General features: G+C 38.7%; 1 protein-coding gene across 7 annotated transcripts; it reads right to left on the reverse strand.

The window, feature by feature from the left end:
• Nucleotides 1–96,673: 96,673 nt before the first annotated feature.
• Nucleotides 96,674–239,895, reverse strand: LOC149226950 (Nucleotide/sugar transporter family protein). Of its 7 annotated transcripts, none has more exons than XR_016247755.1 (9): nucleotides 239,683–239,895; nucleotides 170,016–170,123; nucleotides 169,782–169,816; nucleotides 98,769–98,881; nucleotides 98,353–98,614; nucleotides 97,922–98,190; nucleotides 97,572–97,752; nucleotides 97,363–97,438; nucleotides 96,674–97,103 (listed from the first exon to the last, which is right to left on the reverse strand). XR_016247755.1 is itself a non-coding variant. In XM_089377639.1 (8 exons), exons 1-8 carry the CDS (start codon nucleotides 239,767–239,769, stop codon nucleotides 97,420–97,422), a joined length of 1,074 nt encoding a protein of 357 aa, XP_089233765.1. In that variant the 5' UTR covers nucleotides 239,770–239,895; the 3' UTR covers nucleotides 96,674–97,419. The 7 variants fall into 7 exon arrangements, 4 of the variants coding, with proteins under 4 accessions (XP_089233765.1, XP_089233764.1, XP_089233766.1 ...); XR_016247754.1 differs by having other exon boundaries at nucleotides 97,363–97,441; XR_016247756.1 differs by having other exon boundaries at nucleotides 97,363–97,445.
• Between the last annotated feature and the right edge of the window lie 48,463 nt (nucleotides 239,896–288,358).

Consider the following 288,358-nt stretch of genomic DNA (forward strand, 5'->3'; position numbering starts at 1 on the left):
GCTTAGAGACTTGGTGGTTGAGAAGGAGAGTAAATTACCTCTCAACATGCAGTCTCAGAAGAAGCCTTAGAATCAACTTCAGAAAGTTGTGAAGAAACCACATCTAGAGAAGCTGAGAGGAGACTAAGTGGAGAGATCCACTCAAGCAGAGAAGAAGTAGTCTCAAAAGCAGTCTCAGACAATTGTGGAGCAACCACAATTGGAGAAGCTGAGAGGAGACCGAGTGGAGGCATCCAGACAAGCATTAAAATGAGATCATGGGCAGCATGATAATAAACTAAATCATGAACAACATAATGATGCATGATGATATGAGCATGGCAACATGATGATAAATGAGATCATGGGCAGCATAATGATAAATGAGATTATGGGAAACATCATTATCATTCAGATCATGAGCATGAGCAGCATAATGATGCATGATGATATGAGCATGGGCGGCATGATGACGAATGAGATCATGAGCATGGGAAGCTTAATGATGAATAAGACCATGGAAGATGCAGCATGAAGATGAGAGCAGCTCAGTCATCAAGGTTCAACACATGTGATAGTACAGCAAGGTGTCACATGGTAATGTGCTACAAATGAACAAGAGGCAACACTATGATAGGTGAAGGAGTCACCTTAGAGAATCAGTTGAAGCAATATGTCTTCAAATGATCTATGCAGATATCAAAAGTCAAAGTGTTGACCTCTATTGTAAATGTATTATCTCTCTCACTTTCTCTGCTGAACTTTGAAGAACATAAAAGAAGAATTGATCAAGGGTTTCCCCACATTGTGGGGTTTTGTAAGTTTTAACCTTGTATAGAAATTACCTGCATACGAATTCTAAAACACATAAAATAAACAATGCGAGACCATAACATATAAAACACATATACACAGATATTTTCCCCTAGATCCCAAAACCAGGACTACTAGCTTGATTTTTCATTATATTCCTTTCAATGTTACAATACATATTTATACATGCCGAAGCATCCAATACCATGGACCTAAAACCATAGGTAGGTTCGCCCAACCTAATATAGGGTCCAAAAAAAAATTTCCCAGGGCGCTGCCCAGAACCCCATAGAGGGGGGCTACCCGACCCCCTCAAACCCCCCTGCTGTACAATCAACACAACGAAGGGGGGGCGGAGCCCCCCCTCTAACCCCCCGATTCACTACTTAGGTTAGTCGTGGAAAGAATAAAACACAACCCAACATTCTACCACTTGTTGTTTTCTTTCCACAGGGGGCCACAAGAGAGTTTAGTCATTTTTCCAGCCCTAAAACACCCATTGTTTCTCTACACCAGGAGAACTTCTCAGAGTTCACAGATTTTGTCAATGCATCTGCAGTATTCTTAAAAGTGTCCACCTTTACTAGCAACACCTTTTTTGTCTTCTATAATATCCCTCACAAAGTGATATTGAACATCAATGTGCTTTGTCTTTGAATGATAAGCATGGTTCTTTGCCAAGAAAATTGCACTTTGACTGCCACAATCTATCCTTATAGCTCCCTATACTAACCCCATACTTGAACACAATCTCTGCAACCAAACTACTTCCTTGCTTGCATGAGTGGCTGCCATGTATTCTGCCTCTATAGTTGATAGTGCCACTGCAGATTGTTTCTTACTCATCCAACTGACTGCACCTCCAAATAGGTTAAACACATACCCACTTGTAGATCTTCTCTAATCCAAATCTCCAGCCCAGTCTGCATCAACAAAGCCACGAATATCCAAAACTATGTCCAATCCTGGTCTTCCTTGGTAGCACAAACCATAATCACTAGTGCCACGCAAATACCTGAAAACCCGCTTCACTGATGTCCAATGTTCCTTCCCTGGTTTTGACATAAACCTGCTCAATACTCCCACTGCATGTGCAATGTCTAGTCTAATATAGACCATTGTATACATCAGGCTACCGACTGCACTTGCATATGGAACACAGGACATACCATCTTTCTCTTCTTGTGTCTTGGGACACTGTTCAGTAGATAAATTTACACCTACAGGAATAGGAACCTTCACCAGTTTACTATCCTGCGTATTAAACCTCTGTATTATTGTCTCGACATACTTCCTTTGGTTTAACCCGAGCTTCCTCTTTGCCCGATCTCTTTTAATTTACATGCCCAAAATATAGTTTACAGCACCAAGATCTTTCATGTCAAATTTGGAGGACAATTGGGTCTTCAAATCCTGGATAATTTCTTTGTCATTTCCAACCAGCAACATATCATCCACATACAAGACCAGATAAATAACACAGTCACCAATTAATTTAAAATACACATAGTGATCTGCTTTGCTTCTGGTGAAACCAAGTCCCCCTATAAATGTATCAAATTTCTGATACCACATCCTTGGTGACCATTTTAACCCATACAGAAACTTCTTTAACTTGCATACCAGTTCTTTCTTACCCTTCACCGCAAAGCCTTCAGGTTGCTTCATGTAGATCTCCTCTTCTAGATCCCCATGAAGAAATGTTTTCTTCACATCCATCTGTTCTACCTCAAAATAAAAAGAAACAACAACAGATAAAAGTAACCTAATAGAAGTTACCTTGGCAACCGGAGAAAAAATATCACCAAAATCAATTCTCGGCACCTGGGAATAACCTTTTTCTACCAACCGAGCTTTGCATTTCTCCACCTTTCCTTCTACCTTTGTCTTCTTCTTGAACACCCATTTGATGCCAATGGGTTTACTTCCAGCCGGCAACTCCACCAGATCCCAAGCCTCATTTTTGTGCAAAGATGCCATTTCATCAACCATGGCCTCTTCCAAAGTTTTCCATCCTCTGAATCTACTGATTCCTTCACAGTTCTGGGATCATCATTAGTAATAGATAAAGAAAAATTTGAATAGAAAGCAGATGGACTATACCTTTCTAGCTACCTTCTTTCTCGAACTGATCTTCTTACACCCATAGTTCGTGGCTCTTCATCTTATGATTCCTCCTCTGCTGTAGAGTCTGATTCTTCCTCCTTTAGCTCAAACTCTATCTTCTCAGGCTCCTTTGGTTAGACTTCATGTTTAATAACATCTTTCACCTCTCTAAACACCACATCTTGGCTGTACACAACCTTCCTTGTTGTTGGGTTCCAAAGCTTATAACCCTTTAAACCATCCTTATACCCAATAAAGATGCACTTTTCAAATTTACTATCCAACTTGGTTCATTTCTCCTTTGGAACATGTACATAAGCATCACATCCAAATACCCTCATATGTGAAAGAGAGGGTTTCTTACCAGTCCATACCTCTTGTGGAGTCTTATCCTCCAATGTTGATGAAGGTGATCTGTTGACCAAGTAACATGCTGTCTCCACCGCCTCTGCCCAGAATTCTTGTCCTAACCCGGCACCATTGAGCATGCTTCTTACCTTTTCCATCAAGGTCTTGTTCATTCTTTCTGCAACTCCATTTTGCTGAGGTGTATATGGAGTATTCTTTTGCCATGCTATACCACACTTCTTACAGAATTCTTCAAATTCCTTACTACAAAACTCTCCACCGTTATCTGTCCTCGGCACCTTTATCTTCTTCTCTGTCTGGTTTTCCACCAGAGCCTTAAATTCTTTAAACCTGTCAAAGACTTCAGATTTCTTATTAAGGAAATATATCCATTTATTCCTTGAGAAGTCATCTATAAATGATACATAGTACACAAACTTACCCAGTGATGGAACCTTCACAGGTCCAAATGCATCACTGTGCACAAGCTCTAATATCTGTTTCACCCTCTTACCACCAGAGGGAAAACTCACACGATTCTACTTCCCGTATACACAATTTTTACAGAAATCAAAATCCAGAGAGATATTAATCATACCTTCTACCATACCTTTACCATGAAGTATTTGAAGGCCCTTCTCTCCAATATGTCCAAGCCTTGATGCCGCAGCATGGGCTTCTCTCCAGAGACCACTAGATTTTCAGCTCCACTTTCAGGAACCACAGAACTGTTTCACCCATCAACAACAGTGCTACCTTGCAGCTTGTAAAGAGTTCCAATCCAAACTCCCCGCATCAATACCAGTGCTCCCCGAACCATCTTGCAGGTATCTTTCTCGAACACTATCTTTACACCTGCATCATCCAGCTTGCTTACAGAAATTAGATTTCTGGCTAATGTAAGAATATGCAGAACACTTGGAAGTGTTCTAACCCTTCCACCTTGCAACTTCAACTTTACTTTTCTGCGACCAACGATTCTAGCCTTCCTATCATCCCATAAGAAGGCATCACCACCATCGTATTTATCATACTCGTAGAACCACTCTCTATGGGGAGTGAAGTGAAAGGATGCACTTGAGTCAATCAACCATGCCTCATGATCTACATGTGTACTTGAAGAAGCCAAGTACACATCCCCACCTTCATCTGAGGTGGTTTTGACCTTTGCAGAAGAAGCATCATCAGATCCCTTTCCTTTGTCAGGAGCTTTAGATTTACAGTCCCTTTTGCAGTGCCCTTCCTTTCCACATTTCCAACACACCACCTTTACATTCTTTCCTGGAGATTTAGATCTCCCTTTAGATTTAGATCTCCCACTCGATGACTTATTTTTGTTTCTATTCTAGGACCGTCCTCGTATAGACAAGGCATCACCATTCTGGCTCTCCATATTTTTCTGTCTCATCTCCTCCGTCAGCAAGGATGAGACTATTTCATCAAACTGCAAGGCAGTTGCATTACTACCTAATGTAATAACTAGACTATCCCACGAATCTGGTAGAGAACACAATAAACTGATGCACTTATCCTCATCTGAAATTTTAATATCAACAGATGCTAACTGACTTACCACAGTATTAAATGCGTTCAGATGCTCTGTCACCGAGTCTCCATCTTTCATCCTCAAGTTATACAGCTTTTTCCGCAAGAACAATTTATTCACCAGAGACTTAGACTGTTACAAAGTCCCTAACTTGTCCCACAAAGCCTTCGTCGTAGCTTCCCCTGATACATTCAGCAATATTGAATCTGAGACACACAATCGTATTATGCTCTTTGCCTTCCGATCCAACTTCTTCCATTCTTTATCGGACACTCTCATTGGTTTAGTACCCGGATCTACCATGATCCATTGATCTTTATCCACCAAAAGATCCTCCATCTTGAGTTTCCACAACTCAAAACTATGACCATTAAATTTCTCAATCTCTATCTTTCACTGCTCGCCATCTTCTTTCACCACAAGAATCGATCTCGCAGATCTCCCACTGAACAGGGTTTCCCACATGCCCAAGCAAAACCCCTCAGCAACAAAGGCATCCCCTTGAAGCCAAAACAGCTTTGATACCAAATGTAGGTTTTAACCCTGTACAGAAATTACTTGCATACGAATTCTAAAACACAGAAAATAAACAATGCGAGACCATAACACATAAAACACATATACACAGAGATTTTCCCCTGGATCCCAAAACTGGGACTACCAGCTTGATTTTTCATTATATTCCTTTCAATGTTACAATACATATTTATACATGCCGAAGCATCCAATACCATGGACCGAAAACCATAGGTAGGTTCGCCCAACCTAATATAGGGAGTTGGATTCTGGATGTGGAATAATAAACTGCAAGCCTATGACTACCTTGAGGAAGTTATATGGTAGTGATGTCGGACCAGATTTGCGAAATGCCTTTGAGTTTCATAAACTCATTCGCGTTGATGTTCTTGGTGAACTTCTGTCCAGACATATGTTTTGCAATTAGCATGGTGAGCTCATATTTGGTTGAGCCTCACTGGATTGGTGCCAAGAATCTTCTGAGATATCTTCGAGGCACAATCTCTCATGGATTGAGATACACTGCTGGAAATATGAAACTGCATGATTATTCAAATGCTGAGTGGGCAGGTAGTGTGGAGGATCACTAGAGCACTTCTCAGTGTTAGTTCTCTTTGGATTCTACTTCGATATCATGGATCGGCAGGAAGCAGAAGTCAGTTGCTATAAGCACCACCAAGACCAAATACATAGCTACGAGTATGATCTCGTGTGAAGCTACATGGCTGCAGAAGCTCTTAAGTGAGTTGTTTGTACACATGATGAATACCACTGTGATTCTCTGTGACAACCAGAGGTGGGATTCGATTATTAAGGAATCCCATATTCAATGATTTCTCCAGCAAATAGACATCAGATACTGCCTTATCTGGGATATGGTAAGTCGATGAGCGAGGAGGCTCCATTGCATTGAGAATGATGTACAGGTCGCAGATATTTTTTCAAAGCCCCGGGGAAAGGTCAAATATGTGACTTTCCCGAACAACTTGGAGTTGTTGAGAGACCTTATTATAAGGGTCCTGCATGTGGCATGCCTTGAAGCTCTGGGAGCTCCAGGGGGTGTGGGGTACTTCTTGGAGCGACATATGATCACAGGGTGACTCACCATCCCTTGGTGGTGTACATGTATAGGGTAAAAGAATCAAAACTTTCCCTATGACACCCCATGGCGACTATGTAGCAGGATGATTAGTTCTCCTGTGAGGTCTAGATGATGTGTTCTCCATGATGATTGTGTAGCAAGATGATTAGTTTTCCTGTGAGACCTGGATAATGTGTTCTCCATGGCAATTATGGAATAGGATGATTCGCTCTCCTATGGGCCAGGATGATTAGTTCTCCATGGCATCCACTAGACAGGATGATTTGCTCTCCTATGGATAGGATGATCAGTTCTCCTGTCAAGGCATCTTACCCATGCAGTCTGGGACTCACGAGAAGTACCTCTCATCTGATCAATGAGCAGGGAAATGAGGATAGGGACCATAGTAGTACCGATGGACGCATCGATGTATCTACCGTACTCCCTATGCTAAGATGACCTTCATTGATCCGGGATCAATGATACTAGTGTGGGACCAGTTGTAGGAGTTGTACCTACTGTGACGCTGACTGCGGGTCAGTTGAGACTGGTCTGGGACCAGTGGTACATACTCTGAGACTGACTTCGGGTCAGTGGAGGACTGGTCTGGGACCAGTGGTACATACTCTGAGACTGAATTCGGGTCAGTGGAGGACTAGTCTGGGACCAGTAGTAGGAGTGGTACCTACTATGATGCTGACTTCAAGTCAGTTGAGACTGGTCTCGGAACAGTGGTACACACTTTGAGACTGATGATACTAGTCTGGGACCAGTAGTAGGAGTGGTACCCACTATGACGTTGACTTTGGGTTGGTTGAGACTGGTCTGGGACCAGTGGTACACACTCTAAGACTGATGATACTGGTCTCGGACCAGTAGTAGGAGTGGTACCCACTATGATGCTGACTTTGGGTCGGTTGAGACTGGTCTGGGACCAGTGGTAGGCACTCTGAGACTGACTTCAGGTCAGTGGAGAATGGTATGAGACATTCTCGATCAATTCTTATTCTTCATGGTTCAGCAGAGCTGAGCTGAGTAGAGCAAAGCTGAGCTTAGCAGAGCAGAGCAGTGTAGGGCACTGATGGCAAAGATAGTACATTTAGATATATGGATCAGCGGATGGAGTTCTCCCTAGTTGAGAGGGAGTGTTAAAATTGGCAAATAGGGCCAAACTCCATATGGGTCATCTTATTTATGGTAGCTGATATTTTTATTGGATCCCTCTCATCGAGAGGTGTAGGATTGATCTAAAGATCATCCAATTCCGATAAGTATTTATGAAGTTATGAATTTATTTATGTTATAAAACAAATTGTCAAGTCAACCAGCAACTTGTGTAGGCTCAGAAGCTCAATAGTCATGTCTATTCATCATCTACGTTTTAGTATAAATAGGATACGACTTGAAGTCATTTGAAATACACACTTCATGTGATCTCCTCTCCACATCTTGGGTTTTTGGTGAAGGAGAGACACTAATGAAGAATGCCCTAGCTGCAGATGAAGCCCTAGTTACAGTCAACGTGATGCCCTAATTCGTGTCTATGGAGACATCTATATGCAGACATAAAAGACCTTATAAGCAGGAGACATATATACACGCAGGCAAATGAAGATATATATATATATATATATATATATATATATATATATATATATATATATATATATATATATATATATATATATATATATATATATATATACACGCAGGCAATGGAAAAATATATATATATGCTGGTAATGGAGATACATATACGCAGTAATGGCAATATGTATACACAGCAATAGAGACATTTACACGCTGTAATATAGATACTTAGCAACAGTAAGAGAAGATATTTACACTTTGTAATAGGACATTTACACACTGTAATGAAGTCACCTTCTACGTAGTCATGGAGACAAGTCTTATACACAGGCAAAGGAGACATATTAGGTGCAGTAATATTCAGTAGGATAAGGACGCAGCTATGATCTATGAATTGGGTCAATACATGAAGGCATAACCGCAACGAAGGCATGAAACAACAGTCAAGCAAAGTCACCATCAAATGGAGTCACAGTCAAGGTCATGGAACCGTAGTAAGTTATATTATTGTCTTGCTATGACTCAATGATGAGATAAGGACTCGATGAGGAAATCCTTGGCACATGTATCATCAACGTATTCCTGTGGCAAGAGTATCTATGAAATCCTACAGTAGCATTAAAATGAGATCAGGGGCAGCATGATGATAAACTAAATCATGAGCAACATAATGATGCATGATGATATGAGCATGGGTAGCATAATGATAAATGAGATCATGGGCAACATAATGATAAATGATATCATGAGCAGGATCATTATGAATGAGATCATGAGGATGAGCAGCATAATGATGCATGATGATATGAGCATGGGCAGCATGATGATGAATGAGATCATGAGCATGGGCAACTTAATGATGAATAAGACCATGGAAGATGCAACATGATGAGTAGCATGAAGATGAGAGCAGCTCAGTCATCAAGGTTCAACACATGTGACAGTACAGTAAGGTGTCACATGGTAATGTGTTGCAAATGAATGAGAGGCAACACTATGATAGGTGAAGGTGTCACCTTATAGAATCAGTTGAAGCAATATGTCTTCAACTGATCTCTGCATATATCAAAAGTTAAAGTGTTGAATTCTATTGTAAATGTACTATCTCTCTCTCTCTGCTGAACTTTGAAGAACATAAAAGAAGAATTGATCAAGGGTTTCCCCACATTGTGGGGTTTGTCCCTGGCTTGCGCCACGTCTTGTGTCCTCTTGTCTTGGCTTGTCTTCTGCGATTTATGTTTATGTTCTATATGCAGTTTACTTTAATGCTGATGTGATTGCTAATCTGGAAAAGATATTGAGCTAAATGTGAAAATTGAAATAAATTGCTCTAAGCATAGAACATACCAAAAACTTAACAATTTCCCATGGGGATATCATAGTCAAATATTTTAGTCCCTAGATATTGATTTTCTTCTCCATAGTTGCGTTTTTCATGATCTCTTCCTTTATTTCTCCACACATTTATTTCCGGGAACTTCCTATTGTAGTTCCTACAATTTTGTCAACCACCTCATATTTCATATGAGGGCATATTATGTTGATATCTTCTTGTCAATGTGTGAATCATGCCTTCATGTATCCTTCCAAAGGTGGAGATCCTTTTTTTTATCATGCTCTCAAGGTAGAGCATTCATTCATGATATTTGCAACCATATAACATGACTTAATTAAATATATTCATACATACCTCATTTATTTCTTTAGGTCTTCTAGACTTCCTTTAGCAACTTCCTTGATTGAAAGAGCTCTGATCATCTTGACCTGCTTCATATCTTATGAAATCACACATTTATTCCATGAATCTCATATAAGGTGGAATTCTTGAAACACTTGCTCCTTTCAATAGGTGAACCTTCCAGTGAATATTCCAACAAAGGATCTCGATTATCCTTATCCCAAAAATGTTCCTCTTGAATGATGTATGATGAGATTTTTATACTAGATGACTTTCTTCTTCCCTTTAAGTATTACTTATTCTTCTACTGTGGTTACCAAGAGCTACATCCTTCTATATGTGACTGTTATATGCTTTTCTAATATTATGTCATGAGCTCTTTGCTTTCAATTATATGCTTCTATGATGACATAATGCATCCTATCATGCTCTTAATGATTCCTACCATGATAGTTATACTTTACAACAGAAAACTTGAGAACAAAAACTTGAAAAGAACTAGGTGAGGAAGACTATCTCAATCATAATAGATATATTTTACTTCCTCTTTCTTAGATTTCTTCTTTTCAACTTCTTCCACTTCTTCAATGATATGGGCTTCTTCCCTTCCTCTTTTTTTGTTGTCCTTCTTGAGCTTAGGACAATATCTCTTGTAGTTCCCATATTCTTGACATCCATAGCATTGAACCTTTACCATATTCTTCTTTCATTTCTAAGGATCAAATTTCCCAAACTTCCCTTTTCTCTTTTCCATAGCAGCGTATGCTTGAGTCCGCTTCTTTGATCCTACATCAGATTTTTCCTTCAACCTAGTTTCTTCAGTTTTTCATAGTAACAATAGATCCTTGAATGGAGTAGCTTCCTTCTTCCCATAAATTCTTGATGTAAAGTTACCCCATTCCTCTAGAAGTGCACTTAAAACTATGGTAGTCATCTCCTTGTCAAACATTATTTTGTCCAAATCTTGTAGTTGGTCCCTTATTTCATATATCCTCATAAAGTATGAGGCTATTCCTTCTTATTTTGATATATTCATCTTGTAGACTTCTTTTATTAATGAGATGACTTCTCCTTTAGTGCTTATAGAAAACAACTCTACACGTTTTTCATAAATTTCTTTTGAAGTTTCAAGTTTAGATACATAGGGAATGATGGGATCCTTAATAGATTCTATGAGAATCCTTTGAGCCCTTACTTCCCCTTTTATATAACTTGTGAGTGCTTGAACATATTCTTTTGGAGGTTTGGTGATTGAGACCTTAACATGTTCCATGACCTCATTTTCTATGAGGTTTAGATCTTTCATTTTCTTCCATGCAATAAAATTTGAAGCCCCAACCAACTTGTTGCTTTCCTTGCAAAAATAAATTTTGACAGATTCAGATGTAGACATAAATACAATTACTTGTGAAGATGCTCCTTCAACTTGCTACCTCCTTGAATTTTCTATAGATAATAGGAAAATTATCCTTGATGAAGATGGTTTTCTTCAAGAGTGATCCTCGACTCCAAACAGAGGGAGATTACATTGAATCCTTTGATGATGATGACAACGTCCTTCACATTGCTCCTTAATGATTCGACTTTAAGTTACTTTGATTTGTACAACTCTTCAACTTGAGTAGAGGTAGAGTCTTTGTGTTATCTTTCCTTGATCTTGAGCAGAGGATCCCAAGAATGTTTCTAGTTTAGACTTCTTTGATCGATCTAGGGGTTTGACACTTTTCTTCTAGATGATGATGTAGTCCTTGCCTTATTGGAGATGAGAAGATATTCTTGATTATTTGATGCCCTTTATGCATTTCTAGAACTTCAGTCTTTGAGTGTTTGAGATTCCCTTATTGATCTTCCCTTCCTTGACTTGTCACCTTAGCTCTGATACCATGTTGAGAAACCTCAGGCATAGGGATTAGGTGATTTCTTTTGAATGATAACTACTTGTGATGCAACTTTTCGTAGTCTTTTATTAAATTATTTCTTTCTTTTGATTATGTTAATGTCTTCTATCATCAAACAACTACCAAATAATCAATAATCATGAGACAAGGGACACAAAATGTAGGTTATCAACCAGGGAAAAAACCTCTCCAAATTGAGAGGAAAGCCCAAACAAATTCTTCTTCTTATAGAATATTCAAGAGACGAATTCCAAGACCAAGTCACAAGGATTCTTTGAGCGAGTTCTTCTTCCTTGAGTTAATGTTATTCAAGTTTCTTGATTCTCCTTAGATCTCATCTACCCTTCAGATTTTGGCCTATTGGTTTACATCTGCAACTCTAAGCCTCTTCAGAAACCATAGTTGCAGCACAAGAGAGGAACCAACACCAATTTTGTCCCTTGACTCCCTTCACTTGGATAGAGTCTCTTTCTTCTATGATTTGGCTTGTATTCTTTACTTGCTTTCCTCCTTAATTTGGCCTCCTAAGATGGCAGTGATAATTTCGGCTTCTTATATAGAAAATAACACTAGTATCTCTCACAAGTGTGAAAGGTATTTGCCCAAAACATATCAGAATTACTTCAACTTCTTCTCCTCTATTTCTTTTCTTGATGGGAGAATTCTCTTGTGTTTCTCGTACTTTTTCTCCTATTTCAAATGCTTGATCGAGTGGTTTCTCAATAGAGTTTGAATCCTCTATATTTATATATATATATATATATATATTGACCTTCCCATGAAATAGGTCAACTTGTTCAAGGAGTAGGATGACATTCTCTTCTAGAATGAGCTCCCTCTTCTTTTGAGGGATGAATTGAAGAAGTGCTTGTGACAAGGTCTTAGAGGGTTAATGACTAAAACAAATCCTCTTTTTTATAACATGTAACATGCCCAAATAGGTATTCAATACATGACATTGACTCACTAGACTTTATGACTTAATAACCAAACCTAATAGCCCACAATGGGAGCATGATCTACAAAATAAAATTCCTTGAGCATGAAACCCATGCCTCAAGCATAACAAAATAGTTTTATTTTTCTTCTTTTCATTAATTACATAAAATCGTGATTTACACATGTTGTCATTATGAAGACTGAACCTAGTTACATATTTCAAGACAGGCTACATGAAAAAACTAATAGAAGTAAAGCCATCCACTTTTGAGGAAGTTGTCAATCACTAATAATGGAAGGATGCCATGAATGAAGAATATCAATAAAAAATGGTGAATGGAGTTTGGGAAATTGTACCTAGGCCTGAAGACAAATACGTGGTAACTTCCAAGTGGCTCTACAAGATCACACATGAAATAGATGGAAGTATTGATAAAAATAAAGCAATATTTGTGGTTTAAGGGCTTCTCTCAACAGGAAGGCATCGACTATGTCAGTGTCAGTATCTGCATACTTCCATCAGGGATCAAAATTCACTCTTTGTATTTTAATTTTAGGAGTCCCATACCGAAAAAAATTTCATCATTCCATTAGGTCATGACACATTGATCCACTGATGGTTGTTTTCTCTTCAGCTCTCCCCTCATAGACTATACTTGTTTATCCTCCTTCAGATTGTCTTCAGTTATGTTTCTTAATCAATCTGTAATCCATTTCATCAGTTCCTAGGGTTTGATTTCATTAGGTTTTAGGGTTTCACCAAGGTCAAAAGTCTGATGTTGAAATGCAAATAATGGTCAGCAAGGATATGAGGATGATCAATAAATCAAGCATGATGGCTTGAAAGTCATAGCTACTGAAATTTTTATTTTTGTAACCTAATGTAATTTTCACCTCAAAAACATGTTTTTGAGGTGAAAACAGAGTATTTTAGTTCATTTGAATTTCTTATGTAATTTTAAGTTTCTATATGTAATAATGGATCTCAGTTGCATCAGAATATTTCTCCTTCCTACAAGACACACCAACACTGCAAAAATCAAGTTAAGTTGAGCATTTGTCCACCTGCAAAAGCACAAAGAAGAAAAAGCATCAAAACAGAGTTTAAAAGGTGAAAGTGATAAAAGGCAAAAAAACAAACATTAGAAAAAGGGGTTTGAGGAGCTAAAGATTAAAGTCAAAGGCCTATAAATATCTTCTTTCCCTTTATTTACCTCTTACCATGCATTGAGCAAACCAGAGCTGCGTTTTGGGTGATTTCAAGGCAAAATTGTGAAAACAGAGCAGGCGTTGTGTGTTTCCTCTTGGTGTTGCACGTTCCCTTAAGGCACTGCGCACTCCCTTCATGCGTTGCGCACTTGACCAGTTTTACACTCCTTTAGTCTTCAAGCTTGCAAAATCTCTCCTAAGCCCTAAATCAAGTAAGTATTGCCATTTCCCTCTCATTAAGGTTATTTCCTTCATGCTTGAAGAATGAAAATCGTATGGTGTTAGTCTCTCACTCCAAACCCTAAGTCTTTCTCCTAAACCCTAGTTTTACAAGCAAATTTCCCATTTCCCCAAAAACACCTAATCTACACCCTATATTCCCCCTCAGAAGTTTCTATCCTTACCCCATCAGACCCTCATTTACTCTCATCTACCCTTCCCTTCCTTTTTCCTCCCTACACCCTTGCATTCCCATACCATCTACCTAGGGTTTCATTTCAAAAACACCATGGCTGATGAGGAATATAGACCACACAGTGAAGAAGAGGGATCAGACAGAGAGGGAAACATAGAACAGAGAAGACCACATAAAGGAGGGAATATTCACAAATTTGAGCCCACAGATCTCAAAGAGCTTCTAGCCTCTCCCATGACAGTGACATCCTTCAAATGGTTAGGGTGTTTTGAGTTTTGTGAACAAGTCCAAGCAGTTCAGTACCACCCTAAGTTGACTAGGCTTTTCATAACTGGGATTCAAGATAATCAAGTCACTCTTGCAGGCATAACCTTCACATTGTCTATTGCCACCATATCAGCTGCCACCGGGATTCCAGAAGTTGGGGAAAAATGGTTCAAGCAGGGTGAAATAGAAGCACATTTCTATGAACCATACATCAAACCTAGATACAGGGATGAAAGAAAGGGCTATTTGCCTTTACAGACATGAAAGAAAGGGCTATTTGATTTTCTCATACATCCTTGACAGATATGCACCTATGATGAAGATTATAATGAAGTATTTTTCATGTGAGGGAATATTTGCTAGGATCTACTCCTACCATATCAGGTTACTCATGCATTTCACTAGGGTTAAAATGCTCAATATACCCTACTATCTTTTCAGGAGTGTGGAGAAAATGGCTTACATTGCGCAAAAGAGAGAACACAAAGATCAAATAAAAAGCCTATTCCATCAGGCCCTCATAAAGATCATACTTATTTATCACCTTAAAGAACTTAACATTACATGGAGTACAATTATAGCCAACCCTATGTTCACTCATACTTCCACTCATAATGATCAAAACATGCTATCATCATCACATTCACCCTCACCTCCATTATCACCTTCCCATGCACCTATTCCTTCACTTGACAGGAAACTGGACAGTGGCAAAGAAAATCAAGGTAATCAGGGCCAAAGAAGCAAGTCTGGAAGGACTGGTTCAGGTACCATGGTGCATACTTATCAGAGAGGACATAGGCAAGTGTTTGCCCCACATATTGTGGGAGGGGCCTTGCTCTCATCATCAACAAAACAGGTACACAAAGGAAAGGAAAATGTGGTTGAAACAAAGATGCAACAATAGGAAGAACACCTCCATGAAACTGAGCAAGATTTTAACCTAGTGGACTTAGATGAGGAGTGTGAACATACAAACACTAGAATACTCATCAAAGAGCAAGAGGCACCGATAGGTGAGTTACAGGTGAACCTGCAAAGAGCCGAATACATCATATCTTATTACAAACAGGAAAACAGGCAATTGGATAGTAAGCATGAGCTTATGGCAGTTCAACTCATCAAGGCCAAAAGGGAAGTAGAAAAGGCTAAAGTGCAACTGGGGGAAGCCTATGGTGACTATGGTGAGCCCTTGGAGGAAGAAATTCCTAGGAGGAGGCCTAGGACTACAGGCCTAAAATGATATTTGGAACTTGAATGAGAAAAAGAAGCTCAACTTGCCAATCAACTCACCTTAAATGAACAATTTGGCATAATGATGAATGAGAACCGGGAATATTGGCTTGAGAGGGCTAACACTCATCTTGAAGACCTTTTAGCTAAAGCTAATAGAGATACAGAGATTCAAAGAAGAATGGCCAAATATTATGCCATGAGAAACAAAATTGCTAGAGCCAAGCTCAAAAAGGCTCAAGCAAGAATTGAAGCCTTAGTTCATCAAGAAGAGAAGGACAAGCTTGACCTATTGGTGGAGGCTTCACTACAGGCCTAGTCACCTTCAACATCAGCCATCACAACCATTTTTGAGGAGCCTTGGCTCATTTTTTTATTTCCTAGCTGTTCTGTGATTTTCAGGCATTTAATTTATCAGTCCACTAGTCAAACGCGCAACGCCTAGGGTGCTGCGCACTTTTTTGAGGCACTTTTTGGAGAAATGGCCACCACCATTAGATTCAGAAGGCCATGTACATGCAGGAAAACCATGTTTCTAGGTGTGAAAGTCAGATTTGCTAGGTGAAAAGGCCAAAAAGACCACCAAAATTTCATGTTTCTAGTTTTTTGAGCTTGGCACTGCGCGTTTGAGCAGTCTTGGGAGATTGCAATTTTGGAGGGTCAAATCAAGCTCAAATTGGAAACCAAGGGCAGTTTTGGAAACTAGACAGGACAAGCTTTCCAATGAGCTATCATGAGCCACATTTGGAGGTCAGGAAGGCAGTCAAAAATCAGCTGGAAGTTGGCACTGTGCACTCCCTTCAGGCATTGCGCGTTTGACACTGGCGCTGCGCACTTGACAGATTGCCTATTTTTTCACTGTTTCTTCTAGAATTTACTTTCCACCTATGGGATTTTGATCTTTTCATTGATGAAATGTAAAATCATGATGTAATTAATGTATATTTTGGTTACCTAGGGTAGATACATTATATGAAAATCTTAAATAAGATGAATGAATCAATTTGCTTCATACTAGGAATGTTTCAGTTTCAGCATCCTAGTCTTCAGCTGTCAGCTCAACTTTTTGTGCAACTGATTTCTCCTCTCATGGATTCGACCCTTGAGGCTAGGATTTGTTGTTTTGAAGCCTATATTATGTATTTTCTCAGTCATTTTGTGGGTTGGACTCACTTGGATGCTCAGAGCTTGATTGTACATCATTATAGGCAGTTTGGAAAGGAGATTAATAAGATTTGCAGCTATTTTTATGGGATCCCTGTGGTATGAAGTTTTATCATAGTTTCTTCTTTTGTAATCATTTGTTTACATGTTTTATGTATGCCACCATTCATTTCATTGCTTCTAGTTGAATGTTTTCAAGTTTGATAGGTAGAATCCATTGTATCAGTGCTCTGCCTTGGGAAATCAGTCAACATTTCATGTTTTCTACTGTTTAAGAAGGATCCATGATTGTCACATGCCCTTCTTAGCTCCTCGCCACTCTTAAACACCTCACATCATCAAGCCTAAAGTGCTAAATCCTATGCCTACCTTGCCCCATAGAACACCCTGCATTTCTGACCTAATTTCCCAGACCTAAACTGCCCAGCTCCTCCTGATCCGGCAAAACACCAACAAATTCAATCAAAACCTTTGAGCTACTATACCTAGCCTAAAATATTTTACCTGATCCAGTCATCTTGGCTGAGATCCATACGAAGAGAGCCCTCTCCTGGCCTAGTAGGGCTAGCTACTTGGCTAAGTGTGGTTTGTGGTTACCCTAGCTTGCCTCCCTTTAGCCTGAGGTCAATCTAGGTGATAATAAACTATGAAGAAATATTTTCTCCAACAACAAGGTATACAACTATTCATTCGTTGGTCTCTTTGGAAGCATTGATGGGATGGAACATCCACCAAATGGATGTCAAGATTGCATTCCTGAATGGCATAATTGATAACAGATTCTATATAGAGAACCCCTTTGGATTTGAGTTAAAGATAGAAAGGCATATGTTTTCAGATTGAAGAAGGAATTATATGGCCTCAAGCAAGCACCAAGGGCATGGTATGCTAGGATGGATGCATACCTACAGAGATTAGGTTTCACAAAGATTTATGTTGATCCAAACCTTTATATTAAGGTTGTAAAGGGGGAACCAATAATCATTATTTTGTATGTGATGATATTCTCTTAACAAGTGTGGAGGGTCAAATTGAAGAATGTAAGAAGCAACTAGCAGCAGAATTTGACATGAAGGATCTAGGTGTGATGCACTACTATTTTGGATTGGAAGTTTGGAAAGGACCTTATGAGATCTATCTAGGTTAAGGAAAGTATGTGATAAATATGTTGAATAATTTTGACATGATGGATTGCAAACCAATGACAACCCTGATGATCATAAACTTGAAAATACTAAGGAGTTCTAAATCGAGCCCTGTGGATCCTACCAAGTAGACAATTGATTGGCTCACTGATGTACTTGATGAATACTCAACCAGACATATGTTTTGCAGTAAATATTCTTAGTCAATTCCAAGTGGAGCCAAAGCATGATCATTGGATAGAAAAAAAACATATACTAAGATATTTGCAATGAACAATCCACTACTGCCTAAAATGTGATAGGAGGAATGATGTCCACTTGATTGGATATAGAGATTTCAAATGGGGAGGCGGTGAGAAGGAGGGAAGAAGCACTACAAGAGGATGTTTCAATTCAGGTTCCTCCATGATCTCATGAATGAGTAGAAGGTAAGATACAGTTTCTTTGAGTATTGTTGAGGCTGAGTATATTACATCCTATGAAGTAAGCAAAGAAGTTGTTTGGTTAAGGAAGTTGTTGTCCGACTTATTTGAAGGACCAACGAACCCTACAGTGATACATTGTGATAACACCAGTTGGATATGATTGTCTAAAAACCTAGTGTTTCATGGAAAGACAAAGCATATCAACAAGTATCACTATATTCGGAAGCTATTATAAGATGGTGTGATGCATCTACATTATATCTCCACCGATGAGTAGCTAGCTGACATATTGACAAAATCTCTTCCTAATAAGAAGCTTGTGTATTTGAGAGAGAATATTGTTTGGTTGATATATCCTCCTTGGCTGAGAGGGAGAGATAGGTGCATCATTCTTGTCTTCACTTGGGAAGACATAATGGAGGATTGGGTAAGAAATTGGCATTTGATCCTCTTTGAGGATGAGGTAGGGAATCCAAGATGAGAGTAGTCGAGGGCTGATATTTTTTTAGGACTAGCTATCCAAGATAAGAATAGTCCAAGGAAGGACATACTTTGTGAACACCCGAGTGGGGTATGTACCTTGAAAGACAATTGTGTCTATAAATCATTAGTCTCGCTAGCATTGTGCTCTGATCTTGTGGAGAGATAAAGTTGTTAGTTAAGGTCTTACTATATGACAATGTTCGTTGATATGATGCTAAACATATGAGTTACCAATCTGACTCTTCTTATGAGATCTCTTCAAATTGAGAATGTCCATGTACCATTTATGAATACCTCCCTATTTAAGAGGGAGTGTTGAAAAATGTGTAACTAGGTTTGGGCTTCATAAATATGAAATGTACTTTTGATTCTTATATATTGTAAAATGAAAGAAAAAATAGTATTATTTTTGGAGCATGGGTTTCATGCTCAAGGTTTTTTATTTTATAAGTTAGGCACCCATTTAGTGATTCTAGGGTTTTTCCTGGGTCAAGAAGTCAAAAGAATCATTTTCATAAGTTGAAGACCGCATCGGGCACAGTGTAACTTGTAAAGAAAATTATTTTTGTCATTAAAAGTGTCAAAATACCCTTCAAGGCCAAGCCGGCCTAGCAGTTGGAAAGTTGTCCTAATTTGAGGAGCTACATCCACCTTGAGAAGCCTATATAAATGAGGAAACTCGACCTCCTTGGAACACATTCATCACTCATTCATTCAAGTGAAGGAGGAAGAAGAAGAAGGAGAAAAAGAAGCTAGAAGATGAAGAAACTTGTCTTTAGGTTATTTCTCCCTCACATGTGCAAAGGAAGGCTAGGGTTTCTGTTGTTAGTTTATGGTTTTTCTTCTGCAAGTTCGATCTTGAAGAAGGAAGAGAAAGAAGGTCAACAAAGGTCACAGTAAGCCATCCTCGAGCTCTAGAGGGAAGAGAAAGCCAAGTGAAGGTTTAAAGAAGCCTTGAAAGGCCAAAATAAGCTCACATGTGTGGTAACAATTGTTGCAGGGAGGGCCAAAAATTTCATGCTTGCAGTAGAGGTCGAAATTCTATAGCTAGGGGTCGAAGTTGTGTTATTGGAAGATATTTGACTGGGTTTGACTTGGATAAAGGAAGCACATCATCCAAAAGGGTTAGAATTGGTCTTGGAGGGTATTGACCTTAGTCTAGAGATCTTGGAATTCGTCAATTGAAGAATCTGTAAGAAGAGAAGAGATTTGTGGGTTTTCCTCTCAAGTGGAGAGGTTTTGGCCCTAGCTTGTAGCCTATATTCTGTGTTTTTTTTTCTTTTTGTTTTGGTTGTTGTTTGATGATATACAAACATAATAATAATAAAGAAGATAATAAGTAAGAATAATTAAAAAGACATCACAAGAAGTTAAAAATAAAAAATAAAAAGATAAATCACTCTAATCCTTTCCCTATATATTTCTCAACAGAGGGGAGTGGCATACTATGAAGAACAAGCTCACAGAGACAACTCACGCCTACAAAATGCGGTTAGAGGATTTGCAACGAGATATCAAGAGAAGTTGCATTTGCATGTGCAGGAAACCCAATCAAAAAGGGAAGTTTCTTCTCAAAGATCGTCCCTCTCTGACTCGATAGTGAGGATAGAATGGGAAGCATGGATCCCAGACATAGGGCAGATGCAGTGCAAAGCAAGTCAGTACATGCAGGCTATAGACATATATTGGAAAATGATTTCCTTTTGGGATGAGCTCTATTGGACAACCAGGAATCAAGGAGGGATATGCAACAAACTCTGGACTAGATGCATGGTCATCTAAATCATTATGACTACAGAGTAGAAATGATGGACCGTAGATTGGCTAGAATTGAACAACAACTAGGGATTCCTCCAACAACTCCTAGACCTCCAACAGACCTAATAACCAAACCCCCTTAGCAAGCTCGGAATCTAAACCATTTTCTTGATCATATGATGACTTATGTTTGTGATTTTCTTTTTGTAATTGTTTATGCTTGCAGCTGGATAGGCCATCATTGTAGTGTAGGCATGTTTCGATTTAGTTATGCTATGTTATGTATGTCTCTTATGACCCTCCACAATGTACATTTTTTGTTATGGTTTGATCTCCCTTCTTAGAGATTGAGCCGAGAGGCTCACTCTACACCCTAGTATGAGGGGATGTGTAAGTTTGTTCGTTCATCCATTCCTTTTAAAATAAAAATAAAAATATGTTGTAAATAGAAAAATAATGCCCGCTATAATAATAAAAAATGAATATGTTGTAAAGTAACTAGAAGCAAAAAAAAATGTGTCAATAAGATGTTTAAATCTTATACTTTTCAAAAATATTTCAACAATAGATTTAAATAAACTATTTGAATATCTACAACTTCATATATATCTATATATAGAAAAAAATTGTTAAAATAAAATATTTTAATGTTGTATATAAAAAAATATTCAATGTGGGTTATCAATAAAATATTTTAATGTGAATTAATATTGCCATATACTTAAAAATACATTAATAACAAAAAAACCATTTTAATTTGGATGTACAGGGTACATAAAATATTTTAATGTCAATTGTGTATATATTATATATCATTTTAAAAAAAAAATGTATATATCATGAAAAAATTAAGTTTTTATGATTAAAAGGTTTATTTGGTCCTATATATACTCTATTTAGCTTTTAAAAATACTATTGAAACAATGAAAAATAACATTGTATTTTGCACTTTAAAGAAGTTTGCACATGAAGAAATTTGATCCCTCTCGTTGAGCGGAGAGCCTCACTCTACAACCTAGTCAATAATATGTTTAAATCTTATATTTTTCAAAAATATTTCAACAAGAGAAATGTTAAAATAAAAAATTGTAATATTGTATATAGAAAAATATTCAATGTAGGTTATCAATAAAATATTTTAATATGAATTAATATTGACATATACTTAAAAGGAAATTACATCGTTTGGCTTTCTCTTCCTTCTGGAGCTCTTTCTCTTCCTTCTAGAGCTTGAGGATAGGTTACTGTTATTGTGACCTTTGCTGACCTTTCTCTTCCTTTGCACGTATGAGAGAGAAATAACCTAAAGAGTGAGCCGAGAGAATAGCCTAAAGAGTGAGCCTCTCGGCTCAACTAGGAAGAAATTGTAATGCATTGTGCAAATATAAATTTATTCAAATACATTTGTCTTTCTTTATAAAAGCCTTAAAAAAGTTAAATCCAATAATAAAAAAGATAGAGATTTTTACCTTAAACAAGGTTCAATTTCCAAATATTCAAATTTCTTTCCGCTAAAAGATAAATTTGAATTTTTTTTTAACAAAAATCTTATTAATATAATAAATGAAAAAAATCATAAAAATATCAAATATTTTAAATTATTAATTTTTTATTGTATTTTTTCTTAAATTTCCATATAAAATTTATATATTTTTCACAGAAAAAATAACATAAAATTCATGCCATTAAAAAATTATATATTTAATTTGTATAAAATTTATATAATTTAATTATAATTAATTTATAATATATATATATATATATATATATATATATATTTTTAAATATTATATTAACTATGAAATTATTAAATTCTAAAATATATATATATATTTAAATTCACTATTTCATTCCCTATCCACACTCAAAACAGTGGATATCCAAGATGACGAACTGGAAATACGGGAAGGCGAGGATAATGAACGTTTTCTTCGCAGGTTTCGAAAGAAGTTTGACAAGTTTATTATGTTATTTTCTTAGAGAACTCAGAATCGGGATTATTTAGCTGAGTTTGTTTTAAATTAAATTAGCATAGATTTATTGAAGTATCATCGAGAGGGATCAAATTTTTAAATTAGCATAGATTTATTTAAGTATGGTTGAGAGGGATCAAATTTTTTACATGGAAAAAAAAAAAATTAATGGAAAATACAATTTATTATTTTTTATGATTTGTATTTTTAAATGTTAAATACAATATATATAAGACCAAATAAACGTTTAATTATAAAAATTTAATTTTTTCATGATATATAAATAATTTTTTTAAATGATATATAATATATAATATATATATAATTTACATAGATATTTTATCACACAAATTAAAATGTTATTTTATTATTAATATATTTTTAAATATATGTCAATATTAATTCTTATTAAAATATTTAATTGATGCTCCACATTGAATATTTTTTATATATAACATTAAAATGTTTTATTTTAACAATTTTTTTCTATATATAGATATCTATGAAGTTGACATCGAAATTAATTAGTTAACACATATCTTCAAATAGTATATTTAAATATCTTGTTGACATATTTTTGAAAAATATATGATTTAAACATCTTACTCATACATTTTTTTTATTCTATTATTTTATTATTATTATAGCTAACATTATTTTTCTATTTAGAACATAATTTTTATTTTAAAGGGGTACGGTCGGACAAACACATCTCCTCCTATTGAATTTTATATGGATTTTTTAGACAAAATTTTACATTGTTGAAGACAATTTTACTAGAAAGCATTCTTTATAAAAAACTTAAAAACAATAAACCACCATAAAATGTACATTAAGGTTAACTATTACTTCAAATTAGAAACTTCCTAATATGTCGATATTAGAGTTTGTTGTTGCTTTTATAATCACTATTCTAGTTTGATGTTCACGCTAATTTAAGAATTGCTCATAAATTTTATGCCAAATATTATATTTTATTATTTTAAATAATTTAAATATTAAACCATTAAGAAAAGAAAAATCAATAAACAACAATAAAAATGTACATTAAGATTAACAATTACTTCAAATACCAAAAACCTCTTGATAGATAGATATTAGGGTTTGTGGTTGCTTTTCTAAATGCTATTCCATTTAAATGTTATTCCATTTTGATGTCAAAGTTTAATTAATAATTATTTATAAATTTTATGTTAAATATTATATTTTATTATTTTAAGTTTACAAAACAATTAAGGTAAATAAAATTTACATATTAAATTTATTGACTTAAGTTATATGACTATTTTTATAGAGTTCAAGCTTCTATGGTTCATATCAAGTTTGTGAGAGATTTTTCGGTGAAATTCACATGGAATACCATTTGTTGACGCGTTTCAAACCAACTAGTGTGATTCATCGTTTATGACTATTTTTATTAATATTTTTTAAGTCAAAATTTAAATAAAATTTAAATTTAAATACATCCAAATAAATATATTTGAATAGATATCTACCACATATATCAACCATAACTACATTAATGTAATATTAATTTAAAAAAACAACCAGTATTTATTAGTTTATCTAACCATAAACACTGAACCTGGGACATTAAAATTATTTGTTTATGAATCTTAAACTCCTCGTCTCTAAAATTATTTGTTTATAAATCTTAAACGCTTCCTCGTCTCTACATACAACATAGATGAGATTATTGCCCATCAATTCCAAACAAGAAAATTCAAAAAGCAGGAATTACCCCCACAGGCATATTACCCCAAAGTTAGGGCTCATTTTTGGGCAACCTTACCGTGATCAATGTGTCTACAAACAATCTTGCCGGCCCTTTGCCTCCCCTGCAAAGACTGGTGCTTTTCAACAACAAATTCGAAGGAAACCTGCCGGATTCCCTCTCAAATTGCATGTTCCTCGAGCGGGTTCGTCTAGGAAACAACAGGCTGAACGGAACGATCCCTCCGAGTTCTAGGGTTTGCCCGGCTTAACATGCTGGATGTGAGAAACAATGGCTTTCAGGGAACGATATCGCCAAAAATCGGGCAAGCTCCGTCGTTAATCAGCCTTATAGAATCCAAGAATCTATTCTCCGGGCAATTGCCCTTGGAAATCGGGGGGCTTTGGAAGAATCTCGCTCTGCTAACTGCCGATAACAACAATCTGACGGGATTCGTTCCCCGTCAGATCGGCTCTCTCAGAAAATTATACAAGCTGGATCTCCACGGGAACTTTATTTCCGGCAATATTCCGAGAGAAATCGAAGGGTGCGACAGCCTGGCGGATTTGAACCTTGCATCCAACACCATTCCACAGGAAATTGGAGGGCTACCAGCTCTTGCATCTTTAGATCTCTCCAAGAAAGCTTTGAGTGGGCAGATTCCGGCGGCTCTGGGGAATCTGAAGCTGGTGAGATTCAACGTTTCTGAGAACAGATTAGTCGGAAGTCCCTTGCAGTTTGGCTAATGGTGCGTTCGAGGACAGTTTTGGCCGGAACCAAGGTTTATGCGGGCCGGGTATTGAAACTTTGCGGCCATGGCCGTGTGTTGTCTGATCCCGTTCGTTCTTGGGATTACAGTTTTTGCCAGATTTTGGGATTCAATCACACCACTTACACCATCGTGGGAATAAGACACCAAATACTTTTTATTATTCAACACTTGTCAATTATTCAATTCAATCTTACTTCATTAACATTCATTCAGAGTTCATTCAAACTTTGCTGTATCATCAACAGTAAACAACATCGGTACTAGAACAACAATTGTGCAACGGGAGGGGAACTCCTATGAATATGTGCAACCGGAGGGGGAATTCCCAATAGCAATTTCTCCCCTTTATATTGAATTTCAACTTCAAATATTATACAACAATTTTACAAAATTAAGAAGTCGTTGGCTCAATCTAATGCATTTCCCATCATAACCACAAGGTTTGCACCTTTGCCCAAACAAAGACCTCAAAATTTTGTGCACTTTACAAAATTAGAAAAACCAACTCAAACTTGGTCAGAGACCAGGCTTGCTTGGCCGAGCCCCACTTCTTCCCTACTATCTTGCCTTAGTTGTGTTTTCCCTTATTTGTGATTTGCGCCCTTCTTTCTGTGGTTTTGTTCACTTGTGTGAATTTTCTTGGATCAATGGTCCTCTCCTCCATGCGGCTATCTCTTATTTATGTGTGTCATTGCCTGTTCTTTTCTTTAGGTGGGAGCCCCTTCTCATGTCACGCTGACCCACCATGTCATCATGGGGGCATCCCTTGTCGTTCAGGCGTGCCCGGCATGCGATGCCCTGCCATCATGCAGGCACACCCAGGACACGGGCATTCACCCTGTCATGTGACGCACGCCATCCTTCGCCTTCGCTTCATTCACCAACTCACTCGTTGTGCCAACCATCTCGCTTGTGTTTGTCGTGTCGACCTCTCACTCATGTCGCATGTTCCACATCCTTCACACATCTCGTCTGGCCCGTGCTTGTTGCGCATGTCACTTGTGCTACTGGCGCCCTCCGCCAACTTGCCCATGGCGTCCGTCATGCAGTAGTGTCGCTTGGCGCTTAACCATGTCTTATGCCCGTGCTTGCTTGTCATGCACACAAGTCTGCCTATGGGCACTCGAGCGCCCCGCCTTCGTGCGAGCATGCCCAAGGCACTTGCTTTCGTCTCGTGCACGCGACACCTACGTGACCGTTCTTCCATCTAAGTCGCCAAGGATTGTCATGGGTGCCTGTTTGGTCTGGTGCCAACTTGGGGTCTTGACATCCTCCCCCACTTCAAAATAGTTGTCATCCTCGACAACAACTCCATTCAACAAACATTGTTGCCAAGTCCAAAATATTGTGAAGCCATCAACTCCCAGCTACGGAACCTAGTGTTCGAGTCCTTGCTTCATGAACTCTTCACTTCCTTTGTATGAACCTTCATCAAGGCCCATGTCTTCACACGGAAAAGACTCCTCAATCTCACGGTCATCAACCACATTGCATTGTAATCCTCCACACTGCCCCAACTCACGGAAGGTCACCCCCTCCAACTTGGTTGCATGCTTCAATTGCAACTCGCATCATGCCAATCCACTGCATATCATTATCATGTGAACCTCTGCTGCCATACTTAAACTCAACTCTAACACATCTCAATACACTGCTAGACCCCATGACTCAGACCAGTTGAGTAGCTAATTCAACTGTCGTGTCCAACCCATGAGAATGCACCTCCTCAGGCCTTCGTCAGTCATTTCTCTAACACTTCGTCGCATATACAACTTTCATCAAGAAATCCTCCCATCATCATGCACAAGTGATCCAACTCATATCCAAGTCCATGAAGAAACTCCATCTCATCTCATATACGCTACAAATCATCTTTGTCAAAGAGGGCAAGTCCCAACTCACCTCATCATCTCATCCATGCGTTGCTCTTGGTCATGGACCTACAACCTTCATCCATCAAAACGACTAAGTCTCACCAGACTCAAACCATGCCCAAGTGTCCCTACCAAGGCACCTTCATCGTTGCAACTAACATCCAACTCCAAGGTGTCTCGTCCCTATCTCATCCATCAAGTCACTCCTCATGGGCATATCCCATATGATGCCGATGGTATGTGTCCCATAGTGCATCAAACTCAAGTCTCCCTGAACTCAAATCCTCAACGAACTAGATACTCCAAGACCACCATAACATGAATTCTTCACCCGTCCCAACTCAATTCAAGTTCTTCAAGTCATCTCAAGCTCCTTCGAACCATATTCGTCTTATCACTTAGGCAAGTGCACTTGTCTAGTCAACTAGTCCCACCACAAGTTGCCTATGTCTTCTTCGTCACACGAATGCCCTCATAGTTCGTTCATGTCGTCCTTCAAATGGCCTTGCTCTAGTTGCATGAATGCTACTTCCCACATGGTCCTTATGCACAACATCTTCATACACCACCAACACAATCATCCTGCACAACATCCTTGCATGGCACTTCTGCTTGATGCCCCTATGCGACATCCTTCACAAGCACCCTTGCTTAACATCCATGCACGGTGTATGTTATTCCCTCCTCCTTCAACTTGATGCACACAAATTTAGTCATTCAACTCATCCACTTCAGCTAGACACACAAGAGTTTAGCCATCGCATCCTCAACTTCAACCGAGTGGCTCCCTCATATCATCATTGCAGGTCCCTTCATCATTATCTCTCCCACTAAAGGTAGACCAAGACTACCTCTTGGCTCCAACGAACTTCAATGAAGAAGTCCACCCAAATCATATCATCTCCCTCTTCAATGTGCCCCTTCGTCCTTCGTTCCACGAGTCATGCCAAACACTCATCCAAACCTTCACTTGGCCAAACATGACTCGTTCATCACATAAGGTTCATCAACCACTACCCTCGTCTCAGGAACTCGCACCATCTTTCATGAGATCAAATACCACCTGAGCAAGTCCTACATCAATCAAAATCATCCATAGCATAACTAAATACAAACTCACCTTGACCTTCCAAGGAAAAATCATCCATCGCATCGGCAAACACAAGCTCCTCTCGATCGGAACAAGGGGAGTTACTACATAACTCTCGTGAACAACTGCGATGTAGGGTCTCTCTACAAAAGATCCCACTTCTTCTTTCATAACCGAAGTCACTGTATGACTTACTTCACTCGCACGAGAGTCTTTCCAAGGGAGAAACTTTATCTTCCTTCCATGGTTGTGATATGCACGAATTTGGTTCAACTTCAGCAGGCTTCATCCCACCAAGCTCTTCCTCTTTTGACTACACGTTCACAACACTTACTTCACACTTGACCATAAGGCCAACTTCCTTTTTGTATGTCACAGCTTCTTCATCATGGTCAACAGCTCCAACTTGCCCAACTGAACAACCAAGGCTAACAAGTTCCCTCTTAACCTTCTCTTGCAAAACTTCAAGTTCATCCGGCAACCTCAACCTCTCTTCCATCATGTGACTCAACCTGTCCATGAGTTGCATGAGTCTTTCATGGTCTATTACAAACCTTCCATCGTGTTGCCTAACTCCCAACCACGTTCACAACCTTGATCGCAACTCTCCATGGTAGCAATCATCATGCCACTACCTTCAAATTCACTTCTGCAAACAACTTCCCACTTTGGTCATGAGTAATGATTGCATGTTTGTATTTTTTAGAGTTCAAAGTTTGTGCACTAAATTTATATAAACCCTCACTCATTCATCCATAACATTGTAGAAATTGTTGTTTTTCTGAACATAAATATAACTTTGAATAAAAAATTATTATAAATTTTAAGAATATTTAGAAATTTGATGAATAAGAGTGAAGTCAATTGTTTGACTTTACTGGTGCAATCACATTTATGAAGATTTTAAAAATAATATAAATAAAGATTACCTAAATATAATGATTTCCAATTAAGTGAGGTTATAAAGACATTTGAATGGAGAATTTGTGGAAAAGTAATTTAGGTTTAGCCAAACTTTGAAAAGCAAGTGTTTGAGAAATTTTAATTAAAATTCTTTGAAAATAATAAAACAATATTTACATTGATAAATTAAAAAATAATAATAACAAAAAATATTTTAAGTACTTAATTTTACATCAATTTTACATCTAGATAATAGATGTGTAGTATATTCATTGTTCTATATGAAGTTGAAAAGTATACATATTAATAAAATAATTATTTTATTGTCGATCATAATAAAATAGTTTAATGTCCATATTAAATAACATAATTTTATACAAAATTTACATAGAGAGATAAAGTAAAACAAAAAAAACAAAAAACTTATATTTCCTTTCTATTGTGAGTGAGGTGTAATTTACTCAAATTTTATTATGGAGTTGATATATGACATTTAAAAAATATTAGTAACTAAAAAAATTAATGTGGATTTTATATATAGAGAGAGATATTTATTATTCCATTAATAGGTACTTCCTAATTTAAAGTAGGAGGGAGATTTGTAATTCTTTCAATGCTTAATATGAAGGGGCTAATAACAAAAAACACACTTTAATGTGGACGATGTGGATCATAAATAAAATATTTCAATGTCAATTATCTATATATTATAGAAAACAAATGAAATAACAAAAAAGTCTTATGATTAAAACATTTAATTAGTGTGTTACTTAAGATGAAGGACTTGACACATGGTGTGTGTGTGTGTGTATAACCCTAGACCTATCAAGTGGAAAGAGGAATCGAATATCTTGAGGCCCAAACCTTTCTTCAAGTTTTTCTCTCCAAAAGAGATTTTCACCTCAAGATATTTGTTTGATCAGGTTGAGCCTGGAGTTAACATCGATTGATGTTGGTATTAATGATATAAATCTTTTTCTCTAAGATGGGTTTTAGAAATTTTAGAAAATTTTCCTTTGAGGCAAACTATGATAGCCATAAAGATAGTGATTTTCCATACTTACTATAGAAAATAATTACCAGAGAGACCAAGGAAAAATTAAAACAACCAACAACAAACATGAAACACAGTAAACAATATTTACCCTAGGAATACCCCAACTCGGGGAATTAACCCAGCCACAATGGAATTCCATTAATATCCTTGGCCAAAACCCTAGTTGGCCAAGTGAACCTTCACCGCTCACATCCCTGGCCTCATTACAATAGAGTTATTCTTGTCTTTCAAAGACTCCATCACATGAATACCATGGGAAAAAAACCATGGGTACGTTAAACCACGTACCCAAAACCACTACCATTTGATCCAATTGATCTTTGACTCTTTCTCTGAGTCAAGTTTACCAAACACTTATTACCTTTGTCATCTTCTCATAATTATCATAAGAAAAGTCAGGCACAAAACTTAGATAATGCTAAGATTTAGCCCATCAAATTGTAGCAAAATTTGTGTTAGGCCTTCAACATGGCTTATATCTACTATTATTTTATCAAGGGTTATTTATTGAGACCTATGAATAGTGAATGTCAGGGGAGGTCACAAGAATAATTGCATAGGGATCCCCTTTCAACAAGGAGTATTGGAATGACCTTTGGAGAGGAATATATCCAAGGAATGACTATATATCTATCAAGCCCTATTCAAGTATATGTTGATGAATTTCACAATGAAGTTCTTGACTCTTTTAACTTATATTAGTTAAAACATTGAGTGCAATTTTTATAAGGCTTGGTACAATGAACAAGTTTGGTGTCAACAAATTCATGCTACCCCTAACAAATTATGTGCAACTACATATCTAATTAATCATCGTGTGCAATCCTTGGATAGGGATTACAGACCCTATAATAAATTATTTATGTAGCATATTATTTGATCAATGCCAATTGTCACAAACAAATGCATGTAGCCACAAAAAGAATTTTTCCTTTATTGATGAAAAGAGGAATCTATTTTAGTTATAAAAAATCCCTAGTCATTAAAAGTAGCAAGAAAATTTCTAATATTGGTTAAGAAATCATGGAAATGTTGTTGATCAACCCTCTAACCACTATGCCTAATTGTGAAAATTCGATTACCCGAATCACCACTATAGTAACTGATTAAGTTCCTTCTATTTGTTAGTTACTGAACAAATTATTTATTGTTTCCTATAGTAAACACTGAAACTAATACACTACAGCCTTCACCAATTAAATTATAAGCGGAAGCAAGAAACTGAGCAAGAAATAAAAACACAACACATTACACCGTTGTTTTTGGACAAATGACCCCGGAAAAACCCAATGAGGGAAAATCGTGCAACAACTGAGGGTTTTATTATTAAGCAGTAGTAATTCAGAGTAAAATTCGTTGGATGCCCAATTGGCTACCCGATACAGAGGGAAACTGGGCAAAACAAATAGTGAGATGATGTCACCCTTTCACTAGAAGAATCGACTATGATCTTGCTGGAAATGAACCTTTGCATCCCTTCTGTGTTAGCCTCTACGCAGAACTGCGCCAACCCCATGCAGTCTCTGGGTCACCTTTGTTATATTGCCCCTCCTTCTAATCCTCTGTTGGTTGGAAAGTTCTGCTCTCAAACTCCCGGTCTCACACCTCAGCGCTCGGCTTCTGAAACTTGATTTCCTCAGCAGGAATTTGATCTCCCTCTCAAGCTCTACGTTGCCACAGTGTAGCTCTACATGGCCCAACGTCAACCTCTCTGGACGTCATTCTTCCCTCTCTGCCTTCTACTCTCCGACCTAGGAAACTTCCCTCCAAATACTATCCCTACCCCTCACTACAATAGATCACTTTGAATTCCTCTTTTGGCAACTGTTGTGCTTCAAAAATTGATCTTCTGATCTCCACTCGATGTATATTCCAAATGCCCATCAATCCTCCTCTTATAATCCTTCTGTTGAGAACCAACGGCCCATATTAGATCCTAATCAATGGCAAAAATCATTTTCGCTTGATCCTCGTCTTCTTCTAGAAGTTTCACTGGAAATTAGATTAATACCCTTTAATTATTTTAATTTCCTAAGTTTAGACTTAGGCACCCATTAAAAATAATTAATTATTTTAATAAAACTGTCTATGGGTGGAATTTCCCAAAACAATTTCTAGGTATTGTGCAATACATGTGTTGTAGCCTCCCTACAAATTTTGAGGCTAAGAGCACATTCGATGCTACCAGAAATCAACACTCCCTCTTAGAGAGGAATGTGCTCTTAGTAATGCATCCTGCTGAAGCATCACCCTTCTCTGTAACATCTCCCTCTATGTTGTTGATGTCTGACATTGCTGCCCACAAACTACTGCACAAATTCTGCATTTGTACTGTTGTTGACACTGCCACTGCCAACTCTGCATTTATACTGCAACCCTCATAATTTTTGCATATGTGTTGTTGTTGGTACTGCCACTGCCAATATTGCATCTGCATTGCAATCTTCTCCAACCGTTGCTTCTACTGCATCAACAACGGAAAAGTATCCAAAATTACTGAATAGGTGTTCAGCATGATGCATCTATTGTTGGAGTTCTGACTACTGCTAGTCTCTTCACTAACCCACTAAAGCCTTTGTGTTGTTGTTGACTCTGCTATGTGTCAACTGCACTGTTTCCAAATCTAGCTCTATGTTGCTCAGTCTTTGGCACTCCTAGTCACTGCAACTGTCACTTCGACACTCCTCTGCATCAATTGACCTAGTCCATACTGCTGCTACTGATCTGGGCTCCTATAGCAAGGTATTGATCCAAGAGGTGGACTCCTCAAGGATCCTGCCCATTTGCAATTCTTTCGAACTACAGTTCTATATCACCCCACCTCTGGGCGATCATGGCAAACTCCTCCTCCTCGATATGTGCAGATGAAGCCTTCGGATCATGCTTCTCGTCCCTGTCCTTCTTTTTGAGAGGACATTGTCTAGCGTAGTGACCAAGTTCGCCACACCGGAAGCATTTAATCTTTGAAATATCTTTCTTCTTCTTTCGCCACTCCTACTACCCCTTAGATGTGAGGGTTGCATTTTCATCCTCCTCCTTTGTCTCTGTCCCACTGTTGTTGCTACTACTATCAAGTTTTCACTTGACTAATTCTCTCTTGATCTCTTCCTACTGAAGAGCAACCCACATCCATTCCCAATCTGGAAATATTTCTCTGATCAGGAAGCTTTGGACAAACACTTTCCATTCTTCTGAGACTAAATTTAGAGCTAGCCTCACCATCTCATCAGGCTGATGTGTTGACCCCGCAGCTGCCAACTCGTCTCAGGTTTCCTTAAGCTTTGCAAGGAACAAATTAATGTGTTCCCCCTTCTGCATCTGCGTGGATCTCATCTTTTTCTCCAAGTACATCTTTCGCTACTAGAATGATCCCTGATATAGTGTGGACAAGGCATCCCACATCTCCTTGGCAGTTCCTTTGCTTGAGATGTGACATACTACATGATCCTTCACTCTATCAAGGATCATCCATTTGGCCTTCGCCATCTCTCCCTTGTACTTTTTGAGCGAATCTAGATCCGCAGGCTCAACTACCACAATGTTGACGTAGATCTTGAGAAAATGTTCATCCAGAAGGCATGACATCCTCGCCTTCCAGATCACATATTTAGATGCACCATCCAACCGATCCTGATCTCATAACCCACTGGCTGCCATCTCTGCCAACGAAAGTTTCGAACTGCTTCCTCTCTCCTCTACGCAGCACTGGGCTGGCCTACGCACTCCCTGCTGGAGTTAGTAGATATGCTCCTCTCTTTTGTTGCTCAACAATAGAGAAATTGAATTCCCTGGCTAGGAATTCTCTAAGGAAGAAGTTCCCTCAACAATATCTCCCTTCTTCCTTCTAGCAATTTTATGCCCCAGCAATTGCTGCAAAAAACTGCATGTTCACTAAAATTGTTGCGCTGCTCCCTCTGATACTGGAAAACTTTGATCTAGAAGTCTTGCCTCTTTGTTGACTCACTTAGAGAGAGATCTTCATATTTGTGCTCATGGCCTAGACTGCACAATCCCTTTGGGGATTCGATTTGCTGCCTACACAACACTTTGACCCTCTTTCTCTTCAGTGTTGAGCTCTTCCGACTCTGCTCTTTTGCTTCACCTGTAGCTCTAATTCCATGTGAAAATTCAATTACCTGAATCACCACAGTAGCAACTGTTTAAGTTCCTTATATTTGTTAATTAGTGAACAAATCATTTAATGTTTCTTATAGTAAACACCGAAACTAATACATTGCAGTATTCACCAATTAAATTATAAGTGGAAGTAAGAAACTGAACAAGAAATAAAAACACAACACATTACATCGTTGTCTTTTGACAAATGTCCCCGAAAAACCCAATGAGGAAAAATCGGTGCAGCAGCTGAGGGTTTTATTATTAAGCAGTAGTAATTCTGAGTACAACTTGTTGGATACCCAATTGGCTATCTAATACAGAGAGAACTGATAAAAACAAATAGTGATATTATTTCACCCTGTCACTGGAAGAACCGGCTCTGATCTCAGTGGAAATGAGCCTCTGTGTCCCTTCTACATGAGCCTCTGCACAGAACTGCTTCAACCTCATGCAATGTCTACGTCACCTCTGCTGAGATTGCGTTGCCCCTCCTTCTAATGCTCTGATGGCTGGAAACTTCAGCTCTCAACCTCTCGGTCTCATACACCGGCTCTTGGCTTCTAAAACTTGATTTCCTCAGTAGGAATTCGATCTCCCTCTCAGGCTCTGCGCTGCCACAACATAGCTCTATGTGGCCCAATGTCAACCTCTCTAGACGTCATTCTACCCTCTCTACCTTCTACTCTTCATCCCAGGAAAAATTCCCTCTAAATACTATCCTTGCCCCTCACTGCAAAATATCACTTCGAATTCCTCTTCCGGCAACTGTTGTGCTTCAGAAATTCGATCTTCTGATCTCCACTCAATGTATATTCCAAATTCCCATCAAGCCTCCTCTTATAATCTTTTTGTTGAGAACCAACAGCCCAAATTAGATCCTAATCGATGGCACAAATCATTTTCACTTAATCCTCATCTTCTTCTAGAAGTTTCACCCGCAGTTAGATTAATACCCTTTAATTATTTTAATTTCCTAAGTTTAGACTTAGGCACCCACTAAAAATAATTAATTATTTTAATAAAATTGTCTCCGGGTGGAATTTTCCAAAACGAATTCTGGGTATTGTGGAATAAATGTGTCCTAGCCTCCCTGCAAATTTTGAGGCTAAGATCACATCCTATGCTGCCAGAAATCAACACTAATAACTATTTCAAGTGTGATAACCTTGTCAAATACAATCCAAAAAGACATAACGGTACCCAAACTTATGTAAATAAGTTTATCATAACCATGTGAGAGCTAACTTAAACCTTGCACAAGCATAACTAACCTACTCCAAAAAAGGATATTAATTTGTTAAGGGAAATCCTATCAGGCATAAGCTTTAATATCATGGAAGAAATTTTGTCCTATGAAACTCATTTTTATTAATGAGGATATATTCAATAAGTCTCATATGCCCCTAAAAGGATAAGAATGTCGAAGCTTCTGAGTCTATCATTACGTGGACTAGGTTGTTAAATGCAAAGTGAATAGTACAAGAAGAAATGTTTGAGGTTTCCACATCCATGGGAGCAAGAAGAATCATAGGGATTAATTTAGCGGCACTCTTAGTTTCTAAAAAATCTCAAATAGCATCAATGAGGTAGTCCTTTCTAGTAGCAATTGTTCCATTAATGATCATGTGCAATCAATCAATAAGTTTAAGATGTACATACAATGTTCTTGATTGTTTGTTCTCAATCATTATATCATCAAGAATGTGAATATCACCAGAATCTACGATATCATATGTATAAAGAGGATCGCGTTGCACATACTAAGCAATATATCTCTAATTTCCCAATTATCCCTAATATGAATAACACCTAGAATCCAAGGCAATGAGAATTTTGAAACTTTTGAAGGTCTTACATATAGTGATTCACTATAGCATAATTTAACAAACTCGGGTGAAAGTAAATGATGTATGGAAATGAAACAACACCAAACATGAAAAACAATGACCTTCCTTTCAAGTTGTTATGTTCCATTTTTACATGGATTATACAATCAAATAGACCTTGCAAATTAATGAGTGACAAGGGATGAACCTCAATGACTCTATGAACACAATGATCAATAAAGGAAGCATGTAATCCTCCACTTCATCTTTGAAGATTGTTTTAAACACTTTTATTATGAGTTTATAATGTTACTGCATGGTCATATTTGCAGTAAATCGTACATAATAAGGGAGAGTTTATAAATATCTACGCTACACTAACATCTGGCAAGCTTCCTCATTTATGGACTTAACACATAAATTCCAAATCTCATGTGGATATCAACCTAGTTAAAGAACCAGGGTCATCCTTTAAATATATTTTATTTGTACTTGGGATAATTATTTATTGTAATATATTACCCTTTGGCATTAATTATGATGTTGCCTTCCCCTTACTTTCTACTTTGTTGGCATTCATTTTTTAAGTGCTAATTTATTTAGCGAAAATCTCAAAAACTAACAAATAGGGGCACAAGTTTCCAACAAACCAATTTCTTCTAGAAAGTCTCCAACTCCAACATTGTTTTTGGGTGTTGTTCAAGTTTAGGGTAATAATACTTAAATTTTTTGCAGTTTTTTCCACTATTTTTCCCTTTATTTATGTATCTATGATTTGTAAATGAGGGGTGTATCACCCACAAAAATAGTTTTTTATCTATATTTCTCCACCATGTGCAAATATATTCATTCTTCTAATTATTACAAGGCTTGTAATATGCCAATTAATGGCCCACTATTGTTCAACTAAGTATGCACACAAAAACTAGTTGGAAATCTAATGACAATTAGATCTCTAAGTTGAAGTTTACAGCTTGGTTTATGTTCATTCTTTGTTTAACATGTTTGCAAGCAACTGAATAACAAAGCAATCACCATCAAGTCCCTAAATTTAAGAACCTTTATTGTTAGTCATATTAGAGATGGCTCTACCTCCATCCATCAATGGACTAAAAAGAAATGTTTTGTTGTTTATTATCAATCTTATGTAGTCTTCCCCGGATGCGGGTGTCGAGTCGAGAAGTACAGGCACGCCACATGCAGCGCATGGGCTGCCTCGTGTAATGGAGGCCGTCGTATGGCAATTAAGCCACCCAAGTTGATAATGCATTCAATGAAGAAGAGGCGGGGTAGATGGAGGAGCAGGGCGGCATTAATGTGCACCTGCAACGAGAATTTGGGGGAAAATATCACAGGTTTGATGGCTCGTTCAAGGCATATTGGCCTGAGGAAAGTTGGCGGTCGTGGAAGCATAGCAAGCTCCGGCCAAGCACCGTTTCATTCCCCTGCAGCCTGGAGAATTGTCTTGGTGGCCATTCTGGTTGCTGGGTTGGGAGGAGATGGCAATTTGATGCTTTGCAGCATCAAGTCTGGAAAAGAAAATGTTGGCTCTCAAGCGAAGGTAGCCAAGGGGAAAGCTGGACATCTGAGAGTGAATTGGAAGGAAACTGCTGCTGCTACCAATTCCAGGTTCACCATCGAGTATACAGAGGTAGCTTTAGACTTACAATGGCTAAACTTCGCGAACGACAGCCATGCAGAAGAGGCCCATCTAGAGGGTCCTCCTCAAGATCACCTGCAGCAGATGAGCACCACCACTGTTGCTGCTGCTACTGTCACAGGAGAGCTAGAGCAACCCCGCTTCCTATTCGACAATATGTGGAGGTTGGGGGTTCCTGTGAAAGGAAAACGGAGCTCCCAGCTTTCGGTTCCGTGGTTTTCACCTTGCCAAGCACCGAGGATAATGCAGGCGTTAACGCCCACATCTCCATCATGTTTACAAAAATTCCAGATGAAGAACATCTCCAGGACCCGCAGGAAAAACAACTGGAAGACTCGGGCAGAGAGATCAGTCTTGGAAAAGAACACTCGTATGTGGAAAAGAACGATGATGAGGTGCTTCCAGCGTCTGTTGTTGGAAGCAAGGGGGAATCAAGTCTGCAAGACCGCTTCCCTCCGATGGGGCCACCTCCTCCAAGTGTGGAAGAAGATACATGGCGGAAAATGTGGGAAGGGCGCGCAGAAGGTGACGGGTGGGCTTATGTCGTGGAAGATCCGAGCCTGGCTGAGGCGGCAGATGCATACTTCGCGTCCATCCAGCCATCTTCAGTTCGTCCCCAAGATTGAAGCTGTGGCGGGTAACGCCTTGATTTTGTCTTTTGGTCCTCTGGCTTTTGCTTCCTCTGTCTCAGTCTTTTGGCATTCGCTTCTTACTTCTTGGTCCTGGTTAATTCTGAGTCTTTGGTCATGTCTATGGTCTTGCCTCATCATTGGGAAGTCGAATTGGATAGCTGACATCAGTAACACAGTCACGCTTACATTTGTCAGATATAAAGGTCAGACTATCTCTGCTGCTAGCCCCTGCGTGGGCAATCATGTGTCTAGTTTATTGTCTTGAGAGTTTGGCTCGTTGTTGCCCCTGTATGGGTTTTTTGTTTTCATGGATAATTCAGTTTGGTTTTGGAGAAGCTGCCCCTGCGAGGGAGCTATAAGGTTTACAGTCAGGAGTCCCAGGGCTACTCTTCAGGCTCTGGAAGGCATGTCATGCAGTTTGTAATCTTTTTGTACATATAATATATTACTTAGATAGTTTTTACAGAGAAAAAAAAAAATCTTATGTAGTCTTGAGTGAAAAATTTTCTTGCCACTATTCTCCAATGGTCATGTTTGCAATGTTTGGTTTGTGTGCCAACTATTTCACATACACAACTTATTGAAAAGTGCAACCACAACATATATGCTTGGCCTCAACTCAATGGAACCTCTTCATTGACTAATATACTAACATTTTAATCAAATGAATGAATATTTTATTTATTGGAGCATAGGGTAAGGTGCATATACATACATTGGCTCACCGATATGAATACTATAAATATGGTCTTTGATGGTTTCTTAACCGGGAAACAAAAAATGGAGATATGGATACACCCTTGCTCTAAAATGAGATATCAAATTACCAATTTTATTTATAAGCAATTCTTAAATAACATCCAATCTCCATCATTACACCGACAACCAAGGTTTATTACTCAATTCATAAAGGAAAAGTTGTTCCAATCATTGCTCAAGAAATAACACATTGTTTCACCTTGAAAACAAAGCAACAACAAACAAATGGATCACTCCATCATTAACAAGGATGGAAATTCTTTCCAAAGGACACCATTAGCTCAACATGGACATAAATATATGCTTGCAAATTCTAGCTAATAATTAAAGTAAATTACTCTTTCATTTTACTAAAGGAGAGGATTGCCCCAACACATCAAAAGGGAGAACATTATAATTATTAGTCACAGTCACTCAAATAGTAGGTATCACTATGTTACTCCACCAACTACGACGCATATATCTTGCTCCAAAAATAACACCTAATTTTCATCAAATTTATCACTGCTCACATTGGAGTTCCCTCTTCACAATTCCCTTTATACTCTCCACATAAAACAATTCATTACAAGCCAAACATTAATTAATGGGATGCATTTCCTTAACATTTTTTTTTTCAGGTAAATGGAATATTACTAATGTAATTGAAATTGACACTTTAATTACCATTTAGATGAAGACTACTCACTATTAAGCTCGTGTGGAAGGAGTCAATTCGACCCAGCTAAAAAAATTGAAGGACTAAATTTTGTACAGCAATTATAGACTTTATAACTATATATGAGTGAATCAATGGGGTTGTTACCAAGCCAAGTCTACCAGTTTCCCAGTACAGTATATCAATCATTTAACAATTTGTAGTGGGTAATTTGTTGGATACAAAAATAAAAATAGTAATCAAATTGTGGAAAAGAATTATAGCAACAAATTTATAATGAAATTGAATTTAGACCTATAACTATTGATTTTAATTAAGCCATTAGATAGAAGGAATATAATTCCTAGTTGTTGACCACAAAATTAGTGAATTTGTTCTTTTCCCAAGGGTAGTGAATTCATTCTACTGTGTATAACCTATCATATTTCATACCATGGATAGTGAATGAGGTTTATCTTTGAATTATGCCCTCATACAAATGGAATTCATAAGAACAGATAATAAACAATCACAATGAATGCAGATTTTACTCTTGAGTCATAACTAGCAAAGATAGCTCTGAATGTTTGCATGGTTTTTATTTCGATGATCTCTAGTGGCAATGTAGCTCATGGCAGTTCAAAATTAAATAAAGAGAGTTGGGTAATGGGAAGTTCAACAAGCATGACCTTTCATTTCTCATTCATCACTCTTTTATCTCCTAGATTATTTTCCTTTTTATTTAATTATATTTAGAAACAAACTACATAGGCTATGAATCGTATCCAAATCATAACATGGATATTAATATTAAATTTTAAGAAAAAATGTGAATAGTAGTGAATCTTTAACATTTTTAAGAAAAAAATTGATGCATTGGTTTTTGATCTATAGAAACTTTTAATGGTTAAGTTAGAAATTATCATTGTCTTGGCACATTTAGTTCTAATTGATTATTGATTAGAAACTTTTATGTCATGACCATCTACTCAGGAACTAGATGATTTTATGGTTGTAGATGAATTCAAACTATCTTTTACATGGACATTGTGTTTTTGGTCATGTTGGTCACTAGAAGAGTTGATTTGTTATTTGTTCTTGTGCTTTCACTCAATCTTGTACATGAACATGTTTGCATCTAAAATTTTATCTATAATGAAGAATTCAATATTTGGATTGATCAATTACAATATCCATGTTTGATGCTTGACAACAAGATTTTTTTGTCTCCATGATGTCTAAATGAGTTATGATTGTACAAAACTCATATGTGTATCATCGACTAATTGATCATGTCATTAACATGACTTTTTTCAATTAATATATTGATCTCATTTGATTTGTATGGATAGAATTTGTTTTCCACCACTTGTACAAAGTTACCTCATGTACTAGTAGCCTCACCACAATCTTCACATAGTTCAATGTGTGGTTCCAACCAAACCTTGATGGTTAAGGGAATCTTCATAGTCACAATTTGAATCTTCTTAATGTTACCAACGTTATCATCAACGAAATATGTATGGAGCACTCTAAAATACATAGTGAGTGCTTCAACATCAATGGTGTCTTTCAAAAAAAGGGAAGGGATGACCAATCTTCACCTTGAAAGGATGTATGCCACCAAAGGGTATATTATTAACACCACATAACCCTATAATATAACATATTGAATATCATCATCTTCCACTCATATAATTCCTTCAAATGATAACCAAGTTATCCATAATCACTTTTGGATTTTGAATGATATTGGGAACTAATAATTTATTGCAAAATCCAATGGAGGTGATTAATGACATAGCAAAAAATGAGAAAATCCCACCAATCCCACCCTCTATTGCATTTTCAAACATTAGATGACATTTATCCATGAGGTAAGAATCTAATCATGTAAGAAATACTTGGATGGCCCTTTTAATGAGTCACATGTTAGAAATAGAGCATACATGGATATGAACCCAATAAGGTGTCCCAACCTTGGAAATAAGTCATCTTAGCTCAATCCAAACTATAAGATGTAAAATGTTCCTCATAATAATGCATGGGTCCATTAAATAAGTAAAAATTATACTGAGGGAAAGAGAATTGGTATGAAGAGACTAATTAACAACATGGATGTCAATACAATGTCTATGACATCCTCTACTTTGATGGACCACACACACTTAACCCTAGTCATGGAATCATTGGCTTCTTAATTTTTTATGAGATGGGTGATAGTGTTTTATCATAATTTAGCACTTATGTTAATGGTTGCTTTAAGGTAACTAGTAATGTCACCCATTACAAAGCCCTCAATGTAGGTCTTCAACATCATTTCTAACATGGCATCGCCCACATCATTTCCTTTGGACATAATAATATTATATGCAAGCATGTAAGTTTGAATTAGTCCCCTCACTCACTCTCTCTCTCTCTCTCTATCACACACACATATACACACACAACCTTTGCAATTAATAAATTATTATTATCATATTCAAGGGAGATGTGTTTCCCTTCACAATCATACCCAAGACTCACATATCTCCTACAATCATACATCATACATAATCACTTTTCACACATTCTACCTTCAAGTGAGAAGCATATCCTCCATAGTTGCTTTTGGATTTCAATGATATTGCGAATTAATAAATTCTACGAAATAATGAGATTAATGAAGGGTAAGAGTAAGGAGTGTCCACTAACCCCACCCTCCATCTCATTTTCATACATTGGATGGTATTAGTCCATATGGTAAGAGGTAACTCATGCAAGGCACATTTTGATGAATTTTTTACGATCTTATTGTTAGTAGTAGCAGCTACATGGAGACAAACCACATATGGTATCCCCACCTTGGAAAAATACAATTTTAGCTCAAGACGCATTACAAGACATATATGCACCCTTTAAATGGTAAAAAAGTAGCCTAAATGAATACAAACTTTTCTTAAAGCACGAAACTTGGCCACATTATAAGAAGCAAAGTGCATTCTTAAGAGTATATAGTCCACTTAAATAAATAAATAAAATTACTAAGAGAAAAATCAATTATTGGAAGAAGGCATGGTCAATGATAGCCATGTTGATAGAAAGTATGTAGTGCCCCTTTGTTAGCATGTCATTTTCACCACCATGAGACATTTTTATGCTAACATTCAAAAATATCACTATGTGGACTTCGGAAAAGGAATTTTATGTTGCAAAAATATCAAGAGCATATTAATTTACAATGATTTTCATAATGCACATGACATTCTAATTAAAATTTGCATGCAAGAGGATAATTCATATTTAATGCTAACCCCTTGAAAAGATAAAATATTAAGGTGGAATGTCACTCTCTTTCAAGAAACATTGCAATAAAAGATGGAAAATCAATCTCTTTGGAGAAAAGCTACATTAAAAGATGTAAACTCATCTTTCTTTCTAGATTTTTAGCTTTAGAAATCCATAAAATATGGAGAGTCACCCCAAAAAGGCCTCAATTCCCCTGCACCCCCCCCCCCCTCCACAACCCACCCAACCTCCCCCAACCCACCCCTACTTTGTCCCACTCTAAATCTAGTATTTTGATTCATGTATTTGATTGGGATTTTAATTTATGATGAATATTTTTTTGATTTAGAATTTTTAATAATCTAAGCAGTTAAGAATTGGATTCTACTATAATCTAGGAAGGAAAAGGTGTGGTGTTGAATCTTATGTGTGCATGACTAATTTCAGAGGACTATTGGAACTTTGGAGTTATGTCTTCCCTTCTTCCACTCTTTTAGCTTTTGAGGTTACTCCATAAGTGTTTACTCCATGTTTGGGTTGATTCATGAGATTTGGGGTACATGGTGTATGATATCTCATCGATATTCTGAGATGTATTAGAGCATGGGAGATGATATATGATGGATTTTTGCAATGGAGATATATTGCTCAATGATTTCTTAACCTCAATTAGGTGCTAGTTCAACATTCTTCCCTTAGGTGTCAAAGTTCTCTTATTAGTTTGGTGGACGCCCTCCATTGTGGTAAATGTAGAAAGTTCACTTGATTGGAGAATATCATACTTCGAAAGAGGATAGTTCTGCATCTTAGAGGAGGAAATCAGGCCCTAGATAGCATGGGGTTAATTGAATTCTTGTTTGGAAGCTTGGAGGTGGCTAGGGGACATCTGGGCTACAATAGTGTTCTTACAAGGGGGAACTGACCAATAGAACGCATTGCTTAGGAGGATCTATGGACTCCATGGAGGTTTGTCACAATGGAGAGATATGAGCATATCTTGTATAGATACATGATTTTGGAGCCCTTATTTTGTACAACATCACCTTGGAGTGGAGCACTTCACTTGTGTTGGCCTACAAGTGCTCATTGTAGGTTGCTTGTAAGGGCATTGGTCTACATTGCATTATTTCCCTCCTTTACATCCCATATTCATAGAGGAAAGAGAGAGTATCCTCATTAACTATAATGATCATACTCTTCTCCTTGAACTTATATTACTGGAGTGATTCACTACAGTTCATGAAGAAACCTTAGGAGAAGTTATAGATGGGAATATTTGTTGGAGATTGCTCTTGTGACTAGGACTTACTCTTGTGAAGGAGAAGAGACTAGAAATAATCATTATATCACATTCACTCATATTGTATTCACTTTTATTTGGGATGTGACCTAAAAAGGAGTGTGCAGTATGCTTATATTCACTCTTATATTGGGATGTCGCCTAAAAATGATTGTGCATTAAAATTCTCTCTGTCTCTTGGTGTTCCCTTGTACTTGAACTCTTTATCTATCTTGGAGTCGCTAGGCTTTCTTGGTCTTCTTGGAGTATCTTGGAGCATCTTGGAAATATAGGGTTAGATTTTATTCCTTGGAGGTTTGAGATTATGGCTTATGACAAAATATAGGCTTATATGCACTCTTATATTGGGATTTAACCTAAAAAGGAGTGTGCATTAGGATTCTCTCTATGTCTCTTGGTGTTCACTATTACTTTATCTCCCCCTCTCTCTTGGAGTTTCTAAGGTTTCTTGGTCTTCTTGGAGTACATTGGAGCATCTTGGAAATCTAGGTTCAAGGTTTATTCCTTGGAGGTTTGAGATTATGGCTTATGAAAAAATGGCCTAAGGCATTTATGGTGGAGGATAAGAAGAGAAGATGATGTCTTGCCTTGCAAGATTTGTTGGAGTGATTCTTGCATATTGGAGCTCCTTGGCTAAGCTAGTAGACTTTACTAGGACTGAGAAAAATTTATGGTATTTACATATACTTCATCTTTGGCATATTAGTGAAGTTTTTATCTATCCAAAATTTGTGCATTCTTCAAATTTGATTTTCAGCTATATACATCCTTGATGCATCATTATTTAACGATATATATGTATTGCTGATTGGAGATAAACCAAAGGACAAAAGTGAGTTTACATCATCGTTGAAAAATCTAAGGGTTGTTCTATTACTACTATACTTGTTGTTTTACTACCATTATAACTACCATAAAAGTGAATTTTCAAATATGGTTTATGTGTAATGAGTTGCACTAGAGGGCTTTAACTTATCTTTGTTTGGTATCTTTTCTCCTTGGATTGCCTACAATATTTGGTTATTGGAAAGTGAATAGTGTACTATTTCTATTGCTTTTTTATACTCTATTGTATAACATACTAAGGCTGAAAATTCACGAAATAAAGATCTAGGAAACCATTAGTCAAAGAAGTGAAATTTATTTTTTGCATTAAATTTCAATTTGGGCAAAAATTTCTACACACTCTTAGGGATATCTCTCAAATCTAAAACAAAAAGTTTTATTCTTTCTTTCCTTGTTTGAAATTTCAATTGTAAGTTTGGGATTAGTAACCCAAGGATAAATTGTTAGAAGATTATGTAGTCAATCACCTAACCATGTTCATTTCGTCATCCCCATGTTGTAACTTACAATTAACACCTTTTACTTTAGAAAATCAAGTAAATAATAAGACTATCCATGGAAGCATCGACTTCTTGATTTCCAATGTGTCAATGTTAATGTTTTAGAGGAATTCAATGGTTCTGTTAATGATTGTTTCAAGCTAGCTAGTATTGCCTCCCATCACAAATCCCTCATTTCTAGTCTCTAACATGCATTGTAGCAAGGCATTACCCACATAATTTCCTTTGGATGTTGTGAGTCTATAAGTTGGCAGGCAAGTCCTAATTAGTCTCCTCAAGGATACCCATTTTCTCTCACTCTCCCATTGTCTTTGTGCCTTTGTAATTAATATGTTCTTATTGTGATTGTATTCAAGGGAGAAGTATCTACCTTCATGATTATATGATCAAGACCCATGTAACCCTCTACCATCACATAGAATTTATCATCACTTCTTACACATATATTTCCTTAAAATGAGAAGGACCATAAACACTTTCGGATTTTGAATGATATTAGGAAGTAATGAATCACAACAAAATCAATTGGAGGACTATGTTTTATGTTACACATCCTTTTAATAATCATGATTTTTTTCAAAGAGATTTGAGAGAATCTTTTCAAGTTATATGCAATAAAAGAACTGGAGGATTGACCGGTGTAAAGATTTTTTCCACACTTTTTAGCAGTGTGCTTAAAAGCGATTTGTTGTGGAGTCATTTTGGAGGAATCCCTATTTTCATATCTTCTGCAATGGCCCTATTCGCCCAGTACTTGGCTTCATCTTTGGGATCTCAGTGGCACCCCCTGGAAGTGGCTATTGCAGTACTATCTATACCATCTCCTCGGATTATTTTGTTAAAATTCCCACAGTTTTCCACTATTATCACTGACAAGGGAATTTTTGAATCTAAAATTATCCACAAGATCAACAAATATACATATGATAATGAGATAAATCAATGCATTATAAGTAGACAAAGTGGAAAAGCATTTAAAACCAACAATGAAAGTATTGATGTTGGGTCACTTTCCTTAGAATCAAATTTCACTATTGATTATTTAACTACCGATTATACCCACAATGTAAAGGATGATGTGTCTGGTATTGAAGGGAATTATAATGATGGAAAAATGGAGATTGACAATTCTTGTAGGCCACCTAAAGACAATTCCTTTTCAGCAAAGTCGTCCACCAAAAATAAAAGCATATCAACTACTGCATCCATAATCATATATTCTCCAGATCAAATCCAAATAAATAACATGGAGGTTGAGAAAGATAAATATTTGTATAATGTTAGTTTCTCCATGGTTTACGATCGGGTGAATATATCCCCCACAAACTTCCCATCCGAGTGAAACTCTACTGAGACGTGGGTTGAGAAGAATCTAGGGAATGCAACCATCCCTCATACCATAGACCCTTTTGTTCTCACTGATATAACTCCCAACGCTGCTCTTAGGGTAGAGATGCGACAACACTTCCTACGTATAATGGGCAACAAATACACAGTCAATAGCTTGCCGTGTGTACACAGTCAACAACTTGTTTTGTCTAACCCTTCGTTGCCTGAAGTCAACAAACCCTTAAAATTTGTCCATGTTGTCAAGCATCGTGACCGGGAGTCAAAGGGCGGATATATATTCGATATGTGAGTTGCATGATACAACAGGTAATATAATCATGATTTGCGTTGATACACAACTATAAAATCAAATAAAAATAATTTTACTAATTTTATTAACTAAAATTATTTAATTAATTAAATTTTATATATATATATATATATAACCAGTATTAAAAAAAAAAATCAGTATTCAAAAAAAAAAAATTAGTGTTTAAAAAAAAAAAAAAACCCTAGTTTCAAGACAACATTACTAGAGAATTCTACATGCTAAGGTACCAATGATGAATTACTTATGCCAAGATGAAAAACGTAAGGTGAAGAAAATTGTCAAAAATTAAGCTTTGAGGACAAAGCTTTTCAAAGAGGAAGACAATGTTACGAATATAAATTATAGAAAATAAAAATGTAAATATTAAATAATCAAATATTGATTATGTTAAATAGTCATTAAGTTAAATGAAAAGACATGCCTAGTCTTGAAAGGACACTTGCCTAGGTATAAATGAAGGTCCTCATTGTAACGATCATCATCACTTATACATTTTTATATATAATAAATTATTATTACAAATACCTCGTGTATTTTTACATTTAAGTCAACAAGCTATCAATTTTGATGCTTCAGAGGGAAGCTAATTTCTTTCTTAGGAAAAAAATTGTTGTTCATGCTCACTTTTGGACTCCAAATGACATTGGATGTAGCAAATTGTTGCAAAATTAATCAATGGGAATTAATGGAGGATCACATAAATTTATGCTATCTTATGTATAAAAATGCACCAAATGGAATTGGATGTAACAAATTGTTGCAAAAATAATCAATGAGAACTAATGGAGGCCCAATAACCAAGAGTGTGCCACCAACCTAATCATTTGGTGCATTTTTGGATAATAGATGGCATAAATCTATGTGGTAAGAGACAACCTATGCAAGACATACTATATTGATGTTTTGAGGATTCTCTTTCAATTGTAGTTCCTACATGGAGATACCTCGCACAACAAACATGCCATGTTTTCTCAAGCTATATTATTAGAAGCAAAGTCCATTCTCAAAAACATGTGTAGGCCACTTAGAATAAATGAAACTCAAATAAGAGGAAGGGTTTCTACCAAATTTTAAGAAGCGCGTCCTTAAATAGTTTGCACATTGCTTAAATAAATAAAACTCTACTAAGAGAAAGAATAATATTTTGAAGAAAACTGGTCGACAACATGCACATCAATACAAAGTCTACGCCACCCTCTACTTAGGGTGAATCATGCAAATGTAACCCTCTATTAAAGGATTATTGATATGTGATGAGTTGAATAAAAATGTTTTAGAGGAATTCAATGCTCATGTTAATGACCATTTCAATGTACACATCAATTCCACCCATTACAAATCCCTAAATGCAAGTTGTTTGTGGCATAACATCAATAGTGACATTTCCATTGGACCTTGTGAATTTTTATGTACGAAGGTATACCCTAATTAATCCTCTCTCTCTCTCTCTCTCTCTCTCTCTCTCTGGTATACCCTAATTAATCTCTCTCTCTCTCTCTCTCTCTCTCTCTCTCTGCAATTACTTGTTATTATATTCAAGGGAGAGTTGTTTCCATTCACATTCATATCATCAAAGATCGATACAAAATCTATATGATCGCAATGAATATGATCATTAGGCAACATGTACTACCTTCAAATAATAACCCTATTATATGTAATGGATTTTGGATCCCAAATGGTATTGAAAAGAAATAATTAATTGCACAATCACTAGGAATTCACAAAGGATTTGCAAATAAGAGCATCCCACCAACCCTACTTTTAGACACATTTTCAAATATTAAATGAATTAATCATATGTTGTAATAGGAAATTCCTGCAAGACATACTTTGATGACCTTTTAAACGAGTCCCTTGTCATCAATAGTACCTACATGGAGGCAAACCACATCTAAAGTCCCCACCTCCAAAAATTACCAACTTAGCTCAAAGGAACAATATAAGTGTTGATAAATCAATAGGCTTGTAGATTATGCTAGATTTCTCTAACTTGATAATTACTTGTGAATGTTTGTTGGATTCCTATTAAAATTTGGTTTCTTCTTCATCAAACAATTAACAAAAATATAAAACATGAAGATCACCAGAGACAAAGAACACAAAGATGTAGTCTCCAAGCCAGGGGAAAAACCCCACAAGGGGGAAAACCCAAGAAAATTGATCTGAAATTGATTGTTATTTAATGTTGTGCTAGTATCATATCCAGATATAAAATTTTATTTGCTTTGGTTTACTTATCCATAAAGAGTTTATCCATGAGCATGTGATTGTCAATTCATCTAACTTGGTGAAATTTAGTGTTTTGCATGAACTTAAAAAGCATGAATTTAAATGGTTGAACAAAAGCATATAAAAACACAGCAAGCACAAATAACAGAGCTCAATACACAATTTTTGTTGAAGGAGTTCACTCCTCCTGAGCTACATCTCCTTGGTCCAACTTCATAGCATGGGCATTTGTATTAGCTTCAATAGTGCTAAAATTGTTGTTACATGCATCCAATGCTCTTGGAACCTATTCCAATGAGTTTAAAAAATTCAAATATATCATAAATGACTATTTTTTTACTCAATTAGGTTACCAGCTACTCTGGGAATGGCCTCCAACACCTTGTGGCCCTCGGCTTCAAAAATCTTAAAGTGACCAAAAACACCTGTATATGACCCCTTCTACCACTGAAACTTGCTCCAATGAGTTCCCAGCATGCCAATTAGCCAAAAATGACTATTCATTTTTGAAATTTGGCTGAGAATTGAGTAAGTTCTGGTTCACACAGTTTTTCCTACAAAACCTCCGCTAAATCTGGAGAACTGCTAGTTAAGTCCGCCAACTTTGGTGGCAGTTTCAGATTTGGTGGCTCTGCCATAATTCTTGCCAACTTAATCAACAGATTAATTAAGGTTAATAATGTTTATGATGCTAACCTCACTTCCGTTGGCTCTTGGTTTCACGTTGGTGGTTGTATGGAGAGGGGGTTGACTCCCTCCTCTCCGCCGTAATTCAATAAATACGCATTTAGTTATGGCTGCCGCACCCTCCTTTCACATTTGGTGTTTGTGGCTCGTTGGTAAAGCACAAGAGTAGGAGGGGGGAGGTTGTGGGTTCCATTCCCGCACTCCCCCATTAAGTTTTCATTAATACCATAATATATATGCCATTAGAATATAATATGCGCCATTTGAAATGAAATTCGAATTTGGATCATATATGGAATTTGTAATTAATTCTTAATTAATATATTAAAATAAATAATAATTATATTATAATATATAATTAAAAAAATTATATAGTATAACATAATAAATATATATAATAATATTTAATTAAATAATAAAAAATCAAATTCCACCTGAGCCAACTAGGCAATTTCACCTTCTTTAAGCCAAACTGGTGAATATTCTTTGCACGCTGACTAGGCATCCAGTCAATCCTAGTCAAACTTTGACTTTGACTTTCTTTTTACCCAACTTTCAGAAGCTCTAACTTTTGCATATGATGTCAGTTTTTTGAAACGTTCACGACGTTGGAATCCTGGCGACGAACTTTATCCGTTCATTTAGGCCTGAAGAAATTCTGAGCACTTTTACTTTTTAGCTAAAATACTTATCCCCGATCATTCCTCCCCACTAGAAGCCTTTTGGACCCCAAAATCTCTCTTGATCACTGATTATGTTGATGAGGGGATTGTTCCTTCGTCCTTCCAGTCCTTATCTATTGAAATTTTCCTAATTTCATCATTTGGAGCTTTTCATAAAAAGTCAATTTTTTCCTTGATTCCGACGACCATCTATTATTGTCTTTGACACCGTCATGTTGCAATATTTCTGAATTTGCAGAACAACAATCTAATTTTGTAGAAAACATCTTGTTCCTACCTTGGTCAACAATCAAAGGAAACTTGGAATCTTTCTCACCTTGCACTTTGTCTCTATGGTGATTTTTAGTTGCTTTTGCCTTGTACTTGAGTCGACTCTTGCCCAAGTTTCTTCGCCATTGTAATGTGCCTTTTGGAAACCAGCAATGAACATTTGTGAAACCCATGCCTTCTTTTCCAAGATGCTTTGTCCTCTTCTCTTTGACCTTTGCAACTTCTTGCACCGGCACCTTGTTTTCAACACCGCTCAACACCAATGTTGGTTGCTGCAAATGTTTTTCACCTTCTTTCAAAGGCAACCTATTATCATTCTGAAACAACTCATTACAAATATAAGCATCTTTATAAAAAGTATGATTCAAAACATCTCTTTGTTCAATCATCAAAAATGTCAAGTTCTGACTTGCATTCACTAGCCTCTTCATTTACCCTGCATTAACTAAATAAATGTTCAGTTTCTTGTGATGAGCTCTCACAATATACTTCACCCCATCTTTAAGCAAATGATATTTGTGCTTATAGCGATGAAACACCGCTTTCCTATCATACAAATATGGACTTCCCAAGATAATTCCAGAAATGTCAAGTGGAACCACGTCTAACTCAACTTCATTAACAAAGTTTGTAGTAATAGCAAATCTAAAAATGCATTTCCTTGAAACCTGTAAATTTGCATCCTTAACTATCCAACCCAAAGGGTATGGTTTATGATGTGGCACAGTTTCAAGTTTAAGCTCTTTAACTAAGTTTTCTGAAATCATGTTTGGTTATGATCCACTATCAAAGAGTACATAAATATTGGTATGATTTGAGATTACTTTGACAGTGAACAATTCTTCCCTTTTGTCTTCATTTGGAGTGTTGTTGTGACTATTTGAGGAACTAGTACTTTCAACATGTTGACCTTTCAAACCCATAGCTGTAATTTTTGTCTCATCCCCTGAATCTTCAGCTATAGCAATAGTTTTTCCCTTCTCTTTGGCTTTCAATCTATCTAGTTTTTATTCTGGATGAAGTTGCCAACAGTGGTCTTCATCATGGCCAGTCTTTGAATAGTTTTTGCATGTGATTTTTTCCTTCTCTTTTTTTATACTTGCATTCTTCTTTCCCTTCCATTTTCCTCCCTTCTCTTTTCCCTTACCCTCACTTTCACCTTTCTCCTCTATGTGCTTTTTTCCCCTTGCCTCAAGATGTGTGGCTTACATACATACTTCATTTAAGTTGCTTAGGTTAAACATAAGGATAGTATGTTGCAAATAGGAATGTAAACCTCCAATATATTTCAAGAGTGTGTCTTGTGAATTCAAGTTTACTCCCAAGAATAAAGCCCTCTTTCTAAACTCCTGAGTGTAATCTAGGACTGTTTGGCCTTTAATCTGCCTAAAATTTTGCCAACTCATAATGGCTTTTTACATATAGGCTAAAGGATAAAACTGTCTTTTAATTTCATAAACAAATTCAACCCAAGAAATGGATATCTTACCATGGATTCACATTTCCTCTCGAGTCCTTGCTTCCCACCAAACTAGTGCAACTCCTTCTAGCCTCAGTGAAGCCAACTAGATGTTTATGTCATCTTCTTGAAGGTTCTGAATTCTTCAGTATACCTCCAACTATCGAATCCAATTGTCCAATTTTTCTACATTCACTTCTCCATTGTACATGGGAAGTTCGAATTTTATGTACAATTTCAGTAATGGAGTTTTTCCTTTTGGGGTTTTGGAATGAGTATGGGCAGCGGTGGTAGTGGAAGATGATGTTGTGCGAGATGGTGAAGATGATGAGGACGGTGGAGATGGAGGTGGCTTTCCATCATTCCCTTTGGAATCCTTCTTCTCATTTTTTTTGTCCTTTGAGCTTCCTTCTCCATGTGGAGGTTTAGAACTCTCTCCAACCATTCTAGTGTTCCTCTCTTCACAGAGGACTTTAACCATCTCAGTCAAAGTATAGAAAGCTTTCTTGAATTCTTCCTCTTCTGAAGAGGGACCTTCATGCTCTCTTTCTCCAGACATAATGGCTATGGATTCAGGCTCAGAAATTTGTATTGATTGTACCTCTTCAATCACTTCAACCTCTTGTGAAATCTGTGCCTCTTCTATTTCAACTGATGGCAATGGAACTTGAGGTGATTCAGGTGTTGCCTTGAGTGGCCTTTTGGGTGAGGATGATGTTTTCTCAACCTTATAACTTCTTGTCATAATTTCAAGACTAGTTATCTGTAGCTTCCCTTATCCTCTATGCAACTTCAACCTTGTAATCATAACAACAATTGCAACTATTAAACCCTTCAAGAAAATCAAGCAAGCAACCTTGTGCTTTGATACCAACTTGATCTGAAATTGATTGCTAGTTAATTTTGAGCTAGTATCATATCCAAATATAAAAATTTCTTTGATTTGGTTTGCTTATCCACAAAGAGTTTATCCATGAGCATGTGATTATCAATTCATCTAATTTGGTGAAATTTAGTGTTTTGCATGAACTTAAAAAGCATGAATTTAAATGGCTGAACAACAACATATAAAAACATAGCAAGTACAAATAACAGAGCTCAATACACAAATTTTTGTTGAAGGAGTTCACCCCTCCTGGGCTACATCTCGTTGGTCCAGCTTCATAGTGTGGACCTTTGAATTAGCTTAAATAGTGCTCAAATTGTTGTTACATGCATCCAATGCTCTTGGAACCTATTCCAATGAGTTTAAAACATTCAAATCTATTATAAATGACTATTTTTGTTTACTCAATTTGGTCACTAGCTTCTCTAGGAATGGCCTCCAACACCTGGTGGCCCTCAGTTTCAAAAATCTTCAAGTGACAAAAACACATGTAGATGACCTCTTCTACCTATAAAACCTACTCCAATGAGTTCCACGCATGCCAAATAGTGAAAAATGACTATTCATTTCCGAAACTTGGCTGAGAATTGAGTAAGTTATGGCTCACACAATTTTTCCTCACTCCCTCTCAACCAGGGAGGAACAACCACAAGCTTAAGTTTGTCTCAAAGCATTGGATACATGTTCCTCCATGGAGATCTATTGTAGCTACTTGGCTCCTATCTGCATCACATCATAACAAGCTTCGACCTTCCTGGATCTTTGTCAAACTTCAGATAGCTTCAACATGTCATCAAGTAGTTCTTCAAACACCTTATGGAGCCAAAAATATTCACAATGGATTGTGCAAGCCTTCACATCTTTATTTTCCTTTGTAGCAAAATTCTTCTAACATAGCTTCCAATCATCATTAATATCTTTATCATCATCAACATTGTCAATCAAACCAATTGTCTATTGGTACAATGATATTAGAACTCTTCTACATAAAGGGTCTTGTCATTAATATGTCATCTTCTCTTTTGATCATAAACTTCTCTAGATTTTCTTCCAAACTTCAAGTAGTAGTGTATCTATTTAGGATCTAACAACTTCCACTTTCTAGCCGAGACAGGTAAACTTTTGTCCTTTTAAGTATTGCTTTCATGATGCCATCTAATTGACTTCTTTTGATGCATACTCTCTTCTTGTCTTCGTGCTTTTCTACATTCTTCCAAATATTCCATCTATTACTCAAGCTTAGATCGATGTTATCTTGACCTACAACCTTTGTTAGAAGGCTATGAAAGAACAAAAGACAAAATGTATAGACAAAAGTAAAGAAAGAATACCTATCCTATTGGAGAATTAGTTGCCTCTTAAACTTGGATATTTTCATCAACATGATGTCATTCCTATCATTCTTCAAGAGCTAGGTTTTTTTTACAACGGAAACAATTGGTTAGGATTTATGTTCCCATGGCTCTTATTAATCCAAACTATGCTACGGTTTACAAACTCTAGATGCCAAAATCTTCAAGACATTCCATTCAAAAATTGCAAGATTCTACAAGCACACTAGATTTTTAGTTGCAAAACTCTAGTTTCTTTCAGGTTTTCAAAATTTTTCATGTTAGGAATTGCAAATTCCACAAGCATGAAAAAGGGTTAACTACAAAACCCTAATGATACCATTGACAAAGCCTTTTTATTCATTGTATTTCTTAATCACAAGACCTAGTCTTCACATGCAATGAACTACTTAGTGCACTAACATATCAGCAATATCTTATATGTCATGGCATCTAATATATATTTATGCAGAACCTTTTACTACCTGTAAATGATCATTTTCGTGACCTAGGGAACTTAATATAAACAACATAGATCTTGAAATGCATACAAAAAGTACACATACAATGCAAAGATCCGGTATTTTGTCATTTCTTCAATTGTCATGTTTTATTTTCTTTCAACAAAGATACCTTAGACCTTCAGTTATCAATATCAAACCACAGAGATATTTTGTAAATTTCTTTGTTTCTCATGCTTCAGAATCACACAGGTTGGCTTCATGTTGAGATTCATTCTTCTTATATGTATAGGAAAGAAGTCTCATGGCTACTACTTATCATAGTTCTTCCATTTTCAGTCTTCAACAATGTCACAGGTCTTAGGTCTTTCTTATGCAAGGTCATTTTGGGTTCACAATGGTCATCAAACCTTTATACATGTCTCAAACTATTGTTAAACGATATGACAAGCTCTACAACGTCCATTTTTTGTGTATGGTATGGTTTCTTCATAAATCGTTTATGAGTTCTTAAGATTACAACTTCTATAATCTTTGTCCCTTTTACTATATGATAGTCAAAGTGATCTTTATTCTATCTTTTACATGTATTCTTCAAGTTCTCTTAAGCAAACTTGTTTTATTCCACAAGAAATCTTCCAACATAGCTCTCATTGCAATATTGATCTCCATCTAAATCACATCATAATGGACTCCTTCACACGACTTCTATACTACTGAAATTATTCATATTGTTTTTAACAATGTAAACTTTGAAACGGGAACTATAAACTCAAACTAGGAACTTTGGCCAAAAAACCAAAAAAAAAACAGTGCTAAAAACGAAAAAGTATGTAAACTGGAACGATGGTTTTTTTTAGGGTCAAATTTGAACATGTTTTAAAAATGGCAGTCAAAACGATTTTTTTGTGAAAAAATTGTCCAAAAAACACCCTGAAAACAAAAAGTGTTGATACTGGAACAATGGTTTTTTTTAAGGTTCAATTTTCAACATTTTTAAAAAATGGCAGTAGAACCAAACTTTTATGTGCAAAAAAACAGTTGTTTTTGAGGAAAAAAACGCACTAATTCTTTTGGTAGAATAACATTTTTCTTTCCTAAGTATAATTTCAACATGTTTTAGTAATGACGATAAAGATAAAATAATGGGATCTGAAACACATTAAAATTCTATTAGTTTTCATCCATGTTGTTAAACATATAATAACATGACACTAAAGATCGCTAAAATTCTAATTGTTTTCAACCATAACATTAAAGATACAAAAAAAAATTGGAAAATTTTCAACCATAAAATTAAAAAACCATGACATTATGAACAAATTACATGACTAAATTAATCAAAATGTCATTATTTGTAGATTTAATGAAACATGCATTATATCTCTAAGTTATTGTTGCATTGTAGATATTGTAAACAATAAAAATCATCATAATTAAAACATATAATCCAACAAACATAAAAATGACTCATAACTTCTGATTTAACACCATATGGAAATCAAAATTTTGATTTCAAGATATGATGCAAACATCAGTTATATAAACTGTCTTAGACAATTATTCAAAATCACTCATATTTTCTTGCACACCATCAATATGAATGACTTGATGCAGATCAAGGTGTTCCATATTCTTCTCTTTCATCAACTAGTGCCCCATCTGAGTCCACATGCATGCCCACCATTTTAGGTTTCAAAATTCTTCTAGATCTATGACTGGTTTCAGTAGACTCCCATCTCAACACTGTTCCTTCTGGTAACAACCTTTTCATAATCTCTATCGTCTTGAAGCGAAGAGTTCCTCTCTTTCTTAAATTGAAGTCATAAACAAGTATGTCAACATCCTCCAATTTCAAGAGGTCTGTGCGGCGACGATTTATATTTGTACCCTTTCTTTTTCTCTTTCCGCCAATTTTGTTATCAACTACCATCTCTGGCTTATACAGACCATTGAATGGGTGTGTATTTGTGGCATACCAATGTACTTCAACACTTGTAACATCATTTTCTGTAATGACCTTTATAACCTTAGAAACTGAGAATGGATAGCCATTGGGATCTCCATCTGCTAGCACTGCGATCATGCAACCCTCCTTATATCTTGTACTGAACCCCTGTAAAGGTCTTCCATGGCTTCACGTTGTGCACGAGATCTTATGGAACCAATATACATCTCTCTTTCATCTGCCTGTGAATAATAATAATACCTTGAGATTGTTGTTGTTCAACAATGTTTCTTTCCTCGTGTTCATTTGACACATTTTGTGGCCAAATAAATGGATTTTTCGAAGGTGTATCTTCGTTTTTTGTTCTTGAAATGATATCACTTTGATTATTGAAAAAAGACTCCCACCAAACTAAATCAACAATATCAAAGTACTCATATGTATATCTAATACATTTTTTAATTTCTTCTAAGAAATCAGAATAATTCATATCTCCATTATGTTTGTGTGCATTATGAACTTCAGCAACTGATTGTAATAACAATATATTTGATGCAAATATTGTATGATCTGGAATGAACTTCAAAAATTCCAAACCTAATGAAAGTAACCATTCTGCAGTAGTTGAATACTTCTTGCCCCATATCAGTTTTTTCCCATCAATTTTTTGATACAAAATTGATGTTGGAAGCTAATGTCATTAAGTTGTTCAATGCATTTCTCCTCACCATGCGATCCCATAATAAACCTTCGCATGTCAACAGTTTCTTCCAACACATCAAAAGTAGGCTCTTGCATGTATGATTTCTTAATACATTCAATTAATGATGGCAAGTTCCCAATTTCCTTCCTCCTCAATGTGACTAAAAAACGACTGAACATCTGATCAATATGGTCATGAGTGTGCCCAACAAGAAGGAAACCAACCTTTAACTTCTGAAAAATTCTCAATTCAACAAGCATGTTTAGATATCCAAAAACAATCCGATTTTTGTTTTCACGGCAAGTGTTGTCCAATTGTAGATACAAACTTCAGGATGATTACCAGACCAATGAGAAAGCACATCATGAATTATGGTTATTGTCAAATTTGCATCATTATGAATATTTGGAGAAGTGAAGTACACCCTTGGAAACATTTTCCCATTGGAGACCATAAAACCACCAAGTGATACTGAATAAAATTTTCCTCCTCTAAATTTTTGGGTGTGCGAAAAAAATGTGGTAAAAGTGTTTTCTTATGGTCCATACCATCAATTATCAAACCCAAATATTTATTTGGATTATCATAACACTTCTTTCAATGCTTGTACAACTTTTTCCTTTCAATGTTTGTTGTTCGCGATGCTCCTGAAGTTCTTTGACAATGGAATCTACATAACATAAAAGAAAGTCATTAAGAAATACATTTTCATAGTTAATGACTATACAATTTTAAAAGTTAAAATTATGAATGCTTACCTCTTTTTGGCCCTTCACATTTATCCCTTTTTGCTTTAAGAGAAGCACATGTACTGCAAATCCCCATTCTTGTCTTCTTAGGAATACAGACATTGTTGAATTATTTCTTCCATACCTTCATAAAATATTGATACGTAATAAATCAACCATGTCCCTCAGCACCTTCTGCATATTCTTTGTATAAGTTGTAGATTTCTCATCTTGAGAAATTATCTGGAATATGTATTGCATCTCTATTTGGCATACACTCTCCATGCTTTGAAAAGAAATCTTTCACCCATGACATTGTAGTATTTGATAATGGCCCAAACTGTCATTTATGACATACTTCTGAATAAAATGTGGGATCCTTTTCCAAAGTTTCTTGGATTCTTGATACATGAAAATTACCCATTGAATGAAACATTTTGAAAGCCTTTCTACAGATAAATAAAGACCCAATATGATAATCATAACCTGACAATGTAGATTGCATGCACCCCACTAAATCTGAATTTTGCATACTTTTATTCATTGACAAATATCTCTTCCTTTTCTCTAATGCAAACTTGAAATCCATATGTTTCAAGCAATCTTTTTGACAACATTCACTTGAAATGAGAGCGCTAATAAAAATTCTTCTCATCAAATATTCTTCTCTACCCCTTGTATAACTAGAACATCTTGGATTGATACGAAAAGTTCTACTCCTACTCCTCGATACAATATTTCCTGGCAACATCTCGATCATTGGATCATCATTTGTATAAGAATTTTCATCATCATTCTAAGGAATGTTATCCTCACTATGAGCATCTATGATTTTGAAATATTGACTTGGAGAATATTCTTCATCTTGCCCTTCTTTAGTGCTACTCTCATAGTGACTCTTAGAATTAGGACTAAATGGAAAATTTAACTTGATGTTTATTGGATATTATTCATCATGTGCATTCCCAGTGTTGCTCTCATAGTCCATAGCATTAGGACTACGTCGAATGTGACTCTTCACTTACTGAAAATTCTTCATCCTGCCCTTCGTCACTACTGCTCTCATAGTCTTTAGGATTAGGACTAAGTGGAAACCACGACTCTTTATTTATTTGAAAATCTTCATCACTGTTGCTCTCATAGTCCAAAGGATTAGGACTAAGCAGACACCGTGACACTCCATTCTTTTGAAATTCTTCATCATGCTCTTTGTTAGTGTCAGTCTTTCCAGCCTTCCTCCAGTGATCAAATGTGCTCTTACAAAGTGATTTTGAAGTGTCAAGGTCAAATTTTGTCATTTCAAAGAGTTTTCAAGCAAAATTTGGTCACTAAGCATTAGGTCTAGGGTTTGATTTCACTCTATTCAAAGTTGCCCAAATGTCAGTCTATGTCACCATTCAGCTGAGTTTATCATCATTCAGAGGGTTTTCATCGTCATGTCAGTATCTAATGGGTCATTTTACATCTTGTTCATGCTTCAGTTGTGCCTAGGCAAGGTCATTTCCCTCTCCTAGGGTTCTGAAGGCAATTTTTCTTGGATGGTCAAATCACCGGCAAAACTTGTTTCCTGATGTTCATACACCTTCCTCTATCCTTAAAGTACCTTAACAAACACTTTCCATCCCTTAGATCCGTCAAATTCCTCATTTTTGCACAAACCCTAGTTTCTAGCTACAATCTGGCAATTTTCTAGGTTTGGCCTGTGTTTTGCCCTTTTCGACCCCTTCCCCTCACTCAATCACTGAGATTCCACTTTCCCCTGTTTCCTAACATCCTTACCCACTCCCAAAAATTTCCCCAAGAATTTAGAAGCCCCCTATCCCCTTCATCTCGCTCCATTTCGACAAAATTCCTTGCTTCACACATCGGGACAAGTCGCACTCAAATGATGTTCCAGAGCAATCAAAGATGAATTTTGCAAAACTGAGAGAGGTTTTTGTCCACAACATGCCAAGGAAGAAAAGCCTCTTTCACTTTTTACACAGGTGTCATGGTTTGAGAGAAATGTCAAAAATACCGGCGAGAACGAAGGTGCTCCAAGGACGGTTGGCCAAAGCACAAAAACGAAGGAATACGCCCGATCCACTCCAAACTTTGGCCAAAGCCTCTTTGACTGAGCATGGTACTTCATTGAGGACTCTCAGCCCAAATTTCAAGAAATTTGGAGAAAATTTTGTCATTTGTGAATTTTTTGTGCAATTTACAGGGTTTGGCCATTGGAATGGTCTCACCCCGGGTGAGACCATTTCGGAGGACTGCTCGGACTTTTGAAAACTTGGCATTTTTGGAAAGGGCATGCAAAAAGAAAAATTACCAATGCTTGGGAGAAGCCTGGTTTTGAGTTTTGAGCCTCCAAAAGCTCAAAATACATCAAAAAAATGACTTTCTGCCCACTTTTTGAGTTGCAGAAAGTGACCTTGGGAGAAATGGTTTTTGAGGGGTCAAATCAACACCAAATTCAGAAATTCCACTTGGGATGGAAAGTAGACAGGCCAAGCTTTCCAATGAGCCATCTTGCACCTGATTTGGACCAGTGGAACCCACTCAAAAACAGCTGTGAAGGGGCGCGACCAGAACTTCCAGATTTGCCAGAATTCACATTTTTGGTCAAAAAACACTGTTTTGACTATGGTTGACTATTATTACTTGTAGATGATGGATAAATGTAATATTTTCATGGCACTTTGGTAGATTTTATCTTTCTTTACCCTTCTAGAAGCTTCCATGATGTAAAAAGTGAAAAATTAATGCATTGATGAGTTAGCTAAGTAATAGAGGCAAGTTGTTTGGCTGCCTATTTTCTAGTTCTTAGTTTAGAATTTGTTCAAACTGCTCCTAGAAAGCTGAGCTCGACCCCTAGAGGTGGGGAAAGGAGTTAGATGGTCTAGATGGTCTATATTATGCTCTCTCCTTCTCATTTTGATGGTTGGACTCTTGTGTAAGGAAGCTTTATTGTATATTGTGCATCTATTTCTGCAATTGAAGGCAAGGAAAGCCAGGGTTTTACAGACATCTTTGAGGATTCTTGTGGATCTGATTGTTGATGGTGTGTTCTCTACATGTTCTTGTAAGTTTGTTTATGTGTTTCACATCTCTCTTATGCTTCTAAATTGGACAGATGAAGTGGTAAAGTTTGAATTCATGTTTTGACATGCTCAGCTTTTTAGTTTGTTCAATTTTAATGTTTTCTACTGTCTAGAGAGGATTCGAATTGTGTGTTTGCCCTCTTTAGCTTCTCCTCTATCATCTCTGATCATCCATCTCAGATTAAGGCATCAGCACTCATTCCTACCTTGCCCCTTAGATCCCCCTGTGAAAACTGTGCTCAATCCCCGCACCTTGAATTGCACTTCCACCAATTGCCACCAAAAACCCCAAAAATCATTAAATCAACCCCCTTATCAATTTACTAGCCTAAAATCTTTATTATTAATTGGTCAGCCTAATCGTATTGAAAGATCTATCGAATCTGACCCGAGAGAGCCTTCTCATACCTCGTAGGGCTAGCTACGAGGTGAAATGGTTTGATGTAGCCTTGAGAGTTTGTCTATCTCAGCCTAGGTGAATTCCAAGCGCTAACATATTGGCGACCATACTGGGGAGAACATATTAATCGTTTGCTCATTGTCATGTTATTTCATAAGTCTTAGACGGAGCCTGAAGTTACGCCAGAAGCCTTCGAAAACGCTCTTGTTTTACATCAGCGCAAGTAGATAAACGCTGCTTCAGTCTATCTCCGTGGGATTTGTGAACATAGCGCTTCATTGACACTTTACCCCAGTACATGTATCAAGTTCAGATCTGATTGTTGATGGTGAACAACGATCAGACACTTGAAAGGCTGAAATCATTCACTGGCGACTCCTTCACTGAAAACTCCAGAGATCGATGCTTCATGGTGACTTCACTGCAGAGAGATCAGTAGCTTTGAGATTTTTCAAGATGGATCAGATTGCAAGAAGATATGCTCCCTTGAGCCGAGATCACATTCCAGGTTTTCCGAATAAAATTCCGAAGGTAGATTGGTCAAGGAATTTGCCTACATTTAATGATGATGGTAAGAAGGACGCTGCTCTACATTTGGTTAGATTTCATATGCATATTTGCAAATTCAAGATCGATTTTCCTGAAGATTGCTTGATGAAGATATTCTTGGCCACTTTGGAAGGTGAAGCCCAATCATGGTATGAAAGTTTGTCGCCTGCTGGTATTTATTGTTTAAAGGATTTTCATGTTATGTTCATTGAGCGATATAAGGACTCTTATCCATCATTAAATTTAGTTCAAGACTGTTGTAGCCATGTACATAATTTTATTGAAAGCCTTGAAAAGTTTTATGAAGATGACAATTTCATGGATGAAGAGATCATGGAAGCCTTGTATGAAAATCCGTTTCAGCAGCACATAGAAATCTTAGAGGATACTTGTCAAGATCAGCAGGTTGAAGATGGCCATATGACTGTAATTGATGAAAGAGAAGAGCTTGTTTCAGATCTGCCCACAGAAGAAGACAGCAGCATGAAACCCATCAAAGAGAGCTCTACTGTTGAGATCATAGACAAAGTTTTGGATTCAGATGTTCATGAACAACAAGGTGAGATCTTTGTACAAGTAAGTGATGAATCTCCTTTCAATAACTCAGTAATAAATGATAGTTTAAATGCCTTGTCATATGAAGATAATTATTGTTTAAGCAAAAGAAACCAAAAGGCATTGTCTCCTTTGTCTGAAGAGGAGATAGATCAGCTTTTGAAAGGTCTTGTTACAACCCAAGCTACAGCAGATTTGCAATGCACACATAGTCAGGAAAGTGTTTGGGAAAATTCTTCCTTTGTTGAAGAAGATGAGTGTCTTGTAGATCAGCAAATAGATAATGTTTTCCTTCACAAAGATGATAATCCGGCTGTCATATCATATGAAAATCACCTACCATATTGTCTGACTACCGAAGATCAGAGCATACAGGATTTCCATTCAAATTCTTCATATGTCTCATGTGTTGAAATGTTATTTCAAGAGGAGATTTGCTCATCTACTTGTTCAGAATTTTTTGAAGCCCATGAGCATACTTTTACTGAAGCACATGATGAAGGTAGATCAGAATTTGAAGCAAAGGAAACCTTGTTCTTTCAGCAGGAGGTGGCAGTGGCAAATCTTCATGTTCTTCACGATCCTCTAGCAAGTTTGTTGCAGCCAGCAGTGATAGTGTTTATTGCAGTGTTCAGTGATGAAGGAGATCATGGTCAGCTATGTTTTTGGATGCCCAGTTGCCAGTATCTATTGTTGATCATGAGATTTGATAGGGAGAATCAATCAAGAAGGAATTTGCTTGATTGGTTACATTGGCATTATGATATAGTTTGATGGTATTTTGTCTTGTAAGAAACACAGGTGGTTGTCATCATGATTTCAAATCTTGATGGACTGCTGCCCTTCATAAGCTTTGTAAGTTCTTGTTTTAGTTAAGTCAGTCATGAGTCATTTGTGTTTGGTCTGTTGAGTGAGTTTTTCAAGTTATTTCAGTTTGTCATCGAGTCGGTTTGAGTCAAGCTTCAGTTAAGTTTCAGTCAGTTTTCAGTCAAGTTTTCATTCAATAAATGTGTCAAAAGTTTTGTGTCAAAGGTGTACATAATGACTCCATCGCCCAATGGTTGAAAGCACTGGTCTGCTCTCCCAGATGTCTAAGGTTCTTGGCACCTCCAAGGAGCTACCATCCCCATTGGAGCCAATGTTAGTGTCAGTCTTTCCAGCCTTCCTCCAGTGATCAAATGTGCTCTTACAAAGTGATTTTGAAGTGTCAAGGTCAAATTTTGTCATTTCAAAGAGTTTTCAAGCAAAATTTGGTCACTAAGCATTAGGTCTAGGGTTTGCTTTCACTCTATTCAAAGTTGCCCAAATGTCAGTCTATGTCACCATTCAGCTGAGTTTATCATCATTCAGAGGGTTTTCATCGTCATGTCAGTATCTAATGGGTCATTTTACATCTTGTTCATGCTTCAGTTGTGCCTAGGCAAGGTCATTTCCCTCTCCTAGGGTTCTGAAGGCAATTTTTCTTGGATGGTCAAATCACCGGCAAAACTTGTTTCCTGATGTTCATACACCTTCCCCTATCCTTAAAGTACCTTAACAAACACTTCCCATCCCTTAGATCCGCCAAATTCCTCATTTTTGCACAAACCCTAGTTTCTAGCTACAATCTGGCAATTTTCTAGGTTTGGCCTGTGTTTTGCCCTTTTCGACCCCTTCCCCTCACTCAATCACTGAGATTCCACTTTCCCCTGTTTCCTAACATCCTTCCCCACTCCCAAAAATTTCCCCAAGAATTTAGAAGCCCCCTATCCCCTTCATCTCGCTCCATTTCGACAAAATTCCTTGCTTCACACATCGGGACAAGTCGCACTCAAATGATGTTCCAGAGCAATCAAAGATGAATTTTGCAAAACTGAGAGAGGTTTTTGTGCACAACATGCCAAGGAAGAAAAGCCTCTTTCACTTTTTACACAGGTGTCATGGTTTGAGAGAAATTTCAAAAATACCGGCGAGAACGAAGGTGCTCCAAGGACGGTTGGCCAAAGCACAAAAACGAAGGAAAACGCCCGATCCACTCCAAACTTTGGCCAAAGCCTATTTGACTGAGCATGGTACTTGATTGAGGACTCTTAGCCCAAATTTCAAGAAATTTGGAGAAAATTTTGTCATTTGTGAATTTTTTGTGCAATTTACAGGGTTTGGCCATTGGAATGGTCTCACCCGGGGTGAGACCATTTCGGAGGACTGCTCGGAATTTTGAAAACTTGGCATTTTTGGAAAGGGCATGCAAAAAGAAAAATTACCAATGCTTGGGAGAAGCCTGGTTTTGAGTTTTGAGCCTCCAAAAGCTCAAAATACATCAAAAAAATGACTTTCTGCCCACTTTTTGAGTTGCAGAAAGTGACCTTGGGAGAAATGGTTTTTGAGGGGTCAAATCAACACCAAATTCAGAAATTCCACTTGGGATGGAAAGTAGACAGGCCAAGCTTTCCAATGAGCCATCTTGCACCTGATTTGGACCAGTGGAATCCACTCAAAAACAGCTGTGAAGGGGCACGACCAGAACTTCCAGGGGCGCGACCAGAACTTCCAGATTTGCCAGAATTCACATTTTTGGTCAAAAAACACTGTTTTGACTATGGTTGACTATTATTACTTGTAGATGATGGATAAATGTAATATTTTCATGGCACTTTGGTAGATTTTATCTTTCTTTACCCTTCTAGAAGCTTCCATGATGTAAAAAGTGAAAAATTAATGCATGGATGAGTTAGCTAAGTAATAGAGGCAAGTTGTTTGGCTGCCTATTTTCTAGTTCTTAGTTTAGAATTTGTTCAAACTGCTCCTAGAAAGCTGAGCTCGACCCCTAGAGGTGGGGAAAGGAGTTAGATGGTCTAGATGGTCTATATTATGCTCTCTCCTTCTCATTTTGATGGTTGGGCTCTTGTGTAAGGAAGCTTTATTGTATATTGTGCATCTATTTCTGCAATTGAAGGCAAGGAAAGCCAGGGTTTTACAGACATCTTTGAGGATTCTTGTGGATCTGATTGTTGATGGTGTGTTCTCTACATGTTCTTGTAAGTTTGTTTATGTGTTTCACATCTCTCTTATGCTTCTAAATTGGACAGATGAAGTGGTAAAGTTTGAATTCATGTTTTGACATGCTCAGCTTTTTAGTTTGTTCAATTTTAATGTTTTCTACTGTCTAGAGAGGATTCGAATTGTGTGTTTGCCCTCTTTAGCTTCTCCTCTATCATCTCTGATCATCCATCTCAGATTAAGGCATCAGCACTCATTCCTACCTTGCCCCTTAGATCCCCCTGTGAAAACTGTGCTCAATCCCCGCACCTTGAATTGCACTTCCACCAATTGCCACCAAAAACCCCAAAAATCATTAAATCAACCCCCTTATCAATTTACTAGCCTAAAATCTTTATTATTAATTGGTCAGCCTAATCGTATTGAAAGATCTATCGAATCTGACCCGAGAGAGCCTTCTCATACCTCGTAGGGCTAGCTACGAGGTGAAATGGTTTGATGTAGCCTTGAGAGTTTGTCTATCTCAGCCTAGGTGAATTCCAAGCGCTAACACTCTTCATCGTTGTTGCTCTCATAGTCCATAGGATTAGGACTAAGTGGACACTGTAACACTCCATTCTTTTGAAATTCTTCATCATTGCTACTCTCATAGTCCATAGGATTAGGACTCAGTGAACACTGTGACACTCCATTCTTTTGAAATTTTTCATCATGCTCTTCATCACTGTTGCTTTCATAGTCCATAGGATTAGGACTAAGTGGACACTGTGACACTCTATTCATTTGAAATTCTTCATCACGCTCTTCATTACCGTTGCTCTCGTAGTCCATAGTGTTTCTAGGAAAACTAGTGTCAATTTGAACTGCTAGTCCCACTAAGACGGGTAGCTATCTTAGAAACAAACAATCAAAGCTATTCGAGAATTCCTTTAAGTGTGATAGATTAGAGGGAAGAAAAGAGGACCAACCTGGATCTCTCGCTTGGATCCTTGCTTGATTTCTCTCTCCCTTAATAGAATTTGCCACTTCTCTCCTACTTGTCCCGCTTTTAAAGAGTACCTGTAGAGTCAAAGTAACATAAAACCATCAAAGCATCTCTATCTAAAACATCATAAACAATACAAAATCATAAACACATTGACCATAGAATTGTATTCATAAACAATAAGATTCATAAACACACGATTATATGGAGGAAAACTCAAAGAACTTTATTAATAGTGAAAGAGAGGATTACAACCTAGCTGTCTGTTCCAGTGTCATCCTCCCAGCATAGAAGCCTTCTTCACCTCATGAAAAGAAATATCACCCAACAATACAATGTCTCATCTCACAGATAAACTAACAGCACTTCCTTACAATTGCAAAATTCCAGCCTCCAGATCTCTCATATGAGGGATCCATTTATATATGTCTTGCAAGGGTGTGAGTCAGCTCTGGGTTTTTGATTAGTGTCATTCCACTCATAGTTCTTGGTTCCACTTGGAGATTTCATTGATCTCTTACTCACCCCTGGGAAAATTCAGAGAGGCAAGTGTCCTGGGAGAAGTTTCTGGAAGATTCCATGAGCTTCCACTTAGCAAATTGTCTCTGCCATTTGTCTATTCTCGCTCATCGCACCCTACAGAAGTCCATTTTAGTATGCATCGTACCTGGCTATTGTGGAAGCCAGTATGCATTGTACCTTGACCATGGAGCAGTTAGTATGGTCCAGTTTTGGCCAGTTCTGAGTGGTTTTTCAGGTGGAACTTCTGGGAAATGATGTAATCAGTTGACCATGATCCTTTAGGGTATGAAACAACATTTTTAGGGACTAAAGAGCCCTTGGTTTATGGACATATGAGTTTGGGGTTGCAGTGCCCAAATATGTCTATAACAGTTGCCCCCTGAAGCATGAGGTCGTAAATCTTTTGATGTCGGGTGAAATGATTTATGATGAGGATCCAAGGCATTCAAAATGGAAGGTGACCAGTAGAAGATACAATAAAATACATCATCATCATATTATTTTCATGATCTAGCTGAGGCGGGCATTCCCATGCTTAGCTTCATAAATTCTTTTTCATGTACATAGGACAGAGTGATTCTTCATATGAAGAGTCATCTTCTTTTGCTTAGATGGCTATCTGTGCACATTTGATGTCTTTATGTTCCTGAATATATCACAGCCCAGATGGATGAAACTAGATCCGGGGTCTTCAAACTCGTTCAATCTTCGCCCGATGTACAAGTCGATCCATGTGAAAAGATGTTCTGAAGTCGAACATGGAAAGACATTGCCTGATTACCAGCCAATAATGTAAGTTGTTAACAGGTGCGAGAGGAATCACCGATAATGATAATGACCCTCAAGGTACTACAGTACAATTCACATGGTGTGAATATATGAGCCGATGTCGAACACCACGCAAAATCTTTTGGTCGAAGGTCATTGATGTAAACCTGTCGCCGGAAGTGAGAAACTTGCCATTAAGGCATGCAAGCTTCAAAGTACTGAAAGGGTTGTTTCTAAGTCAACTTCTTGGATAATGAGCTAATGTCAACAAGAAGTGACCCGTTGTAGGAGGGCCTTGATGTATCCCACATCTACGACACGAAACGAAGAAAATGATTTTTCTGGAGGTGAAAACGATCTGGTGATACAAGGTTCAGGAATGGCGGTCATGAAAAATGAAGGGTGAAGGTATTGCAGTGGATGAGGCGTTTGCTGGATGGAAAATTCTCTGAATGACTTCTCTTGAACATGTCGGCGACACTGATATGGATTGGTAGCATTAACCCCATGGATGGTACGGAGGACCAATGGTGATGGTGAACGGAATAACCCAACCCGACTCAATCATGGTGATGGAGTGAAAGTGTCATGTTTAAGAGCGACCTGCTACCAATAGAATTCTTTAAGTTTTCTTCCCTTTTCCCCCAGTCATTGCTGACCAGTACCTCTTTATTTTTGTCAAGCTTGAGGAGAATAACATATGCTTGGTCTATAATTTGCCCTTCGGGCAAACCTGTCGCTATGTTTTAGCAAGCCTAGCGTCAGTGAGACTCGTTCTTGTTTGGGTGGACAAGTTTGTCGATATTGTTTTAACGAGTTTAATGACAAAGATAACTCAATCCTTTTCATGTTTAGAGAGTTTGAAAAGGGATGAAAAGGAAACTCAAACAGTCCTTTTTCGTAGCATAATCCCTTAAGTCTGAAAAAAGTATAAAATAATACGAAAGGGATGACTTTTCGATCGCTTTAACGAGCCAAAAAAGACAAGCGCTCGATCTTTTTGTTTGATAATCCTTCAGGTCCAAAAAGATTAAAATATATAGGAGGGATGGTGCTTCCCCTTACTTTAACGAGTTGGGAAGGCCAATAGCTCGACAATCTTTTTATATTTAACGAGTCTAAAAAGAGTTTAAAAGAGACCCGTTTTTTAGGAACGAGTGGTATTTTCGAGTAGCAACTGGTTCCGGGTAAGTTTGGAACTTCTCAAAACATGGTAGTGTAAAGAGGGTGGCAATCAAAATCACTCATTGCAGCTATTCCTCAAAAGGGTAAACAATCAAGTGGAAGTGTATGATCGGACAAAAGAATGGAAGTGATGGTAGGAACACAACCAAGGTTTAAAAAGGTTGATAGCAAAGCGATCACAAAAGTTATTTACCAAAGGTGGATTCATTTTTTAATGAGCTTGAACCAGGAGAAACTATGCTCATAGGCGTGTTTATTTTTTAATGAGCTTGAACCTTGCGGAAACATTGATCATGGGCAGGTTTACTTTTTAACGAGCTTGAACCTTGCGGAAACATTGCTCATTGGCAGGCTTATTTTTTAACGAACTTGAACCTTGTGGAAACATTGCTCATATGCGTGTTTATTTTTTAACGAGCTTGAACCCTGCGGAAACATTGCTCATAGGCAGGTTTATTTTTTAATGAGCTTGAACGCTGCAGAAACATTGCTCATACCAGTCGTTTGAAGATGTCTCTTATTGGTAGGTTTATTTTTTAGTGAGCTTGAACTCTACTATAACATGTGCTCATTGCCTTTTTATTTAGATTAGAAACAACCAAGCTACAAAGCTAGAAAAAAACTAAAAAGCTTAAAGGATGAGAATGCTAAAAAGCTAAAAAACCAAATTGGTCGCTTTTCACTTGCATACAAAGGTTTGCATGCCTCCGGGTATTTAAGAAAATGAGAGTTTCCAGGTTACCATATGGAAGTTCCTACGATTAGGCAGGATTGTTTCTGTCAGCAGACAAAAAACTCTTCCTTGGCTTTGTCCATCAAAATGGACGAAGGTGAATGGTGTGAGCTTCCAATCACATAAATTACAAGGAAATAATTGTTCAGATTGATCACATATCCAACAAGGAAATTATTTTTCAATCCAATCATATAACCTTCAAGGAAATATCTGTTTCAGACTGATCACATAACCTACAAGGGAATGTTTTTTCAGTCCAATCATATAACCTTCAAGAAAATCTCTCTTTTCATTTGGGTTCACCTATCGAAGCAGACCAGGGTGCAGCTCCTACCTGGTCCTAACGATGCAGAGAATAGTCCACCGGATCTCCCGAAATCAACTGAATAAATTTGAGGGGGAAAACCACTCCAAAGCTCCAAAATCCCAAATTCGAAATGAAATGGTAAAAATGAGAGGTAAAACTACTTTTATGTTACTATTCACATACTTCAAGTAAAATGTTAGTTTTAATTCATTTTTCGGGCATGTATATGTTTATTTCTAATCAACTTGATGGACCTTTGTGACTACCCTGCTATCAGCCCTTTTGAACCTTGGTTGTGTTCCTACCATCACCTCCATTCTTTTGGCCGATCATACGCTTCCACTTGATTGTTTACCCTTTTGAGGAATAGTTGTGATGAGTGATTCTGATTGCCACCCTCTTCACACTGCCATGTTTCGAGAAGTTCCAAACATACCTAGAACCAGTTGCTACCCGAAAATACCACTCGTTCCTAAAAAACGAGTCTCTTTTAAACTCTTTTTAGACTCGTTAAATATAAAAATATTGTCGAGTTGTTGGCCTTTCCAGATCGTTAAAGTAAGGAGAATGCCATCTCTCCTGTTTATTTTAATCTTTTTGGACTTGAGGGATTATCAAAAAAAAATATCAAGCACTTGCCTTTTTCTGTTCGTTAAAGTGATCGAAAATTCATCACTTTCATATTATTTTATACTTTTTCAGATTTAAGGGATTATGCTACGAAAAAGGACTATTGGAGTTTCCTTTTCGTCCATTTTCAAACTCTCTAAACATGAAAAGGACCGAGTTATCTTTGTCGTTAAACTCGTTAAAACAATAGCGATAAACTTGTCCACCCAGATAAGAACGAATCTCACTGACGCTAGGCTCGCTAAAACATAGCGACAAGTTTTCCTGAAGGGAAAATTATAGACCAAGCAAATGTTATCCTCCTCAAGCTTGACAAAAAAAAGAGGTACTGGTCAGCAATGACTGGGGAAAAGGGAAGAAAACTTGAAGAATTTTATTGGTAGCAGGTCGCTCTTGAACATGACACTTTCACTCCATCACCATGATTGAGTCGCGTTGGGTTATTCCGTTCACCAGTCATATCACCATTGGTCCTCTGTACCATCCATGGGGTTAACGCTACCAATAGTGTCGCCGACATGTTCAAGAGAAGTCATTCAGAGAATTTACCATCCAGCAAACGCCTCATCCACTGCAATACCTTCACCCTTCATTTTTCATGACCGCCATTCTTGAACCTTGTATCACCAGATCATTTTCACCTCCAGAAAAATAATTTTCTTCGTTTCATGTTGTAGATGTGGGATACATCAAGGCCCTCCTATGACAGGTCACTTCTTGTTGACATCAGCTCATTATCCAAGAAGTTGACTTAGAAACAACCCTTTCAGTACTTTGAAGCTTGCATGCCTTACTGGCAAGTTTCTCACTTTCGGCGACAGGTTTACATCAATGACCTTCGACCGAAAGATTTTGCGTGGTTTTTGACATCGGCTCATATATTCACACCATGTGAATTGTATTGTAGTACCTTGAGGGTCATTATCATTATCGGTGATTCCTCTTGCACCTGTTAACAACTTACATTATTGGCTGGTAATCAGGCAATGTCTTTCCATGTTCGACTTCAGAACATCTTTTCACATGGATCGACTTGTACATCGGGCGAAGATTGAATGAGTTTGAAGACACCGGATCTAGTTTCATCCATCTGGGCTGCAATATATTCAGGAACATAAAGACATCAAATGTGCACAGAATCTACACAGATAGTCATTTAAGCAAAAGAAGATGACTCTTCATATGAAGAATCACTCTGTCCTATGTACATGAAAATGAATTTATGAAGCTAAGCATGGGAATGCCCACCTCAGCTAGATCATGAAAATAATATGATGATGATGTATTGTATTGTATCTTATACAGGTCACCTTCCAGTTTGAATACCTCGGATCCTCATGATAAATCATTTCACCCAACATCAAAAGATTTACGACCTCATGCTTTAGGGGGCAACTGTTATAGACATATTTGGGCACTGCAACCCCAAACTCATATGTCCATAAACCAAGGGCTCTTTAGTCCCTAAAAGTGTTGTTTCATACCCTAAAGGATCATGGTCAACTGATTACATCATTTCCCAGAAGTTCCACCTGAAAAACCACTCAGAACTGGCCAAAACTGGACCATACTGACTGCTCCATGGTCAAGGTGTGATGCATACTGGCTGCCACACTAGCCAGGTGCGATGCATACTGAAATGGCCTTCTGTAGGGTGCGATGAGCGAGAATAGACAAATGGCAGAGACAGTTTGCTAAGTGGAAGCTCATGGAATCTTCCAGAAACTTCTCCCAAGACACTTGCCTCTCTGAATTCGCCCAGGGATGAGTAAGAGATCAATGAAATCTCCAAGTGGAACCAAGAACTATCAGTGGAATGACACTAATCAAAAACCCAGAGCTGACTCACACCCTTGCAAGACATCTATAAATGGATCCCTCATCTGAGAGATCTAGAGGCTGGAATTTTGTAATTTGTAAGGAAGTGTTGTTGGTTTATCTGTGAGAAGAGACATTGTATTGTTGGGTGATCTTGCTTTTCATGAGGTGAAGACGTCTTCTATGCTGGGAGGATGACGCTGGATCAGACAGCTGGGTTGTAATCCTCTCTTTCACTATTAATAAAGGTCTTTGAGTTTTCCTCCATATAATCGTGTGTTTATGAATCTTATTGTTTATGAATGCAATTGTATGGCCAATGTGTTTCTGATTCTACATTGTTTATGATGTTTTAGATAGAGATGCTTTGATGGTTTTCTGTTACTTTGACTCTATAGGTACTCTTTAAAGCAGGACAAATAGGAGAGGAGTGGTAAATTCTATCAAGGGAGAGAGAAACCAAGTAAGGATCCAAGCGAGAGATATAGGCTGGTCCTCTTTTCTTCCCTCTAATCTATCACACTTAAAGGAATTCTCGAATAGCTTTGATTGTTTGTTTCTAAGATAGCTACCCATCTTAGTGGGACTAGCGGTTCGAATCGACACTAATTTTCTCGGAAACAAAATGGTGACTCCGCTGGGGAAAACTAGTGTTGATTCGAACTGCTAGTCCCACTAAGATGGGTAGCTATCTTAGAAACAAACAATCAAAGCTATTCGAGAATTCCTTTAAGTGTGATAGATTAGAGGGAAGAAAAGAGGACCAACCTGGATCTCTCGCTTGGATCCTTGCTTGATTTCTCTCTCCCTTGATATAATTTTCCACTCCTCTCCTACTTGTCCCACTTTAAAGAGTACCTATAGAGTCAAATTAACAGAAAACCATCAAAACATCTCTATCTAAAACATCATAAACAATGCAGAATCAAAAACAAATTGACCATACAATTGCATTCATAAAAAATAAGATTCATAAACACACGATTATATGGAGGAAAACTCAAAGAAATTTATTAATATTGAAAGAGAGGATTACAACCCAGCTGTCTGATCCAGCGTCATCCTCCCAGCGTAGAAGCCCTCTTCACCTCATGAAAAGCAAGATCACCCAACAATACAATGTCTCCTCTCACAGATAAACCAACAACACTTCCTTACAAATTACAAAATTCCAGCGTCTAGATCTCTCAGATGATGGATCCATTTATAGATGTCTTGCAAGGGTGTGCGTCAGCTCTGGGTTTTTGATTAGTGTCATTTCACTCATAGTTCTTGGTTTCACTTGGAGATTTCATTGATCTCTTACTCATCCTTGGGCGAATTCAGAGAGGCAAGTGTCTTGGGAGAAGTTTCTGGAAGAGTCCATGAGCTTCCACTTAACAAACTGTCTCTGCCATTTGTCTATTCTCGCTCATCGCACCCTACAGAAGGCCATTTCAGTATGCATCGCACCGGTTTAGTGTGGCAGCCAGTGTGCATCGTACCTTGACCATGGAGCAGTCAGTATGGTCTAGTTTTGGCCAGTTCTTAGTGGTTTTTCAGGTGGAACTTCTGGGAAATGTTGTAATCAGTTAACCATGATCCTTTAGGGTATCAAACAACACTTTTAGGTACTAAAGAGCCCTTGGTTTATGGACATATGAGTTTGGGGTTGCAGTGCCCAAATATGTCTATAACACATAGGATTAGGACTAAGTGGACACCGTGACACTCGATTCTTTTGAAATTCTTCATCATGCTCTTCATCACTATTTCTCTCTTAGTCCATAGGATTAGGACTAAGTGGACACCACGAAACTCTATTCATTTTAAATTCTTCATCATGCTCTTCATCACTGTTGCTTTCATAGTCCATAGGATTAGGACTAAGTGGAAACTGCGACTCTTTATTTATTTGAAAATCTTCATCACTGCTACTCTCATAGTCCATAGGATTAGGACTAAGTGGAAACTGTGACTCTTTACTTATTTGAAATTCTTCAACCCGTCTTTCATCAATGTTGCTCTCATAGTCCTTAGGATTAGGACTAAGTGGAAGACTTGACTCTTTATTCATAGTGGAAGAATTTCCAGTATATTCATCAAGATGAATAGAGTTGTTACACGACAAAGATGTTGATGGTTCACAAAATGAAACTTCACTATTGTTGGGTTGTGTTATATTCTTTCCACGACTAGCCCATTTAGTTAACTGGGGGGTTAGCCCCCCCCTTCGTTGCGCCAATTGCATAGCGAGGGGTCACAGGGGGTTTTAAGGGTGTAATTAACCCCACTCTATGGGGTTCGGGGTAGCGCCCCGGAAAATTTTGGTTTTGGAACCTATGTTAGGTTGGGAGGACCCACCTATGGTTTTGTGCATGATTTTCGCACATGTTTTTGGACGCGATGGTTTTTGGTCCATGGTATTGGATGCTTCAGCATGTATAAATATGTATTGTAACATTGAAAGGAATATAATGAAAAATCAAGCTGGTAGTCCGGATTTTGGGATCTAAGGGAAAATCTCTGTGTATATGTGTTTTATGTGCTATGCTCTCGCATTGTTTATTTTATGTGTTTTAGAATTCGTATGCATGTAATTTCTATACGGGGTTAAAACCTACATTTGGTATCAGAGTTGTTTTGGCGTCAAGGGGATGCCTTTGTTGCTGAGGGGTTTCACTCGGGCCTGTGGTAGATCCTGTTCAGTGGGAGATCTGCGAGATCGATTCAGGTAGTGAAAGAAGATGGTGAGTAGTGGAAAGATAGAGATCGATAAATTTAATGGTCAGAGTTTTGAGTTGTGAAAACTCAAGATGGAGAATCTGTTGGTGGATAAAGATTAGTGGATCGCAGTAGATCCGGGTACTAAACCAACGGGAGTGTCTAATGAAGAATGGAATAAGTTGGTTCAAAAGGCAAAGAGCACAATACGATTGTGTGTCTCAAATTCAGTATTGTTGAATGTATTAGGGGAAGCTACAATGAAGGCTTTGTGGGACAAGTTAGGGACTTTGTACCAATCTAAGTCTCTAGTGAATAAATTGTTCCTACGGAAAAAGATGTATAACCTGAGGATGAAAGATGGAGACTCGGTAACAGAGCATCTGAACGAATTTAATACTGTGGTAAGTCAGTTAGCATCTGTTGATATTAAAATTTTAGATGAAGATAAGTGCATCAGTTTGTTGTGTTCTCTACCAGATTCGTGGGGGTAGTCTAGTTATTGCAATAGGTAGCAATGCAATTGCCTTGCAGTTTGATGAAATAGTCTCATCCTTGCTGATGGAGGAGATGAGACGGAAAAATATGGAAAGCCAGAATGGTGATGCCCTGTCTATACGAGGACGGTCGCAGAACAGAAACAAAAATAAATCATCAAGTTGGATATCTAAATCTAGAGGGAGATCTAAATCTCCAGGAAAACCTGTGAAGGTGGTGTGCTGGAAATGCGGAAAGGAAGGGCACTACAAAAGGGACTGTAAATCTAAAGCTCCTTACAAAGGAAAGGGATCTGATAATGCTCCTTATATAGAGGCGAAAACCACCTCAGATGAAGGTGGGGATGTGTACTTGGCTTCTTCAGGTACACATGTAGATCATGAGGCATGGTTGATTGACTCAGGTGCATCCTTTCACTTCACTCCCCATAGAGAGTGGTTCTGCAAGTATGAGAAATACGATGGTGGTGATGTCTTCTTAGGAGATGATAGGAAGGCTAGAATTGTTGGTCGCAGAAAAGTAAAGTTGAAGTTGCAAGGTAGAAGGGTTGGAACACTTTCGGGTGTTCTACATATTTCTACGTTGGCCAAAAATCTGATTTCTATAAGCAAGTTGGATGATGCAAGTGTAAAAACTGTGTTCGAGAAGGATACCTGCAAGATGGTTCGGCGAGTACTAGTATTGATACGGGGAGTGCGGATTGGAACTATGTACAAGCTGCAAGGTAGCACTATTGTTGATGGGTGCAATAGTTCTGTGGTTCCTGAAAGTGGAGCAGAAAATCTAGTGGTCTCTGGATAGAAGACCATGTTGTGGCATCAAAGGCTTGGACATATTGGAGAGAAGGGCCTTCGAATACTTCATGGTAAAGGTATGAGTAATAGCTCTCTGGATTTTGATTTCTGTGAAAATTGTGTATATGGGAAGCAGAATCAGGTGAGTTTCCCCTCTGGTGCTAAGAGGGTGAAACAGATATTAGAGCTTGTGCACAGTGATGTATTTGGACCTGTGAAGGTTCCATCATTGGGTAAGTCTATGTACTATGTATCATTTATAGATGACTTCTCAAGGAATACATGGATATATTTCCTTAAGAAGAAATCTAAAGTCTTTGGCAGGTTTAAAGAATTTAAGGCTCTCATGGAAAACCAGACGAAGAAGAAGATAAAGGTGCTGAGGACAGATAACAGTGGAGAATTTTGCAGTAATAAATTTGAAGAATTTTGTAAGAAGTGTGGTATAGCACTGCAAAAGACTACTCCATATACACCTCAGCAAAATGGAGTTGCAGAAAGAATGAACAAGAAGCATGCTCAGTGGTGCCGGGTTAGGATAGGAATTCTGGGTAGAGGCAGTGGAGACAGCATGTTACCTAGTTAGTAGATCACCTTCATCAGCATTGGAGGATAAGACTCCACAAGAGGTATGGACTGGTAAGAAACCCTCTCTTTCATTTCTGAGGGTATTTGGATGTGATGCATATGCACATGTTCCAAACGAGAAACAAACCAAGTTGGATAGTAAATCTAAAAAGTGCATCTTTATTGGGTATAAGGATGGCTTAAAGGGTTATAAGCTTTGGAACCTAGTAATAAGGAAGGTTGTGTACAGCTGAGATGTGGTGTTCAGAGAGATGAAAGATGTTATTAAACATGAAGTCCAACCAAAGGAACCTGAGAAGATAGAGTTTGAGCTAAAGGAGGAAAAATCAGACTCTGCAGCAAAGGAGGAATCAGAAGATGAAGAGCCACAAACTCCGGGTGTGAGAAGATCAGTTCGAGAAAGAAGGCAACCAGAAAGGTATAGTCCATCTGCTTTTTGTTCAAATTTTGCTTTATCTATTACTGATGATGATCCTAGAACTGTGAAGGAAGCAGTAGATTCAGAGGATGGAAAATTCTGGAAAGAGGCCATGGTTGATGAAATGGCATCTATGCACAAAAATGAGCCTTGGGATCTGGTGGAGTGTCGGCTAGAAGGAAACCCATTGGCAGCAAATGGGTGTTCAAGAAGAAGACAAATGCAGAAGGAAAGGTGGAAAAATACAAAGCTCGATTGGTAGCAAAAGGTTATTCCCAAGTGCCGGGAATTGATTTTGGTGATATTTTTTCTCTTGTTGCCTATGTAACTTCTATTAAATTGCTTTTATATGTTGTTGTTGCTTTTGATTTTGAGGTAGAACAGATAGATGTGAAGACAACATTTCTTCACGGGGATCTAGAAGAGAAAATCTACATGAAGCAACCTGAAGGCTTTGTGGTGAAGGGTAAGAAAGCACTGGTATGCAAGTTAAAGAAGTCTCTATATGGGTTAAAACAGTCACCAGGGATGTGGTATCAGAAATTTGATACATTTATACGGAGACTTGGTTTCACCAGAAGCAAAGCAGATCACTGTGTGTATTTTAAATTAATTGGTGACCGTGTTACTTATTTGGTCTTGTATGTGGTTGATATGTTGCTGGTTGGAAATGACAAAGAAATTATCCAGGATTTGAAGACCCAATTGTCCTCCAAATTCGAAATGAAAGATCTTGGTGCTGCAAACTATATTTTGGGCATGGAAATTAGAAAAGATCGGGCAAAGAGGAAGCTCTGGTTAAACCAGAGGAAGTATGTCGAGACAATATTGCAAAGATTTAATACGCAGGATAGTAAACCGGTGAAGGTTCCTATTCCAGTAGATGTAAAGTTATGACTGTTGAACAATGTCCCAAGACACAAGAAGATGAAGAGGACATGTCCCATGTTCCATATGCAAGTGCAATTGGTAGCCTGATGTATGCAATGGTCTGTACTAGATCAGGCATTGCACATGTAGTGGGAGTGTTGAGCAGGTTTATGTCAAAACCAAGAAAGGAGCATTGGACAGCAGTGAAGCGGATTTTCAGGTATTTGTGTGGCACTAGTGATTATGGTTTGTGCTACCAAGGAAGACCAGGATTGGACAGAGTGTTGGATATTCGTAGCTTTGTTGATGCAAACTGGGCTGGAGATCTGGATCAGAGAAGATCTACAAGTGGGTATGTGTTTAACCTATTTGGAGGTGCAATCAGTTGGATGAGTAAGAAACCATTTGTAGTGGCACTATCAACTACAGAGGCAGAATACATGGCAACCACTTATGCAAGCAAGGAAGGAGTTTGGTTGCAGAGATTGTGTTCAAGTATAGGGTTAGTATAGGGAGCTATAAGGATAGACTGTGACAGCCAAAGTGCAATTTTCTTAGCAAAGAAACCTGCATATCATTCAAAGACAAAGCACATTGATTTTCAGTATCACTTTGTGAGGGATATGATAGAAGACAAAAAGGTGTTGCTGGTAAAGGTGGACACTCTGAAGAATACTGCAGATGCATTGACAAAATCTGTGAGCTCTGATAAGTTCTCTTGGTGTAGAGAAACAATGGGCATTGCAGGGCTGGATAAATGACTAAGCTTTCTTGTCGCCCCCTGTGGAAAGAAAGCAACAAGTGGGAGAATGTTGGGTTGTGTTATATTCTTTTCATGACTAGCCCACGTAGTTAACCGGGGGGTTAGTGGGGGGGCAGAGCCCCCCCCATCATTGCGTCGATTGCATAGCGGGTGGGTCACAAGGGGTTTGAGGAGTGCAATTAACCCCACTCTATGGGGTTCGGGGCAGCGCCCTGAAAAAATTTGGTTTTGGAACCTATGTTAGGTTGGGCAGACCCACCTATGGTTTTGTGCATGATTTTCGCACATGTTTTTGGACATGATGGTTTTCAATCCATGGTATTGGATGCTTCGGCATGTATAAATATGTATTGTAACATTGAAAGGAATATAATGAAAAATCAAGCTGGTAGTCCTGGTTTTGGGATCAAGGGGAAAATCTTTGTGTATATGTGTTTTATGTGTTATGTTCTCGCATTGTTTATTTTATGTGTTTTAGAATTCGTATGCAGGTAATTTCTATACAGGGCTAAAACCTACAACTATCAGAAGAATCCATGCATTTTAAACAAAAGAGGTTGAATGATACAAATGCACTCTCTCCTAAAAATAATATATAGCTTAAAGAATGAAAATTTCCCTCCAAAGTTTCCCTCCAAAAATTTTCACCAAAATTTTTCCCTCTAAAAATTTCATTTCATGTATATCCCTCCATAATTTTCTTCTACAATTTATTAAAAAATTAACTAAAATTTTCTTAGGAAATAAATCTTTTAAATTAAATATTTAAATTAAAATTGTAAACTAAATCTTTAACTTAAATTAATTTTTTACTTAAATTATATAATATTTACTAGAGAATTGAATGTTTTTTTAGTTTTTATTATATCTTCCAAAACAAATTAATCCCACATTCATCGTGCTATAAAACAATTTTGTAATGTCTGTTTTATCATATTTCCCTATATCGCCATAACACAATTTACATGTTAAAGTTTTTATAAAACAAATTAGTCCCACATTAACCATGCGGTAAAACAATTCTGTAATTTCTGCTATAACATAAATTTCATTATCACTATTCCTCACATCACATCAAGGTTTTCGAGGTTCATTAAAAGACTTGGAGCGAATTTGTGGAGCAACTACATTGCTATCAACAACATATTCAATGGAAGATTATCGCATTTGAAAGGTTAGTTTTTCTTTTGTCGTGTGCAAGTTTTAAAATTCAATACGTTTAATGAAATTTTAATTTTTTTTTTTAGAAATTAAAAATTTAAATGATTCAGATTTACCCACTACGTCCGCAATGGTCGTGGTGGGCCCGGTTATACTCCCTGGCAGCCCAATGGGCTCGTGGGGGAGAGGCAGGGGGTTGGGCGCCAACCCCCCCGCCCCAACCCGACGACCCAACGACCAGCTGGGGTGGCAGGCCTTTGGGCCGCCAATGTGGGGCGAGGGTGCTGTGTGTGGAGAGCCATTGGGCCCCTGGGGTGGGACGAGGAGCTGGCCTGCCAGCGCCCCCCCGCCAGGGGGGGGGCGAGGTGCTGGCCTACCAGGGCCCCCCCCTCGCCCCCTCCACCTCTTCCCACCTCATCCCAGCGGCCCAACGGCCAGCCCGGGTGGCAAGTTGTTGGGCCGCCAGGGTGGGGTGGGGAGCTAGGGGCCCGAGCCGATTTTCCAGGGTGAAGCAGCAAGGAGCTGTATTTTTTTAATTTCTTATTTTTTATTTTTTTTAAATTGTTATGTTTTACAAAAATAATTATTGTTTATCGTTTTGTTTGTTAATTTAAGCTATTATTTTTTTGTAATTTACTGATTTATATATGTGTATTTTTTTTTGCAGGAAAATGGCATCAAAGAAGATTTATGTGAATCTTTCTGGACCAATGACTGCTAAAATTAAAGGTGGATCTTCAAAAAGTATTTTTGAACGAACCAAACCTGAGCTGATAGCTACAAATCTTTCAAGTGCCTCAAATGATAAGAAGACAATTTCATACTGGAAGAAATCAAAAGAAGTGAGACTTCCAGAAAATATATGGTATGTGAAAGAAAGAGAAGGCGAAGATGTGCAAATATATCTATATGTTGATATCCCTAATGATAGTGGAATTTATGAGGTGCTGGGAAAGGTCATAGACATGTGTTTGGTACTAGACACTGAAATTGTTTATATACTTACAAAACTGCCCAAGTCACATGACAAGATTAAATATCAGTTATTATATTCATTGTATAACACAAGAGAAGTATCTACAAAGTTACGTAAACAAATCGTAAATAAGATTACACAAGATATTGTAAGTATTGTTATTTATTTTTGTGTTTTTTGTTATTGTAACTGTCTCATTATATTTTTATAACTTAGTTTTTATTGACATATGATATTTTGTTTGATAGAATTTTGTTGAAAATCTTTCAATTATGTTGGGAGGCATTTATTTCATAGAGAAAGATGTTATGAATGTTGTCAGCAGTTTCTACCTAGGGTCAGAAGAAGATATGGCAAATAAGAAAAAATAGTAATTCATGATGCTACAAAACTACATCCAAAGGATCAGAAAAAAAATGCCTCTAGTGGATAAATCTAGCAAAGGTAGACATGTTACTTTTGAAGATGAGGAAGTTGAAACTGACACTGAAGAATATGTTGTCATTATTGAAGATGACATTGGAACTAATGTTAGAAAGTAGAAGAGCCATAAAAGAGCAAAGGTAACAATGCCTAAGAATGTCTTTGTTCTAGTTAATGATGAGAATGTTAGGAGGAAGAAAAGTAAAGTTGAACATTATCAAGTAGTCATTACCAACAATGAAGATCGTCGTGAAACTTCAAAAGAAAGTCGGGAAAGCATTACACCAGGAGTTGATTTAGATGATGGCATTATTAAAACAAAACAAAATTTCATTCGACAAAACTTGACAAAGAGAAACTTAATTGAGGGTGGTCGTACATTTCAACTTAATGTGAGACAAATCTATAAGGCAAGTGAAAGACAACGTAAATATAAGATCAAAAAGCTACACCACCTGCATGTTCACAACTTGAAGACATTGATGAGGTACAATCCATATGCTCATGTGGCTAATTATGTGCTTCTTGTTGATCCAGTTCAAGTTCCCAACAAAGAAGAACTTGATAAGTCAAAATATTTTGAATACAATTATTATGCGCTTGGGGGGAACCATTATGTAGAAGCGAAAAGACAAATGATGGAGGAATATCCCAATAACCCACATTTTGAAACAACGAAATGTATCATTTATGTTTGTTTATCATATACAAACGCAAAGTTAGTGGCATGGGATCATAATTCAGATAATGAGTATAGGATGTCTATGACTTTCATCCAAAGGGTTAGATTCATTCATAGTGAATATGAAGAAAAAAGTGGTGGGGATAAAATGAATGTTACTATAAATTTCTGAAAGGAATGTTGTATGGAAATAGGCTATCAAATTGAAGAGAAAATCAATTCAAAAGGCAGTAGAGTAAATATTGATATGTTCAGAGGTATTGATAACATTTTCCAGTTGGCATTTAGAACTATAGAGATATGAGAATTGATTAATGAGATTTTTAGCATGTGGGAGAACATTGGCATTAAAAACCAGAAGGCCAAAAGGTCTAAACGATTGATATGTAGCAATAGTAAATTAGGTCCTGAAATGAAGCAGCTTTCAGAAGATATGACTATCACACCTTGGAGAGCATTGCAAGGATAAAAACTTGTCAAAGCAATATTATCTCGTGTGAGGTCGAGAGAATTATCATTGGATGAAATGTCTGAGGAATTTCAAAAGTAATTTTGTTGACTTATTTTTACTTATTTTTAAATTATAATTTTTTTTTAAATATAACATATTGTTCTTGGTAGTATTTGTTATACATATCATTATATTAACATTTTCTACTTTATCTATTTAGTCACAAAGTTTACATGAAAATACAAGAACAAATGGTTAAATTATTGAATGAAGATAGTTGGGATGATGTTGTACGAAACTATCCAGATTCAAGTTCTACATCAACACTAAAAAAAAATTATCTTGCATTTAAAAATGTATGTTGATTTATACAGTCATTTTTATTCATTTGTATACTATTTTTATTTTATAACTTATACATATATTTGTTTATTTTATTAAAGATGAGGAAGGATGCGAATTGAGAACCAGATAGTTTCATAACCTTTATTGAAAAAATTAAGATCGAAAGACTGAAGAAGCAGCGTCTTAAGAATGTTGAACTTGATCCAACTCTTACTCATTTCATTTGGAATGGGTTTCACACTATTCAATATCAAGTAATACAAGGCGATTGTGAAGACATTGCTAAATTCATACCTAAAAGCAATTATGTCCTAGTTATTGCAAATATTCCCCATGGTTTCAACATCCCAAACATTGGCTATGATAGTGACCTTTATACTTATCAAGCTCTTAGTAAAGTGGTTGCAGGATTTGTAGAAATCACATCATCACCATTATGAATATTTGTGACATTTCATTCAGACACACAATTGGCAATGTTATTGGAAAGCTTCAAGAAGAAAACAAATTCAAGGATGCAGCTTACATGGTAAGATATTGAAAATGTATGTTTGATTAATGTTAAAAAATATCATTTATGTATAAGTTAATTGAAATTTTACTATTTCATGTTACAGGCAAAAGTCAAATCTTCTTAACTGTGAAGATCAACCATTTATAACTGATTGTGAGTTCATCCGTATTGATAGTTGGGAAAAATATGATAGATATATGTCTATGCTTTTTAATCGGGTAGATGGAAAGAGTCATAGCCAAGTACTATCTTATGATGTTGTTGTGAGAAAACTAACATATGAAGACAAAAAAGCAAAAGGAGAGATAATTAACATTTATTAAAAACCACAGTTATTGATTAACAATCTTATAGACATATCTTCAAATGAAGTAGAATGGGTTCTGGATTTATTTGTTAGCTCAGGTAAGTTTTATTATATGGAATTGAATTTCAATATCTTCTTTCTTAATTCATATGTCATTATACTAATTTAGTTCATTATTTCTTTTGTGCTTGATAATTAGGTACAACACTAACATGTTGCCTACAAAAGGGAAGAAATTGCATTGCCATTAAAAAAATCCAGTACAATGCAATTTTATTCAGCAAAGAATTAATGCTCTTCAATTTCTTCCAAATGCAATGCAAGAAATTGGGTTGAAGAAAAGGGATTTTAGTGAATCACGTGTGGCAAAAAAGGCAAAGGAACCTCAACCACCATTACATGGAATGATTGGAAAGGCATACATTGGGAGATTCGCAGACATCAAAGATCCATTAGAAGAGGAAAATGAGCAAAATAAAGCAAAAAATATTGTGGAAGAAGACAATGATGAAACTCTAGAGAATGAAGAGTTTGGATTGCATGATATTGTTGATTAAATTTAAGTTATGCTTGGAAATCAAACTCATTTTTTGTAACTATTAATTAGTTATACGTGTAATGTTTCGAATTTGACATTTTATGAGAAAAATAAGCATTCAATTAATGTTGTTACGTGTTTAATATTTGTATTATTTGATTTTCGCATTAATTTTTATGTTAATCATTATTTTTTGAAAAAACGGTGATTATTATTATTTCTTTGACATGAAATTCATTAAAAATATATATATATATATATTATTTAATCATTTTTTGTTAAATTTTTCCTATAAAAATTGTGATTTTGACATGTCATTTCTAGCAAAATGATCAAAATATGTAATTTTTTAGTTATATTTATGTTGAAAATGGTTATTTTTATGTCAATTATTAAAAATTATTGTTTTTTAGAGACAATTATTTGATGTGCATTGAAAAATTAATTAACGATATATAAATATTTGGAATATCGAAACTTTAAAATATCGAACTTATTTAAATATGAAAAACAATAAAAACCTCACTACAAAAAAGAAATTAAAATAAAAACAAGAAAATATGAAAAAGAATACCACTTTAAAAATTGTTAAATTTAGAAAATAATTATTTACATTTCATACACTAGAAAATTTAAAGTCAAACAATAAGTCTTTTAAAAAAAGGGCCTGATGCAGAGTCACCACTTTTTTAAATCAACATGCAAATCACTAACATTCTAAAAACTAATGTACATAAAAATTAAAAATTAAAAATTAAACTGCCTAAAACTATACTTAAAAAAATGTGTATTCTCCATCGCCACTTTTCAAAATCGGGTCACTTTTTTGCTACTCCTACTAAAAGGGTAATCATATCGATTCTCTTTTCAAAGTTTACATTGTTTTTTCATGTTTGTTATTGGCTTCAACGATTTGTCAATTGCTTCAAATTGCTTTAATTTTTGTTAATATTCTTTCTTTTATATCTCGATGTCATCATGGTCACTTCATGAACTTGTGTTACACAAATGATCATAGTTTCGGTTCCTTTTACCATGTATAAAGACGATTCACAAGACTTCCAGCCTTCTACCTTAGGAACTAATCACACTTATCCATTGATACTAATCTTAATTGCACAGGTAACATGGTTTAAACCTTTCTATAATAATCTTGAATACGTGCGCTCGAACTTCACCATTTTCTTGTAATATTCTTAGTGCCATAATGCTTCAAACTTTGCCACATAGATGATTTGAATGCCATGGAATGTTCAGACTTCTTGTCACAGGAGTAGATTATAGTATTCTTGCTTAGGTTATGCTTCACATGATTTGGATCTTGGTTATATTTCATGTACAACTTCGGATAATTACAAGTCATAATTCCTTAATTTGTCATCAAATTTGTTATGTCACAAAGATCAATTAAAGTCTCGGAATTTTAACATGTAGCATGGATCTAGGATTTGAAAGATATATTATGATGTTGTATAGCCACTATCCTCTTGTAGCTTGCATTATATGGTTCGCATTTTCTTGTAGTTATCTTCAAGACTTTCGTTGCTTTGTTCACAAAAATTCCACAAAGATATAATACTTGGAGAAGAAGTATATTACAGGCCTTGAATAAAGATACAAACCTCTTGCATTAGCCCTAATTTCAAACTTCCATAGAGAATGTTGTCACTTTCATAGATGGCTTGAGTGCCTTTCAAATGTCTCACTGAGGGTTCGAATACCTTTTATTCACGACCATAAATTATTTATAAATGATACCATAAGATCGGGTCTAGTGTTACCCCAGATTCTTTTTATGTCACAAACTATAGAGACTTCGCATATTACAGGACTTTGTATCCTTTGCAAACCATAGAAGCTCAGTTTATCAAGACTTGTATTGTATCTTCCACAAGAAAGAAACTTCGCAAAACTAGCATCATATATGTAGGAGCAAAACTTGTACCAAGTTCAGGAACAGAAATTGCATCAAGTTAGCCTTGAGTCTTCATGAATGCTTTAGAATTTTCATATCAAAATCTCAGGGTTATATTTGGAACCATGCTACAGACTTTTATGAGAGAGAGAACCAAAAGTCTTTCAATAATGTCAAGAGAGAGATAACTGCTATAATGATCATGTCTCCTTTTGCCTTGATAGAAATAGATATAACTAATGCAAATAGTGTCCTCAAATGTAGTTGCTACAAGAGTGTTTTGGGAGTGATATGACTGTGGTAGAAGTGCCTTCAAATGTGCCAACAAGATGTGATCTTAACTGCCTTCCTTTCACCTTAGCTCTGATACCATGTTGAGAAATCAATAGGCTTGTAGATTAGGGTAGGTTTCTCTTACTTGATAAGTACTTGTGAATGGTTGTTGGCTTTTTATTAAATTTTGTTTTCTTTTTCATCAAGCAATTACCAAAAATATGAAACATGAAGATCACAATAGACAAATAACACAAAGATGTGGACTCCAAGCCAGGGAAAAAACCCCACAAGGGGGAAACCCAAGAAAATCATCTTTTTATAGAATTAAATCAAAGTGAGATATCCAAGATCGAAGACCAAGGCTAATATTTCCACAAAGACTCGTGCCATCCCTCCTTCAGTTCATCTTCAACAAATCAAAGTCAATAAAGTCAACGTTGGTAAAAAAATGTGATATTTGATCATCCCCTGAAATTTTGGGCCTATAATACCACAAAACCTACCTCAGAAACTTGCACGTGTGAATTAGAAATTAAGGCAAAAAATTGAACTCTCTCTCCTTTGACTTTCGTTGAAAGTGTCATCCTTGCACAAAAATAGAAGTGATGAATTGGTGTCCAAGTGACATCGAATTGCACTATATTTATAGCTATCCAGGAGGTCGAATGGATGCCTTTCTAGGAAAACTTGACCAGGATGGCCGACTTGGTTTTGTGGTGACAAAACTTGACTTTTTGACTAGAAAAATAATAATAATAATTTGTTTTTCTTCTTTTTTTGTTTTTATATGAAATACATATTGATATTGTAGGTTTTCCTTTCGTTGTTACCATACATTATATACATGTTGACGCATTCGTAAACCCCAATCCTTTAACCTTGGATTAGAACATATTTGTAGTTCTCTTGATTAGATCTACAAAATACCATGGGCAAAAATGTTAAACTCACATCGAATGTAAACAGACATAAATGATAGAACATTGAGTTGTGTCTATTATTCACAATGATACATATATATAGTACATTGATGTGACCCTTGGATTCATATTCCAAGTGGTCTCTTGGACTCCAATGGATGTTCACATTCCACACCAATTCATAGAGGATTTGGTGTCCAACATTCCCCCACTTAATCCGAAGGGGTATGTATGAGTCCAAGAAGAGAGTTGTAATACAAAATGTGAAAAAGTATGGAAGACAGCACTAGGTTGAATGTGCTCTCTGAAATGTTGGTATAAAAGGAGTGGTTTAAGGATGACCACCAACACAGAAACGCTTAGTGTAGTTCCCGGAACTCTTCCAAATCTGGCATGAAATTGAGGTCTTCTGCTAGAGGAAGTTCTCCTAATCTTTTTAAGAGGGAAACCTTCAACCTTGAAAGGCAGGTCTCACCCTGCATAAAAAGGGAGAACCTCAACCTGAAAATGGAGGTCTCAACCTGTGACGGTTTAAGGATGACCACCAACTCTGGAATTCTTAATGCAGTTCTTGGAACTCTTCCAAAACTCGCAAGAAGTTGAAGTCTTCTGCTAGAGGAAGTGCTCCCAATGCTTTGAAGAGATGTATCAACCCCGCATAGATGGTTTAAAGTTGATCATCAACCGAAGGCATGCTAAGGGGCATCTTTGTCTCTGGCTATAACTCTGAATCTGGTATGGCAGGTTGTGGCTCAGGCTCGCTAGATGTGGCTTTGAAGCTTGTAGATGACCATCACTTCCCCCGCTGTCAGATACAAGGTGAGATGATGGAGAAAACTCAAGTGCAAGACTGTTCAATACTCTAGAACAAGTTTAGACATATGACTAAAATATATTCTTGGTTGTTGAAGCCCATTGCTAAGAAGCGATCCATCCAAGATGAACCTTTGTTCTTGCAGGAGGTTTGTTTCTTAAGCATCTGTTTGAAGAATGACTAGTTTTATGACAGTGCTTACATGGATGAAGATCAAAACAGTGATCTTTCATATGGCCAACTCGGTCACAGTGTTGGCATTTAACAAGTTTTGACTGTGAATGTGGAGAAGCAGAATCTAGAACAGGTGAAGGTGAACCATCAAAAAGAAATCCAACACTCTGAAATTTGATGGGCTTTGAGTAATCTGGAATATGAAAGGACATGTCCTTGTCATATCCAAGACTAGTTTTTTAGCATCTCTAATAACTCAATAATTTTGACCATTTTTCAAGCTCAACCAATAAGTGCAAGTAAAAATTCTGGCCTCAAAGCTGGAAAATGATACCAACACAAAGTTTTTTTAGGTGTATAATTCAACTCAACAAAGATGTGAGAGGGAGATATTACTGCCTTGTATAGGTCATGTGATCAAATATTGTTGCTAAAGAGGATTTTAGAAATAATATTGACAATAAAACTCACAACTAACACTTCAAATTCCACCCTCTTAAACCAACAAAAGCTCAAAACCTTTGAAGCGGTACCTCATTTTGAGATGTTTGAATTTGACCACATTGGTTGAGCCTGCCCTTCCTTTTGAAACAATATCAACTCTATAAACTTCCCAGGAACTCAGTTGATTGTACGTAGATGTTCGATGTTGGTAGTGGCACATATAAATGGCTTGACTTCAAAGCTCAACACACATGGATGCTTTGGCAACAAATACGCTATACAAATAACGCTGACTATAGCATATAATTAACTAACATGCATATGTATTGAATCTCAAACTACAATTATTCAAATAGCTCGAACAGAATACATAATCAGCCTCAACCAAGATATATGAATCACCTCTCAGCATCTGAATGGAACCCATAAGGCACATATATATAAATGTTTGAAGAAATTAATTAAACAACTTTCAAACACCATTGCAACGCGCATTCCACACACCATTTCTACGCACAGAATTCAAGACTCCATTCCAATGTAGATAACTAAGCCCATATGGCATCTAATCCAGGAATAAACTCATTTTTCAGTATAGCATGGAACACTTGGGCTGCATTGGTGGTTGTGACAGGATCCTCAGAGAGTTGATCAACATATGTGGGACAGGTTCTCGCAATTCTTTCACTGGTTCAGCAAGAGGACAACAGCGTGCACAAGCTCCACGGAACAACAGAACTCAAGCTCCTGGGAACAACAGGACTAGAAATTCTAGGCAGAGTCTATGTCTGCATTGTAGACAACCAGGTCATAGTTCCAATGAATGTTTGCGACAAGCTCCCCGACCTCAAGGGCGTCAAGTTGGTCAATTCGAATGAGCTGCCTCGACAGCCTCAAAGGCATAGAGCAGGTTCTACTGGAACACAGGAAGTGCTTGGTGAGAGCTGCAAAATGCCTTGTCCTTTGCGAACTGCCAACACTGAAAAGAACAAGGGAAGACGATTCTATACTTGCCAATTTTGGGAAGAGACAACGTATCCAAGATATCATAGATTTTAAATCGAAAACAAAGGTGGACAAGGTAGTCGTACTTTGGACTGCTAATACCAAACGATACATCGATGTTATCTTGGGTTTAAATGACACAAAGGAAACCCTGCTTGCTTCTCTGGAAATAAATGACTCTGACTCTGTATGGCTTGACCTGCGTTAAGGTGAACGTTCCCTTCATAAACGTCAGTCCTCAAAACACCTTCGTTCTAGGATTGATCGATTTAGCAATTACAAAGAACAGTATCATCGCAGGAGATGACTTCAAGAACGGGCAAACAAATATGAAGTCAGTACTCGTGGATTTCCTAGTCGGTGCCGGTCTTAAGCCAACTTCGATTGTGAGCTACAATCAACTCGGTAATAACGACGGGATGAATCTGTCATCTCCCCAGACTTTCTAGTCAAAGGAGATTTCAAAGAGCAATGGAGAAATGGTAGAGGTGTTTTTGCGATTTGATATAGTGGATAGAAAACCCAGCACGAATTTAGCTGAGAGAGGTCAGCGGGACAGCGCACAGCATGGAATAGGCATGCACATAATAATGGCAGTTTTACAAGAAAGAATGCAGAACTGACATGCACAGAGAGGTCACAAAACAAGTGGCTCAAATTTGGGCAAGGCGGGAATACACTTGTAACTCTGATACCATGTTAAACTCACATGGAATGTAAACAGTCATAAATGATAGAACATTGAGTTGCATCTATTATTCACAATTATACATATATATAGTACATTGGTGTGACCCTTGGATTCATATTCCAAGTGGTCTCTTGGACTCCAATGGATGTTCACATTCCATACCAACTCATAGAGGATTAGGTGTCCAACAAAAACCATCATGCCCAAAACCATGCGCAAAACCATGGGTAGGTCTGCTCACCATCTTTGGGTCCACCCAACTATTATTGGGTATGCATTAAAAAAAAAGAAGCAAATACAAGTACAAGTACAATGATAATTATGAAGACCAAACCTAGTTACATTTTCGACAATAAAGAAGCAAAATGCATCCTCAAAATAATGTCTAGGCCACTTAAATAAATAAAAATTATGCTAAGAGCAAGAGCTCAAGCCACAATATATGAAGAGTAGTACATCGTCAAAACAGCATGTGGGACACTTATATAAACAAAAATTTTGCTAAGAGCACAAGCAATGGTTCAAAAAAGGCATGTTCATTGACATGCATGCCAATATAGACTTAATGGCTTCCTCTATCTTCTAATAGCATGAACAATTAACCCTGATCATGGAAGCAACAATTTCCTAATATATGGTATGTTAAACAACAATATTTTGAAGCAAGTCAACATTTATGTTAAAGGTTTCTTCAAGTTGACCAACAATGTTGTCCATTACAAATCCCTCATTAAATTCGCTACATGCTTTGTGGTGTGGCATCACCCTTGTTGTTTCCCTAGGACATTCTAAGCTTGTAGGTAAGGAGGTTTGTCCTAATTAATCCCCTCATATACACACTCAATCTATGCCTTTGCAATTAACACTTAAAATTATATTCATGGAAGAGTCGTTTTCATTCATAGAAGTCATGGTATGTCCGTCTTAATAGGTGATTAGCGAGCGCAAAGTTTATAACCTTGCAACAAAGTGTGTTGTGATAAAATTTGAGAACTTGCTTCAAAGTTTGAAAGCTTTAAGGTGGAGCATATATATCATCAAACATAACTAGGTTGTTTATTCACTACCACAAGTTTTTAAATGCGTGTAGGCTAGGGTATATGTGTTTAGCATAAGATTTTTTGAAGATACAAGGATATCCAAAGTATGTGAGGGACTGAATTCTAAAGCACAAACGTTATGGCTACCTAGATATAGTGCACTCCAGACACCATTCAATACCTTCACTTGAATCTTATGTAGATGTTTTGGAGCAGAATGATGGCGCTAACCTAGAGATGGTAAGCAATGAGATGTGTGGGTGGTGCAAGATACAGACCAACATATGTGTGGCTTCTTGGTTAGCTATGCATACAAGTTGTGCACAATTGAGGGAAACATGATGATGGATGTGCACTAGTTGCACAAGGATTTGTCCAAATGAGTGCATCGCTTTGGTCGTATTTGTTGGGTGCATTGTAGAGTGGAAAGTGATGCATGTCACAAGGCACACCCAAAAATTGAAGATAGTCATTGAAATGCAACATGCATATAATATTTATTTTCACAAAATATTATTGCCCGTAAGAATAATCAAATGTGCCCCCCTTGCTAGACAAACACACTATAACATTAACAAGGGCGCATAGCTAGCGTTCCCTGCTGCTTAGTTTAATCATTGAAAACATATATAATTGATTTTGTAAAGTATACATGAGAAATTGGTAAAAATAATATATGGTCAAACTCAAAATAATATGAATCAATGTCCAATCAATCCTCTCAAAGGTATAATTTTCAATAAACCATCCATAACCCAAACAATTAGATGACTAAAAAAACGTTAATAAGTCATATTAATAAATGTAATGGAGAATTACATATATAGTGGTATTCTCCACTATAAAAGTGAAGTAAAGCATATTAATAAATGTAATGAAGAATTACATATATAGTGGTGTTCTCCACTATAAAATTGGGGTATGGAAAAACTGTTGAACATACAAAGCAAGTTAATTCGTTTCATAATCATTCGAGGTGTTCAGGTGTACGAGGAAGTGATGGAAATGAAAACTAGGGTAGGAAAAAGACTATTATGGTATATGAGGTTGATGACGTTGCTTAGGCCAACCATTAACATCTGCCATTTGTAAAGCAACAAGTGTACTTATGCACCAAAAACATGAGGTGGGTACCATCAAGGGGCAACTTCATCATTATACAATAAGAGGGAAACCCACTCAACCAATCACAATGAAAATAAATAAAAATAAATTAATTAATTTTGTTTACTATGTTAACCTTATAACTATTTTGTTTAATTTTCGGTCAAATGGTTGATTAATTGTTCGTCAATGCATTTGTGTACGCACAACGAGGATAATAAGATTGAGCAGAGAGGTAAGTGAAGGGAATTTGGAATGAAATCAAAGAATGAGAATACATGTGGTTGAGCTTTTAAACATACATTTTCACATGAATGTGCAATACCATTTCTCCTTATTCTTTTAACTCATTTACAATATAATTTCTCCTTATTCTTTTAACTCATTTACAATATAATTTTAAGCACTCGTTTTATAAGACATGATGTAATACATCATAATACAAAGACAAAACAAAAAGTTATATATTACATCATTGAATTTATATGGTGCAATCAGTTTCATATTTATATGAAATTATTTAATTTAAATATTATGTTATTATTAGTGTAAATGCAAATAATTATTAATTTGTGTTAATAGCGTGAGTGGTTTGTTATGGCTTATTACATGGAGGGATAAGGTTAAGAAAATATTATAAATGGTGTGGATATGTAATAAGGAGATAAGGTTACATGGGTGGAGCTTTTTAATATGGTGATAAATCATAAAGATGTTTTAGAAATGATGTGGATATGTAACATGGAGGGATTAGGTTACGTGGGTGGGTGGAGCTTTGTTACAGGGTGATAAATCGCAGTAGATTTTTATTTAATACATATCGTATCACATAATCATAGCCGACACTTTCTGCGGGAAAAAGATGAAGCATGTATGATTTGGCGGCGGCTTCATCAGAACGAAAATTATTCAACCAATCATAATACAAATAAATACAAATAAAATATTAAAAATAAATTAATTAATTTTGTTTATAATGTTAACTTTATAATTTTTTGTTTAATTTTCAGTGAATGGTTGATTAATTGTTAGTCAACGTATTTGCGAATACCTTACAGGGATAATAAAATGGTTTATTAGTCCGAAGATGAAAATGAATGAGTAAACCATTTAACCTGCACATGCTCAACTCTAACTCAAGCATTTATAGGAAGACGATATTTCAACAACTAAAGGAAGCAAAACAAAATAATGCAGGGTGATGACGACCTCATATTAAAAATTGTCAAATGCTACTAAGGGAGAATAATGAAGCCATACAAGACATTTGAAACTCACAAGAGAGAGAATGCAGCAAATAAGGTTAGTCCTTCCTGCAAAACCTGTACCAAAACTAGAAATCCTGGGAAAACTTGTTAAGGATAACTCAAAAAATATGACGTGAATCTTAGAACTGTACCAGTGTCAAAACAGTACATATCCCAACAACGTCCATAGGGTCTTAAAAGACGAATTGACAGCTCCAAAACAAGGCAAATTCAAGGGTCCTTTGCAAATTTAAAGACTATCATTTGATGCAATGGAGAGAGCATCCCTGGAGACCCTTCTTGAAGACATGCCGCTACTCATTGCTTGGAAAAAAAGACCAGTGGAAAATCACCAATAAAGTGGAACACCAACGTCCATGCTTGTTTGGATTTCAGTGTATCGTGGATTTTAGATATTTCTGATAATCAGTCTTAGAGATTAAAGTCGACTTTGTTAACCAACCGCACTGATGGTTAAAAAATGTAAGACTTTTTAGTAGTATTGTAAGGTAGCTCACAAATAGTATATGATGTATCATGTGAGAGATTAAATGAACCCTTCCATACTCTGTTTCCTTGCACTAATATTAATAAGAGGGATAGTCTTCAGTCTTTGGATTGCACAGAGTATCACTTCCACATGTGAGTATTTCCATTAAAAACCTTTTTTTAAGATAAAAACCAAGTAAATCTGTACAAAACAAATATCAACAAAAGGATTATTTTAAAACAAGACCTGACATATTAAGTTATAAAACTGGTTGTAAGTCATTTGAATTTATATTTAAACCATTAAATGTACCTGAATATTGAATTTTAAAAGTAAAAATTGATTAAAAAAACAAAAAACATGATGCCTGTGCTTTTACTGCATTTAAGTTCTTCACTTGCTTAGTTTTCAATGTGTGGGCACCTGGGTAAGGAATCTAGCAACTACCAAATGTCCTATCAGACTCAATTAAGCCACTTGAGCAGCAATTCATTATTGATTATCACCATCCATGAAATACAGAGATCTATAAGTTATACTTTAATCCTTCCATATAATCCAAGGCTCTATGCTTTCCCAGGTTTGAACCTAAGTCACAACTAGTGTGAATACATCCCATCTCAACCAGCAGGCTATACCATTCCTTTAAATGATATTTGTCTACCATCTATGGAATAGTGCTTTTCTTTTGCATTAAAAATGAAAATCAATATTTACAGTGAAAATAATCAAAAATGTTGTATCAAGGAATAGATTGAAGGAAGCATTATGATTGCGGGATCAAGAAGTATGTTCTCTTATATTAACTAATCATGGGATGTATGACCACTCAGGATATATGTAAAGGAGTTTTCCTGAATAAATAGTCTATTACAACTATGTTCCAAACATCAAATGAGAAGGCAACTTTTAAATTAATTTTTCTAAAGAATGAACCAATTATGACTAGAATCCCCATTGCAGGGTCAAGAAGTATAACCTCTTATAAAAACCAGTTGTCATGTGATGCATGTACTATCAGGGAATATTTAAAATATTTTTTAACAAATATTCCATTATAATTATTTTCCAAATATCAAATAAGCAGGCATATTAAGCTTACTTTTCTGAAAGGATGAAGAGAACCCAATATGACTAGGCTAATCATGGGACGGTGCCATGAGAAATTACTAAGGTGTAATATGCTGCTTATCTAAAATATATGGATAAGATTGTTCTTATTGATTTCACAAAGAATTCTATAATTGGCAAATGGATAGCAGGAAGATCATCTTCCCTTGATTTTTTTCTTTATATAGTTCTAAAGGTGAAGTGTCCTGGCAGTTATTTATATAGGTTAGCAAACATTCAGCCGTATACATAGTTTATAAATCTTGAAACAACAAATTTCGAAATTGATTAACAAATATGTTTGTATAATGTAATCAGAAAATGAAAGAGGAATCGGATTAGTGTATATTGAATCTATAAGTTTTATTGATGGTGAGCCGTACAAGAAACTTCTAAACCAGAAACAAAATCCTCTTAAAAAAAATTAATAAAGAACAAATGCAATAGTCAGTCAACTGAGATTTCCACAAGGCAGAAGTTGTCTATACGTGTCTCTGTGTGCTTTCTGCACTGTAACTATTGACCTTGAAACAACATTTCACCGACAATCAATCAGTATACATTTTCGTATTCAAGTGCTTCATCGTAACCAAATTGTTACACGAGGCATATCTAAGACCTTTTGCTACTTCATCAGCAAGCATATTTGTCGGTATGCTGCTAATGATGTTGTCTCATCTTCCAAGAATATAATGCAGATCATCTCATATATCTTATTTGCTGCTTTATTCCTAGAACTTGCCAGGGATCGACTGATTTCATATCAAAATTTTGTTAGTGAAAATTTAGCAATATTCTCCTTGATCAGCTAAACAGAAAGTACTGTCTTTATCATTATCTGTAAAAAGTGATCGATAAAAAATTATTTCCAAAAAGAAGATTATTCAATGTTTGGCTTCTGCTTTAGTTTGCTGCATAGTGATCCCCATAAACAAAACCTCCATAGACAGTTGCAGGAGGCAGAGGTAATTGCATCTAGCAGGTTATGACAGGTTATATTTCCAAGCTTACCCAGTTTCAAGCCATGCTTGCCAGAGAGCCATGAGGAATTACCAATAATTATAATCATCACCATCCATTAGCTTTCCTGCTGACTTAAGACATTAAATCACTAGCATCAGGTAATTACTGGCAATGGATGCACTGTACAGTACAAGTTATAGAATCAACCTATGAAACATCTACAAATTTTAATTATAAAACATGCTAAAGACAATTACCTCAGTTCACTTTCAATATGCCCATCGGAGTATCTATTGTCAACAGATGAATTGTCTTGACGATCGTCAAGGGACTCATCATGCCTAGCAGAAAGTTCATCTCTGACAACTTCTGTTTTGTTTTCACTGGAAGCAAGAGGTTTTATCTTGTAATTATTATATGCTGCTACACCAGCTATAGCTGCAAATAATATCAACATGACTTGTCATGACCTTACCTCTGCATTCATAAACATCTTGATTCTAAGCCAACAGACAAATTAAGGTAAAGACAGTGCTGAATACGAACTCCTCTAGTGTCTAACTTCATCCTCTCTAATAAACAGCAACAAAAGGTTTGAGAATTATACCAACACCATAGCCGAATAGATTTATAGTTGTGAGCTTAGTATCAGCAAACAAAAGCGCAGAAAGTAACACAACCACCCAGTCCTTTACAACACCAGCTACACGAATTGTCAATGCACTAGTGTGTGAAATAACTAGAAATACTGACACGTTCAGAGCAAATGTGCAGAAAGCATTTAATGACATGATAACTGGATCAAATTTCCAATTCATTGTTGAGTCCATCTTTGGCTTCTCTAAAAATATCCATGGAATAAAAAGGCATAATGTACTGCACAAGACATCATATAAGCATATCAACGAAAGGAATTGTGAAGAGAATAATCTTTTGCAACAATCGAAACAAATAAAGCAAAGGAACTGCAGAGGAAGAAATTAGAATATAACTTTTTGCAACAATGTAAAGGGAAGGTGTCTTTCTTATTGTGGATACCTGCAGGGGCTCACATAGTACATCATAGTGATTGGATTCAACTTCAGACCCTTTCTCTTCAGCAGAATCTCCATAAAAATAAGTCTCAAAGCTTCTCCAATAACACCACCCATTTGATAAACCACCCCTACCCAGTTGACATTTATTTCTCCATATGATGCTACAAGGACTCCAAAGCTGATCACCGACATAATCAAAAACATTTTGCAGCTGAGTACCTCAAGCCCTGCTGCTGCTCCCAACAAGAAAACGGCTACAGGCACTGTGAAAATGAAACAGAGAGTTTAAGCTAAAAACAAGAATCTGAAAAGCCTTTTGACCTTATGTTGTGGGAAAGCTCAACATTACTCCAGGCATATTTATCAATTCTAATTTTTTAGGTGGAGAAGATATGAGCTAGCATTGCAAGTCCTTACTGATGGCTTTCAACATTTGTGCAAATGCCACAGAAATATACAAGTAAGCTGTATTCCCAAGCCATAAAGTCATGGCAAACATTGCTCCAATGGGAAAGACTGTTGACACATATCTGCAACAGAAAAGAGAGCACTTCTTTTAAGATGACTACAAACATTGCATCAGAGTTATTTGAGAACTACATGTCCCAGTATGCAAAAACAAAAGCATTTCAAATGACAGATGTTAACAAAAGTGGAACAGAAATTTTGTTGACTTCGCCTTATTTGGAAAAAGAAATTGCGAAGACAAAACAACTACCATAAAAATTGGTAAGAAGTATAGCTGTTTAAAAAGAGTCAGTTTACAGAACAAGAAAATAACCTTTCTACCCAAGGTTCCTTGAACTTTTCATGTAACTTTGACTTACGTCCATGTTATTTTCATATCATGAGAATACATTCTAGACCAAAATGGAGTTACTAAAAATGATATTTTTTTACTGACAGGGTGTTGGTTCACTGGTGAGGTCGACATAGTATTGAGCTGTCGAATAAAGTTTCATTCTCACTGTGAACAGACCTTCTCAAATGGCTTGTGTTTCAAAAGGAATGAGGCCAGCTGCAAATCTCAGTCAATTTTGGTGAAAGAGCTACCCATTAGACCTGGCACCTATGCTGAAATAAATCCCTTTGTGGTGTAGACACCTGGGTCTGTTTCTCAAAACACTTCCAAAAAACAGGAGTTAATTTCCAAGCTTGACGACAATAAAGAAAATCATGGTCAATGATTCTCAGCAGAAACCTCTCAAAAAATTGTTGCACAATGTGTTGTCATTGATGACAACAAGATGTCATTGATGTCAAAGGGGGTGTATGAGACAGCAACAATATCACTCATGACACCCAAGGAAGCAGTAGGACTCTCTATGAAGCACTATGACAGTTAGATCTCTTACAGGTTCTCATCAAGTGAAGTTAAAGGTGCTTGGAGTTATTTGAGTTTTTGATGTGGTTATGATGTCCTAATGATCCTATAAACTGCATGGTTGCATAGAGCTCATCAATACCTTTCCAATGGTATATCCTGCTCTAAAAAACTCCTCCCAGATGTGAAGTTATGGCCATTTGAAATCAGCTCTAGTTGGAGGCCCAAACTATAGGGCAAAAAACTGAAATGTTAATAAAGAGTGCACACCTTCCAAGTGCATCCATGGTCCATTGACACAATCAATGGCGGATCTCAATGGAACCTACACGACCTTTAACCTAGTCAACAATCATGCATATTTTCAAAATCTGACGCATCTAATCAACAGATGAAGAAATTGGAGGGTAGATGACAGAGCAACTTGCATAACTAATAAACCGCCACCTTGACATCCCTCGGATCAACATGTGGCAAGCCCAGCTTTGCTGAGTCCTGACACGTGGCTAGAGCTCACAGGCTGTCTGTACACGTAGGTGACACGTCATTCACTAACATCAACACATTGACCTAGCATCACCAAAAGTTGCCACGTGGCATGGACAAATGGCAAGTTTTTATTGGTAGAAAGGCTAGAAATGGGTGACACGTGGCACCCATCATTGGCTACGACATGGCATGATGATGTCATGTTGACATCATCATGCAAATAGCCAAGTTCCCCTAGGAACCCGGTCATAGGGCCTAGTCACATGGAACTAAGGCGCTGAGTTAAAAGGCCAAATTAGAAAGTGTGGTCATATGGTGGGAACAAGCCCCAGCTGTATGGAACGTTGTATGGCGTCGCATGGGATGTCGGTCCCAATTTTACCAGCAAGATCCACGGGCCCTTGGGTTGGTTGGCCCTCCACAATTTCAAGACCACAAACCACTATATATGTGCACTCGAGTTACTCATTCAAACACAAGTGATGGTGTGGTGGATTGGTAAAACTCAGTCTCGCAATTCAAAGTTCTATCTAGTTTCGAGTACAAGTGAAGAGGCTTGGTGATTGTTTCTTTTTTATCGTGACTCTCTAGTATGGCTGCAATTTGTATTAGTTTTAGTTAGCATCAAACAGGTGTTCTAGTTTCAACTTGTATCAGAGAGGCTAAAGAACATGAGATCTCCAAAACCCAGAAAAGGTTTTAGGAGAAAACACTTGCAGACCAGTCAATTAAATTAATTGATCAATAACTAAAAAATGCCCAAGTCTAACTTAGGGAAATTAATAAATTAAAGGCAATTAATTGAGAAAGATCGAGAAAGCTCTAAGATGGTCGAGACTAAGATGATCTTAGTCGCTGATAACGATTTGATCATGGTCGTTGGTGATCCAACGAGAGATTAAAAGAGCAAGTCGATGGGATAGAGATAGACACATCGAGCAAGAGGGAGAGCGAGTTCCTTGGGCAAATCAAGTTATCCAATGCAGTGATTCAACAAGAAGAGTTCGAGCCAAAGAAGGAATGCATCAGAGATTGAGGGAGAAGTAGCAGAGAGGCAAGAGGAGGATTTTCCTAGTTCCGGAGAGCCAGTAGTAGAGAGGCCAAATTATCTGCAGAGAGAGGCCGAGCAGTTAGAAACCCTAGATGGAGTGTTGGAAAGAGATTGTTTCAATTGTTGGAGGTCGGGAAATCACCCGAAAAGCAAAGCAATTTATTTCCAATCGGTCTCTTTCTCTACCAAATTAGAGAGAACCTCCTTATATCTAGAGAAGTGATGAGAGGCCCCATTATCAACTAGCCAACTATCCCGAGTATCCAAAGGAGATGAACTAGATAATGTGAAAATGAGAATATATTTAGATTGATTAGTAGCATTACTTTCATACCTAGAGTTCCTTGACCTCTTTGGTGGACAATAGCTATCTTCAGGATCATCAAAGGAGTCTCTTCTTCTTCTTTCATTTCTCCTTCCATCTCTTCTACCACCTCCTTTCGTACGACCTGTTTTTGTTGAAGCCACAGTTATTGTCGTAGGACATTTAAGAGTATCTTCTTGGAGCATCTCTCTTTTCAAGACAATCTCGAGCATAGTGACCCTTTCGATGACAATCGTAGCATTCAACATCTCTATCTCGCCTTCTTGAATCCTTGGAATCTCATTGGATTGAGGAGGTCTTTTTTATTTAAATGGCTTTCCCTTTCCTTTCTTTACATTCTTCTTCTTCCCTTGAACAATGAAGGCAATGGGCTCTCCTTCATTTGGCCTTTGAATTCTTCCTCAAGATATCATCAATCTTTCCTCTTGATTGCAAAGAGAAAGTAGCTCATCAAAAGAAGGGGTCCTTTCCCTATTGTTGATAAAAGTAATGAACATGTCCCATGAAGAAGAAAGGCCACTAAGGGCAGTCATCACCAATTCCCTTTCATATACTTGGATTTGGCAGCTTGAGGAGCATTTTCTAGTGGTGGGGAGATCTTTCCTTCCATGTACTGCAAGACATCATACTCATCTAAAGTGACATTGATCCTAGTCTTCCATGTTGCAAAGCCAGATGAGTCAGCTAGCTTTTCATTGTCCTTGAAATAAGAGGTAGACATTTTTACCAAAAGATTTTCCCCTTTCAATCAGCTGCTTAGAAGATGGATGCTCTTGCTCTATGTCTCTTGGGCTTGTCTTCACCTCAGCGCTGATACCATGTTAAATTTTCATCAATTGTTCTATGCTGCAACTATTACTTCAACAATATCCAATAGCATCCAATTTAACAATTTCCACTTCAATTAACCAATGATAGTAGAGCAATTATACAGATGCACAATGAAAGACAGCCAAAAGACAAGAGACACAATATTTGGTCAATGACCAGGGAAAAACCCCACGAGGAGGAAAACCTTTTGCAATTCTTCGTCTATTAGATTGTCTTCAAATGTTCAGCAGAGAGAGTACAACATCCAAGAGTCAAAGTCACCCTTTGACTAGCCAATATCCAAAACCAATATCCAATATTTAGTCAAATCAAAATGCCATGTTGTTTGTCAAATATGAGTCAAGAGAGAGAGTCAACAGAAGTCAACCGTAAATCTGTCCAAGTCAACAGCAGCAAAGTAAGCCCTAACCAGTCAACAGTCAACGGTCAAAACAACCTTTTAGGAACTCGGTCAACATCAGTCAAACTTGGCCTCAAATGTTGGTCAAAGTCAGCCCAAAATAATCTTCAAAGACTCAATCAAACTCAGTCAAAGGAGAGAGAAAATCTCCTATCACAGTCTGCAATTTTCTGCTGTCAAACCAGAAAGTCATGCTAACCAAACAGCCAAGATTGCCTCAATTTTTGTGCCAGCCAACTCAACCTCAAGAAATCAGATTTTTGCAGGTCAAAGCATGTCAAACCATGAAGTCAAACTCAGTCAAACTGTCCAGCTGAAAAGTCAACACAGAAAACTCAAAGTTGCTTCCAAGATCCTTGCACTTGTGAAGAGAAAAGAGTTTCCTTTAACCTGTACGAACAAAACAAATGAAGAGAGAGAAGAAAATTGTGTTGTGTGAGGCACTTGGAAAAGCAATTTGTCCTTAGGCCGACCTTGACAATTTGTGCCACTGTGGGCTTGACTTCAAAAATCCACTTTCCCATGTCCGAATCAAGTGCTTCAAAGATCAAAATTGGTCCTCTCTAAAAGAAGAATCTAGTCCCAAAGGTTGGAATTTGTAACTGAGCTGCTAAATTAACACCCAAGAATCTTGATCCTTCTTAAGTGATGACTTCTATAGAGATGCCTTCCAAAATGAGTGATGATCAAAGAGCTTTTCAAGAGAGAAAGATGATCTTCGTCAAAATGATGAGTAACCAATAGCCTTCAATGATAGAGAGAGATAGATAGTTGATGTAGTAGTCTTCTTTAAGTCGTCTTCCTTATGCCCTTCCTTGTGTCTGTAGCAAATGATGTCCTCCAAAGTAGCTTTGATGAATGTCTTCCACTTATGCCAACAAGAGTGATCTTCAAGTTGCCTTCTCTTCACCTTAGCTCTGATACCATGTTGAGAAATCAATAGGGCAGCAATTAGGGTGATTTCTCTTTACTTGATAATTGTTTGTGAAGATATGTTGGCTTCTTATTATTTTTATTATGTTATTTTCATCAAACAATTACCAAAACCATAAACCATGAAGATCACAAAAAGACAATGAACACAAGATGTAGGCTCCAAGCTAGGGAAAAACCCCTACAAGGGGAAAACCCAGTCAAATCTTCTCTTCTTATAGAATCAGATCAAAGTGAGAAATCCAAGACCCAAAATCCAAGAACAAAACCTCCCACAAAACCCAAGTCAGCCCTAATTCAAAGCTCTTCCAACAAATCAAAGTCAACTAAAGTCAGCAATAGTCAAAGCCTTCCAAATCTGATCGAATTGCTGATTTTTGGCCCCTGCAACTAGGCCTGAAATTTTCAGCCCCTGCAACTTCGCACATGTGACAGAAATTAGGGCAGATTTCTTTCTCTTTTGGCCCTCACTCTCTCTCCTTTGACTTCAGCTCTTTTTCCCTTATATTTCGTTGGTTTTTCTCTCACTTCTTGGCACAAAAGTCGAACTTGCTTGCCTGTCTCTAAATGAGGTCGAACTGTCCTCTATTTATACACATCCATGAGGTCAAATGGGTCCCTTCCAAGGCCAACTTGGACTTGTGGGGACAAGATTGACATTTTTGACTCAAATAAAATTCCTTTTCCACTTTCTTTCAAAAGTCCAATTATGACTTCCCCCGATCAGGGTGAGAGCTGGGAGAAGGAACGCAGTGAGATTCGCATCTCCGCCATGTAGTTATTAAAGGTACAAAGAGGGTGGTGGCATGGCCACTCCCACACAAGCCTCAGCATCCATGAGATGTCAAGGCAATTAAATCAGAATTAAGACAGAGTGAGAAGGTATTTGGTGAATTCAGAATCGAAGTTGAGCAAACTTGTTGCAACTGGCAAATTTGTTTCCTCCGCAGGCTCTCAGCAGTATAAGATTTTCATCAGGGAAGTTCACGGAGGCGGTATCTATGCCCAAGTTCGGACAGCTGAGGGCACGACATCTCCTCTCCATCTCAGCTCTTCCTGGTATGTTCATATTGGCTACCTTATGAGTCCAACGTTTTTTGTGATATATTTGTACTGTATCTAGCTTGGGACAGTCGGTCCAGACATGGCCTTATGTATTAGTGCAAAGTGCAGCCCTCAGACGGCTGGGGGGGATGGGGTTCACCCTTTTTCCTGCGTATCAGGGGTTTGGAGGCCTCGTGACTGGAAATCCTTTCCTGATTTTAGAAATTCCCACTACCCATGAGCTTGGAAGCCTTGGGATATGGTCACTTCCCAGTTTTTGATAGATGGCGGGATAGCACTTTTTGTGTTTCTATCTCCATTCCCATGCAACTTCTAGAGAGTCAATTTGGGACTAGTTTATGGGTGATATTTCTTATTTTCATTATGAACTCATGCACCGGACAGAAATGAATCTGCAGGAGAATTGGGATGGTTTCTTAAAACAAATCCGTGAAGATAATGTGGAAATGTTCCTTAGAGGAAGGTTTAATGGTTTTCTCTGCTATGTTTATGTTCCTGTAACCCTGCAAGCTCCTTATCTAAACTGATTTTCAAGCTCGTCCATCCTGGTCGTCCTCCCAAAGACTTCTCTGTTGATCGCATTGTGAGACTTGAAGGTCAGATACCCACCTCCTTGGTTCATTTTAAATCTCTACCAGCAATAGTCATTTGGAGTCCATGGCTCGCCCAACCACGCACTAAGGTTGCATTCCTAATGCAGGTCGAGGGTGAGGCCAAGGCCGCAAGAGTGGGCAATCCCGATCCACCAGAGGTCAAGGACCTGGGACCAGAACTTGATCCGTCTCAAACTCTCAACAGCAGCCAGAGCATATACAACTAGCACCCACCTGCAGGCCCACCAGACGGTCAATGAATGGGAGGCAGAGATTGTTAACCAAGTCAACATCAGTGACTAGGAAATCTTGGAGGAGTTGGGGGACGTGATTCGAGACCCGACCCACACCCGTGGTCACCACTCTCAATAGCAACTGTCTTTATTTATATTATGGTTGATGAAGACCTTGTTAACGAAGGCTTTGATGATGAGTATTACATGCATCTCAGGCCTTGTAGATGAAATCTTGGAAAATCATAGGGAATTCCAATTAATCCAGCAACTAAAAGCCTGCCTTGCACACATAGAGAAGCACATTCCTTGCTTGCCTCAGAGGGAGTTGTCGGGCTCCAATGCCAAAGACCCGACACCAGTTGAATCTTCTGATGATTAGCATGGTCTCTAGATGAGTATGGTTATTTTACTGTTTCAGTCTAGTTTTGTGTAGATGATTAGAAAGAAATTTTGGTACATATGGTATAGGTTTCTGGTTAATAGTGGTTATAAAGATTGTCAAGTTTATCTTGCTCTGTTGGACAATCTCAAACAATTCAGATTTTGGATGGCCTATAATGCAACCAAATGGTCAACAAACCTGGTTTCCCTCTGGGCAGGTTGAGACCATCTGGCTCTAGATGTTGATCTTGTAATACCTGCTTATTTTTGAAAAGTAATAGAAAGGTTCTTCAAAGCTTACAAAAAAAAGTCCAATTAGGACTCGACTCAAGTACAATAATTTGACTTATGACAAAAATTCTTTTGACTCAATAGAACCCTAGAAGCATGAAGAACATGCTTGACCTAAATAACAATTTGACTTGAGCATGATACCCATGCTTGAAAAATAATTTTTATTTTTCTTCTTTTTCCTTTCACATGAAATATACAACGAGATAAGAATAATGATAATTATGAAGACCGAACCTAGTTACTTTTTCCAACATCCACAACCCTAATCTCCAATGTGATTAATGGCTAAGATTAGACCTCACCTCACTTGAGATCGATGGTTGAGATTCATCTCATTTACTAATGCAAATAAACTTTGCATTAAATTAGATTAAACTTGCCTTATCCTTGTAAAATAGTTACTTTAATTATTGAAGTAATTACTAAGGTTCAAGGGTCCATAGGCGACTTCTACACACCTAGACACTTAGGCCTGTGCAAAAGTACCTTCCCAAGCCAAATCCAACGAACAACCACTGCTTTTACAAAATTCAAGCTTTTTATCTTTCTATTTATTTATATTATCGAAAATCCAAAAAAAAAAAATGAAAAATACAAAATACAAAAAATCCAAAAGATAAAAAATACCAAAAATAGCCCTATTCCACGGTGGATGTCTTGGGTTTTGTGCCTTTCAAGTAACATTTAACAGCCAAAAAGGAATTGGCCCTCTCTTTGTGGATAATTTTTTCTCTAGTATCATTTGAGGGTTTTTCGAGGTCTTTTCAAATATGGAATAAAATTGCAGCAACCTTCTACAAAGAAGTGTGAAGCCCTACCCTAGGGTTTGAAGAGAACAAGGTGAGATATAACCATGCAAACCCTAGTTTCACTTCTGATTGCTTTTTATTGCATATTCATCTTACTTATAGGTGTTTTCAGCCTCCCAAAGTGCTGCAAAGAGTTATATTTTGACTGGGAGAAATTTTGGGCTTGGCTCTAGGGGAATTAACCCTCCAATTTATGCAATTATTATTTCAGATTGCTGTATAATACATTTTGTTGCATAAATCTGTTGCTGGGCTGTTATTTCATTCATATTTCATACCCTAGCATTGGCACCTGTGGATACCTGACCCTAGTGTATTTCCACACTCTTATGTGGCTTGAAAAGCACTTCAACCTTGTGTTTTTTTACAAATTTTTATCATTTGCAGGTGCTAGAAGTGCAGGGCAGTAGTGAGTTTGTCCTCTTTGTTTCTAGGCACTGATCTATTAACTCGTTGGTGAAGCAATATAGTATTGGAATACCCCCAGTGGCATTCTAGGAGTTGGCCTAAAGTGAGAGGAGATTGTACTAAGGTGACAGTAGGTACACCTTATGTGTGCTTACCGCTTAGCACTTTGACCAGACCTTGCTGAGGCTGCTAATCAAGGCAATAACAAGGGTAAACCTGTTTCTCCAAATCTGAACTAGTCCAGGGATGGTTGAAACCCAGAGTTTTGAAATACACAATTCCAACCATCCAGTCAATAATAAGTTTGAATCACCATACAACTATAAGCTGTCTACACCATTCTCCAATGCAATTCTGGACAGAGCTAAGAGGGCATTTAGTTTTGCCCCATTATTTGTTCCATACCCTATGCCTAGCTAGAAAGAGAAATGATGGTTTGTTCTTAGATGTAGTCTTCCACCTGCTTGAAATAAGGCTCTGATTTGAGGGTCCTATTCCTGGTTCTTATAGGGTTCAAGAACACATCCAAATTGTTCTTTTCAATGTCCCACCAAATCTGGCCTTCTCATGTGACCCCTGAGACACTGCCACCATTGCATTACCCAACAATTTGGAAATGGATCCCCTTTCCAAATAGTTAGCAAGGCAAAACTCAATGGTTTAGAAAAAGTCAAAGGGACCTTTCCCCTTCGTTGGCCCACCAAGGTTGGTCTTCAATTTAGCCCAAGCAAGTTTTCAATTTCTAGGGATTCCCTTTGCATTCCAAGCTTCAAAAGAACATTGGGATGTGGTCATGTAGAGGGTAGAGGAAAAATTGATAAATGTATAACTAAGCCTGTGAATTTGCCTACTAAGTCCTTTTTGCCAATCATGTCTATTATGTTGAAAATTGGGGCAGCTATGGGATGAATTTCCCGATAGGAACCCAAAGGCCCAAGAGAATCCCATTTTGCCCCAAAAGGAAAATTCAATTGGATAAAGGAAATTATTATGAATAGGTTTGGCTCTTCTCTTATTTAACGTGGCTCAAATCTACTTGGGCAAGTAATCTTCAAATCATGTGAAAATATATTTAAATGATAATCAAATTTGTGTTTCCTTCCAAAATACATGTCAGCCTCATTCATGTACAAGTCGGCCTACCCTAAGGGACATATCCTTTGCTCGAAGGATCAACTATAAATTGCCAATCTTTGTGACTCATTTGGCAACACAACTCGCACTCTGTGGTTCTGACGTCTCTGTGGTTCTTATGTCTCTGTGGCAAGCTCGCACTATACTCTATGTCTATGTGATTGGCTCACCCTATAATCTTTGTCTCTGTGATGGCTCTCGCATATACTCTGTGACTATGGCTCTCGCTCTATATGTGTTTCGCACAGTGACTATGGCTCTCATTCTTCTATGGCCTACACATCTTCTTTATGGCTCATCTTTTATGAATCACATATGTTTCTATACGTCGTTTTGTGCATCGCATATGTTTCTATGGGCTCACATTATACACAGTGGGCTTGCATTACACACAGTGGACTCACAAAATACATCACAGTGGCCTCGCATACATATCAAATCGTGGCTCAAAATTTTTGTGGTGGCTCTGTTATCCTTATACTATGGTTCGCATTAACAACGGCTAGAATTCTTTATATGGTATCTTTCTAATCCACATATATTGGCCCGCATTCTATACTAAGGGATGCTCTGTGGTTTGCTTAATGACACGCACTTGTTATCTTTGGAACTCGCATATCTCTGTGGGTCACATATCTCAATCTTTATGGCATGCAATAAATTTTTGAGGCTTGCATTGTATGGTTTGATGGATCGTGTCAATGGCTTGCATTTTTATCACAGTGGCTTACATGTGATTCTCTAAGATCGTATCTTGATAAATGGCCATGACCCTTTGGCAGTTCTCTTAACTATGTTGTATAGATGCTCTACAGACTCTTACAAGGATAACATAATATGGCAATGATAGTAATTGTTTGTATGGTGGTGACACTCTACAGTAATAATGTGATATGACAGTGACCTAGTTTGGCAGTTACCTTTGATATGACATTGATTCTGGCATAACAGTGACCTTTGATATAACAGTTCCCTTGATGCATGACAATGATATATATGTAAATGGCAGTGATAGCAGTGATATGACAGTGACCATGTTGATAGTGAGGCAGTGACCTTGTTGACAGTGAGGCAGTGACCTTTGTTGACAGTGAAACAGTGATTTATATGACAGTGAGACAATGATCAATATGACAGTAACCTTCTTGTATGACAATGACTTTCATGACAGTGACCTTGTTTGCATAACAGTGACCCTGATGGATGATAGTGACAGTGATCTTTGATATGACAATGACCTTGATATGACAGTGATAACATTATGTCTACAGTACTTTTTTGACAATGATATAGAGACCAGTGTATACTTGTTTGCTGCCAGGTTTGGCCTAGGAGGTCTAATGTATTGGATGATGTAATATGTGTCTCATTCTTACTGTACATTGTATCTCAGCTGAACATTTGATGAATATCTAATAGAAGAAGAATCTGGTTGGGTTTTCCCACTTGTGGATCCTTGGTCTCTGACCCAAATTTTGGTGTCTCTATTGTGTATGTTTTTCTGATAATGTTCTTTATTGTGCCACTGCATTGTTGATGTTATTGTTCTCATAATTGCTAATGATATGATGTTATGGGGTGAATGTAATATGAAAATGTTGAAAAAGTTTGAAAATTCAATTATCTACAGCAGAGAACAATCTAGCCCTAAAAATTAACATGGTATCAAAGTTGGGTTGAAGAAAAGTCATTGAGATCACCCCCGTAGACACCTATGATGGAGCAAGCAGAGTGAAAGGGATGAAGATGGCAAAGACCTAAAAGAATGCTAGGGTTTGAAGGAAACCCTAAGAAGCCTTTTTTTGTTCTTGTAAATAGAAGCTAGGGTTTGGGAGAAACCCTATGAGTGGCCTTAGATATTGAAAAGGCCTAGGTTCTATAGCATTGGAACCCTAGTATGATTTAGAATTTCTTTATGATATGATATGATAAGTGAGAAGTCATTGAGTTATTTAAGCACTTGTCACAGAATAAGTGTAACCCTGGATGGGTTAGTCTCCCAATAGGAGATGGTATGATGTAGATCCAGTGGTCAACCTATACATCGTCATTCGGGCTTGGAAAGATGTGGAATGAGTGTTAAATTTGGGCAGTCTCAGGACAAATTTTCCCTAAAGGAAACCCTAAACCCGAAAGAAGCCCAAAAATTGAATATTATAAGAAAATTCCTTTATAAACTATTTGGGTAAAAACTATATTTAATTAAATTTTTAAAAGATATTCAAATTTAAATAATTAGAGGTTCCCTCCAAAAGTCTTCATGGTCGATTTGGTATCAAATGACTATCCAATTATATAAAAAGGGACTTTCGTATCTCATATATATCGATTATTCTCTCTTCGCTTAAAAGGGCTAACGCACATATAGTTTCAGGAGTTTGTATTAAAGCATCATACAGTTCATTCATGGCTCACATAGCTCGATCGTGGCACATGCAATTTGTTTGCATTACAGACCTTCAATCATGGCTCATACAATTCACTCGCATTACAGACCTTTTCTCATGACATCTGTTACATCTCGGTTCAATATATGTCTTGGTATTGTCTTGGCATCATATATACACCACAGTGTTTTATATGGGCAACGCAGAGTCTTTCATATGGGCATCGCACAAGGGCATCACACAGCCTTTCCCATGGGCATCGCACAAGGGCAACACATAGTCTTTCATATGGGTAACACATAAGGGCAACGCACAGTCTTTCATATGCACATCGCACAGCCCTTCATATGGGCATCGCACAAGGGCATTACACAGTGATATTTATATGGGTGTTACTCAGTTCTTGGCATCACATTTATATTACAGGCTTGGCATCATCGCTTGAATAATTGTTCTGTGCAAAAATTGGCAACTAGAGCCAAACTCTACATGGGTCATCTTATTTATGACAAATGATATTTTTCTTGGATTCCTCTCTTCGAGAGGTGTAGGATTGATCTAAATATCATCTTATTCTGACATGTACAAATGAAGTTATGAATTTATTTTGATTATGGTCAAATCGTCAAGGTCGGCCAACGAACTTATGTAGGCTCAGAAGCCCAATAGTCACGTCCATTCATCCTCAACGTTGCATATAAATAGAAGGTGACTTAGCCTCATTTGGACACACTCATCTTCACACTTCTCTCTCTCTCTCTCTCCTCATTGATTAGGTACAGATTTCTGGGCCTCTCACTCTCCACACGTCCGAAATTTCAAGAGAGTGAAATTTCAGGAGAGCTAAATTTCAAGAGGTTGAAATTTCAGGAGACCGAATTTCTTAACTGTTGACCAATGTTGACTATTGCTACAGCTGACCGTAGGTGGGTTGTTTGACCAGACTTTGATTGGGCTGAATTTCACTGTTTTGAGGGTTGTTTTATCTTGTTGTTTGGAGGCCAAAGTTGATTGAAATTGATCGATTTGTTGAGGGTTAAATCTGCCATGTTGACCAGCGTTGACTTTTCTAGTTAGGGCTCTTTTGTTGCTGTTATAAATTATCAAATTTGTAAATTGTACTCTCTCTTTGCTGAACTATTGAAGACTAAAAGAAGATTTTATTAAGGGTTTCCCCACATTCGGGTTTGTCCCTGGTTGGTGCCACATCTTGTGTCCTCTTGTCTTGGCTTGTCTTCTATTGTTTATGTTTATGTTCTATCTACATTTTACTATCATGTTGATGTGATTTCTAATCTGAATATTGATACTGGGCTAATAAAGAAATTGAAGTAAAATTGCTCTAAAGCATAGAACATACCATTGTTGCCTAAAATTAGCATGGTATCAGAGTTGAGGAGAAGTCAAAGCCCAAGCAAGAGTGAAAGAGCAATCACCAAAGACAGTTGGACAAGAAAAAAAGGTTCAATGGGTTCCTCATCCTACTTCCCCGCTGAAGACAAGCTCCATGATAAATCTGACTATCATGGATGGAAGATGTCTCTTGATTTGACCTTGGAAGAAAAAGAAGTGATGACCTATGTGCAGGGTAAAATCCATGAACCTCCTTCAAATGCACTGGCTACTGCGAAGACCAAGTATAATAAGGCTGAAGTCAAAGCAAAGAAGATTATCAGGGATTCCACTGACAACCATCTAGTGGCCTACATCTCCGAATTGAAGACCTCCAAGGAGATCTATGACAGGTTGGTCGGCATGTTCAAGGTTAGTAATGCTAATCAAATTCTATTTCTCAAGAATAAGTTGAAGGATATTAAGAAGGGCAAGGACAAGGATATTCAATCCTATTTCTTGAGGATTATTGAGATCAATAATGATCTACTCTTGATTGGAGAAGTCATTCCTGACAGAGAACTTACTCTCACCACCCTTGGGAGACTCCCACCTGAGTGGTATGTATTTAGAACCACCGTCCTCAACAATGATCAAATTCCAAGGTTTGAAGAATTGATGTTGAGATGCATTCAAGAAGAAACAAGAATGGTGGAGAAAAAAATGCCTTCTAATAGAAGCAACCCCACTGCATTCTCCGCTCATGCCAAAAGGAGAAATAATGCAGGGTCTAAAGGTCATTTCCATGGAAAGCCTGGATCTAAGGGAGGAAGGAAAGGCAGGTGCTTTGTTTGCAATAAGTTTGGCCACTATGCAAAGGAGTGTCCAAATAGAAGGGACACATCGCATGATGATGATCACAATCATTCCAGGGGCAACTTCAACAACAACGATCGAAGGAATGGCAGGTCCAATGGCAAAGGAAAAAGGAATGCAGGACATCAAGGAAATGGTCAACCCTCCAACAAATCAAGGAACTCTAGGTATGAAGAATCAAATGTTGTTAACAATAAGCAAAAAGAGTATTATCTTATATCGGCCCTCTCCACTGCCTCTCCTCCGGACACTTTGGGAAATTGGTTGATTAAGTGGTGCCTCAAGGCACTTCAACACATACAAGTTAGCCCTCTCTAATCTAATAGAAAAGGAGAAAAACTTGGAGATCATCCTTGGAGACGATTCCACCTATCCTGTGAAGGGAGTAGAGAATGTTACCCTTCAATTGAATCAAAGTAACACTATTCATCTGCAAGAAGTACTATATGTACCTGATCTCAAGAAGAACCTGGTGTCCATTTCAGCGGTGGAGGACAAAGGATTCAAGGTGGCATTCATCGATGGAAAGGTACATGTTTGAAAAAGAAATTTTAAAGATGTTTTTACTCTTGGGTTCAGGGTTGACACTTTGTATCAAGTTGGAGGAAGTCCATTGGGAGCCATGTCTTGCGACACATCTCTACAATCTGAACTATGGCACCGGAGGTTTGCCCATCTTCATTATAAGGCCCTACCCGATGTGAGACAAATGGTGACAGGTATGCCCGAGTTCAAAGTAGAGCATGAAGGTGTATGTCCGGGATGTGCCGAAGGAAAACTTACAAGGGGACCATTCCCCTCAAGTAATAGCAAGACCACAGATATATTGCAATTGATCCACTCTGACATATCTGGTATGATGCCCGTAAACTCTTTGGGAGGATACTTATATTATCTCACCTTTACGGATGATTATTCTCGCAAGACCTAGATCTACTTCTTGAAGAAGAAGGATGAAGTGTTCACCTAGTTCCGACACTTCAAAGCCTTGATCAAAAACCAATCCGAGAAGAAAATCAAGATATTGAGGACTGATAATGGGACCGAGTACGAATCCAATGAATTCCAAGATTATTGCAGAGAAGCTGGCATTAAGAGGGAGACTACAACGCCATAAACTCCTAAGAAGGACGGTGTGGCTGAAAGGAAGAATCGCTCTATTGTAGAAGCAATTCGTGCCATGCTTCATGATCAAGGCCTTCCGAAGTTCCTACAGGCTGAAGCTACAAATACCGTCGTTTATGTTCAAAACCAATGCCCTCATCAAGCATTGGACTCCAAGGCTCCCTAAGAAATCTTCACTGGTAAGAAACCCGATGTCTCTCATTTTCGAATTTTTGGAAGTCCCGTATATTTTCATGTGCCGAAAGAGAAAAGAAGCAAATTGGGTGCATCTGGGAAGAAAGGAATCTTTGTGGACTATAGTGAAAATTCTAAGGGATATAGAATTTATGTGGTTAGTCAAAAGGAAGTTGAGATAATTCGTGATGCCACCTTTGACGAAGATATGGCCCTCAGGAAGATCAACAACCTTCCTATCTTAAGGAAGGACAAAGAAGTTGCCACCGGAAATCAAGGTGCAAAAGAAGATGAAATGATGCCTGATATTGATGAACCTATGGATCCTATTGATCCTCCTCCTCATGAGCCCTCCTCCTCCAAAAGGAGACCCTCATGGCTTAGGGAGATTCTCGAAGATGCCGAGAGACACATTGCACCAAGGGGGACTTACCGTGAAAGCAAGAAGCCGAACAGGTATCAAGGATATTTGACCGCCATGAGCACTATCATTCAAAATGAGCCTTCATCATTTGAATAAACCATGAAGCATCAAGTATGGAAGGATGCTATGAATGAAGAATACGAGTAAATTATTAAGAATGATGTCTGGAATGTGGTCCCTAGACCCCAAGACAAATCGGTTGTCACCTCTAAGTGGCTCTAAAAAATCAAGCATGGAGCTGATGGAAGTGCAGAAAAGTTGAAGGCTCGCTTTGTTGGTCGAGGCTTCTCTCAAAAGGAAAGTGTAGATTACGATGAGATATTTGCACCTGTTGCCCGATACACCACCATCCGCTCAATCATAGCCCTTACTGCCTCGCAAGGATGGAACCTACATTAGATGGATGTCAAGACCGCTTTCTTGCATGGTTCAATCAAAGAGGAAGTCTATGTGGAACAACCCGAGGGGTTTGAGGTTCATGATCAGGAATCTCATGTATGCAGGTTGAAGAAAGCTCTCTATGGATTGAAGCAAGCACCTCGGGCTTGGTATGAGAGGATCGATAGTTATCTAATGAAGCTGGGATTCACTAGAAGTGAAGCCGATCAAAACCTTCAATTTAAGGTTGAAATGATAAACCTCTCATTCTGGTACATTATGTGGATGACCTCTTTTTGACAGGTGCAAACCCTCTCATTCACAAATGTAAGAGGGAGTTGGCTTCTGAATTTGAGATGAAGGACCTAGGACTGATGCACTATTTCCTAGGGTTGGAGGTCTGGCAAAAACTAGGTGAAATTTTCATCTCTCAAGGAAAATATGTTGTGAAAATATTGGAAAGATTTGGGATGGTGGACTGCAAGCCTGTGACTTCTCTGATGGAACTTAACTTTAAGAAGTTGTGTGATAGTGTTGCTGAACCTGAATTGGGAAATGCTTCTGAGTATCGTCAACTCATAGGAGCACTAATGTTCTTGGTGAACTTCCATCCGGACATATGTTTTGCAATTAACACGTTGAGCCAATATATGGTTGAGCCTCATCATATACATTGGACTGGTGCCAAGAATCTTCTGAGATATCTTCGGGGCACAATCACTCATGGACTGAGATACACTGTCGGAGATGTGAGGCTGCATGGTTATTCTGATGCTGATTGGGCTGGCAGTGTGGTGGATCGCAAAAGCACTTCTGGATGTTGTTTTTCTTTAGGTTCTGCTTCGATATCCTAGTGAGCATGAAGCAGAAATCGATTGCCTTGAGCAACGCCGAGGCCAAATACATAGCTGCTAATATGGCCTCCTGTGAAGCTATCTAATTGAGGAAGCACTTCAGTGAGCTGTTTGGAGATGTGTTGGATACCACCGTGATCCTCTGCGACAACCAGAGTGGGATCCGATTACCAAAGAATCTCATGTTTCATGATTGCTCCAAGAATATAGATATCAGGTACCACTTTATCAGAGATATGGTACAACAGGGAGCAATAAGGCTCCATCACATTGGGACTGATGAGCAGGTTGCAAATATTCTAATAAAGCCCCTGGGGAAGGTCATGTTCTTGGCCTTCCGAGAACAACTCAAAGTTGTGGAGAGACCCTCTTATGAGGGTCTTGTATGAGATGGACATTGAGCTCTGGGAGCTCCGTGGGGCTTGGGGTACTTCTTGGAGTGATGAGCAACCATAGGGTGAGTGGTTCAACCTTCCCCTAGTGGTTTGTTGTGTACAGGGTGAGTGGTTCAGCCTTCCCCTGCGATACCACTTGGCGACATGTAGGCAGGATGAGTGGTCTATCCTTCTCCTGCTAAGACATCCCACCCATGCAGTCTAGGACTCATGGGAAGTACCTCTCATCTGGCCAATGAGTAGGGAAATGAGAATAGGGACCATAGTACTACAGATGGACGCATTGTGTACTATCGTACTCCCTATGCTAGGATGACCGATATCGATCTTGGATCAATTGGAACTGACTTCGGGTCAGTAAGAGTGATATGAGACACTCTCTTTTAATTGGAATCGACTTTGAGTCAGTACGAGTGGTATGACACACTCTCCTTTGATTGGCACTTACTTCGAGTCAGTAGAGAATGGTCTGATACATTCTCGATCACTTCTTCTTCATAGTTCAGCAGAGCAGAGCAGTGCATTGATGGTAGAGATAGTACAGATTAGCAGATGGAATTCTCCCTAGTTGAGAGGGAGTGTTAAGATTGGCAACTAGGGCCAAACTCCACATGGGTCATCTTATTTATGACAGATGATATTTTTTCTAGATTTCTCTCTTCGAGAGGTGTAGGATTGATCTAAAGATCATCTGATTCTGACATGTACAAATGAAGTTATGAATTTATTTTGATTATGGTCAAATTGTCAAGGTTGGCCAGCAAACTTATGTAGGCTCAAAAGCCCAATAGTCACATCTATTCATCCTCAACGTTGCATATAAATAGAAGGTGACTTAGCCTCATTTGGACACACTCATCTTCACACTTCTCTCTCTCTCTCCTCATTGATTGGGTACGGATTTCTGGGCCTCTCTCTCTCCACACGTCCGAAATTTCAGGAGAGCGAAATTTCAAGAGGCCGAAATTTCAGGAGCCCGAATTTCTTGACTGTTGACCAGAATTGATCACTGCTAGGGCTGACCACAGGTGGGTTGTTTGACCAGACTTTGACTGGACTAGATTTGATTGTTTTGAGGGTTGTTTTATCTTTCTGTTTCGAGGCCAAAGTTGACTGAAGTTGACCAATTTGCTGAGGGTCAAATCTGCCCTGTTGACCAGCGTTGAATTTTCTGGTTAGGGCTCTTTTGCTGCTGTTATAAATTATCAGATTTGTAAATTGTATTATCTGCTGAACTATTGAAGACTAAAAGAAGATTTGATCAAGGGTTTCCCCACATTGGGGTTTGTCCCTAGCTGGTGCCACATCTTGTGTCCTCTTGTCTTGGCTTGTCTTCTACTATTTATGTTTATGTTCTATCTGCATTTTACTATCATGTTGATGTGATTGCTAATATGAATATTGATACTGGGCTAATAAAGAAATTGAAGTAAAATTGCTCTAAAGCATAGAACATACCATTGTTGCCTAAAATTAATATTCTGGCATTCTTTGCTTGATAATTCAATATGTACGACACTGTATTGATACATATTTGTCCTTCATATGGAACTATACTGGGTTTTATTATGTATGGACTCACAACATATTATATGGTCACAGTACATTATGTATAGTCACGCACAACACATGATGTATGGTCACACACAACTCAAAATTATATGTTTGGTCTCATTTTTGCTTCACAATTTAGATTATACATTTGGAATTATTCGCTTCACAAGTCAATGGCATTATTACCTTTACAGTTCACTGACATCATGTATCAGTTTTGGTATGGCATAGTGTGCAAAGCATATGACATTGTATTCATGTATCGGTATGACCTCAACGATGGGCAATATTATGACATTGAATGGCTTCATGTATATATTATAGTCTTACAACATTTCTGAGACATATGCAGAAACCTCAAGTGAAACCCTAATGACAATACAACCTGACAGTGATCTAATGACCTATCTTCATGATGACAGTATTGCTATGTCTGTAATGATGATATTGCCATGACATTATGATTGCAGCACTCATGGTTTATCGAATGTCAGTTCACAAACAAAGTTGTGAACTGGCCTGGGTAGGCCCTAGATGGTCTGTTGTAAAGATGTATTTCTCCATGGATGTACTTTGTATCTCAGCTGAACAAGTTGATGAAATCTAATAGAAGAAGAAGAATTGAATTATGGGTTTTCCCCCTTGTGGGGTTTTTCCCTAGTCTTCGACCAATCTTGGTGTCTCTATGTGTTCATGCTTTTCTTTTGTTGTTCTTTTTAATGTTCCACTGCAATATTGATGTTATTGTTCTTTCTACATAATTGCATATGATGAAATAATGTTATAATATTGTGGGGTGAATTCAATATGTAAATGATGTAATACAATTATCAAAGCAAAGAACAACACAACCCTAACAAAAGTTATCATGGTATCAGAGTTGGGCTGAAGAAAAGTCATTGATATCATCCCTTAATGACATGAAGAAGTAAAGATGTTGGAGACCTAAAAGAATGTTACGGTTTAAAGGAAACCCTAGTCAACCTTGCTAGAGGAATTAGGATTTAGTGGATAGCATGAGGATAGGAATAAACCCTTGGAAGAAGTATGACCTGGACTTGAAGTTCTGAAACCCTAGCATGATCAATGAAAAGTTGTACAAGCATCTGTGACAGATTCAACGTAAACTGAGATTCACTCCAAGAGACAGTATGTTTGATTTGGTTGTTGGCAGTATGATATCCTCAAATATATGGTCGACGCCCTGTGGTACCTCATAATTAAGGAGGAAGGACTTGGAATACGGACTTTGCAAATGATTGCATTTCTTCTAAAGACTCTTGGTTACAGGATCAAGAGGGAGTTGATTTCTTCCTTCAATCTTATTAAAGATAAGTATCTTCTAGATTTATGTTATGACATTGCTTTTGTTTGGATTTATTTTTGTTACTTATCCTTCTTGCATGAATATTTGAAGTATTTGAGTTTTTCCAAACTCCTAATGAAGATGTGATTAATTGATCCTTCTTAAGGATCACTTGGATGTTAGCTGGTGCAGGAACAAGATGAAAGCGGGTACAAGAAGAAGGAAGCTAGAGCAATATGCATTGTGCAAGCTCTACTATTGCCTATGGTAAAGCATCTATGTTATCTGAATACTACAAGTTGATAAAGGTATCTAAATATTACGAGGTATGTATAGTATATTGGTTCAATTTTGCAATATTGAATGGCAAGTTAAGCCTTGAGGCATGGCCAATGGGTTGAGGGACTTGGGATAGAGTGTGATCCCTACCCCTTGCAGTAGGTGGATCTCGCCTAAGTTGGTTGATGCAAGTGTTCTACCATCTGACTCTCAAGGGTCAAGATGGGAAGATCAGGGACAATATGGTAGAGTGTGATCCGTACCTCTGATCAGGGTCTTTGGCATAGAGTGTGATCCCTATGCATTGGGGTAGGTCTGATCTCACCCATTGTCTTTGGATATAGGGTGGTAGGCAGATGCTCCCCTATGTGAGATGACTCGGGGTGAGAATGTCCCATAGGACCTTCCCCATTGCCGCAGACATGAGGTGAGAGTGTCCCATAGGAACTTTCTCATTGTCATTGGATTTCGGGTAGTAACATTAGCTCTCCAATGACGAGTTCCCCAGGTTGTAGCATTAGTTGCCCACTGGCAGATATTTCAGGTTGAGCTAGGCTCCCCAATGTGATTCCAGGTTGAGCAAGGCTCCCAAATGTTGTTCCGGATTGAGCTAAGCTCTCTGATGTTGTTGTGGGTTAAGTTGAGCTCCCCTATGACATCAGATCATTCTTTTTGAAATTCAAGATTGTTCAACAAGTTCAAATGAGCAGAAATTAGTCGGGATGAGATATGACTTGATAACGATGATGATTTTATTTCAATAACTATATTGATTATTGGACATCGGATGGAAGCTTAATGCTTCCCAATGATGACGTGGGTTGATCTCCCCTATGATGATTCTTCTTCTTCTTCTATTGGATCGAGATTATTCAGCTAATGAGAGATTGTTACAATATGTGATGAGATGGATGTTTTGTTGATATAACTAAGATGGAAATCATGAGTCTTTTTTGAAAGACGAGGTTTGAGGATTGATCTTCCCTTTTGTTGAGCATTATTCTTCTTCTATGAGATGAGATGTAATGATGATGCTATTACCTGCCTCCTTATATTGTGACATGACATCCAAGATGAGATTTGTTCTAAGAAGAGCATAGATGAGATGAGACCATATATGCAAATGGAATTTTCTCCCTAGCTGAGAGGAAGTGTTAAATTTGGGCAGCATCGGGACAAATCTTCCCTAAAGGAAACCCTAAACCCCAAAGAAGCCCAAAAATTGAATATTAGAAGAAAATGCCATTATAAACTATTTGGGTAAAAATTATATATAATTTAATTTTTTAAAGAAATTCAAATTTAAATAAATAGAGTTTCCCTCCAAAAGTCTTCATGGTCAGTTTGGTATCAAATGACTCCATCCAATTATATAAAAAGGGACCTTCGTATCTCATATACATCAATTATTCTCTCTTCACTTAAACGGGCTAACACACATATGTTTTCAGGAGTTTGTATTAAAGCATCATATAGTTCATTCATGGCTCACACAGTTCAGTCGTGGCACATACAATTCGTTTGCATTACAGACCTTCTCTCATGGCTCGTACAGTTCGCTTGCAATACAGACCTTTGCTCGTGACATATTTGTTACATCTCGATTCAATATATGTATTGGTATTGTCTTAGCATCCTATATACATCACAATGTTTTATATGCGTAGCGCAGAGTCTTTCATATGGGCATCACACAAGCGCATCACACAGTCTTCCATTTGGACATCGCACAAGGGCAACGCATAGTCTTTCATATGGGCATCGCACAGTCTTTCATAAGGGCATTGCACACTCTTTCATATGAGCATTGCACAGTCATATTTATATGGGCATTACTCAGTTCTTGGCATCACATTTATATTATAGGCTTGGCATCATCACTTGAATAATTGCTCTGGCATTCTTTTCTTGACAATTCAATATGTACGACATTATATTGATACATCTTTGTCCCTCGTATGGCACTATACCGGGTTTTATTATGCATGGACGCGTTGTTGAGCAATCAATGCAAGTAGATTAGGGTTTGATTTCTCTTTCTTGATAATTACATGTGAGTTATGTTTGTTTCTTTGACTTCTTTATTATCTTATCTTTCATCACGCAATTACCAAATTATGTGTGTATGAAGATCACAAAAACACAAGACACAAGATGTAAGCACTCTGCCAAGGCAAAACCCCTATCTAGAGGAAAATCCAGTCAAAAATCTCTTCCTTCAATAGTTTTCCTTGAGACTCTTCTCCCTAGACAAAGACCTCCCCCACACCAAGCCAGCCTCTCCTTCTTCGATCCAACCTTCAACCTAGCAGCAACAGCTTTTCAACCTTAGAACTTCGACTTGGCAGCTTCCGACATCAGTAGCAGCTTCGACCTAGACTAGGAGACTTCGATCTCCTAAACCAACCCACACGACAGATAGAGAGAGAGAGGCACCAAAATTTCGATTTTCTTCTTCTCCTTCACCTAGACCAAACTCACACTCCTTTTGGACCCTTCAACTTCGCACTTCTTCCCAGCTTCCAGCTTCCAAAGATTGGACTATGCTTGAGAGAGTGAGATGCTCAAATGAAGTCGAATTGCTTTGTATATATAGCCTTCCAATGAGGTCGAATTGCCTTCCTTGAGGCCGACTTGATCTTCATGAGGCCGACTTGGTGTGGAGATTACATAATTTATTTTCGACTCAAAAATAATTCATTTTACATCGTTCGAAAGCCCAAGAAGGGTCTCATAAAATATACAATGACTCATTGACTTTTTATTAATCCTAGGAGTCCTCAATGGGGACTTTGACTAATAAAATAATGACCCAAGCATGAAACCCATGCTTTAATAAGTCTAAAATTCTTTTGACAAATACATTTTATAAAGACCGAACCTAGTTACATTTTTTAACACTACCTCTTAACTAGGGAGGTATTCATACATAAGATTTCAAACTATATGAACTATGAAGAGTTTAGGCACCACAATGCCATGGACTAGATTCCTAACCAGGGAACTCTATCCAAGGTCTCTCAACAGTTTAGGCACTGCAATGCCACGAACTAGATTCCTGACCAAGGCAATCTATCCAAGTGGGACTAAGATGGACTAAAGCTTTCAACCTCTCTAGGTACCATCAGGCTTACTTGCTAACCATCAACCCAGGGATCTAGGTGTGTATCTGAGGTCAGAGCTCCAAGACCAACGCCACCCTCCCTACTTTGGGAACTAGACATCAACTCATAGTGTCGGCCAGATGTCCTCCCAGGCAATGTGTCTCACACACAAGGCCTCAACAAATCTCTTCCAAACTTTTATCATCATAAACCAAATCAACAATATCAACTAAACCAAGCATTCTTCTAAGATACTCAAACTTCTTATTAGGAAGAGACTTTGTTAGTATATCAGCTACCTGATCGTCTGTTGGGACATACTGTAGCTTCACGATCCCATCCTATACCAAGTTCCTAATATAGTGGAACTTATTGTTGATATGCTTCGTCCTAGCATGAAACACGAGATCTCCAGACATCTTGATACAACTTTGATTATCACAATTAATCACAGTAGGATCTAGAGGCTTCTCGAACAAATCTATCAGAAGCTTCCTCAACCATACAACCTCCTTTCCTACTTCACATGCAGCCACGTACTTTGCTTCAACACTACTCAAAGCAACATGATCTTGCTTTCTACTCATCCATGAGATCATGGCAGATCCCAAACTAAAGCATCCTCCGGTAGTGCTTCTTCCATCGGTCTCACTGCCACCCCAATCAGAATCTGTGAAGCCAATCAACTTGACTTCCTTGCTATTGTACTTTAGGTAGTGATGTATCATACCACGAAGATATCTCAATATATGCTTGGCAGCTATCCAATGATCATGATGAGGCTCCAACTGACACTGACCAAGGATGTTCACAGCAAAACATATGTCCAGCCTAGTATTTACCAGATACATCAAAGAACCTACCAACTGACGATAGGAGGTAGGATCCACGAGACTTCGGTCAAAGCTCCTCAACTTCTTGAGATTGGTGATCATAGTAGTCATGGGCTTGGAATCCATCATCCCAAATTCCTGCAACAATTTGATGATATACTTTCCTTGCCCCAAATATATCTCCCGAGATTTTGCCATACTTCCAGACCTAGGTAATAGTGCATCAGTCCTAGATCCTTCATCTCAAATTTTGCTGCCAGCATCTTCTTACATTCTTGTATCCCTCTCTCCACACCTATGATGAATAGATCATCCACATACAATAGAATAATCACTAGCTCATATTCACAACCTTGATGTAGAGATTTGGATCAGCGGAACTCTTCACGAACCCAATTCTAAGAAGGTATGCATCCATTCTTACATACCATGCCCTAAGAGCTTGCTTCAAACCATACAGTGCCTCCTTGAGTCTATAGATATGAGTATCCCTGCTATTTTCTTCAAAGCCTTCAGGTTGCTCCATGTACACTTCCTCATCGATGGTCCCATTCAGAAACATTGTCTTCACGTCCATTTGATGGATATTCCATCCCATTGTAGCAACCAACGAAACCAAAGATCTAATGGTAGTATACCTTGCAGTGAGCGCAAAGGTTTCTTCATAATCTATGCCTTCCTTTTGAGAGAAACCCCTTGTAACAAATTTGGCCTTGTATTTATCTATGCTTCCATCAACAGTGTGTTTGATCTTGTACATCCATTTCGAGGTGACAACCAATTTGTCACTAGGTCTAGGAACAATTTCCCAAACCCCATTCTTCATGATGGATTGATATTCTTATTGCATAGATTTCTTCCATACTTCTTGATGAGCAGCTTCTTCAAATATAGATGGTTATGCTTCAATTAGTTTTGTCATATATGCAGCATATCTAGAATATCTCTTCGGCCTTTTGCTTTCCCTGAAGGTTCCTTTCGCAACTCCATGCCCCACAGCATCTTTAAGAGTGGATTTTAACCAATTTGGCCTCTTCCTTGTGCTCAGTATGACCACATATTGAATAGGCTCACTTGGTCCTCCTTCTTCCTCTTGAATAGTAGAAGGGTTGTCGAGTTGTACTTCTTCAAATATGGGTAGATCTTCATCATCATAATCAATAGGAATATCCTTCAACTTTTTGTAGGCTTGATTCTCATCAAATATAACATCCCCACTTACTTCAATATGTCTCCCTTCATTGACGTGGATTCTATATGCCTTTGAGGAGAGACTATAGCCAACGAAGATGCCTTTGATGCTTGTAGAATCCAACTTCTTTCGCTTGTCCTTTGGAACATGGATATATGCAAGACTCCCAAAGATTCGAAGATGGTCCACACTTGGCTTCCTTCCTATGAATGCTTCCTCGAGTGTCATATTATCTAGAATTCTATGAGGACTTATATTTTGAATATATATGTCTGTCATTGTAGATTCTCCCCATAGAAACTTTGGCAAATCTTGATCAAGTAGCATTGTTCGTACACCTTCTTCAATTTTCCTATTCTTTCTTTCGACCACTCCATTTTGTTCGGGATAGTAGGGAACAATAAGCTTCCTCTTAATTCCTGCTTCTTTACAATATGCAATTAATTCTTTAGAAGTGTATTCCCCACCATTGTTAGATCTCAAAGTTTTTATCTTTCTTTGGGTTAGGGTTTCCGCTTCACATCTAAACTCCTTGAATTTCTCAAATACTTCATATTTTTTCTTGAGAAGATAGAGCCATGTCTTTCTAGAGTGACCATCAATAAATGTTACATAGTAAAGATGACCTCCAAGTGATTTGTCAGATATGGGCCCACACACATCAGAATATATGAGGTCTAATATTCCTTTAGACCTTGTTTCACTATTTGAAAATGGTTTTCTTGTATGTTTTCCCAAAGAGAATCCCTTGCAAATTCCTTCACGATCTTCTTTGATATCGTGGATGTGATGAACTAGATGTTTAAGAGTAGGAATGACTTTGTAGTGAAGATGACCATATCTTCTATGCCATAGCTTAATAGGAGATATTTCCATATGAACTAGAGCTTGTAGAGGTGGTGTAACTCTATACAAACTTCTTTCACAAACTCCAATGACCCTAGCTTTATTAATGCTAGAATCCATTCCCCAGACTAAGACCTTTCCATCAACAAAAGAAACTTTGTCCCCTTTATCTTCTAAGCAAGAAATTGAAAGCAAATTCTTTTTCAAACCTGGAACATATAGTATGTTGTTGAGATGTAGTTTTGCTCCATTCTCCAGCTTCAAAGAAGTTGATCCCAGGCCTCTAACCGCATAGCTTTTGTTGTCTCCCAATTCTACTGCATGAGAGGATGGTTCCTTTGATAGAGTTTGTAGTTTCTTACTTTCCCTTGTCATATGCCTTGATGCTCCATTGTCAATGATCCACACATTATCATCATTGAGAGATCCTGTAAGTGCAGCTAAGAACCCTTGAATTTTGACCTTGTTGAATAACTAGTAAACAATCTTCTTGATCCATCTTCCTATAGAAGTGAATCACATTCTTATCATAGAGGGAGAAGTCATTTCCTTTAAGCCGACGAGATGATCTTCAATCCTCTTCGACCTTGGCTCTAATACCATGTTGAGAGATCAATGCAAGTAGATTAGGGTTTGATTTCTCTTTTTTGATAATTACTTGTGAGTTATGTTGGTTTCTTTTACTTCTTTATTATCCTATCTTTCATCAAGCAATTCCCAAATTATCTATGTTTGAAGATCACAAAAACATAAGACACAATATGTAGGCACTCTGGCAGGGAAAAACCCCCATCTAGAGGAAAACCCATTCAAAAATCTATTCCTTCAATAGTTTTCCTTGAGACTCTTCTACCTAGACAAAGACCTCCTCCACACCAAGCCAACATCTCCTTCTTCGATCCAAACTTCGACCTAGCAACAGCAGCACTTCGACCTTACAACTTCGACTTGGCAGCTTCGACCTAGACTAGGAGACTTCAATCTCCTAAACCAGCCCACACAAGAGAGAGAGAGAGAGAGAGGCACCAAAATTTTGGACCCTTCCTTCAACTTCGCACTTCTTCCCAGCTTCCAGCTTCCAAAGATCGGACTATGCTTGAGAGAGTGAGATGCTCAAATGAAGTCAAACTGCCTTGTATATATAGCCTTCCAATGAGGTCGAATTGCCTTCCTTGAGGCCGACTTGATCTTCATGAGGCCAACTTGGTGTGGAGGTTACATAATTTATTTTTGACTCAAAATAAATTATTTTTACATTGTTCAAAAGCCCAAGATGCGTCTCATAAAATATACAATGACTCTATTGACTCTTTATTAATCCTAGGAGTCCCCAATGGGGACTTTGACTAATAAAATGATGACCCAAGCATGCAACCCGTGCTTTAATAAGTCATTGTAATAATACTAGAAATTATTTTGACAAATACATTTTATGAAGAACGAACCTAGTTACATTTTTCAACACACGCATTATATTATATGGTCACAGTACATTATGTATAGTCACACACAACACATGATGTATGGTCAAAGTAGATGACATATGGTCACACACAACTCAATATTATATGTATGGCCTCATTTTTGCTTCACAATTCAGATTATACATTTGGCATTATTCGCTTCACAGGGTAGTGGCATTATTAGCTTTATAGTTCACTAGCATTATGTATCAATGTTGGTATGGCATAATTTTCAAAGTATATGACATTGTATTCATGTATCGGTATGACCTCAACACACAGTATGGATAAGCAGTATTATGACATCGTATGGCTTAATGTATATATTGTAGTCTTACAACACTTCTGAGACATATGCAGAAACCTCAAGTGAAACCCTAATGACCATACAACCTGACAGTGATCTAATGACCTATCTTCATGATGACAGTATTGATATGTCTATGATGATGATATTGCCCTAACATGATGATGGCAGTGCTTCTATGATTGTTGCATTCTTGGTTTATCGAATGTCAGTTCACAAACAAAGTTGTGAATTGACCAAGGTAGGCCCCAGGTGGTATGTTGTAAAGATGTATTCCTCCATGGATGTACGTTGAAGGAAATGTAACTAGGTTCGGTCTTCATAAATGTACTTTTGATATTTTTATTTATTCAAGAAAAGAAAAATTATTTTTATAATATATCTCAATGAGTTTCTTACTCATTGAAATAGGTCTAGCACATGTTAAAGTGTTATAGGTGAGTCAAAGAGTCAAAAGAATTATGTTGCAGACCTTAAGGGCATGTTACACTAGGTATACTTATGTATTAGAGTCAAAGAAGACACCTCCAAGCAAATTCAAGTTTCCTCCAAGCATGTGGCACCATCAAAAGAAGGCATCTGAAGCAAAGAAGTCAAGTCGGCCTACAGTCAGAAAGTCAACCTTCAAGTCGGCCTGAAGGAGGGACAATCCTCTATATATAGAGGTTGTCCACTCCCTCATAATGTCATAACATATCTCTGAAATCAGCGAAGTAAAGGAAGCCAAGAGAAGGGTGAACAAAGGACGAAGAAAGGGTCTCCAAGTGCAGCAAAGAAGAAGGGTACACAACCAAGCCTAAGAGGATTGTTTCTAGGGCAAGCTGCAGTCACACGTGCGAAGATAAAGAGGGTATCATTGTTGTCATAGCAGCCCTCCACCACAGTGATAAATATCTCATTGTTAGGACTAGATAGTTAGGCCTATAAGGCCTCTCACTCAAGCGAAGAAGGAACTCATTCAAGTGAAGAAGGAAGAGTTCAATCTCACAAGAAATCCCCTCACACGTGCGAAGAAACAGGGTTGCACTACTGTAATAACAGGTTTGCAGCTATATCTTAATAAAGAGCTCGATTGGGCAGAGAGAAAGGTCTCCTTATCTATACTAAGGATCAAGGATAATACATCTCTTCTAGAGCTCACATAACAAGGTCTATCATCAGTTGCCAAAGGAAGAAGGAGGACGAAGTGTCGGGGAATGAAGTGCTGGAAGAAGGATGACTAATTGCTGGAGAACAAAGTACAGAAAGGAGAAAGGACTTGACTTGTACTTGGAGGACATTCTAGTCAAGGGTCTAGGGTTTGGCATTTATCAATAGAAGCTTCAATAAGAAAATCTTACTAAAGGGTTTTCCTCTCAAGAGAAGAGAGGTTTTGGCCCTGGCAGAGAGCCAACATCTTGTGTTCTTGTTCTTATGTTTTTGGTAGCAGTTTGATGAAGTACACGTCAGAAATTAAATTCTAAATTGCTATAAACTGTAATAATACCCCAGATTGTTGAATGTAATATATTTATTATCAATTGATAAAATTTGAAATGATGCTTACAAAGCTGAGGCGATGCTCCTTAAATAGGAGTTGACTGGCCATGCCTAATCAGAGAGACATGTCCCTTGGGGACTGATGTCTCTTCATTAAACTAATTATTTGCTAATTAATTGATTATAATTAATAATTTATTTATTTAAATAATATTTTAATATTTTATTTAATTGTTATGAATCTAAGTTCATAACATTGCCTTCCCCTTAAGATGCTTTGTCCTCAAAGCATAGGTAGGCCTAGGTGTTGATGCATGAAACGTTCTGATTCCCAAGATGAATCTTCCTTTGATAACCTCTTCCATTCGATGAGGTATTCCTTTATTGTCTTGGATTGTAAAACCTTCTCTCGGATAGCGAGTATACCTTCAAGCTTCAAGTACTATTCTTCCTTCTTCATCGGTCTCAGGTATTTCTGTTTGTGCTATTTAGTTTTGCCCTAATACTCTTTTGAGACTTGATACGTGAAAGGTATTATGGATTCGGCAATTGTCCGGTATTTTAACCTATAAGGTACACTACTTATCTTTTTGATTATCTGATACGATACATAATATTTAGGTGACAATTTATTCTTCCCTTGTTATTTTAGTGATAGTTGCTTATAAGGTTGGAGTCTAACAAAGACCCACTCTCCCTCCTCGAACTCTCTTTCAAAGCATGTTGGTCGGCTTGTTGTTTCATTTTAGTAAGTTGATGATCCTTTGACTTTCTCCTAAGTGGTCTTTAACTGTTGGTACCCTAGAATCAAGGAGTGCAAAGTCCTTCCACCCAGGTGCCTCATAACCATATAAGGCTTGGAAAGGTGTCATCTTGGCTGACGTGTGGTATGCGGTATTATACCACCATTCTGCCAAGTGTAGCCACTATGTCCATCTGTTTTGTTTGTCTGTAACGAAACAACGAAGATATGTTTCCAAGCATTTATTAACGATTTCGGTTTGCCCATTTGTTTGGGGGTGATAGGCCGAACTCATATTGAGGGATATTCCTGCTTGATGGCAGAATTCCTTCCAAAATTTTCCTTTAAACCTTACATCTCTATCACTGACGATGACCTTAGGAAACCCGTGTAGTTTGTAAATATTTTTACAAAACACATCAGCGATTTGTTTAGTTGTGTCAGTGTTTTTAATAGCCATAAAGTGAGCATATTTAGTGAGCCTATCGACTACTACAAATATTTTATCCTTTCCGTCAGATGCAGGTAGTCCTTCAATAAAGTCCATCGAAATCTCCTCCCACTTCTGATTTGGAATGTGTAATGGGTGTAGCAATCCTGGAGTTGGAACATTTTCGCTTTTGTTCCTTTGGCAAATATCACATTCTGCAACATATTTCTGAATTTCCTTGCTCATACCCTTCCAATAGAATGACTGTCGGATGTTGTAATAAGTCTTGTAGAATCTGACATGTCTAGCTGTTGGCAAATTGTGAGACTCTTTTAGTATTTGCACCTTAAATTTGGATGCAAGTGTTAGGTAAATTCTACCCTTGTACCATAAGATATCATTTTTCCATTCGAAGTTGGTATACTGACTGCTATTGTTAATCGTGGAGTCACAGCCCTTATCCTTGGCATATTCGGCTCATATTTCGTCCAACCATTCCGGAACAACTATCATGGCGGCACATGTTGTGTGATCGTCATCTTTACGTGAGAGTGCATCAGCTACGACATTCTCCTTTCCCTTCTTGTGTAATATTTCTAAATCGAAAGCTGACAACTTCTCCATCCACTTCTGTTGTTCTGTTGATAATGTCTTTTGCTGAAGTAAGAATTGAAGACTGTTGTGGTCGGTTCGGATTGAAAATTTACTTCCAAGCAAATATTGGCGCCACTTCGTTAAAGCGTGTATGATGGCGAGCATCTCCTTTTGGTATGTTGATTTTAAGCCTTCTCGTTTATTAAGTTTCCTACTCTCAAATGCTATAGGGTGGTTGTCCTGCATTAATACAGCTCCAATTCCAAATCCAGAAGCATCACATTCGACTACGAATGGTTTGGAGAAGTCAAGAGTTGCAAGTACTAGTGTGGTTGACATCACTTCCTTTAATTTCTCAGATGTGCATAGTTTTTTATAAATCCTCTGTAATACCATGTTAAACCTAAAAATCCCCTTAGCTTAGATATGTTCTTGGGTTTGGGCCATTCTTTGATTGCCTTGATTTTGTTGGGATCCACTTGGTCTCCTTCCCTCGATATAATATGTATTAGGTATTCAACTTCCTTCTGCCCAAATGTACATTTTGATAGCTTGGCGTAAAATTGCTTCTTTTCCAAAACAGAGAACACTTCTTCTAGATGTTTGAGATGTTCTTTCCATGTCTTATTGTAGACTAGAATATCATCGAAGAAAACTAATACAAACTTCCAAAGATAAGGGTGAAAGATCTCATTCATGGTCGCTTGGAAGGTGGCTAGTGCATTTGTTAATCCAAATGGCATGACCTTGAACTCGTAATGCCCTTCATGAGTCCCGAATGCTGTCTTTTCGACATCTTCTAATCTTACTCGTATTTGGTAATAGCCTAATCTTAGATCTAACTTGGAAAAATATTCAGCAACGTGTAATTCATCTAGAATTTCATCAATGAGCAGAATTGGAAACTTATGTTTAATAGTGATTTTGTTTAAGCCTTTGTAATCTATACATAATCAGAAAGATCCGTCCTTCTTTCTAACCAATACTACGAGTGCAGCGTATGGACTTCTACTCTTCGTAATAATTCCATGCTTCAACAGGTCTTGTATTAAGTGGTCTATTTTTGTCTTGTGGTGATGGGGATAACAATATGGCTTAACATTAACTGGAGTTGAGTCTGGTTTGACTTCAATAATGTGTTCAATTTTCCTTTCCGAGGGTAACTTCATTGGTAGATCTTAGAAAACCTTCTCATATCTCTGGATCAACGATGGAACCTCTAATGGTTGATGAGTCCCTTCTGTCAATAATAATTCCAAGTGCTGACATTGTGCAACAAATGCTGGTGCTCCTTTGCGAATAAACTTCTTCATCTGTTGAGCGGAGATGACCTGCATTGGTGGTGCATGAAACCCAGACAACTGATATTTCCTTCCATCCCATTTGAATCTAATGAACTGTTTTATGTGATTTGTTGAATATGTGCCTAGTGTTCTTAACCACTGTACCCCCAAAACAACATCTACTCCTCCTAGGGGAACCGTATAAAAATTGGACTCCATTGCATAGTCGCTTAATTGCAACTTAACCTTATGGCACTTGCCCACTCCATCTATATGTTTTCCATCTGCTACCATAACTTTTAAGTCTGCTACCGGGTAAGCAAAGATGTTCAGTGTTTTTGCAACATTGACATCTACAAAGTTGTGCATACTTCCTGAGTCCACTAGAACAATAATGCTTTGCTTCTTGATGTGACCTTTAAGCTTCAATGTCTGTGGTTGACCTATCCCTGTGATGGTTGCTATGGAGATTCATGGCATATCGTCTTCTGACTCTGGACTAGGGTTTGCATTTTCTTCATTGTCCTCTTCATCAGAGCTGTCTTCTGAAGATTCCTCTTCTTGTTCAGCTTCACAGTTGTACAATTTTTGTGTTGCGCACTTATGTCCTGCATAATACTTGTCTCCGCACTTCCAGCATTTGCCATCCTTTTTCCTTTCGACATTAGATTGTTGTTTTCCATCACTTCGCAATGGTGGTGGAACGTACTTACTAGTATTTTCTGATGAGGTTTTCCCTGCCTTCCCCTTGGAATAGTTGTTAATTCTGTCGTTACTGGCATATGGTGCTTTGTGAAGTTTATATTTTCGCTCAATAATTATTGTTGCGTGTCTGGCATCCTCAATGGTTTTGGGTTTATGCAATTTTAATTCTTCGTGAATGTAATCTTTAAGGCCACAACGATACATTTTAGCAGCTCCTCATCTGAAAACCCTCTTGGCCTTACTGCTAATACTTCCCATTCGTGAGTGTATTCACTCGCTGATCCTTTTTGCTTCAGGTGAACAAATCTTTCGTAGACATCATCCTCCTCGTCATGAAACCTTTTTAACATAGCATTTTTAAAGTTTTGCCAACTGAATGAGCAACCCGTGCATTTAGACGACCACCACAAAAACCAATCGTACACTTCTGCTTCTAAGTAGTTGGATGCAGTCATGACTTTTTCTTGTTCACCGAGCGGAGGGTTTGCTAAAAAAATTGCATCCATCTTATTTACCCATACAACAACGCCTTTAAAGTTCTTACCATCATACTTAGGTAATTCATTTTTTATTTTAAGATGGTTCCGTCGAGAAGATTGAGTATAGTATTAGCTTCCTTTGAAGTGAATTTGGGGTATTTGTTGCTTCTCATGCCTCAGGAACTCATGCTCTAGAGAAGTCTCACCTTCCGGAGTCTTGGGACTCTGTGTAGCTGAAGGTGGATCGGTCTCTCCGAAGCGCCGACTCATCAAGTTTTTTAAGTAAGAGATATCGTTGGCCATCTGGTCCTGCTTACTAACAGACTTCTCGACATTATCCAAGCGTTTATTCAGCTTGTTGATGTCCTCTTGAATCTTTTTCATCTCGTCATTGTTGTTGGCTGCCATTTTATTTCGTTTTTTTCTTGAAGACCCAATTTTTTATTTTTTTTTTATTTTTTTTTGTTTTTATGATATAGTTTTTAAATAAAAATCAATTTTTTTAAATGGGTAGATGCACCTCTGGTCACGTCCATTGACCCCGTACCTTATGCATGTTTAATATCGTGGCCCTTCCTCTCGAATTGCAGTTGACCAGCAAATAGCGAGTGCAGTGTTAACCAACGAACAGTCTTTTCCACGCAATTCTGTACGCTACGCAGACAGCAGATATCGAGTCTCAGGGACCAGTTGTTCCAGAACCTGAGCCATGCCCACAGCGGCTTCCTTGGTGGTTGGATGCCCCACGCACAAGCTGTCGACGTCACAGTGATTGCTTTTGCAGTCTTTTCCCTTCACGGCCGCACCTGTATTCCGTGAGCACAGTATTGCACAACGAAACTATTGCACAGTGAAACCCAGGGTGCGGATGGAAGGCCTATCAGGCCTGACGGCCAGCAGAACCCCGTGGGTGTCACAAGACAAGTTTTGGCTCTGATACCACTGTAATAAATTAAATTCTAAATTGCTATAAACTGTAATAATACACCATATTGTTGAATGTAATATATTTATTATTAATTGATAAAATTTGAAATGATGCTTACAAGGATAGGGCATGCTCCTTAAATAGGAGTTGACTGGCCATGCCTAATCAGAGAGACATGTCCATTGGGGACTGATGTCTCTTCATTAAACTAATTATTTGCTAATTAATTGATTATAATTAATAATTTATTTATTAGAATAATATTTTAATATTTTATTTAATTGTTATGAATTTAAGTTCATAACAACACATGCATGCATTAATAAGAAGAAGAAGATTTAGCTAAAAAGAAAAAGTAAAAAGACTCCACAAATTGTTATCAAGTCAAGAAGAATCACACTACACCTAATTGCCCTAGATTATTCAACAGTACTTTGTATCTCAGCTGAACAAATTGATGAAATCTAATAGAAGAAAAAGAATTAGATTATGGGTTTTCCCCCTTGTGGGGTTTTGCCCTAGTCTCCAACAAATCCCGGTGTCTCTATGTGTGTCCGCTTTTCTTTTGTTGTTCCTTTTAATGTTTCGTTGCATTACTAATGTTATTGTTCTTTTTACATAATTGCATATCATGAAATAATGTTATAATATTGTGGGGTGAATTCAATATGTAAATGATGTAATGCAATTATCAAAGCAAAGAACAATACAACCCTAAGAAAAATTAACAATGAAAATATTGCTGATGCTCAAGAGGATGTATTTCTTCCAAAGACGATATTTACATATGGTTGAAGGACAGTGGCGACTCTTGGAGGCAGGATCAAGAGGGAGCTTAGAGCTTCCTACAATCCTTGTTAAAGATAAGTATTTTCAAGACTTATGTTATTTGTTTGTGACACTACTCTTTTTTAGATATATCGTTTGAGACTATTGGTTATTTTTCTTGCATGAGTATTTGAATGCTTCTAACTTCTTGGATGAGGATGTGATCAAGGAAAGCAAATCCTTCTTGAGGATCATCAGGATGCAAAGTAATGCAGGAAGAGTTAGCTCCAAGAAGGATTTGGTGCAGGAAAATGAAGGAGCCACTCTCATATCTAGAGAAAGACAGTCCTGCTTCATCACCAGGGACACTTTCATTATGTTTATTTACTTTTCTATTATTGCTCTTGCTCTTGTTCCAGGGTCTACAAGTAAATCTGATAAATGTGAGAACCGAGTCTCGATGTTGAGCTACCCCTTGATTAGAGTGGCAATGGACAAGACCCCAGATGTCGGAGGAAGGATTGCAGTCTCCCAAGTTGATCATTGAAGATGCTTCATGCAAGGACCATTCTAGATGACAATATACAGCATTGTTTTATGAATCGGTCGGTTTGGAACCAACTCGGCCGAGTTGGTCCGAGTCAAGGCCTCACCAGGTCGACTTGGTCAATGAACCGGTTCGGTCGGCCGGGTTATTACCAAGCCAGCCGAGTTGTCTAACAACTCAGCGGTCTCAGTAATAACCCGGCCAGCTCGGCCGAGTCCGAGCCTACTCGGCCAGGTTGGATGACAGCGGCCTGAAAACTCAAAAACAAAGATTTTCTTTTTTGCTTTTTGGGGACCCCCAACAGATTTGTAATTTGCCTCTAGTTTATTTGGGGTCCATTCCCCTCTCCTAAACCTTATAAAACCCACCCAACCCTTCTCATTTCCTCACAGCCATCTCATTGTATTTGAGTGAGAATTTGAGTGAGAGTTTGTGAGGAGTTGTGGAATTTGTTTTTGAAGCAGCAGTGAGGAGTCTTGGGCAAAAGCATTGTAGCAGGAGTGAGGAGCTTCTTGGGCAGCCATTTGGAGCAACAATGAGGAGTTGGTTTGTTGGAGCAACCTTAAGGAGGCAATTTGTGCCTGGAGGCATTCTTTTTCACTTGTAAAAATCTGTTTTTGCTTATTAATTTTTATGTGCAAATCTGAAAATTAAAAAGTGTTTTTTGTGAAAGAAATGAACATTGAAGCAATGCTACTTTTTCTATTTTCATTTTCAGATTTTTTGATTTTATTTCCAAGTCAAAAATGGCACCTAGAGTGAGAGATGCTGCTTGGGCATATGTTGAAATGGTTGATAGTCAAATACATTGCAAATTTTGCCATATAAAAATTAAGGAAGGTCCTGGGGGCATTAATAGGCTAAAACAACACTTGGCGGGGATTAGAGGCCAAATTACTCCATGTGAATCAGATGAAATTGGGGAGATTAGGAAGGAATTGTTAGCCAACTTTGAGAAGTTCAAATAAGGAAAGGCTAGGCAAAAAGAGTTAGAGGCTGAAATTGGGAGGAAGAGAAATATACAAAAAATGCTGGCTACCAACCCCCATTTTGATTTTGAGGGTTCTTACTCTATCCCTTGTACTGATGCACCCAACCCCTTCCGATATGTTCCTCCCTCTTTGGATTCTATTCAAGAAAAGGGTAAGGGTAAAATGAAAAAGAAGGGTGATATGAATATCAAAAGTTATTTCACTGTCACACCCTCCTCTCCATCAGATGCACATGGTCCTCAAGCTAGTAGAACTTTGCAACCCACTTTAGATGACCATTGGAAGAAAGAATTGAGGGAGACTGCTTGTGATTACATATGTAGATGGTGGTATGATGTTGATATCCCCTTCAATACTTCTCGTTCACCATATTATGAGCCTATGTTTGATGCCATACATGTTGCTGGAAAAGGCTTCAAAGGCCCTACTATGCATGAGATAAGGGGGTATCGTTCGCAGAAGGAAATTGCCTCCATTAATGAGTATTTGAAAGATTTCAAAAACTCATGGGCACAAGATGTACCATCATGTCAGATGGATGGACTGATCAAAGAAACCATACCATCATAAACTTTCTTATCTTCTGCCCACAGGGAACCATGTTTCTAAAATCAGTTGATGTATCTGCTAAGGTAAAGGATGGAAAATTGTTGTTTTAGCTATTGGATGAGGTTGTTGAGGAGGTGGGGATGGCTAATGTTGTTCAAGTCATCACAGATAATGCCTCTAACTATGTTCTTGTTGGTAAACTGTTAGAGGAAAAACACAGAACCATCTTTTGGACCCCATGTGTTGCACATTGCATAGACCTCATGCTTGAGGATATTGGCAAATTAGATTGGGTCAAAAACATTGTAGATCATGCCAAAAGCATAACAAAATTTATCTACAATCATTCATGGATTTTGGGCCTGATGAGGAAACACATAGGGGGCAGGGATATTATTAGGCCTGCCATCACTAGATTTGCTACTCATTTTTTGACATTGCAAGCTATGTTTTCCCGACATAGAAACTTGCAAAAGATATTTGCCAGTGAAGAATGGAATCAAAGCTAGTGGTCTCACAAACAGAAAGGCAAAGAATTGAAAAAGAAAGTTAATGAAGAAATATTTTGGAGAAAGACAGCAGAGATTGTGAAGCTTGCTGAGCCACTTGTAAAGGTGTTGCGGTTGGTGGATGGGGAAAGATTGGCTATGGGCTTCATTTATGAGGCTATGGATCAAACAAAGGAGCAAATAAAGAGGGCATACAAGGATAAAGTGGCTAAGTATGGGCCCATTTGGGCAATCATTGATGAAAGATAGAACAATCAACTCCATCGCCCTATACATGCAACTGGGTATTTTTTGAACCCGCGGTATCATTATAAAGCTAAGGAGACAGGAGCTTTGAAGGGGGAGGTTAGAGATGGATTGATTGACTGCATTGATTGCATGATCCCATTGGAGTGTGATCAGCTGGAGATACACCGACAGGCCACAACCTTCAGCAATGCCTCAGGTACCTTTGGGAAGAACCTAGCAAAGATTTCAAGGGAAGCAGATGAGCCAGGTAAACAAAAATTTCAATTTTCAAATTCTTAATACTTATTTTGTTAAATCGATTATAATTTGAAAGTTGGATATAATTTGTAATTTTGTTGAGCTAACTCATTACACTCCTATGTTTTTTGCAACACAATGGTGGGAGGCTTTTGGTAGCCATTGTCCTGAATTGCAGAAGTTCGCAATTCGTATTTTGAGTCAAACTTGCAGTGCTACTGGGTGTGAGCGCAATTGGTCTGTCTTTGAGAGGATTCACACGAAGAAGAGAAACCGTTTGGATCAAAAATAGTTAAATGATCTAGTCTATGTCCAATACAACCTCCGGCTCAGACGCAACCAATTGCTAAACAAAAGCCCTAATTCAGATCCCATTGTGTTGGAAGACATTGATCCAACATCAGATTGGGTAGTGGAGAGTCATCCATCATAGTTTCATTCTGATGAGGATATTGATTATGATTATGAGACGATAGCATCACTCGAACATAATGTTCAGTTGAATGCAGATCCTGATCCACTTGTACCAGCCTCAGCCTCAGGGCCAGCAAGTCCTCCAGTTGCAGGCGCTTCCTCTACTCAGCGACGACAAAAGCGCATATCTCGTCTATCTCAGCTTGCAGCTGCTGCACAGCCTGCTAGTGCTACCACTTCTACAGGTGCAGTTGGAGATGATGATGAGGAGGAGCCATGGGGCCCCCTATCTGACTCTGATCCAGATGATCTTGGCTCCTCTAGCAGTACCCAGTAGTACTGGTCACAGTTTACTTTTGTTGTAGAAGCCATTTCTAGCCTCCTTGGTTATGTGTTTTTGTTTTGATCTCTATATCATCATCATGTATGTATTGGAAAATGCACTGGGTGCCATTTTGATATAATGAATATATTCATAAGCCTACTTTGATCATATGTTGTCTTCTATCTATATTCTAATGTTATGTGTTTGGAAACATGAATGAAAATCTTTAAAATTATGTTTTTTATAAATAAATAAAAATAAATATTTAATGTATTTTTTACAACGTTCGAGTCATTGAAATCGAGTCGACCGAGTCGATACCAAGTCGGAGTTTTAAAACATTGATATACAGTAGTGTCAAATGCTTCTGTGATGTTAAATTTATCTATGATAAAGAATGTGCTCTCAAAGGGAGAGGATTGTAGCTATTATTGCCAAATGCACTATTATCAGATGTATGTGAAGTTGGCTTCCTCCATGATATACTTAAGGAAGGAGCATAATTGGAACTACCTCAAGGCTTTGAAGCACATAAGAAGAGACTTATGATTATAGATTGAATAAAGCCTCATATGGACTCTAGTTAGTCCCCTAGACCTGACATGCCTAGAATGATGGACACCTGACATAGACTCCAACCCCTCTTCAAGGTTGAAGGTATGTCTTTGATATTCAATTTCATATGCTAACAATTTATTTTCTGATAGGATCAGATCTTCTTCGTGTTCAGTGCTAGATGAAGTTGGCCTCTAAACCCAGGGGAACAACTACTTGATATTAGAAGTGTAACAGGGAGATGATGAGGACTTCCTTGCTAAGGGAAGTATGTTGTCAGAAACTTGGATTACACTAAAGTATTAATCCTCTTCAAATTCAGATTTGATGGATCTTATGATGAGCAGGAAGTCAAATGGATTCTTGCTTTGCATCATGTACTCTGAGCCTGATAGAGCCTGGACATGTATATTGGGTTGCTGCTAAATATGTGTTGAAAATATTAATCATGGACTAAGATACACTGTCGAACTTCATGGATACATCGATGCTGACTAAAGTTGAATACATTGCTACTAGCATGACTAGCTTCAAGGCAGTGTGGTTGAGAAAGCTCTTTGGAGAGTTGTTTGAGTGTGTGTTGGGCAGGACTATGATATACTGCAATATTAAGAGTGGGATCCAACTTTCAAAGAATCTTGTATTTCATGATCGGTCTAAACATATTGATATTAGATATCAATATATCCGAGATATGGTGCACAGAGGGAGGAATGAGGCTTTAGCACATTGGTCCAAGCATATTGATATTAGATATCAATATATCCGAGATACGGTGCACAGAGGGAGCAATGAGGCTTTAGCATAGAGGAAGCAGTGAGAGGCTCTGACAGTGATTTGTTATGGAATTGAAGGAATGAGGCTTCAGCTAATGAGCAGATAGCAAACATTCTTACCAAGCCTTTGTCGAAAGGGAAGGTCTTGGTCTTCAAAGCGCAGGTTGGACTGGTGGATTTGACCCTTCCGAGAAGGCGTCATGGCTGATCGAGAACACTAAACTATGCTCTTCCCCCCTTGTTGAGCTCCAGGGATGGGAATGGAATCGGAGAGTTGTTGGGGTTGAGGGAACTCTGGACAATAGGTGTGTGTGATCCTTACCCTTTGTGGTAAGTTGTATCTCTCCTATTGTCAGACAATAGGTGAGTGTGACCCACCCTTTGGGGTAAGTTGTATCTCTCCTATTGTCACTAGAGGGTGTGTGTGATTCTTGTCATTTATGGCAATTTGTATCTCTCCCTATTAAGCCTGGGACTTGACAGAGTATACCCTAGGTATGCATCCTAACCACAAGCTAGGATTGTAGGGATTGCCACCCATCTAGCCAATGGGTGAGGAGACTTGGGTGTGTGTGATCCTTACCATATATGGTAAGTGGTATCTCTCCCAAGTGATGGGATGCAGGTTCTCTACTACTTGATTCTTGAGGATCAAGGTGGGAAGATCAAAGGATAATAGGTGTGTGTGATCCTTACTCTTTGTGGTAAGTGTGATCCTTACCTCTCATGGTAAGTGGTATCTCACCTATTGTCAATGATATATGGTGGCAGATTTATCTCCCATATGATGATTCTTCTTCTTTAGATCGAAATATCATTGTTCGACTGAGATAAAGGACATTGAACTTAACTTGGAGACTAGTAAGGTTTGGAGGATCTCTACCCTGGTGGTAAATAGATCTCCCCGACCGTCAGTTGTGGATTATTCTTCTTCTATGAGATGCGACATGATGCAGTGATGATGAGCTTCATTTATATCGAGACATGTACATCCAAGATGAGAGTTATGACGCAGATGGAATTCTTCCCTAGCTGAAAGGGAGTGTTGAAAATTGGGGCAGCTATGGGATGAATTCCCCCATAGGAACCCAAAGGCCCCAGAGAAGCCCATCTTGCCCCAAAAGAAAAATTCAATTGGATAAAGGAAATTATTATTAATAGGTTTTGTTCTTCTCTTATTTAATGTGGCTCAAATCTACTTGGTCAAGCAATCTTCAAATCATGTGAAAATATATTTAAATGATAATTCGAATTTGTGTTTCCCTCCAAAATACATGTCGACCTCATTCATGTACAAGTCGGCCTGCCCTAAGGGACATGTCCCTTCGCTCAAAGGATCAACTATAAATTGCCAATCTTTGTGGTTCACTTGGCAACACAACTCGCACTCTATGGTTCGTTTGTATCTGTGGTAGATGTCTTTGTGGCAGCCTCGCACTATACTCTCTGTCTTTGTGGTTGGATCGCACTCTATGTCTCTATGGCTTGCTCGCACTATACTCTATGTCTCTGTGATGGATCTCGCATATACTCTGTGACTATGACTCTCGTTCTTCTATGGCCCGCACATCTTCTTTATGGCTCATATAATTCTTCTATCAATCGCAATGTTTCTGTCGCTCGTTTTGTGCATCGCTTATGTTTCTATGGGCTCGCATTCTACACAGTGGACTCGCACAATACATCACAGTGGACTTGCACAATACATCACAGTGGCCTCGCATACATATCAAACCATGGCTCGAAATTTTTGTGGTGACTCGGTTATGCTTATACTATGGTTCGCATTAATAATGGCTCGAAATCTTTATATGGTATCTATTGAAAAGTGTAAGTAGGTTCAATCTTCACAATTTTCTTTCTACTTGAATCATTATGTATTTTACGTAAAAAGCAAAAAGAAGAAAAAGAGAAAAAAAAATATTATTATTTCATTAGTTAAACATGTTTTTCATGCTTCTAGGATTTGTTGAGTTTAAGAGTCAAAGTCCTTTTTGGACTTCTTGTAAAGAAAAAGAAAAAGAATTTTTGAAAATGTAATTCAGTAAATTCACCTCAAGAAGCCAAGTCGGCCCTACTAGATGTCAAGTTGACTCACTAAAAGGATGTGTCGTTTTGCATATGAGAACAACTATATATTGGCATGCGTCCTCCTCCAATTTGGAAAGCAATTCAGTGCTTTCTGTGATGGGTTCTGAGGCAGAGATATGCGAAGTTTAGAGGCTAGGTTCTTGTAAGGATTTGTGAATTTCTGAGGTCATGCATATGCAAGTATATGTGAGCTTCTTAGATCAGAGATCATGCAAATTTTTTGTGATGATGCAAGTTTTCCTGTGGGAAATTATCTGAGAATAATGCGACCTACTATGGTTGAATTTGATTTTATCTGTTGTGATTGAGAAGGGCTTGACTTTGCTTCTTGAAGGACTAGAATTTTGTCATGGTCTTGGGTCTTGAATTTCTCACTTTGATCTGATTCTATAAGAAGAGAATTTTTTTTGGGTTTTCCCCCTGGTGGGCTTTTCGCCCTGGCTTAGAGCCTATATCTTTCTTTGTTTCTTGTGATCTTCACGTTTTGTAAATTTGGTAATTGTTTGATGAAAAGAACATAATATATATTACGAATTAGCTAACAACATTTACAAGAAATTATCAAATAAGAGAAATCTACCCTAATTCTTAAGCCTCCAAATTTCTTAACAATATCTCTGTAATATACATACATTGGCCCACATTCTATTCTAAGGGATGCTCTGTGGTTTGCTTAATGGCACACACTTGTTATTTTTGGAACTCGGATATCTTTGTGGGTCACATATCTCAATCTCTGTGGCATGCAATAAATTTTTGTGGCTTGCATTGTATGGTTTGATGGATCATTTCAATGGCTTGCATTTTTATTACAGTGGCTTACATTTGATTCTCTAAGAATGTATCTTGATAAATGGCCATGACCCTTTGGCAATTCTCTTGACTATGTCATATAGACACTCTACAGTGTTGATTTGTGGTAGCATCAGATGTGCTCTAACCATGAAAATTGGTGGAGAGACTAAGGCACATAAGATTCCAAAACCCAGAAATCGTTTTGGGAAATTCCATCCAGTTGGAGAGATATTAAAATAATTAATACTTTTAATGGAGTTCCTAAGTCTAAACTTAGGAAAATTAAAATAGACTTAGGAAAATTAAAATATTAATGGGTATTAATATAAAACTGGGTGAGAAGGTTCTAGATGACGAGGATCAAGCCAAATCTAATCTTAGTCGTTGATTAGGGACTTAATCTCGGTCGTTGAAGACTCAACAGGAAAAGTATAAGAGGAGGCTTGAGGGTCAGTTGGAGACACACCAGTAGATACTCAGTATCCCAAAGAAAACCGATTCTCAGAGATAAGGAGATCGATTTCAAAGGGAGAGTTGCAGGGTGAGGGAAGAGGGGGGATTAGTAGTAGTCAGGGAGCTCAGAAGAAGTGACGCGGAGACTCTAAGAGACAGTGTAGAGGGAGACACAGATCAGAGAGATGCAGGGATGACGCAAAGAGGGACCAGAGCTACGCAGAGCCTTGCAGAATGACGCAAGGCTGACGCAATAGAGAAAGGAAGCTCTCCAGGGCGTCAGAAAGTTTCCGAGAAAAGTCTCAGGTGTTTTCTCCTAGTGTCTACGTAAATTTTTCTGTAAAAGTGATTGTTGTTGAATATTAATAAAACCCTCCTCTGTTGCACCAGTTTTCCCGCATTGAGTTTTTCCGGGGACAATTGTCCAAAAATAATTGTGTTGATGTGATTGATTCTTGTGCATATATTTGTTTCTGTATAATGGTGTGATATCTACAATAGAATTTATTTTAATATTTACTGAAGGGATTTCATAAATAACTTATTGGGAATAATAAGTACATAAAATAAATCAATTGTTGCAGTAATAGAATTTTTGTTTAGAAATTTTCACATGGTATCAGAGCAAAGATTCGGCGACAGGAAGGGAAAATCAATTATGGTTCAAGAGCATGATGCAGAGGCATCCACTCAAGGAGACTCGTGCAGATTCTCAGAAGAATGCACAAGAGACAGAAATTAGGATTATTCTATGTTCGCTTCTAGATTGGAAGAAGAAGTTGCTTGCATAGCAAGCTCTGCCTCCTCAGAGGTTTGGTAGATAGATAGTGGAGCTTCGAGGCATATGACAGGAATCCGAGAATTTTTTTTAGATTAGGGAAAGGTACTATAGTTTTTCAAACGGAAACAGGAGAGCGGTTCCGAGCTACCCATGTGCTGCATATGCCGGGACTGGGGATGAACTTACTTTCCGTATCTCAACTTCAAAACAAGGGCTATGACGTTTTCTTCATTAAGGAGAAAGTATACGTCAAACACCCGAGTTGGAAAAAGAAGGTCCAAATCAGAATCAGAAGTAACAGGTTGTACAGGTTGCAGCTAGAATCACCAATGGCACTGATAGGTAGTAATGGAGACAAGGATTTGAATGAACTATGGCACAGAAGGATGGGACATTTGCACCATGGGGCTCTGAGAATTCTCAGAAAAATTGTAACAAGAGTTCCAAATCTTAGTACTGAATGAGATGATGTATGCAGAGGGTGTGCTCTAGGCAAGTATGCCAAAGCAGCGTTTCCAAGAAGTAACAATAGGGCCAAGAGTGTACTAGGATTGATACACTCAGACATCTGCGGACCGATGTCCACAAAAGCTCTTAGTGGTGCCGAATACTTCGTCACCTTCATCGATGACCATTCCAGGAAGACTTGGATCTACTTTCTGAAAACCAAAGATGAGGTTTTTGGTCGATTCAAAGAGTTCAAGGCTCTAGTGGAGAATCTGACAGGAAAGAAGATAAAAGTGTTGCGCTCAGACAATGGTGGAGAGTATGTCGACAAGGACTTCACCGATTTTTGCACTAAGGAGGGCATCAGAAGAGAGTGGACAACTCCCTACAATCCAGAGCAGAATGGAGTAGCAGAAAGGAAAAACAGGACTATTGTGGAAGCAGCTAGGGCAATGATGTATGATCAGGATATGCCAAAATTCTTGTGGGTAGAAGCATGCAGCACGACAGTCTATGTCCATAATAGAACTCCTCATAGGCCATTAGGCAAGATTACTCCAAAGAAGGTCTTCATCGGGAAGACACCTGAAGTTAGTCATTTCAGGATATTTGGGAGTTTAGCATATTGCCGTATACCCAAGGAGAAGAGGAAGAAGTTAGATCAAACTGCAGAGAAAGGATATCTTGTGGGATATAGCGAGAATGCTAAGGCATATAGAGTCTATCTTCCATGGAGCAAGAAGGTAGTAGTTCGGCAAGATGTAAAGTTCATGGAGGATAGAGCTTTTAGAAAATCTCGAGAAATGCCTTCCGAGGAGCAGTCAAAAGATGAGTTTCGAGTTGAGGGCCTAACTTCAGTCATCTAGAGTGGTTCCTAAATTTAAGGAGCCTAGGCTGAGTTTAATTTGAGTTGTAATAGTTTAATTTAGTTAAACTGAGTTAATGTCAGTTAAACTAGTTCCAACTGTTGGAGAAACTAGTAGGAGGTCTAGCAGTGGGGTGCAGCTTCAAAATTCAACCAGTTAACTGATAAATCAGCCTTAATTAACTCATGCATGCATGAAATTCAAGTTACCCAGTTGAGATTGGAGTTCAAGGGCAGTGTACTATCAGTTGTATAATTATCCAAGTTGTACATGTAATGCATGCAGTCAGAGAAGGGCCTATAGGGATTGCGCAGTTCTGGATGAGGAATTTCCTATTTAATAGAGGGCTAATTAATAGAGATAGTGTAGAGGTTGCTCGGGCTTGAGCAAAGCATTGTAATCTTCTGATATTTTCTGACTACTGCAATATACAGATAACAATGGTTTTTCGCTATGGATTTCCCCAGTAAATCATTGTGTAATGTGTTGATTGAATTCTTTCTCTTGTATGCTTTGTGATTTCTCAATCGATTAATTGTTTCCACTAATGAGTAGAGTAGATTCAGTCTATTGTTTTAGCATATTACATAAGCAATTTGAATCTACAAGGAATTTCTACGCCCCCATAGCCTGTTGTTGGGAGACAGCTAGAACGAAGAGGTCAGTGATCAGAGTGACAACCCCCGACCTGAGTCGGTGTCGCAGTGCCTATATAATATGAGCGACAACAAGGTCAACAACTTGAACCATCTTCTTTCCTTGAAAAATCAAGTCAAGGATGTCGAGATGAACAAGGGGGAGATTGTGCAGTCATACTTCATGAGGATATCCCAACTCAAGGATTGATTGTTGTCTACTAGAGAAATTACATCTGATAGAGAAGCTGGTACTAATTGCACTTGGAGGACTTCCTCCGCTTTGGGAGACATTTATTACTACCATTAACAACAATGATAGGTTACCTTCATTTGATGAGTTATTGGGCAAGTGCACTCAAGAGGAGACCAAGATGATTTTTAGAGGGAGAAATCAAAAGCATGAAGAAGGGGAACCCACTGCATTTGTTGCTCAAGATAAGAAGAGGAAAGGAAGAGGAAGACCATATAATTCAAGAAAGTTTGCCCCAGCATCCAAGTAATAGAAGATTTAGAAAGGAAATTTCAAAAGTTTAATGCTACAATTGCCACAAATATGGTCACTATGCCCAAGATTGTCCTGAGAATAGAAGTGCTCCAAGGTCCAACTTCAACAACATCCCTGGCTTCAACAATAACAGGTTCAACAATAGACGAAGAAGAGAGGCTCCTGTTGCTGGTGAAGAAGGCCACCATCCTCAAAAGAGATCAAGGAAATCAAGCTATGAAAATAATGCAGCTACTACTCAATCTGAATATTTTATTATTTTTGCTCTTTCTAGTTCCTCTCCTCAAGATTCATTTGATAGTTGGTTAGTGGATAGTGGGGCCTCCAGAAACTTCGTTGGTTATCATGAAGTCCTCTCAAACCTGGTTGAGAGGGAGAAAAATTTGAAGATCATTCCTGGGGACAATTTTGCTTATCCTATAAAGGGGTCTTTGTTACGAATATAAATTATATAAAATAAAATAAATATAAATAATGTAAATAATAAATAATCAAAATAATGATTATGTTATATAGTCATTAGTAAGTGAAAAGGCATGTCGAAAAGACATGCCCAGTCATGAAAGGACACCTTCCTAGGTATATAAGCAAAGCCTCATTGTAACATTCATCATCCTTGTACATTTCATATATTAAAATAAATATTATTTACAAATACATCTGTGTATTTTACATTCAAAGTCAACAAGCTACAGTTTTGTTGCTTCATTGGTATCAAAGCCATGCGAGCCTTTGGATGTTATCTGCCGCACAATATGCCATTAAGTTTACGTCCTGAATTCATTGAGCAGTTAAGTAAAATTCAAGAAGCATTTCAGCAATTAGAAAAATCAAGTGCAAAAATTACAGTGTGTTTAAAGGAAGAGTACATTGACATGAAGGAGGCTAACATTAAAGAATGTTCTAACCAAGAAAATGATGCAGAACGAGATATTGAAGAAGTTGAAGAAAATTGAAATGATGAGGATGATGAAGAATATGCAAAAATCCATAATAAGGAAAATGATAGCTATGGTGAAGAAACAAGACAATGTGAAGTAGGAGAAGAATATTTTGATCAGAATCATGATAATGAAAATAAAGATGTAGTAGATAATGATGAATATGAAAATGATATCAACCAAGATGATAATCCAGATAAAGTTGATCGTGATGTGGATGAGAATGATATAGATCAAGGTGATGATCCAAATGAAGATGATGTGGGTAAGGACCATAAGGGGAAACAAGAAGATGAACAAATCTTAGGTGGACTATCGAACCTCTTGTTATAGATCCATTTGGGCACATCAAATCCCAACATTCAGATCAGTGTTTTAGGGCTCATCAAACCCTAAATTCAGTTGTTTCATGCCCTAAACAAGTCACCCCTTTGAATGCCTCCTTCCCAGACAGTTTCATGACTTGAAGACATCCAGAAATTGCCTCTAGAGGGACCAACGCAAGTAAGCCCTTATGAAGGTGTGTTGCAGAGCAGTTAAGTCCACTGCCAGGGTGCTCTGCAGAGCACTTAGGCTTCCTTTCACCTGCGTTGGGCGAGAATGAGCGAAATTCACATAGGGTTTGGGGAATATTCTTATCTTTTGGAGTCATCTAGAATTTTCCCTGTCTTATCAACTCCTATGAGCTCGAAAATGGATGAGGAATGAGTTAAGGAGCATCCTATCCTCTCATCCCTTCCTCCATGGAACTAATTATAAGTATGGAAGGCCATTCAATGTCACCATTAATGACAAAACCTCCTTCATCTTCCTATAAATTGACCACTCATCTAAGTGATCAGGGGCTGGATTATGTTGAATTGTAAGGAGATAATGCTGCTATGAGATTTGGCTTTGAAGCAACTATTGTGATGCTACAAGTTTGTCATGCCTTTGATGTGATGTGGATGGGATCCAAGCTGGAGGAATGGCTTTGAATCAGACACCAATGTTTGTAATTCCTTCTTCTATCTAATAAATTTTTTGAACCTTTTTTCCCATATGTTTGTATTGTTTCATAATGCTTATGTGTGTGAATTGTATTTGATTCCTTTCACTTATATTCAATAGATCGTATGCTTTGATCGGTTTTTGTCTTCTGTTGTGTTTACAGGGTACTTCTCAAGTGGATTAGGTATGGGAAGTAACGACGGAATCGATACAAGGGAGACGAGAGGAAAGCGGAACTACAGGTAGGCCTTCTATCTTTTCATCTTATCTATTTCTTATAGGAAAAGTCTAAAACACTTTAAATTGTTGTTCTAGATACAGCGACTTATCTAGGGAATTAGTATTTATCCGTAGATGCTAAATTCTCCAACACAAATTGGCGACTCCGCTGGGAAGAACCCTCTTTCCTAGTAGCTTATCCACCTCCTAAGACATTCTTGTAGACCCTACTTGTGTTCATTGACTGTATTTCAGCCCTTTTGCATTGAATTTTGGTCAAAAATTGAGGTTAGATGACTATTGAGAGGCCTCTCAGAAATCAACGTCAGCTTGGTCAGGGGACAGTGCTCTACAGAGCACCCTTGAGTGAGAGACAGTGCTCTGCAGCGCAATTAGGCCCTCTTTGACCTGCGTTGATCCACCTTAGGTCAAATTCCCACCTTTGGATTGAGTTTTTGCCAACTTTTCTCTGTTTGTTTGATTGTTGATTGATCAATGAATGTTATGTCTCAGAGAACAAGTTTCTATCTCCTTGTCTAGCCCTACTTTGATTTGATTGCTTAATGTTTCTTTAATGTTTTCTTTGTCATTATCAATCCATAATCAAAGTTAGAATATAGTTGGTTAATCTTCGTTCGAAAGAAAGTGTCGTAAAGTCTTTTTTTCCTTCGAAACAGAACTGTCGTAAAAGTGTTCATTCTTATGAAAGATTGATTGATTGTATGTGCATATTTCCTTTTTTGTTCATCATAACATTAAGGGAATTGAAAAGAAAAACTTGCATCGTTCATATTGCAATTTGTGAATGCTTGAAAGGAATAGCTAGGGAAATTGCATTAGATGTGCTCTTTGCTCTTTATCAAAGATCTAATTGCTCTATCCCTACTAGCTAAGGTTTTCATTGTTCAAATTGAATGAGAATAATGCTTATCATATTAGTTGCATTTTAGGAATTGCAAACATACATCACGTGGTGAACCTTGAAAGGCAAATTCTAAAGAAGATCAATTTAAAATTTATCTAAATTTACCTAATGGAGCATTGTCACCTAACGAAAAACATTTAGAGGTCTAGGCTAAAGAAGTGTTCCGGCGTCGTAAAACAAAGCAGTTGTTACTAACTTGTCTGCAATACATCCCGAGTGTGATACCTCATTCCACATACGTGAGTATATCATAGCTCGTCCACGTACCCTCAGGTATATAGGGCGGTGTTACAGTACGTAAAATATATGGGAATGCTCTCACTATGCGGTTTTGCATTAAACAGTGCTTATACGGACTGGACCTCCACGTACCTTAGGGTATATATGGGAGGACAACTCTAGGTTGCTATCCATCCTTGAGTAATCGAGTCAGCAGCCTTGTACACTGTGATACACCGAACACAGCATTCGAGGAGATTGTTTGCCCGTACTTCTCGGTTCGTCGAGAGGTATTCTGCAATTCACAGTTGTTTGGTAAACCTTTTGCCTAGATTATCCCTCTTTTGTTTTGTTATGTTACTTTGATTAAAATAAAATTAATTGACCGCGGATAACATCCTCCACGCTCACTCCTTAGTTGATCTTGGGTTGAAACATATGGCGACAAATCCGGAGTCCACCGATCAAGGAATTCCTTTTGATGGGAATCCTAGTCCTTTTCCTCTTTTCGGAAATATTGGTGCTCCTTATATGGCTACATTATCCCTTCCGGGATTTACCATTGGCTTGCCAATATGGTTATTTTCAACCTCCTTGGTTCAAAATGTGATATTTCTCCGCAATCGAGTACACCTCCAATTGGACAAAATCAACCTCCAGTTGATCCTAAAGTTGACCCTTTGCCTTCTTTCTCGGCTATTTCTTCCTCCCCTTCTTCCTCTTCGCCTGGTGAAAGTATTGGTACTAGTAACCAGGTGGCTAAGAAGAAGAAGAAGCAAATTCAGCAGAGGGGCAACCAAGCAACCATTGCTTTGAATGCAACATCTGATGAGAAACTGCCTGTCAAGCCTCACAAAGTTCGATGTCCATGCAAACTTTGTGCGGGAGACCATCTTCTTCGAAATTGTCCTGATATTCCTCAGATCTTAGAAGAATGGTCTTCTCGTTCACATCATCCTGTGTCATCAACTTCTGGAGATCATGTTGGTGACACACCATCAACTAGTGGTAGTAAAGTTCATGGAAAAAAGGGTAAAGTTAAGTTTCCCTGTAGGTTATGTGAAGGGAATCACCCCATTCACCTTTGTCCCTATCTGGATGAAGCCAAGAAAGTGTTGGATAATTGTCCTGCTTCACCGCAGCGACTTCCATCTGGTTACAGGAAACTCTCCCTAAATCCTTCACTAGTTGATGAATTGACTGACCAAAATCAACCATCGGTCAAACCCACTCTCTCTGAAAGTGAATCCTATGAGTCTATACCCGACCCAAATCAACAGGTCGAGGTAACAGTTGACCCGATTTCACCTTCAATAAATCATACCTTTCCCGAAGAGAGTGAATATGATACCACTCAGGTTCTTTTTGTTTCTTTAGATTCAAATGAGCTTGGGGACAACCCTCCTGTTCCATCAAGACAGGAGGAAAATCCCCCCGCTCTCGTAACTCAAGGGGTTAATTTTCCCGTTCTTACGATACCCCCTCCAAGTAGTCTAGTCACTTCCTTTGATTGGAGTCGACTAACAGGATTTTGTCTTTCTTCTTATGTGCCTTTTCAGATCATAGTACAAGTTTGTAATATGATTGTATCTGGCACTATTATGAATGAAGGTGCATCAGTGAGTATCCTTTTCTCAATTGCTTGGCAAGCGCTTGGTTCGCCACCGCTTGTGCCTGTTACCCAGAATCTGTTGGGTTTTAACAGAGGAACCAGTCAACCATTAGGGATCCTCCCTCAGTTACCTTTTACTTTGGGAGGAAAAATCGTTTATCTAAACGTGATGGTAGTCCCAAGCCCTTTAGATTACAATTTACTTCTTGGGCGCGACTATGTTTATGACATGGGAGCTATTGTTTCAACACTCTTTCAAGTGATTTGTTTCCCGCATGAAGGCAGAATTGTCACCGTTGACCAGCTTCAATTTCCCGGTCCAAATATGGCTCCCAGTCAACCATATTCCCTAAATGGTCCTTTTGTGCCACTGGTATCATCCCCACCACAGGTTAATTATGTGGCAACCCATTCCATACCTGCATCAATTGACGATCAATTCAGTGATGTTGTACATCATGTACTGGGGGCATTGGAACCAGATCTCTCCTTCATGACTTCTTATGAGTTGTGATCGACAGGAATATGATGATAGTTCTTTCACTGTGTCAACCTCGTTAAAAAATGAAACAGGTCCTATGAGGATAGTTCCTGGTCTTGTGTCAACCTCGTTAAAAAATGAAACAAGGAGTATGAGGATAGTTCCTTTTCTTGTGTCAACCTCATTAAAAAATGAAACAAAGGGTATGAGGATAGTTCTTTTACTGTGTCAACCTCATTAAAAAAATGAAACAGGTCTATGAGGATAGTTCTTTTACTGTGTCAACCTCATTAAAAAATGAAACAGCTCCCATGAGCATAGTTCCTTGTCTTGTGTCAAGCTCGCTAAAAAATGAAACAAGGAATCTTAACAGAGTTCCTTGTCTTGTGTCAAGCTCATTAAAAAATGAAACAAGCTCCCCTGGAGCAAAGTTCCAAGTCGAGTCTTTGATTAGATCTCGTACAATCCCAGTCGAGTCTTTCACTTGATCTCGTAAAAGAACCTTCATTCCATCCACCTGATAGCCACGAGTAAGCTACTTAGGTGAATGTAATGAAGCTTGGGGGACATGCACCTAATGGTAAAGTTAAGTTTCCCTGTAGGTTATGTGAAGGGAATCACCCCATTCACCTTTGTCCCTATCTGGTGTTGGATAACCGTCCTGTTTCACCGCAACGACTTCCATCTGGTTACAGGAGACTGTTATGAACCCAGCTCAAGAAAAGATAGATCAACGCCTTAGAATTTAGCCTCTTCGAGGGGGCAACCTCCTTTACATTACATAAATGAACAATTCTTGGATGATACAAATGAAAAGACCTCCTTTCTATATATAGGAGTCTAAGGGGTCATAACATAATCAAAGCCGACATAACAATAATAATGTAAGGGCACAATAATAACAATAGTGGGCTTCTATGTGGCACAATAGTAACAATATGGGCACTACATGGGTACATCAATATAATAAGTGGGTTGTACTAATAACAATAAGGGGTTACACTAGTAGTATAGGGGCCTAACATGCCCCTCTCCTTCAAAAAGCGTTGTCCTCAACGCTTAAGTAGTTCTTGATGCTTCTGTATAAAATTCTTGTCCTCCCATGTGGAATCTTCAGCGAGTAAGTTCTTCCACTTGATGAGATACTCTGAAATTGATCGATTTCGTAGCTGTCGGGTTCTTGTTTCTATGACTGCTCCAAGTTCCAATATGATTTTTCCTCCTTCTTCAATTTCTAGCAATATTGTTTGAATTGGGATCTTTTGCAGCTTTTGAATAAATGGCCATACTTCTTCGTCCTTCTTCCATTCATCCCTTGCTTCGTTTATCCAATCTGGTTGGATAATAGAAATAGCACAAAACAATGCTTCCACATCCTCATCCTTGAAGAGTCTTCCCATTCGGTAAGGTCGCCATTTTTTAGGTGCATGTAGTATTGCCAACATTTCCTTCTCATAAATAGCTTGCTTGAGATGTAGCAGTAAAAATACCCAATCACCTACATCAAAACATTTTTCACTACGATGTTGATCTACCTGTTGTTTCGTTTTATTTTGCACTGAAGTGGCGTTATCCTTTAAAAGTTGGAGAACTTGTTGTTGATGCTCAATGTGATCTTTCTCTGCTTGAACCTTTTTCTTCTTGATATATCCTTCTATCTCTAGATTTTGAGGAGTGGTAATTTCTTCCAATCCTTTACAAGATATGGTCGGATTCATTTCTTGATGCTCGATGTGATCTTTCACTTCTTGAACATTTTTCTTCTTGATATGTCCTTCTATCTTGATAGTTTGAGGAGTGGTAATTTCGACCAATGAATTACAAGATATGGTTGGATTCATTTCTTCTTTCTCGATGTTATCTTTCACTTCTTTCACCTTTTTCTTCTTGATATGTCCTTCTATCTTGATAGTTTGAGGAGTGGTAATTTCGACCAATGAATTACAAGATATGGTTGGGTTCATTTCTTCTTTCTCAATGTGATCTTTCACTTCTTGCACCTTTTTCTTCTTGATATGTCCTTCTATCTTGAGAGTTTGAGGATTGGTAATTCTTGCCAATGCCTTACAAGATATGTCTGATTCTTTCTTCTTTCTTTGGGGTGGGGTCCTGGCGTATATCTTCTTTTGATGTTTCTTGATCCTTTTCTTCCTCCTCTTCATATTCTTTGTAAAACAATTTCCTCTCAGCACACTTATGACCTTTAGTGCATTTGCTATCACAATTGTAACAAAGCCCTTTTTCTCTCTTTTCTTCCAATTGTTGTGGTGTAACCCTTGTAGGTTGTGGAAGGCTAGGAAAAACAACACTTCCGCCTTTATAGTTGTGAGGGGTATGCTTCTTGGTTTCCATAATTTTTCTTTCCACTATGTCACAAAGCCCTTTTACTCTTTCCAATTGTTGTGGTGTTGCTCTAAAGAAGGTGTTGCTCTTTGTATCCTCATAATGTGCTATCATTTCCTCCGTGAAAATTGACCACGTAACAAGTTTTTTACGAGAACAAAGCCCTTCATACCATTAAATTGATCCGGTTCTAAATATGAAGATGCAATACATACCTTTTGTAACAGTGGTACACCATGTAGGTCAAAATATTGCTCCATCTGAAGTATCCAATTTACCGGATCCTTGCCATCAAACTTCCTCATCTTGTTTTTTCTTGATTTTAAGAGCTCGATCTTGAAACGACTGTAACTTTGTACTTTTGGATCTTTAAGTTCTAAAATTGCAACCTATAGTAGCCTTCTGTGTGCTCTTTCCAATGCCACGAGTCTGACCCAAATTGGATTCTCCAAGGAAGAGTTATGCGAAATCTCCCACAGTGACTTGATTATAGACAAGTTCAGTAGAGCGAACTTGTACAACGTGCCACGAGTCACTGTATCAACCTTTGGATCTGAAAAATGTATACAAGAAACTACAATCCGTCCTCTTTCTATACCTTCTTACGAAATTTCAATCTGATCCTCAGAGAGAAAATTATGACGATTTTCCCCAGGTCACCTGTTTGGAATGTAATTCAGGAGTCTGCAAAAAGACCAACTTCCTCAGATCATATCTCCGAAATATAACGCGAAAAGCTCTGAAATTCGGACCCGAGGTTCAGCGCGATTTCTTCTCAAATGGGTTTTTTTAGCAACTTTTGAAACGTCGCAGAAAAAAAGTTATAGCGAAAATGCCACGATGACCTGTTTGGAGCAGCGAAACCCTAGAATCCAAAGCTCTGATACCAAATGTTATGAAATCAGCTCAAGAAAAGATAGAAAAGATAGATCAACGCCTTAGAATTTAGCCTCTTCGAGGGGGCAACCTCCTTTACATTACATAAATGAACAATTCTTGGATGATACAAATGAAAAGACCTCCTTTCTATATATAGGAGTCTAAGGGGTCATAACATAATCAGAACCGACATAACAATAATAATGTAAGGGCACAATAATAACAATAGTGGGCTTCTATGTGGCACAATAGTAACAATATGGGCACTACATGGGTACATCAATATAATAAGTGGGTTGTACTAATAAAAATAAGGAGTTACACTAGTAGTATAGGGGCCTAACAGAGACTCTCCTTTTCATCATGTTGGGGGCATGTAAACCAATCTCAAGCATAGTTCTTCGTTTCAAGCTTGTGTAAAAATGAAACTGAATTTAAGCATAGTTTGTCGTTTCAAGCTTATGTAAACATGAAACTGAATCCAAGCATAGTGCCCTATGGTTCAAGCTTGTGTAAAAATGAACCCATTTCCATTTTTAACCCTCGTGATTGCCATTCTATCAGCCTCTTTCGTCAGATGAGCCTTGGTTGTTTTCATCCCATCACCACCATCCCTTTGGCCGATCATACACTTTCACTTGGTTGTTTTTACCTTTTTTTGAGGAACAGTTGCAATGAGTGGTCTTATTAGCCAGCCTCTTCACATAAGTCAACATGTTTTGAGAAGTTCCAACATCACCGGAACCAGTTGCTATCCTAGACGTACTCGTTCCTCAAAGTGGAGTCCTCTTTAAGCTTTTTTCAGACTCTCTAAATATGAAAAGATTGTCGAGGGCTTGTCCTTTCCAGCTCGTTAACGAATTGGAAAAGATATCTCTTGTATTATTTTACGCTTTTTCGAGCTTGAGAGATTAATTTACGAAAAAGAACCTGTGGAGTTCTCTTTTTGCACCTTTTCAAACTCTCTAAACATGAAAATGACCGAGTTATCTTTGTCGTTAAACTCATTAAAAACATCAAATAGCAACAAACTTGTCCATCTAGACAAGACCGAGTTTCACCTTCGCTAAACTCGTTAAAACATCAAATAGCGATGGATTCGCCCAAAGGGTGAAATTATACAACAAGCATATGTTATCCTCTTCAAGATTGGTAAAAATAAAGAGGTATTGGTCAGCAATGACTGAGGAAAATGGAAAAAGGGGAAAACCGCTTTATGGTAGCAGGTCGCTCTTGAACATGACACTTTCACTCCATCACCGTGACTATCTGGGTTGGGTTATTAGCTTGATGGTTATCACACCGTTGTTCTATCATACCATCCATCGCTTTGTTTTGGGTCAATGCTACCAATTCACTTTAGTGTCGCCGACATGTTCAAGAGAAGTCATCCAATCAAAATCCATTTTTTGCAATACCATAAACCTTCATTTTCATGACCGCCATTCCTGAATCTTGTGTCATCAGTCAAATTCCATCTCTAAAATCACTACACTCGTTTCGTGTCGTTGATGTGGGATACATAAAAGCCTTCCTGCGACGAGTCGCTTCTTGTCGACATCAACTCTTTATCCCAGGAGGTTGACTTAGAAACACCCATTTAGTACCTTGAGGCTTGCATGCATCAATGACAGGTTTCTCGCTTTCCGCGATAGGCATACATCAATGGCCTTCGACCAAAAGACTTTGTATGGTGTTCAACATCAAATCATCCATTCACACCATGCAAAATGTACTGCAATACCTTGAGGATGATTATCATTATCAGTGATTTCTCTCGCATCTGTTAACAGCTTACATCATTGGCTGGTAATCAGAGGGTGTCTTCCCATGTTTGACATCAAATCACATATTCGCATGGTTAGACTCGTACTTGAGCGAACGGTTGAACGAGATTGCAGACCCCGGATCTAGTTTCATCCATCCGGGCTGCAATATCAGGAGTACTAAATCATATGTACAACGGCGTTACATTGATAGTCATTCCAATCATGGGTCTATATCTGTAGACGATTGTTTATGTACATGTAATGAAAGTTTATAAGCTGAGCATGGGTATGCCTTCCCTCAGCAATTCATGTAAAATCAAATATCATGATATATGTATTGTAATTGATGTAGGTCACCTTCCACTTCGATGCCTCATCGTAAAGAATTTCATTCAACATTGGCATTTTTCCGACTTCATGCTTTAGGGGGCAGCGATTACAGATCCATTTGGGCACATCAAATCCTAACATTCAGATCAATGTTTTATGGCTCATCAAACCCTAAATTCAGTTGTTTCATGCCCTAAACAAGTCACCGCTTTGAATGCCTCCTTCCCAAACAATTTCATGACTTGAAAACATCCAGAAATTGCATCTAGAGGGACCAACACAGGTAAGCCCTTATGAAGGTGCGTTGTGGAGCAGTTAAGTCCACTGCTAGGGTGCTTTGCAGAGCACTTAGGCTTCCTTTCACCTGCGCTGGGCAAGAATGAGCAAAATTCACCTAGGGTTTGGGGAATATTCTTATCTTTTGGAGTCATCTAGAAGTTTCCTTGTCTTATCAACTCCTATGAGCTCGAAAATGGATGAAGAATTAGTTAAGGAGCATCCTATCCTCTCATCCCTTGCCCCATGGAACTAATTCTAAGTATGGAAGGCCATTCAATGTCACCATTAATGACAAAACCTCCTTCATCTTCCTATAAATTGACCACTCATCTAAGTGATCAGGGGCTAGATTATGTTGAATTGTAAGGAGATAATGTTGCTATGAGATTTGGCTTTGAAGCAAGTATTGTGATACTACAAGTTTGTCATGCTTTTGATGTGATGTGGATGGTATCCAAGCTGGAGGAATGGCTTTGAATCAGACACCAATGGTTGTAATTCCTTCTTCTATCTATAAAGTGTTTGAATCTTTTATCCCATATGTTTGTATTGTTTCATAATGCTTATGTGTGTGAATTGTATCTAATTCCTTTCACTTATATTCAATAGATCGTATGCTTTGATCAATTTTTGTCTTCTGTTGTGTTTACAGGGTACTTCTCAAGCGGATTAAGTACAGGAAGGAGCGACGGAATCGATACAAGGAAGACGAGAGGAAAGCGGAACAATAGATAGGCCTTCTATATTCTCATCTTATCTATTGCTTATAGGAAAAGTCTAAAACACTTTGAACTGTTGTTCTAGATACATCTAATTATCTAGGGAATTAGTATTTATCCGTAGATGCTAAATTCTCCAAAACACCTCCCAGTTCTAATGCAAGTTGAGAAATTAAAGAGTAGAATAGATGTAATTAGTGCAGCCTACAATTGCACTGAAAAAGCTATAAATGATTCTCGCAAAGTCTATGGATTGGGCACTCGCCATACCCCTGGCATTGGGCAACATCACTCCATTGGGCAAGGTTCAGGTTGCAAAAATTGAAGAGCACGAGAAACTTTTGCGAGCAGCTACAAACCAGGGTGAAGGATTAAGATTGCTAGTGGATCAACAAATAGAACCAACTGTCCTTCCACCACATTTGGAGTTTGGTTTGGCATCAGTGGATGGTGATACTAGCTTTGTAGAGGCCACTGGTGCATTGTATCCAAAAAAACCCTTCTTCAGCATCTCCTTCCATTGTAGTCACAAATCCTGGAGCTTCACACCCGATTTCAGCAACACAGCCTATTGGAAGATTTGTTGCATCACCTGTGGCAGGGATTGGGGGAACATCTACTGAGAATACAACTGCATCGCCCATGCAGTATGCCAATTCACCAAGTTCTGGGCCTAGTATGATGAATGTTCCTTCAGCCAACAACAGCAGAGGGAAAAAGTGCCACACATACCACAACAACCGCAATCTTATCCATCACAGCAGTTAAGGGCACAACCAACACATGCAAATATACAGACCCATATTCCTCCATTGCAGGAGCAACAAAATCAAGTTGTTGTCGTTTTTATCCAAGTTGTCGTCGACACCGCATCACAGCCAAACCCCTCAAACAAACTTCTGTTGACCCTTGAAATTTTGTGGGCAAATCGTGGCCGACCAGGTGTTCTGATACATCATGTCTTTTTAAATCGTTGGGCATTGTTTCTGCAGTCGTCAAGTTCGGGAGTTTGGAGATTCTCCTCTTTGGATGTCTTGGAATTGCCACGAGCCATTTTGTTTCATCTGCATATTACGTTGACTCTCACCGCACCTTCAACATTCACTACTTCGTTGACCATCGTGCCTCCCATCAACCATTATGTGTTATCATAAGTCGTATAATGCAACTAATATAGTATAGTTATATAATGCAACTATATAGTTATAGTTATAAATTAACTATAATTATATTATATTATATAGTGCATATAATTATATAAAGTTATTTAAAAATAAAAAATAAAATATATATATATATATATATATAAATGAAAGGGAAGCCCCAAGGGTTAGCTCAACCGGTCAAATCAGTGCCTCGCCGATCGAGAGGTCACAGGGTCAATTCTCCCCGAAGCCCTTGGGGTTAGGCCTAGTTATTGGCCGCGGGGCTTGATTCCCTTCGGGGTCGATCAGCCCAGATATTTCCGTGGACGTAGCGGCCACCCAATGACCAGGGTGCTCGTGAACCACACCAAAATATATATATATATGAAAGAGAAAATTTATTGGAAAAGAAAACAAACTAGTTTCAAGACAGTGTTACCAGCAAATCATACAAGTTGATGTACCAAAGACGTCGCGTTACATATGCCAAGATTACAAAATGCAAGATGAAGAAAATTGTCAGCAATATAGCTTTGAGGACAAAGCTTTCGAAGGAAAGGGCAAGGTTACGAATATAAATTATACAAAATAAAATAAATATAAATAATGTAAATAATAAATAATCAAAATAATGATTATGTTAGATAGTCGTTAGTTAAGTGAAAAGGCATGTCTAAAAGACATTTCCAATCATGAAAGGACACCTACTTAGGTATATAAGAAGAGCCCCATTGTAACATTCATCATCCTTGTACATTTCATATATTAATAAAAATATTATTTACAAATACATTTGTGTATTTTACATTATTAATATTATTTACAAATACATTTGTGTATTTTACATTTAAATTCAACAAGCAACAGTTTTGTTGCTTCAGTCTTGTTATATTTCATTTCATTTGGATTATGGTCAAACTATAAATCTACATGATGTTCTATATGTGCCGGGATTGAAAAGGACTCTTGTGTCTATATCTGCCTTGGAAGACAAAGGAATGAAAGTTGATTTTATAAATGGAAAGGTTCTTACTTGGCCTATGGAATCTCGCTTAAGGGATGCCTTCACTTTGGGATCAAGAATTGAAGGCCTTTACAAAGTCAATGGAAGACCAATCCAAGCATCAGTTCATGATAGTAATCATCAGTGTGAGTTGTGGCACTGAAGATTCGCTCACCTTCACTATGAAGCCTTGCCTAAGGTGAGAAGGATGGTTTTTGGGATGCCCGAGATTTGAATAAATCATGATGGAGTTTGTTCGAGATGTGTAAGTGGAAAGAAGATGAAAGGACCATTCCCTTTAAGCACGAGCAGGATCACAAAAACACATCAACTAATACATTTTGATCTATGTGGGACCATGCCGATGACAACTCTTGGTGGCTACCTGTATTATATGATCTTTGTGGATGAGTTTTCCCGCAAGACATGGATTTTCTTCTTGAAGCATAAGGACTAAGCATTTGACATGTTCAAAAACACCAAAGCTCTAATAGAAAATCAAACAGGGAAGAGAATCAAAGTTTTCATGTCTGATAATGGAGGAGAATTCATTTCAAATGAGTTCATTGACTTTTGCAAGAAAGCAAGAATCAAGAAGGAGACCATCATACCTTATAACCCCAAGCAAAATGGAGTAGCTGAAAGGAAGAACAGGACTATCATGGAAGTTTCCCAAGCCATGTTGCATGATCAAAAGTTGCCAAAGTTTCTATGGGGAGAAGTTGCTAATATTGTTGTCTATGTTCAAAATAGGACTCCTCATTAAGCCTTGGGTGACAAGACACTCGGAGAAGTTTTCACATGTGTAAAGCTTAATGTTGGACATTTGAGGATTTTTGGCTGCCCCATTTACTTTCATGTGTCGAAGGACAAGAGGAACAAGCTGGAAGCTTTAGGAAAGAAAGGTACGTTTGTTGGCTATTGTGAAAATTCTAAAGCTTATAGAATATATGTACCTGGTCAAAGGAATATAGAGTTTAGCAGGGATGTGACATTTGATGAAGATGTTGCCCTTGAGAAAGCAAGGGATACTCCTCCCCCTACCAATGTTGAAAGAAAGGATGATGACATGGATGCACAAGAAGAGAGTCCTATCCCTGTGTTAGAGCCTGATATTGTTGATGATCCTTTGGAACCCATGGACCCCTTGGATCCCCATCCATGTGATCCTCCTGATAGGAAGAGACCACTACAGCGTCGTGATACTTTACAAGATGCTGAGAGACACGCTGCTACAAGAGGAACCTTCAGGGAAAGCAAGAAGCCATGCCAATATCAGAGATATGTTGTAGTAATGAGCAACATGATACAGGCTGAACCGTGCACCTTTGAAGAAGCAGTGAAAGAGCAGGTATGGAACAATGTTATCAGAACCGGACCAGTCATTGAACCGAAAAACCTTGTGGACCGGGAACCAGTCGGAACCAAAAAAAACGGTTTACCAAAAACACATAAAATATTCATATTTTAATGAATAACAGATATATTCATGTGCATCCATATGAATCCAAACCATTTATACACAAATATGCAAAAGTTCTCATTTATAAAGCAAGTAATGGTGCATATAACCAAAATAACACTTAGTGCAAAACATCGTTGAACCAAAAATGTTACAAACATCAATAAGCAAGCTCTAAAAGGCCTTTATAGTCCAAAATAACATGATAGATCATAGTATTATACTACAACCTACAATACTACAAGCTACAGCTACAACAAATCAATGATCAAATCATCAATTATCATTTGATTCCGAATCATCCTCCTCGTCCTCATTTGAAGAATGAGTAGCATCCAAGTCTGCAATGGGATTATGGCTTGATTCCCCTGGCCCTGAAGCTGCTACTGGTGCTTCTTATATATCTGCCTATGCATCCTGTGGAGGTGGTTCCAAGTTCAATCAAGAAAGGTCTTCATTGTCAAATGTTGGTGCTTGACTCTCCACGACCCATTCTGATGTTGGATCAAAATCACCCAAGACAATATTGCTTGATTTAAGGGTTTTATTCAACAATTGGTTGCACCTCAACCTAAGGTAGTACTGAACAAAAACCATGTCATTTAACCGCTACGATTCCTCTTCTTAGTGTGTATAAGCTCAAACACACTCTCCAACAGCTCTCCAAGACTCCAATCAACTCTTCAAATCTGCAAAAAATATCCCTCAGAACAACCATGCAAAAAACTCTTTGAATTCTCCTCACCGAACTTAGCTCAACAATTGCAAGAGACTCGAATGAATAGTGTAAGTGAAATAGAGGGGATGGGGGTGTTTGAATAGTTTTAGGGGGTGCTAGAGTAGCATTAGAAACTAGGAAAAATACAAATAAAATAAATAAATAAAACATTTTTTTTATGCCCGGGCTGCACAACAGTGGGTGTCTGGAACCGATCCGGAACCAAACCATCCAATTCCATACAGAAATCTGCCGGTTCGGACCAGTGTTGCCTCCAAACCGGTCAGACCGACCAGTTTTGTCAGAAACGGTTCGGTTCCAATAACACTGGTATGGAAGGACGCTATAGCAAAGGAATATGAATCCATCATGAAGAACGATGTGTGGGAAGTGGTTTTGAGACCTGAAGGAAAGTCTATTGTGACTTCTAAATGGTTGTACAAAATTAAGCATGGTGTGAATGGAAGTATCAAGAAATACAAGGCGAGATTTGTGGCTAGAGGTTTCTCCCAGAAAGAGGGAGAGGAATATGATGACATTTTTGCACCAGTTGCCTGCTACACTACTATTCGATCTATCATTGCCCTTGTTGCTAGCCAGGGATGGACTCTTCACCAGATGGATGTGAAGACCGTGTTTCTACATGGCATTCTCAAGGAAGAAGTATATGTTGAGCAACCACAGGGCTTTGAGGAGCATGACAGGAAGACTCATGTGTGTAGGCTGAAGAAAGCGCTTTATGGATTGAAGCAAGCCCCCAAGGCTTGGTATGCCCACATTGATAGCTACCTGATGAAGCTTGGATTTACGAGAAGCAATGTTGACCCGAACCTCTACTTCAAAGTTGTCCAAGGTATGCCCCTAATTTTAGTATTATATGTTGATGATTTATTCTTCACAGGTGGAGAGCCTCTTATTCTCAACTGTAAGAGGGAGCTAACCTCTAAGTTTGAGATGATTTGATGCACTACTCCTTAGGCTTAGAGGTGTGGCAGAGACCTGGTGATATTTTCCTTTCATGAGGGCAATATGTTGTCATGTTGCCGGAAAGATTCGAAATGGTTGAATGCAAGTCCATGGCCACACCGATGGAGATGAACTTCAATAAGTTATGTGGTGAAGTTATGGGACCCGATCTAGCAATCCCTTTGAGTACAAATAGTTGATTGGGGCACTAATGTTCTTAGTGAACACTCGACCGGACATATGTTTTGCAATAACACCCTAAGTCAATTTATGATTGAGCCTCTACATGCACACTGGGTCGCTATTAAGCATGTGTTGAGATCCCTACATGGGACTATCAATCTTGGACTGAGATATATTGTCGGAGATGTGAGACTACATGGATACACTGATGTTGATTGGGCCGTAAATATTGTTGACAGGAAAAGCACATCAAGGTGTTGTTTTAGCATGGGGTCTGCCATGATATCTTGGATGAGCAGGAAGCAGAAGTTTGTTGCTCTTAGCACGGCTAAGGCGGAGTATATTGTTGCTAGCATGGCTAGCTGTGAGGCAATATGGTTGAGGAAGCTCTTTGGAGAGCTGCTTGAGCAGGGACTGGATACAACTGTGATATATTGCAACAACAAGAGTGGGATCCGACTTTCAGAGAATCTCGTGTTCCACAACAGGTCCAAGCATATTGAGATTAGATATCACTATATCTGGGATATGGTGCAAAGAAGATTCGTAAGACTCCATCACATTTCGATAAATGAGTAGATAGTGAATATACTTACCAAGCCTTTGCCGAAAGGGAAGTTCCTGGTCTTCAAAGAGTAGCTTGCACTGGTGGATGTGACCCTCTCAAGTAAGGGTCACAGCTGATCAAGAACACTGAGCTATGCTCTTCCCCCCTATCTCAGCTCCCAGGGCAGGAATGGAGCCAGAGAGCTCATGGGGTTGAGGGAAATCATTTACGATAGGATATGTGTGATCCTTACCTCTCATGGTAAGTGGTATCCTGCCTATTGTCACAGTAGGATGTGTTTGATCCTTACCTTTGGTAAGTGGTATCTCCCCTATTGTCGAGTATACCCTAGTATGCATCCTACCCACAAGTTGGGCTTGTTGGAATTGCCACCCATCTGGCCAATCGGTGAAGAGACTTGGATGTGTGTGCAATCCTTACCTATGGTAACTGGTATCCTCCCCAAGTGATACGATGTAGGTGCTCTACCACTTGACTCTTGAGGGTCAAGGAGGGAAGATCAGCAGACAATAGGATGTGTGTGATTCTTACCTCACACGGCAAGTGGTATCCTGCCTATTGTCCTGATCAATAGGATGTGTGATCCTTAACTCTCACAGTGAGTGGTATCCTGCCTATTGACATCAGATATAGGGTGGTAGATTGATCTCCCCTATGATAATTCTTCTTCTTTAGATCGTGAGTGTTCAGCAGATGAGCAGAGACGAGATATGATATGATGAGACTTATGATGCAGTGGTTAATTCCTCCCTAGTTGAGAGGAAGTGTTGAAATTCGGCAGCTCAGGGAGAAATTCCCTTCATGGGGAAGCCCTTCCCAACCTAAGGAGACCCCCCTAGCCCTTGGAAGAATTTAATTTGCACATGGGAAAATATTATTTTCAATGTGGAACCATGACAACACAAAATGTACAAGTCGGCCTGGAAGAGGAAGTTCATCCACCTCAACCAACATATAAATACACCTAATGAGACATCACTTGGGGGCATCACATCACACATTCATCCTTCATTTGGTTCGATTTGGTCTGAAATTGCACAGTCCGAGTTCACATGTGGGAAGGAGAGAGAAGGCTTTTTCTGTTGACCGAGTTTGACTTCTGTTTTGGGCTATTTAACATGCGTTGACTTGAGGGATTTGACTTTGTTTGACTGAATTTTGGATCTGTTTTGGGAGGCCAAGTTGACTGAGACTTTGACTGTAATTTTCTGAGCATTTTGACCAGCGTTGACTGCAAAAGTACGGCTAGGGTTTCCACAGGTCAAACTTTGACTTTGACAGAATTTTTGGGCAGAATTTAAGGGCTGTTTTGACGCAGAAGAGGCCAAATCCTTTGACAGGTTGGCCAAACTTTTTGGACCAGGTTTGACCATTGACCAAGGACTGGTTAGGGCTGCATTGACTGCTGTTGACTTCGAAAATTTGCAGAATTAAAGTTTGACCAGATTTAACTATATTGCTCATCTGTGACTGGATATTGGATTATTGTTTGGGATAGTCAAGGCTTTGACCTTTGACTCATTGTTGATGTACTTGGAATATATATCTCTCAGCTGAACATTCGATGACAATCTAATAGAAGAAGAATTTGGAAAGGTTTTTCCCCTTTATGAGGTTTTTCCCTAGTCTTTGACCAAACCTCTGTGTCTCTATTGTTCTTGGATGTCTTCTATTGTGTATATGGTTTTATGTTCTATCAACAATTGCTTATGGTTACTGGGTGATTGAAAATATATTGGATAATTGATTGCTATAGGAAGAAGAATTGTTATAAGTGATTGTTACAGCATAGAACATTGGAAAATTAACATGTATGATCACTGCCACTGTTAAATGAATTGTTTATTTTGATGAATGAATGCCCACTGTTGAATGAGCAAAATAGTTTGGTTAGAAACCCTAGTTACCTGAGAAGCACTAGGGGCAAAAAAATTGCATTAGACCATTACATAAACAAGAGAAGAAACCACAACATGGGCAACATGAAAACATACACAGTGGATACATTAATCAACTTACCTCCCTCACTGGGCCCTTGCTCAGAGAGAGGTCATGAATCGTTAAATCGAAATCCTAACTCAGATCCACTATAACAGTCACTTGATTAATTAAAAGATGAAATTACAATAATACCCTGCAGTTGATAGCTCGAACGCTACTGACTCAAAAGAAGCCAACCTAAATCAAGTGGCTGGGATACATAAAAATACTGGGAAGTTCTTGGATCCCTCAGAACAGATCCCAAGTAATTCCAAGATTCCCTTCAAATGTTTTCCCCTCAAGAAACATGAAATGTTTCCCGGCAGTTGCAAGATGTGCTAGACAGGTGCTAATCAACCAATTCTTCAACCCCATTATCCTTCTTCCTCAGCTGCTCCTACAAATCAGGCTCCCTTGCACTGTGGAGTTTGAAAGAACTCTACAGCCTATGCTAGTTAAAGTAAGTACTATTTTAATTAGTCTTTTAACCATTCTTTGCATTGATTAAGTAAAAGCAACTCTGCAGTAGTCATAATGAGGACTTTGCAGCTAGCATAAGTTATCACAAAGATAATGAACAGCATTGAAAAAACATTATGCAACATATCTAATTAACACATTCAGATCAAATAGCACATGCCACCAAATATTCCATCACAATTCCCCATCAATCTGACAAAACAGATCAATTCACAAATAATAACGAGATAAACTGAAATGTATAACTGATAAATTGGCAATGGATTAAGTACAACATGGAATGTTTGGGACTTGTTACCCATGTATATACAGGGGTAATCAGAGGAGAAAAAAAAATCCCATGATGTAGATTTCCAGCCAGCAACCTCATGTGCCCCTCAGATGGCAACCCCTTTGATGCCTCTCACTCATTATTGATCAGCTCATTCACTTGATCAGCATGCTCGTCTGATGAAAGTGGACCAGCAACCATGAGGTACATTAGCCATTGTTTCATACAAAATTCTTACATTTAATTTTTTAGGCATCTAAGTAAGGATCGTGGGTTGAAGTCATATAATGGGTCATGATGTTTGGAAATTGTACTTGTCGCCTCATTTCACCTTGGTGGTCATCTTTTCCTTCTAGTCCAATGTAACCACTCTGGGGCTTTTCCTTCCCTGTCCAGGAGGGGCAAGAATAGGAGGCCTTGATAGAGATAACATATCCACATCCTTCCATACTTAACATCTGCCATCTATCCCTTTCTCTGTTGTCCTATCTTTTGGTTGGTTGTTGACAGTCGCCTGGACTAGTTTGCTGCTTATCTCATCCTATGAGAAGAGGAGCTTGGAAATCCCCAGAGGTTAATGCAGGTGCAAAAAGCAGGAAATAAAAAGCATGTGCCAAATGTTAAAATGAAAACAAGTGGCAACAGATGCATTATGATTAAAAGCCAAGTTAACTTGAGCTCTACCCCCTCATGTGAGGCCATCAACCTAATCTCATGCATATCACACCTATCAAAGTAAAATGGACTTAAAGAAACATCCCAACTCCTATGAGCAATGAAGTAACATCTTGAAGGGGTCTTAAATGAAATTTATCAAAGCTTGTGAAACAAGCCAATCAAAGCAAAGAAAAAGGCTACGTAAAGGGTGGAAAAAACAATGTCAAGGAAAGGGTAACTCAAGTAATGCAAGCGCTCCCTCCACAAAGGTGTTCATGGATGGTCTCTGCATAACCCATGTAGAAGACAATGACACCTTTCATGAAGTCCACCCACGACCATATCACTTATAATTTATACATATTTATTGAAGGGCCAGCCTGGGAACTGTTCCTCCATCAGGGCCGGAAGAAACTAATAGGGGTAATTGATGACCATCCCATACCTAAATCTGGCAACATGTATAAATTCCTAAACTAGTGTGAAGTTTGAAGAAGATACTTGATGTGATATACTTATATGGCTTTGACATTAAATATGGCCACTTTTTATGCTTCAATGACTCTTGTATGCATGATAGTTGATTTTACTTGATTCCTTGAGCCTAGGCTTAATGATGATCTGAACATGGTCATGGTCCTTTGAAGGACGTTGATGATACTTCCCCTTCACTCCATGGCTGATGCTACATACCCTTTGGAGAACATCCACTTGATGATGGACATTGGACACTTGACGAAGAGTGTTGGGCTTGATGATGATTTGGCACACCTCCAAAGACCCTCCTCTGCCATTGGCACCTTGGATGTTGCCCTTTAGAGCTAGGATGTTGCACATACATGATAACATGGTACCTTGTTGCATGACGTGGGGGCTTGAGGAGGATGTCGTTGTGCTTGAGGCACCTTTTTGATGTTGAGACATGACTTTTGACGAGGAGACATGCCTCTTAATGATTGGTTGCACCTTTTGTGGAGAATGTCCTTTGGAGATGATGCACCCTTTTGAGGCTTCTTCACTCACATGTGTGGCCTTTTAGAGGGCACTTTTTTGTCCTGCCAATTATCTCCTTGCAATCGATCTGTAGGCAAAAGATGAACTTGACAGAAATGATTGTCTTTAAAGAGTGCGTTGAATCAAAATATACCAAGTCAGTAGATGCCATTGAGGTTGCTCGAGAAGTGATTACACAATCTCAGAGCCATTGGTTAAAATATTCAGCATAGTGCATGGGGAAAACCCCCCATGGGTGTCATATACAAGGTCACGCATAGGACCTCGGCGGCCATTTGCAAAACAAGCAGAGAAGCTTCTCCAAAGCATTGATGTCTAACTTTGAGTAACAGTTTTTGAAATATAGATGTTGGAATTTCACATTTTCGTATCTTGCCTCCAGAACAGCTTGGAACAGTCTGGCTTCTATTTTCCCAGATTTTGAATGTCATATTACAATCACATGCATGAGCACTTGACAGTGGTCTGTATTTACATGTCTCTAAGAAACTACTTTGCATGATATGTCCCAAGGTTATCTCAACTGTTGATGCATCATAAACTTCAAAGGCTTGGCAAAGGTTCAAAATTCTTATGGTGGCACTTCAGGCAAATTAAATTTAATAGGTTGTGTTCCTACGCCCAACACCAAGGGTCAGTGTATGCAAACAACCCACGATGTTGTAGAAGCAGGGCAAGAAACTAGTTTATCTGAAACGATGTTGCAGAAGCAGGGCAAGAAACTAGTTTATCTGAAACCTGGAAACCTTGTCAAATACTTCCATAGCAGACTAATTTATGGATATCAATGGTCAATTTACTTTTGGAAAAAGCACCTTCTGTAACATATAATACCATAGCTCACATAAAAGCACACGAGAGTCGAGACATTCAAAGAGAATTCATAGGAGTAAAGCAGGTCATTGACTAACTAATGACATCCATTGTAAGGATTTACAGATTGTGCCTCCCAACACATCAAAGAAGTGAGTATATAAAAAGAAAATAAACAAATTCAATATCCATATTTATGAAAGCTTTGAGTTTGATGATTCTCACATTTCAGGAGTCATTCCATCTTGATGCTTAATCAGCTGCAAAGAAACCAGAAAAGTAGGCACCAAGTACGGTCTATCAATCCCAAAATTCATTCTGTAATGAAATTTTTCAAAGTGGTTAAATAAGTAAAGCAAAAAAGATCAGATCGCCACCCAATACAGAATTCTAAACTCTTTGTCATTTCATAAGACCAATGATTAACTATTCAAAAAGAAAAACAGCCTGTGAAGATACCTTCAGAACTTTGATTACAACGAAGCAAAGGATAGAAGAAAACACCATGTGCATTAGCGTCAAGCCCAAGGGATATGGGAAACCAATTTCCTTAGAAGATAGCACCCACTGCAATTGGACAATGTTTAGGTCAGCAAAGGCCTGTTTAATCTACCAATGAAAACATGCTCTTGTAACTTCGAGTTTTATCAACCCTTAAGGCTTTCAATCTTCATAAATTAATTGAAAATAAGTTTAGTTTCTGTTGGCAAAAGAATAATTGCAAATTGTTATTTATAGAAGTATAAATATAACTTAATTCAAGGTAAGCTTCTATACAGATCGTCCTCTTCAAATCCAACAAAGAGTTTCATATGACCATCAGCAGGCTACCAACACATACTGCCTGATAATCTTCTTCCATGCACCTTAGAAAAGCTTTTTATTAGTACAACTCCATTTGATCAATACAATTCCAGATGGTAATGAGAAAAGGGACTTTGAGAAACTCTAAAAGCCTCCAATGTCAGGATTTGTGGAGGAAAGTACGTAGAAGGAAATAAAAAGGTTTTGATTTGCCATGTTACAATGTCAAATATAACCCATTTTATTGTTACTTATTGGTACTTTGTGTGGAACATTATAATTTTCGGTGGTAGTTTATATTTTCCATTAACTAACTGATTTGATGCTAATATAGAGTTTTATGAATGTCAGTTATACTTTTCTGCTAGCTAGAGGAGTTTTATGTTAGATTAGGTATCCGGAGTCCCACATATAAAACACAAAGAAGCTAAAGTGTGAACATTAGCTATAAATAAGCTCTTCAGCGTTAAGTTCTTGGAGTTGGCCTGGGTTGGCATCCATGCCCTCTTAGGAAAGTTTTCATTATCCTGACACAAGGTATTTAAGATTCAATGATAATTTGGTTATTCCTACATATTTATAACTGCTGTAAGTTGGTTGCTGTTCAGATCTGAAGTTTACCATGCTATGTGCTGTTATCTTTCTAATATTCCTGAATTCGTTGTTGATTATAGTATGGTGCTTTTTTTTGCCAATTTTATTGTTACTTCCATACTAAACTAGCTGCAGTAGATCTGTCATTATAGACATATCAGCTTGTTGATAGTGCAGTCCCTTGGGTTCGTATTGTTTTGGGATCATAACAGCAGTGTCTAAGCCACAATTGATGACAGATTCATATCAGATTTACAGTAACAGTATCAAGTTTTAAATTAGATTGGCCTTGGGGGAGAGATTCTAAGTTTCTAACAACAAAAGAGATTTTAAGAGAGAGTGAGTTTGTCAGCCCTCATTGACAAATATCCAGGCTTATGGGAAACTCTTCCCTTTTTCTGAATATGTGCAGCTCTAAAAGGAAGATCAGATGATGTGGGTATTAGGACTTGAGCATCCCAAAGAGGAGATTATTGCTGTTAGGATATCGCTAATCATTTCCAAGAATAATGAGATTATGCAACGCAATGATGATTCTCATACTTATCAATCGCTGTCTAAATCTAGAGTAAATAAGACTTCTTCTAAGGTAAAAAGCTAAGGTCTCAATCAACTTTCTAAAATTAATGACCCAGGGATAGCACAAATATTGTTTCAATCACAAGATACCTCTGCTTCCAAGAATGACATTGTTGATTTGGGGTAGCATCGGATGTGCTCTAGCCACGAAATTTGGTGGAGAGGCTAAGGCAATTGAGATCTCCAATACCCAGAAAGGGTTTGGGCAGATTCTAAACAGTTTGGGAGATATTAAAATAATTAATATTTTTAATGGAGTCCCTAAGTCTAAACTTAGGGAAATTAAAATATTAATGTGAATTAATATAAACTGTGTTAGAATGGTCCAAAAATCATGGATCAAGCCAGATCTAATCTTACTCGTTGATTAGGGACTTAATCTTGGCCGTTGATTTGTCAATGAGAAAAGTATAAGAGGAGGCTTGAGGGTCACTTGGAGAACACACAAAGAGATCAAGATTTCGACTTTTTGGGGCTGGGTTTGCTGAGAAAGTTGAGAGAGTGATCTGGAGTTGCAGCTGAGGGGCAGTGAATAGAGAAGCAGAGAGGCAGAGATAGTGCCAGAAGGATCAACGTAGCAGTCGAGAAAGCTGACGCAGAGGGCAAAAGCCGGAACTATCGGGAACTACCCAAACAGCCGGGAAAGCTGAGGCAGAGGGCAAAAGCCGAAACTGTCAGGAACTGCCGGAACTGCCGGGAAAGCTGACGCAGAGGGCAGAAGCCGGAACTATCAGGAACAGCCAGAACTGTCGGGAATTGCCAAAACTGCCGGGAGAGCTAACGCTAGGGTTTCATGGGGCAGATTGGAGTTGTGGCACTGCCGGAGTGTTTATCCAGGGTTTTAGCCGGAATATCTGCTTCCGAGTAGAGAGGTGCTACTACCGAGATTTTTCTCTGTTGGGTGAGCCGAATTTGGCACCCAGATTGTATTCTGAAATTGCATAATAAATCAAACCCTCAGATAGCTACACTGGTTTTCCCGCATTAGGTTTTTCCAGGGACAGTAGTCCAAAAACAACGTTTCACTTGTATGCTTGTTTCTATTTCCTTCAGTTGATGATCTGTAATGTGTTTAGCATGTACTTGTATTTATTTCCAGTATTTACATGGTAAATAACTTGTTAATTAACAGAACAAGTAGGTAGGAATAAATCAATAAAGTGCATGAAGGGTTTCTAACATGTCAGACTTAGAAATTCCAACATGATATCAGAGCGTGGTTGCAGATCACAGGAGAACTGAGGACATCAGCCGAGCAGAGCAGCAGCAGCAACAGAAAACAGTTGTCCAAAGTGACAAAAGTTGTTCCTAGCAGCAAAACAGCAAGGAAGGGGTGACGTAGTGCCTACATCATCAAATTCGGGCCAAGAAGAGGTTGCGCAGAGGCTGAGGGAGGCAAAGACAGGCTCACGCAGAAGCCAAGAGGGCTGACGCAATTGGCTTAGGGAGCTAGTTTGCCGGTGTTGGGACTACGCAGAGCCTAGGAGCTCTCACCTTCAGGTTGTTGGGGTTTAAGAGGCTGTGGATAAGTTGCAGAGTGGAGCTGGTCGGGTATTGTTGTCAGAATAGTACCTAACAGGGCAAGGCCAAGGAGGAGGGAGTTGCTACCGAGGGTTTCTAGCCGAGAAATCCGGATCAGTGGTGCGGTTGCATAGACGATCAGAGTAGGGGGCATCTCGACATCAGCAAAAGGATTTCCAGGAGGGAAATCGAGGCTCAGAGGGAGTCACATCGAGAACTTCCAGGAGGGAAGTAGAAGAGCAACGGAATGGCACAGGGAAGTAGTAAGAGACCAGGACAGACTGGACGGAGCCTCAAACTTCATAGTCTGGAAGGCTAGAATCTTATCCGTACTTGACAGAAATCGTGTCAAGCACTTCGCCTTGAAGACGATAGCAGTCCCAATTGACCCAGCTGACAATGACAGGTATGAGGAAGCAATGGCGAGGGCCAAGAGTATCATTCTTGACGGGGTCAAGGATCATATAGTACCACATATTGCCGAGAAGAATACGGCACGGGAGATGTGGGAGGCCCTGACCAAGTTGTATCAGCATACTTCCGTGCAGAGGAAGATGCTCCTAGAAAATCAGCTGCAGTCATACCAGATGCAGAAGGGAGAACAGATTGACACCTTCCTCGGTCAATTGAAGGAGATCCAAGATCAGCTGACTTCCATAGGGGCCACACCAGATCCAGAGTTGATGGTGAGAACAACCCTGAATGCAGTCTTAGAAGACTGGGAGGTGTTTGTCCAGAGCATACTGGGCAAGGCGACCCTTCCAGATTAGGAGAAAATGTGGGCGGCTCTTCGCCAAGAAGAGATCAGGACAGTGACCAAGACGGGAAGCAGCAGCAAGGGGATCAGAATCAAGGAGGAGGAGGAGGTGGATGTTGCCCTAGCATCTGAGGGTAAGCAAGAAAAGCGCAAGAAGGACCTCTCCAAGGTCAAATGCTTCCACTCTGGGGAGTTGGGTCATTATGAGACCCAGTGTCCGAGGAAGAAAAGCAAGGGAGAGGCTTCCAAGATCAAGACAGCGCTAGCAAGGGCAGAGAAGGAAGTGGAGACGGACGATGACTGTGTGTTAATTTTAGGTATGTTCTATGCTTAGAGCAATTTATTTCAATTTTCACAGTTAGCTCCATATCTTTTCCAGATTAGCAATCACATAAGCATTAACGTAAACTGCAGATAGAACATAAACATAAATCACAGAAGACAAGCCAAGACAAGAGGAAACAAGATGTGGCACTAGCCAAGGACAAACCCCAATGTGGGGAAACCCTTGATCAATTCTTCTTATATGTTCTTCAATAGTTCAGCAGAGAGAGAGAGAGATAGTACGTTTACAATAGAAGTCAACACTTTGACTTATCTAGATAAGAGCATAGATCATCTCTAAGAAGATGATACATGAGATCAGTTGAAGACATGCTGCTTCAAATAATTCTCCAAGGTGACTCCTTCACCTATCGTTGTGCTGCATTTCGTCATCATGTTGCACCTCACCGTACTGCACCATGCTGCACCCATCATCACTATGTTGCATCTCATCACGCTTCACTAATCATGACTGTACCCATCACTATACTGCATTATGTGCCATTGCTGCAACATGTTGCCATCCTGACATATGTGTTGGTTGCACCTTGCTTGCTTGTTGTCCCTTGCTTACTTGTTGTCCCTAGCATGCTTGTTGTTGCATGCTAATTGTCCCTTGCATGCTGCTCTCCTTCGGAGACGGATGCCCCAACTGTTTCGGCAGTTCCGGCTATTCTCGGCAGTTCCCGCAGTTCCGATTGTTCCCAGCAGTTCCGCAATTCTGACTTTTTCGGCTTTTCCGGCAATTTCATCTTTTCCGGCATTTTCGACTTTTCCGGCATTTCCCGCAGTTCCGACTTTTCCGACATTTCCGGCTTTTCCGGCTTTTCTGGTAGTTCTGGCTTTTCCGGCTTTTTTGGCAGTTCCCGCTTTTCCCGCTTTTCCCGCATTTCCGACATTTCTGCCTTTTCCAGCAGTTACAACTTTTCTGGCAGTTCCAGCTTTTCCGGCAATTCCAGCTTTTCCGGCAGTTCCAGCTTTTCCGGCAGTTCCGGCTTTTTCGGCAGTTCCAGATTTCAGCCCTATGGATCAGGGCAACGTTATTCCTTAGGATCTCTCCTCCTACTAAAACCCAAAGACAAGTAGAGAGAGGAAGAGATCCAAAGCGTGTTGAAATGACTTGAAGGCCACCTCTCTTTATACTAAAACGTTGAGCACATGTGGGGTTTATTTGGCTGTTGGCCGACCTTGACAAATTGTCTTATAACGCAAATAAATTCATAACTCCATGAATACTTATTGGAATCAGATGATCTTTAGATCAATCCTACACCTCTCGATGAGAGGGATCCAAGAAAAATATTAGCTGCCATAAATAAGATGACCCACATGGAGTTTGGCCCTAGTTGCCAATTTTAACACTCCTTTTCAACTAGGGAGAACTCCATCCACTGATCCATATGTCCGACTGTACTATCTCTGCCATCAGTGCCCTGCACTGCTCTGCTCTGCTGAGCTCTGCTCTGCTTTGCTTTGCTAAACCATGAAGAAGAAGAATTGATCGAGAATGTCTCATACCATTCTCTACTGACCCGAAGTCAGTTTCATCTGAAGAGAGTGTGTCACATCACTCTTACTGACCCGAAGTCAGTTTTATTGATCCCAGATCAATATCACAAGAGAGTGTCTCAAACCACTCATACTGATCCCAGATCAGTTTCATTGATCCCAGATCAATGTCACAAGAGAGTGTCTCAAACCACTCATACTGATCCCATATCAATGTCACAAGAGAGTGTCTCAAACCACTCATACTGATCCCAGATCAGTTTCATTGATCCCAGATCAATGGAGGTCATCCTAGCATAGGGAGTACGATAGATACAGCGATGCGTCCATCGATAGTACTACTATGGTCCCTATCCTCATTTCCCTGCTCATTGATCAGATGAGAGGTACTTCCCATGAGTCCCAGACTGCATGGGTAGGATGCCTCGACAGGAGAACTAATCATCCTGTCCACAGCAAAACGAATCATCCTGTCAGTGGATGCCACGGAGAACTAATCATCTTGGCCCACAGGAGAACTAATCATCATGTTCCACAATCGCCACAGAGAACAAATCATCCTGGCCCACAGGAGAACTAATCATCCTGTTCCATAGTCGCCAAGGAGAACAAATCATTGAACTAATCATCCTGTTCCACAATTGCCACGGGAGAACTAATCATCCTGGCCCACAGGAGAACTAATCATCCCGGCCCATAGAAGAACTAATCATCCTGTTCATAGCGCACCACCAGGGGAGGGTGAGTCGCCCTGTGGTCGTATGTTGCTCCAGTAAGTACCCCAAGCCCCCCAGAGCTCTCAGAGCTCAATGCATGCAATATGCAAGACCCTTATAAGAAGGTCTCTCAACGACTCCAAGTCGTTCGGGAAAGTCACAATTTGACCTTTCCCCGGGGCTTTGACAAAATGTCTACAACCTGTACATCAGTCTCAATGCAATGGAGCCTCCTCGCTCATCGACTTACCATATCGCAAATAAGGCAGTATTTGATGTCTATCTGTTGGAGCAATCATTGAATACGGGATTCCTCAATAATCGAATCCGCCCTCTGGTTGTCACAGAGAATCACAGTGGTATTCATCATGTATACAAACAGCTCACTTAAGAGCTTCTAAAACCATGCAGCTTCACACGAGATCATACTCGTAGCTATGTATTCGGTCTCGGCGGTGCTTATAGCAACCGACTTTTGCTTCCTGCTCATCCATGATATTGAAGCAGAATCCAAAGAGAACCAGCACTGAGAAGTGCTCTAGTGATCCTCCACACTGCCTGCCCAGTCAGCATTCAAATAATCATGCAGTTTCATATTTCCGGCAATGTATCTCAATCCATGAGAGATTGTGCCCCGAAGATATCTCAGAAGATTCTTGGCACCAATCCAGTGAGGCTCAACCAAATATGAGCTCACCATGCTAACTGTAAAACATATGTCCGGACAGAAGTTCACCAAGAACATCAACGCGAATGAGTTTATGAAACTCAGAGGCATTTCCCAAATCTGGTCCAACATCACTACCATATAACTTCTGAAAGTTAAGATCCTCGAGGTAGTCACAAGCTTGTAGTTTATCATTCCACATCTGGAATCCAACTCCCTCTTACTTCTGCAAATGAGAGGGTCTGCACCTGTCAGAAATAGGTTGTCCTCATAAGTTGCCGGTATGAGAGGTCTATCATCCACAACCTTCAGGTAATGGTTTGGATCGGTTTCACTCATAGTGAATCTCAGCTTCATCAGACAGCTATCAATCCTCTCATACTACGCCAGGGGTGTTTTGCTTCAAGCCATAGAGAGCTTTCTTCCACCTGTATACATGAGATTCTCGATCATGAATCTCAAACTGCTTGAGTTGTTCCAAACCAGTGGACCTGCTGCATGAGGGGAATGGTTCCCTTTAAGATTTTCTTTCGGTACATCTCAGACATGTACCTTCATGCTCTACTTGAATTCAGACATCCCTATCACCATTTGACTCACATCAGGTAGGGCCCCATAGGTAGACCTCCGGTGTTATAGATGCGATATGTCAATTGACACGATCCCCAATGGACCATCCTGCAACTTGATACAAATTGCCAACCCTAAACCCATGAGAAAAAGTGTCTTTGAAAATTATATTTTTTAACACGTACCTTTCCATCAATGAATGCTACCCTAAAACCTTTGACTTCCATTTCCGAGATGGACACCAGGTTCTTCTTGCGATCAGGTACATAAAAGAGATTCTATAAATGAATCGAGTTACCCTTATTCAATTAAGAGTTAACATTCCCTACACCCTTTCTGAGATACGTGGCATCGGCTCCAAGTATCATCCCACAATTGTTTCCATCTCTACCAAATTAGAGAGTGCACCCATCTATCCAATGAAATGCCTTGAAGCACTACAATCTATAAGCCAGATTCCCAAAGAATCTGAAGGAGAGGGCCAATACAAGATAACACTTCTTTATCTTATCAAAAACAACATTTGGTTCTTCATACCTGGGGTTCCTTGCTTTCTATGAAGAGTCGGCCATTTCCTTGATGACCTGCGTTACCTGTCATTCCTTTGATCATTGAAGATGTCCCTGGAATGATTGTTATCATCATCAAGTGATGTGTCCTGCCATTCGGACACTCCTTCGCATAATGGCCGAACTAGTTATCTGCCTTTCCTTCCACCCTGAGATCCAGTCTTCCAATGAAGTGATCTTTAGGTAGGCCATATTCCACTGCGCCATTCTGATGATATTCTCTGCTTCGACTTCACCCTTGGTGAATTTGAAGAGAGATGAGGAATCCACTGATCCTTTTGTCCTTTCACAACTGTCTTCGGTGATAGCTCTTTCACTCTTGCTTGGGCATTGTCTTCACCTCAGCTTTGATTCCATGTTAATTTTAGGTATGTTCTATGCTTAGAGCAATTTATTTCAATTTTCACAGTTAGCTTCATATCTTTTCCAGATTAGCAATCACATCAGCATTAAAGTAAACTGCAGATAGAACATAAACATAAATCGCAGAAGACAAGCCAAGACAAGAGGACACGAGATGTGGCGCTAGCGAGGGACAAACCCCAATGTGGGGAAACCTTTGATCAATTCTTCTTATATGTTCTTCAATAGTTCAGCAGAGAGAGAGAGAGATAGTACGTTTACAACAGAAGTCAACACTTTGACTTATCTAGATAAGAGCATAGATCATCTCTAAGAAGATGATACATGAGATCAGTTGAAGACATGCTGCTTCAACTAATTCTCCAAGGTGACTCCTTCACCTATCGTTGTGCTGCATTTCATCATCATGCTGCACCTCACTGTGTTGCACCATGCTGCACCCATCATCACTATGCTGCATCTCATTACGCTTCATTAATCATGACTATACCCATCACTGTACTGCATTATGTGCTATTGTTGCACCATGTTGCCATCCTGACCTATGTGTTGGTTGCACCTTGCTTGCTTGTTGTCCCTTGCTTGCTTGTTGTCCCTAGCATGCTTGTTGTTGCATGCTAATTGTCCCTTGCATGCTGCTCTCCTTCAGAGACAGATGCTCCAGCTGTTTCGGCAATTCCCGGCAATTCTAGCAGTTTTGGCTGTTCCCAGCAGTTCCGACTTTTCCGGCTTTTCCGGCTTTTCTAGCAGTTCCGGCTTTCCGCCATTTCCAGCTTTTATGACAGTTCTAGCTTTTCCGACAGTTCCGACTTTTCCGGCTTTTTCGACATTTCCCGCAATTCCGACTTTTCCGGCATTTCCCGCAGTTCTGACTTTTCCGGCATTTCCGGCTTTTTTGGCTTTTCCGGCAATTCCGGATTTTCCCACTTTTCCGGCTTCTCTGGCTTTTCCGACAGTTCCCGCTTTTCCGGCTTTCCTGGCATTTCCGGCATTTCTGGCTTTTCCGACTTTTCCAGCGTTTCCAGCAGTTCTGGCAATTCCGACTTTTCCGGCAGTTCCGGATTTTTGCCCTTTGGATCAAGGCAACGTTATTCCTTAGGATCTCTCCTCCTACTAAAACCCAAAGACAAGTAGAGAGAGGAAGAGATCCCAAGTGTGTTGAAATGACTTGAAGACCACCTCTATTTATACTAAAACGTTGAGCACATGTGGGGTTTATTTGGTTGTTGGCCGACCTTGACGAATTGTCTTATAACGCAAATAAATTCATAACTCCATGAATACTTATCGGAATCGGATGATCTTTAGATCAATCCTACACCTCTCGATGAGAGGGATCCAAGAAAAATATCAGCTGGCATAAATAAGACGACCCACATGGTGTGTGGCCCTAGTTGCAATTTTAACACTGTGCCATGAGTGCAAACACACCACTTGGGCGAAAGTGGGGAGACATCAAGCTGTAGTCAAGAGGACTACAGAAGATGAGGGGCAAGATCCTCGAGGTACCTAACCTCTTGGATTATACATGGCTACGAGAGCCTCGAAGAGGAGTAGCAGGACTGGCGAATGTCGGTAGAGACGGATGAGGATGGAGCGGCAGAGAGAGCTACAGTGCAGGATTCCCAGGACAACGCGAGGCTAGCAGGCTGCAACAGTGCGAGAGGCACGGGAGTGTTACACCAGTGCAAGATGGCACAGAGAGGTGCAACGGTGATAGATGCAGGGAGTTGTTGCAACAGCGCAGAGTTCAGAGAGGGAGCACTTGTCAGCGACAGAGGGAGCTTCAGTATCGAGAGTGTCTCTAGCCTGACAGAGATGTCAGAGTTGAGAGATCAGTTACTTACTTCTCAGTAATTGAGTTGCAGTGTAGCAGTGGCGGTGCTATGGGCAGCATGATGAGAGGGGATGCAGTGCAGATGCAACAGTGGCAATGGCAGGGCCATGGGCAGCAGCACGGATGCAGAGGGAGCTGTCGTACAGATGCAGAAGTGGCAGTGGCAGAGCCATGGGTGGCAGTATGAGATGCAGCATTACAGATGATGGGTAGCAAGCCTAGCATCAGGGACCGATGCCGGATGATCTGAGTATTACTAAGTAAAGAGTATTGCTAGAACACAGTCCTGCTAAGAGGGAGTGTTGATTTGGGGTAGCATTGGATGTGCTCTAGCCACGAAATTTGGTGGAGAGGCTAAGGCACATGAGATCTCCAATACCCAGAAAGGGTTTGGGAAAATTCTAAACAGTTTGGGAGATATTAAAATAATTAATATTTTTAATGGAGTCCCTAAGTCTAAACTTAAAGAAATTAAAATATTAATGTGAATTAATATAAAACTGTGTTAGAATGGTCCAAAATTCATGGATCAAGCCAGATCTAATCTTAGTTGTTGATTAGGGACTTAATCTTGGTCGTTGATTTGTCAACGAGAAAAGTATAAGAGGAGGCTAGAGGATCATTTGGAGAACACACCAAGAGATCAAGATTTCGACTTACTGGGGCTGGGTTTGCTGAGAAAGTTGAGAGAGTGATCTGGAGTTGCAGCTGAAGGGCAGTGAATACAAAAGCAGAGAAGCAGAGATAGAGTCGGGAGGATCAGCACAGCAGCCGAGAAAGCTGACGCAGAGGGCAGAAGCCGGAACTACTGGGAAAGCTAACGCAGAGGGCAAAAGCCGGAACTACCGGGAACTTCAGGGAAAGCTGGCGCAGAGGGCAAAATCCGGAACTGTCGGGAAAGCTGACGCAGAGGGCAGAAGCCGAAACTGCTAGGAGAGCTGACGCTGGGGTTTCGTGGGGCAGATTGGAGCTGTGGAGCTGCCGAAGTGTTTATCCGAGGTTTCAACCGAAATATCCACTTCCGAGTAGAGAGGTGCTACTGCCGAGATTTTTCTCTGTTGGGTGAGCCGGATTTGGCACCGAGATTGTATTCTGAAACTGCTTAACAAATCAAACCCTCAAATAGCTACACCAGTTTTCCCGCATTGGGTTTTTCCAAGGACATTAGTCCAAAAACAATGGTGTCACTTGTGTGCTTGTTTCTATTTTCTTCAGTTGATGATCTATAATGTGTTGAGCATGTACTTGTATTTATTTCCAGTATTTACATGGTAAATAACTTGTTAATTAACAGAACAAGTAGGTAGGAATAAATCAGTGAAGTGCATGAAGGGTTTCTAACGTGTCAGACTTAGAAATTCCAATAGACATCATTGTTGTTTCAACTATGGTTATTGCATGTAATGGAATATTGCTAGGGTTTCTATTTTCCTTGTCTAAATGCATATATTTAGATGAAATATTTGGTAATTATTGGATGCTTTAATCATGTATCCTTCGACTCCCTAGAAAACCTCCTAGAGATCCTTTTTCTAGTGAATTTCTCCCCTCATAAAATGATAGTTAGAATTAGGAAGTGAAAACTAGGGTCTTCCCTCTTACTCCCTTCAAGAAATTGTTATTTCCATGGTTAAAGTTCCTAATGTTCCATCACCTAAGTAGGGGAAAGGCACTAGCAACCATCTTGATGATCAAAAACTCCAAAATCTTTATCTTTCCCTCTTTCTCTATTTTCAGCGCTTGAAGGCAAGTCGTTAGGGCTCGGGTTAAGGATGAATTCAACTAGGCTTTCAACATGGGAGTTGATTTGGCACTCTTCCACCTTGCTTGAGCTTACAAATGTAAATTTTTAAGGTATTGAGAGTATCCTCACATGTGGGGAAAGTGGGCTAAGTGATGGGGCTTTGCACCCATAGTCCCATGGGACTCTAATGACCCATGGTATAAATCCATGGTATTGAGCCCTTTGGAAATGTACAAGTAAAAAGGTGAGCGGTTCATTCGTGGTTGACAAGACAACCTCTTGTGGGGGAGAAGTCAAGTAGGCCTTAGACCCCTTGAGGATCGAGATGGCCTCTGGAAGGTGGTCAGCAAGAGAGCATTTTGTAGAGGAGAAGGTTGAGTATGCCTCAGACCCCTTAAGGGTCGAGAGGGACTCAGGAAGGTGGTTGACAAGAGAGCATCTTATAGGGGAGAAGGTTGACTAGGCCTCAGACCCCTTGAGGGCTGAGAGGGCTTGTGGAAGGTGGTTGACAAGAGACCCTGCCTCAGACCCCTTGTGGGTCGAGAGGGCCTGTGGAAGGTAGTCAGCAAGAGATCATCTTGTGGAGGAGCAACTTGAGTAGGCCGAGAGGGCTGAGTAGGCTAGGAGTGCTAAGAGGGTCAAGTTGGGCTAAGTGGGCCGAGAGGGACAAGAGGGCCTATGGCGAACTGATAAGGCATGTGGTGGGCAAAGAGGGCTAAGTTGGTCCGAGGGGACCAAGAGGGCCTATGGAGGGCAGAGACGTCCTATGGCAAGTTGGAGAGAGAACCCAAAGACGTGTAGGGGGACGAGACATTAAGAGAGAGATTCTCTCGAGTAAGCAAGAGATCTACATGAGTAATATTGCAGGTTTGTTATGAGTGAGATACTTAGTTGTGTTAGGCCCAAGAAAAAGCATGGAGCATCAAAGATCTAGATCAGCCAAATCAAGGACAGATCTAGGGCTTGATTTGCTAGATCAAATCTAGGGTAATAACTCTATATGTGATTTCCTCGAGGGCCATTATTCCAAGAGGGGAACTCGAGTAGGTTCTGAGAAGAATTTAATGAAGAATTGTTGATTGGGAAAAACTTGTGTAATATGTTACTATGCAAGATCTAATTACTAGTTTTAAAGCTTCCATTGTGTAAAAGTTAGACACATTAGTGTGTTTCAATTTATTAGCTGAGTAAAGTTAAGTGGAAGCTATTACCAGATCTAGTGTGTGTGTGTGTGTGCACCGAGTCTAGTGTCCAAAATTCTAACAACAAAGTCAAAATCTAGCATATTGCATGGTGAAAAGTGTCTCACTAGGGCTAACATCACCAACCATAAGTAATCCTAAGCCTTATAAAACCCTAATCCTACACAAGAGCTTCAACTTAGAGTTATTTGAAGGTTTGTCACTCCATTGATTGATCATATCTTGTAAAGCAAACCTTTTCCTTGTGCTTGTATGCCTAGATGTGCCATTATCGAGCCACATCTTGAAACCCTAGGCTATAAGCCTTATTTCCTAGGCTTTTTCATAAGCATGGTGTTCCTTATTACACAGAATTGTGCCTTGTTCCAAGCAAGAAGTACCTCAATCAATCCTAAAGTATCACCTTGATCCTATAAACCTAAAATACCCTTAAGTGATCTATACTAGGAAGCCTCTCGTGTGGTGAAATTCCATTAAAGATCGGGAGGTGGAATGCTAAGGTGACGATAGCATCCACATCATTGTTGTGTCTTAATCTGGCTCTTGCCTTGTGAGCATTAAGATTGAATGTGTCCAACTATTGTCTCATGAAAGAAGGATTAGGCTAGATTAGGCTATATAAACCCAAATGGTCTTATTCTTAGATGTGTTGATCCCCTTGAAGCTCATACATTGATGAATGAAATGCATAATGGATTCTCTGGTGGGCACTTTGCAACGAAAATAATCACACATAAAATTCTATTAGTTGGTTGTTTTGGCCTTTTATAGATTTTGATGTGCATAAATCGTTTGCAGGAAAACTGTTAGATTTGGCAATGAGGGCCAAACTTCACCTTGGACAGCTCATATGAGGCAGCTGATATTTTTATTGGATTCTTCTCTCCGGGAGGTGTAGGATTGATCTAAACATCACCCCACTCTAATATGTACAAATAGAGTTATGAATTTATTTTGATTATGGACAAATTGTCAAGTTCAGCCAACCATCAAATTAGCACTCTCAAGCCCTCAAATGCTGCATATAAATACAAGGAGCCTCCTCCTCATTTTGGCATCTCACACATTCATTCTTCTCTCTCCTTCATTGTTTGGGTACAGATCTTCTGAGGCTTCTCTCACTCCACACGTGCGAAGAAGGGACTATTCTTTTGTTGTCCCTACATTGACCAGCGTTGACCAAAAGTTGCAAGAAGTTGTTTTGACCAGCGTTGACCATCTTTGATTGCGGTTTTGTGTGGGGTATTTTTGTTTAGGCAGGCCGCAGTTCTGGGCACGAAATTTGAGGTTGTTGTTTGACCTCTGTTTGACCAGCGTTGATTGTGATACGGCTTGCTGCTGCGTTGACTTTCGTTGACCAGGTTTGACTTGATATTTTCATATTTTTTTGGGCTAACTTGACTTGCTGTTGGGGGCCAAGTTGACCGAGTTTGACCGAGCTGTTTTGGAGGTCAAAATCGACCTTGTTGACCAACGTTGACTTTCTGGTTAGGGCTTTCAGTTTCTGTTGTTTGACTGATCAGATTCCATTGTGATTAGGCAAGTGAATATTGTATATTGTACTCTCTCTGCTGAACTTTTGAAGAATTATAAGAAGAATTGATCAAGGGTTTCCCCACATTGGGGTTTGTCCCTGGCTGGTGCCATATCTTGTGTCCTCTTGTCTTGGCTTGTCTTCTACTGTTATTGTTTATGTTTTATCTGCGTTTTACTATCATGATGATGTGATTGCTAAACTAGATATTGATATTGGGCTAATAAAGAAATTGAAGTAAAATTGCTCTAAGCATAGAACATACCATTGTTATCTAAAATTAACATGGTATCAGAGCTGAGGTGAAGACAAAGCCCAAGCAAGAGTGAGAAGAGAAATCACTAAGAGGAGCAATCACTGATCAAGGACAAGATTCAATGGCCTCCACATCCTACTTCAAATCTGATGACAAGCTTCGTGATAAGTCCAATTATCATGCATGGAAGATGTCTCTTGATTTGACTTTAGAAGAGCAAGATGTTATGGATTATGTGCAAGGAAAGATTTCGGAACCTCCTTCAAATGCACCGGTTGCTGCTAAGACAAAGTACAAGAAGGGTGAAGTCAAAGCCAAGAAGATCATCAGGGATTCTATTCATAAGCATTTAGTTGCTTACATCTCCGATTTGAACACATCAAAGGAGATATATGACAAGTTGGTTGGCATGTTCAAATCTAGCAATGCAAACCAAGTTCTTTTCCTCAAGAACAAGCTGAAGGATATAAAGAAGGGAAGAAATGAAGATATTCAATCCTACTTCATGAGGATTATTGAGATCAAAAATGATCTTCTTTCGATTGGAGAAGCTATTGCTGATAGGGAGCTTACTCTCATTTCCCTTGGAGAACTCCCTCATGAATGGCACGTGTTCAACACTACTATTCTTAACAACAACAGGATTCCAGGTTTTGACTAGATGTTCTCAAGAAGAAACAAGGATGATGGAACTAGATATGCCTTCAAATAGGAATGATCCTACTACATTCTCCGCCCATGCTAAAAAGAAGAACATTGCAGGTTCAAACAAGCAATGTCGAGGAAGGTCGGGTTTCAAAAATGGAAGGAAGGAAAGATGCTTCATTTGCAACAAGTTTGGCCACTAAGCTAAGGAGTGTCCTAATAGAAGGGATACACCTCATGATGATGACAACCACAACAACAACAATTTCAGGGGCAACAACAATCAAAGGAATGGTAGATTCAACAACCGAGGAAAAAGGAATGCTCCCGCTTCTCATCAAGGAAATGGTCACCCTCCCAAGAGATCAAGGAATTCCAGGTATGATGAATCTAATGTTGTTGATAACAAGCAAAAAGAATTTTATCTTATATCTGCCCTCTCCACTACATCTCCTCCGGACACTTCGGGAAATTGGTTGATTGATAATGGTGCCTCAAGGCACTTCACTGGGTATAAGGAAGCTCTTTCAAATCTGATTGAAAAGGATACAAATTTGGAAATTATCCTTGGAGACAATGCCACCTATCCCGTGAATGGAGTTGGGAATGTTACTCTTCAACTGTATCAAGGAAACACCATTCATCTTCAAGAAGTACTATATGTACCCAATCTAAAGAAAAACCTGGTATCTATCTCGGCAATGGAGGACAAAGGATTCAAGGTGGCATTCATCGATGGAAAGTTACGTGTGGAATAAAAAATTCAAAGATGCATTTACACTTGGCTTCAGGGTTGATAACCTATATCAAGTTGGAGGAAGCCCATTGGGAGCTATGTCTTGCGACACATCACTTCAATCTGAATTATGGCACCGGAGGTTTGCTCATCTACATTATAAGGCTCTACCCGATGTGAGGAAGATGGTGACAAGTATGCCCGAATTTAAAGTAGAACATGAAGGTGTTTTTCAAGGGTGTGCCAAAGGAAAGCATACAAGGGGACCATTCCCCTCAAGTGATAGCAAGACTACTGACATATTGCAATTGATTCATTCTGATCTATCTAGTGCGATGCCCATGAACTCATTAAGAGGATATTTATATTATGCTATCTTTATGGATGATTTCTCAAGCAAGACTTGGATATATTTCTTGAAGAAGAAGGACGAAGTATTCTCATGATTTCCTTCTTTCAAAGCTTTGGTCAAAAATCAAACCGAGAAGAAGATCAAAATATTAAGGACCAACAATGGAACCAAATATGAATCAAATGACTTCATTAATTATTGTAGAGAAGCTAGCATCAAGAGGGAGACTACTGTCGAATATACTCCTGAGCAGAATGGTGTTGCTGCAAGGAAGAACCGTTCTATCGTAGAAGCCACTCGTGCCATGCTTCATGATCAAAGCCTTCTAAAGTTCTTATGGGCTGAAGCTGCAAACACCGCTATGTATGTTCAAAATAGATGCCCTCATCAAGTGTCGGGCTCCAAAACTCCAGAAGAAGTTTTCATCGGTAAGAAACCTTCTCACTTTAGAAATTTCGGTAGTCACTTTGTGGGCTACAGTGAAACTTCTAAGGCATATAGAATCTATGTGCCTGGTCAAAGAAAAGTGGAGATAAGTCATGATGTCACCTTCGATGAGGATGCTACCCTTGGGAAGATTAGTAACCTTCCTCTTCCAAGGAAGGACAAAGAAGCAGATTCAGGAAAGCAAGGAGAACCGCAAGATGAGTCGATGCTCGATGTTGAAGGACCAATGGATCCCAATGATCCACCCCCTCATGAGCCTCCCTCCTCAAAAAGGAGACCCTCATGGCTTAGGGAGACTCTCGAATATGACGAGAGACATGTTGCGCCTAGGGGGACATTTCGTGAAAGCAAGAAGCCGAATAGGTACCAAGGGTACTTAACTGCAATGAGCACCATTGTTCAATCTAAGCCTTGCACATTCGAAGAAGTTGCAAAGCAACAAGTTTGGAAGGATGCAATGAACGAAGAGTATTAGTCGATTATGAAGAATGATGTCTAGGATGTGGTCCCTAGACCCAAGGCCAAATCCGTTGTCACCTCGAAATGGATCTACAAGATCAAGCATGGAGCTGATGGAAGCGCTGAAAATTTCAAAGCCAGATTCGTTGCTCGAGGCTTCTCTCAAAAGGATGGTGTAGATTATGATGAGATATTTGCACCAGTTGCCCAATACACTACCATCCATTCAATCATTGCCCTGGTTGCCTCGCAAGGATGGAATCTACACCAGATGGATGTCAAGACTGCCTTCTTGCACTGTTCACTTAAGGAGGAAGTCTATGTAGAACAACCTGAGGAGTTCGAAGTTCAAGATTGTCAGACACGTATGCTACTATGCAGGTGGAAGAAAGCCCTCTACGGGTTGAAACAAGCACCCCCAACTTGGTATGAGAGGATCAATAGTTATCTAATGAAGCTGGGATTTATGAGAAGTGAAGTTGATCTGAACCTTTACTTTAAGGTTGAGAATGATAGACCTCTCATCTTGGTACTCCATGTGGACGATCTCTTTCTGACAAGCGCAGACCCTCTTACTCATCAATGTGAGAGGGAGTTGGCTTCCAAATTCGAGATGAAGGACCTAGGGTTGATGCATTACTTCCTAGGGTTGGAGGTCTCGCAAAATCCTAGTGAGATTTTCCTTTCTCAAGGAAAATATATCGTGACGATAGTTGAAACATTTGGGATGGTGGATTATAAGTCCGTGACTACTCCGATGGAACTTAATTTCAAGAAGTTATGCGAAAGTGTTGTTGGGCCTGATTTGGGAAATCCTTTTGAGTATCGTCAACTTGTGGGGGGCCTGATGTTCTTGGTGGACTCCCGTCCGAACATATGTTTTGCAGTGAAAACAATGAGTCAGTTTATGGTCAAGCCTCGACACATACATTGGATTGCTGCCAAGAATCTCTTGAGATATCTCTGAAGCGCAATCACTTATGGGCTAAGATACACTGTCGAGAATGTGAGGCTCCATGGTTACTCTGATGCAGAATGGGTTGGCAATATGGTGGATCGTAAAAGCACATTTGGATGTTGATTCTCTCTAGGTTCTGCTTCGATACCATGGATGAGCAGGAAGTAGAAGTCGGTTGCATTAAGCATCGTTGAGGCTGAATACATTACTGCTAGTATGGCCTCCTGTGAAGTTGTTTGGTTGAGGAAGCTCTTTAGTGAGTTGTTTGGACATGTGTTGGATACCACCGTGATCTTCTGCGACAACCAGAGTGGGATTCGTCTTTCTGAGAATCTCATGTTTCATGACCGCTCCAAGCATATTGATATCAAGTACCACTTTATCTAGGATATGGTACAATGGGGAGCAATAAGGCTCCAACACATTGGGATTGATGATCAAGTCGCTGATATTCTTACGAAGCCCCTAGGGAAGGTCAAATTCTTAACCTCTCGTGAACGACTTGGAGTCGTGGAGAGACCCTCTTATGAGGGTCCCGTTTGATTTGAAGAGTGAGCTTTGGGATCTCCGGGGGGCTTGGGGTACTTCTTGGAGCGATGAGCGACCATAGGGTGAGTGGTTCACCTTCCCCTAATGGTGCGCTATGTACAGGGTGAGTGGTTCACCTTCCCCTGTGATACCCCATGGTGACATATGCATAGGTTGAGTGGTTCACCTTCTCCTATGGCATATGAGCAGAATGAGCGGTTCAACTTCTCCTGCGGGCACATCCTACCCATGCAGTGCAGGACTCATGGGAAGTACCTCTCATCTGGCCAATGAGTAGGGAAATGAGGATAGGGAACATAGTACTACCGATGGATGCATCGTGTACTACCATACTCTCTATGCTAGGATGTTGCTATTGATCTGGGATCTATGGACACTGACTTCGAGTTGTTAAGAGTGGTATGACACACTCTATCATTGGAAACTGACTTCAGGTTAGTGGAGAATGGTATGATACATTCTCGATCATTTCTTCTTTCTTCATGGTTTAGCAGAGTAGAGCAAAGAATGTGATGGTACAGATTGTCAGACAATTTGACAAGTGAAGTTCTCCCTAGTTGAGAGGGAGTGTTAAATTTGGCAACTAGGGCCAAACTTCACCTTGGACAGCTCATATGAGGCAGCTGATATTTTTAGTGGATTCCTCTCTCCAAGAGGTGTAGGATTGATCTAAAGATCATCCCATTCTAATATGTACAAATGAAGTTATGAATTTATTTTGATTATGAACAAATTGTCAAGTTTGGCCAGCCATCAAATTCGCACCCTCAAGCCCTCATTGTTGCATATAAATACAAGGAGCCTCCTCCTCATTTTGGCATCTCACACATTCATTCTTCTCTCTCCTTCATTGTTTGGGTACGAATCTTCTGAGGCTTCTCTCTCTCCACACGTGCGAAGAAGGGACTGTTCTTTTGTTGTCCCTGCGTTGACCGAAAGTTGCAGGAAGTTGTTTTGACCAGCGTTGACCATCTTTGACTGCAGTTTTGTGTGGGGTATTTCTGTTTGGGCAAGCCGCAGTTCTGGGAACGAAATCCAAGGTTGTTTGACCTCTGTTTGACCAACGTTGACTGTGCTAGGACTTGTTGCTGTGTTGACTTTCGTTGACCAGGTTTGACTGGATATTTTCAGACTATTTTTGCGCTGATTTGACTTGTTGTTGGAAGCCGAGTTGCCCAAGTTTGACCGAGTTGTTTTGGAGGTCAAAATTTGCCCTGTTGACCAGCGTTGACTTTCTGGTTAGGGCTTTCTGTTTCTGTTATTTGACTGATTAGATTTCATTGTGATTGGGCAAGTGAATATTGTATATTGTACTCTCTCTCTCTCTCCGCTAAACTTTTGAAGAATTATAAGAATAATTGATCAAGGGTCTCCCCACATTGGGGTTTGTCCCTTGCTGGTGCCATATCTTGTGTCCTCTTGTCTTGGTTTGTCTTCTACTATTATTGTTTATGTTCTATCTATATTTTACTATCATGATGATGTGATTGCTAAACTGGATATTGATATTGGGCTAATAAAGAAACTGAAGTAAAATTGCTTTAAGCATAAAACATACCATTGTTATCTAAAATTAACAAAAACTAAAGTTAGCATCATTTCCTTTACATCCAATTGTGGTGGAAGCTCCATTTCAACAATGGGGTTTGGATTTTATAGGAGAACTCCATCCCAGTTCAAGCAACAAGTAGAATTCGACCTTAAGGGCAACAAATTACTTCACTAGATGGGTAGAGGTAGTTTCTACCAAAAAGGTTGCAAAGAAGGTGGTCATGGAGTACTTAGAAGAAAAAATCACCTCTCAATTTGGGGTCTCCACTAATAATGCACAAGCATTCTAATATATTGATTAGGTAGAGTTGTCTTGATTATGGCATAGTCATTTCCCATTCATCAAGTTATTACCCACAAGGTAATGGACTAGCAAAGTCAAGCAACAAGAATTTGATAAGGATCACCAAGAAGATAGTTAGAGATAGCAAAAAAGTGGAACAACTAGCTCAAGTTTGCACTATGAGCCAATAGAATTACAAAGAAGAAATCTACTGAAAAGAGCCCCTTTCAATGGGCTTATGGTATGGAGGTCACTTTGCCTAATCATTTCAAGATTCTAGTATATAAATGTTGCAATCCTTCATCACCAATCAAGAAGCAGTTCAAACTAAGTTGCACGAAACAGGGAAACGGATACGAGTTTCCGAAACGGGCACAGGTACGAAACTGACCCTCCCAAATTTAAAGTTTAAACATTATGATTAAATTTACGTCACATTTACTCATGCATGATCACATAATGAAAATAGCAATATCGGAATATCCTAAATCAACCTGTGTTATATATCCAAAACTCAAAATCAGTCTTGATTATATATATGAGGTTGCAAGTACAATAAAGACTATGACGCTGCAAGAATTATAAAGATAAAAGACCACTGCTCTCTTCCTCTTTTCTCCTTTGCTAAAATCCTTCGTCTCCAAGAGAAACGACTTGCTGAATTGTGTGATGAGGAAATGAGGCGAGAGTCTTTTTATAACTTGAGAGAGGCATCTAGAAGCATTCACAAGATATTTTATTTGCCCAATCAAAAATTAGAACTGAAACAAACAAACAAAAATCACAATATGAAGTGGAAACTCTGTTGTACGGCCTGGAAACTCGTTTCCGACCACACTGGCCACGTTTCCCCAGCGTGAAACTTGCCAGTACGGTCGGAAACGAGTTTCCGAGTTGTACGGTACGTGTTTCCGTGTTTCCATTTCATTCCTGGCTGAAACGGACCTGGGGGAAATGTTTCTTGCAACATAGAGTTCAAGCAACGCTGGATCAACTCATGGAGCTAGACGAATGTCAGAGAGCAACTCTTCAAAAATTCACAACAAGCCAAGAGGGAACTAAAAAGAATTTTGATAGAAAAGCTCAGTCTAGAGAGTTTGAGGAAGGAGATCTTGCACTTTGATGGGATAAACAACAAGTGAAACCAAGGGGTCATCAAAATTTTGACAGGATGTGGCTTGGACCTTTCAAGATCGAAGCAATTATTGGACCAAATACTTTCTACCTCAATCATTAGATGGGGAAAGATTGAGTTGATCATGAATGGGCAATTTCCTAAGCATTATTACTATTGAGGCACTTGTGCCATTTTGGAGTAGAGTAGTTAGTAGAAGGAACAAGCTCTATAAGCATTAGAGTAGGAGTCATTTATTGTTCACTTTGCCATTTTGGCTCATGTCCTTCTTTATAGAGCCATTTTTTTACAACTATGGATATTTGGACTATACATTAGGACTGATGGAGACATGGTTTGATCCATCACCTAGTTACCAACCATTTTGGTTTTATTGCAAACACATTGAGAAGATTTTGGAGTTCTCTTGCAGCCTAGAAGAGCATGCAATCCCCATATGGAGCCAATTGTTACAACTAGATCATGCCAGGCATTGGAAATGATGAGTATTTTCACACTTGTTGATGAGTAGTTTTTCACTAAGGTTACTTTTGATGCATGTTCACATTCTCCTGAGCATGCTTGCATATTTGGAGGCATGATCATCTTCATGGACACTCTCACATCTTACAACACATGTTCTACATATCTGGAGACATGATTGGGCATGTTGGCATTGCTTATGCGACACTTGGATAGAACGCACCTCATATAATGAGGACATGTGGCATTCTAAACCCCTTAGAAAGATGATTACATACTCATTGAGGATCCGTCCAGCATTCTAAGCCACCTTGAGGTTTACTATTTAGCAAATATATTCATGGAAATGTCAAGGGAGGCCTTGAAGAAAAATAATGGAGTGGCCACCTTAAAGGAGTCTAGAAAAGAATTTTAGAACATTATTTCTAACGTGATATCCCTAGTTAAGGGAGACATCTTAGTTCGAAAATTCTAAAGTGACACAATCATCAAGAAAAAGCAATTGTTTAAGGGGATGTCTAGATTGAGGAGATGATACTTGGTCCTTTTAATCTCTTCAAAGATCAAAGAAAGGTTGATTTAGTGGAGCATCCTTCTTCTAAGGGCATGTAGACATTTCTAATCAATATATTATTTTATGTGTCGTTGTGAGGAGAAACTATAAAAGGAGGCCTCCCTCTCATTTGTAACTCGTGTTTTCATTATGAAGAAATCCCTATTCATTTGGGCTGTAGTTGAAGATATCCTTTGCAGATTTGGAGCTTATTTGAGGAAATATTCAAGGTTGTCAACATCTTTTGTAAGGCTGTTATTGTATTTCGTTTTCCTCTCTCTTATGCTTCAAATATTACTGTTGTCCTAAGGTTTGTATTCAGCATTGGTAGGTCTGAAAGGAGACTCAATAGGCCATTTCAATACCCTAATTTCAGATCAGATTTATGCTATGTACCTGGGCTGTTCTCTTTAATGAAAAGTTGCCTTTTACTTCATTTTTCAGATTCTGATTTTATGTGAAGAAGCAAGAATGCAATAAAAATACTAATGTATATTTATCAGCTTGGTATGTTGGCTGGAATATGATTTTGTCGCATTATTATGACTGGATTGATTATTGTTTTAAAACATTTTCTTGGGCTTAACATTGTCTATCATTAAGTCTTTCAAGTTTTCAGGTGTTTTGACTCCATTTTGCCCAAGGATAGGCACTAATCTACTTGAATTCACCACAATAATATGTATATCATAACTGTTTTGGATTGCTCAAATTGGTTTGCTGAAGAAGATTATACGGGTAATTTAGCAATCTTGCATAGGGAAACTGTTGAGAAATCTAGGGCAGCTAGCTTAGGTGATTCCTCTTTCTTTGATAACTGCTTGTGATGTATTTTTATCTAACTTGATTAGATTCTTCTTTCACTTAGTTATTATTAATGTTCTTTATCATCAAACAGCTACCAAACAATGAAGATCAATACGACAAGGAGACACAAAATATAGTCTGTCAGCCAGGGCCAAAACCTCTCTTCTTGAGAGGAAAACCCACAAGAACTCTTCTCTTCTTATAGAACTTCAAATGACGAATTCCAAGACCTAAGACTCTTGTCAAAGACCCCTCCAAGACCAAGTCAAGTTTTCTCCTTGATAAGGTTCCTTTCCAGCAATTTCAACCTTAGCAGCTTCTTCAGCAATTTCAACCTTAGCAGCTCCTTCAGCAACTTCGACCCCCCGCAACTTCGACCCCCAGCAGCTTCTTCTGCAGAAACTCTAGCTCTTGCACATGTGGAAAAGATGGTGGTTTCTTCCTCTTTTCTTCTTTGCTTGAATTGATCCTATCTTCTTGGAAACTCGGCTTTCAAAGTATGTCAATTGATGCCCTATCTCGACTTCTGCAATTCGGTCTTAGCTGCTGCAATAGGTGTTGTAGTTTTCTCGCACATATGAAGGAAAATAGCCCAAAAACAGTCCCAAAACTTCGCTTTCTTCTTCCTCTTCTAGTTCTCCTCTTCTTCGCTCCTTTCTGGTCTCTTCCTCTTGCTTGATCGAATCTCTTCTGTGATGAGTGAGTTCTCTTCAAGTGAAGTCGAAATCTCTAATATATAGGATTCTCTTCTAGGTCGAATAGCTGCTTGGAGGCCAACTTGTCCTCTTATGAAGGCCGAATTGATCTTTGCCGATTGACAAGGTCTTGGAGGGTCTATTTGACACTTTTGACTTTACATAAATTTTCTTTACAATATACGACATGCCCAAAAGGGTCTTCCATACATGTCAATGACTCAATTGACTCGTTGGCTTAATGACAAGCCCTAGAAGCACTCAATGGTTGCTTGACCTATAAAAAATAATTTTGAGCATGAAACCCATGCATCAAGAATAATAAATTTATTTTTCACTTTTTATCAAATACATAAAATCATGATTGCATATGTCATTATGAAGACCGAACCTAGTTACATTCAACACCCCTTGTGCCAAAGAAGAGCTGACCTAAAGTGAAGGGAAATCCCATTGATATAATATTTGATAGGGTTTCTATGAAGTTGTCCTAGGTCTGTATTTTTGCTTGGACTTGAATATCTTGCAGGTGCAGATTTAGAAGGTAACAATGCCAAGTACTTAATGATTAGGATGGGTTCTATGAACTATCTCATTCTACATGCCAGCAAAAGAGTTCTTAAGCTACATGAGGTATTGCATGTTCCTGGTTTAACCAAAAATCTCCTCTAGTTTTCTTGTCTAACAAATCTAAAGAGTATGTCTGAGTTTGATGATCAGCAAATGATTAACAGAAAATGCAACCATGATCCTTGTCAAGTTTTGGCCTGAGGAGTTCATAAAGGTGGCCTTTATAGGTTGTTAGAAGATTCTATGAAACATGGAGCTTCAATGCATAGCAACGACAATATGTGTGAGCTTTGGCACAAATGATTAGGACTCTTGCAATATGTAGCTTTGCCTCTCTTGAAGGGCCTGGTGGTGGCAACTGCTTGATTTCAGGATGCAAGAATAGTAGTGTGACAGGTAAAATTCTGAAAATCCATACTTATACATGTAGAGCCTTGGCAAATCTTACTAATTCTTAAAATCCTAAGTATAAAGATTTGACAAATCTTTTGTTAAAATTTTCAAATTTCTAAGGACTTTATATAGTTTCTAAAAAATATTGGTGATTTTTTAAGTAAAATAATATATCCTATAGAATTTGGGCCAAAATCTTTTTCGGAAAAAAAAATAGAAATTGGTGAATAATTTTTGGAGAAAAAATACAAACTTAGCCAAATGGTAAAATTTCACCCTTTAAATTTTCTTGTGTTCGAGGGATTTGCACTTGACAACAACATTGCCTTCTCAAGCAGTGAGCAAAAATCGAGAGGGATTCTCGATCTGGTCATTGGGATTCGTGATCTAGATTTTGGTCATTCAGATGTGTGTGGAGCCATGTCATCAACTTTGTTGACAGGAAATATCTATTACATTTCTTTCATTGATGATTCTTCTACGAAAATCTATATTTATTTTGTGAAGACCAGGGTGAGGTATTTAGCAGGTTCCAAGAGTTCGAAGCTTTTAAGGAGAACTAAACAAGTAGCAAGATGAAGGTACTAAAATATGATAACGGAGGAGAGTATACCTCCAAAGGGCTTGAATCCTTTGCAGAGAAGTGGGATCAATCGGGAGTTGACAATGCCTTATAATCCACAGAATGGGGTTGTTGAAATAAATAAGTCCGTTGTTGAGACAACCAAGGCTATGGTTCATGACCTATTTCTGCCTATGTTCCTTTGGGCAAAAGCATGCAGTGCAATTGTCGACTTCTTGAATAAGCATCCTCAACACATATTGAAGGCAAAACCCCAGAGGAAGCTTTCACTAGTGAGAAACATGAGGGATCACACTTTCCTGTTTTCAATTGTCCTATATATATTCATATTGTTAAAAAATGACAGCTTTGATCGGAACTTTCATTTGCAAATGATGGAGAAAATTCAAATTTCCAAGTTTGACCAAGTTGACCTCAAGAAAGACAAGTCAGCCCCACAAGTGGAAATGGCACCTCCTAAGACACATATAAATAGAGCATCGTTGGAGCTCATTTGGACACACTTCTCATCCATCACATCAATATGAAATCACAGAGACACTTTACATGTGCAAACAAGCAAGGAGTCATTTTTTGTTCTGCATTGACCAGCATCTTTCTCTCTTTTGACCTGCATTGACTTGGGTTGTTTGGATCTGTTTGACTGAGCTCATTGACTGTGGATTGAGGTCAAATATTCCAGAAATCTTTGACTCTGTTTGACCGCATCTTTATCTCTATTATGGGCATGTTGACTGAGGTTTACCACAGGTCAACTCTCTCTCCTTTGACTGAGACTTTCTGCTGCTATTTTGACCATCCTCTGACTGAGGAAGGTTGAATATTATTTTCATTGACCGAATCTGTGACTCTCTACATTGACCGAATTTTGCATTGTTTTCTGGGCGTTGACCCCAAGGTTGACTATTGACCTTGACTGAGAGTTGCAGGGACTATTTGACTATGGTTGACCGAGCTTCCACAGGCCAAAATTCGGCCCTCTGTTGCAAACTGTGATCGTTGACCAGATTTGACTCTCTCGTTTGATTGGTTTTGACTTGGTTGACTTGGTAGTCAAAAGTTTGACTTGACTAGTTTATGGATGTACAAATTGGACTATGTATCTCAAGTTGAACATTGAATGAATATCTAAGAAGAAGAAGAATTGATTTTGGGTTGTTTCCCCCTTGCGGGGTTTTGCCCTAGTCTTTGACCAAAATCTCTATAATTGCTTAACTGTTACTGGGGTTAATGAAGTTGTTTTAAGTAATTATAGCAGCATAGAGCATGTGAAAAATTAACATGGTATCAGAGCTAAGGTGAAGATTAGCCATTGGAGACCAAAGAACACCCCTTTGAGACACTTCTTTTGTTGATTGGTGATCCACTCTCTTGGACAAGATGAATTCCTCCTACTTCAAGATTGAAGAGAAGCTGAATGATACCTCCAACTTTGCAGCAAGGAGGACTAGATTGGATCTTACTCTTAAAGAGAACGATGTGATGGAGTATGTGGAGGGCAAGGTAGTTGAACCCCCAGAGAATGCCAATGCTAATGTCAAATCCAAGTACAAGAAGGGTGAGATCAAGGCCAAGAAGATCATCATTGATTCTCTCAGAGATCATCTCATCACCTATGTGTCCAAGCTGAAGAAATCAAAGGAGATGTATGACAAATTGAAGAGTCAACTCCGTGACATCAAGATGTCCAAGTCAGAATCTATAACAAGCTACTTCATGAGAATCTCTCAAATAAGAGATCAGCTTCTTTCCATTGGAGAAATCATTCCTGATAGAGAGCTTGTGTAGATGACTCTTGGTGGACTCCCCATGTCTTGGGAAACATTCATTACAAGCATTAGTAGCAGAAAGGAGCTCCCTTCATTTGATGAACTCTTGGGCTCTTGCACTCAAGAAGAATCCATGCTAATTTCCAGAGGAAGAATTCAGAGACAAGAAGAGGGAGAACCTACAGCATTTGCAATCAATGTCAAGAAATGAAAAGGGAAAGGAAGACCTTCCAAATGGAAGTTAAAGAAGCCAACACCAGCATTCAACAATAATAGAAGGGACTTGTCCAAAGTCCAATGCTATAGATGTGACAAATTTGGCCACATAGCCCGAGATTGTCCGAAAAGAAGAAGTGCTCAGAGGCCCAACTCCAACAACAACTTCAACAATAGAAGGAGAGGAAGATGTCCTGATTCTTGATGCCCATGCAAGTGTTGAAGAGACTCAACAACCTCAAAAGAGGTCCAAGAACACAAGGTATGTTGATAATATTACTCAATCTGAATGTTATCTTCTTGTTGCTCTTTCTAGCTCATCTTCATATAGCATTGATAGTTAGTTGGTGGATAGTGGGGCATCTAGACACTTTACTGGGTATTGTGAAATCCTCTCAAATTTTGTTGAGAGGGAGTCTAATTTGAAAATTATACTTGGGGATAATTCTACTCATCCTATCGAAGGGTCTGGCTCTATTTCTTTTCATTTGGATTCCAATCAAACCATTCATCTACAAGATAAGTTGTATGTTTCGAGCCTTTGTGGGCCCATGCTACTAACATCTCTTGGAGGATATCTATACTATGTGATCTTTGTTGATGACTTCTCCCATAAGACTTGGATCTTCTTTTTAAAGACCAAGGATCAGGCTTTCAGCATGTCCATGGAATTCAAAGCTCTAGTGGAAAATCAAACTGGAAAGAAAAATCATGAGGACAGATACTGCAGGAGAATACACTTCAAATGATTTCAAAGACTTTTGCAGAGATATCAGGATTAAGAGGGAGGTGATTGTTCCATACAACCCTCAACAAAAAGGAGTTGTTGAGAGGAAGAACAGGACCATCCTGGAAACAACCAAAGCCACGATTCATGATCAAAGGTTTCCCATGTTTCTATGGGGAGAAGCAGCAAATACAGCAGTGTATGTTCAAAATAGAAGCCCCCATGAAGTCTTGGGAAACAAGACTCCTGAAGAAGTTTTTACAGGTGTGAAACCGGAAGTTGGATGCTCAAGACTATTTGGCTTCTCTGTCTACATTCATGTACCAAAAGAGAAGAGGTCAAAGCTAGAAGCTTTAGGAAAGAAAGGTACGTTTGTTGGTTATTATGAAAATTCTAAAGCTTACAGGTATATGTGAAGCTACCCTTGGAAAAACAAGGGACTCTCCTGTCCCTGCCAGCACTGAGAGAAGAGATGATACTATGGATGTTGATGCAGAACCATCCATGCCCGAACCTGACCTTCTAGATGAGCCTATGGCACCTTTGGATCCTTTAGATCCTCCTCCTTGTGATCCTAACTCTAGGAAGAGACCTTTATGGCTTCGTGATACTTTACAAGATGCAAAGAAACATTTAGCCCCTAGAGGCACCTTCGGAGAAAGCAAGCAGCCTTGTAGATATTAGGGATATGATGCATTGATGAGCAACATCATATGATATGAACCTTGCAACTATAAAGAAGCAGTGAAGGAACAAGTTTGGAGAGATTCCATGGCCAAAGAATATCAGTATATCATAAAAAATGACGTATGGGAGGTTGTTCCGAGACCTAAGGGGAAGTCTATTGTGACTTCCAAGTGGATATACAAAATCAAACATGTAGTTAAAGGTAGTACTGTGAAGTTCAAAGCGAGATTTGTGGCTAGAGGATTCACCCAGAAAGAGAGAAGATTATAATGAGATATTTGCACCTGTTGCCTGATACACTACCATCTGGTCTATTATTGCTCTTACTGCTCATCAGGGTTGGAGTCTTCATCAGATGGATGTGAAGACAACCTTTCTTCATGGCATACACAAGGAAGAAGTGTACCTGGAGCAACCGCGGGGCTTTGAGGAACATGACAAGGAAATTCATGTTTGCAGATTGAAGAAAGCCCTCTATGGACTGAAGCAAGACCCCAGGGCTTGGTATGCTCAAATCGATTGATATCTGATGAAGTTCGGGTTCACCAGAAGCAATGCCAACCCCAAACTCTACTTCAAGGTTGTCTAAGGTATGCCTTTGATTTTGTCTTTATATGTTGATGATTTGTTCATGTTAAAATTGGCAACTAGGGCCAAACTCCATGTGGATCACCTTATTTATGGCTTCTGATATTTTTCCTAGATTCCTCTCATCGAGAGGTGTAGGATTGATCTAAAGATCATCCGATTCCGATAAGTATTTATGGAGATATGAATTTATTTTGATTATGGACAAATTGTCAAGGTCGGCCAGCAAACTTATGTAGGCTCAGAAGCCCAACAGTCACGTCTATTCATCCTCAACGTTTGCATATAAATACAAGGAGCATTCTCCTCATTTGGACAATTCATTCACTCATCTTCTCTCTCTCTCTCCTACGCATAAAAGGAGCCTCTCTCTCTCTCACACGTGTGGCTGAAAGGAAGACGTCCTAGGGCAAGGAAGACACAAAAAGAAGGATGCTAGGGCAGCAGGTCATCTCTTTGACTAGCGTTGACCAAGCGTTGACCTTCCAGAAGTGTGGATTGGGTGTGGTTGCCTCTCCTAGGCAGGCCGCAATTTTTGGCACGAAAATCGAGGTGATCTGACCTCTGGTTTGACCGGTGTTGACTGCCCTAGTTTAGAACTGCAGTTGACTTCAGAAATCTGCAAATTGACTGAACGTTTGGGGCTGTTCAAGGGTTGTTTCTTTAGGCTGTTCAAGGACAAGTTGACCGGAAATTGACCAAGTATTTTTGAGGTCAATTTCAACTAGTTTGACCAAGTTTGACTTTGCTAATCTAGGGTTTGCTGCTGCTGATATAAAATTACAGAATTTAGATTTTGTACTATTTCTCTCTGCTGAACTATTAAAGATAAAAGAATATTTGATCAAAAGGTTTCCCCGCATTGGGGTTTGTCCCTGGCTAGCCGCCACATCTTGTGTCTCTTGTCTTGGCTTGTTTTCTGTTGATCATTTAATGTTCTATCTACACTTAATGTATATGTGATTGCTAATCTGTGGCTAATAAGAAGAAAAATAAGTAAACTGCTCTAAGCATATAACATACCATAATTTAACAGTTCATGACAAGAACAGAGCCTCTAATCATCCAGTGTAAGAGGGAGCTTGCCTCCAAATTTGAGATGAAAGATCTTGGGTTGATGCACTATTTCTTGGGCTTAGAGGTGTGGCAGAAACCTGGAGAGATTTTCCTCAACCAAGGAAAATATGTTGTCAAACTCTTGGAGAGATTTGGGATGGTGGATTGCAAATCCATGGCCACACCGATGGAGGCAAACTTCAAGAAGTTATGTGGTGAAGTTGTGGGACCAGATCTAGTGGATCCTTCCATGTATCGGTAGTTGATTAGGGCTTTGATGTTTCTGGTCAACACTAGACCAGATATATGTTTTGCTATTAACATCTTGAGCCAGTTCATGGTGGAACCTTTGCATGCTCACTGGGTGGCTGCAAAACATGTGTTGAGATATCTACATGGGACGATCAATTATGGACTGAGATATACCTCCGGTGATGATTTGAGACTACATGGATATATAGATGCAGATTGGGCTGGGAGTGTTACCGACAGGAAGAGCACATCAAGGTGTTTTTTAGCTTGATATCTGCCATGATTTCCTGGATGAGCAGGAAGCAAAAATCTGTCGCTCCCATTACAGTCAAGGCAGAGATTATTACAGCTAGCATGGCTAGCTATGAGGGAGTGTGGTTGTGGAAGCTCTTTGCAAAGTTATTTGATCATGTGCGAAATACGACCGTGATATAATATGACAACCAAAGCAAGATCATACTTTCAAAGAATCCAGTATTCCATGATAGGTCAAAGCACATCGAGATTAAGTACCACTATATCAAAGATATGGTACAGAGGGGAACAGTGAGGCTCCAACACATCTCCACAGATGAACAGGTTGTAAACATTCTCACCAAACCTTTGTCGAAAGCGAAGTTCTAATTCTTCATAAAGCAGCTTGGAGTGCAAGAGAATGTATCCCTCCTTGGGAGGGAACACTGTTGATTGAGAACATTGAGCATATGCTCTTCCCCCAATCTTTTGACTAGCCATGGACTTGGTGGGGGGATGAGCAACGAGGCTCTTGGGTGTGAGGGTACTCCTTGAAGCCATGGACTTGGCTGAGTACATACCCTAGTATGCATCCTACCCGCAAGTCACCTTCGTGTCTTTATTGACCAAGGGCCATATTGAGATGGTTAAGCTTGTTGGGATTGCCACCCATCTGGCCAATGGGTGAGGAGACTTAGGTGTGTGTGATCTTTACCAAGGTCAAACGTGACTACCATGGACTTGGTTGTGGTAAATTGATCTCCCCTAAGTGTTGGATGCGGTGTTCTACCACTTGATCATTGAGGATCAAGTTGGGTGAGGATCAGTCAATGGACATAGGGTGTGTGATCTTTACCAAGGTCATTTATAACTGCCATGGACTTGGTTGTGGTAAATCGATCTTCCCTTATTGTCAGTGTGGATCATTCTTCTTCTTCTATGGATCGAGTCATCATTGTTTAGTTGAGATGAGATGAGATGATATGAGCTTCTCTTATGCTGAGACATGTACATCCGAGTTGAGACTTATGATGCAGCCGGAAATTCCTCCCTAGTTGAGAGGGGGTGTTGAAAATTGACAGCTTCAATCGGAACTTTCATTTGCAAATGATGGAGAAAATTCAAATTTCCAAGTTTGACCAAGTCGACCTCAAGAAAGACAAGTCAGCCCCACAAGTGGATATGGCACCTCCTAAGACATATAAATAGAGCACCATTGGAGCACATTTGGACACATTTCTCATCCATCACATCGATCTGAAATCACTGAGACACTTCATGTTGAGAATTCAATAGGCCAATTATTAGGTTAATTCTCTTAACTTGATAATTGTTTGTGTTACCTTTTTCCTTATTAGCTTTGTTCCTTATTATTACAGTGTGTGATACATCAAACAGCTACCGAAACAATAAGAACAATGACACAGTATATAGGCTGCAAGCCAGGGTCAAAACCCCTCCTCTTGAGGGGAAAACCTGTAAATCTTCTCTTCTTATAGATTCTTCAATTGATGAATACCATGACCTAGTGACTTAAACAAATACCCTCCAAGACCAAGATCAACTCGGCCTTCTGTTGTAGTGACTTTGCCCTCCCACTGTATATCCAAAACTCTGGTTCAGAGCAACTGCTGCAATTGTTGTTGCTTCTCTTGGAGACTTCGATCTCCCTTGAATAACCTTTTCCTCCCCTTGCTTGCCTTTCCTTGAGTCTTAGGGCTAATGAGACACCCTAAGAGACCTTCGCTTGCCTTCCTTTCTCTTCTTCTTCCAAGATCGAACCAAAAGATAGTCCTAGCGCATAAACCCTAACTTCGACCTTCTCAAGAGAGAGAGATCCAACCCAAGCACTTCGACTTCTTCGTATCCTCTTCTTCGACTTCTTCTCTTCCTCTTCTTCGCATAGAATTAGATGAGTGAATGTTTCTAATTGAAGACGAGTACCTCTCTATATATAGGCTCTTCCAAGGGGTAGACATGGCTCTTCATGTAGGCCGACTTGATAGCTCCTGAGGCCGACTTGATCTTGGAGGTATTTCAACACTTTAAAGACAAAATAATTTTTTCTTTACAAGATACAATGTGCCCATAGGGTCTTCAATATATGACAATGACTCTTTAACCTAGAAGCACTCAATGGGTGCTTGACCTATAAAATAAAAGAACTTGAGCATGAAACCCATGCTACAATAATAATTTATTTTCATTTTATTATTTACAAAAATACATTTCATACTTGTGAAGACCAAACCTAGTTACACATTCTTCAACACTCCTCCTTAACTAGGGAGGTATTCATAAGAGGTACATGGTCATTCTCAATCCGAAGAGATCTCATAAAAGAGTCGGATTTGAACCCATCTGTTTAGCATCATATTCATCAACATTGTTACATAGCAAGGCCTTGACTAATAGCTCTATCCACATGATCAGAGCACAATGTTGGCGAGATCAATGATCCATAAACATCTCTCAAGGTACATACTCCACCCGGGTGTTCACAATGTATGACCTTCCATTGGACTATTCTTCTATTGGGTAGCTAATCCTCAAAGAAATCGGTCCACGACTACTCTTGTCCTGAATACCCTACCACATTCTCCAAGAGTATCGAATGTCAAATGGTTACCCAATCCTCCATTCTTTCTTCCCAAGTGAAGACAAGAATGTAGTGTCTATCTCTCCCTCTCAATTAGGGAGGATATATCAACCAAACCAAGCTTGTCTCTTAGGTATACAAGCTTTTTGTTCGGAAGTGATTTTGGCAACATGTCAACTATCTGCTCATTAGTGGAGATATATTGTAGCTGCAACACACCATTTTGTACTAGCTCTCGAATATAGTGATACTTGTTGTTTATATGCTTTGTCTTTCCATGAAACACTAGATCCTCAGACAAACGTATACAACTGGTGTTATCACAAAGTATCACTATAGGGTTCATCAGTCCTTCAAACAAGTCGGATAGCAGCTTCCTCAACCATACTGCTTCTCTGCTTACTTCACAGGCTGCAACGTATTCAGCTTCAGCACTACTCAAAGCAACTGTGTCTTGCTTTCTGCTCATCCATGAGACCATGGAGGATCCCAAACTGAAACATCCTCCTATAGTGTTCATTCCATCTTTCTCACTACCTCCCCAGTCGGAATCTATATATCCAATCAGTTGGACATCATTTCTTCGATCATACTTCAGACAGTAGTGGATGGTTCCTTGCAGATATCTCAGAATATGTTTTACTACCACCCAATGATCATGCTTTGGCTCCACTTGGAATTGATTGATAACATTTACTGCAAAGCATATGTCTAATCGAGTGTTCACCAAGTACATCAGTGAGCCAATGATTTGCATATACTTGGAAGGATCCACAGGGCTAGATTTGGAACTTCTTAGTCTCTTCAAGTTAGTGATCATCGGAGTAGTCATAAGTTTGTCATCCATCATGTCAAATCTTTTCAGTGTCTCAATCATGTATTTTCCTTGACCCAAGTAAACTTCATTAGGTCCTTGCCAGACTTCTAGTCCCAAGTAATAATGCATCAGCCCAAAATCTTTCATGTCAAATTATGCTGCCAGTAGCTTCTTACATTCTTCAATTCGACCTTCTACACCTGTCAAGAGAAGATCATCTACATATAGAAGGATAATTACAGGTTCTCCATCTACAACCTTGATATAGAGGTTCGAATCAGCAAAACTTTTTGTGAGGCCTATTTTTTGTAGGTATGCATCCATTCTAGCATACCATGCCTTAGGCGCTTGTTTGAGGCCATATAATACTTTCTTCAATCTGCAAACATATGCATTTCTGTCTTTAACTTCGAATCCCAAGGGACACTCTATGTAGACTTCTTCATCTATTGTGCCATTCAGAAACATCGTCTTGACATCTATTTGGTGAATGTTCCATCCCATTGATGCTGCCAGAAAGCCTAATGATTGTATTGTTGTATATCTTGTTGTTGGAGCAAATGTCTCTTCATAGTCGATGCCTTCAAGTTGAGAGAAGCCTCTAGCCACAAATATTGCTTTATACTTATCTATACTTCCATCAGCTGCATGTTTGATCTTATAGATCCATTTGGAAGTAACCACGTATTTGTCTTCGGGCCTAGGTACGATCTCCCAGACTCCATTCTTCATTTTAGATTGATATTCTTCATTCATGGCATCCTTCCATTCTTGATGATTTATAGCCTCTTCAAAGGCGGACGGTTATGCTTCTATTAGCCTTGTCATGTATGCAATATACCCAAAATATCTTCTTGGTTTCTTGCTTTCTCTGAATGAGCCAGTCGTTGCTCCATGACCTTCTGCATCAAGTAGTGTAGATCTGAATCAATTAGGTATTTTCCTTGTTTCAGGAATGACCACAGGTTGAATAGGTTCACTGGGACCTTCTTCTTCATGGTGTGATTCTTCTTTCCCTTGGTCAGCTTCTTCCTCAAATATCGGAAGTTCTTCGTCATCAGAGTCTATGGAAAGTTTCTTTGATTTCTTGAATATTATGCTCTCATCAAATATGGCATCACCGCTTACTTCTATGTGATGTCCATCTTTCATGTAGATCTTATAAGCTTTTGATGAGTTGATATACCCTTTATACTGGAAAGGTCCAACTTCTTTCTTTTGTCCTTTGGAATATGGATATATACATGATACCCGAAGATCTGGAGATGATCTGCAGATAGCTTCTTTCCAATGAACACTTCCTCCAGAGTTTTGTTATCTAGAGATCTGTGGGGACTTCGATTTTGAATGTAGACCGTTGTCTTTGTGGCTTCTCCCCACAGAAACTTAGGTAGATCCTGATCGTGTAATATTGCCTTTACACTTTCTTCAATGGATCTATTCTTTCCTTTTGCAACTCCATTTTGTTCGGGATTATATGGAACTATCAACTCCCTCTTAATCCCAGATTCCTTACAGAATGTTATAATCTCTTTTGATGTATATTCTCCTCCATTATCAGATCTAAGTATCTCGATTCTCCTTTCTATAAGTTTCTCCACTTCAGCTTTGAATTCTTGAAATTTTGTAAATACTTCATCCTTGGTCTTCATTAAGTAAACCCAGGTCTTTCTTGAATCGTCATCTATAAATGTGACATAATATAGATGTCCTCCAAGAGATTTAGGAGTCATAGGACCACATACATCGAAATGAATGAGATCCAAGATTTCTTTTGACCATGAAGCACTGCTTCCAAATGGTCTCTTAGTATTCTTTCCCAATGCACGTCCCTTGCAGACACCTTTATGATCTTCCTTCAAATTAGGAATTCCATCTACTATGGAGCTTAGAGTTGGAAGGATTTTGAAATGTAGATGACCAAATCTCCGATGCCAAAGTTCACATGGGCTAATTTCAATGTGAACTAGGGATTAGGCCACAGGAGATATTAATCTATAGAGTTTTCCTTCTCGGATGCCAAAGACCTTGGCTTGAATTATATTTGGGTATTTTCCACAGACAACAACCTTTCCATAAATGAAGGTTATTCTATCACCCTTATCTTCTAGACTTGAAATGGAAAGTAAATTCTTATGCAAACCTGGAACAAATAGAATGTTATTGAGGTGTATGTTGCTTCCATCTTCCAACTTTATGGAGGTTGATCCAATGCGTTTCACGGTTCAACTGAATAAGCAGATTTCCCTTTTGATAAGGTCTTCAATCGATTGGCGTGGCCAGTCATGTGTCTTGATGCACCACTATCAATTACCCAAACATCTTCATCTTGAAATGTACCAGAGAGAGTCGAGAAGAGACCTTCATTCCTTTCTTTGATTGATACCTTCTTTGTAGAGAATAAGAAATTCCATGCTTCCTTGATGCCTTTCTTGAGATGGCTTGCAATCTTCTTGGTGAACTTCATTGTAGAGGAGATCTTCATGATGCGCTTAGATGACCTTAGCTCTGACACCGTGTTGAGAATCCAATAGGGCAGTTAGTAGGCTAATTCTCTTAACTTGATAATTGTTTGGGTTACCTTTTTACTTATTAGCTTTGTACCTTATTATTACAGTGTGTGATACATCAAACAACTACCAAAACAATAAGAACAGTGACACAGTATATAGGCTGCAAGCTTAGGCCATAACCCCTCCTCTTGAGGGGAAAACCCGTAAATATCTTCTCTTCTTATAGGTTCTTCAATTGACGAATACCATGACCTAGTGACTCAGACAAATACCCTCCAAGATCAAGATCAACTCGGCCTTTTGTTGTAGTGACTTCAACCTCCCACTATCGATCCTTGGAGACTTCGATCTCCCTTGAATAGCCTTTTCCTCCCTCTGCTTGCCTTTCCTTGAGTCTTATTGCAAATGAGACACCCTAAGAGACCTTCGCTTGCCTTCCTTTCTCTTCTTCTTCCAAGATCAAACCAAAAGATAGTCCCAACGCATAAACGCTAACATCGACCTTCTCAAGAGAGAGAAATCTAACCCAAGCACTTCGACTTCTTCGATTTCCTCTTCTTTGTATCCTCTTCTTCGACTTCTTCCCTTCCTCTTCTTCGCATAGACTTAGATGAGTGAATGTTTCGAATGGAGGACGAGTTCCTCTCTATATATAAGCTCTTCCAAGGGGTAGATGTGGCTCTTCATGTAGGCCAACTTGACAGCGCCTTAGGCCGACTTGATCTTGGAGGTATTTCGACACTTTAAAGACAAAATAATTTTTTCTTTACAAGATACAATGTGCCCATAGGGTCTTTAACCTAGAAGCACTCAATGGGTTCTTGACCTATAAAATAAAAGAACTTGAGCATGAAACCCATGCTCCAGTAATAATTTCTTTACATTTTATTACTTACAAAAATACATTTCATACTTATGAAGACCAAACCTAGTTACATATTCTTCAACACTTCACAATTGTGAAGGAGCAAGGAGTCATTTTATGTTCTGCATTGACCATCATCTTTCTCTCTCTTTTGACCTATGTTGACTTGGGCTATTTGGATTTGTTTCACTGAGCTCTTTGACTATGGATGGAAGCCAAATATTCCAGAAATCTTTGACTCTGTTTAACCGCATATTTATCTTATTTTTAGGCATGTTAACTATGATTGACCGCAGGTCAACTCTCTCTCCTTTGACCGAGACTTTCTGTTGTTGTTTTGACCATGCTCTGATTGAGGAAGGAAAGCCAAATATTCTCTGCATTTACTGAATCTTTGTGTTAAAATTGGCAACTAGGGCCAAACTCCACATGGGTTATCTTATGTATGACAGTTGAAATTTTTCTTGGATTCCTCTCTTCGAGAGGTGTAGGATTGATCTAGAGATCATCCAATTCTGACATGTACAAATGAAGTTATGAATTTATTTTGATTATGGACAAATTGTCAAGGTCGACCAGCAAACTTATGTAGGCTCAAAAGCCCAACAGTCACGTCTATTCATCCTCAACGTTGCATATAAATAGAAGGTGACTTAGCCTCATTTGGACACACTCATCTTCACACATCTCTCTCTCTCCTCATTGATTGGGTACGGATTTCTGGGCAGTCTCTCTCTCCACACGTGCAAAGGAAAGGAAGGCAAATTTTTTGTTTCAGCATTGACCAAGTTTGATCGAATTTGCAGAAGGTTGTTTTGGGTTGTGTTGACCATCTTTGACTATGGTTTTGAGTGAGGAATTTCTGTTTGGGTAGGCCGCATTTCTAGGCATGGAAATCAAAGCAATCTGTTCACTGTTTGACCAACGTTGACTGTGGTTAGGGTTGACCACAAGTTGACTGTTTGACCAGAGTTTGACTGGGTTGAATTCGGACTTTTTGAGGGTTGTTTCATCTTGCTATTTGGAGGCCGAAGTTGACTGAAGTTAACCGAATTGTAGAGGGTCAAATCTGCCTTGTTGACCAGCGTTGACTTTTTTGGTTAAGGCTCTTTTGTTGCTATTATAAATTGTCAGAATTTGTAAATTGTACTATCTCCCTCTACTGAACTATTGAAGACTATAAGAAGAATTGATCAAGGGTTCACCACATTGGAGTTTGTCCCTGACTGGTGCCACATCTTGTGTCCTATTGTCTTGGCTTGTCTTCTATTGTTTATGTTTATGTTCTATCTGCATTTTACTATCATGTTGATGTAATTGCTAATCTAGATATTGATATTGGGCTAATAAAGAAATTGAAGTAAAATTTCTCTAAAGCATAGAACATACCATTATTGTCTAAAATTAACATGGTATCAGAGGTGAGGTGAAGACAAAAGCCCAAGCAAGAGTGAAAGAGCAATCACCAAAGACAGTGGGACAAGGACAAAAGACTCAATGGGTTCCTCATCCTACTCCTGGTTGAAGACAAGCTCCATGACAAATCTGGCTATCATGGATGGAAGATGTCTCTTGATTTGATCTTGGAAAAAAAAGAAGTGATTGATTATGTGCAGGGTAAAATCCCTGAACCTCCTTCAAATGCACCGGTTGTTGCGAAGACCAAGTACAATAGGGCTGAAGTAAAAGCAAAGAAGATTATCAGGGATTCCACTGACAAGCATCTGGTGGCCTATATCTCCGAATTGAAGACCTCCAAGGAGATCTATGACAAGTTGGTAAGCATGTTCAAGGTTAGAAATGTTAATCAAATGCTATTTCTCAAGAATAAGTTGAAGGATATAAAGAAGGGCAAGGACGAGGACATTCAATCCTATTTCTTGAGGATTACTAAGATCAAGAATGATCTACTCTCGATTGGAGAAGTCATTCCTAACAGGGAACTTACTCTCACCACCCTTGGAAGACTCCCACCTAAGTGGTATGTATTTAGAACCACCGTCCTCAACAATGATCGAATTCCAGGGTTTGAAGAATTGATGTCCAGATGCATACAGGAAGAAAAAAGAATGGTGGAGCAAGAAATGCCCTTATAATAGAAGCAACCCCACTGCATTCTCTGCTCATGCCAAGAGGAAGAACAATGCAGGTTCAAAGAAGCAAAGTCAAGGAAGACTGGGATTCAAAAATGGAAGGAAGGGAAGATGCTTTGTTTGTAATAAGTTTGGCCACTATGCAAGGGAGTGTCTAAATAGAAGGGACACATCGCATGAATCAAGTCACAATCATTCCAGGGGCAACTTCAATGATCAAAGGAATGGCAGGTCCAATGGTAAGGGAAAAAGGAATGTGGGACATCAAGGAAATGGTCGACCCTCCAAGAAATCAAGGAACTCCAGGTATGAAGAATCCAATGTTGTTAATAATAAGCAAAAAGAGTACTATCTTATTTCAGCCCTCTCCATTGCCTCTCCTCTGGACACTTTGGGAAATTGGCTGATTGATAGTGGTCCCTCAAGGCACTTCACCGGATACAAGGAAGCCCTCTCTAATCTGATAGAAAAGGAGACAAACTTGGAGATCATCATTGGAGACGATGCCACCTATCCCGTGAAGGGAGTAGGGAATGTTACCCTTCAATTGAATCAAGGTAACACTATTCATTTGCAAGAAGTACTATATGTACCCGACCTCAAGAAGAACCTAGTGTCCAATTCGGCAATGGAAGATAGAGGATTCAAGGTGGCTTTTATCAATGGAAAGTTATGTGTTTGGAAAAGAAATTTTAAAGATGCTTTTACTCTTGGGTTCAGGGTTGACACTTTGTATCAAGTTAAAGGAAGTCCATTGGGAGCCATGTCTTGCGACACATCTCTACAATCTGAACTATGGCACTGGCGGTTCGCCCATCTTCATTATAAGGCCCTACCCGATGTGAGACAGATGGTGACAGGTATGCCCGAATTCAAAGTAGGGCATGAAGCTGTATGTCCAGGATGTGCCAAAGGAAAACTTACAAGGGGACCATTCCCCTCAAGTAATGGCAAGACCACAGACATATTGCAATTGATGCACTCCGACATATCTGGTATGATGCCCGTAAACTCCTTGGGAGGATACTTATATTATCTCACCTTCGTGGATGATCATTCTCGCAAGACCTGGATCTACTTCTTGAAGAAGAAGGATGAAGTGTTCACCTGGTTCCAACACTTCAAAGCCTTGATTGAAAACCAATTCGAGAAGAAAATCAAGATATTGAGGACTGATAATGGGATTGAGTATGAATCCAATGAATTCCAAGATTATTGCAGAGAAGCTGGCATTAAGAGGGACACTACAACGCCATACACTCCCAAGCAAAATAATGTGGCTGAAAGGAAGAATCGCTCTATTGTAGAAGCTATCTACACCATGCTTCATGATCAAGGCACCTTTGTGGATGATTATTCTTGCAAGACTTGGATCTACTTCTTGAAGAAGAAGGATGAAGTGTTCACCTGGCTTTGACACTTCAAAGCCTTGATCGAAAACCAATTCCAGAAGAAAATCAAGATATTGAGGACCGATAATGGGACTGAGTATGAATCCAATGAATTCCAAGATTATTGCAGAGAAGTTGGCATTAAGAGGGAGACTACAACGACACACACTCCCGAGCAAAATGGTGTGGCTGAAAGGAAGAATCGCTCTATTGTAGAAGTTATCCGTGACATGCTTCATGAAGCTGCAAATACCGTCGTATATGTTCAACATTGATGCCCTCATCAAGCATTGGATTCCAAGACTCCCGAAGAAATGTTCACTAGTAAGAAACCCGATGTCTCTCATTTTAGAATTTTTGGAAGCCCTGTATATTTTCATGTGCCAAAAGAGAAAAGAAGCAAATTGGGTGCATCTAGGAAGAAAGAAATCTTTGTGGGCTATAGTGAAAATTTAGGGGATATAGAATTTATGTGGTTGGTCAAAAAGAAGTTGAGATAAGTCATGATGTCACCTTCGACGAAGATATGGCCCTCAGGAAGATCAACAACCTTCCTATCCTAAGGAAGGACAAAGAAGCTGACACTGGAAATTAGGGTGAAAAAGAGGACGAAACGATGCCTAATGTTGATGAACCTAAGGATCCTATTGACCCTCCTCCTCCAAAAGGAGACCCTCATGGCTTAGGGAAACTCTCGAAGTGTCGAGAGACACGTTGCACCAAGGGGGACTTTTCGTGAAAGCAAGAAGTTGAACAAGTATCAAGTATATTTGACCGCCATGAGCACTATCATTCAAAATGAGCCTTCATCATCCGAAGAAGTCGTGAAGCAACAAGTATGGAAGGATGCTATGAATGAAGAATATGATTCAATTATGAAGAATGATGTCTGGGTTGTGGTTCTTAGACCCCAGGACAAATCGGTTGTCACCTCTAAGTGGCTCTACAAAATCAAGCATGGAGTTGATGGAAGAGCAGAAAAGTTCAAGGCTCGCTTTGTTGCTCGAGGCTTCTCTCAAAAGGAAGGTGTAGATTACGATGAGATATTTGCACCTATTGCCCGATACACCACCATCCGCTCGATCATAGCCCTTGCTGCCTCGCAAGGATGGAGCCTACATCAAATGGATGTCAAGACCGCCTTCTTGCATGGTTCAGTCAAAGAGGAAGTCTATGTGGAACAACCCAAGGGGTTTGAGGTTCATTATCGGGAATCTCATGTATGCAGGTTGAAGAAAGCTCTTTATGGATTGAAGCAAGCACCCCGGGCCTTGTATGAGAGGATCGATAGCTATTTGATGAAGCTGGGATTCACTAGAAGTGAAGCCGATCTGAACCTTTACTTTAAGGTTGAAAATGATAAACCTCTCATTCTAGTACTTTATGTGGACGACCTCTTTCTGACAGGTGAAAACCCTCTCATTCACAAATGTAAGAGGGAGTTGGCTTCTGAATTTGAGATGAAGGACCTAGGACTGATGCACTATTTCCTAGGGTTGGAGGTCTGGCAAAAGGCAGGTGAAATTTTCCTCTCTCAAGGAAAATATGTTGTGAAGATATTGGAAAGATTTGGGATGGTGGACTGCAAGCCTGTGACTACTCCGATGGAACTTAACTTTAAGAAGTTATGTGGTAGTGTTGTTGGACCTGAATTGGGAAATGCTTCTGAGTATCATCAACTCATAGGAGCACTGATGTTCTTGGTGAACTCCCGTCCGAACATATGTTTTGCAGTTAACACATTGAGCCAATACATGGTTGAGCCTCATCATATACATTGGATTGCTGCCAAGAATCTTCTGAGATATCTTTGGGGCACAATCACTCATGTATTGAGATACACTGCCGGAAATGTGAAGTTGCATGGTTATTCTGATGTTTATTGGGCTGGCAGTGTGGTGGATTGCAAGAGCACTTCTGGATGTTGTTTTTCCTTGGGTTCTGCTTCGATATCCTAGATGAGCAGGAAGCAAAAATCGGTTGCCTTGAGCACCGCCGAGGCCGAATACATCGCTGCTAGTATGGCCCCCTGTGAAGCTGTCTAGTTGAGGAAGCTCTTCAGTGAGTTGTTTGGACATATGTTGGATACCACCGTGATCCTCTGCGACAACTAGAGTGGGATCTGATTATCAAAAAATCTCATGTTTCAAGATCACACCAACCATATAGATATCAGGTACCACTTTATCCGGGATATGGTACAACGAGGAGCAATAAGCCTCCATCACATTGGGACTGATGAGCAGGTCGATGATATTCTGACAAAGCCCCTAGGGAAGGTCAAATTCTTGGCCTTCCAAAAACGACTTGGAGTCGTGGAGAGACCCTCTTATGAGGGTTCAGTATGAGATGGGCATTGAGCTCTGGGAGCTCTAGGTGGCTTGGGGTAGTTCTTAGAGCGGTGAGCAACCATAGGGTGAGTGGTTCAGACTTCCCCTAGTGGTTTGTTGTGTACAAAGTGAGTGGTTTAGCCTTCCCCTAGTGGTTTGTTATGTACGGGGTGAGTGGTTCAGCGTTCCCCTGTGATACCCCTTGGCGACGACATGTAGGCAAGACGAGTGGTTCATCCTTATCCTACTAAGACATCCTACCCATGCAGTCTGGGACTCATGGGAAGTACCTCTCATCTAGCCAATGAGTAGGGAAATGAGGATAGGGACCATAGTACTATGGATGGACACATCGTGTACTACTGTACTCCCTATGCTAAGATGACCGATATTGATCTGGGATCAATGGGAACTGACTATGGGTCAGTAAGAGTGGTATTAGACACTCTCTTTTGACTGGAACTGAATTCAGGTCAGTAAGAGTGGTATGAGACACTCTCCTTTGATTGGGACTGGCTTCGGATCAGTAGAGAATGGTATGATACATTCTCGATCACTTCTTCTTCATAGTTCAGCAGAGCAATGCATTGATGGCAGAGATAGTACAGATTGGCAGATGGATTAGCAAATGGAGTTCTCCCTAGTTGAGAGGGAGTGTTAAAATTTGCAACTAGGGCCAAACTCCACATGGGTCATTTTATTTATGACGATTGATATTTGTCTTGGATTCCTCTCTCTGAGAGGTGTAGGATTGATCTAGAGATCATCTGATTCTGACATGCACAAATGAAGTTATGAATTTATTTTGATTATGGACAAATTGTCAAGGTCGGCCAGCGAACTTATGTAGGCTCAAAAGCCCAACAGTCACGTCTATTCATCCTCAACGTTGCATATAAATAGAAGGCGACTTAACCTCATTTGGACACACTCATCTTCACACATCTCTCTCTCTCCTCATTGATTGGGTACAGATTTCTAGGCAGTCTCTCTCTCCACACATGCGAAGGAAAGGAAGGCAAATTTTCTGTTTTAGCATTGACTAGGTTTGACAGAATTTGCAAAAGGTTGTTTTGGGCTACGTTGACCATCTTTGACTGCAGTTTTGAGTGAGGAATTTCATTTTGGGCACGCCGCATTTCTGGGCATAGAGATCGAAGCAATCTGTTGATTGTTTGACTAGCGTTGACTGTGGTTAGGGCTGACCGCAAGTTGACTATTTGACCAGACTTTGACTGAGCTTAATTCGGACTGTTTTGAGGGTTATTTCATCTTGATGTTTGGAGGCCGAAGTTGACTGAAGTTGACCGAATTGTAGAGGGTCAAATTTGCCCTGTTGACCAACGTTGACTTTTATGGTTAGGGCTCTTTTGCTGCTATTATAAATTGTCAGAATTTGTAAATTGTACTATCTCTCTCTGCTGAACTATTGAAGACTATAAAAAGAATTGATCAAGGGTTTCCCCACATTGGGGTTTGTCCCTGGCTAGTGCCACATCTTGTGTCCTCTTGTCTTGGCTTGTCTTCTACTGTTTATGTTTATATTCTATCTGCGTTTTACTATCATGTTGATGTGATTGCTAATATAGATATTGATATTGCGCTAATAAAGAAATGGAAGTAAAAATGCTCTAAAGCATAGAACATACCATTGTTGTCTAAAATTAACAATTTGACTCTCTGCGTTGACTGAATTTCGCACTGTTTTCTAGGCGTTGACCGCAAGGTTTACTGTTGATTTTGACCGAGAGTTGCAGGGACTGCTTTACTGTGGTTGATTGAGCTTCCACAAGCTAAAATTCAGCCGTCTATTACAGACTGTGATCATTGAACATATTTGACTCTCTCTCTCTCTCTCATTTGATTGGTTTTGACTTGGTTGACTTGGTAGTCAGAGGTTTGACTTTGACTAGTTTATGGATGTACAAATTGGACAATGTATCTCAACCTGAACATTGAATGAATATCTAAGAAGAAGAAGAATTGATTCTGGTTTTTCCCCCTTGTGGCGTTTTGCCCTAGTCTTTGACCAAAATCTCTATGTCTAATTGTGCTAGCTATCTTCTATTATGCATTATTGTTTACTATTCTATCTATAATTGCTTCACTGTTACTGGGGTGAATGAAGTTTTTTAAGTACTTATTGCAACATAGAACATGTGAAAAATTACCATATATTCCTAAGGTGAAAATAATTAAATTGAAACCCTCTAGTTTGAAGAATGTTGTTGTTGGATACAATGAGCCCTCCAAGGCGGACAGAGTCTATATTTTATCACAACATAAGATATTAGTGAGTCGAACATTAGGTTCAATGAGTATCAATGGTTCTCAGGGCTCAAGAACCTCCAATAGAGGTTGAGGGAGAAACACTTATTGACCCAAACACTAATCAAGAGAATTCAGAACTTTCTAAATCGAATCAACAAGGTTCCAAGGGTAGAATCAATTCCAATTTAGCTAGGAAGCCCATGTGGCTTGCCCAAACATTGCAAGATGCACAAGAGCAAGTTGGATCTCCAAAGACATCCCTTCGAGTGAGTCAACCCCCCAAAAAAAATTCTAAATTATGTTGCACTGACATCTTCCATCATTGATGCAAAGCCTTCCAATTTTGAAGAGGCAAAAGGTGAGTAAGTAAGGAAGGATCTCATGGTGGAAGAGTGAAGTTTGAGATATTGTGTTGAAATCAATGGTTGATTATAGCTGGTTGTACAAGGTGAAACATGCAACAAATGGCAACAAAGAGAAGTATAAGGTTTAGTTCATAGCAAGACAATTCTTCCAAAGAGAGAAAGTTGACTATGAGAATACCTTTGCTCCAATTGCCCAGTATACTTTCATCAAGTCCATTATGTCTTTGGCATTAGTCTTTTGGTTGGCATTTATATCAAGTTATCAACTGGATGTGCAGACAATGTTTCTCAATGATTTGATAAAGGAGGATGTATAAATCAATCAACCGAGATGCTTTGAAGTGTTGAAATTTTCTAGATTGATGATTATTTCCAATGATTTCTTCTTTATAGTTTAACTTGTGTCACATTCACCATTAAGCAATTATACATAAAAAATCTTCAACAGTAAAACAATAAAGCCAATAGGATCACAAAGAGACAGCGAAACAAGAGACGTAAAATTTATCTTGGGATTACCTTAACCAAGGAAAAACCCAACAACCTTTTCTTAGAGAAATTGTCCAATTCAACAAGAGATACAACCTAATTTTCCAATCAAAATAGTCAAATTAACCAGTAACCAAACCCAGGCCAAACCTGGTCAAACATAAATAAATTTGGCCTCCTAAAATTTTGATCTACTACCAAAGAAATCGTCCTTCTTCGTGCCTCAGATTCATCCTCTTTAGTCTCCCACATATGAACATAGTCAATAGAAGATGGTGATCTAAATATGCCAAGAGGAGGAGGTCAGATGGCATATTAAATAGTGATCTTAATGAGTCTGAATGGGTGTCACTCTATGTTGGGTTGACTTGATCATTTAGAGTCGACCTTACATTTTGGAGGCAAAATTCATAATTCAAAATTCAAATTTCGCTTCTTTTGAAGCCGACTTGAAGTATACATTTGTATTTATCATGAAGACAGACCGTAGCTACAAAAATTCAACACTCCCTCTTATCTAGGGAGGTATTCATAATGAATTTTCTAGATGTGCTCTTGTTGAATAAAGATTTCTCTATCCCAAGAAAATGTTGAACAAGCTCAGCTATGTTGATGAATCCATCCACCTTATGTTCTACACCAGAACCATGTGGAAAGCATCCCCACATCAACATCAAATAGAGGAACTAGTCACCCACTAGTCCTAGGGTCACCAATCTACTAACTCATCACTTGAAGTCGTGTCAAGTACCCCTCTTGACCCATGGTGAAACCCTTGGGTCACCAATCTACCAAGTCATTACTTGGAGTCTTATCAAGAACCACTTGACCCATGGTGAAACCCGAGGCCCATTTACCATTCCCACATGTCGTCACATGTCATTGAATGGTAAAAATACTTGCCCAATGCTATAAGGCACTCACTCAACCCATTAGCCAAACCCCATGGCAATATGGTCAGAACCCACTAACATGGGGAGCACATGGAGGCCTCAATGCTAACTGGGCCAATCTCCCCAATCATATTACATGGTTTCCCAGTCAATACCCATGACTTAAGGGAGATTATCCGCCCCTTGATGCTACAACATCAACACTCTCTTCAACCAAGGAAAACATTCTCAATCACTCCAAGCTTGTCCCAAAAGTATGTCAACTTCATCCAGGGACAAAGGCTTTGTGATAATGTCAGCAACCAGCTCGACCATAGAAATACATAGGAACCTCACTGCTCCTTTATACCATGTGCTTTGACCTGTCATCATGGTCGTCTCCTGCACTTGATCAAGCAATCCTGCGAGTAGCTTCCAAAACCACACTGCTTCACAACTTGCCAAATTGTAATATGCTCTGTTTCATATGCTGTCAGCTTCTTGCTCATCATAGCAACCCCCAAGTTGAATCATCATTCTTAGCCCAATTTGAATCTGTGAATCCCTCCAACTATACGAGACACATCTCAATCCATATCCCACTGTACCATGTTGATACCTTAACACATGGTGTGCCACATGCCTTGGCTCAACCATAACTTTACCAACCTGAACCCATCACCACAGCTACTTTCCAGTCACCCTGACTGGGTGCTCCCTCTAACGCTAAAACAAATCCCACTGAGGCAATCCAGGCTGCTCCCTCTGCCACTTAGCTTCCCAGCTCTCTCTGAACTAAGAGCTCTTTCGGTCATCAAGTACAATCATAGATGTCAATACAATTTCTCCCTCCACAAATCACTAACCCTGAGAGAATCCTCTTGCCATAAATTTTGCTTTGTTCTTCCAATACTTCCATCTACTCTTCCAATATTTCCATCTACTGCCAAAGCCTTGGCAGCCTTGACAATGTATCTACAATCCTCATTAGGAGGCCCATGGAAGAATGATTATAACCTAGCAAAAGAAACAAAGACAAGAGGTTAACTAATAGCAAAACAATAATAAGGAAGAGAGATATAAAGTACTTATCTTTTGAGGATTGTAGAGAATCTCCCTCTTGATCCTTGCCTTCCTACATCCATCTACAAACTCATCATCTTCGTCCTCATTTTCAGCTACTAGTGCATGCAGCTTTCTTTTCTTGTCTTGTATGGTCTATGGTTTCTTCATTCAACAGAATCATCAATCTAGGTCTAGCTCTACGGTTTTATCCACAAACCCTAGGGCTTTCTCATCCAAGACTTCTAGTCTTCTAGGGTTTACAAACCCTAAGACTTCCAAATCTTATTGAAAATTTTTGTAAGTCCATATATCTTGTTATGAATCTCATAGTATTATAGATGAAGAAACCTTTCTTCTTTGGAGTATCTTGATCATATCTCAAATACTTTGAAGGAAAACTCTGCCATATACTAATCTGTCCTAGCAATTAGCATCCTAATACCAACAACATATCTCAGCCAATATAATCACAACAGTACAATGCAAAGCATCTTTTGCATCCTTGAAAAGAACCCTTACTCAATTATGTAAGATTTTTCTACAGAAGTACAAGGTGTATGGCATTAGAGGCTTAGATCTCTGTAGTTAACATTTTGCCTCTAAACACATACTCTTCAAAGGAAGTGTCCTTACACAAGTTTGTAAAAAAAACTTCAATCTAATACACTTCAAGTTGACAAAACGGTCTTGGTATCATACTTAGTTCATCTCCCATTAGCATAGCTTATCTTGACTTAGGTTACCCAACACCGAACTTTGAGCCATAGTTTGAGAGCTTTTGTTTTGCTGATAATTTTCAAGTATTTTAAATCCAAAAAAAACTAAGATCATCTTCACCCAGGTTTCTCACTGTGTCAATGCTACTGATCAGTGGATGCATCTTTATTGATTGTGAGGTAGTGATCTTACAATATCTTCCTACATTACACGAGTACCTCTACATATGTGATGAAATTGTCAACAAGATGATGGTATGTGATGAAGTTGTCAACAAGATGATGTTATCAGCGAAACAAGGAATGCTCCATCTAGTCCAAGCAAACATATAATGATCAATATGGCCTTTGTAAGGCTTGAAATTTGCCTTTTGTTGACAATATCATAAAAACAAAATATTGCAAGACTTCCATAGAAATTCTTTTCAAGGGAACTTGCTTCATCATCTGAGACAAACAAATAGTCTTAACTTGAAATGGTCCTTCATAGTTATTGAATCTAGAAGCTATGGAGTCTAGATCCAAATCGTGGAACTTCTCTTCTAAGCTATGAATTAAGGTATTGAGGTTTTCTTTTCTTCTAGATATAACTCTTTTGAAACAAATCAAACAAGAGTTTAGTGATACAATTTTTTACTTCTGTAGTACAAAAGGCATCAATCAAATGTCACTTTCACTTACAAGGGAAACTTCTTACAGTGACTTGCATACACACCAGTCACAATTTCAAGAATTAAATCCTCCTTTTGCGGACAGTCTTTATCAAACTTTACTTCGCTGGCATTATGGACCTATCTTTCAATCCTTCTTAGCTTGTTGGTATTTTAATTGAGACACTTCAGATTCCTTTTGATTGAGGCACTTCCGACAGACTAAAGCGCTTCTTCGTTTTCTTCTACGGCCTAGTCCTGAGGTCCTTTGTTCCTCTTACAAATGGATTGAAATCCTGAACCTAAGCTTTGGCCTTTTTCCTTCAATCCAGAACTTTGTTGGCATATTATGAGCTTCGGCTTCCTTCAAACAATGTCACATGATTCGGGTTCGGGTTCGAGTTCGGCAATGATTAGGTTCAGTTTGAGTTTGAATTTTATGATGAGGTTCGAATGAGGTTCGCCATTAGGTTCGTGTATATATATTCGAATGAGGTTCGTCATTAGGTTCATGTATATATATATATATATATATATATATATATATATATATATATATATAATGAATTATAGGATAAAATAGTAAAAAATCAACATCTTTAAACATCATAAATGTTATCACGGACATGGAAACTATAAGGATAAATTACAAGCTTAAGCTGTGACATGAGGTTATGAGTTTTGATCTATACACTTGGTCAATGGCTATGAGGTTTGATGAGGTTCGTCGAACCTCAAATTTTTTTAAGGTTCGCCAAAATTCGAACCTCAAGGTTAAAGTTCGACAAACCTTGTGACATAGCCTTCAAATAGCAGATACATTGACCTTCTTTAAATATAAAAATCTTAGATGCTTCGACTCTCCATAAAACAAGCTCTCAATCCCTTTAGGGCTTCTGCCTTTCCACACAAGATAAAAACAAAGTTTTGATTATGCCCAAAAGTCTTCTTCCTTGCATATGTGGATAGACTTGACAAATTCTCTTATTTGCATGAGTGAACAGTGATGTTAGTAGGTGATCATCCTCCTTTCAATCAGTGTTTGGACTAAGGCTTCTAGGGCTAGTAACATAACAAACCCTAGAAGATAATGGCTTCTTCAAGGCTACTCTTTCAACCTTACTCTGATACCATGTTGATATTTTCAAGATTTTCTATATTGATAATTACTTCCCGTAATTTCTTCATTAGTTTAACTTGTGTCACATTTATCATTAAGCAATTATACATAGAAAATCTTCAATAGTAAAATAATAAAGCTAGGAGGATCATAAAGGGATAGCCAAACAAGAGACACAAAATTTATTCCGGGAAAACCCTAACCAAGGAAAAACCCAGCAAACTTTTCTTAGAGAAATTGTCCAATTCAACAAGAGATACAACCTAATTTCCCAGTCAAATAGAGACAAATTTGGCCCCCTGAAATTTCAGTCCATTGCCTCAGAAATCGTCCTTCTTCATGCCTCAAAATTGTCCTCTCATGATGCCTTGAATTTGTCCTTCTAGTCTGCCTCAGATTCATCCTCTTTAGTCTCTCGCGTGTGAACAAAGTCAATAGCAGATGGCGATCCGAATATGCCAAGAGGAGGAGGTCAAATGTGTTAAATTTCCATGAAACTCTACAACTACTTAAATGAATAACTGAAAACAAAAATCTAGTTAACTTTCACCAAGATACAGAGTCTCTTAACAATTCATATGCAATGGAATAAAAACACATCACACAAATTGAAACTTATTTTTCTCAAGAAACCCAACAAGGAAAACCTGCTTTCTTGATGTGGCTATTTTATTGACCGTCTTGGAGCAATTGAATCTACTACAAAGCAATTTGTCTCTCTTGAGAAAGTGTTTTCATTCTCACACAACTCTCAGCTTATACATTTGATATTGGATGCCTTGATCACTACTTGATCTCAGTTCCTGTACACAAATCTTCCTTTGCTACCTCCTTGACTTACTTTGCAAACCTTGCTGACTTGCTTCAGTTCTGCTCCTCCTTCCTTGCGTGCTTTGCCTCCTTATTCCCTGTGCTAATCTCCTATTTCATAGCACAATCCAATCCCTATTTCTTAGTGCACTTGAGCTCCTATTTTTTAGGACCCCAGCTCCACACAACCTGCACACAACCAATCCTCCTAAATCCTAGCACACTTGTGCTCCTATTCTTTAGGACACAGTTCATGCGCTCCACAATCAAGGCTCTCTCACACTAACTTGTGAGCTCTATTTTGTCACAATCCTTCGTGCACAAAACAATTGTGCATTTAATTGTGCCTTTGTCATCTCTTTATAGATTCGATCCATGTTAAATTAGACTTAGTTCAAATTTAGAACTCTAGTTGTGATAGCAAGTTAATTGACAGTGTTACTCACTCTCCTTCCAATCATCACTGGAGTTGTTAACTCATGCTCTTTCCAATCAACACTAGAGAGCTAACTAGCTCTCCCTTCAATCAAGACTGAAGACTAACTCGCTCTAACTGAACTACTAACTGCCACCTCGTTCTGTAGTCAAACTAATTAAGACTCCACTTAATTGAAGCTCCAACTCTACACATGCTAACTTGATGATTATTCCAGTAAACTGGAAATAACTCATCCTAACTGAAGTCTAACTCATGAGGACAACTCGAGGTCTTCACTGGCTAAGGCACAAGCTAGAAGACCTTGCTTGCTACATTTTCAACAGGATGGCATTTAAATAGTGATCTTAATGAGTCTGAGTGTCACTCTATGTTGGGCTGACTTGATCATTTAGAGTCGACCTTACATTTTGGAGGCAAAATTCATAATTCAAATTCGAATTTTTCTTCTTTTGAAGCTGACTTGAAGTATACATTTGTATTTATCATGAAGACCAACCATAGCTACAAAAATTCAACACCTAGATGTGAGAACCAAGCATGCAAATTGAAGAAGGCCCTTTACGAGCTGAAGCAAGAATAGTGTGCTTGGTACTGAAGGATTGATGAGTACCTGTTAAGTTTTGGCTTCACTAAAACTACTACAAACCCCACTCTTTATTATTTATTTGATAAATCAGATCTGCTTCTTTTAGTCCTATATGCAGATGGCCTTATAGTTACACGAAGTTCTGAGAAGCTTATAACATGGTGCAAGACAAGGTTGGCACATGAATTCACAATTAAGGACATTGGTCTTATGCATTATTTCTTAGGTCTAGAGAGGCAGAGTCTAGGAGAGGTATTCTACAAATAAGAAAACTATGCAGTCAAGATTCTCAAGAGATTTCAGATGATGAATTATAAACACTTGGCTACTCCTATCAGAAAAATCATATTCAAATGCAGTAAATCCATCTATGTATAGGCAACAGATAGGTAACCTTATGTATCTAGTCAATACCATACTTGATATTTGTTTTGCAATAAAAAATGTGAGCCAATATATGGTTAAACCACAGTAGATTCACTGGGTTGCTACAAAACATCTCCAATACTTTAAGGGCACAATACATCATGGTATAAGGTATATTTGAGATGGTGAATTGATGTTGCATGGTTTTGTGGATTCTAAGTCAGTTAGAGATGCAAGTGGCAAGTAGAGTACTTCAAGCCTTCAAGGTTTTGCTTCAATTTGGGTTCAGGTAGGATATCCTAGTTCAATAGGAAGCAAGCAATAATGACTTCAACAGAGGCAAAATATGGCAATTAGCTCTGCTAGTTGTGAAGTTATCTAGCTTCACAAGTTAATTACAAAGATGACCAATTATATATTGGAGCCTATTGAGGTATATTGTGACAATTAGAGTTGCATCGAACTCCTAGAGAATACAGTGTTTCACAATCGCTCTAAGCACACAGACATCCAGTATCATTTCCTCAAAGACATAGTTCAAAACAGTGCAGAGATTCTAAAATATGTTCCTTCAAATTCACAAGACGGGGAGTAGATACCTTAATGAATCCCATCGTTGAAGGGAAGTTTCAGATGTTGAGGAAGAGACTAGGTTCAGCGCATAACACTTTCCTCAGAAAGACTGAGTATTAAATTTTTATCTTTGTTGCTCAATGAGTTTCCTCTGGTAGTGATGGTGCTCCAACTTCATTGTCCTCGGTTTATATGCACAGTAGTAAAGAGAGGGCAATGTGTTTGAGAGCACAACAGTAGTGGAATAGAGGAGGAACATAACAACTATGTAGGAGACAAATGGAGGGGGCACATGCATGCAAAAACCTTAGAAACCTCCAGATTTAAACTATTGTTTGCATGGAGCACTTCAGTTATCTTTTTCTATTTCGAAGTTTGTCTTGCATGCATTATCTATTGATAGAATGGGCACAAATCCCTAGAGAGTGTTAGGCCACTTGCATGAGGAGTTGAGGAGGGCACAGATCCCAAGGAGGTGTGTGCGCACGCATGCCACAATTATCCTCCAGTTGGGGTGCACTACCTCCAACTCTTCTATCCATACAAAAGAGTGCACTAGCTAAGTGGATTAGGGTTAGGGATTGACTAAGTCACCTTGTGCAACCAAACATATTGTATCACCCCTCTTCTTCCTATTATATGAAGGATATTTGAGGTGCACCACTTTGTTGGTTGGCAAGTTTTAGTTTTAAGCTTTGTAATGTCCTCTCCAAATTGATGTCTAATGGAGGGTGAAATAGCCTATCCGACCTCGTAAGCTATAGTCTTGTTAAAGGGGTAAAAACCCAATTTTCCCTATGTTGGGGCAACATTGGGCAAAAGTTGGCTCGACTAGGGTTAAATTAGGGGTTGCACCCACAATCCCTTACATTTTGTAGCACATGGAAAATCTATAAATAGAAGAGGGTTGAGGTCAAATAATCATCATCAATTGTGGATCAAATCATCTGTTTTCCTGACATGTGGCTCTGAGGGTTTTAAGACCCCTTCTCTCCTACTAATTACGGTGGTGAAAGATGCCACCCTAGTTAGGTCTATTTTCCTATTTTTCCTAGTTTGTTCTGGCACAGGTTATTGAAAGGAATTTCTCATCTGAGGAAGATTAACAATTCAATCAAATCTCTTTCGAGGCAGCATCCACTTGAAGCAAGCTAATGCGGATCTCTTCCTGAGGTCCTGCAAGTTTGTTTTGTGGTCAAATCACAGCAAAATTCTAGACATATTAAGAATGAGACCCTATGAATCTGCTCTGTGGCAAATAGGAGTATTGTTCTGAAGCAGACCGCATATCCTGAGGCCAAGCGTAGATAGAGGAGATTCCTGTAACCATTTTGTGACAGACCCAACTCCTTTAGTCATCTTGTGACAGACCAAAGTTCCAGATGTGGTTTTGTGACAGTCCAAGGGTTCCTAAAGTGTTGCAGTGGGTACATCTGCGTTTTCTGAGGCCGAGCAAGGTCATCTGGGTTCGTTTTCGTTGAGGATAAGGTCACCATGTAATGTTCCTAAATAAGAATTTAAGTGATAAACCAATTAAACAAACAGTGCAACAGTGGAAAATTAAAAACACTTAGCAAAAACCCATGAAACATTGTAATACTGGAACTGTTGAGCCATATATTATGAAATATGAGAGCATGAGTACAATATATAAATAGAGTAGTGCACCTGGGCTTGTCTCAAGGACAAGCTGGACCAAACCCAGGTGGTAGAATAGCTGGAAAGATGGTTGTTCAGTTGTTGCTCTACTATGCTTTGCGTTATCCCAGTAAACTATTGATCTGCTGACTTTGGCCTGCTAGAAAGTGCCCAAAAATTGCCCATAAAATTCTACCCCTTTAGCCTTAGACTCCTTGGATAAAACCCAAAATAACACAGAAGGGAATTTCTCTAATTTTGACTTTGGATTTTCGGCCTCTTGGGAGCTGCTCTCTGGAGTTCGCTACATCTGCTGACTTTCGGCTTGCTGGAAAGTGCCCAAAATCTGCCCAGAAAATTTTGCCCTTTTAGCCTTAGACTCCTTGGATGAAACCCAAAAAAACCCAGAAAGGAATTTCTCTGATTTTGACTTTGGATTTTCGACCTCTTAGGAGCTACTCTTTGGCTACTGCTGCCAAATTCGATTTGGAAGAAACAACCTGGAAATACCCCTCAAATGTTGCTTTCCCCTGTACTATCTGATCCCTTGCTTCCCGGATGGTCCTTGACCCTGATAGCTGCTCAATCAAACCCCACGAATTTGTTGTTGGAGGCCACTGCGCAGTGTCCCTACCCAGAAATGTATATCGCTGCGTGTACTGGTTGGCTAGCTGCAAAACACTGATAAAATACCCTTAGTCCTCCACCTTCCTTACTCCCGAAAACTCGCAGCAAGTGAGAGGCCTCTTGGCTGGCTAAATCAACCTCTGCGTATTTCTGGCTGCCTAGAAAACGCGCAATCCCTTCCTCAGCGTGGTTGGCTGAGCTATGAATCGCTGCTGGAAACTCCCGCAATCTCTGTGGAACAACTTCCTTAGCACGGGCACGGATGGTCCCCCAAAGTAGAGGTTGAATCTTCCCTACGAAAGACTCATGGCTAAACAACTGGTAAACTCGCTAAGCAGCAGAGCGTACAAGAGTGAGTTTGTTTGTCAAATATTCAAAATGAGAGTTGATCTCGCTTGATAACTCCTTGGGTCCCCTTAGCCTCATGTGGGCCCCTCCATCCACCCATTCGATTTTCCCTTCAAACATATCGAATGGCTAATTCAAACTCCTATGTGGGTGGCCCCCACATTCCACTAGCAGCTAAATAAAGTCAATTTGGCCCCTAAGTCCCCAAGTCGAAAGTGTGGGGCCCTCTTCCTTAGTCAAACACGTGCAAAATTGTGTAGCAACACCCTGTTACTAATGTGTTTGAGACGGGACATGACAGTCCTCCCCTCCCAAATGTTGTTTGCTCTTAAGCAACCTCAAAGTTGGGTGCTCCAAAATATGCTCACCCTCCCAGGTGGCATCCTCATCTGGTAAGTTCTTCCAATGCACCAAACATCGCTTGTCCTCAAGCAATGCCTGAACAAACCCCCTCTCTGACTGTGGACCCCCACTATCACTGCAAAGTTGCAAACTTCACCAGGGTCCCAAATGTGCCATTGGATCGTCCCTCATCGTTGTACTATCCTATGGTGAAGGAGTCCCTCGACACCATGATCCCAAGACAACCTAATCAACGTGAAACCCCCCTTGCTCCACTCACTATCCTGCCAGATATGAGTATTAGAACCCCTGTGTCTATCACCAATAAGTAGAGCATCCTGACGATGTAAAACTCTGCCCAAATCCTCATGAAGTTGCTCTACCGAATAGTCCATCTCATGCACTACAAGAGTAAACTCCTGAAGATGCAATCCAATCCTGGTGAAATTGAACCCTCGTCTACCCGGGCCTCCCCTAATCTCCTCCTATCGATCACCCTGCCACACCGGTGAAGTTCCCCACACCATCAATGAATCACTAAAACCAAATGGAAGATCTACATGACCCTCCCCTGTAGAAACCAACTCACCTCTACGGGTAGTTGAACTGCTCAACCCTGTTATGCCAGAATTCCTTGCCCATCGCAGAAGGAACCTATCCTGCTGACATTGTGACACTTTGGTCATGCATGACTGCTTAGCATGCTCGTACCAGAACCTCCTCTCCCATAACTCTTGGCCATAATCTATGCGATGATCAAGGCTAGGCCAAGCTTGCCAAAGCGACTCAACAGTGCCAACGCCTATCTCTCCATGGCTAGCCCAAATCCTAAGCAACAATCTGCCTTGTCCTATAGTGAGGACTTCGATGATCGCCCATGTGTCCACCTGTGAACGAATCAGTCCGCTTGTTATCCCGACCATGCTCACTGAGGAGTGGAGTATCCCACTAATCCATTGGATCCCTGGATCCCATAACCATACTGGAGGTCCACAAACCCCAATCCTCTCTGTCTGTCATTGTGATATGCTACTAGTTGTTGGGACCCCTTTGTGCCTCGTCTCTACCTCCTACAGGTATCTAATAGGTAGGCACTAAGCATCAAGAACCTGTGTTGCAAATATCCAGTTGTTTTGTGCCTGCCAAATCACACAGCGAGATCTGCTATCCTAGCTCCTAATGATGTGCTCGGGTACTGCCAGAAGCCTAGGCATCATCCTGCCAACAAGGACTACTGTCCTCCGCACCTCATGCTCCCCTAATGCCTCAAGCTGTCCAACTGAAAAAGCACCATGAAACTCCCTCTCGGTCACCTCCCAGAGTGTGAACCTAGGGGTGGAACATATGCTACCTCAACAATCAACCATGCCATCCCTAAGTATGTAACCGTCAACTTGTGCACCTACCAAGTGTCTCAACTGGAGAGTCTCCTCTCGACCCATGACATGTGATGTCTCACCCAAGTACCTAGGGTGAGTCCCCCATGCCCTGCTGCTTAAATGGAGAGTGTCAAAGTGAAACAACCAAACTCTCTGCGACTGTAAGCAACACTGGAGGATGATAAGTGGATATGTCCCAAAGAGTATGATCAAGAGTATGCCGGAATGCTCAAGAGTAATCTTACGGACGACCCTCTCTCCGCCTTGGATCTGTTGATAACTCCCTCGAGGCCCTACCTCCACTAAACATGGTGTCCGCAAATGCTCGACAATGTCCTCATCAATCCTAGGTGAGTTGCGTCCAATGGTACACCTACTATCCCTGTCCACAAGTCTCCCTAGAGGCAAAGCTCCAAGAGCCCGTTGCACCGCATCATGTGTCACTACATACCACCAAGTACCACCGCACTCCATGAAATGCCATTGTATGCCACAACCTATCCCTGTACACCACTGGATACCCCCGACTACGACTATACCATCCTGTACCCTCTTGTGTCATGCCTGTGTCACTGCACCTGTCACTCCCCGCACGTCCTCAATGCGATGCAAGTCACTCCTACCCCACAGTGTAAACCGGCATGCTATGGTATACCACCATGTATCTCCATGCTCCTCTGCAGACCACTGCTCCTCGCTGCATAGCCCTGCACACCACTGGGTGTTATGGCCTAGAATTGGGTCTGTATGCATCAGGCCACATCCCTCTATATAACATTGAACGCTACAACCTGACTCTGTGTAGTCTTGTGTACCACTGCCTACTATCATACCACCCTGTAACATATGGTATCCTACATGTGCCAAAGTGTCCGCCACCCTGATAGTGACCCCACCATGACACGCATCATGTCCCCTCGTCCATCCTGGTAGACCTGACCACCCTAACTCCACTCCTACTATGGGGATATCTCTGTTGTGTCGATCGTCTGTGACCCCTGAGTCCTAAACCTCAATGGGAGAACATCGTCTCTATACAATATCCGGTCTGGTGGCCTACCCATGCCACCTCCTCAAGCCAGCTCCTGCCAAAGAATGTTAATCATCCTGGGCCCCCATGCACAACCAACATGCCAAAACAACCAATGGATTCTACTCACAAACCACCTAGCCACTAGCATCAACTTGAGCTCCCCTGAGGAATGCATGCGCTCAGGCATGGGGTTGACTACCTCATCAATGCCATAGCCATCCCGCATGTCTGATATCAGATAGGAAGCCCCACCAACACCCTCAATGTCTGAGAGCTCCCACTGAGCTTTACTCTGAACTATGACCATCTCCATGAGTCTAGCCCACTCCACCAGGTACCAACTCAGAATCTCCCACCATCCAACCCCAAGAGAGGGATTGAATGCACAAACTCTAGCACATAGAACAAGCCCGACATGCGAATGTTGCATCTTGTGCAACTCTGACCGTCTCATCCCATTACCCAGGTCAACACATGAGATCTAACTAGGTAGCTCTGTCTCTCTCTCTCTCCAATGGGCAAAGGTGACCCAACAATGCTGCTAACTTGGTCATCCCCTTTGGTATGTCTAGACAACTCCGCCTCTCTCAATCCAATGCGTAAGGATGGGCTGATAACGTTGTAGATCCTATCAATGTGACTTTGAAGCGAACTGTGCTAAAATCCCAATGTGTGGTCTCTATGTTGCCCCTTATCACTGGCTAGCCCAAAGGATGGTTGCACATCCTCCTGCATCATGGGCTTGACATGAGCCTCCAACTGCTCCTCCCTAGACAACCCAACATGCAAGACATGCTCATCAGTCAGCTACAGGTGACTATTGTCCGACAACTGTGTCATAGATCTGGATGCCTCTGTATCTATTGGCTCCTCATCAACAGTGGGGATGTTTCCTGACACCTCATCAATGGATGGTCCTATGGGTGTATGCTCTACTTTCTCCCCCAAGGTGTCAACTGGTGCTATCGAAGAAGCCTCCAACAATGGTGACTCTTGTGCCACACTGGGTATACCAATGTGATGCTCACACTCCCGCGTGTCCTCTACCTCATGTTCAATCCCCTCCTTGGGCCCCTGATGTCTAAGACCAGGTCTCCACCGGCAAAATCGTCTCCTTGACTCATCCTCTAACTGTCTCTGGCCTACCTACTCCTTTCTAGGAGATCTGGCGCCCTCATTCTGTCGGCTTTCCCCACATAGTGTAGATGGTTGTACTCCCACAGCATGTGCCCCTCTGATGTCTATGTTGTAAGGACAAGGATGGATCTGGTCTGAAACCTTCCTCAACTGAGCCAACCTTTCATCACTCCAGCGAATTCCACCCCAGAATCCCTGCATACTGAACCTCCCTTGAGCCATGGGTAGTGTACGGTGTAACTCGTCACTATGCATACATGCCCAAATCTCCCATGATCTTACTGGTTACCCACAGCTGAGCCAGGATCATGCTCTAATACCACTGTAATGTTCCTAAACAGGAATTTAAGTGATAAACCAATTAAATAAACAGTGCAACAATGGAAAATTAAAAACATTCAGCAAACACCCATGAAACACTGTAATACTAGAACTGTTGAGCCATATATTATGAAATATGAGAGCATGAGTACAATATATAAATGGAGTACTGCACCTGGGCTTGTCTCAAAGACAAGCTTGACCAAACCCAAGTGGTAGAATACTTGGAAAGATGATTGTTCAATTGTTGTTTTACTATGCTTTGCGTTGTCCCAATAAACTACAGATCTAATGACTTTGGCCTGCTGGAAAGTGCCCAAAAACTGCTCATAAAATTCTGCCCTTTTAGCCTTAGACTCCTTGGACAAAACCCAGAGGGAATTTCTCTAATTTTGACTTTGGATTTTCAGCCTCTTGGGAGCTGCTCTCCTGCTACATTTACTGACTTTCGGCCTACTGGAAAGTGCACAAAAACTACCCAAAAAATTCTGCCATTTTATGCTTAGACTCCTTGGACAAAGCCTAGAAAAACCCAGAAGGGAATTTCTCTGATTTTGACTTTGGATTTTCAGCTTCTTGGGAGTTGCTCTTCGGCTACATCTGCTGACTTTCAGCCTGCTGGAAAGTGCCCAGAAAATTCTGCCCTTTTAGCCTTAGACTCCTTGGACAAAACCCAGAAGGGAATTTCTCTGATTTTAACTTTGGATTTTCGGCCTTTTGGGAGCTATAAATTCGATTTGCAGGGAACAGCCTGCAAATCCACCTGGAAACACCCCTCAAATGCTGCTTTCCCCTGTACTATCTGATCCCTTGCTTCCCGGATGATCCTTGGCCCTGATGGTTGCTCAATCAAGCCCCACGAATTTGTTGTTGGAGGCCACTGTGCAGTCTCTCTGCCCATAAATGTATACTGCTGCGTGTACTGGCTGGCTAGCTGCAAAACACTGATAAAATACCCTCAGTCCTCCACCTTCCTTGCTCCCGAAAACTCCCAGCAAGTGAGGGCCTCTTGGCTGGCTAAATCAACCTCTGCGTATTTCTGGCTGCCCAGAAAACACGCAGTCCCTTCCTCTGCGTGGTTGGCTGAGCTGTGAATCGTTGTTGGAAACTCCTGCAATCTTTGTGGAACAGCCTCCCTAGGGCGGGCACGGATGGTCCCTCAAAGTAGAGGTTGAATCTTCCCTGCGGAAGACTCGTGGCTAAACTGTCGGTAGACTCGTTAAGTAGCAGAGCGTACACGAGTGTGTTTGTTTGTCAAATATTCAGAATGAACACCAAATGAGAGCTGGTCTCTCTTTATAACTCCTTGGGCCCCTTTAGCCTCATGTGGGCCCCTCCATCCACCCATTCGATTTTCCCTCCAAGAATATCGAATGGCTAATTCGAACTTCTATGTGGGTGGCCCCCACATTCCACTAGCAGCTAAATAAAGTCGATTTGGCCCCTAAGTCCCTAAGTTGAAAGTGTGGGGCCCTCTTCCTTAGTCAAAAATGTGCAAAATTGTGTAGCAGCACCCTGTTACTAATGTTTTTGAAAAGGGACATGACACACCAATTGCAACCCCTAGGATTTCTGAGGTCAGTTCCATAGATCCGAAGTCCTGAAAGTAAGTGCAGATCCTACACAGAACAGACGGGGTTCCTGAGGAAGTGCGAGGGTTTAAGCTGCAACAGATCCAAGACTGTTGAGGTGGCCAGAGGCAGAGAACTAGCACAAACCTGAGGCCAACTCAGGTATTTAAGTAGACAAAATTTGTGTAGTATTTATCAGTCTGTAGATAAATTTGGATCTATGTTTAGGGCACTGTTATACTACTGAACTTGTTAAGGTCTGTTTGGATTGCATTTGGATTCCACTGGTTAATGGACTGTTGAATCATATTGTTGGGGTTATTACATCATTTAAAGCCAACACTGTTATTGAAGTTATGTTCTTTGTATTGAAACCAGTGTTGAAAATATCGGTATCGGCAAAATATCGGCAAGGGTCCAAAAAACATCTTATCAGTGAAAATATCGGCAAAATATCGACAAATATCGGCAAGCATAAAAAATGCATAATATATTCATTTTTTTCAGATTTTTAAACATATTAAGCAATAACAACATGAAATAAACACATTGGCACATAAATATGAACAAAGCACTAATATATATGATGTCAAATAGAAATGATACATCAAAGGCGATACCAAATCCTGCTGATCCCCGATAATTGTCTAATCAAGGACTCAAATGTGGAGAACCAATACAAAATAACATCGCATATATAAAAGTATCTCATCATCATGAGTTATATGTAGCAAAACAAATAAAACTAGCAGCTATCTATCTGAAATCACTGCCCTCTCCCCCTTTTACGGGAAAACATGATGGGCTGTTTGCCAGGCCTGCCTCTAGTAGTAAAAGGCCCTGGCCCTGCCTCTGCACCTAATGTCAAATAATGAATGCTAGGTATGGAGATGTGCTCTCCTATATCTATAGAAGATGGTGTTGACGTTGATGCTCCCACAATGTCCTCCTCCTCCTCCTCCTCCGAGTCCTCCTCCTCTTGCTGCCCCTGTTCTAATGGATCATCTGGCTCTAACCATGAAGCTGACTCCTCCAAGATGGACTTCTCAGACTCCACCCTCCACTAAGACAATATATCAATATTGTCTAAGGAAATGGCATCTGGATCCATTGGTGCTTCTATTTACCTCACTCGAAGTCTGATATTGTAATGCACATACACTAAATCATTGAGGCGTGCGAACTCCAACCTGTAAGAGTGTCAAAAAACCTAATGAGTCTTGACTCGACTTTTGACACTTGAAGGTCATAAATTAAAAATTAAAAATTACAATAAGTGCAATTGTTCAACTGAAGGCTGGAGCTCAAAGTTATACCTGTTGCGCTTTTTTGCATGTATTTTCTCAAATAAACTCCAATTGCACTCACACCCTAAAGAGCTACATGTTTGATTCAAGATTCTTATGGCCAATTTCTGCAAATTTGGTGCCCTTGCACCATAGTTTCACCACCAAATATCTACAACAAAATAAAGAAATAAAAAATTCAAAAACTTAAAACATAATTAAACTTTCAAATAAAAGTTACATAATTGAATTTTAAAAAAATAGAATTATAAGGAAATTCTAAATTGAAAATTCTAATTTCTAAGGAGTGATGACTTGTCACTTACGTGGCATGAAGAGGGTCATTTCCCTAATAGCATCATCAAAGCCAAATAGGCTAACACAATCCCGATAAAATTGTATCTCGCGATTGATTTTGCTACGAAGCTCAGGATCAGGTACTATCCTATGAATACAAGAATGGAGCCCTTCCATCACCTCGCCATCAAAATCAAAGCCGCATTTGTATGAAAATGCGGGGTTGAGGAAGAGTGTTGCTGCATAAATGGGTCGATGAAGCATCCCTATCCACCGACTATCAATCACATCCCATAACATCATATGCCTATCAAGACTAGCAGAACCCTTGTCTACATAATAAGAACGAATGGCCTCCTTGGCCCTATCCATGGCCTCATACAAATAAGCCATTGCAGGCTTCTCCCCATCTACCAATCTGAGAACCTTTACTATAGGTTCACTAACTGAGCATGCTTCTTCTACTCCACGCCAAAATGTGTCAGAGTACACCATTTTTGCAATGGCTCTCCCATCATGTCTCTTGTTGTATCTACAATTACGCCAGTCATTAGACACAAACATTTGCTTCAACTCGAACTGACATCGAAGCAAACACTGAAGAGTAATAAAGTTTGTGGCAAAACGTGTGATCGCAAGACGCCACAACTCCTTGTTTCTAGTGAACCTCCTCATGAGGCTAAGAACAAAAGCATGGTTATAAATAAACTTGGGGACGCTTCTAGACATATCAACCACCTCCTTGATGAAGGAGAGTTTCCCCATATCCTCAAGCAGCAAATCGAGACAATGTGCTACACACGGAGTCCAGAACAATGTGCGATGCCTCTCCATAAGCATCTTGCCGACAGACACATAATTAGCTGCATTGTCTGTTATGACTTGCACCACATTCTGCACACCAATCTCCCGAATGAACCCATCTAACAACTCACATATCGTTGTTGCATTTTTGATATGTTCTAATGCATCCACTGATTTAATAAACATGGTACCTTAAGGACAATGTACCAAGAAATTTAGAAGGGTCCTACCCTTCCTATCTGTCCAACCATCAGACATCACTGTGCATCCAGAAACTTCCCATGTATTTTCCAACTCCGCCAATCTAGAGTTGATGTCCTGCTTTTCTGTTTGAAGAATTGACCCCCGCAACTCCTCATATGTAGCACTTTTGTACCCTGGGCCCACAACAACAATAGCATCACACATTGGCCGCCAAAATGGATTGGTTTTGGTGATGCTGAGAGGTAAGTCGCTCCAGAAAATACACCTCCCTATGACTCTATCTGCTTCTTGCTTCTCCTTTTTTTTTAACAATTGATTTTATGCTAGGTTGTGCTCCATGTCCTGTTCGTGGAACAAAAAATGATGACCTCGCACTAGCAGTAGCAGGTGATGCTGTGGAGCCCCTCCCACTACCCTCAACATCAAAATCAGAAGAAGATATCCCGAAAGATCTACCTGCACGTTCAGCCTTGTTTCTTTCTGCCTCTTCCTTCTTTCTGTCTTTTTCATCAATTGCCTCAAGAGCTTTTTGTATAAGCTCCGGACTAGAAACTGTACAAATCCCAACATCATGTCCAATGAGTCTAGCCAGATGGTATTTCAATCGCATAACCCCTCCTGTCATCCTGGTCCCACACAATTTGCATGATAGATATGCCCGATTTGTCCCACCATCAAGATCCCCATACTCCCAAAATGGGTCCAAGGCTTTTGGCATATCTGAATTTTTTAGTGAGCTAACTCAAACTTAGGGCACCAAAAAAAAAAATTGGAATTAATAAGTAATAACGACCTCATTTTACAAAATTATTTTTTTGCTACATTATTTGCAATGTGAATTTAATGAAAAATCATAATTGACAATAAGAGGGTGGATTTGAAAGTTAAAAAAAAAAATGGAGTTTGTTGTCTAAATATGGAGAAAACCCTTGCATTTGCTACATTATTTGCAAATGGATTAAAAAAACAAAAAAACAAGCAAAATGTTTGTAGGCAAATAGGCAAGCAAGAATAACTCTCAAACTATCAAAAAAATCATTAACATAAGGGTTTATTTGAACATACCTATTAATGGAAGAAATGAAGATTGTCTCACTGTTCTTCAATCTTTGATCAACAAAATATTCGTTGTTGGTGGCGATAATGGCTATTCAACCCTCGAATCCTCCTTGGCAGCAAGCACAATGCTCTCCCCTTCCTTCTCCAGTAATCAGAAATCAAAATGAATGAAAAAAAAAACAAAATCGGCCTTTTCTAGCCGTGGCGGCGAAATTTTTCTGAGCCCGGCAATATTTTGCATCGTAGCGCAATATTTTCCTAAGATATCGCCAATATTTTGGAAATATCGCGATATTTCCTCAACAATATCTCGTCTCCCCGAAAATATCGCGATATTTGCGAATATCGGCAATATCTCGGTGATATTGTCATCACTGATTGAAATTATACTATTGTACATGAAATAGAGAAATTTTTGTTAAAACCCTAGCTACTTAAGGAAATATCTAGGGCAAAAATTTCCTTGCAATATTACAAGCTTAAGCATTGTAATTTCCTTCTTTATAGTTTGACATGTAGTTTTTATGGTTGGCATTATATAGCAAGGTGCTCACATGGAAAGGAGTTTTGGCAAGGTCCTATATGGTGACATGGTGTATTCTGTGCAAACCAGATGAAGAGTCCATTGATCATCTCTTTTTGCATCATCCTTTCTCAAAAGAAATGTGGCTTAAATCATTAAATTTGTCATATGGGGCAGGGAAAAGGACAGGAAACAACATTTCTGAATGTCTAAAAGAATGGTTCTCGGACAAAGCAGTATCAGCGCACAAGGCAATTCCTGGCATGATCGTGTGGCCTTTACAGTTGACAAGAGCTTAAATAACATTTCAGGGGAAAGTGATTGTGCGAATACAGATGAGCCATCAGATAAGCTATGCTTATGGAAGAATATGGAAGCCAAATACACTCAAGAAAGTAACAATACTGAAAGAACCAGAAATAGATAAGGCAAAGGCATGGGATTTCTTCAATGGAGCATGTCAAGGTTCTCCAAGTCAATATGGTGCTGGTGGTATTATATACTTGGCTGAAAATCATTACATTACCTTCAAAGCTGGATGTGGACATGGAAAAAATAACAGAGCTGAGTTACGTGCTCATTGATTGTTGCTCAAACTTGCCTTAGAAAATGGCATAAACAATTTGCAACTACTGGGAGATTCCAAGCTTGTAATTGGTTGGATGATGGTAAGAACGGTTTGGAGAATTTAACCCTATCTCTGATCATAGAAAGGATTATTGTAGTGAAAATTTTGTCTGTCAAGGTTTTATACCAGCATGTGTTTAGAGAATTAACATGAGAAAGCTGATCCGCTTCTCAAAGAAGCAATTTCCCTTAAAGAAAGTCAGTTGACTGTAACTGAGATAGTAAATGGCAGACCTGCTCCTGAAGAAGTATTTGCTCTCTATTGAAGGCATGTATGTGGTAAAAAAAAATCATATTCTGTTGCTATGCAAGCCTGCTCTGAAATCCAGTATGTAGATGGATTTTGGAAAAAAGAAACAGAGAGGCTTAAATCACATTATATTGGATGACTTTAAATATAACAATCAGTTTATAACTTTATAGTAGATCCTAGGATTAAAACTTTTCTTCGAAGTAGGTATGACACCTATCTTTCTGAGTGCTAGTGAAAGCACGTGAATATGTGAATATCTATCTTTCCGGTTTCTACTTGGAATATCAAATATACATCGTTTCTCTTCGAAAAGAAAGACTGGAATGTTAGCAAACATTGAAGTTGGAAGGTCAAATGTGATAACCACTTTTCAGCCCAATAATGTTGCAACTCTCAATCTTCCTTTGCACGATGAAACCACATTGATATGGCATCCATGCTCGTTCAATTCTCTTCAGCATGACAACCTCAGTATTGCAGTCCTCTCGAGTGCTCATGACCTTGATTAAGTTTGAGGTCTTCTCACTCACCTTGCAACTTTGTCCATTAGGCTCGACAGCCTGGCGTTGTGGGCTTTCACATCAGTGCAACTTTGTCAGATGTGTCCCATATATTTCTTACCCTTGCAACTATTGCATACGTTGCACCTTTCCCCGTGCGGGGCCTCCTTGTGTTTGGATCCTTACCTTGCAATACCTACAATGTTCATCGTAGCAACCTCCTTTTCTGGCCTTGCAAACCAATCTTTGTGGTTTCTCATGGGCTTGCAACCTAACCCTTACAGGTCTACAACTTTGTTGTGGGGTTTTTGCGGCACCCAAACATCTCGGCATTGTGCGTTGTGAATTAATTACTTGCTTCCATGGCCTTCTGCAACCTCACAGACATGGAGTTACAGATCTGACTCACATCACTATTGACAGAAAACATGACAACTGAGACTTGAAGCAAGAAGAGATGAATGGATTCATGACACCGAATCTCAGCAAGAAGTACGTAAATCCCTAGACATCCTAGTGAATTCAACTGTTAGGAAAACGAGGTCCTGTAATCGCCTAGAGCAGCAAAATCCAACTTCAATCACACCAGCAATGATTTACAATGTCATCTAAGATTGAAACAATTTCAGCATAGTTCTGATCTAGATTGAATAATTCATTTAAGTAGGCATTTCGCAACCGAATTGAACCTGCTAGCTGCACTTTGTTTTGGAACAAAGACGCAAAAGGTAGCTGTGATATTGGACCCAATTATCTCTAAAACAGAAGCAGATGATAACATCAAAGCTGGATTAACCTGGAGATCTTCTGGGTAATCTAAATTTGGTGAACTTCCATTCCTCAAAGGTTCTACCTCAAGATTACTGGCAGAATGTATGGTGGTTGAAAGGCGTTTGCCTAAGAAAAACTACATTTATACTTATATTAATTGCCCGAAATCAAAATAATTGCAGAAACAAAATCAAAAGAATCGAAGAAGAAAATGAATAAACACCTTGTTAAAGAAAATTTGGCCACTGGAGAGAATAATGTATAGTAGCAAGTAGAAATACGTGACTAAAACCTCTCGCGTTCCGCCCATATTTAGATCTGTGTCTCCGTTTGTGGCTCTGCCCTGTTCAGCGTGTGTCCCTTTCACCCGTATTTCCTTTATGAATTCAGAAAAATGAACACTCGCTCCAGGACACCCATACGTTTTTTTAGTTTCTGTTAAAAACTATATCTATTTATTTCAACGCGCTTTTGCTTTTACTTTTCTTTTCTATTTAATTAAAATTAGCCAATACTCTATTTTATTTTATTTATTTAGTAATTTTGAATTGGCATATGTCAAATTTTATTATTTTATAATTGAAGGTTTTATAAGTTAGAGCTCAGCAGGAAGGTGGTATTTTTTTTAAGTAATTTTGAAACTATTTTATTTTATTTATCTGGTAATTTTGAATTGGCATATGTCAAATTTTATTATTTTATAATTGAAAGCTTTACAAGTTATAGCTCAGCACGAAGGAGTATTTTTTTTAAAGTAATTTTGAATTGGATTTTATTATTTTGTCAGGGAAGGTTTTGAGGTTTTATAAGTTATAGTTGTAATAATATAATTGGGGAGATTATTATTATGTAGTTTTAGTTAGATGATGATTGTTTGAATATTTGAGATTTTAGTTTTATGTTAATTTATGTTTTTAATATTTCTTATGGTATTAAGGTTTAATATTATTTTTGGTTTTTAAGTGTGTTTGAAGAGGTTTGACGGTTTTTTGTGGTAGGATAGTGATAAGTTCTAGAGGACTTGCGTTTTTATTTCATTATTTGTTTTAGACATTGAGGTCTTCAACAATCTTGTAGTCACCGAGCCAAAAATACTAGAAGGCAAAGTCGACCCACTTTCTCAAGAAGTTAGAAGAAATTCCCAACGTGGAGATATGTGCCCCCAAGCGAGATCTCAAGCTCTGCAACTTGCAGAGTGTGACCTAGTTGGTCAGTTCATGGGGATCTAGCCTTCCCTGCATTCTGTGAGGATTTAGATAGAGAAAAATTCGAAGCCAATGATCAAGGGTTCTATCTCGTCTTCCTTTTGTGTGAAGGGTTTTTTTGCCTTCTTCGAAAATAAGGCAGATCGAGACTTGATTTTCCCAAGTGGGTCATACTTTATAGGTGCTCAAGGGCTATATCTAGATCGCTAGAGTCTATATTTTAATCCTAAAAGTGATGTGTTGTCAGAAGTTCTTGTTTGGGTGAAGCTCCCCTTCCTTCCTTTACATTATTGGAATGACACCACCTTCATAAGCCTTGTTAATGCCTTGGGAAGATATATTGATTGAGCATGGCCACATGAGGGTTTAATTGCATGTGCACAGATCTGTGTGGAAGTGGATCTGGATAAAGGACTTCCAACAACTATAAATCTGGACTTGGATAATTGGTCTCACATCCAAGAGATGGATTGCGACCAACTTCCATTTAAATGCAAGGTGTGTCATGAATATGGCCACTTTGTGAGAAGCTGCAAAAAAAATAGGACGAGCAACAGAAACAAGCCAAGGAGGGGGACCATTGGTAGCAAGCCAAAAGAAGAAGAGGCCCAACATGGCAGACCAACAACCAGTCTAGGCAACCTGATTGAAATTGCAACAAAAAGAAAGGGCTAACTTCCCTAAAAAAAGTTGGCCGAGTAAATGGAGAACGAACTATAAAAATAAATGAGAAGAAAGAGAGCAGTGACAGTTATGAGGCACTGAATATGGTGAATGAAGAAGGGGAAATCTGATGCAGGAGCATCGACCCACCTCCAAGAAAATCAGCAAGAACTAAGTTACAGAAGGTGCAATTGTCAAAAGGCAAGGGATTTGTTAATTTCTATTTAAAAACATGAAAAATCAAATCCCTTAGGGATTTTAGGAATTCGTTGAGAACTTTGTGGAGAAGATAATGTTAAGCGCTCGGTGGAGAGGATCGTGTTGAGAGTTTTATGGAAAATATCGTGGATCTTGAAATGATCCATGATATTGTAATTTTCTAATATAAATTGTAAACATGTGTGTGTATTAAGTGCAACCATCAAAACAAATATCTGGCCAGCCGAGGCGCCATGTCATAGTTTAGCAATTAATGTAATGAAATTAGATTCCTACATGATGTAAATATGTGCGCATATTTTATCTATGCATGTGTGTTTTTATTATATATAAATCGTGTTTGCATGACCTGGTTAATGTGTTTTTTTAGAGCAAGAGAATTGTATATGTGTTTCAAGGGCCACAGTCACTTTACAATAAAAGTATGACCAAAGCCACGAGTTAAGAGACTTGGAAATTAACGTTGTGAGTAGACAGATGTGAGACTATACATACAATTGTGCATGATGGAGGATTTGAAATATCATGAATAAGTTCATGGGAAATAACCCACAAGTCCAGGATCAAGACCAATAGAAAGATTGAAAATGATAGACCCCCATACATTATTTTCATCAAGTGGTATCAAATCGCAAAAGATTACTACGTAAGGAGATGCAGATGAAGAAGGTACAAGTTGATTGGAGATCTTGTAAGAGATTTGTTTTATCTGTACAGGTGACAACAAAGGAAGGTGAGAATATTTGCTACAACCTAGAGCAAGGAGTGCTCGTAGGGTTCCAAAGAAGAGAACCGGGAAGATGCCAAAAGCCCAAACTCAAGATAAAGTTTGGTAAGGTATCATGTAGCAAGGTGGAGACCTGTTACTGTAGAGGCATGTTGTAGCTCACAAATTAAAGATGTTACGAAAAGACCATAACCATATGACCAGGAGGTCATAAATTTTCATACCTTGGGAATCTGATGCAGAAGCATCAACCCACCTCCAAGAAAATCAGCAAGAGCAAAGTTTTGGAAGGCGCAACTGTCAAAAGGTAAGGGATTTGTTAATTTTCTAGTTAAAAGCATGAAAATCCATATCCGTGAGGGACCTTAGGAATTTGTTGAGAGCTTTGTGGAGAATATTGCGTTGAGTGCTTTGTAGATAGGATCATGTTGAGAGTTATATGGAAAATGTCATGGATTTTGAAATGATCAATGATATTGTAATTTTCTAATATAAATTGTAAACCTATGTGTGTATGAAGGGTGGCCACTAGAACAAAGATATGGCCAACCGGGGCATCGTGGAAAGTTTAGCAATTAATGTAATGAAATTAGATTCATGCATGATGTAAATATGTGCGCATAATTTATCTCTACATGTGTGTTTTTATTATATATAATTTGTGTTTTGCATGAGCTGGTTAGTGTGTTTTTTGAGAGCGAGAGAATTGTATATATGTTTCAGGGGTCGTAGTCACTTTACAGGTGAAAGTATGACCAAAGCCACCAGTTGAGAGATCTGGAAATTAACGTTGCGAGTAGACCAATGTTGGACTATACATACAGTTGTGCATGATGGAGGATTCGAAAGATCACAAACAAGTTCATGGGAAATAACCCACAAGTCTAAGATCGAGCCCAGTAAAAAGATTAAAAATGACAGACCCCCATAAATCGTTTTCATCAAACTCCTGCAGAATAAACCTCCATCCCAATAGGAAATCAACCCCAAATTGGCAACGAAGCCAATTGTGGAGTTGATGAGAGCATGCCACTCCTAGAGGATGACCCAGCCCTTTACGTAGATTGAGAAAGAGTCTTCCTTGGATGACGAATATTTCCTCTCTCCTATAAATATTAAGTCGGGGCCTGCATTTGCTAGCTCTAGTGACGAAAAATCTAAGGTAGAGAAGGAAAAAGAGTAGGATTGGCTTCATATGAGGGCTAGAAGAAAGACTAATTGAGAGATCCAAATACAGAGCATAAAAGAAAAAGAATTGGGCAACCAATCGATTTTGGAAGCAAAACTCAAAGGGTATAGGAACACTAGGAAAGGAGGCAACTTAGCCCCTTCATAAGGGGCTACTCACACCAGTAGTAAATAATGAAGCTTATATCCTAAAATTGCAGGGGATTAGGGTAAAAAAAAATGGAAGAAGTGAAATCGTTAATAAATAAGTAAAAACCCTTAGTTCTCCTGCTTTAGAAGACTAAAATAAGGGATCAAGAGATCCTTCAAAAACAACATGAAAATGGCAAAGTGGGATCCTCTCGATGAGCTCTCGTGGGGCCTATGGTAGAGTTTGCACATTATGGGCTCAACCTTCGCTCAAATTGTTGGACCACCAATCATCCACTCATTGGTTGGCAATAAAGTTCCTACATATCCCTTAAAATTAGGTTTTTTCTATTCTTAATCTATCAATGTTGGTCCATTTCTAAGAAAAATAAGTGATGGGCTTCTTTATTGGAACTTGAAGACTCCCCTTTTCGTTCAAAGTGTATTTTTGGAGGGGATTTTAACACTACTCTACATCAATGAGAGAATAAAGGCGGATCTTTAGTAAGAGATCAATTTCAATAGATTGTGGAGGACTTCATCCAAAGCCTAAACTTGTTGGACGTTAAACCAACCTTCAACAAGTTTACTTGGAATAATAAGGGATATGGCCCAGGCTATATAGCATCCACATTGGACCACTCTCTAATTGTTGATTCATTTATGACAAAAAATATCATGGTATCCTCACAAATTCTCCCTTGGAACAGTTCTGACAATCACCCAATTGAACTAGAAATTTTAGAAGATGAGGATTATGGCCCTATTTTGTTTCATTATAATCCACTTTGGCATCGAAAATAATGTTTTAGTGATTTGGTAAAACAATTTTAGAGATTATGGGTCTCAGGTAGTCTAATTTCAATTTGGGAGAAGAAGATAAAGTGCCTCAAGAAAGCCTTGAAGCAGCGGGTTTGCGAGCAAAGAATGGATAAGTAATTTGTTATACAAGCACATCAAATGAGAATGGAGGCCCTTCGGTCCAAAATAGAGGAAGACCCTATTTCTTATGAGATACTAATTAAGGAAAAGGAAGAATTTGGAGCCCTTCATAAGGCTTTGAAAGAAGAGGAAGAAGAATGGAGATTAAAATCTAGGAGTCTAAGGCTACAAGAAAGAGACATGCATTCAAAAAAAAATCATAGTCAAGCAAGGAACATGATATAGAAAAATAGCATCAAGGAACCAGTGATAAGAAGTAATAAAGTTTTGGGTTTCAACAAATCAAAGAGGAGGCAGTGCACAACTATGCTGAGTTGTACAACACCATTGATCCTGCCAGCCTTGAGGCAAAACAATATATGTTATAACATGTCCATGAAATTCTTTCTCATGTAGACAATTTAATTCTCATGAAGGAAATTCAAGAGGAAGAAATCCAAAAGGTGGTGTTCTCATTTAATCTGGATAAAGCTCCTGGATCAAACGAGTTCTCTACTCACTTTTATCATCAGTTTTGGGAGGTAATGGAAAATGTGATATTTGTAGAGTGATTGACTACTCATTTAAACACAATTGCATGGGTGGAAAAATCAATAATTCTTTCCTAGCATTGGTCTCAAAGAAGTCAAATCCATCTTCTTTTGTTAGGTTTAGACCAATCTCATTGTGTAATGTTTCTTATAAATTCATTTAAAATATTTTAGCCTCAATATTGAATATCTTCTCCCATAATTAATCTAAGAACCAAGGTGGATTTGTGCATAAAAGACAAGTATTTGATAATATTATCCTAGTCCATGAAGCAATTTATCATGGTCAAGAAAGAGGAGACCAAGGCATGATCATTAGACTTGATATGGATAATACCATTGACTGGGATAAATATGATGATTTGTTCAAGGTTATGTCAAAATTGGCTTTGATGAAAGGTTTATACATTGGGTTTCCCTCTACATTAAATTGTGTTGGATATCGTGATTATTAAATGGAAGGGAAACACGATTCTTATGTGCTTCTTGTGGCCTCCATCAAGGTTGCCCTTTGCCCCCACTTATATATATCACAATGGTTGAATACCTTAGGAGAAGATTGGAGGTTGACTACCTTAGGAGAAGATTGGAGTTTGAAAGAAGTTGTGAGAGTCTACATGATCTCAGGTTTGTTTGTGAAATAAAGAATATAAATCACTTTCAATTTGTTGATGATACCCTCCTTTTAGGAGGGGCTTCTATAATAATTGCACAAAGATTTAAATTAGTCCTTGATAATTTTTTGATGCCTCTAGAGGTATAAAAAGCTCAGGAAAATCACAAATTTACTCCATCTTGCAAGCAAAGATAAATATGAAGTATTATGGGCTTCTACCATATGGAATCTTGGAAAAAAATTAAATATCATTAGATAAATTTTGAGGTAAAAAATGGGTTTTAAAACAAAAATGTACAACAAAAATCAACTTTATAAGAACCAATAGGATTCAATATGATGATGTCAACCATGGGGGATGATTCACCATTTTTTGAGTAAAAAGGTAAAAAGATGAAAATAAAATATAAAATAAAAAACTATTTTTTCAACTCGTATTTTCAACTTATCTCCCTACGATTTTAATCAAATTTCGAGTGGAATCACATTTTTCATGTAGTATGGTCCATCAAAAGTATGCAACATGAGTACTCCTTGGATGCAAAATTAAATTCTGCATCCAACAAATGCTCCCACTCGAAATTTGAATAAAATCGTAGGGAGATAAGTTGAAAAAATAGTTTTTTCTTTTTTTCTTTTTTCAACCCTCCAAAACTTGATGAGGTTATTTAATCTTATTTTGTTATTTCCACTATTATTTTATAATATTCCTTAGGAGGCCCATTTTAGACCTAAAAAATTCTCTAATGTTAGGGATTCCTATTTGTTTGAAATCACATTCCTTGAAAGCATGGGAAGGTGTCATCGCATCCCTAAATTCCCTTCTCGAGGAGCTCATTGGCTCAACTTAGTTGGATGCAATGTATTGATCAAAGTAATTTTTTTTCTCTCCCTTTGTACCAATTCACTGCCTTCCTTGCCCCACAAAGTGTTCTCTCTATGGTGGTTAAGGAAATCCACAAGTTTCTTTGAAAGGGGGGCATTCTAGCACACAAAAAATTGCATTTGATGAGATGGGCAATAGTAAAGTATCCAAAAAACACATAAGGACCTTGGCATTAGAGATCCTATGTTTATGACCAACGTAATATGAGCATAGTATGGAGGTTTATCACTTAGGAAGAAGATTGGAAAAAGGTAGTGCTTAAGGCAAAATATCTTTGAACACGATGAGTTCAATGCTTAGAGTCAATTCAAGCCCCCATAGGAGGCTCAATAGTTTGGAAACTACTCATTTTGATAGTGCCTCTAATTAGCTCATATATCTTTTAGAAACTTGGAAATGGAAGAGATATTAATTTATGGAAGGACAAAATAATGGATAAGAAACCCTTGGAATGCAATTATGAGTTGCTAACTCTGAGGGAAGTCTTTTGTGCTTAAGGAAAATGAACACTAGAAAACATTTCAGATTGTGACAATGAAGGCAATTAGGTAGGTTGGAACCTCAAAGGATTCCATGCGAACTTGTAGCATAAGACTAGCAAACTTCAAGACAGTCTGGTTGGTTGTGCTCCAAGGCAACTAGAGGAAGCAGATTAGCTCGGATGGAAACACTCTTCATACTCAGTGAAGGAAGTTTATGAATCCTTACTCTTCCCTCAATGAGCTCCCCCTAGATTGAGTACTCGGACAAAGATATAGAAAGCCAACACTAATCCAAAGGTAAATTTCTATTATTGGCTCCTTGTGCATAAAAAAAAATTGATTGTTGAGAATTTGAGAAAGAAGGGCATTCAAGGTCCTTCAAGGTGTCTGATTTGCAAGCAACAAGAGGAATCTATCCAATACATTTTTCTAGAGCTTTCATATACAAAGGTGGTCTAGTCGGATGTGTTTGCTCCACTTTTAAACTGTTTAAAATGGCCAACTTCCCTTTAGTAGTGTTTTACACCATGGTCAAAAAATTATGCTAGGAGTATCTCTCAGAAAGTCTTTTTTTTTTTAATTATTAGGAATCACTTCCAAAAGCTATTTGTTAGAAGGTATGGATAGGCCAAAACAATGAAATCTTCATTAGTTTAGAAAAATTGCCACACTCTACAACTATGAAAGCCATTATTTTGTGCTTTGAGTTTGGGGCTTTAAAGTTTGCCAATGATCCTCTCATAAGGGATTAGACACACTCGATAGGCAATGGTGTTCAAAAATTGCTAATTTGGACAAACCACCTCCAGTTGTGGAATGGAATAACATAAGCACTTAGGTAGTTTGGAAGCTAAGATTGATAGAGGCAGAATTACGATCTTGGAAGCAACAATGAGAAGGATTGATCCTCGATTTTGAAGGGGATTGAAAAGGAATTCGGGGATGGTAGGAGGGGAGGATGCTCTATGGGCTCGAGGAATTTAAAGTTGCAGAGTATTCATGGAGCTTAAGATACATGACAAACAACCAAGCTGAAGTTTATGTCCTCTACCACGGGATTTAATTAGCTAAATAAAATCAGGTAGCTTCTTTCACTATTTTGGGAGACTCCCTCCTTCTTATTTAGCATTTGGTGAAGGGCTCCTCTACAAGGGACAAAACATTATATATTATTATGAAAAGAATTAGGAAAGCAACAGAAGGGTTCTCTTCAATAGCATATTCTCCATGATCTCAATAAAGATGCAGACTTATGTGCTAATGAAGGGTGTAAATTAAGATTGGGAGATTTAAAAATTAATGGTTGAATCAAGTCCTCTCCTATTCCTTATAGGTAAATGGATTGGAATTGCACAATCGTGAAGGATTGCATTATTAATCAATTATAGTATGACATGTAAATTTTGTTTTTTGGTGGGTCAATTGTAGGTATTGTTAAGCGGATAAATCCCTCTTGCTGACAAGAGCAATCTCCCTAGATCCTAAAGGAAACTAGAAACAAATAGACAATCAAGCTAATTCCTTCCCTGAATCTATCTTTTCTTGAATCATAAGCTAACAAGGTGAGAAATAGAAATTCATACCTTATTACGACATGCTTGATGAAGATCCTCCTTTGTGCTTCAGTGCAACTCCTCCATTCTTGAATCTAGACCTCCACACATGGAAACAACAAAGGATCAAAGGCACATGCATCATAAATGATTCAACAATCCAAACTAGTGATCAAGGAGACTATTAACAAACATCATTCCAATGGACAAATATAAATAACATAAACCATCCATGGAATCATCAATTAATCCATTAAACACTGTAGTGAGAAGAAAGGTTTGGTTGTACTAATATCAGAAAGATAAAGGAGCTACAAAACCTGCGCCTTGATGTTGTGAAGCTCCTCCCAATGATCTCAATCCTCTTTAAGAACGATAAGCTCTCCAACCTGATTCCCTCGGCATAAACTTACTCTCAGCAGCCTCCCCCAATTCCCCCACCTATGGCTTGATTAATAGGCCAAAAGGAAGTAGTTTGAGATCCTTAGTCCAAGGATAAGATCCACTAAAAGAGGGATGAGGGCTCCTTGAAGAATGGGAATTAGTTCCATCAAAATGAGGTTAGGCTCGAATAAACATGAGTTTGAGGCTTTCTGTTGGGAATGATTCACCCAACAATGCTTCTAGATCTCACTTTTATTTTTAATTTTTATTGATTCGCTTGTGCAGTTTACAGTGGAAGAAACTGCACATGTGCGTTTTTGTTTAGAAAAAATGCGCAGATGCTCAAAAATAGGGTTTTGTACTAGGAGATCCAAAAATTCCACTTTATTTAAGGTATATAAGTTGTTTACTTGCAAGGGAGTGCTTCATGACACTTGGATGGATGGCGAGAGATCCAATTTTGATGATCATTTGCCTAATGTGACAAAATGACGTGTAACAGATTGCCCCCTAAAGTGCAAATTCAGAAAGGTTTGAGGACTGAAGTACTTTATCATATCAAGGATTGGATCAGAGATCATGGTTGGAAACCTGCAACAATCAATCAAGGATTACAATGCAATATAATAATCATCACTAAGGTAGGCATTCCCATACTCATAACATAAAAGTCTTAAAGCACAGTACGGAAATACATCATGTCAAAGTAGATATAGGATGGACGCAACCATCAAACATAAAACTCTTTGTATAATCATGAATACAAAACTCCTCGCAACCTGGATGGATGAAACTAGATCCAGGGTCTTGATCTCCATCTCTCGATCCATAGTACGAATCTAACCATGTGAGTAAATGTCTTGAATTTGAAAATGGTACAAACCACTTGATTACTAGTCAATGATGTGAACCATTAACGAGCGAAAGAGAAACCACCAATAATGAAAATGGCTCTCAAGGTACTCCTAGTACAATCTATGAAGTGTAAATAGGTTATTTGAAGTCGAATACATAGAATCATTCAATTGAAGGCCAATGATGAGAACATGTCATTGAAGGCGAGAAACCTTCCATTAAGGCATGCAGGCTTCAAGGTACTGAAGGTTTCTAGATCAACTTCCTAGATAATGAGTTGAAGTCAATAGGAAGTGACCCGTCATAGGAAAGCCTATGAAACGAAACATAATGTCAAGTTTTGGAAAATAGTTTGCAAGGATTGACTCAGGGATGGTCGACGCGATTGAAGGCTACAAATTGCAAGGTAATTTGAACTGAGGTTTAGACTTCTCTTGAACATATTGGCGACACGACAAAATGACTTCGCAACATTTGACTCAACGATAATACCCAAAACCAACTGAAGAATTTCAATAAGGTTCGTTTAACTGTGAGATGAATGGATTCCCCAACCCGAACAGATATGTGACAGAGTATCATGTTCAAGAGTGACATACTGCCTGACATACAAGAAACAAACTTTTCTTCTCAATTTCCCCCCACCATTGCAGGGGAAGCACCTCTTTATTTCTTACAAGCTTGAGGAGGATAACATATTCTTGTATTGTAATCTCCTCCTTCGGATGAGTCTATCTTAGTATTTTTAACGAACCCTATGAAGGAGTGGTCCAGTCTCGTCATGCTTAACAAGTCCCGTACTATTTATGAGTCCAGTAAAGGGGTAACTCGACGTCGTTTTCTTTTAAAGAGTTTGAAAAAAGACACAAAAAGGAAACTCATTTAGTTCTTTTACCGTAAAATTTTAACGAGCCCGGAGAAAGTAAAGCTCGATGTTTTTCAATTTTAGAGAGTTAGAAGAAAAACATAAGTAGACTCCATCAAGTTCTTTTTCCGTACGTTTTAGTTCCTCGGGTCCGAAAAAGGATAAAATAATACAAGAGAGAACTCTATTGACCATGTTCGATCAACATATACCTTTTTCGTAAATAGTCCTAACTTAATTCGTAAAAGGGGTAAACTTATACTAAGTGGACAATTGTTCATTTACTTTTACGAGTTCGAACAAGCAAGTACTTGACAATCTTTTCATTTTTAAAAGAGTCTGAAAAGGGCTTAAAAGAGGACTCTATGATTTTCGCTTTTTTCGTAAGTTTTAACGAGTTCGAAAAAGTGATAAAAATATACTCATCTTACTGACTTTCAATTTAATTAACGAGAAGGAAAAGACAGAAAGAACTCGACATTTTCATATGTATTTTACGAGCATGAAAAGATAGCAAAAGAAGCTCGGGATTTTCATGAGTTTAATGAGTCTTGAAAATAATAACCAAAATGGACTCGAAATAAGTTTCATTTTTACACAAGCTTGAAACAAAGAAAAATTGTGCTTGAGGGTGGTTTCATTTTTACACAAGCTTGAAACAGAGAAAATTATGCTTGGGATAAGTTTTCATGCCCCTATCATAATGACTGCAAGGGAACCTGCCCCCCAAACTTCATTTCATTTACCTGAGTATACTTACAAGTTACCAATAGGTGGATGAAATGAAGGTTCATTTATGAGATTAGATGAAAAACTTGACTTAACATTTATGAGATCTAGTTAAAGACTCAGCTCAAATAGGGGAGGATTTGTTTCATTTTTTAACGAGCTTGACAGAAGGGTGTTGTTTCATTTTTAATGAGGTTGACACAGTAAAATAACTATCCTCATGCACTTGTTCATGGCTTCCATATGGAAGAAACACACGTCAAGGGACACCCCTTGATCATGGCTTCCAAAATGTATTCATTAGATGGAAGCACAGTTTTCTGAAAGTAACACATGTCAAGGGGATCAATAGTGATAAGAAAATCATATTCAAATGCCCCCATTGATGTTTTGACCATGTCAGCTACTGGATCTAAGTTAAAATAAGTCGAGTAGACAGTGAGAGGCTCGCTTGCATCGGTAACTCAAAACATGGGATAGGTTGCCACATAATTAACTTGTGGCGGGGTAGGTACAACTTCCATATAGGGAACATTCAGGGGTGTTGTATGACTGGTATTCGAAGCGAGATCAACGTATGAAAGATGATCAACCATCACAATGTTTCCATTGTGACGGAAGGACATCATGCGAAATAGTGTTGATACGACAACTTTCATGGCATAAACATAGTCTCGCCCAACGAGAAAACTTAAATATAAGGGACCTTGGACTACCATAAGATCAATACAGATAGTTTTACCTTCCATGGTAATAGGTAACTTAGGAAGGATCCCTAAAGGCTCACTAACAGTTTTGTTAAAAGCTAACAGATTTTGTGTAACAGGCACAAGTTGAGGGGAACCCAAAGCTTTCCAAGCAGTCGAGGATAAAATACTAACAAAAGCACCTTCATCTACATTTGTGTGACACACATTCTTACCATAAGCCTTCACAATGATTTGGAAATGGGTGGAATAAGGAAGATGAGGTTCTCTTAGTCTATTCCAATCAAAAGAAATAGCCTCATTACTTGGATGGGGTTCAAAAGCAACAGACGAAATACCCCCATGTGTAGAAGAATCTGAGGTAACATGAAGAATCTGAGCAGTATGAAGTTCACTCTCTAAAGAGAGAGTGGGATCAACAAAAGATGGGAATCGATTCGACCACTTGATCAACAAATAGTCCATCAACCTGAGTGATACATGTTTCACCCTCCAATGGAAGAGTGGGATTGACTTTACTTGGATTTAGATTAATCACTTCGTCAACTGACGGTAGATGGGGAGAAAGTTCACGGTAATTATTTGGAAGTTGTTGTTGTGAAACAATAAGTTTTTCCAACAATTTTGAGGCTTCATCCATGTGAGGGAAAAGGCGACTCTGATGAGTCCCTTTGCATAACTTATAAGGAAACCTAACTTTAATCTTTATCCCCAGAATATGAGAATCACAGGTTGATGGATCAACAATAAGTTGATGAGAATTATTTGACCATACTTCCAAAACCTTAGGAATACCAGGACAATTGATAAGGAAGTGCTCACCCTTACAAAGCTTGCAAGGGTATTTTGGCTTACGCTGCATGTAGAAGTTCCCTCAACATTACCAATACTTATGGCCATGGTTGGTTGGTTAACTACTTTCTTATCTTGCTTATTCTTATTCTTCCCTTTCTTCTTCTTCTTATTCACGTGGTTACTAGCATCAAGGCTTTTACCAAGCGAAGAAGAAGAAAGGGAGGAGGACATGTTAGGTGAAGAAGGTAAAGGGTCAACGGTAGGTTGTTGATGTTGAGATGGATAACTTGGTTGAGGTGAAAAACTCAGTTGAGCTGGTACAATTGGAGTATTTAGAAATAAAGAAGTTGAGAACAACCGTACAGGTAAACCTATTGTGAATCCAGGAAGTGACAATGTAGCCATATAAGGAGGATCGACATTTACAAAATCAGGAGAAGGATTAGGATTCCTGTTAAAAGGGAAGTCTTTATCGGTAACTTTCGGCATTGTTTCCATTAGATTCAATCCAAATAAGTTTTTTAGCATTAAAATTAAATAATATTCACAATCCACGCCTAAGGTCTTGTAAAAAATAAAAACAAACAAGTTAACACACGCTAAAAAAATATAGGGATCCAAACCATACAACTGACTTCTCACAAAGATCTATAATGACTAGTTGGTGATGAAATCCAACATCACAAAGATCAAAGTGAATTTTTTTATAGATATGAGCGTTTGGAACCAGTTACCCTGACAACCTTCTCAATGAAACAATCTGGTGAAAGTAACTTCGCTATAAACCATCTCGAGCAAAGATTACCCTCCAAAAAGTCCAAGTGAGTCTAGCAAACGTCTGTTCCAGGTACATCAATACCTTCCCTCTGTCGTCACCTTAGGTAAATCCCTAGGATTATAGTCACTAAGTTTACCAAATACAACAATTTTACCTGGGGGGAACAATTGTAGATCGGATGTACACGCAAGGGAAGAGTAACAAGCTCAATCCCCTTGAAGGATCCTCCACATGATCAACTGGAGGTTTACTTTCAAGTGACCCCAAGTACCTTCCGGTACCGTTGTAATACGGGCAAATCACTATATCTTAGCCAATTAAGTGGGTATGATCACTTCACCAAATCCGACATGATCTCGTGCTTAACTCATGTACAAGAAGAGCTTCCCAGAGCAAAACTGAAATACTTGGATATTCTCTCCCTAACTCAAGATTCTATGTTTTTCTGTAGCTTTGGAAAGTTTACTTCCTTCCCTATTCCAAAGCCCTACACTTAAGCTACTACAGGTGGAAAGAGCCCTAAAAAATGTAAAATGCTAATTGATTTTATTTAACATTATGTTATTAAGCCATTATTTACTCAAAGGGTAAATGGACGTGAAACTGATGGTGTTATGACTTGACTCAAAACTCTAATGCATCAAATATGAAATTTGTAATATTTTCATTTCGATGAATTCTAGCTAGAGTAAGTAAAGAGGTTCTTCTTTAAAATATAAACTCGAGGATGTACCACTTCTAATTTTTCAATGAAATTCAAAGCTCTAAGTTGCAAACCACACAATGTAATCTATGCATAATTTGCATGAACACTATGGAAATGTAATCTATGCACAATTTTTGTTCATGAAATGAGAATTCTAACCATGCAAATGTAATCTATGCAAGAGAATTCTTCAAAACAAACACAAGATGATTCCAAAGCAGCGAAAGAACAACAAGACTATTTCCCTTCACTAATACAACTAAAGAACCAATCAAGTGTAAGTAAAGGAATTCGGGTGAAAATTCCAAAGAAAAAAATAATGACACTCAAAGGCGACTAACACTTAGACACAATTTTGCAAAAATGAAAGCAAAAACATGCAAAAATTATTAAGAAACTGAAACAAATCTTTGAGAAATGACCAAAGGAATTCAAATTCAAAACACTCAAAGAAATCTTTAAAATTAAAATGCTTGAATGAACGTTATGGAATCAACGCTTAAAGTGTAATTTTGATTAAACTTCAGTACTGGAATAAAAACGACTCATGTTTTCAATGCAGCACAAGAAGCATATCTCATCAAAACATTAATTCATGAGAAACCCTACCTTTCAATCATTGAAAATGGACAAATCTCAAGAAAACTCCTTCACAACACTCGAGCAAACACACGGACACTGGTTGGAGGCAAAAACAAGTGTAATGAAGTTTCAAAAAACAAAATTTCAGAATTAAATGAGAGGAAAACTATTTTTCAAAAATTCTCAGGAACTGCGCTGTTTAGCAGTATAAACCAGTGCGCATGCATATATTTGTTGAGGCAACAACTGCGAAAATTTGTGCTCTATTTCTAAATAGAAACCGCGCAGGTCGAGAAACTTAAATAAAAAATAAGTATCCAATCAAATCACAAAACCTGAAAGATCATCAACTTGTCAAGACTTAGATAAAGCCATAAAGAAAGGTTTGAGAATAAAAAACAATGAAATGGAAGAGAACATGACGTTCCCCAGTGGAGTCGCCAATTTGTTAAGTGGATAAATCCCTCTTACTGACAAGAGCAATCTCCCTAGATCCTAAAGGAAACTAGAAACAAATAGTCAATCAAGCTAATTCCTTCCCCGAATCTATCTTTTCTTGAATCATAAACTAACAAGGTGAGAAATGGAAATTCATACCTTATTACGATATGCTTGATGAAGATCCTCCTTTGTGCTTCAGTGCAACTCCTCCATGCTTGAATCTAGACCTACACACATGGAAACAACAAAGGATCAAAGGCATATGTAGCATAAATGATTCAATAATTCAAACTAGTGATCAAGGATACTATTAACAAACATCCTTCCAACGGACAAATATAAATAACATAAACCATCCATGAAATCATTAATTAATCCATTAAACAATGCAGTGAGAAGAAATTCTTATTTATATTAATATCATAAACATAAAGGAGCTACAAAACCTGTGCCTTGATGTTGTGAAGCTCCTCCCATTGATCTCAATCCTCTCCAAGAATGATAAGCTCTGTAACTTGATTTTCACAGCATAAACTTACTCTTAGCAGCCTCCCCCAATTCCCCCACCTATGGTTTGATTAATAGGCCAAAAGGAAGTAGTTTGAGATCCTTAGTCCAAGGATGAGATCCGCTAAAAGAGGGATGACAACGCCTTGAAGAATGGGAATTAGTTCCATCAAAATGAGGTTAGGCTTGAATAAACATGAGTTCAAGGGTTTCTGTTGGGAATGATTCGCTCAATAATGCTTCTAGATCTCACTTTTTATTTTTACCTTTTATTGATTTGCCCACGCACTTTTTGTTTAGAAACAGAGTGCAGTTCTGTGTAGTTTACAGTGGAAGAAATTGCACATGTACGGTTTATGTTCAAAAAAACTGCGCAAATGCTAAAAAATAAGGTTTTGTACTAAGAGATCTTGAAATTCCACTTTATTCAAGGTAGATAAGTTGTTGACTTGCAAGGGAGTGCTTCATGACACTTGGATGGATGGCGAGAGATCCAATTTTGATGATCATTTGCCTAATGCGACGAAATGACGTGTAACAAGTATATACCTATAAAACCCCTTTTTTTGTTGTGCAATTTGGAGTCCCTCTAGAAAATTTGTAGTTGTATGGGATAGCAGGACTCGATATTTTTTATTGAAAATATAACTATGTACTACCTTATGTATTTGCTGCGATCCAGGCGCAAACTTGCATATAAATAGAAAATTCTCATTCTAGTTTAAAAATAAGGTTTAATACAATTTTATTATCTTAATTTAAAGGGCATTTTAACTTGAGAGTTTTATTTGTTTAATCTTATTATTTGATTGAGTTATGAAATAATAAAGGCAAGCTCTTAGTTGGAATGGAGCCATACCATAAAAAGTGGGTTAAAAAGATTTTATTGTACACTATTTGAAATTTTATAAAATCTAGTTTTTGAGACTTAGCTACAAATTCCTTCATTGTTATATAACGTATATATTTCACTTTATTGTCTTCTTATTGGTCAATTATTAACACATTCGCCCAAGAGGATTCTGAGGTCTCATATTGGCTTTGCTCCTCCTTTCACATCCATGGAAAGTTGTGTCCCAAATCTCATATGGGAAAACCCTAAGCCTTAAAGAGGAAAAAGCAAGGAAGATGAGGAAGGCAAAACCCATACTCCACAAAGAAATGGTAAGGACATTCATAGGTTTGTGGGGTGCCCAAAAACATGTAACGTTTCTTTAGGCTTTGATGGAGATGACTTGATACATGATCTTTTCTTCTGTGATGTTAGCAGAATTGCATAAAAGAGCATGTAAAACCATAAATGGAAAAGACTTAAAGAATAAGCGACATAAATGGAGATCACAAACACAATGCACCCAATATTTGATAATGGAGTTCGCCCAATGTGGGCTGCGTCTCCAGGCCTGACTTCAAAGTGGAGAGGCCTATTCATTCATCTCAGTAGAACAAGGGCAAGTACATAGAAAAATACATCATTATACCTCCATTTTTTAGAATGGCCTGAAAATGGGTTTCTCAACTCCCAAATCTGATTACACCCGTGAAATCCTTACGAAATTATGAGTAAAATAAGTATAATCTTAGCTATATTCTGACACCATGAACTCTGGACCTCCAGATAATCTTTAAGATTCCACAACATAATCTTTTGGGAATTTACTAGAGAATATTTTGAGGAATAGAATATTCCCTCGATATTCGCACCCACAGGGTTCCGCTCCTAGTTTCGTCGGCCTCGTCCTAGTCCCGTAACTTTGTGTTCCATCGGCGCTTGGAATCCGCTCTCGGCCCTCCGTACAATGTCGTTTGAATGAAAAGGGGTTGGTTTAAATATTTGTGCATCAACGGATATTACAAAGCGCCTAGTTGGCGCACCGATCAACGAGTTGTGTATAGGTCATTGTAGTTCGGTGGCTCACGTGTTCAAGCCTCACGGACACCCTTTTTTATATTAACATATTTTTTGTTTGTTATATATATATGAACCACCGTCGCTATACAATAAATATTTTAAAAACATTTAAACCCGACCATTGACAATTATTTTTAAACCTTGTTTTAAACCACCCAAACTATCTGTCGATTTGTGGGTTGGTTGGGCCAATTTGGCTGTCAACTGGGTGCCATTTCACACTATTTGGTTAGACCACGTGGTGCCTTTCCATTGGCCTACGTGTACTACAAAATTTAGTGGAACTGCCACCATATTTGGCAATTCTACCAACTGTAGTGGTGTCACTACATTTATTTGGAGGTCCTCCAATTTTAGTCCACCCTAAGTACCAAATTTGGTCGGATGTCGACTTTGGCATTGATCCAAATTTATCTGGGGCCAACTAACTTTGTCCTTTTGTTAGGTTTGACTTGTAACCTTGACTGAGCATAACTTTCCCACACGAACTCGGATTGAGGCGTCATTTACATCATTGGATTCCTTGTGATGAGATCTTCAACTTGAAGCTAGTTTTATTGAGTTTTAAGGACTTCGATTTTTATGCCTTTTAGGAATCCTTCTAGATCATTCCTCCCCACTGAGAATCTTTTGGTCCTCCAAAAGTATAAAGAGGAGATTTTATGTACTCCCCATTTTCTTGATTTGCATAACAAATGTCTCTGACAAACCACACTTTCTACTCCTTCACCTTTGTACTTCGAAACCAGAATGATGAAGTTGACACATGTATCCATATGCAAATCTACATGTGCCAATGTATGTTTCACAACTTGCAAGATTCCAAGCAAGACCTTACTTGCAAAGAGTTTATAAAACACTCATGGTCAAGTTTTACATTGATTTACAATAGAACCCATATCATTTGTTATCCAATTAAAGGCCAAATATCACTATGTTGCATGTTCAAGTGATGTTATACACTTCATCACTTTTACAAGTTTTTTCCCATCTATGGGGTCTTTAAAAAGCAACATGTGATTTACAATGGTGGTCATGCTCAACTACTTAAAAAGGCTACCCATCTCTTACCTAACCAGGCTAATGGGCTTTCTTCCTATAGTTAGATTCCTTGTTGAACTGCTTCATCGGTCAGTTCCTTCACAGGTGCTTTCATATGCTCTCGGTCCTTCTTTGGGCGTAGCTCTGGATGGAGATTCCAACACGTGGATTTCTAATGTCCACTCTTGTGGCAATGGTCACGATGGTTTTTCTTCCTGTATACTTTTTTAACCTTCTTTTATGTCTCCTTCCTGGATGACATATCCTTCCATAAGTGGTTATCTTTGGTGCATATTTGGTGAGGAGAGCTTGTCTTACCTCTTCTTTTGAAATGCTCATTATCACTAGAAGGTTATGATGTGCTCTCAACATCCTGCACTGATCTTGTATTATTCCTGAAATCGCAGCCCAGATGGATGAAACTAGATTCAGGGTCTTCTATCTCATTCACTCAGTCATCCAATATACAAGTCTAACCATGCGAATGAATGAGATGAAGTCGAACATGGTAGACACCATGTGATAGCTGGTCAATGATGCAAGTCATTAATAGAGGCGAGAGAAACAACCGATGCTATGAATGGCTCTCAAGGTACCATAGTACAATCTGTATGGTGTGAATGAATGAGTTGAAGTCGAATACCACACAGAATCTTTCGGTCGAAGGTCAATGATGTAAACCTGTCGCTTAGAGCAAGGAAACTTGCTATTGATGTATGCAGTCCCTAAGTTACCGAGGGGAGTTTCTAAGTCAACTTCCTGGATAATGAGTTGATGTCGATAGGAAATGACCCATTGCAGGAGGGTCTTGATGTATCCCCCAATAACGACATGAAACAGGTATCAAAATTTGAGACAAAATGATGTTGATACAAAACTGGTTCAGGAATGACAGACATGAATTAAGGCTTAGGAGTATTGTAATATATATCAACTGAATGACTTCTCTTGAACATATCGGTGACACTGAATGGAGTTGGTGACATTGACCCAAAATAAAAAATGGAGGCTTTGATATGGTGTGATGAACCAAAAAGACAAGAAAATTTCTCAAGCCAACAACCACAAAGATGAAGTGGAAGAGTGTCATATTCAAGAGTGACTCGCTGCCATTAATAGGTAGAGTACCTTGTTTTCACAATCTCCCTAACCATTTCTGGTAAGTACCTCTTTATTTTAAACAAGCTTGAGGAGGATAACATATGTTTGATTTGTAAGTTCATCCTTCATATGAATCCCTCTGAGTATTTTCAACGAGTCCTGAGAAGGAGTGGTTCAGTATCATCATGCTTGACAAGTCCATCACTGTTTGATGTTATTACGAGTCTAGTGAAGGTGAAACTCAACGTTTTTTTTCATATTTAGAGAGTTTGAAAAAGAGGCGAAAAAGAAAACTCCAAAGGATCCTTTTTGTAAAGTTGTCTCTTGAGTCCGAAAAGGCATAAAACGATACTCAAGAGAACCTCTTAGGCATGTTCGACTAAGGTATTCCTTTTTCATGAATAGTCTATCTTATTCCAGAAAAGGGTTAAACTTATACTGAGTAGACGTATTTTCATTTACTTTAGTGAGTTCGAAAAGGCAAGTGCTCGACAACCTTTTCATGTTTAGGGAGTTTGAAAAGAGCTGAAAGAGGACTCTCGGGGGTTCCTTTCTTGTGAGTTTACAAAGCTTGAAAAAGTGATAAAAGTATGCTCCATAGTCAAAATGATCTATTTCAACTCAAAAACGTCATAAGTTCCTTCAAACAACTGTTAACCTGCTCAGAAAATCACAAAAAGATTAAAAATACCTAATACGTGGTAAAATTAAGTCAAATTTAGGTCAAAATAATAAAATAATCATTAAAAATGACCATTAATAGGAGAAATGTAATTTCATTTTTACCATTTCATATTTTACCTCTTGGTGAGTGAGCTCTGAGTGCATTTTTCCTCCAATCATCAGCGACTGATTGTGGCTAATGCGATGGATAATTTTTGGTGTTGTCACTTCTAAGTAGGAGATATTGCCTTCCTCTCTTTTTTTTTCGCAATTACGGTTTTTCATTTCATGCATTTCTTGTTTTTTTGTTTTTTGTTTTGTTTGTTTGTTTGTTTTCTTTCTAGGTTTTGAGTGACTTAGGGCTTTAGTTTTGTTCCCTAGCTCCAACGCACCCCATTAATGTCGAAAAATGCACTGGGCCAATAAAATTATAACTGTGGAGGGCACTGCAACACACTGTCTCCCTTTAGTAGGGTGCATTTTACAAATTTGCTTTTCTCCTTTCACTCAAATTTCTTTTAGATTTTTACATGATATTTATTCTAATGATTTTTCATGTCATGTTTTAGGTATCTATCAGAACGAAATGGCTTTGATTTGGCGGGAAAGAGAACATGAAGTGCAAGACATGGATGCTGCCAATGACCCAACAATCATCCAAGCATTGAGAAACTGTGGGATTCTCATTTCTTTTGGATTCCTGGGATCATACAACAAATAGAACTATTGGAGTATCTTGTCTGGGCATGGGATGTGCAGGCACAATCCTTTAGGCTTGGAGCACATATGCTCAACATACATGTAGAATAAATTTATTTCTTGATAGGTTTATCAAGGAGAGGTGCTCCTATCTCACTATATGGTTCGAGAAGAGGTGGAGAGGCTGTCAAAGAGTATATTGCTACACATTGTAGACCTCAATCCTAGCCAACAAAATATGGGACAATTGAGATAAAGGATGTGGTCCGTTTGCTTCTCAGGACAATCCTTTTCATTATTGCTAGATTGGATGGCAATTCTACCTTTCATTTAGATACAGGTTCCAAATGCAATACAAATTGGAGTGCATAGAGTCGACAATGTTGAATTGGAGTGAAGGGGTATTAGAAAACATGAAAGAACAACCCACCAAGGCAAAATATGGGCGATTGAAAAAATTTGGGTATGGTTCCATTACAACACACAAGCCAACTCAACTATATTCAACCATGGTTACCATGGTCATATAAAATTTAGTTAATCAATGATATCATTTTCTTTAGATAGGATTTAATTACTCCACCCACAACATATCTCACTCGAGCTTCGAGATCTTAGAACTCCACAGATGAGGCGGTGGGAAGGTCCATCTTCCATGAGTTTCACACATGTCTTCTTTCGATGAATGCGTATGCAACTCATTATGGTTGAAGACTATCCATATGCAGGGATGGAATACTGTGGAGATCCAGAGCTTGTGCTACCCGAAGGTGAGAAATGGAGTGCCATAGGTAAAACAAAATCATTTTGATTGTTTTTTGATTTTTGAGTTTTACAATTTTTTGGTATTTTTCTTGTATTTAAGACTAACTATTGATTTTTACATGCAAACATTGGACCTGTTCGACCAATGGGTTTGTCCTATCTTCAGTGTGTTGGAGACCCACAACAGGCATAGGTTGGAGTATAGGTTGCAGCAACGTCACTGGAGGTATTGTAGGATCTCAATGTGGCTGAGACTCTTGCATACCAAAGACTAGGGTCAATCAAATCCCTATGAGACTACAACGCCATAATATTGGAGTGCCTGAGCATATTAGCCAGCTGATGTGCAAAGTGGCTCGCACAGTTGTTTGTTATCATGAGTACCATCACTATTAGTTTACTAGGAGGATTATAGAGGCATATTTTGTCTACATGTATTTTTTATATGATAGGCCATGTGGCGATAGTGTCTCAGACACATATTTTTGTAAAACCAAACTTTTATATATATACACAACTATCTACCTAATGATGTTCTTATGTGTTCTATTATCTTGTTCAATTTATGTGATGTGAATTGAATTGAATTTACATATGTTGCGAATGTATGTCTAAAACATGATTTTCCAATGCATCTATTAATGTTTTTAGACTTCTAGTAATGTGTTGATATTGGATATAATCAAAATGTCTTTCTAGAAGGTGAACCCTTAAGAACATACAAAGCATAGTTGGACTTCTAACTGAATAAACATTAGTCAAGTGTAGTACTAAAAGTTGTGAGTCAAGTCTGACAACTATACGACAGATGCCATGAGAAATAACAACAGACAACAACTCGATCACTGCACAATACTTAGATATGTTATTGGTAGAGTGACCAATACAAATCCCTTGTAAACTCACTAACTCTCCATTGAGAGCATGTATAGCCCACATTGTGGAGGAAAGGTTTCGAGTACTACGACTAGCGCCATCAACATAACCAACATATGGTTGAAGGGATGCCAACATTTGGAAACCAAATGTAAAGCAAGATTAACAAAAATGGTAGGAAACTCTGAAGGGAACACACTGCAAACACACTCAACACACCTATAGACAATATGCACATAGTGAACTATGCAAAAATGAATTAAACATAATATTTCTTGATGTACAACCCATTTCTGGGTTGTGCCAATGGAACTCCATTGAAATCAATAAGCTTGTAGCCCCCTTTAGTAAGAACACATTTAACAATGTACATGCCTAGCCACATTGGCTCAAACTTTCCAGACCCTAACTTATCGGACTCCTGATCGTACAACAGGAAAAGGTCTCTTTCTGAGAAGGCACGAGGCTTAACATTCTTATCATATTGCACCTTAATGTGTTTCTTGTGAGCCTCATTGGCGATCTCAACACCGTGTTAGGTTTCATTTAAGCATGTTAGATGTAAGAGACACTCTTCTTCTGCAGAAGTGGAAGGGAGGAGTTCGACAACAAGTTTCAGAGATGAAATTTCACACTCAATAGGAAGGATTGCTTCTATACCATACACCAATTGAAACAACGTGAATCTGGTGGCAGTCCGAGCAGAGGTTCGATATGCCCACAAGGCTGTATAAAGGATAAGATTCCAATTTGATTTATGGATCCCTATCATGCGCTCAGGCATCATTTTCAAGACTTTGTTGATTGTTTCAAATTTACCACTCTCTTGCGGGTAGTAGGGGGGTGAGCTTTCATGGCAAAGACGAACTTGGCAGTGAGATCAAACATCATGTGATTACGAAATGCTTCCCATGGTCTTTAACTATAGTCTGTGGTATACCAAACCTTGCAATGATGTGATTGAAGATAAAGAGAGCAATTGTTTCATCAATGTTATTATATGTAGGCATCACCTCGACCCACATGGTAAAATAGTCTACTGCCACAATGATGTAGCCATGCCCTCCTGCCGAGTGAGGGTTGCATGTCATAATGTCAATGTCCCATTTCATAAAAGGTCCAACGATGATAACAAGGTGTAAAGGAGCTGGTGGAGCATGGGTTTTATGATTATATATTTGACAGGCATGACACTTTTGATTTTGATATCATTTAAGTTCTGATTCAAGTAATAAATGGGATGTCTGTGCCCAACATCGTCCTCTTGGACCAATACCATAGCGATGGTAGTAACTGCAACGATGAGGTACAAGAAGTAATCATGTTGATATTCTGGGGGACACAACATTGATGCCCAAACTAGAACACCTTTCAAAGCATCAAATGCCTTTTGGGCAGTGTCATCCCAATGAAAGGGAACCCCTTTCTTCAACAATTGAGTAAATCCTTTGGTCAATTCGACATAATTGGGAACAAATATCTGTAGAAAGTTAGCCTTCCCTTGGAGTCGTTGTAGCTGAACAAGAGAGGAAGGAGCAGGAAAATCTAGGATCGCCTGGACTTTCAATGGATCTATATGAATTCCTTGCTTCGACACAACGAAGCCAAGTAGTCGCTCGGATTGCACACAAAACATGCACGTGTGTGGATTGAGTCTGATGTTGTAATGTCGACAACATAAAAATATAGCCCTAAGATGCATGGGCTGATCTGCACGATGTTTCAAGTGGTTAGGTATATTATCCAAATATGGTTGTATAATGTGTTTAATGTCATGGAAGGCATAATTCATCGCCCTCTGAAAAATTTCCCCAACATTTTTCAATTCAAATGGGAGATTTCGATATGAAAATGTGCCCCATGGAAAAATAAATGTGGTTTTATGTTGGTCCGATGGGAGAATGTTGATTTGATTGTAGCCGGAAAAACCATCCATAAATGAAAATATTTCACTGCCAGCACAATCATCAACAATCTGATCGATAAATAGGGTAGGATAATTGTCCTTAAGGCAAGCATGATTGATGTCTCGATAATCGACACACACATGGATCATTCCTTGTTTCTTCACGACGAGAAAAATATTCGAAACTCAATCAGTTAGAGGTACTGGGTAGATGAAAGCAACACGAAGAAGTTTTTCAACCCCAACCTTAATAACAACAATCTTCTTAGGATGGATCGAACATAGGTGTTGTCGAATTGGTTTAGCATCAGGATATGTTCTGATTCCGTGTACAACAATGTTTGGATCTATACATGACATCTCTTCGTATGACCATGTGAAAACGTCTCAAAATTCCTAGAAAAGGGCTTTATAGATCTTGATCTCATCGAGAGAGCAAGATGTGCCAATATGTATATTCTCGACAATTTCAGGTTTGATCGAAATATCAAGAGGGATAGTCTCTTCAATATTCGACAAATTATTCTAAGAATCGATAGTGTGGATAGATACAAAATTCGAACATATCTCTACGACATTTGGTGAATAAATATCACTAAGATTATCCTTGAAAAACTATGGCAAGGAGGACCGATGATGATTCTTGTCCCACAACGTATCATCTAGAATTATGACCTCCATGATATTTTCATCAGTAGAGAATGTACTGAAGAAAGGATTAGAAGATGCACCATAATCAAAGGAATGATCAACCCAATTGATCAAAGAGAAAAAATCAGAGTGTGTCGAACAAGCCAAATAGATGGCTTCATATTCGATCTCAATAGGACTGAGCAACATGTGATCACTAAAGATATAAATATTAGATGCATATAGTACTATCTAAGGATCAGATGGAGTAGCAGAGGAAGATATCATGTTGATGTAGGCAACCCAATTCGTGTTGTTAGGGAGGGAATTAAGAAGAGGAGGGGGAAAGAAAAGGTTCCCATAAGGGAAGAATTCTTAAGCAATCCCACCTCGACATGTTGATATGGATGTGGGGTTTCTCCCACAAGAGGGATGCTTCCAGTAACTTGAGAATTATTTGCAAAGAAGGTGAGCTAATCAATGGCCACTATGCCCCCTTTATGAGGGAAGGTTATCATTCTGAAATAAGTTGAAATGATAGCAACCATAACGTATACCCATGTACGACCCAGTAGAAGATTATAATATAAAGGTCCGTCAATAACTTCGACTTCTACTTACACCGTCTTGCCTCCTAATTCAACTTGTAACGAACTCAAAATTCCATAAGGCTTGAAGCCTCTTCCATCAAAGGCCTTTATAGTAGTCGGTGACTGATTTAATTGAGGAGAACTAATGGTCTTCCAGCAGGAAAGATATATGATATAGGTTGAATCTCCTTCGTCCGAAATGGTCCATTAGATGGTCTTACTTCTAAAAACAACCTGAATCATGAAAGCCAATTGTGAGGGAAGTCTGGTCGTATGAGCCTCATGATTAAAGACTGCAAGGTTAGAATCCAAAGGATCAACAACTACAATTGCGGCAAGTAAACCCTTCTTCTGGGTGGGACAATTTTGCAACACCTCAAGGGTTGACATAGCTAAAGGAGCTTGAGCCATATCCTCAACTATGTTATAATTTTGTGCAGCTCTTGCATGAATAATGCCTTCGGGAGGTTTAATTGTCAATTCAATAGGACTCGCATTTGGAGTAGGATTTGAAGTAGATGGGGTAGAATTGGCATGTTGATCACTAGCCTGACCAGTTGAGCGATTCACATTACCGTAGTCCTTATTTCTCTTTGCCACCATAACATCGTTTTTTGGCTTGGTGGAGGAAAGCAACATAACCGTGTTAGAAGAGGTAGTAAAATCCCAAGTAACCATGTTAGTCTCTTGATTAGGAAAGGGATATGTCAACATAGAAAGTGTGACAAATGATTTAAGAAATTTATTTACTTTTGCATGATGTGGAAAATCATAAGTGAAATTCTCCTCATTACAGATTAAGCAAGGGTAACTAGGTTTCCGCTTTTCTTCAGAAGACTGGTTATTTTTTTTTGTCCAGCGGAGGATTATATTTCTTATTTTTTCCTTTTCCTTTCTTCTTACTTCTTGGTTGCTGAGATTTTCCTTTCATGGATTGGATGACATTAATCTTAGAAGTAGAAGCCGCAGGAATGACAGGAGAGGGGTTTTGGGTAGGCACAACAAGAGTTGAACTAGATGGTTTACTCATTGACTGCTGACTAGCAAAACCAATCATGCCATCAACGACATGTGATTCTTTACCGAGAGGTTGAGGAACAATATTGGAAGGTCTTGGAGTATTTGGTATTTTATCATAGAGCGTGCCGAATTGGATATAAATAAGATCAAGATATTGGGCATGAGAAATTCCCTGCTCTTTGGTCACAACTCCGCCTTTAGCGATGCCTTCTGTTATGGATGGTAACAAAGACTTAATAAACCATTCAACTAACAATTGGTTAGGAACAAAGGTTTTGACTAAACGACGACGACATCGCCACTCATGAATATGATCAGAATTAGATTGTTTGAAGGAAGTCAAAAGTTTTGTTCCGGTCTCATAGCAAATGGGAAACTGAAAATGAGTTAAGAACATGGTCGTTAAGGCACTAAAATTGTCGAACAAAGCTCTTGGAAATTCAATATACCATTTTTCTACAGTATCAGTAGGTGTCCGTTGGAAAATACATAATCGAATAGAGTCATCTTTTAAATACTTCGAAGAACACCATGAATGATATGTCATGACATGTGTAGACGAGTCTTCTCCAAGATTTCCACTGAACCTTGGGATATCACTAGGTAATTTCGTAGAAATAACCAACCACCAAGGAGAGTGACAAATGGAATCATTTGTAAGTCGGTTTAGATCGGATAGTTCAAGGGTTGCCGTAAATGGGAACTGCCAATTAAATTCAAGTGGGGGGTATCCTGGGTAAGATGGGATGGCTTGAGCAACATGTATCTGCGCTCCTAGATAGGTAGGATTTTGATAACCTGGATAAACATAACCTTGCTGCCCAGTATTGGGATAACCTTGTTGTCCAACTCCAGGATAACCTTGTAGAGGTTGAAATGGCTGGGTTTGAATTTTTTTACCTTGGTAAGGCATTTGAGGAATACCTTGATATTGTTGCCTTGTGGGATTTTGCATCATCCCTACCTAAGGTGGGTTAGGTTGTGCCTATGCCATACCATATACAGGTTGACCCATTTTCATTTGAGGAATAGCTTGACCAAGCGATGGAGGTTGTAAGGCACCTTCAAGAGGCTGGGTAAGTGGGACATGGGAGGCCCCAGATGCCAGTGGAAGAGGTTGAGTTTGAGGTGCAACCTGCAAAGGTTGATTTACATGAACTTGAGCTTGAACAGGTTGAGACATAGGTTGAAAAACATGAATCTGAGATGTAGGTGGGACAAGTTGAAAGGTTTGAATTTGATTCATAACCGAGCTAGGTTGTATGGGCAACGTAGGTTTCCAATGATTGGCAGCCATTCCCAAATATGGAGGACTCGAATGAGGCTGAGCACTAGCTTGTAGTATTTTAGGAGAAGATGGGAAAATTCAGACAATAGGTTCCCCCCTGCTGACAGAGGAGGGGAATATAGAGGAAACTACCCCCTAGGAGGAGGGTATCCAGTACAAGGTGGAGTGGGTTGTTGTAGGTGTCCATACCCACTAACATAAGGACCATATTGCTGCTCTATTGAAGGTTGAGATGGAGGTGGAAGAGCAGACTGGATAATTGTCAAAGAAGTGCAAGATGGGATTCCATAAGAGGATGACATCGAAGAAGTCCATGGACTTGATTCCGCAGTAGAAAAGGTACCAGATAATGATTGGTAACTAGGTGGGATGAACAGGCCACCATATAAGTGTGTCTCTAGTGATGTTGCAAACATAAAAGAAGCTGCAACATTGGTTATCTTGGTCATTGTAGTAGATGCAGGTTGAGAAACCACAACGGGCTCAGTCATGGTTAAATTTCCCAAAGAGGATTGCCAAGGGAAACCCAAAGGTGAGTTGAAAGGAGATGAACCAGACAAAGGAGTTTGAGATGGAGTAGGAGGAGAAGGAAAATGATGGGCCTGGTAAAGATGAGTCCCTCTCAAATGGATAGGAGAGGAGGGTTGATAATATTCTTGAGGAATCTCCTCAATACTCAACAAACCAGGTGGAATTTCTTCACCGTCGGGACTAACATGTACAAGTTCTGAGTCAAAGAAAAAGGAAGAGAAGAGGAAGGTCCTGAAGTAACAAGTGTAGTTAACTGAGGTGCCTCAGGTTGTATAACCTTAGGTTGTAATTTTTCTGATTCTGGATACTCAGGTTCAATAACCTCTGGTAATAAAATTTTGGGTGCTTCTATTTTGACTGTGTTAGACTCACCAACTAAATGGGAAGCGATCTTGGGTTTAGTACTCATAGGAAGAGACGATTCTGGTTATTCAATTTCGATGTAGGTCTAGAAGGAGTAGCTTATGAGGTACCAGATTTGGTAGTTTGCGTCTTTTTATTCTTTTGACGATGTACAAGAGTTGCCTCAGGTGGAAGAGGATACAATATTTTCATCCTACACCAACGACGAGATTGAGGAGGTTGTTATTCCACATTGGTTTAATACATTTTAAAAATTAAAAACAAAAAATAAATAGAAAAGGGTAATCTAGGAAAAAGGGTTTACCAAAAAATTGTGAACTGCAATATACCACCTTGGAGAACCAAGGATTTACATACAGGCTGGAAATCTCCCTGAATGTTGTGTTCGTTGTATCACATCGTACAAGGTGGCCGACTTAGTTACCTAAGGTGAGGATAGAAACCTAGTGTGGACTTCCAAAATCCGAAGGTATGTGGAAGCGTAATCCATGTTAGTGTTGTTTAATGCGTAACTGTATAATGAGAGTGTTCCCATATACTTTTCATGCATGGAGCGCCATCTGATATACCTGAAGGTACATGGAGAACAATATGATACACTTACGTACATGGAACGAGATATCACCCCCGAAATGCAACGCTGGAAAAAAGAAATAACTCCTATGTTTATAGATGTCGGAACACGTCTCTAGCCTAGACCTCTAGATGTTTGCATTAATGTTTCAAATGCTCCTTAATATTGATTCAATAAATTTTAAAGTTTATCTTGAATTAAGTTTCAATTTTCAAGGCTCACCGCGAATTTCACCTGAATATCCTAAAGATGAAATCTAGCATGATAAAATGAAATCTTTTCTCTTTAATGAAAATCTATGTACGAGAGGTAAGAAACAAAGAGTAATGCAATTGTTTCAATTTCCAATTTCACACAAAACCCTATGTGCAATGCAAAATGCAAAAATGATGAGATTTTTCTTTTCAATCCTCTTAATATTCAAATGAAATGGAAACTAAGATGCTTTCTAAATCATTGATAAGAGAAACCATACAAAATGATGACTATAATATCAATTTATTCAAGCAATCAATGATCAAGAAAAATTTTCCTAATGACCTAAATGACAAGAACAAAGCAAAATCCAAACAAATTATTATCAAAGGCTAATAAAAATAAAAGCAAAGTAAGTGAAGGAATTTTAGAGACAAGGAAATACTCAGAGACAAAAGGAAAAAAAGATAGACCAAAGCAAATAAGATAGCAAGGCAAGCAAAGCATTTTTTTGCATCTTACAGGGATCAACATAGGTGCAAAATAGGCACCAGTGCTTTGCAGTGTAGGTGAAAATGAGGAGAGGGTGCACTAAAGCACTCTGTCTACAAACTAGGGGATGTGCTGAAGAAAATTCGGCTAAAATACGACACAAAAAAAGAAATGAATCTCAAAGAATGGTTTTCCTAAGGCCAATTAAGGTCTGAGTGAATCAATCAAGGTCGTTTTAAGAGGTGCTAAGGCCAGGGAAACCACTAAGGAAAGAAAATGATCCTTAGTGGAGTCGCCAATTTATTATGCAAAATTTACGATTGCAAACAAAGGTGAATTCCATAGACCTAGTGGAATTCTCTAGAACAATAGAAAACAATGAATATATAGTTTTCCTTAGAGAAGTTAGAGAATGGGAAAGAGGCCTACCTCAAATATGTAGCAATATTTCCTTCCTCCTCACTTGTAAGCTCCAATTATAGCTCCAAGTGATATAATTAGAACTTGCACACGCGACTAAAACAAGCAAAGGATCTACAACAACCAAGTAGCATAGTCTAACATCTCTAGTCAAGGAATCAACAAGGCATTGAAATACATGAAATTAAACATAACACAACACATATAGGAAAACAAGATACTCATTGTATTAATAAAAATAGGAGAGAGTTTGCAACCATAAATAGTAGTTGATCTTGTAGATGTCTCCCCAAGTTGACTTTTGCTTCCTTGTCACAAAGCACACCTCAATATCAACCCTAATTCATGAAGATGATGTCTCCTTTAGGTTCAAGGCAACGACATAAGGGCACAATAAATCTCCAAAATCCAACCTTGATGCCATGGATCATATTAAATATATAGGAGAGGGATGGTAGTTTAGGATATACCATAATGAGCTTGAGATCCACTTATGATGGGAGGATGAGCTCAAGGGATAAGAGGTGAAGTCTCCAAGGTAGGATTAGATAGGATTCGAGTTTCTTATCCATGGTAAATGGTTAAAACAACTCTTGGAAGATTCTGGAAGAGGAAGCTTCAAAATTATTTTTAATTTTCTTGAATTTCTCTTGCATTTATTAGATCTGTTATTTCTCTTACATCTATTACACGTTGGAAGTTGCATTAGATGGATGTCAAAACAACTTTACTAAATGGGGTTATTGAAGAAGAATTATACATTGAACAACCTCAAGGTTTTGTGGTCCATGATAGAGAGACACATGTTTCTAAATTGAAGAAGGCCTTGTATGGCTTGAAGCAGACCCCTTATGCATGGTACTCCCACATTGATGGTTATTTGATGAGTCTTGGCTTCAAGAAGAGAGATGTTGATCCGAATATATATTTCAAGATTGTTGAAGGCAAACCTTTGATATTGTTATTGTATGTAGATGATTTTTTTATGATAGGAGCTGAAGTACTAATTGTCTAGTGCAAGAGGGAGGTGGTTTCCAAATTCGAGATGAAGGACTTTCGCCTCATGCATTATTATTTGGGATTGGAAATTTGGCAAAAGCGTGATGGGATCTTTGTAGGCCAAGGAAAGTACAATGTTATGATTATTTAGAGATTTGGCATGATGGATTGCAAGTCCATGGACATTCCTATGGTGACGAATTTGAAGAAGATCCGGGACAATGATTCTAATTTGATTGATCCAACTATGTATCACAAATTGATTGGATTGCTAAATTATCTTGTCAACACCAAGCCTGATATTTGTTATGCAGTGAATACATTGAGCCAATTCTTTGTTGAGCCTTGTCATGTACATTGGTTTGCAGCTAAAACACATATTGAGGTACTTACGAGGACCATTGAGTATGGTCTGATGCATGCTTCTAATGGGGATTGGAAACTGTATGGTTTCTCTAATGCTGATTGGGTTGGTAACTTTGATGATAGAAAGAGAACCTTTGGATATTGTTTTAGCCCAGGATCTGCTATGGTTTTTTGGTTTAGCAAAAAACATACTTCTATTTCTTTGAGTATAACTGAAGCTGAATACATTGTCACTAGTGCAACTTGTTGTGAGGCTATATGGTTTCAAAAATTGTTCTCTAATTTGTTTGATCAAATGTTGGAGCCAACTATAATAAATTGTGATAATCAAAGCTGTGTAAATCTTTCTAAGAAACCGATATTTCATGAGAGGTCAAAGCACATCGAAATCAAATATCACTACATTTGGAATATTGTCCAGAGAGGAATTGTGAGGCTCGAATATGTTCCTACTGACGAGTATGTTGTTGATGTGTTGAAAAATCCATTGTCCCATATGAAGTTTGGTTATTTCAAAGAAAAACTTGGAACTATTGAGAAACCCTCTCTAAGAGAGAGGGAACATTGATTACATAACATCATATTATGGACCATCTCCCGTAGGTTGTGTGCTGTGAGATCTTGTGGTCTAGGAGATGTATTTTTTATTCCTCCAGTAGGTTGTGTGCAATGAGACCTTGTGGTCCGGGAGATGTATTTTTGATTCCTTGTGTAAGTTGTGTGCTATGAGACCTTGTGGTCTGGGAAATGTATTGTTGATTCCTCCTTTAGGCTATGTTGTGAGAACTTATGGTCTGGGAGATGTATTGTTGATTCCTCTTGTAGGATGTGTGTTGTGTGACCCTGTGGTATGAGAGATATGTTGTTGGTTCCTCCTATAGGTTGTGTGCTTTGAGACCTTGTGGTCCAGGAGATGATGATAGCTTCCTTAGGCTGTGTGCTGTGAGACCTTGTGGTCGGGGAGATGCTTTGAGACTTGGATTGAGATATCTTCCTTAGGTTGTGGGATCTGAGACCTATAATGTGGTTGGGAAGATTGATCTTGAGAGAGAATGAAAAATTAATTCCCTAGCTAAGAGGGAGTGCTGCAAATTTGGATAGCTACGGTCATTATTTTTCATTAAAAATAATGAAGAGATATTATTTTTTGTCAACCCTACAAGTCGACCTCATTTGGGAATCAAATCACATCAAGTTTGGTTTGCAATTTCAATGAGTATCTCATCACGTGAGAAGGACAGAAATAATTTTTTTTTCAACTGTGTTGACTTTTCCTTTTGAATCTATGTTGACTACATTTAACTTGGGCAATCTTGGTATCTATTTGACTTTAGTTTAGATCATCTTTGGAGGTCGAATACTTCAAAAGTATATTAATTCTCGCTGACTGTGATTTCGCTCTCACATTGGGACGTTGACCTGAGTTGGCCACATTCCTTGACTATGGATTTCACTGAGATTCTTTGACTGGTGCATTGACTTCTTTTTTCTTTAATAGTGGATTCATAATCAAATTTCCACCTCTCATTACAGTCACCTCAGGGCCGAATTTCAGCCTCATTTTGAAAACTATTACAATTGGCCTGAAGTTGACTTTTCTCTCTTTGTTGAGGTAAGATTTGGATTTATTGGAATATTCTTGATGTACTTTTGATGGACAAAATATTTCTCTCATAAAGAAATAATTTTGGTTGTGTTTTCCCCTTGTGGGTTTTGACCTAGCCGTGAGCCTAATTCTTGGTGTCCTTGTCTATTGTTAATTGTTTATTGTGATCTTTGTTCACTGCTCTTATTGAAGAATCTATTAGTTGAAGTTTTTCATGTATAGCTACTTAATGATTGGAGTATAAATAAAGAACTGATTGCATCATTAGAAGTAGTTATCAATTGTGAAAAACTATTCTAGTCCTAGCTACACTACAATTTGAACAATTCATGTTCCCTCCCAGTTTCTATTTCAATCTGGAAGAATTCAACATACAAAGAAGATCTTTCTTTATAATGCCCAAAAGAATCTGAAAAAGATGATGGAAAAATCGTTTGGACTAGGAGCTTTGTCCGGGTCAAGAGACCAAATGGCCTCAATGACCTCTTCTTCTTCAATCGACCTTATAAGATGAATATTTTCTGAGTCAGAAACTATTGAAGGTGAGGCAACGATAAAGGAGTGAACCTTGAATCATTTGCTTTATCCTCTCAATATAAACATTTTAAGAAATTGAAGGCTTCTTACTTTCTTTTATCAAATGATAACTTTGACCTCTAGTATGATTTCCTTAACTTGGTTCCTTATCTCCCTTGCCTTAGATTTCTTGTGGAAGAAGGAGGTGTTCTGATCCCCAAACTTTAACCAAATACTTCTTGACTTGAAGCACCAATATTCCTCCTCTTATTTACTGAGTAGAGATATTTGTTTTCTTTTTTCTTTGTTTCGATATAACCCTCCTTCACTGTTTCATTCTCCATCTGAGCTTGATGACTCTCAAGGTGTTGGATGAGATCAATATTTTCCTAATTTGGAAGCTTAAAGTTGAGTTTAACCCAATAGAAAATATCTCACTTCACCTTTTTAAATTTGGACTCCCAAACAAAAGCGAGAGATCCAACACTGGAAATGACCAAGCTTGGTGTAATATTTCTGACACTCCTTCCTTTTGTAACCACCCAGGATTGATCAGAATCTCCTCTTGCTAGTATTGACGAGAAGCACTCAACACCTCTCACTATCCAATTACTATGGATTAGGAGCCTATCCAATCTGGACGTAATGTGACCTGCACCGCTTCTTCTGTTGGTCCAAGTATACTTCCATTTCTTAGCAGCTAAGTCCATTGGGTTCCAATCACTTGAAGATCTTCGATTCCCTCACAAAATGGGTCTCTAACAATAGTTCCATCACATTTCTATGAAGAGAAGAGAACCATGATGAAATTCCCACTGACTACAGAGTCAATATGCCATTATTCCTCTTTTAAACTGATTAAGGTGTCCTGAAGCTCTCCTTTCTCATTATAGTTTATCGGGGCATAAACATTGATAAACGATGAAACTTCTTTGGTGATTTTTTCTTTGAGTTTGACAACAACCCAAAATCTTGATTTTGCACTGGCTTTTAATGAAAATGAAGAATCTGACCAAAAGGTGCTTAGTCCTATGGAAGCACCGTACAAATTTTGAGCAACCCCTAAACTATTTTTCCAAAAGGATCTAGATAACACTAAGATTTCTTCATCATTTAACTTAGTTTCCTGTAAGAACAAAACTTGAGTTTTTTCCATTCTTATGAGATCTTTTTCAACCTGGGATTTAATGGGGTTTCCCAGTCCCCTTATATTCCATGAAATTACTTTCATCTTAACTTAGAGGCTTTGGACTTACCTCCTCTGGATCTGATGTTAACTTGCTCCTTATTACTCACATTTTTCAGGATCTCCATAATCTGAGGTTCATTTCCCATCTTAATGTTTTACTTTGCTTCAGCGTCCCTTACATCTTTGTTGGAGGGTTGTCTTTTGGCTTTGTGGTTCTCCAACTCCTAACTAAATGAGTCACTTGTCCAATTTAATCTCTTCTTAGCACTTATTGTGAGCACCTTCCCAGTCCCTTTGTCAACGACTTGTAGTTCTGGGGATGCACTTTTGGAACCTTTATTATTCCTCGCAGAGATTTGAGGAGTCGTAACACCGTGTTTAACCTTAGATTGAACCAAGCTTTCGACCAATTCTATTTTTTCCTCACAAAAGTCCCAATATTCTTCTTTTTCCACTTCCTCCATAGGTACTGTCTCTTCATTGCCTGCCACTGGAGCCGACTTCTCTTTCCCATCCTGTGACAAAATCTCAAAAGGATTTGTAGAAATTGAATCCATATTATGAGAAAGGTTTTTTTTAGTTTGAGCTCCACTTTTTCCTTTGGAGTCTGCCCTTTTTTCATATTCCATTGTTCTTCGTGTGAAGGGATAAACCCCTCACTGATTCCACTCTTGTTCTTCTTACAATCATGAAAAAACATACTTGTGACAATATTTTAATTTGAAGTGAAGCTGATCATTATCTAACATTTGAGTGAGACTCCATTCAACTTGAGTTAAGACTATCTCCATGGGAAATCCCTTCTCGGATCCACTTCGACACAAATTTTTTCACAAGAAAATTGCTGACCTCTCGCCTTAGCACGGTCAATGAAACATTGAACATCATTTCCAATGGCCTTCAAACAATAGTCACTTCAACAGGAGAGGGGAAAGCGTAGAAGCTTAATCCAAACATGCACCACAGTAGGAATGTCGTCGTTTAGATTAAAATCCAAGGACCAAGAATTCAGGTACATGCCTCTGGAGCCAAAGAAATATGGTTTATTTTTTAACACTATATCACAATCCTCCTTCATTCGAAGAGCAGGGAGAAAAACCATTTTCGATACTGTTAGGTGGACAAATTTCTTATGCGGACAAAAGTGATCTCCCTAGATTTCCAACAAAGCCTACTAACAAACATGAAAAGAATTTCTACCTTTCCTTAGTTTATGACTGATTGAAACATGTAGTATATGAAGAATCACTTAACTATTTAACAAAGTGCTTGTTGAAGTCCTTTGAGTGCTTTCCATAGGAAACTTCTCCTTGATGCTTTAGAGGCATTTCCAATGCTTTCCACAACTTCTCCATGATGCTACAAAAGATATCTGCATAGATAAAAACATACAAAAGGATCAAATCATCTTGAATATACAATCAAAGGTAAATGAAGTTATTAACTCAATATACATCATAAGTTGAATCAGTAACTAGTTATAAACCATGTGAGTGATCAGGAATCTCACAAATAATATTAGAATAGACATGATTAGGAAAGAACAATTGATTTGTATTTAATTCAAAGGAGAAAAAACTTACAACCTGGTAGCCTTGATGTCACAAGCCTCTTCCCATGATCTCCAACCTTCTCCTTAGATGAAAAGCCTTCTAGCCCTATTTCAGCAACATAAGTCTACCTTCAGTGGTCCTCTCCAACCCTTTGGTCTGTGTTTGATTTATAGGCCAAGAGGAGGAGGTTTGGGATCCTCAAATGGTGTGATAGGGGATCCACAAAGAGAGGGAGTTAGCTCCATGATGAGAGGTATCAGGCTTGAATAAGCATTAACTCGAAGCTTTTAGTTGGGAAATATTCGCCCAACAAAGCTTCTAGAATTTTCTTTTTTATTTTTACTTGCGTTGAGTCATGTATGCAGTCTATAGTGTAAGACAAAGCGCACTTTTGTGTTGAATTTAATTGCCAAGTCTACGTATGCGTAGAAACTAGTTAGGGAACCACACAGGCAATGAAAAATAGGTTTTTGCTTGTAATCCAGAAATTTGATTCTCTTTAGGATTGTTTAGCTTCTAGACTTGTAGGGTAATCACTTAAGACACTTATTGGACAACGAGAAATCCGAATCGACAGTCATGGTGACAAAATTTAGTGTAACAAATTTCTCCCTAAAGTGCAAAGTCATAAAATATGTGTGAGGACTGAAGCACTTTATCATGCCAAGGTTCAGATTAGAGGCCATAGTTGGAGACCTGAAACAATCAATCAAAGGTTACAATACAATATATAATCATCACTGCGGTGGGTATTCCCATACTCAGAGCATAAATATCTCAAAGAATCAATATGAAAATACACCTAAAGATCCATGTCAACAGAAGACACAATATGGACACATCCATCAATGGATCTATGTTTACAATCATGAATATTTAATAACTCCACACAACCTGGATGGATGAGACTAAATATAGGGTCTTTATCTCCATCTCTCGAACCATAGTACGAATCTAACCATGTGAGTGAAAGTCTCATAGTCGAACATGGTATAAATCACTTGATTACCGGCCAATGATGTGAATCGTTACCAAATGTGAGAGAAACCACCAATAAGGACAATGGTTCTCAAGGTACTTCAATTACAATCTATGAAGTGTGAAATGAAGTCGAACACTCATAGAATCCTTTGATTGAAGGTCAATGATGAGAACCTGTTGTTGAAGGCGAGAAACCTGCCATCATTAGAGAACTTTTGAGGTCTAAAATGGGCCTCCTAAGAAAAATGTACAACCAAAATAAAATTTATAAGAACCAATAGGATTCAAGATAATGATGTCAACCATGGGGGATGATTCACCGTTTTTGGAGTAAAAAAGTAAAAATATTAAAAAATAATAAAATAATAAAACTATTTTTTCAACTTATCTCCCTAAGGTTTTACTCAAATTTTGAGCGAGAGTACTCGTTGGATGCAAAATTTAATTCCTCATCCAAGGATTACCCATGTTGCATACTTTTGATGGACTCAACTACATGAAAAATGAGAAATACATGAAAAAACGTGATTGCAATCACATTTTTCATGAATTTCTCATTTTTTGTGTAGTAGGGTCCATCAAAAGTGTTGAACCATATAGGGCATTCACATTTAACAATTTCTCTTCTTGATAATTTCTTGTGATATACTTTTACTTCTTAGCTTATGAACTTTTCTTTGTTAACTTATTAGTGTGTTCTCTTCATCAAGACAATTACCAAAATAAATAAAGACAAGTGACACAGTAGGTAGGCTTCTTCAGCCAGGGCCAAAACCTCTCACCTCTTGAGAGGAAAACCCGATAAAATTCTTCTTTCAGATCTTCAATTGATAAGTACCAAGACCATAACACAGACCCTTGACTCTAGTATCCTCCCAAGAATATTGTCACAAACCTTGATGCTTTGCTTCTTTCCTTCCTTGTCTTCCTTGTTCCTGAACTTCTCTCCTTCTCGGCTTCTTCTAGAGAAACTTGGTCTCTAGGTCTTTTACTTCGACCTTCCCAGTAGAATCCTCCTCTTGTTACCCCAAAAGAAACTTCGCTGCCCTAACTTTGCACTACCCAGAAGAATATTTGTTGCACCAACTTTGCACTGCCCAGAAGAATTTTCGTTGTACCATATTCGCACTGCCTAGAAGAATCTTCGCTATACCCAGAAGAAACTTCACACTTCTATTTTGTTGCTTCTACTTCAAACTTCTTTTCACCCTCTCTTCATACTTCTTTCTAGACCAAACTCAGATGGAACTTCTAGTATGAATTATATGTCACCAAATGAGGCCGAGATGGGCTATTTATGCACTTCTTCTCTTGACCTTTAGGCCGACTTGACAATTGGAGTTAGGCCAACTTTATCTAGCAACTTATTCATCATTTGTAGGTCATTTTGAAGAGGTTATGTGGCCAGTTCTTGGAGGATACTTTACATAGACAATATTGACCTTTTACAAAGTGTAACATGACTTCATTTACATGACAATGACTCTTACATTTTATGACTAGATGAAAAATAAATCCTAAAGACTCTTAATGGGAGTCTTGACTAAAAAACAAAATCCCTTGCTCATGAAACCCATGAAACAAGTCAATATAATAATTTCATTTTTCTTCTTTACATCTTATTACATAAAATCATAATTACATGTCATTATAAAGACCGAACCTAGTTACACTTTTCGACACTTCCTCTTAACTAGGGAGGTATTCATAATGGTACCTTGGAATTTCTCAATCTAAAGAATCTCTCATAAGAATAATTCAGTTTTGTAACTCATTTGTATAGAATAATATCAACCAACATTGTTATATAGCAAGGCCTTAACTAACAACTCCATCTCTCCACAATATATTGAGCCCAATGCTGGCGAGACTAATGATTTATAAACACTCATCATTGTCTCTCTAGGAACATAACCCGCCTGGGTTCATTCAGGATATGATCCATGAGAACTATTCTTATCTTGGACTCCCCAGTCCTCAAAGAACATTGGTTCTCCACAACTACTCTTCCATGGGATGCCCTATCTCATCCCCAAAGAGTATTAGATGCCAAATGATTACACAATCCTTCATTCTGTCTTCCCAGGTGAAGATCAGAACGACATGTCTATCTCTCCTTTTCAAACCAGGAGGACATATTCCAATAAATGAATGTACTCATTCCTTATCACAAAGGAATGCACCTAAGCTCCATGCTTAGGAATTTCCAAGTTTCTTCCAAGTAAGAAACTTCTTTCCAGGATCTCTCTCAACTAGGGACCTACCACAACTCATGTGGAGATCCTGAAACAACCAGCTACTCGAAGAGCTCCTTCCTTCGATGTCATGAAGTCCTTCTTCATCAAGGAGTCTTTATATTTGGGGAATTATATATAGGGAACATATCATCCATCACTTTTTATCCATGAGTCAATCATGTCCTCAACTCATCAGAAAGTGATCCATCAAATTTTCCATCTGGCTTTGCTTCATGTCATTCCGATTTCATGCCATATTTCAGAAGGACATTAGATCCTACTATATGATCAACTTGGAAGTCATTTACATATCTTCCCTTCGATAGTCCTACATAAGCCCAACCAGATGCTAGTTTAAAAATAATTAATGAACACTTCAACTCAAAATTACCTTTGTGATGATCTTTCACCATGACATCTTTGTGTAAGTATCAACATCCTGCATGCAGATTGCCACATCTCCCATAGATATCCATTGTCAAGGGTCCCAATCTCTTTCCAACTTCTATTAGAGTCTTCATATCTTTCCAAGAGATATTATAGTCAAATCTACTTGGAATTCAGATGTTGATTATATTTATCCTTTATTGCATATTATCCTGATCTCTTCCTATCTTTTCTCACACCCTTCATTCCCAGGAGCTTCCAATCATAGTTCCTTGATTGTAGTCAGCTTCCTCATGATTAATATGAGAATATATATTATGTTGATTTCATCTAGTGCGACTTGTGCTTTTTCTGCAATCTTTCGGAGGAGGAGATCCTTTCTTTTCATGATCATATTTCCCAGGATGGAAATAATGATCCATGTTATCTGTAACAATATGACATGAATTTCATAATAATATATGCAAGCATACATACCTTATCTTTCTTTTAGTCATTCAGACTTCCTTTAGCAGCTTCATTTGAAAGAACTTTATCCTTTAGACCTGCTTTCTTGTTATGTCATCATACGATCATTCCTTGAATCTCATGAGTTGGAATTCATGATGAAAACCTTTGCTTCCTTTCTACATTGGTGAATCCTTTGATGAGAATTCTATCTGAGAAACTCGAGGATGTTTCACATCCTCACCGGAAGATGTTTTCTTCTATGATGATCCCAGTCGATGATGACCTTTGCTTCTATATGTATTAATTAGGTTCCTAAGAGCTTCCTATGCTTTGTAATCAGTAGGATCTATACTAGACATACTTTCTTCTTCCTATGTCACAACCTCTTACTTCTAATGCTTTTAGCACGATGCTTCTTTCTAATATGATGCATCCTGTCTTATTTACATTGCTTCCTATCTATAACTTACAAGTGAAATTAACCTTCTAATGAAGAAGATAATCTCAGTCATCTTTTTGCTTCTTCCTTCTTAGTCTCAAGTTCTTTTACTTCCTTAGTAGAATAGTCTTCTTCCCTGTCCCTCTTGCGATTAGGCCAGTCTTTTCTGTAGTGCCCAAAATTATGACAACCATATCATCTTTCTTTAGCCATGTTCTTCCTTTTCTTCTCTGGATTTCTAAACTTTCCATTGTTTCCCTTTCGTCTTGTCACTATTTGTTCCCTTCTATCTAATCTTTCATCACTTTCATTCTTCATCCTGTCTTCCTCTTCTTTGCAGAGAGACCATAATCTAATGAATGGAATAGCTTCCTCTTCCCTAGTAGAAATGAGGTTACCTTGTTCATTAGTTAATGCATTTAGGAGATTATTCTGTTATCAGATAACATCTCTCCTAGATCCTTCAATTGACCTTTTATTTGAGATGCTTTTAGAGAGACATGACGATATCCCTTCATCTGTTGGTACTTTCAATTTATGAAGATTAGATCCAAGTAATAAGATCTTTTCTATCATGCTTCTAGAGAAAAGTTATCCCAACTTATCATATATTTCCTCAGACGTCTCCAGGTTGGCTACATAGGAAATGAGTGAATTTTTGATGGACTCCTTGAGAATTTTTTGAGGCTTGAGATCCCTTTCCATGTATTCAGACAATGGTTGTTCTTTGGATGACTTGGAGACCTTCCCATGGACATGATCAACAACTTCATTTACTTCAAGGACAATGTCTATCCTTCTTTTCCAAACAAGGAAGTTTGATATCCAAACCAGTTTTTGGTCTTCCTTAAAACATGAAGTCATTTTTACTAGATTGTATTATAATAAGAGGTACTTACTTGAGAAGATAAAATCTTCAACTTGATGATGAACTTACTACTTCTTACTTCAAATCTTTTGGTGATGGAGGACTGCCTTCTATGAGATCTTTGCTTTAATAGAGAGAGGATTGACTTTTGATTCAATATTTTTTAGATTTGAAGAGCTTCCACTTCCTTTGAAGTGATTCTAAGGTTTCAGTCTTTCTTCTTGCTTCCTTCTTCGATCTAGGGTTTCTTTGATGTAGATATTGATCTTGTTGATAACCTTTGACTTTCTTTGATGCCTTCTCTGAAGATCAATTCTTGTGTTTCAAATTGTTTTGACTTCCCCTTCTTTCCTTCAGCACATAAGTTCTGATACCATGTTAAGAAATCTATGGAATTCAAAGTTAACAATTTATTTGCTTCATAATTTCTTGTGATATGCTTTTACTTCTTAGCATATGAACTTTTCTTTGTTATCTTATTAGTGTGTTCTCTTCATCAAAAAAATTACCAAAATAAATAAAGGCAAGTGACACAATAGGTAATCTTCTTCAGCCAGGGTCAAAACCTCTCACCTCTTGAGAGGAAAACCCAATAAAATTCTTCTTTCAGATCTTCAATTAATAAGTACCAAGACCATAACACAAACCCTTGACTCTAGTATCCTCCCAAGAATCTTGTCACAAACCTTGATGGTTTGCTTCTTTCCTTCATTTCCTTCCTTGTTCCTGAACTTCTCTCCTTCTCGACTTCTTCTAGAGAAACTTGGTCTCTAAGTATTTTACTTCGACCTTCCTAGTAGAATCATCCTCTTGTTACCCTAGAAGAAACTTTGCTTCCCTAATTCGCACTTCCCAGAAGAATCTCTGTGGCACCAACTTTGCATTGCCCAGAATAATTTTCACTATAACAACTTCACACTGCCTAGAATAATCTTCGCTATACCTAGACGAAACTTCACAACTTCACACTTCTTTTCACCCTCTCTTCATACTTATTTCTAGACCGAATTCAGATCGAAATTCTTGTTTGAATTGTATGTCACCAAATGAGGTCGATTTGGGATATTTATACACTTCTTCACTTTACCTTTACACCAACTTGAAAGTTGGAGTTAGGCTAACTTTATCTAGAAGCTTCTTCATCGTTTGTAGGCCATCTTCAAGAGGTTATGTGATGAGTTCTTGGAGGATAATTTACATAGACAATATTGTCTTTTTACAAAGCGTAACATGACTTCATTTACATGACAATGACTCTTAAATTTTATGACTATATGGAAAATAAATCCTAAAGACTCTCAATGGGAGTCTTGACTCAAAACCAAAATCCCTTTCTCATGAAACCCATGAAGCAAGTCAATATACTAATTTCATTTTTCTTATTTACACATTATTACATAAAATCATAATTACATGTCATTATGAAGGCCGAACCTAATTACACTTTTCAACAAAAAGTATGCAACATGGGTACTCCTTGGATGAGGAATCAAAATCTGCATCCAACAAGTGCTCCTACTCGAAATTTGAGTAAACCCATACGGAGATAAGCTGAAAATACGAGTTGAAAAAATAGTTTTTTCTTTTTACCCTCTAAAATTTGATGATGTAATCTAATCTTAATTTATTATTTCCATTATTATTTTATAATTTCCTTAGGATTGTAGAAATTTTGAATAATTTAACACATATTCAACAGAGATTATCCTGATCATGTACTATTGCGGAATACATACACAATACATAAGCTCCTCTACGTTGATCATCAATATAGCAGCATCAATAACAATAAAACATTAAGAGAATTCACACATTAACACATTATGTAACCCGGGGAGAGCATCTCGCTAAAAACCCCACACTATCTGTATATTAATGATTGAGAACATGTAGCATTACAAAGTACAATGCTTATCACAAGCAATCCAGTACCAGCTCCACCTCTTACACACAATAAAGCTCAGATCTGATCTCCAAATCTATTCCATTGCTTGCCTGCCTCTCCAGCTCAATACCTACTCAAGAATTAATGAGAATGGTTTACCAAACTCGTATTTCACCTCCAAAGAATCACTCACACTATGTAAGACGTGAGCAGAGGCTATAATACTGGGAAAATACATGAGCAAACTCATTGGCATACTCAATCCCTTGATTGTGCAAGATCTGATGCACAACTATAGTCACAACTGATAGCAATCTGATTCTCTAACACCTGTCCCTGCTGAACTGAACATGCACTGACATGCAACTGAGTTAACTAATGTATTCTATAGTTGCATTATGAGTTAATAACTTGTGAATTAATTAATAGCTAATTCACCCAACTCATCTCTAGTCTATTTTCCAGTTAGACTAAATACAACCAGTTTAACAAAGCTAAACTGAACACAACTCCATCAACTGCACCTCCAGTCCACTAAACTCAACTCACTTGAGTTCTAACTGAAGTCCTGCATGCAAATATTAGTCATCCCATAGGTAACCACATATTTCCCTCTGGGATCTGCATGTACCACATCCGTAGCTCATCCTGAAGTGCTCCAAGAGAATAAGATCAAGTTTATAGTCCAAATATTATTATGAGACAATAATATTTGAATTTTCTATTTTTGACAGCCAGTCTAAAAATAGACTTTGATCACTCACACTGTGATCACTCACACTGTGGTCACCCACACTGTGATCACCCACACTGTGATCACTCACGCTGTGATCACTCACACTATGGTCACCCACACTGTGATCATCCACACTGTGATAAAAAATAGAACTTGCACCATAATTTGCCTGTGGGCCCACTTAGTGAAGGCGACTCTTTTCACTAAGCTCCATCATCTTGTCGCAATCTCAACACTCCCTCTCGACAAGATATGGATTATCAGCAACCCCTATCCTGCCTCGATGGTACTCGAATTTGCTCCTGGTGAGAGCCTTCGTCAGAATATCAGCATCCTGATGCTCCGTTGGAATGTATGAAAGCAACATGATCCTCCGCTACACACAATCTCTGATATGATGGTACATGATGTCAATATGCTTAGATCTATCATGAAATACAGGATTAGCCGAGAGTTTAATGCAACTCTGGTTATCACAGTAAATCAAAGTAGGATCCAAATGAGAACCGAACAAACCAACCAGGATCTTCCTCATCCATATAACCTCGCATGCAGCCAAACTTGCTGCCATATACTCGGCCTCCGCTGAACTGAGTGCCACGGATCTCTGCTTCCTACTGTACCAAGAAACTGTTGTCGATCCAATATTGAAGACCCCTCCTGATGTGCTCTTTCTGTCTGTTGGGCTCCCTGCCCAATCTGCATCCGTGAAGCCACATAGGTTCACCTCATCCTCTTGTCTGTACCATAAACCTTATCCCGATGTGCCTCTCAAGTAGCGCAATACATGCTTGCCCGCCTTCCAGAAGAGCTTGGTAGGCTTAACCATAGCTTGTGAAAGCTGGTTAACTGCATAGCATATATCAGGTCGTGTATTGACCAAATACATCAGCGACCCCACCAACTGTCGATAAACAGTGGCATCCACTTCTTCTCCCGAAGTGGCATCCTCCTTCCTCCAACCTCCAGGAAGAGGAGTATCAATAGGCTTGCAGCCATGCATGTTGAACTTCTCCAGTATCTCCCGAGCATACTTGCCCTGAGAAACAAACAGTCCACCACTGCGCTGCCATATTTCCAATCCTAGGAAATAGTGAAGGAGGCCCAAGTCCTTCATCTCAAACTCTGTAGCAAGATCCTTCTTGCATGACAGTATCAACAGCTCATCACCTGTTAGAATCAAATCATCAACATACAGTACAATGATAAGCAACTTACCCTCCACCACAATCTGGTATAGGTTAGGATTCGCCTCGCTCTTGGAGAATCCAAGTCCTGTGAAATAGCTGTCTATCCGTGTGTACCAAGCACGTGGTGCTTGCTTCAACCCATACAACGCTCTCTTGAGCCTGCACACATGTGACTCGCTGCTGAAGACCTCAAAGCCTTCGGGCTGCTCAATGTACACCTCCTCCTCAATGACTCCATTGAGGAACGCAGTCTTCACATCCATCTGATGAATGTGCCATCCCATCTGCGCTGAGAGAGCAAGAATCGTCCGTATGGAAGAATACCTTGCGACAGGTGCAAAGGTCTCCTCATAATCGATCCCCTCTATCTGTGAAAAGCCTCGGGCAACAAATCTTGCCTTGTACTTCTCCACACTCCCGTTAGCTGCCTGCTTGACCTTGTAGATCCATCTCGAACCCACCACTGATTTCCCTTCCGGTCTAGGAACAATCTCCCATGCACTGTTTCTGACAATAGAATCATACTCTTCCACCATGGTGTCTACCCATGCGGGATCCTCCACAGCTTCCTCGAAAGAGGATGGCTCAGTCACAACACACTTGCTCATAAGAGCCATGTATCCAGTGTACGGATCAGGTGACTGTCTCTGCCTGCGTTGGGCTGTAGGTGGTCCTACAACTTTCTCTGCATCTTGAGCCAGTCGCTCAGCTTCTGTCAAGCGCTTTCGCCCTCTGATGGTTGGTGCTGCATGAGTGGTCTCTTCCACTCCATGAACCTCATCCTGTGGCTGATCCACGTCCTAAAGCTCATCCTTAGGAACTAATAGCTCCTCATCTGCATGCAAGTGTAGCTCCCTCTCAAGCAAACACTTCATGGCTTTCTCCTCCTGAAATTTTATATCCCGTCGCACAACAGTTTTACCACTGTCTGGCAAATACACACGATAGTTGTGGGGCGTATCAGTGTACCCCACAAATATCCCAACCTCTGCGGTCGGCTCCAACTTCTTCCTGGCATCCTTTGTCACATGCATGTAAACGTTAGCACCGAAAATCCTCAGATGAGAAAGATCAGGCTTCTTACCAGAATAAGTCTCCTCGGGTGTACTCATGCCAAGTATCCTATGAGGACAACGGTTCTGCACATAAACTGCTGTATTGCATGCTTCCGCCCACAAGTGAAGGGGTAGGCCCTGATCATGCAACATTGCCCATGCAGCACCCACAATCATTATGTTCTTCCGCTCAGCTACCCCGTTCTGCTGTGGGTTATGGGGAGCTATGAGCTCTCTACGAATCCCTTCTGCCTTGCAGAAATCCTTGAACTCGTCCGAGATGTATTCACCACCATTATCGCTCCTAAGAGCCTTCATCTTCTTCCCCGACTCCTTCTCGACTAGTGCTTTGAATTTACAGAACTTTGAATATGTCTCGCTCTTCTTCTGCATGAATAAGATCCAGCACTTACGAGAGAAATCGTCAACAAAAATCACATAATACCTGTGTTTTGCTGTCGAAGCAACTGAGAAAGGTCCACACACGTCTGTGTGAATTCTCTCAAGGATCGTCGTGGCGCGACTATCCTTCTCGTGAAAGGTGGCTTTCACAAACTTCCCCAAAGTACACCCCTTGCACTGATTTGACTACGCAAGTGTGCCTTTAGGAAGCCCTGTAGTGATCTGTTACAGTATCTTCAAGGCTCCATGGTGAAGGTGACCCAATCTCCTGTGCCACAACTCGCCATCATCCCGACTCACCAATCCTTCTGCCTTGCCCGCCATTGTTGCGCATCCATCTACATGCAAATGATAAAGGTTCCTCACTCGAACCCCTATCTTCCGGGTCTCACAAGTTGTCTTGCTGTGCAGGAAAGCCTTTCCCTCGCTGAAAACAACATCATACCCCTTGTCTTCTAACATCGCCACTGAGATGAGATTCTTCT

Source organism: Pinus tabuliformis, chromosome J, assembly GCF_031772625.1.
Source record: "Pinus tabuliformis cultivar Carrire ecotype Pingquan chromosome J, CPIR1, whole genome shotgun sequence".
In the NCBI taxonomy this organism is placed as follows: domain Eukaryota; kingdom Viridiplantae; phylum Streptophyta; class Pinopsida; order Pinales; family Pinaceae; genus Pinus; species Pinus tabuliformis.

Bases quoted from the DNA above. Each gene is read 5' to 3' on its own strand.
- LOC149226950 (XM_089377638.1), bottom strand. From the start codon at position 239,769: ATGGGCGGAACGCGAGAGGTTTTAGTCACGTATTTCTACTTGCTACTA. The intron at 98,882-169,781 runs GTGAGAATCATC...TTTCTGTTGCAG, and splicing joins GATGGAATGACTCCTGAAAT to ATATGTGTCAACAGTCTTTC. The intron at 98,615-98,768 runs GTAAGGACTTGC...TCATTTTCACAG, and splicing joins ACAAATGTTGAAAGCCATCA to TGCCTGTAGCCGTTTTCTTG.